The 288,358-nt window shown below is 36.6% G+C and overlaps 1 protein-coding gene across 4 annotated transcripts; it reads left to right on the top strand.

Moving 5' to 3' along the window:
- Positions 1-79,331: 79,331 nt before the first annotated feature.
- STXBP5 (syntaxin binding protein 5) lies at positions 79,332-249,360 on the top strand. Of its 4 annotated transcripts, XM_032650690.1 has the most exons (28): positions 79,332-79,669; positions 80,872-80,969; positions 106,786-106,867; positions 110,066-110,166; positions 129,050-129,184; positions 130,953-131,016; positions 134,804-134,887; positions 142,461-142,584; positions 152,383-152,461; positions 168,238-168,392; positions 169,590-169,662; positions 170,994-171,141; positions 171,345-171,412; positions 171,677-171,717; positions 172,557-172,777; positions 173,265-173,443; positions 178,496-178,621; positions 181,169-181,320; positions 191,027-191,092; positions 195,767-195,826; positions 195,929-195,976; positions 212,340-212,390; positions 217,947-218,186; positions 221,279-221,648; positions 221,945-222,110; positions 233,594-233,705; positions 241,654-241,874; positions 243,638-249,360. In XM_032650690.1, the coding sequence occupies exons 1-28, from the start codon at positions 79,511-79,513 to the stop codon at positions 243,677-243,679; spliced, it is 3,465 nt and encodes a 1,154-aa protein (XP_032506581.1). In that variant the 5' UTR covers positions 79,332-79,510; the 3' UTR covers positions 243,680-249,360. The 4 variants fall into 4 exon arrangements, with proteins under 4 accessions (XP_032506581.1, XP_032506583.1, XP_032506582.1 ...); XM_032650691.1 differs by lacking the exon at positions 195,929-195,976 and having other exon boundaries at positions 79,369-79,669; XM_032650692.1 differs by lacking the exons at positions 195,767-195,826; positions 195,929-195,976.
- The last annotated feature ends 38,998 nt before the right edge of the window (positions 249,361-288,358 follow it).

Raw genomic sequence — 288,358 nt, 5'->3', positions numbered from 1 at the left:
TGGTGTCTGAATACTGGCCTTTTAAAAGACTTGTCCAAGGGAAGGCATAAGACTAACTACTCCGGTGTACTCACAATCCTTCTTTCTTCTGCTACCACCCCCCTGCCCAGATCCCACTTCTGTGATGATTCTGGATTAGCCTACTGAGTGCAGGATTCAAAAATAGAGGCTCAGGTTCTCATAAAAATGTTCTGCAACTTTAGGTCAAAATCACATTATTAATTGTGGTATTTTGCTCAGTTCCCAGCCAGGGTAATTTTATTCAGTTCACCAAAGTATGCCTTTGCAGTTTCAACTGAACTCCTTTTTTCCTCATTATTAAATAGAATAGCCAAAAAACTATAGGTCTGCTAGTTTTCACCCTACAAATAGATATATTTTTTGGTAGGTGAAGTGATGCCCTACTTATTCCCTTTCCCTGCCACAGATTTGAGTCTTGTACTAACTGCTTTGACTCTCCAGGACCTGCAAAATTGTCAGTGCCTTTCAGTCTAATCCCTTTAAACTTTAAAAATTATTATTCTTCTGACATATTGTTTTTTATGTCATGCTATTTTTCAGAGAAGTGGTATTAGGAATGAACAAGTGATTATAGAAATGAGCAAGCCTCTCCAAAAAGAGGACACATAAAAAATAAAGGTGACATTGAGAAGTAGAATCTCTTTTTTTTTTTTAAGCTCCAAGCTAAAGCACACTGCTCATCCCACTGTGAAGGAATGCTAAGTAAAACTCAGTTTCCTTTGTGTTTTTTTTTTAAGATTATATCATGTGTACTAAGTTTATAGAAAAACAGCCTCTGCTTTTATAGAGCCTGAGAGTCCTTGCTTTATCACAGGAAGAAATCTGCAGACTGTCATGTTCTGAACAGCTGTGGGTTCATTCATTGGTCAGAAGGCAGCATGATGACAATGCGCCAGGGGTGTCAGGCTCTGAGGAGTAGTACGAGTAAACAACACTTCCTAACATCTAGTAATGAATAAGTCTTTCCCCCAAAAAAACCCCTTGTCACTTTTCCCATTCACCTAATATTCCCCTATATAAATCCTAGTTATTGTAATATTACTTGTTATAAATATGCTCAGGAGAAGACCTGGTTTTAGAGAATCAATCATCTCTCTACTCATTGGTGTCTTTATGAAATTTTAGACTAGTAGAAATCCAGTAAACTAATAAATGACAGAGTCAGATCTACTACAAATGGTTGTTGCTGAACAGAAGCAAGGGCATTACCTTGACATTTAGTGATAGAACTTTAGCAAATGGCAGTTCTTAGAAAAGAGTTTAAGTGGGAGTGAATTTTGAAGGCCCCTATAAGAAGAGGAAATTTTGCAAACATCATATGTATAATTGTTCTTGCATTACCCCAAAATTTAAGGTATGTAGACTTGAGCTCACAAAAAAAAGTAAATAATAGATGTTCTCTTAGTCAACAGTTAACAAATGTTTATTGAGTACCTACTACATGCCAGGAAATTTCTAGGCACCGAGGATGCAATGGAAACAAGGTAATGTCCCTATTCTCAATGTAAGCTCTTATATTCAGAAGAAGAAAGAAAGAGGGTAAACATGTAAATAGACAAGATCGTTTCAGGAGATAGTAAGGGCTATGGAGAAGATAAAGTATAACTGGGAGTTACTGATGAGATGGCATTTGAATTGAGACGTGTTGAAGTCATGCATATCTGACCGTGTCTTTATAAACGTGGTTCTGAGATTGGCTTTCCCAATTTGAAATGGGTGTTTCTGAATAAAGGCCTTACCTCCATACCTCTCTCCACGTACCTTTTTTTTTTTCCCCTATCTTTTTTCCTGTGTCTCCCAATCTAACCTTCCTCTCTTTCTACCTTTATGCCTACAGGTCACTCTCCTTTTTCTTCTCTCTCCCCTTCCCCTTTTCCCTTATATCTTCCGTTTTGCTTTCTTCCTACCTCTTCCCCTCAAGCTCATTGCTTCCTCTCTGCAATGTTTTCCTTAGCTTCTTAAAAAACGTGCCTGCCTGGCCCACTGGGGCCACCCGAATTTCTGTTCTAACACTTTCCTTCTTACTTTCCTTACCGTAGAGCAAAACGCTTTGTATTTCTTGAGGAATTTAACAAATATAGTCTTACATTTGCTTCTCTAAAGTAGTTATGTCCTTCTTAACTTAATTTAGCCTTTGAGTTCTCTCTCTGTGCCCCTCACTAGGAAAAAAAAATTGAGATATGCAGTGTTATGCCAGGTCAATAATACATAAATATTTGAAAATTTTTGTGTGTTTTGATTCTCCTGAATACATGTAAATTTTAAATCACAGTGCTATATTTTATATTTGGAGGAAGTACGTGCTCCAATGTTATGCTTTTAACTGCAATCTCATCGATGTGTTTCAATGATTTTCTCTACAATTAAAGTATGCAATTATCTATACTTATTATGAAAGTCATCTTAATAGAACTTTTATTAAAACGGGGAAGGCTTAATGTACCATAATAAGACACACTGAAAATATTTATTTTCAGCTACAGCCTCATAAAAAATGTACGTTTCCTTAGAAAGGAACTCTGTACAGAATTATTTTGTGTTAATTCTACTAAAATGGAAGTACCTTTTACAAATTAATACATACATAAAGTAACACATTCTGGTAGGTAATTTCTAATTTTTATTGTAATTTTCTTGAATGAAACTATAAGTTTGAAACTATTTACAAAGTCAATAAATGACTTAAATAAGACTGGGTAAAAATAAGAAAGAATAAGGACATAAACATTTAAACAATGTCAAACAGGACTCACTGTAAAGATATTTCACCCCGGTACATTCTCATTTCAGAAATATGGTAAATACTGGGACTTCCCTGGTGGTCCAGTGGTTAGGGCTTGGCCCTTTCACTGCCAGGGCCCAGGTTATATCCTTGGTCGGGGAACTAAGATCCTGCAAGCGGTGCGGCATGGCCAACAACTAAAATAAAATAAAACAGAAAACTTTAAAAATGAAAAGAAATGTGGTAAATACTGCATGTTTATCTGGTAAAATATACAGTAATAAGACGCATCCTCAAACTGATGAAACTCCTGTATGTTTAGAAGATTGTACCACCGCAGACAGTATTCCCCGGCCAATAACCCTCCTCGACATGCTCACACAGTGTCCCATCTAGCTTCCAGCTTTGGCCTAAGGAGGTTATAGTTTGGCCTCACAGCTTAAACAACACAGACCTACTAGAGAATGGACTTGAGGACATGGGGAGGGGGAAGGGTAAGCTGGGACAAAGTGAGAGAGTGGCATGGACTTATATACACTACCAAATGTAAAATAGATAGCTAGTGGGAAGCAGCCGCATAGCACAGGGAGAATAGCTCGGTGCTTTGTGACCACCTAGAGGGGTGGGATAGGGAGGGTGGGAGGGAGGGAGACGCAAGAGGGAAGAGATATGGGGATATAGGTATATGTATAGCTGATTCACTTTGTTATAAGGCAGAAACTAACACACCACTGTAAAGCAATTATACTTCAATAAATATATTTTTAAAAATTTACAATTACTTTAATATATAAATTGGCCAGGTTTCTGGAAATTGCAAGAGAATTTTTAAAATAATAAATAAATAAATAAGTTTTAAAAGTTCATTAAAGAGTATCAATAAACTCCAGTATATTAAGAAAGCATAGAAATTAATTAAGAGAAACAAACAAAGAAAGAAAAAGAGTGAAAACAAAATCTACAAAACTTGTAACAATAGAAGAAATCAGTCTAATATATAATATGTGTACGTGTATATCAGTCCTAAAAGAGGAAGTGATTTTGGTAAAGATCTAGTTGAACTTTACCTCAAATTAGAGAATCAAAGCAAAACTGTGTAAGGTCATCAGCAAACATCTGACACTGATGTAAATGCAATTGTAAATTCAGTTAAAATGTTCAATATTGAAGGTAACATTATTTGATTTTTGTTGATAATATAATAAATACAAATTTTGGAAGAAAAAAAGAAACAGTAGACTTTTATATTATATAAAATATTAATATTATATTATTATGCTAAAATACATTATTATATTAATGCATATAGGTTTATAATTTAATATATTAAATATACTATAATGATAACATTTATAATACAATAATATATTATTTGTATTTATAAAACCTATTGGTTCTGTTTCTTTGTTGAACACTAATACAAGCATCTTTCACTCCTCTGCTTGCATCACATTTCTCTCTTGCTCTCTCTCTCTATAAATATATATAGAGAGAGAGCGAGATAGAGAGAGGGAAAGAGAGATTTATTTATTCTAAGGAATTGGCTCAGGTGATTATGGAGGCTGAGACATTTCATGATCTGCCACATGAAAACTAGATACCCAGAAGTGCTGGTGGTGCAAGTTCTAGTCCAAGCACAGGAGACTGATGTCCTAGCTTGAAGCCAGTCAGGCAAAGAGAGCAAATTCCCTCTTACTCACTCACCTTTTTTTCTAGTCAGGCCTCCAAGGGATTGGATGAGGCCCATCCCCACTGGGGAGGGTAATCTTCTTTATTCAAACTAACAATTCAAAGGTCAGTCTCATCTCAAACACCCTCATAGACATACCCAGAATAATGTTTAACCAAATATCTGGGCACCCGTGGCCCCATCAAGTGGACACATAAAGCTAGCCATCAGTGTTCATCAGCAGGCTTCCCCTCTTTTGCTGCTGGACTCTTCCTCCATCATGTAAACAAGTTCAGGTGAGCCAGCCGGAGGCTGTGGGACCACACTGCAGAGAGAGACCACGAGTCCACCTGTCTCAGCTGAGGTCCCAAATGCATGATTGAATTCCACTCCCACCAGCCAGACCACACAGGCCCACAGAAATGTGAGAAACAATAATTGAGGTTTAAACCATTAGGTTTTGAAACCGTTTTTTATATAACAAAAGCAAACCGATTTGCTAACTGAACACAATTTTAAAAGCTGATGTCACAGTTAAAACCAAGACCATATTCTAATCTGTGCTTAATAAATTTCAGTCTAAGACAGAAAATTCTACTCTGTACCTGTTGCTTGGATACAGAGCATGTGAAATATGTAAAACTATTTTGTTTTTTTGTTGTTAGCATCAAAGGATTTATACAAATTTTTAAAATAACAGATCAAACTTTTAAAAATCATAGTTGAGTAGACACAAATGTAAAATGAATCCCAAGGTCAACTTACAAAAAATGGCAAGAAGCAAATTAAATTTTATGTGAGTATAAAAAAATACTGGAGATACCACTTCATTTCTAAAATAATGACATAAACGTTAACTTCAATATCAAATAGTAAAAGTTTTTGTAATATAATTCACATTCTATAAAATTCACTAAGGTGTACAATTCAGTAGATTCTAAAATACTTAGAGTTGTGCACAAATACCAGAATATTTCATCACCCCAAAAAGAAACCCTGTACCTGTTAGTAGTCACTGCCCTCTTCTCCCCCCGCTAGTCCCTGGCAACCACTAATCTACTTTCTGCTTCTATAGATTTGCATATTTTGGACATTTTACATAAATGGAATCATACCATGTGTGGCCTTTTATACTGGCTGCTTTCACTTAGTCTTGTGTTAAAGTTCATCCATGCTGTAGCATTTATCAGTACTTCATTTCTTTTTATTGCCAAATAATATTCTACCGGATGGATATACCATATTTTGCTTATCCATTCATCAGTTTATGGGCATTCAAGTTGTTTCAGTTTCTTACTACTATGAATAATACTGCTATAAATATTTGTGTACAACTTTTTGCATGAACATATGTTTTCAATTCTCCTAGATATACACCTAGGAGTGAAAATGCTGGGTCACATGTTAACAGTATGATCAACATTTTGAAGAACTTCCAAACTGTTTTCCACAGTGGCTGCACTATTTTTCATTCTAGTCAGGAATGTATAAGGGTTCCTATTTCTCCCGATCCTTAACATTGGTTATTTTCCTTTTTATTTTTATTTTTTTTATTATAACCATCCTAGTTGATGTGAAATGACTTTGGTTTTGATTTCCATTCTCCTGTAACTAATGATGTTGAACATCATTTACATGCTAATTTTCCAACTACAAATCTTCATTAGAGAAATATCTGTTCAAATCATTTGCCCATATTCTAGGGTATTTTTCTTCTTTTTGAGTTGCAAGAATTCCTTATATATACTAGATACAATGTTCTTATCAGGTATATGATGTGTGAATGTTTTATTGCATACTGTGGGTCATTTTTTCATTTTCTTGATGTTCTTTGAAGCACAAAAATTTTTAATGTTGATAAAGTCCAATTTGTCTATTTTTCTTGTGTTGCTCACGCTTCTTGTGTTATATTTTTAAAACTATTGCTTAAACTAAGATCATGAATATTTACTCCTATGTTTTCTTCTAAGAGTTCTATCACTTCAGCTCTTACTTATAGGTTTTATCTATTTTGAGTTAATATTGGTATTGATAGATAGGGTGAGGAAGGGTCCAACCTTATTCTTTTGTATACGAATATGCAGATGTCCCAGCATCATATGTTGAAAACACTATTCTTTCCCCCATTGAATTGTCTTGGCATGGTTGTCAAAAGTCAGTTGACCATAGATGTGTGGGTTTACCTCTAGACTCTCAGGTTAAAATATTATGTGATCTATGTGTCTATCCTTATGCAAGTACCACACTGCCTTGATTACTGTAGCTTTGTAGTAAATTTTGAAATCAGGAAGTGTGAGTCTTCCAACACAGTTTTACTTTGTCAAGATTGTTTTGGCTTTTCTGGGTCCCTCACATTTCCTTGTGAATTTTAGGATTAGCTTGTGCCGTACTGCAGGAAGGGGAGTTGGAATTTTGATAGGGATTGCATTGTCTGTAGATCACTCTGGGGAGTACTGTGACCTTAACAACAGTAAGTCTTCCCACGATGAGCAAGGTATGTCTTTTTATTTATTAGGTCTTCTTTAATTTCTTTCAACAACGTTTTGTGGTTTTCAGTGTACAAGTCCTATGCTTCTTTGGATAAACTTATTCATAAGTATTTTATTCTTCCTGATGGAATAGTAAATAGAATTGTTTTCTTAATTTCATTTTGGGATTTTTTAATTGCTAGTGTACAAAAATACAATTAAATTTTGTACAGTCATCTTGTATTGTGCAACTTCACTAAACTTTTTTTGCTCTAATACTCTGTGTGTTCGTGTGTGTGTACACTTAGTGTTTTATGTGATACATATTATCATTTATATATGATATTGTCATCTGCAAACAGAGATACTTTTACTTCTTTCTTTCCAATCAGGATGCCTTTTGTTTCTTTTTCCTGCTTAGCTGCCCTGGCTCATATCTCCAGTACAATGCTGAATAGAAGGGATGAGAGTGTACATCCTTGTCTTGTTCTTTATCTTACAGGGAAAGCATTCAGTCTTTCACCTTAACTATGATATTAGCTGTAGGGTTTTGTAGATGCCCTTAATTAGGTTGAGGAAGTTCCTTCCAATTCCCAGTTTGTTGAACGTTTGATGCTGAAATAGTGTAGGATTCTGTCAGATGTTTGTTTTGTCAAATGTTTGTCTTGAATTTTTGTCTATTGAGATAATAATTTTTCCTTTATTCTCTTAATATGGCATATTACAATGATTTTCATATGTTGAAACAACCTTGCATTCTTGGGATAAATCTCACATGGCCATGGTGTTCACTTTTTATACGTTTTGGATTAATTTGCAGGTATTTTGTTGAAGATGATGGTATATTTATTCCTAAAGGATATTGGTCTGTAGTTTCCTTTTCTATGATGTTTTATCTGGTTTGGGTATCAGTGTAATACTGGTCTCATAGAATGAGTTGGGAAGTGTTCTCTTCTCTTCTTTTTTTTTTTTTTGGAGTGTGGGAGCTATGTGAATAATTGGTATAAATAATTTTTTAAATGTTCAGTAGAATTCACCAGTTTGCTTAGTGATATTCCTGAGCTAATTCTGTAAAGTCTCTGTTCTTTGTCATGTGTGGCCACTGAAATCTTCTTCAGTTAGCTTAAGAATCAGCTAATGATAAGTAATTTTTTTTTAATTCCTGAAACCAATAAATCTCCCATTCTTTATTGAGGAGCTTTGTACGCATGTTAAAGTAATCTCCAATACTCAGTTTACAACTCTGTCTTAGCTTCCACTTCCTGCTCGGCTGCTTCAAGGTCAGCCAGAGGTGAGAGCTAAGGGCCTTCTCAGGTTCTTTCTGAGAATGCACACAGCACTACACATGTGTGTGAACTTTTAGATTCCCAGGAACACATCCAAACTTTCCAAAGCCCCTATGGACACCTCATTGCTCGGTCTTTTCTTTTCAAGATGTTTTGGTTAATCTGTTGCTTGTGCCAACTGTTAACTATCACTTTAGGTATTATGATTTTGAAACATTTGCCTGTAAATGTTTTTCAAAAATGCCCCTTGGGGAGAGGCTTTTAGTACTGGGCAACCTTGAGTCAGATCAAATAAAGACAAGCTTTTCCAGTTGGAAAACCATCTAACAGACCAAATAATATCAATTCTTTGCGAATGCAGCTTTGAAAGAGCCCCAGCTCTGTTCTGCTTCCTCAGGTATTGGGAATGCAGGCTCTTCTTTTTCAAGGCCACTGCTGAGTTGGGGAGTGGGAGTTTGGAGTTGCTATCCTTACCAATATTTGGTAGTTTTTCTTGAATAAATAATTCCTGGCTTGCTTCCTTTGGTTAATTTCCAGAGTTCTGGAAAAAAAAAAACATCCTATTTTGCCAGTCTGTTGGTGTTGCTGTTGTTGCTTTTATGGAAGGATACATTTTTGGATGCCAGTTTCACTACGCATCTCCATTAATAGTAAATTAACCTCATCAAAATTGAACTAATATGATACAGTCAGTTCACCAGTATTGACCAGTAATCTTATGACAACTCAATCTTGCATACTAACAGAGGGAAAAATATACTATAATTAATTAATTAACTAAAATAAATAAAAATATGCTAGTGCAAATCAGGTATTTCAACCATGAAACATGGCTGCAGGTAGTGACACAGGAATATCTTCTGCAAATATGAAGAACAATTAAGTATAAGCATACTTGTGTAAGAGAAACACTATTCAATGGCAGCTCCAGGATCTAAAAGAATAACTCAGAATTTTTAAAATTAGGACTAGAAATTATAAGATGCAGCTAAGAAATTAAGTGTAAATTCTACTTGTAGAGTTAACTCATCAAAATGAAAGCAAAGGCTCTTTATTAAAAACAGCCTGCATAAGAATATTAAACTCACTTTGTACTTAAACTCTCATCAAGGATGATTGATGACAGAAGAAAAAACTAAGAAGGAACATATTTTTGTGACCATACTTTTATTTGCTGACACTACAGAAAACCAAATCTCTACGACACAAAGAATGAGTTCATAATGGAAAAACACCGAAGCATCTAAACTTGACTGTATACTGTACTAAGGCAAAAACAAACTCAGAAAATGCTCTACGTGAAAACAAAGTTGATTTGCTGTTGATCGTATTGGTAATTTTGCATTTTCTTTCAGCTAGAGGTTTATTTTAAAATTCAATCTCCCCTGACTGAAATGAGGTTTTTAAAAATCATGTATTTCATATTTGTCCTCACAGCAGTCAATGAGGTAGATGAGATAAACAGAACTATTCTGGGAGACACAGAATTCTAAATTAAATGATAAAGTGTGCCTTAAAGTGACATGCAGTGCTTTGTGACCACCTAGAGGGGTGGGATAGGGAGGGTGGGAGGGAGACGCAAGAGGGAGGAGTTATGGGGATATATGTATATGTAGAGCTGATTCACCTTGTTATAAAGCAGAAACTAACACACCATTGTAAAGCAATTACACTCCAATAAACATGTTTTTAAAAAAAATGAAATGGACTAAGTGCTCTTTCAGTTGGATCATTCAGTATTTAAAAGGCCACTTTAATCTGATACCTTTTGGGGCACAGACAACAAAAACAGTTAGTTAATGATTGTGCATCATTATAAGGGGCAATTTAGAAGTGTATACAGAGCCAAACCCTACCTACAAAGTCATCACAAACCCCTAGGTTAACTAAGAGGACTGCCATTGTCCTTCAAATTACACCACATGGCTTTAAAAAGCTAACATCCTTCTAAGAGTTTGCCTGTCTCTCAGGATAGTGGATTAATCCCTAATCTCACTTATCTGACTTCCCATTGCAATTACAGTCATTTCTACAATGTGAACAATTTATCATCCACTATTAGTTTTATGTGTTTTAACACTGTCTTTTTATGTAGATAATATGCTCCAGGAGTTCTTAAATTTCTCTATCACCCTCTCCTATCCTCTCTTCTTTTATTCACGGGGTCTCCTTATTCTATTCCATCCCATTCTTTCCTGGGCAACAAGTGCCTCAGTGCTTCCCTCTACTAGAGCAATTCATTCAAACAGTTTTGAAACCCTAAAATCTTGCCTAATTAATTGAAAGAAACATTTCAACTTTACAGTGGTTCTGTCCTGTCTAAATACAATTTTGAGACTTTCTCCTATTTCATTCCTTATTTTCAAAAACTCACTGTCCAGTCTTATGTCTGTAGAAGGTTGCCTATTTTACTGTCCCCATTCCTCATTATCTAGTCACTGAAATATGGATTCTACCTCAACTATGCCACTGAAACAATTCAGAAAAATGGTACAGATGAACTTATTTGCAAAGTGGAAATAGAGACACAGATGTAGAGAACAAACATATGGATACTAAGGGGGGAAGGGGGTGGGCGGGATGAATTGGGAGATGGGATTGACATGTATACATTACTATGTATAAAATAGATAACTAATGAGAACCTACTGTATGCACAGAGAACTCTACTCAATGCTCTGTGGTGACCTAAATGGGAAGGAAATCCAAAAAAGAGGGGATATATGCGTATGCAGAGTTGATTCACTTTGCTGTACAGCAGAAACTAACACAACATTGTAAAGCAATTAGACTCCAATAAAAATTAATTTTTAAAAATTCTACCTCTAGAGATTTTGATTAAGTAGGTCTATAGTGGGACTCAAGAATTTGCATCTTTAACAAGTTCCCAGGTGATGCTAGTACTGTTTGTCCAAGGAAAGTACTTTAAGAACCACTGGTTTAAATCACTGACCCAAGTTTCCTACTACGTGCAACCAAACGCATTTTAATGGATAAAGCTACGCACTCCATTGTCAAAACCAGAATCTTGTGTCTCACTCCAAACTCTCTTCTTTTCTCCACATGTATAATCTATCCTGAAATGTTATTCATTCTACCTTCTACATATTTGTATGCTTTTTCCATAGGGAACATCATTTCTTAGTTTAAGGCACCATCATCTCTCCCTTGGATTACTGCAACACTCCAACTAGCCTTCTACTCCCACTCTCTCCCCTTTTAGCAAGCAGTTCACTGCCATCAGGGGAAGATTTCAGAAATGCAAATTTTGTCATTTCTCCTTTGCTTACAACTTCACAGAGGCTCCCCAGGCCTTCTAGTACCTTGAACAGCACTCCTCGGTCCCACATACTGCAGACCCATTCCTGGTCGCTCTGCATCTTACACTTGCCTACAACAGCTTTAGGTTTCCGGAATGTCTCTACTTCAGAATGTCTTGAGTTCACTGTGCTCCTGGCTCCTCTGTGCCTTTCATATACTCTTCTGTTCTCTTCCACCCTAGCCCTTCTCCTTTACTTGCCTGGACCTTATTTATCTCAAACTAAAGGTTCTGTTTAGATATTTCTTCCTCAAAGGATTCTTCCCTGATCTCCCAAGTGTGGGTCTGAGACACCTCCCTCCAGCTCTCACAACACTCTTTGCTTCCCTTCCAACGGCATGTCTTTTATTGCCTCGTAATGACCTCTCTCCTCATCCGTACACTTGGGGGGATCAGGCACCATGTCTACCTCATCCGCCTTATGAATCCCTCACATAATGCTTAGGACCACATTGCCATTATCCTCTCGTCATCTTCATCATCATCTTCATCATCTCACCTTCCTCCTCCTCATCTAACAGACACTAAACTAAAGGTCTTACATATTTAATGTTCTAACTACCGTATCTTGCCCATAAGGAAAATTAGGTCCAAAGAGATGAGGTAATTCACCCCAGGGGGCAGTTAGCAATGAAAGGGCAGGATTTGAACCCAAAGCGAGTCTAACCCTAGAGCTCACTCTCCATTCCTTCTTCTTCTGCTAACAGTACAAGGACCCCTGATTTTCCTCCAAGAAACCACCCCCTCTCCACCGGTTCCCCACCTTCCCTTGCCTGAGATTCCACTTCTTCTATTACCAGCCATCCCTCCCACCCCCGGCAGCACACCTGTGCCACACATCCAGTGGCCTGCGGGAAGAGGCTTAATTGCAGTTTGCCAGAGGGGTGCAAAGCCTGTCACTGGTCCCACTCCCAGTTCACCCAGGTATCTCTTTACCACTCTGGGGAATGACTGCCCAGTGACCCTTTTCACTACACAGGTAAGACTGGGCGTATATTGGAAACAAAGTGCTATCCTTTCAAGAATTTATGTAGTATGCCCCAATCCAAATTCTGAAAACACTAGGTTCTAAGAGGAAAAATAAGTGTCAATGGACTCTTTAGGTTTGATAAATTAATAAAGCTAATAGAACAAAAAGAAATATTACTCTGAAATACAAAAATGAAAACTCCAACTGTTTATAAAGCCCATCTCCAGCCTCTCCTGACATTTGCGCACTCCTCTGCTGTATCCTGTCTGTCTCTGTGGCATATGACAAATTCTGTCAACTCCTGAGCACAAGGACTGTTTCTCATCCCTGGATGCCCATCACCGACAACAGTTCCTGACATAATACTGGTGGTCAAAAAAAAAAGCGAAAGCAGTTGTGCATATAACCCAATGCTTCCATCAAAGTCTCCTCCCTCTCAGCAAGATAGCTGAAAAAGAAATGTGGTTGAATAATTTTGAATTTGAGCTTTAAATTTGTCTGGCCAGAGGCGAGTGTTAGTATCTGAGAATTAAAATGGAAAGTTAAGTTGTCCTCTCTTCTGTCATCTCCCATCCTCTGAGGCAGAGAGATTTACATAACTGTCACCCTGCCCATATTCCATCTAAATTTCACTTTGCTGCCACGCATGGCCCCTCTGACCCTGAAGTAGCACTCTTACGCCTTAATCAACTTCCTTCATTCTGGGGCAGCCTATATACAGCCTCTCATTTTCTACACAGGCAGGCATCTTGACACCATTCAGTATTCTCTAGTGACAAGGCCACGCAAGATAGAGCAGAGGGAATGGCAAGGTCAAGGACAGACCCCGGGGCCTTCCTGCCATCACTCCTCTCTTTCCTCAGCCAGGCAGTGGCTGCCCTGGAGAAACAGTGCACAGATGTCTGCCAGCCTACTGGAGCAATCTCTTCCTGACACTGAAGAATTTTTTTTCTAGTCAGCACTGCGATAATGTAATGAGTAGACTCAGAGCCTCAAAATTAAAGTTTCCTGAGAAAAGAACATCCTGAAGATTGTTTGACCTGGATCACTGAAATTCGTTTTGATGCGTGGTGACTCAATCCTCTTTGTTCAGTGCAAACATAAACAGGGCTGATTTTTAAGGGCGTGCCTGGTTAAACATATGGTAGACACCCTCCTTATTAAGACTAACACCTGGTTAGAAGCTGCAGTTTATTTTGTGGAGAGTGTTTAGTTTTCACACAGAATAGAAATTGAGAAAGAGGTAGTTAAATGAGATTGACAGATGTCAGATCATGAGTGTCCTTCTATATCCTTCATTTTTACTAAAAAGGACATTATTAGGACACTTGGCAAAACTTTGAATGGGGTCTGAAGATTAGAGGGAGGTGATGTATCACTGTTAATGTCTGATTTTGATGGTTGTATTACCGTCATCTTGGGCACCTACCATATGCAAAGAATTGTGAGGTACAGAAAAAAAGGACAAGAATTGTCCCAGGTTAATTACAGTGTAACAGGAAAGATATCAGGTGCATGTAAAAGATGGGACCTCAGACACTCCTGAGAGAAACTTTTGTATAGCTTTTTGAACCAGGGTTTCTCTGTGGTCCATTAGAATCTTTCTTCAGCTATTTTTACATCTTGATTCTGATATTTTGTCCTATTTTAAGGGACGTATAGAGTTTGGTTTGTTAGGTTGGGAAAGAAAATCTTAGGTACTATTGTGTTTTAGTGGTACATTCCACAAAGCTTAACAGTTCTTCCTTTATTTACCTTGTTTTTCTAGGAGAAATGTATGGAATTAAAACAGACTAAAGGACCAGGCTGTATAACACTATTTCAGGAACCTCAAACTTAACTCCAAGGTACATGAGCTCCAACCCTCACTCTATTCATAAACTACTTGCTGTGCAAATTTTGGAAAATATTGACCTGTCTCCCTCAGGAGGTTGTCCTGAGGAGCATATTAGATGATTTGTAAAAGTAAGTTGACAACCACTGTAAAGCAATTATACTCCAATAAAGATGCTAAAAAAATAAGTAGGTTGACAAAATATAATATACAGTATAAAAATAGGGTGTCATATTTAAAGAAGTTACTAAAATAAGAAGATAAACACAAAGCCTGTGTGAAAAAGAACACATGAGACTACTTTTTGCTAGAATTACCTATTTTCTCTGCATACTTTCAAAGACCTTTGGAGTAGGGAAGACTTTCTGAATCTTAAGTGCTTGTCTGAGAAGTCTAAAGAGGTAGAAGTTCTCTTCTACTATGTGATATTTAGATTACATCTATAAGTAAATTTAACCCAATAGGTGCTAGACTGTATTTTTGGTTATTTGGCGTAAAGGTCCAAATCAAAAATTGAAGTTCGAACTCTTCTCTCTGGATAATTTGATCAATTATTCCTTAGAACGATTTAGAAATAAGGCATGACGTAACCAAAAGACCAACTGACTATGACTAATATCACCAGTGTGGGGAACCTAATTGCATCATTTGGGCTCAAAGTGGACGTAAGGAAGTGGACTGCCTTTTCTCCTGTGCACAGAGCTTAGTTCATGCCCCAGGCTTTCACAGCACTGAAGCCACTCACAAGAGAATAAGATTCTTACCCAAGCGTCTAGGACTTTGTTCCTGCACATAGCATAACCTCCTAAGCCTTACATCTAACATTATTTCCTTTTATCTCAAACAGTAACCCTTACATTTATTAGCAGAAAACCACCGTATAACGCCCTTTATTCTACATTGCTATTTTATTTACTGTGATGCTTATATTCCCAGTACTACTTATGTACCATATTTTCACAAAATTAAAAAGGGTTAAAAACTTTTTTTTTTTTTTTTTGGTCTAAATATCGAAGATCAGTTCATTCAGGTAGTACAGAGTGGATGAGTTTTCTAAAAGAAGATTTCTTTTCTTTCATATGTTCTTTGCAGGCTGGCCAAGAAAATGTATAAATACTCCACCGAATCACATCTTGTTACGAGTAATTTGATTACTGGTAGCTGGCATGTAGAGCAATGAAAATGCAGTTTTAAAAACTTAAATGCTGAGCTGGTCGCACTCAGACACCAGGCAAATATAAATACGAATCCTGTGATTTTATCATAAGGAGGCTACTTGCCTTATTTATTTCCAGCTTCCAGCACAGCGTCTGATCATAGTAACCACTCAGTAAATATTTGTTTTACATGATCTGGCAAAATAGAAACAGCCAGAGAAAATAGCTAGATCTGAATATGGACTGTGGTAAGTTTTCTTCTTTGCTATGCTTTTCCTTTCTTTTCTAGAAGCCAAAAGTGTTTTCTATACAGGTAATTCACACCAGCAATTCCCTTACAGCAAATTTCCAAGTAACTGTAAGTCTCCTTAAAAGGCTACATAGAGAAAGTCACTGTTCACAGTGGTTAGAAAGCATTCTAATGAGACAGACTGCAGCTTTTTGAAAAGGATATGAAGTAACCTGAGCCTTGCACAATAGGCTCTTACCCCAGACCACCCTGTATAGAACTGCTCTTACAACATGATTTGCAGGGGGAACAATCACCAAGGAAGAATAAATTAAACATGCAACCATTTTTCAAAGTGAGTTATTTTATATTCTAATAGTTTTTATATGAGACACTTTCTAATTAATCTCAAACTCTTCAACATAAGCAATGAAAAATAAATCCTTAAATTTCTTTTCTCTAGGCAAAATGTAAAATTGAGGCTAAGAATCTATACTGATTGTGGGTCTGGGTCATCCAATGACACTGCAAATTCTTTAACTTTCTTCCCATCTCCCTACAAAGTATTATAAACCAAGAAGAATTTTCAACTTAAACGTCATTATAAATTTAGGGGATGTGGTAGACACAAACGACAAATCTGTATTAAAATGAAAATATAGACACAAGGTCTAGAAACATTGTCTGTTTTTAATTTATTTAAGTGGATGTGCTCTATGTCGTGAGGCCAGGAAGGAAACAAGGTTATCATGTTACAGTCAGAACCTGGAGAAGTTAGAAGCCTTTGTCCAGACAGGTATGGACACAAACCACCCAGAGGAAGACTTTTCCAAGCTTTGAATATGCCGGTGCAAGAAGAAAAGAGTACAAAAAACAACTAAGATAAAAAGATCAAAGATGGTGGGTCTGAGAGACAGTAATACGAGGTGGGCGTGAGAGAGAATGAGGAAGTAGAGGAGGAAAATCAAAGATAAATATGTCTATTCCAACGTACTTGAAGACTTTTAAGAATGTTTATATACACAATGGGATATTACTCAGCCATAAAAAAGAATGAAATAATGCCATTTGCAGCAACATGGATGGACCTAGAGATTGTCATACTGAGTGAAGTCAGACAGAGAAAGAGAAATATCGTATGATATCACTTATATGCAGAATCTAAAAAGAAATGATACAAATGAATGTATTTACAAAACAGAAACAGACTCACAGACTTAGAGAATGAATTTATGGTTATGGGGGCGGAAGGGTGGAAGGAAAGGATAGTTAGGACGTTTGGGATGGACATGTACACACTGCTATATTTTAAAAGGATAACCAACAAGGACCTACCGTATAGCACAGGGAATTCTGTTCAATGTTATGTGGCAGCCTGGATGGAAGGGGAGTCTGGCGGGAGAATGGATACATATATATGTGTAGTTGAGTCACTTTGCTGTGCACCTGAAACTATCACAACGTTGTTAATTGGTTATACTCCAATATAAAAAAAAAGTTAAAAAAAAAGTGTTTCAAGCTAGGACGAAGTGAGAGAGTGGCATGGACATATATACACTACCAAACGTAAAATAGATAGCTAGTGGGAAGCAGCCACATAGCACAGGGAGATCAGCTCAGTGCTTTGTGACCTCCTAGAGGGGTGGGACAGGGAGGGTGGGAGGGAGACGCAAGAGGGAGGAGATATGGGGATATATGTATATGTATAGCTGATTCACTTTGTTATAAAGCAAAAACTAACACACCATTGTAAAGCAATTATACTCCAATAAAGATGTTTAAAAAAAAATAAAATAAATGTGATGGTAAGAACTCCAAAAAAAAAGAATGTTTAGATACTTTGACATGGTAATTTTACTTCTAGGAGTATATAATAGAGGAATAGTGTGAACTTTGAATAATGCATAAGAGTAATTTATGTTGGAAAACTACTGGAAACAATCTTGTGCAAAAAATTCGTAAGACTTTATCTTCTCATGACTCTTTGTCCCTAGCCCCTGCACCTACTCATGCTGTTTATTTCACCCCATGTCAACCTAATCTGGAAACCTCAGTATCAAGCAATTTTTTTTTTTTTTTTTGCAGTACGCGGGCCTCTCACTGCTGTGGCCTCTCCCATTGCGGAGCTCAGGCTCCGGACGCGCAGGCTCAGCGGCCATGGCTCACGGGCCCAGCCGCTCCATGGCATGTGGGATCCTCCCGGACCGGGGCATGAACCCATGTCCCCTGCATCGGCAGGAGTACTCTCAACCACTGTGCCACAAGGGAAGCCCCTTCATCACTTTAAATATGTCCTGCCAGTCCCTTCTGGCTTGCAGAGTTTCTGCTGAAAGATCAGCTGTTAACCTTATGGGGATTCCCTTGTTTGTTATCTGTTGTTTTTCTCTTGCTGCTTTTAATATTTTCTCTTTGTATTTAATTTTTGATAGTGTGATTAATATGTGTCTTGGCGTGTTTCTCCTTTGATTTATCCTGTATGGGACTCTCTGTGCTTCCTGGACTTGGTTGACTATTTCCTTTCCCATATCAGGGAAGTTTTCAACTATAATCCCTTCAAATATTTTCACAGTCCCTTTCTTTTTCTCTTCTTCTTCTGGGACCCCTATAATTCGAATGTTGGTGCGTTTAATGTTGTCCCAGAGGTCTCTGAGACTGTCCTCAGTTCTTTTCATTCTTTTTCCTTTATTCTGCTCTGCAGTAGTTATTTCCACTATTTTATCTTCCAGGTCACTTATCCATTCTGCCTCAGTTATTCTGCTATTGATCCCTTCTAGAGTGTTTTTCATTTCATTTATTGTGTTGTTCATCACTGTTTGTTTGCTCTTTAGTTCTTCTAGGTCCTTGTTAAATGTTTCTTGCATTTATTCTATTTCCAAGATTTTGGATCATCTTTACTTTCATTATTTTGAATTCTTTTTCAGGTAGACTGCCTATTTCCTCTTCATTTGTTAGGTCTGGTGGGTTTTTACCTTGCTCCTTCATCTGCTGTGTGTTTTTCTATCTTCTCATTTTGCTTAACTTACTGTGTTTGGGGTCTCCTTTTCACAGCCTGCAGGTTCATAGTTCCCGTTGTTTTTGGTGTCTGTCCCCAGTGGCTAATGTTGGTTCAGTGGGTTGTGTAGGCTTCCTGGTGGAGGGGACTGGTGCCTGTGTTCTGGTGGATGAGGCTGGATCTTGTCTTTCTGGTGGGCATGTCCACGTCTGGTGGTGTGTTTTGGGGTGTCTGTGGCCTTATTATGATTATAGGCAGGCTCTCTGCTAATGGATGGGGTTGTGTTCCTGTCTTGCTAGTTGTTTGGCATAGGGTGTCCAGCACTGTAGCCTGCTGGTCGTTGAGTGAAGCCGGATCTTGGTGTTGATATGGGGATCTATGGGAGATTCTCGCCATTTGATATTACGTGGAGCTGGGAGGTCTCTTGTGGACCAGTGTCCTGAACTTGGCTCTCCCACCTCTGAGGTACAGCCCGGATGCCTGGCTGGAGAACCAAGAGCCTTACATCCACACAGTTCAGAATAGAAGGGAGAAAAGGAAGGAAGGAAGGAAGGAAGGGAGGGAGGGAGGGAGGGAGGAAAGAAAGAAAGAAAAAGAAAAAGGAGGGAGGGAGGGAGGAAGGAAAGAAGATAAAATGAAGTAAAATAATATAACGTTATTAAAATAAAAAATAATTAAGAAAAAAAATTCTTAAAGTAGAAAAAAAAAAGTACAGACAGAACCCTAGGACAAATGGTAAAAGCAAAGCTATACAGACAAAATCACACACAGCAGCATACACATACACACTCACACAAAGAGGAAAAGGGAAATATAGATAGATAGATATCTTTCCTCCTGAAGTCCACCTCCTCAATTTGGGATGATTCGTTGTCTATTCAGGTATTCCACAGATGCAGGTACATCAAGTTGATTGTGGAGATTTAATCCGCTGCTCCTGAGGCTGCTGGGAGAGATTTCCCTTTCTCTTCTTTGTTTGCACAGCTCCTGGGGTTTAGTTTTGGATTTGGACCCGCCTCTGCGTGTAGGTCGCCTGAGGGCGTCTGTTCTTCGCTCAGACAGGATGGGGTTAAAGAAGCCGCTGATTCGGGGGCTCTGGCCCACTCCGGCCGGGGGGAGGGAGGGGCACGGAGTGCTGGGTGGGCCTGCGGCGGCAGAGGCCGGCGTGACATTGCACCAGACTGAGGCGCGCCGTGCGTTCTCCTGAGGAAGTTGTCCCTGGATCCTGGGACCCTGGCAGTGGTGGCCTGCACAGGCTCCCCAGAAGGGGGGTGTGGACAGTGACCTGTGCTCACACACAGGCTTCTTGGTGGCAGCAGCAGCAGCCTTAGCGTCTCATGCCCGCCTCTGGGGTCCGCGCTTTTAGCCGCGGCTCACGCTGGTCTCTGGAGCTCCTTTAAGCAGCGCTCTTAGTTCCCTCTCCGTGCGCACCAGGACACAAAGAGTTAAGAAAAGGTCTCTTGCCTCTTCGGCAGCTCCGGACTTTTTCCTGGACTCCCTCCCGGCTAGCCGTGGCGCACTAACCCCCTGCAGGCTGTGTTCACGCCGCCAGGCGTCTCCCTGTGCTCCGACCTCCAAAGCCCAGGCCTCAGCTCGCAGCCTCGCCTGCCCCGGCGGGTGAGCAGACAAGCCTCTCGGGCTGGTGAGTGCCGGTCAGCACCGATTCTCTGTGCAGGAATCTCGCCACTTTGCCCTCCACACCCCTGTGGCTGTGCTGCCCTCCGCGGCTCCGAAGCTTCCCCCCTCCACCACCCGCAGTCTCCCCGCCCGCGAAGGGGCTTTCTAGTGTGTGGAAGCCTTTCCTCCTTCCCAGCTCCCTCCCACTGGTGCAGGTCCCGTCCCTATTCTTTTGTTTCTGTTTTTCCTTTGGCCCTACCCAGGTACGTGGGGAGTTTCTTGCCTTTTGGGAAGCCTGAGGTCTTCTGCCAGCGTTCAGTAGGTGTTCTGTAGGAGTTGTTCCACATGTAATTGTATTTCTGATGTATTTGTGGAGAGGAAGGTGATCTCCGCGTTTTACTCTTCCGCCATCTTGAAGCTTTTTCCGGGTTTTATAATTTACACGTCTTCATACGATTATTAGATATTTTAAGTACAAATTCTACATACATCTAGGTATATCTTTGTACCAGAGAAGTGCCTCTAATTGTAAACCCAGTGACCATGAAAATTATAAGAATGAAACAGCACTTCTATTTTCTCCTTAAGTGTTGAATAAATCAAATTCTCTTCCCATTTGCTGTGATTCAGAGTATTTGTAGTTTCTAGGTTAAATGTATGGAGTTAGTGAAATGCCACTAGAAATTTTAAGACTAATAATACATAAAAAAGACATTTTTTAGCAAGACAAATATTAGAATAATACTGTATCTTTTTATTAAATGTATTCATCAATTTTTATAGAAAGAACAGTCAAAATTTTAAACTCAGGTTTGGTTTTTTAAAAAAATGCTGCAGGGCTTATTTGTATTTTTCTCAATACAGTTTATAGTGTTTATTTATAATATATACCACATTATAAAATATTCCGTATAAGTTTTATAAGGATCAGTTTTACAGTAAAATGTCTGTAATATATTAAATGTGCTTTTCAAATAATTTTGACTATAATAAAACATTTGAGCAAAACTCTGCTAAGCGTATCTTACCAGAATCCACTTTCTATGTCTGACCTTAAATTACTTTGAAATAAAGAGTAATAACATGATACATAGCCATACCTCTAATGTATAAATGATACATTTATAAGGAAAAATATATGCACACTTTTTGTCTGATGGAATCATTGCCTTTAATATAGATCACAATAAATAAAATGGTCTTTGTTTTTCCAACACATCCACTCATCTCTCTCTCTTTAGAAATCCAAAACTTCTAAAATTCTCATTTCTGTGATTTGTTTATTGAAAATTTGATGAAAATTTTACATTGATTTGTATAAACTTTGAACAGAATAATTTTTTTTCATTGAATAAATTTTTACTGAGCATCTACTATGTTCCAGACACTATGTTAGGCCCTCCGGATATGCTGATGAACAAAATTATTATGATCCTTGCCTTCACAGAACTTAGAAATTGAAGGAAAATTAGACATTTCATAATAATCTCACAAACAAAAACATAGCTACACACCTGAGGAGTCCAATGAAAGAGAAGCACAGGTTTTACAAAAAAGCTTAAGAGGTTGAGGGAAAGGGTTAACTTAGGTTAGGGAAGTTAAGGAAAATCTATCTGAGGGAGTAACTAGTTCTGCCTGGAAGAAGAGAAGGTTTTAGCAGGTGAAGCACTGGAGGAGGAATGTTCTAGGCAGAGAAAGGAGTGTATGCAAAAGGCTTCCAATACAAAAGAGCTCCATGCACCTGAGGTACTGAAAATGGCTGGGTAGCAGCAGCCTGTGGGGATGATGGGAGATTGAGGCCAGCAAGATTGACAGTGGTCAGAGCTCACCTGGTCTTATATGTTCTTTATTAAGATAATTGGCACAGCCTGAATGGGGCTTCAACATAAGAGGGTAGTGATGTTAACTTCCTGGTTTTGATGGTTACATTTTGGTTACATAACACAATGCCCTTATTTGTAGGAAATATACACTAAAGTACTCAGGATTAATAAAGCATCATTTGGGCAATTCATGCTCAAATATTTCAGGGAAGAAAAAAGTTCTTTGTGTGGTACTTGCAACTTTTTAGTAAGCTTGGAATTGTTTCTAATAACGAAAAATGAAACAAAATTGGAGAGTGAAATTTCCTTTCTCCTACCGTTTAAGAGATTTCCATTCCATTTTTGTGGTTTGCTTTTTTTAACAACAACAAACATGTGAATGGAATAATTTTGCAATATTCAAGGAAATATAACTTGTGGGGCAATTTGTCTTCCTTATTAGATACAGATTCATGTAATATGTTTCCTGTATATTCAGAAATGAGATATTAGGAAGCAGGTTTTTTTTTTAACACCTTTACTGGAGTATAATTGCTTTACAATGGTGTGTTAGTTTCTGCTTTATAACAAATTGAATCAGCTACACATATACATATATCCCCATATCCCCTCCCTCTTGCATCTCCCTCCCACCCTCCCTATCCCACCCCTCTAGGTGGTCACAAAGCACCGAGCTGATCTCCCTGTGCTATGTGGCTGGGAAGCAGTTATTTTTAATCTAGCACTCTAACTGGGCTTTCTATAGACAGATACACTACTCTGTGTAGACAGGTGGTTTGGAACAGAGAGAGGGAAAAACAGGTTCCACCTGGGTGATCTACCTGTAGAGCACCTTTCTTTGACCCTTCAAAGTTCAGTCTTTGGGGCTTCCCTGGTGGCGCAGTGGTTGAGAGTCCGCCTGCCGATGCAGGGGACACGGGTTCGTGCCCCAGTCTGGGAAGATCCCACATGCTGCGGAGCGGCTTGGCCCGTGAGCCATGGCCGCTGGGCCTGCGTGTCCGGAGCCTGTGCTCCGCAAAGGGAGAGGCCACAACAGTGAGAAGCCCACGTACCGCCAAAAAAAAAAAAAAAAAAAAAAAAAAAGTTCAGTCTTCCCCCAGGCTCTAGAACAGGAAAGACACTATCAGGCCTGCTCCGACCATTTGAGGAACGAATGGAGGCCTACATACCAAAGGTTGGAATATTTTTAAATTATAAACCAAGCTAATAAACTATCAAATAAAATATATTTTATCTTTCTTGACAGTATACCTTCATAGACATCTAGAAGGTGCATTTAGAATTTATAAATAAAAATTTGAATTCCATCTTAGAATTCCTCCCTAGAATACATAGTTCAAGGAAGAATGACCCATACCCATTCTCTTCCCACATCAGGGTCCCGCCCACATGCAAAGGCTGTTCCTCACACGTGTGTGGACATCTCCACAGAGAGCTACTCCCTCTACCCCTCTACCACCACCCCTTGGGTCTAGGAGTAAACTGTAGGAATTCCTCCAGTATCTCAGTGATTCTCTTGGGATTTCCATTACATGATTTTTTTATAACATTTCAGGACTTTTGATAAATATATACATTCACGTCTAATATTAGCTAAACATTATATGTTTACTAAACATCTATAGTTTTGTTTACATAGGTTCTTCTTCTTTTCATGTAATATAAATAATGACTTGTATAGCTCTTCAGCATGTTTTGTTGCTCAAGAATAAGTCTTGGAGATCTATCCAACTTTACCTCTGATTTTGCCCTAAAAAATCATAGATATCATTATGTACATCAGATTGAATGTACAATGGCCAGACCATGTAAATGGAACTCCGTCACACAATCTATAGCAACCAGCTCAGGAAATCAAACTATTAGCTAGAGTAACCAGCCCAGAAAGCCAGCCTGCTAACTGTAAGTCAGACTTGTAGGAACTAGCAACTGACCCAGGAAGTTAAACAATAATCCCTAAAACAGCCCACATGGCCAGGACTTGATTAATAACTGACAGCTTCCCTAACTTTTGTCCTGGCTTCCAACTTAGGGCCAATTAGGGGGCATATACGCACCCCTAACCAACCACACAGGATTTCCCACTTCTACTTAGCCCACCTTCAGCTTTCCTATACCAGCAGCCTTCAATCACAGCACACCTGAAGCCTTTCCTTTTATTTTGTATAAAGCTTTCTGGCTCCTCTGCCTGTCTTTGCGTCTCTGCCAAACACAACTAATAGTGGCTGACTCTTTTCCTACAACAAGCTCAGAATAAATAACCTTTGCTTGTTCTCATTTGGTTACTCTTTATTTCCACATGTAGCAGGCAGTGATAGATTTCATGCTTAATATCATTTATTGTAATGAAGCAGTTGGCAAATTTTAACTCTAACATATGTTTGGTTAATATTTATTTATTTTTAATTTACTGAATTAAGTAAATAATTTAACAAATAACTATTTATTATTTTACCATTAAAATCTCAGTTGGACTTGTGTCCTTTATAGAACTAGCTGTGGCTCTAGTAAAAAATGGAATTTAGACTGCTTAAAAAATATATTCACAAGGCTTCATTCATTTCCACAGTTAGAAATAAAAGCAAACTTTTCAACAGTAACTTATGCAGTGAATGATAGATTCCTTGAGTTCTGCACATAAGGATGAGTCATCACCAGGGTGTTTTATATAGTGAAAAACAATGCTCATACCTGTAAAGACTTTTTACATAATTCACTTAACAAAAAGATGTTAAACCTTAATATATAATTGATTTTATTATTGCAAAAGCATTTGGTAAATGGAAGAAAACAGCATGACACTTAAGAGTAGTAGAATTCTAACTCATCATAGGTTGAAAATTGACATGAGTTCCCAGATATCTTCTTAGTCCCTATAGTAAACTGTTTATGAGGTCTGTGACATGAAGTTATTTTAAAATTCAAACCATGAATCAGAAGAAATAATTCTGAAGACAGATAAAGTAACTGGTAAATTCTAATTCCAGTATTTTCTGTTCTCCGCAAATAGTAGCAAAGCCATTTCCAAATTGCAGCCATCTCTTCCTCTCCCCTTCACTGGGTACAAATCTTCCTCTAGTCTTCCAACTCACTCCCAAAGTCATTTCTTCAACTTTTTCTTCTTCCATTTTCCCAGGAATTTCTCAAGCTCTAGATGTGAGGTTCTCCCTCAGAATCATCAGAAGGCACCTGTAAAAATGCAGTTTCCTGGGCCCCGCCCCAGACCTTCTGAGTCAGAACCTCAGGGCATGGGGCCAGAGGAATGTGCATTTTCACAAGCTATCCAGGTGATTCTATTGCACATCTGGAGTTGAGAATTTAAATTTAAAACAATTGTCTACCTCAGAAATCTCGTAAAATCTCTTGGATTCACAGATGGTTTAATATGATAATGACAGCATAATATATATATTTTTTTTTTTTTTTTTTTTTTTTTTTTTTTTGCGGTACGCGGGCCTCTCACTGTCGCGGCCTCTCCCGCTGCGGAGCACAGGCTCCGGACGCGCAGGCCCAGCGGCCATGGCCCACGGGCCCAGCCGCTCCGCGGCACGTGGGATCCTCCCGGACCGGGGCACGAACCCGCGCCCCCTGCATCGGCAGGCGGACTCCCAACCACTGCGCCACCAGGGAAGCCCATAATATATATTTTTAACCTTAGTTTCTTTTTTGAAATTGAACTGGTTTCTCTAACTTCTGATACGATATATTTACTAGATAACTTACTGTCAATCCACAACTCAGGAAAAATAAAACCAAATTTGTCATATTTCCTGCAAAAGAATCTCCTGCCCTTCCTTCTATCAGTCTCTTAGTTACCAACTATTTAAACATTTAAAAATAAGAGTCACTAATCATGTAGCTTCTTCTTTCATTAAGTGTCTGACTATAGGCAAGTTTGATCTTTAAGTCAATTACTATTACCTGAGCACCTACTATGTGCTAGGAAGCGGTGATATAAAGATGAATCAGGGGCTTCCCTGGTGGCACAGTGGTTGAGAGTCCACCTGCCGATGCAGGGGACATGGGTTCGTGCCCCGGTCCGGGAAGATCCCACATGCTGTGGAATGGCTGGGCCCTTGAGCCATGGCCACTGAGCCTGCGCGTCCGGAGCCTGTGCCCCGCAATGGGAGAGGCCACAGCGGTGAGAGGCCCGCGTACCGCAAAAAAAAAAAAAAAAAAAAAGAATCAGACCTGATCCTTGCCTTGAGATACTTACAGTCTAAGTAGCATGACAGTCCAATAAATAAATAATCTTCTGTGCTAAGTGCTATGGTATGAACATGTCAAAAGTGCTAAGAATACATAGATAGTGAACCAGTTAATGATTCCTATGGGGACTGTGAAAGGTACAAAGAGGAAGCAACATTTAAGCTGGCGTTATCTGAAAGATAAGTAGCTCACCAGTCAGAGAGCAAGGAAAGGACATTCAAAAGAAAAAAACAGGACCAAGAACATGGGGATATAAAAGCAGGTTGGATAGAATAGTTCTTTTCCTGGTACATGCTGTGGAGTGACTGTGGTATAGCCATAAAGGTGGGCTATGCCCAAGTTATAGAGTATCTTGTGTGACATGCCCAATAGTTTGGGTTCATTCTATAGGCATTGAGAGTCACCAAAGGGCTCTGTTTTCTTTTTAATTAAATTATTATATTTAAGAAAAATGTAGATGTAGGAATTTAAAAGTCAAATTTTAATGGTTCTGATGAAACTAGGGGCAGGACAAAAATAAAGACACAGATGTAGAGAATGGACTTGAAGACACAGGGAGAAGGAAGGGTAAGCTGGGACAAACTGAAAGAGTGGCATGGACATATATACACTATCAAATGTAAAATAGATAGCTAGTGGGAAGCAGCCGCAGTGCTTTGTGACAACCTGGACGGGTGGGATAGGGAGGGTGGGATGGAGACCCAAGAGGGAGGGGATATGGGGATATGTGTATACGTAGAGCTGATTCACTTTGTTATACAGCAGAAACTAACAACATTGTAAAGCAATTATACTCCAATAAAAAAAGTCAAATTTTATTACAAGGCTTAAAATAAAATCAGTATGTTTTCTATTTCATCCCTTTCCATCCCCAAGTCCTGCTCTCCTCAGGCAGCCACTTTCCTTACTTAGAGTTACTCCTAGTATTTGCCTCCATATTTCAAAATAATATGGACCATTGAAGAAATTTCATTGTGAAATCAACAAATATCTGTATCATTGAGTCTTTTCTTTTGGCTGATCTCTTCTACAAAGAGGAAGTCTCTGGTCTCCTGCCGAAGAGAGGCAGTGGGATCAGGCTTCACTATTAGTTACACAGATTCTGACTCATCCATCATATGTTCTACTTACTTGACTTTTCCCTAGACGGCAGTTTCTGATGCTTAACATGTCCAGTAGACTTCCTTTGATCTGAAATTACGTCAGTTATTTAATATCAAAGAAATTATTACATTAATTTCAGCTTTATACTTTGAAGATTATAAGTCACCTAAATTGTATATAGCAACTGGACCTAGTTTCTATGAGACAGATGAGGAAAGTGAATACAGCTATAGTAAGGGTAAAGGTTGGGAAATGCTGAAGTCTTCTAATGTAGAAGTCAGTAATCTATGGTGCATGGGCCAAATCTGCTTCACCACCCATTTTTCTACAGCCCACGAGCTAAGAATGCTTTATATTTTTAAGTAGATTAAAAAGCTCCAAAGATGGGGGAGACCTTCAAGATGGCAGAGCAGTAAGAATTGGAGATCACCTTCCTCCCCACAAATACATCAGAAATACATGTACACGTGGAACAACTCCTCCAGAACACCTACTGAACGCTGGCAGAAGACCTCAGACCTCCCCAAAGGCAAGAAACTCCCCACGTACCTGGGTAGGGGAAAGGAATAAACAGAGACAAAAGGATAGGGACGGGGCCTGCACCAGTGGGAGGGAGCTGTGAAGGAGGAAAGGTTTACACACACTAGGAAGCCCCTTCGCGGGCGGAGACGAGGGTGGCGGAGGGGGGAGCTTCGAAGCCACGGAGGAGAACGCAGCCACAGGGGTGCGGAGGGCAAAGCAGAGAGATTCCCACGCTGAGTATCAGTGCCGACCGGCACTCACCAGCCCGAGAGGCTTGTCTGCTCACCCGCCGGGGCGGGCAGGGGTTGGGAGCTGAGGCTCGGGCTTCGGTCGGATCGCAGGGAGAGGACTGGGGTTGGCTGCGTGAGCACAGCCTGAAGAAGTTAGTGCACCACGGCTGGCCGGGAGGTAGTCCGGAAAAAGTCTGGACCTGCCGAAGAGTCAAGAGACCATTGTTTCGGGGTGCGCAAGGAGAGGGGATTCAGAGCACCGCCTAAATGAGCTCCAGAGATGGGCGTGAGCCGTGGCTATCAGCGTGGACCCCAGAGATGGGCATGAGACACTAAGGCTGCTGCTGCAGCCACCAAGAAGCCTGTGTGCAAGCACAGGTCACTATCCACACTGCCCCACCTGGGAGCCTGTGCAGCCCGCCCGCGATCCAGGGACAACTTCCCCAGGAGAATGCACGGCGCGCCTCAGGCTGGTGCAACGTCATGCCGGCCTCTGCAGCCACAGGCTCACCCTGCATCCGTACCCCTCCCTCCCCTGGCCTGAGTGAGACAGGGCGCCCGAATCAGCTGCTCCTTTAATCCCATCCTGTCTAGTTGAAGAACAGAAGCCCTCAGGCGACCTACACACAGAGGCGGGTCCAAATCCAAAGCTTAACCCCAGGAGACGTGCGAACAAAGAAAAGAAGGGAAATCTCTCCCAGAAGCCTCAGGAGCAGCGGATTAAATCTCCACAATCAACTTGATGTACACTGCACCTGTGGAATACCTGAATAGACAACGAATCATCCCAAAGTCGAGGCGGTGGACTTTCAGAGCTACTGTAATGTTTTTCTGGTTTTATGTTTATCTTAGTTTAGTATTTAGAGTCTATTATCATTGGTAGATTTGTCTATTGATTTGGTTGCTCTCTTCCTTTTTTCTCTTTATATATAGATATATATATATTTTTTTCTTTTTACATGTAGATATTTTTTTCCTTTTTCACTTTCTGTGATTGTGTATGTGTATGCTTCTCTGTGTGTTTGTCTGTATAGCTTTGCTTTTACCATCTGTCCTAGGATTCTCTGTGTCCGCTTTTTTCTTGTTTTTTTTTTTTAGCATAGTTTTTAGCACTTGATATCATTGGCGGATTTGTTTTTTGGTTTGGCTGCTCTCTTCTTTCTTTCTTTCCTATTTTTATTACTTTTTAATATTTTTTATTTTTAATACTTTTTTAAATTTAATAATTTTATTTATTTATCTATTTTTTTTTCTTTCTTTTTCCTCCCTTTTCTTCTGAGCCATGCGGCCGACAGGTTCTTCGTGCTCTGGCCGGGTGTGAGGTCTGTGCCTCTGAGGTAGGAGAGCCAAGTTAAGGACATTGGTCCACCAGAGATCTCCTGGCTCCATGTAATATAAAACGGCAAAAGCTCTCCCAGAGATCTCCATCTCAACGCTAAGATCCAGCTCCACTCAACAACCAGCAAGCTACAGTGCTGGACACCCTATTCCAAACAAGTAGAAAGACAGAAACACAACCCCACCCATTAGCAGAGACGCTGCCTAATATCATAATAATGTCACAGATCCCAAAACACACGAACGGATATGGTCCTGCCCACCAGAAAGACAAGATCCAGCCTCAACCACCAGAACACAAGCACCACTACCCTGTACAAGGAAACCTACACACCTCACTGAACCAACATTAGCCACTGGGGGCAGGCTCCAAAAACAACGGGAAATACGAACCTGCAGCCTGAGAAAAGGAGACCCCAAACACAGTAAGTGAAACAAAATAATAAGACAGAGAAACACACAGCAGATGAAGGAGCAAGGTAAAAACACACCAGACCAAACAAATGAAGAGGAAATAGGCAGTCTACCAGAAAAAGAATTCAGAATAATGATAGTAAAGACTATCCAAAATCATGGAAATAGAATGGAGAAATACAAGAAACTTTTAACAAGGACCTAGAAGAACAAAAGAGCAAACAAACAATGATGAACAACATAATAAATTAACAATTCTCTAGAAGGAATCAATAGCAGAATAAATGAGGCAGAAGAACACATAAGTGATCTAGAAGATAAAATAGTGGAAATAACTACCACAGAGCAGGATAAAGAAAAAACAATGAAAAGAATTGAGGACAGTCTCAGAGAGCACTGGGACAACATTAAACGCACCAACATTCAAATTATAGGGGTCCCAGAAGAAGAAGAGAAAAAGAAAGGGCCTGAAAAATATTTGAAGAGATTATACTTTAAAACTTCCCTAATATGGGAAAAGGAAATCATCAATTAACTACAGGAGAGTCCCATACAGGATAAATCAAAGGAGAAACATGGCAAGAAATATTAATCAAACTATCAAAAACTAAATACAAAGAAAAAATATTAAAAGCAGCAGGGAAAAACAACAAATAACATACAAGGGAATCCCCATAAGGTTAACAGCCAATCTTTCAGTAGAAACTCTGCAAGCCAGAAGGGAGTGGCAGGAGATATTTAAAGTGATGAAAGAGAAAAACCTACAACCAAGATTACTCTATCCAGCACAGATCTCATTCATAGTCGACAGAGAAATGAAAACCTTTACAGACAAGTAAAAGTTAAGAGAATTCAGCACCATCAAACCAGCTTTACAACAAATGCTAAAGGAACTTCTCTAGGCAGGAAACACAAGAGAAGGAAAAGACCTACAATAACAAACCCAAAACAATTAAGAAAATGGTAATAGGAACATACATATCGATAATTACCTTAAATGTAAATGGATTAAATGCTCCAACCAAAGACGTAGACTGGCTGAATGGATACAAAAACAAGACCCATATATATGCTGTCTACAAGAGACCCACTTCAGACCTAGGGACACATACAGACTGAAAGTGAGGGGATGGAAAAAGATATTCCATGCAAATGGAAGTCAAAAGAAAGCTGGAGTAGCAATTCTCATATCAGAAAAAATAGACTTTAAAATAAAGGCTATTACAAGAGACAAAGAAGGACACTACATAATGATCAAGGGGTTGATCCAAGAAGAAGATATAACAATTGTAAATATTTATGCACCCAACATAGGAGCACCTCAATACACAGGGCAAAAGTTAACAGCCATAAAAGGGGAAATCGAGAGTAACACAATCATAGTAGGGGACTTTAACACCCCACTTTCACCAATGGACAGATCATCCATAATGAAAATAAATAAGGAAACACAAGCTTTAAATGATACATTAAACAAGATGGACTTAATTGATATTTACAGGACATTCCATCCAAAAACAATGGAATACACTTTCTTCTCAAGTGCTCATGGAACATTCTTCAGGATAGATCATATCTTGGGTCACAAATGAAGCCCTGGTAAATTTATGAAAACTGAAACCGTATCAAGTATCTTTTCCGACCACAACGCTATGAGACTAGATATAAATTACAGGTAAAAAAATCTGTAAAAAATACAAACACATGGAGGCTAAACAATACACTACTAAATAACCAAGACACCACTGAAGAACTCAAAAAGGAAATCAAAAATACCTAGAAACAAGTGACAATGAAAACACGATGGTCTAAAACCTATGGGATGCAGGAAAAGCAGTTCTAAGAGGGAAGTTTATAGCAATACAACCCTACCTCAAGAAACAAAAAGCATCTCAAATAAACAACCTAACCTTACACCTACAGCAATTAGAGAAAGAAGAACAAAAATATCCCAAAGTTAGCAGAAGGAAAGAAATCATAAAGATCAGGTCAGAAATTATGAAAAAGAAATGAAGGTAACAATAGCAAAGATCAATAAAACTAACAGCTGGTTCTTTGAAAAGATAAACAAAATTGATAAACCATTAGCCAGACTCATCAAGAAAAAAAAGAAGACTCAAATCAATACAATTAGAAATGAAAAGGGAGTAGTAGCAACTGACACTGCAGAAATACAAAGGATCATGAGAGATTACTACAATCAACTATATGCCAATAAAATGGACAACCTGGAAGAAATGGGCAAACTCTTAGAAAAGCACAACCTTCCGAGACTGAAACAGGAAGAAATAGAAAATATAAACAGACCAATCATAAGCACTGAAAATGAGACTGTGATTAAAAATCTTCCAAAAACCAGAAGCCCAGGACCAGATGGCTTCAAAGGCAAATTCTATCATTTACAGAAGAGCTAACACCTATCCTTCTCAAACACTTCCAAAACATGGCAGAGTGATGAACACTCCCAAACTCATTCTACGAGGCCACCATCACCTTGATACCAAAACTAGACAAGGATGTCACAAAGAAAGAAAACTCCAGGCCAATATCACTGATAAACATAGATGCAAAAATCCTCAACAAAATACTAGCAAACAGAATCCAACAGCACAATAAAAGGATCATACACCATGATCAAGTGGGGTTTATTCCAGGAATGCAAATCAATCAACGTGATACACCATATTAACAAACTGAAGGAGAAAAACCATATGATCATCTCAGTAGATGCAGAAAAAGCTTTCGACAGAATTCAACACCCATTTACGATAAAAACCCTCCAGGAAGTAGGCACAGAGGGAACTTACCTCCACATAATAAAGGCCATATATGACAAACCCACAACCAACATCATTCTCAATGATAAAAAACTGAGACCATTTCCTCTAAGATCAGGAACAAGAAAAGGTTGCCCACTCTCACCACTCTTATTCAACATAGTTTTGGAAGTTTTAGCCAGTGCAATCAGAGAACAAAAGGAAATAAAAGGAATCCAAATCGGAAAAGAAGAAGTAAAGCTGTCACTGTTTGCAGATGACATGATACTATACATAGAGAATCCTAAAGATGCTACCAAAAAACTACTAGAGCTAATCAATGAATTCGGTAAAGTAGCAGGATACAAAATTAAAGCACAGAAATCTCTTGCATTCCTATACACTAATGATGAAAAATCTGAAAGAGAAATTAAGAAAACACTCCCATTTACCATTGCATCAAAAAGAATAAAATACCTAAGAATAAACCTACCTAAGGAGACAAAAGATCTGTATGCAGAAAACTATAAGACACTGATGAAAGAAATTAAAGATGATACAAACAGACAGAGAGATACACCATGTTCTTGGAATCGAAGAATCAACATTGTGAAAATGACTATACTACCCAAAGCAATCTACAGGTTCAGTGCAATCCCTATCACACTACCAATAGCATTTTTCACAGAACTAGAACAAAAAAAATTCACAATTTGTATGGAAAAACAAAAGATGCCGAATAGCCACAACAACCTTGAGAAAGAAAAACAGAGCTGGAGGAATCAGGCTCCCTGACTTCAGACTATACTACAAAGTTACAGTAATCAAGACAGTATGGTACTGGCACAAAAACAGAAATATAGATCAATGGAACAGGAGAGAAAGCCTAGAGATAAACCCATGCACATATTGTCACCTTATCTTTGATAAAGGAGGCAAGAATATACAATGGAGAAAAGACAGCCTCTTCAATAAGTGGTGCTGGGAAAACTGGACAGCTAAATGTAAAAGAATGAAATTAGAACACTCCCTAACACCAAACACAAAAATAAACTCAAAGTGGATTAAAGACCTGAATAAGGCCAGACACTGTAAAACTCTTAGAGGAGACCATAGGCAGAACACTCTGTGACATAAATCACAGCAAGATCCTTTTTGACCCACCTCCTAGAGAAATGGAAATAAAAACAAAAATAAACAAATGGGACCTAATGAAATTTAAAGGCTTTTGTACAGGAAAGGAAACCATAAAAAAGACGAGAAGACAACCCTCAGAATGGGAGAAAATATTTGCAAATGAAGCAACTGACAAAGGCTTAATCTCCAAAATTTACAAGCATCTCATGCAGTTCAATATCAAAACAACAAACAACCCGATACAAAAATGGGCAGAAGACCTAAAGAAACATTTCTCCAAAGAAGCTATACAGATCGCCAACAAAGACATGAAAGGATGCTCAACATCACTAATCATTAGAGAAATGCAAATGAAAACTACAGTGAGGTATCACCTCATACCAGTCAACATGGCCATCATCAAAATATCTACAAACAATGAATGCTGGAGAGGGTGTGGAGAAAAGGGAACCCTCTTACACTGTTGGTGGAAATGTAAATTGATACAGCCACTATGGAGAACAGTATGGAGGTGCCTTAAAAAACAAAAAATATAACTACCTAGCAATCCCACTACTGGGCATATACCCTGAGAAAACCATAATTCAAAAGAGTCATGTACTGCAATGTTCACTGCAGCTGTATTTACAAGAGCCAGGACATGGAAGCAATCTAAGTGTCCATCAACAGATGAATGGATAAAGAAGATGTAGCACATATATACAATGGAATATTACTCAGCCATAAAAAGAAACGAAATTGAGTTATTTGGAATGAGATGAATGGACCTAGAGTCTGTCATACAGAGTGAAGTAAGTCAGAAAGAGAAAAACAAATACCATATGCTAACACATATGTATGGAATCTAAAAGAAAAAGAATGGTTATGAAGAACCTAGGGGCAGGACAGGAATAAAGACGCAGACGTAGAGAATGGAGTTGCGGACACAAGGAGGGGGAAGGGTAAGCTGGGATGAAGTGAGAGAGTGGCATGGACATATATGTACTACCAAATGTAAAATCAATAGCTAGTGGGAAGCAGCTGCATAGCACAGGGAGATCAGCTCGGTGCTTTGTGACCACCTAGAGGGGTGGGAGAAGCAGGGTGGGAGAAGGAGGGTGGGAGGGAGACGCAATAGGGAGGAGGAGGTATGGGGATATATGTATATGTATGGCTGATTCACTTTGTTATAAAGCAGAAACTAACACACCATTGTAGAACAATTATACTCCAATAAAGATATTAAAAAAATAAATAAAATTTAAAGTAAAGATTTCAAAGTAAAAAAAAAAACCAAAGATGAATACTATTTCATGATGCACGAAAATTATATGAACTTCTAATTTTAGTGTTCATAAAGTTTTATTAGAATATTACAGTATTCAATTCTTACATATTGTCTATGGCTGCTTTCATGTTACAGCTCTGTAACTGTGTAGTTGTGACAAAAACTGCATGGCTTACAAAGCCTAAAATATTTACTATCTGACAGAGAAAAGTTTACTGACCCTTGTTCTAGAAGAATTAGTTGTGGCAATGCAAAGAGCACTAGGTATGAGGACTAAATGCAGGTAGTCTGGGTAAAGAAAATAGATCAGTAGTAAACAAACTGGGAGGAAAGGTTTCTGCCTCAAGTTTTTTCTACAGTTCTTTCTAATAGTCATCATTCTTCTGGTTAATATTAGGTCATGGAGCATTATCCCTGAGCAAATTTCAATCATTAATATTTTTCCATGGAACTTTCCATTTCAGCTTCCCTTCTCACTCTCTCCTACATCATTATTGTCTATACCACTTACCAATATATCTTTAATTATCTGCATACTTACACGCACATGACCTGTTCCTCAAATTAACTGTAAGCTCCTAGCGTTTGTTTTTTTTTTTTAAAAAAGGGAGACTACTTTACCCTCTTTTGTTTTCTTATATTTCTAAGACCTAGAATGAGATGCTTATCCATGATGCTCATGAATGTTGAAGGTGATAATAATCTCCTGGGCATTTTTTGCACTTTTTTCTCAGGGAAAAGAAAATAAATCCTACAAAAAATATATTTCCAATTCTAAGAATTCCAACAAGATAGACTTTGATGGAGCTGAACCTTTTAGATGAATAGCACAGTCTGGCAGTTTGGAAAGTACCCAATAGAACATGTGTTCTTTGGTTGAACAGTTGATGAAAAGAGACCTTTAGATCTCTCTTGATTTCCTTTCTTTGGGACTCCACCCGGTCGTCCAACACACACACACACACACACACACACACCCTTCAATCATTCCATCCTGCTGTATTCAAAATCAGAAAGAAAACTTCTTGACAGTGAAATAAAAGTAGAAGAGCTTTGAAATAAGCATGTGCTAAGAGGTAGAGCAAAAAGAAAACAAAATCCAAAAATACTTCAGGCCGATGTAGCTTGTGTCTCTGAATTTCACCCAGGATTCGGAGGAAAGAGCGAACTGCAGTTTTCATTTAATTCAATAAGACTCCCATTTGGCAGGGTTAACCTTTTCCCTCTTGTGTCTTCATTGTGACTTAGTTGATACAAATTGCTTTCATTAGGGCATTAATGGGCTTCTGGCTGTGGTCTCATATGTAACCTGTTGCAGTGGTTCAGTACACAAGTAGTCAGGATGCTGTTAACTGTGGTTTAACATTAGGAAGGAAAGGAAGCAGGCTTATAAATGATTGTTGAAAGGTTCTATCTGAATGGAAATTTTGGAACCTTAAGAGATCTAAACAGAATCACAGATTACACACCTTTCTGGACTAAGAAGAAATCACTGACGACATTCTCAAACCTTATTCAGTGACATCATCTGTATATTTTATGAAGGAAGCCTTGGTATATTTGACACTAATACATTTCTCTAATGTGACCAAGTAAGAGTCAACTTGGAAGAAAGGGAAACAAAGTGTGCTACATGGGCTGAAGGATTTGCCAAACAGAATGCAACGGAATGCCAAAGGCTCTGAGACAGACTTTAAGGAACGATAGGATGGGAACAACAAACTGGCAAATTTTCAGAAAGAATAATAAAGATTAAACCGTCAGACTTCCCTGGTGGTGCAGTGGTTAAGAATCCGCCTGTCAATGCAGGGGACACGGGTTCGAGCCCTGGTCCGAGAAGATTCCACATGCTGTGGAGCGGCTGGGCCCGTGAGCCACAACTACTGAGCCTGTGCTCTAGAGCCTGCGATCCACAACTACTGAGCCCGTGTGCCTAGAGCTCGTGCTCCGCAACAAGAAAAGCCACTGCATTGAGAAGCCCGCGCACCGCAACAAAGGGTAGACCCTGCTCACCGCAACTAGAGAAAGCCCGTGCACAGCAATGAAGACCCAGTGCTGCCAAAAATAAATAAATAAATAAATACATTTATAAAAAAAAAAAAATTAAACTGTCATTATCTCTATCCCCACAATGCCAGCCAGCTGATGATGCAGAGATACCAGGCTGCTTTGGAGATAGTTTTCCCAGCTTGACTCAGAAACACAGAGGACAACATATATCCAAGATGTTTGGTACTTTGCTACTAAGTTTGGAACTCAAATGTGAGGAAATATTTCTTCAGTAATTTCAGTAATCCCATTCAAACCACAAAATAGAACAATGGACCCATTGAGCATCCTCCATCTCCATAATAACTGAATATCCCTCATTGTTTGAACCGTGTCTAGGCTGTAAATTGCAATAATGAAGCTGAGAACATGGAATGTAGTAGGCGCTTGGTAAATATCTTTCGAACGAATGTATGGGTGAACTACTAGCTAAATAACAGGAGGTCTGGGTGTATGGCTGCACAAATCCCGCCAGTGCAGATAAAACAAAGCATAAAGGAGTTTGTATGTATCATATAAAGGCAAACATTTTAAAGACTAGGTCCAAAGCAGATTTGCTTATAGAATGCTATGTGGGAGAGTTCTTGGTGAACACATTTCTAATTGTGATAAAAATAGCAGCAGCGCATTAAACACATGTGTTTATTATCCAGCAGACATTACCAAATTAGTGTCTGTTCTTGTCGTTACTGTTTGATAGATCCTGTTTATTAAAGAATCAATGATTTCATCCTTGGAGAGAGAGGGATTTGTGATATTGCTATGGGATCTTTCTGCTATTCATTTGGGTAACATATTGATCTTCTCTGGAATAGTACACATTGATCATGGCATGAAAATATTTTTTTGTCATCTTGTGTGAATAGTACCTAGAGTTTGGAAAATATGCTATTCCACATGAAAGTTGAGGAACTTGCTTGAGGGCACATAGAAAATTAGGGACGGGACAGAATTATGTGTCCCAAGATTTAATCTGACCCTAAATTCTTTTGCTCAGAATAATGCTCTGTATTAATCCTTTAATTCCTAGGAATACATGCCCTTCTAACCGAAAAGCCGCCTTTCTGAAATTTCCTTTTGTAAGCTCCAATAACTATTTTGTTTCCACTACTCCTTGAAAACAATATTTTTGTTTCAAGTGTCACAAAATCAAATGTTTACAGGGGCCAGGCAGGTAAAATACACAAATGAAGTCATGAGACAAGTGGTAAGTGACACTGAGCCCCAGTTTCTGGGGGATGTAGATGATGGGACTGCAAGAAACTGGAGATAAAAGCCCAATGTTGAGGATCCAATTTTCTGAGAGAGGGCAGAAATTCACATTTGTGTGTAAGGCTCTTAAATTTCATTGTGTTTATTTTGGTAACTAATTAAAATGTAAAACACTGTCCAGGCCAAAACCACAGGCCAAACTAAACATGTCTATGGGCTGCATCTAGTGAGAGGGACAGCTCACTTCCTTTTTATACTGCCAGATTGAGCTGCTGGGGGTATTTCGCTCTGTTTAGATTGGCTTTTAATTTATCATCAATCAATCACATTGAAGAAAGTACAGGAATGTCTTCAGTAATGCCAACATAGATGGAATTGTACAGCCTCCCAGGATGGCTATTCAGCAGGACAACACATCTGAAGTTGAGAGGTAGTGTTGTCTGCTAGTTAAGTACATAAACTCTGTTGCCAGGTTGCCTGGGATCTTTCACTTACCAGCCACGTAACCTTGGGCAACAGATGTAATTTCTTCCTGGCTCAGTTTCTCATCTGTAAGATGAAGATAATGACAGTTATCATGACAGTTACATGAATACACACACATACACACATGATACTTAAAATCTAAGTTAGTGCTATCTAATTATTTGCTATTACTTATTAATCACAAATCATAGTATTGTTGAAGAGTAACAAACGTTTACATGTTTATGTCACATTAGACAGCCACTGACTCCACAAGTGGCCTCAGAAAACTTTCTTCCTCAGACAGAACAGGTGCCAGAATCAGGCTGCTATGGTATAAATTGCCACTATTTTGTCTTTAACACCAAACGCCATCACTTCTTGGAAATGTCATAACTGCATATTTCAATGAGCGGAATATATAAACAAATTTTCAAAACACTAAAAATACTAGCAGTTAATAATATGTTAAGCTATCTTTTCATTTTTCCCTTCTTTGGAGATGATCCATTTTAAAGTCAGGGATATTCTGTTCCAGAGTTGAAAGGTAGAAAAATTAAAGGAACTTTATTTTCCTCTTTTATAGGTTTTTGAAGCATGAAACTTATTGACAGATGCTTGAGGTAGATATAAGTTACCATGCTATTTCATCCAAGATTGCTTTCACATTCTGGAGGTTTTAATTTTTTTAAAGGGTACCCCCAATTTTTTTGAATGTCTAGAAATAGAGAAAACAGAAGGTCACATGTCATCTATGTTACTGAAATAATCATATGTTTGTGATAGTAAATGATGACACGAAATTCATTTTCTGTGGCACAAGCATATTTACCCACCAATAAAAATTCAAGATATACTGCCCTTTAAAGATTTCATAACTTCGTTCTTTATTTCCTGTAAATAAATTTAAATTGTCAGGCACACGTTCTTTCATTCTACCAAATCCTTTCTTCCCAAGGCAGGAGAAGAGAATGGTGAACTCTCAAAAATAATGCTGGTTGAATTTATTAAGGTTGAGAACATCTCCTTCCACTCTGATCTCATCAAGTGCTGTTAGACAGTGGCCTTATGCTCATGTGAAGCCCAACCCAGGAGCCAAGAAAAGCAGAAGTGCAGAAGCACTGACTCACATAAGATGGGAAGGCACGTTAGAAATAACAGACTCCACACACCATCTCACCCTCCATTTAACAATGAAGTACCAATGCCCAAAGCGGGATGTGATTTACAAATGTACAACTGGATATCCAGGGGCCAGAAGCCAAACCTAATATTGCCAATTGATTAAAATATCTTTTCTATCCTGAACTGTGTCTACAAGCTTCTAGAAATGTATTAAAATTGGAGATGCATAACTTACAACATTAACTGGTTTTCCTCTCATAACTATTTCAAAATGCTCAGTTCTTCTCAAATATGATGGGTGATTCACCAGCATACAAATCACCTGAGGTTTATGGAAACTACAGATTCCCAAGCTCACTCCAGACCTACTGGATGGGGAGGAGATTTAGAATTTGGCTACATGCAGTTTCAGTATACAACTCAGGGGATTGTTATAAAAAATAAAGTTTGAGAACCACTGACGTCTAGGATCTGTGATGTACATTAATACAGGTGGAATTATTGGAATAGGGAAAAACATTCCTACTTAATTTACTCACAAATTGACAAACTTTAAAATCTCAAACTTGAGCGGTTAAACTGCTTTAAGGAATAGTTGCTTTATAAATTCTAAATGTGCTCTTGTGTATGTGTACTTAGTGATTTTTCATAGTCACTTTCTCATCTGATTTTGAATCTTGGGGAATGACCCAAAATGACTCTTACTCAACAGTCAATGAAAGCATTTAGCATATATAAGGTTAAGGAGTTGTACTTTGCTGCACTTAAAACAGATGTGCAGCTAGAATTTCATCTTGTGTTTCTGAAAGGAGACTGTACGTGCAGGGTCAGGGCATCTCAAACCCAAACAATGGCATAGGAAATATCATCTGAAAATGATGCTTTTGTGGCACACGATTTTCTTGATTTATTCCTTAATGTAAAAGAACTACCATAATTAAAATGAAACATTAATATAGGTTAGATTTTAAATTGTATATCAAATTTAGAAACATGACAACTTTTAAAACGCATTATACCAGGAAATGGCATTTCAAATATACAAGATCCACAGACAAATGTTTAGAATTTGAACTTAAATTTGGCTCTCTTCCTTGCCCTGCAGCCACTATTTCCTATCAGCATCATTCAGAATAAACCTGGCACTCTATGTACCATGTGGGTGATTTGAGGCTTTTTTTGAGATTCTATTTTAAGACCAAAAAAATTTTTGTTTTAATTTATTGGTAAATCCCCACGGATGCATGCTTAATATTTCATGACAAAGGAGCTATTTCTCCTTGTTTTCTGAAAATGAATATAATATTGCATCATTTTTGTATTCTTATTGTGGTAAAATATCTCTGCTTATTACATTTCCAGTATGCATAATTCATTTTTATTATTGCCACATTAAACTGGAGCTGTTTTCTCAATGACAGCTATTCCTTTTAGACAACTAGATACCCAGCACTCTTCTACCCATGATTTTACATCTTACAGGAAATGAATGTATTTAGAACAATAGTCAAAATTAATTTAACAATAGTCTAGAAAGATGAAGAAAGTTAAAATTATCCTTCTGAACTACTGTCACAAATCCACTGAAGATAATGAACATCTATAAAGTAGGATGCATTATGCACCATTTTCATTACATTTTCCATGCATTTGTTTTACATTGTCATATAAAGCTAGAGCCATCTGTAATATTGTCACACATTTTATTCACAATTATATTAGGACATAGGTTGAGTTTCAATGATTGCTTTCTGCAAATATTTGTGCAAAGATCTTAAACAAACTAGGTAGGGCTGGATAAATGTTTCCCAAGTTTGTACTAGATTGGTTCTATAATGACTCAGAAAAATATTAGTATGCTTATATCTAAAATTTTATTGGGAAATGAGGGGCAGAGAAATTCCATCTGATTGGCTGACATTTAGAAGAATTAAGACCAATAATCAACCACTTCCCAGGAGACAAATGCAAGGATCCAGATCCTTCCATATCTGGAGTGTTATATGAATGCAAATCTATGACTTGCTGTGAAACTCTACACCTGGGATCACATTTCTGCACCTGGTCAGCCTCACACTTCTTTTTTTTTTTTTTTAATTATTTATTTATTATTTTTTTGGTTGTGTTGGGTCTTCGTTGCTGCATGCGGGCTTTCTCTAGTTGCAGTGAGCGGGGGCTACTCTTCATTGCCGTGCACAGATTCCTCATTACCATGGCTTCTCTTGTTGCGGAGCACGGGCTCTAGGTGCATGGGGCTCAGTAGTTGTGGCTCGTGGGATCTAGAGCACAGGCTCAGTAGTTGTGGCGCACAGGCTTAGTTGCTCCATGGCATGTGGGATCTTCCCGGACCAGGGCTCAAATCTATGCCCCCTGCATTGGCAGGCAGATTCTTAACCACTGCACCACCAGGGAAGCCCTCAGCCTCACACTTCTAATCAGTAATCTCTCCAAAGTTCATTCCGGGTCAGTTGTGCTAAATTCTTTACAATCCCATTAGCCTGTATAATTATGAAATCTCATTTTGCAGTTGAGAAAACTAAGAGTCTGAGCCCTTAATAACTGTAGCATATAATTGGAAACATCTTTTTTTCTTTTCCTTTTTTATAAATATTTTTGTTTCTTATCCTTTTATATTTGGTTGCAATTCCTTTTCTTTTACTAAAAATATTACCTAGGTGAATATACATAATACATGCTACCATATTGCACATAAATAGTGTAATATGTCTCTCCTAGGTTCCAAATGTAGATATTTGTACCTTTCTGAAAATGGGAAGCATTCTTTTTTACGTAAATGAAACTAGTGACTAGTAGTGTAATATCTTTGGACTGAGAAGTCATTCCAGTCAATCGTAGCCAGTATTCTTCTATTGCAGAATATTAATAAGGTCTGTTGTCTATAAACACTTAACATTTTCAAAGTGGACAATTGATTATTACAACTCCAAGGTAAGCAGGAAAGAAATTATGGTCTTTACTTTAGAGATGACATAACTGAAAGGAGGGGAACTCCAGTCAACTGACCTACCCAAGATTATATAGTTAAATAATGGCAGAGTTTTGTCTAGAACTTTGGCCTTCTGATGATTCATTCAATGTTTTTCTAGTAGAATGTCTCTCAAATAACACTTAACTTTCTGATTATTCAGTCTTTATAGCTCACAACTTTATGAATTTGATAATTTTTTCAGAAATAAATAACTATATATGGAATAAAAAATTGAGCTGAAAACAAAAAGATATGGAGATATAAAGCAAAGATGTAATAAATTCCACGCATATCATAAACAACCATAAAAAATATTTTCTGGAACATTGGATTTGAATTCTCAAAAAATTTATTCTCCTCTCTGAATACCTACTTTCTCTGCTTATCCATTATCCCTGTTTTTCTACGTTCTGTCTGTAGTTTTGTGTCTATTTCCTTTTTCCTTTCTAAGGTCCTAAATTTTCATATTTTACAAGTCTAGCAGCCATATTAACCAGCCATAGTTTTGTCTCAATTCAAATTTTCAGCAGATATAACAAATATACTCAGCCCTGTCTTTGGGTATGTTTCAATCAAATATGAAAAATAGGGTGAAGACTCATATATAAATAAAACCACTGAAGCCCACCAAGTCAGGATAGAGGGCCAGGCAAACACCCAAAGCATGTCCACCATTAATAAACACTTGTAGAACATTATCCTAATTGCCACAATAAAGGAAACACATGGTGTTATGGATGAACATGGAACACATGCTTAAACTAGACCAGAAAACATCAAGGAAAGTTCCGAGAGGAGGTGATATATGAGGTGAGATTTGAAGGATGAATGGCTAATAAGAGTTCAGGAAAGACAATGAAGTAGTGTGTTTAAAGCAACGGAATCAACATGTACAAAAATAAGAGGTATCAAAGAGTTTGACATGTTAAGGGAACTGTAGGTATTGCAATATGAATAAAGCAGAAGGTTAGAAGGGGAGAATAACAAGAGATAAATCTGGAGAGTTCAATAGGGACCAGATTACAGAATGTTAACCAGGCTCACTAAGGGCTGCGATTTTACCCTAGAAACAATAATACTCCTTTAAGGAATTATAGGATTACCTTTTAAAGGAATAATAACCCTTTAAGGAATTTTAAGAATAGTTATGATATGGAAATTCTAATAATAATGTTAACAATAGCTAACTTGTTTTAAGTCCTGCTGTATCTCAGGAACCATGCTAAAGGCTTGGCATCTAGCCAACATTAGTTCTCATAAAAACTCCAAAAGGTAGATACCGTGAGTATCCGTACTTTTCAGATGAGATCATTGAGCTAGTCAGTAATAAAACCATAGCCAAGAATAAATTTGAGGGGAGCAAGATTAGAGACAGAAAAAACAGTTATTGGGTTGTTGCATCAATCCCAGCCTGAGATGACTGGGACTTCGTCTAAAGCAACAGACAAGAGCATGGAGAGGAAGGGTTGGAGAGGCAAGCGATAAAGCCGTCAGAACCAAGATGTTCAGATTCGATATGGGCGAAGGGGAAGGGAAGTAGCCAGGAGTAACTCCACGTGCAATGGAGAGGTCATCTGGGATGATAATAATGCCAGAAATGAGAAGTAAATTTGAAGAGAAATGTAAATATGTTAGACTTGAGACATCTCTGAGATACGAAAGTAGAAATATCTAGCGAGCAGTTGAATATACAAGTAGGGGACTCAGGAGAAGCACCAAAAAAAAGGTAATTGCTCAAACAATTGTAAGGTATTTCTCACTCACATGAAATTCTAGAGCAGGTATTTCAGGCTGGTGGGTGGCTCTACCTCATGCAATTATTCAGGGGCCCAGGCTGATAGTAGCTGTTCCAGGTTCAACATGTGGTTTCTCTAGTCTCTGTGCTTGGAGAAAAGAGTGGAAGTTTGAGGCCAGAGAAGTCCTCTTAAGCAAGTGAGGAGGAAGTTGCATATGTAACTTTTAATCATATTCCCCATGCTAGAACCGCTATATGTCCACACCTATTGCAATAGGGCTAGGAAATGTGATCCCTAGCTTAGTTGACACAAAGCAGTCAAAATTCTACAATTATGGAAGAAGCAACAGCTATAGAAGAGTAGCTGGAGAGTTTAGAGCCTTGGAAGTGAATTAGATTACCTAGGAAGAATGTTTAAATTGAGAGGAAAAGAAGGCCAAGAATGGGATGGACATATTAATAGTCTTTTTCAGTCTATGTGAGGGCCATCAGGGAGATTTCCTTGTCTTTTTGTAAATCTTGAGTCACATTTCTTACCTTGCCCCCCTGATTTTTTAGCATTTGATAACCTAACTCTTGATTATCTATTTCATAACATAAAATACTATGGTAAGAAATGACCCCATTTCCAGTTACAGTGCCAGGTTTATCACCCTCACCGCCAAAAGTATACTGTAGTCTCAACCTTCTGCTTTATCTTCAGAGAAGGTCAGCTAAAGCCATAGAAAGCATTTTATAAAAATTTTGTATAACAGGTAATTTGTAGGACAATTAATATATTAGCTAAACGAGGTTTAAAGGGGTTTGAAGGAGATGAATGATGGTCAAACACTAATAAGATAAAATTTCACAGGAATACATACAATACAGTTTCAAAAAACTAAGTTCATAAGAAAAGAGGTATCAGACCTTGCTTGACAACAGTTAACATAAAGACCTCAAGTTTTATTTGATCACAAGATCAATATGCAGGAACGCTGTGATACAGCTGCTAAAAATGTAAAGCAATTTAAGGCTTTATTAGTAGGTTTGGCACACACAACAAAAAATGTTGGTACACAAAATATTTTACACTGAACAGTTGGGAGCGCCATGCTAGCATTTACAATGTATAGTCACCTTGAATTCTTCCTCTCCCTTTTGCTTACACTCAATTAATATCAGTCCCATCTATTCTAGTTTTTAGATATTTTGTGACCCTTGTAATATTGAATTGGAATTGGAGATGTGAGTATGAACTCATTTATATATATACACATACATTCATACCCATAATATGTATACTATATAATTTTACAGAAAGAGGTATAAACACATGTATCAGTGTGTGTGTACATTTCTTAGATCTGTCAAATGGATGGGCCTAGAAGTAAAGACACCACAAGAGTAATGATCACATCTAACACCCAGATCTTTGTCTCTAAATACCATTTTCCACTAAAAGGAACTAGGGATCCTGAGAGAAATGAGCCCAGGGTGGGGCAGGGAAACCATAAAATGAGTCTGGAACTTTCTGTTGTACCAGAAAGTAAGAAAGTGCTAAGATAGGGACATGTCAAAAAAGACAGGGGATCCAACTTAATGAATACTAAAGAGAGTGGATGAAAGTTTGATGAGCAAGAAGATATTTACACAGTTTCAGCATAATCACCACAGGTTATTTACTAATTACAAAGAGAAAAAATAATAACTTTATAGTAAGTTAACCTAACAAATACAAATTTATTAAAGTTATCAAGGCTAATGTTACTCATAACAAGACAAAACGATATGATATGCTTCCTGATATGATACCCTGAGAAGGACACAACATCACTTTTATGCTGTTACACTCAAAAATACAAAACCTGAAGCTAATTGTAAGGAAACATCAAAGAAACCCAAACTGAAGGATATTCTGCAAAGTTATTGGCTTTACTTTTCATAATCATTAAGATCATGAAAGAAAAAGAAAGGCTGAGGAACTGTTTTGGATGAAAGGAAATGAAAGAAACATGACAATTAACACAACGTGTGATCCTGGATTGTAACCTGGACAAGAAAAAAATACTATATATTATTCAAACACGTTGTGAACTTTGAACAAAAACTATGAATTAGATATAACATTGTACGAATGTTACACTTCCTGACTTTGATAGAGGTACTTTGGTTATGTAAGAGACAGTCCTTAGGAAACACATATTAAAGTGTTTGTGCATAAAAAGAAGATATAGAGAGAGGGAAAGAACAAATGCTAAAGTAAATGGGGCAAAATGTTCAGAATTGTTGAATCTGGGTAGAGGATATAATAGAGTTCTTTGTAATAGACTTTGTAACTTTTATGTAAGTAAGGAATTATCTCAAAATTAGAAGCTAAAAAGATAAACTTCTGAATCTGACCCAAATAATTAGCAATAGGTCATTTCCCGAATCTGGTAAATACTTCCAATGCAATCTAGGAGGTTCAATCTGCTATATACAAAGAAAAAAATGGAAAAGTGTATAAAGTCTTTGGTTTACATTACCCCTGTTTTTCAATATGTCTTATTAAAACATAACCTGTACCTGGGAAATCATATCGTCGTCCAGCAATGATCAGGTAGTCAGCTTTCAACAATGGAATTTCAAAAACTAAGAAAAATATAAAACTAGATCTAAAAGACTATGTTTTAGGATACTAAGTGTGACCTCAAATAATCTAAAAATATGCCACAGGTGTCACATTTGGGCATTTTCATCCTTAGGATATATCTGCCAGAGCTAACATTGAATGCTAAAAAGAGAATTCTTAGCAGAGTGCTCTAGACTCAGAGTTCTAATTCGACTTCACTAGTCACTAGATGAATTTTAAAAGATACCACTTATATATTTAGTATATTTGTATTCCTAACAAGAACCCTATAAATAAAATACTATTACCCCAGTTTTACAAATAAACTAAAGCAAAGAGATGTTGAGTAATTTTCCGAAGTTCACACAGCCTGTAAGAACATGAGCTGAGACTCGAGCCCCATAGCACCACTAAAGAGAGTGCCTTTTCTCCTTTCTCGTCTCTACTGCTATGTGACTGACATAAAGACTCTAACACACATATTCTAAGAGAGACTTTGCTCAGGTGTGGTAAGTAGAAGAAATTCTATATAGAGTCAGTGTAGCTATCCTCTCACCGAGGAGTGTCCAAAAATGTTATTCATACTGGCAAAATGACATATGAAACAACCTAAATGTCCAATAATAGAAATTGGTCAAATGAATCGCGGTACATAACATTTTCAGAGAACGCTAATGATCATAAGAAAACAAATGCCATAAAATGATCATTAAAAAAGAGAATACAAAATTATTTAGACAGTATGATTCACGTATATATACCTATAGAATAGATTTAGTATATATATGTGTGTATATACACATATATAGGAAAAAGCCTAGAAGGAAAGAAATGTTTATCACTGAGTATTGCAGGTTACTTAGGTTTACATTTGTATACCTTATCTTTATTTTCAAAGCTTTCAAATAGTAGTCTCCATTATTTCTATAGTTTAAAAAAGCCAATAAACAGCACTAAAAAGATTCAATGTAGCTTTTGAAAAGATAAGAAGAAAAATAATACACAAGTAAATCTAAGAAAGCTGGGAACCTGGGTCTACATTCATCAAATAGGCCAGGAAGTGAAACGAGAGAGTCCCAACCAGTTGTAGGCTCTGTAAGGAAGAGATCTGATGAGTCACTGACCAGAAGGGCTAGTAAACAGTATGGGAGAATTGTCAGTCTCACAAATACCCTCACATAGGTTTCCAATGACGACACTGGTGCCATCTTCTAAGTAAGGGATAGCAAAAAAAAGTCAAGAAAAGTGTGGTGTATCTAGTGTTTATAAAAACATTCAGAGAAAAAAATCAAAAGTAATAAGTCTTTGAATTCAGAAATTAAAAGGAAATGAAAATAGAGCACTGAAACTATTCTGTACAATACTGTAATGATGGATATGTGGCATTTCGCATTTGTCAAAACCCATGGAATGTACAACATCAAGAGTTAACCTTTAATGTAAATTATGGACTCCGGGGCATAATGATGTGTCAGTATAAGTTCATCAATTGTGACAAATGTACCACTCTCATGTTGGTAATGGAAGAAGCTGTGCATGTGTGGAGACAGACAGAGAATATACGGGAACACTCTGTACTTTCCACTTAACTGTACTGTGAACCTAAAGCTAGTCTAAAAAATAAAGTTTCTTAAGTAAAAACTAAAATGAAAAAGAAATAAAAATGGAATTTTCTTATAAAATCTAACACAGTTCTCTAATCATTCCAACTTTAAACTCTGAAATCACTGAAGGAGATTTAATCGGATTGATTTAACTTGGATTGATTTAATCCAGTTGGATTTAATCGAATTTAAATTTTAATATGTGCCTCTATATTTTATGCCTACATTCCCTAAGAAGTAGAATTATTTTTTAGGTGAGTGTGCATATGTGTGGGCATGTATGTGGACTCATAGATGATAGAACTAGCTTACTAGAGATAAAAACAATTAAAGGCAAATTCTTGCCCTTTAAGAGAGTGGATAGTCTAGCAGAGAGGCAGACATGCAGTCAGGGCCACCTCTGCTGACATACATGCTGTGTACTGCATGTACTCCAGGGGGTCATCCACATAGCTGACTAGGAAATGACTGTTATAACTTGGAATTGCTTGGTGGTCCTATAAAAAGTTACAGAACAAAAAGAAGCGTGGGCCATGGGGGCCTACATGACTAGGCACCCAGTTTCTTGGGGGCAGTGATGGAGGCTTCATAGACCAGGTGATGTAGAACTTGAGACTAACAGGATGAAAAGATGGACTGCACGTTCCAAGCATGAGCAAAAGCAGAACTGGGGAAGAGAAGATAGTGTTCCATGCGCCTGTAAAGTAAAATGCAAGGTGAGTAGTGACAAAAGATATACTGGTGAATTAGGCAGGGACCAGAGGGTTAGGATATAGAAAGTGAAAATTTTATACTAAAGGCAGGGAGTGAAGAGATATGAGGAGATTTGAAAAAGGACATGACAAGATTAGATTTTCATTCTAGAAAAATAATCTTTGGGCAGCAAGGAGGTGTTCCATACTAAAGACAGGAAGCCAGTGAACTCAATACTGCAATAATCTAAGGGAAAATAATCAGGATCCAAACTGGGGTGAGTGGTGCAATGGGGAGGAGAGGAGGAAACAGACCAAGAGCTACTGAGAAGGTAGAATCCTGGGAGCTGGCATCTAACTGAACATGGTGGTGAAAGAGAAGACAAACTCGCAAATGACTGCCCAGGCCACCTGGCTTGGTCACTGGATGGATAATGATAGTCTTTTCTGAGGGCGAGAACATAAGAAAGGGATCAGGTTCCAGGGGAGAAACGAGCATGCCGAATTAGGAGTGCCTGTGTGGCATCCACATAGAAACGCGCTGATGACAACTGGATATCTGGATCACTTTCCTTTCACTGAAATAGAAGAATCAGTGCCTTCAGGATCTATAGCTCCTCTCTGTTTGCTATGTGGACACACATGAGAGGACCACACACCCCGTCGGCTCAGAGACGACCTTCACCCTGGGAGCAGGGAAAGAATGATGCTAGACTTGAACCAAGGTAAACAGTTTCCTCTCTTCTAAGGCATCATTCTTCTTCTGCCTGGGCTGCTGTTCTAGAGAATGCTGGCAGGATACAGCGTGTGTTTTCTGTCTGATCAGGAGGGTGCCTAGCTAGTGTCTTCATACATGCAAATGACACAAATGAAACTGAGTATACACACAGTGAGTATTTAAAAACATCCAGTTCAGAAAAAACAAATAAACCACTAGCTATCTTGCTATATTAGCACCAAAAAAACACATTTATTATTAATAATATCACTGAATGAAGCCCTCTGGTAGGCATTCCATAAAAATCATTAAACACTGTCCATCATCCAAGAGATTCTAGAGAACAAAACTTCAAATATAAAAATGGCACACAGAAACTCAGCTTTAAAGTGATTGAACATGAACAAATACATAAATATCAAAGTGTGTAGTTTGAGGAATGGGGAGCTCGGAGATCTGTACTTGGAGGCAAAATAAAATATAGAGAAACAGACGCCTCCCTTTCAAACTACTAGGACATTGAGGACACAAAACTTTAGCTGTGTGTAGAATGATGAGTTTGGACTTCTGGGAATAGGAAAACTTTCCACATAAAAGAAACAGCCTAGAATAGTTTGTAGGAAGGAGTGGGATAATCTGATAAAAGGAGAACTGTGTCACTTTTCTTGGGGAGAGCTAATCTCTGAGGTAGAGAGTAGGGAATCATAGTTGCAACTTTCAATGGGGAGTCGTTTTGATTAATGTTACTGATATAATGCCCGCACTTATTACTTAATAATAGTAATTGCTAAATTGAACTATGTAAGTTATGAGTACATATAAAATTCACCCCATATTGTGGCTTATTCGATAGAAGTAAACTTCGAATTACATCATAGTTTTCTTATGCATTCTTTCCAGGGTTAATTTGAGTGTTGTTACTTCTATTGTTATAGGTTTCCAGTTTTCAAGTATAATGACAATGTGCTTAAAAGTGCATATTTTAGCAATTAAAAATACATTTCTATTTTAGGTGAGAGAAATAAGCTGCATGACAAGAGGAACTCTTGAACAACAAATTATTGTCATCCAAATATCCTTAGTGATTAAAAAATAAAAAGAAACTGAAAAGAATTCAGAACATGTTCAGTACTACAATATTTCTGCCACTAAATATTGGTATGATGAGCATGTTTATAATTGCAACCAAACAGCCTTCACCACTGGTAACTATAGGGGTAGAACAGCTTTTGCAAACTATAGCTTGTAAACAGAAATTTACCAGGCTAGAATTCTTTTATTCCTTATAAACATTAATGATAATATTTATTTTTAAAAAACACCCAAATAAAGGCAGTGATTTATCTTTTTAAATTTACAAGTCAGAAAGAGAACACATGAGGCTTCCCTGGTGGTACAGTGGTTAAGAATCCACCTGCCAATGCAGGGGACACGGGTTCGAGCCCTGGTCTGGGAAGATCCACATGCCATGGAGCAACTAAGCCTGTGCGCCACAACTACCGAGCCCGCGTGCTGCAACTACTGAAGCCCGCGCGCCTAGAGCCCGTGCTCCGCAACAAGAGAAGCCACTGCAATGAGAAGCCTGTGCACCGCAACGAAGAGTAGCCCCCGCTCACTGCAACTAGAGAAAGACTGCGTGTAGTAACAAAGACCCAATGCACCAAAAAATAAAATAATAAGTAAATTGATTAAAAAAAAAAAAGGACAACACGCAATTGTCATTTAGAATTGAATACATTTTTTTTTTTTTTTTTTGCGGTACGCGGGCCTCTCACTGTTGTGGCCTTTCCCGTTGCGGAGCACAGGCTCCAGACGCGCAGGCTAAGCGGCCATGCATCGGCAGGCGGACTCTCAACCACTGCACCACCAGGGAAGCCCAGAATTGAATACATTTTTAAATCTTCATCAATCTGATCTGAGAGGGATTCACTTCTCACTCCAGTGTATGCCAAAAAATGATAACAATAATGGCAATAACAAAACAATTTCTACTGAGCATGTACTATGTGTAAGGCATTGTTTTAAATGTGTTCCATGTGCTGAGTAATCTAAACCCCAAAATCCCTGTGAGGAAGTACCTTATATGATGGGAAAAGTTAGTACTATCTACAGTTTTAGGCCCTGAAACATTCTCATAAAGATTAGTTAATGTGTTCTGAGTATTAACAGGGAACAGGACACAGTATAAAAATTTCAACTCCTGAATTAAGATACTCACAAAGAAATTTAAGGATGTACTATAGGAAAGTCATAATAATTGGACTTTAAAGAAGATTTTTAATGAGGAGAAGAAAATTTGGCAGATGAAGAATGTGGAAATTTTAGAGCTGAGTCAGATTTGGCCTAGAAGAAGAATTCACACGAAAATGGATATTGAAAGGAATGGAGAAAATCTGGTAGAGGATAGGGATTCATCTTTACAATAAAGTCAAAGCATAATCCTGGTTCTGTTCTTGTGTTTTTTGTTTTGGGGGGTTATTTGTCATTCTATAACTTGAGCTAGTCACAAAGGCAGTGTGGGTAGGAAAAAGGGTTCTAGACAGAGGGTCCAAAAAACTTGAGTTTTCACCTTTACTCTGTCATTTATGACATTTATGGCTGTGTGACATTTTACAAGTAATTCTTCTTCTCTGAGCTCTATTTCCTCACTCGTAAAATAGGGGCAATGAGAGGTAAGTATTGTTGTGAATATTAAATAGATAATATCCTTTTAAAAGTGTAAAATGCTATACAGATGAAAGATATCATTTACATTAGTTTCAGGTTCAGTCACTGAACATTATTCTTCCTTTTCTTGATGTTTTTTCTTGCTGGCATAACAAAGTATCTTGGCATCAGCTTAGAATTCAACTATGCTAAGCTTTTGAAATTCTTAAGTAGAAAGGCAGTTAGATGACAGAAAGGGAAAATGTGTCTGAGCCTGGAGCAGGACTGAATTCCTGAGCCCACACTTCAACAACCCCTATACTCAGGTTAACAAGCCCCAAGTTAATAGAATTGTTCAGCCAACCCAGTCCATTGCTCATCAGGGAATCTATCCTTTGTGGACAGCTCCGGGCAAGGGATAAGCCTGATCTTGGAATCAGACACAACGGAACAACAGATAATACAAATGACCAACTGAACAAGTCTATATTGTGGTAAGAGATAGTCTGTTTTCTGATCACAGTATATATATCTTGGAGAAGTTTAGGTTAATGGAACGTTACTGTATATGTCGTAGGTCTAACCCTCTTCCTCACCACCCTGTCCTGATGAACTCAGCTGTAACAGTGTCCGGAGGTTTGGTATTACACAACAGTGAGTAGGGGAAGGAGAGGCGGCCAGTCTGTGCCTCAGAGTGAGAGTGGTGGTGGCTGGAATCAGTGGAAAAATATCATACTTTGTGCCCAAGGGAGTGCCATTACCCCAGAGCCAGAGGTAATGGCAGAAAATCATGTAATGTATCCACTGGGGCAGAACAAAAGCCTGAGCCAAGATATGGAGTAAAACAGGACAGAAGGACTGAGCCAATGAGGCAGGAAACCAGCCTAACAGAATTATGATTTGCTGTGCTGACATTCAGTGTAGATTCACTAAAGGAAGGTACAATTAAAGAGTGTATAACTAGAGTGAGTATAATACATACATGTATAATTATTATTGTTGTTTTCATTTGGTTTTTGTTTTTTTTCTAACATTTTGAATAAACACCCATACATAAACCATTTCAAGACATAATTAATTATGGATTGTTGATTATGGGGACACCAGCATCAGGCACCATCACAGCAACATCACTGACCACCAGCTGTGATGCTGAACTGTAGGATTGTTACAGTCTTTTGAGTTTTCTAGTTGTTTGGATTGTGAGCAATCAAGAGTCTATGCAACATTTTCCAAGTTACCGATTTAGAAAATTCATGAATCACAAAAAGTAAATAAAAAGTCAGTGCCAACAAAGGAAAATCACAAAGGCACAGATAGTAAAATATTAGGAGGAATGACATTTATTCCAGTAGCTGGGTAGAAAATCAACTAACAACTTGGACAAGTGAATTGAAGTGAAATAAAATGAAAACCTGGGAAAAAGATAACTGACTCCTGGAGAATGGTTAATTAAACCTGGGAGGAAAGACAAAGTCAAGGTGAATTAACAGAATATTTGCTATAGATGCGGCTTAAAACTTTGATTTCGAATCTTGAAGTTTTCACTGATGAGGTGTAATATACCCCTAAATTCTAATCATGTCCACAGGTTATAAATGGATATAAAAACTTGACGAAATGTTTTAAAACAACATATAACGTGATAGTTTTTAAAAATGGGAGACAGAAATTGAAACATGGAGAAAAAAATAATGCTCATTTGTCATAAATTCTGGAATGTATACCTACTATTCCTTTCCTTAGGTAAAGGTCAAGGGGGATAGTAAACCCTAGAGAGGTGGATGGCTTAAATTCTTCAGGGAAGCATAGGTTCAGACGTGTTATGTGGAGGAGCTGGGGTCTCATATAAAAACTACTGCACTGTGCAATGTCATCTAACATTGATAACATATGTCAGAGTGTCTTGGTCTCTTAACAAAAAGGATTGTGGGATGTTATGTGATTTTATGTTGCTGACAGCAGCCCTTGCCTTACCTTGAATCCATGACTTTAGATAATCTGGATGTCAACATGTTTTCCCTAAGGGAGAAAAAAAAAACAGTGACACTTTCCAAAGTATGTAGGAGAAAACCAAGGTGAATGTGGATAACTAACTCTTGGGATTTTTATGATAAAATTTAAAATAAAATTGATGACTTCTTTCTAGAGTTTATAAAAACTTACACCAAAATAATAATAATAGTAATAATAATACAAGGATGTTGAATATAATGAAATATGGTAGGATAAGAAAAATGAGGTATTTAGGACTTCTGCCCATTTTGGGATTGGGTTGTTTGTTTTTTTTTTATTGAGCTGCATGAGCTGCTTGTAAATTTTGGAGATTAATCCTTTGTCAGTTGCTTCATTTGCAAACATTTTCTCCCATTCTGAGGATTATCTTTTGGTCTTGTTTATGTTCCTTTGCTGTGCAAAAGCTTTTAAGTTTCATTAGGTCCCATTTGTTTATTTTTGTTTTTATTTCCATTTCTCTAGGAGGTGGGTCAAAAAGGATCTTGCTGTGATTTATGACATAGAGTGTTCTGCCTGTTTTCCTCTAAGAGTTTGATAGTGTCTGGCCTTACATTTAGGTCTTTAATCCATTTTGAGTTTATTTTTGTGCATGGTGTTAGGGAGTGTTCTAATTTCATACTTTTACAGGTACCTGTCCAGTTTTCCCAGCACCACTTATTGAAGAGGCTGTCTTTTCTCCATTGTATATTCTTGCCTCCTTTATCAAAGATAAGGTGACCATATGTGCGTGGGTTTATCTCTGGGCTTTCTCTCCTGTTCCATTGATCTATATTTCTGTTTTTGTGCCAGTACCATACTGTCTTGATTACTGTAGCTTTTTAGTATAGTCTGAAGTCAGGGAGCCTGATTCCTCCAGCTCCATTTTTCTTTCTCAAGATTGCTTTGGCTATTCGGGGTCTTTTGTGTTTCCATACAAATTGTGAAATTTTTGGTTCTAGTTCTGTGAAAAATGCCAGTGGTAGTTTGATAGGGATTGCATTGAATCTGTAGATTGCTTTGGGTAGTAGAGTCATTTTTACAATGTTGATTCTTCCAATCCAAGAACATGGTACATCTCTCCATCTATTTATATCATCTTTAATTTCTTTCATCAGTGTCTTATAATTTTCTGCATACAGGTCTTTTGTCTCCTTAGGTAGGTTTATTTCTAGATGTTTTATTCTTTTTGTTGCAATGGTAAATGGGAGTGTTTTCTTAATTTCACTTTCAGATTTTTCATCATTAGTGTATAGGAATGCCAGAGATTTCTGTGCATTAATTTTGCATCCTGCTACTTTACCAAATTCATTGATTAGCTCTAGCAGTTTTCTGGTAGCATCTTTAGGATTCTCTATGTATAGCATCATGTCATCTACAAATAGTTCTCCAAAGAAGAAACACAGATTGCCAACAAACACATGAAAGAATGCTCAACATCATTAATCATTAGAGAAATGCAAATCAAAACTACAATGAGGTATCATCTCACACCGGTCAGAATGGCCATCATCAAAAAATCTAGAAACAATAAATGCTGGAGAGGTTGTGGAGAAAAGGGAACCCTCCTGCACTGTTGGTGGGAATGTAAATTGATACAGCCACTATGGAGAACAGTATGGAGGTGCCTTAAAAAACTAAAAATAGAATTACCATATGATCCAGCAATCCCAGTACTGGGCATATACCCTGAGAAAACCATAATTCAAAAAGAGTCATGTACCAAAATGTTCATTGCAGCTCCATTTACAATAGCCAGGACGTGGGAGCAACCTAAGTGTCCATCAACAGATGAATGGATAAAGAAGATGTGGCACATATATACAATGGAATATTACTCAGCCATAAAAAGAAATGAAATTGAGTGATTTGTAGTGAGGTGGATGGACCTAGAGTCTGTCATACAGAGTGAAGTAAGTCAGAAAGAGAAAGACAAATACCATATGCTAACACATATATATGAAATCTAAGAAAATAAAAGGTTATGAAGAACCTAGAAGTAAGACGGGAATAAAGACACAGACCTACTACAGAATGGACTTGTGGATATGGGGAGGGGGAAGGGTAACCTGGGACGAAGTGAGAGAGTGGCATGGACATATATACACTACCAAACGTAAGGTAGATAGCTAGTGGGAAGCAGCCACATAGCACAGGGATATCAGCTCGGTGCTTTGTGACCGCCTGGAGGGGTGACATGGGGAGGGTGGGAGGGAGGGAGACGCAAGAGGTAATAGATATGGGAACATATGTATATGTATAACTGATTCAATTTGTTATAAAGCAGAAACTAACACACCATTGTAAAGCAATCATACTCCAATAAATATGTTAAAAGAAAAAATAAGGTATATGGATGAGCAAGTGGGTATGTTAATTAGCTTGATGACAGTAAAAAAAAAAAAAAAAAAAGGAAAATGAGGTATTAATCAACATGATTTTTCTCTCACTCATTGTCTGCCCCTCTAACCACCCTCCTGCTTTTAGGCTCAGATGTGGATTTCTGTTTGGTCCATTGGGAGATTGTGAAAAATTTGCTGGCTATCAAACAAGACATCTTAATTTTTAAACTTAAATTTTAAAAAGCAAGATTTAAGAGGCAGACAAAAGTGATGAGGGGAAGAAAAAGGAATTCTGTCTGTTTTTTCTGCCCTCCCCATATAGACATGAGAAGGGTAGGAAGGAAGGGTTGAAGAGTTAGGTGTAAGCCTGGGGAACCCTACTCCTCCCACATCCTCAGATGGAGTGCAGAGTTGGGCAAGGGCACCACACAAACGTAACCATCTTTTCAAGTATCTTCTTTCTCCTCTCACTCCCTTTAAGTTTGATGATCCACAAGTGGAGAACATGTGCCTTCTTGAACCTGAGCAGAACCCTGCAGGGCCCCTCCAAGTACAAAGGTCCCTCCATGTCCCCTACCTCTTGTTTGTAGAAAAGTTGAGGTATCCCAGGCTTCCCCTGAGTCACAAAAGAGCAGGCTCAAGCAGTTAATGATTAGGACAATACAGTCACAGAATCTTAAATTCCTGTCTGATGCACATTCCTGAGTTGTTTTACAGATACTATAACTGCCACTAGAGGGAAAAAGCTAACTGCATGATGACCAGGCTAAAGCTATGACATAAGCTGCTCCCTCTTGAGCAGCACTGAATCTATGGCTAGCACAATTCCGAGAACTGGCTTCAAGAGAATGGGATTAACACTATTGCTCATAATAATCTGCATCTTTGTGGGCATCAAAATAACCATGGCTTGTTCTGCCCATATATGTAAGCGGGCAACTAAAACTGTCAGCAGAGAGATGCTGCAGACCCATGTCGACATCTTCCACTCTAAGAATATGGTGCCCTATGTCAGCATGAAGAAGTTATAGAAGATGAACCTTCACCCCTAATCCCATAGAAATGGAATCATGTCTGACAGTGGGGATTTATAAGCAGCTCTTTGCAGGAAGCAGCTCTTTGCAGGAAGGAGACCTTTTGCCTTGTCACTTTAGTATAGCTATATCTTAGCTAATTTTTTTAAAAATTAATTAATTTATTTATTTATTTATATTTTGACTGTGATGGGTCTTCGTTGCTGTGCATAGGCTTTGTCTGGTTGTGGCAAGCGGGGGCTACTCTTCATTGTGGCTTCTCAGTGCGGTGGCTTATCTTGTTGCAGAGCATGGTCTCTAGGCGTGCAGGCTTCAGTAGTTGTGTCTCACGGGCTCTAGAGCACAGGCTCAGTAGTTGTGGCACACGGGCTTAGGTGCTCCATGGCATGTGGGATCTGCCTGGACCAGGGATCAAACCCATGTCCCCTGCATTGGCAGGCAGGTTCTTAACCACTGCGCCACCAGGGAAGTCCCTATCTTAACTATCTTTTACATGAGATGCCCCCATGCTTAACCAACCTTTCAAATATTTTGCTCACACAATGCCTCGCATAACCTGTTGATCCTTTTCTTAAAGAAGTAGAAATGAAGAAAAAAGTGATTAACAGATATTTTCCCCAGCTTCCCCTTCAGTAATCTGGAGAGCAGACTGTGTGAACAAGATAGAATCTAAAAAAAGATCACAAGAAGTCAATAAGCTTGCACACAGTGGGAGATGGTGAGAATCTGACCCCCTAACTTAATGATTTACTAAGATTATTTCCCTTTTCCCTTTAAAAACTTTCATGGCTGAGCAGAATTCTCAGAGTTGGTTCTGGGACATGAGTCTGCCTTCTCCCCAGGTTGCTGGCCTCCTGAATAAAGCAATCTTTTCCTTTTCCAACCAACACTTTCTTCTCGAGTATTGGCTTTCGAACGGCGAGCAGCTGAACCTGAGTTCAGTAACATTCTGTTCTAGGTGAGGTCCAGGGAAACTGTAAGCTCCCCAGAAAAGAAAGCACCCACCCCCATCTGGTTGGTGAATCCAGTAAAGTAAAAAGATAGCAGGATAAAAATAAATTAAAAAAAGAAATATTCTCAGCTATTATGAAAAAAAATAAACAAAAAAAAAGATAGCAGGACAGTAGGCATGAGAAGGCTGAAGAAAGTTCCCCTGGTTTGAGTCTCACAACTGGACAAAGGGAGTTCATATTAGATGGATATGGCATGGGCACTCCCCCCTGGAAATCTGTTGAGTCCATGGCTACATCTCAGCAGACTGTCATCTGCAGGGAGTAGAGTTGGCCTCCTAGGACCATCTCTTTGCCCTTTGAAGGACTGTGATTTATTTCCTGTGCTGAAGACCTGGCAAGTCAAACCAAGGCTGAGAAGTTGACACTTCTCTTTCTCCACCAGGGCAGCGTTGAGAGAGGGGAACAAAAAAGCAAACACCTTGGAATGACTGAGTTTACAAGCTTACGGATGAAAAAGCCCTTAGTTTACCTGATGTGACAAGACTAATTTTCTACATCAGGTTCACAAAAATGGAGGGTGGGCTTCAAGTCAGGAAATAATTTTAGCATTTGAAGATGAAGAAAGTTTCACTTTCTTGTACACCGTGAACTTTGTGCCTGCTGCTATAATAATCATGTTTTAAATAAGCTCTTTTGGGGATCTCCGTCCGTTTCCCAAATATCCTCCTGGATAATTATTTGGCTGCCATCAAAGCAGCAATCTGAGTTGTATGGCAGCCAAGAAAATCTCAGATCCTACGAGTGCTAATTGGACATAACAATTCATGCTCAGGGGCATCGGGCAAAATGGACTTTACTCTGCCAGAATTGTTTTGGCTTCCATTTTTTGGTTAGCCTCAATCTCTCAAAGTTTTCTGACCCCTGAAGCTACTTTCCTGGCAAATAGCACCCAATTCTCCACCCAGGTATAAGAAATGCTCATTCCACTGGATCTGGAAAGGCCAAGGCTTTCTATGGGAGAACATGAGGGTTTGCAGTGTGGGGCCTTTAGGGACTTTCCACCCCCTCACTTGTTCCCGTAAACCAATTCTTCTCCCTATCGTGCGCCACTCCTTCTCCCTATCGAAACCAATTCTTCTCCCTATCGTGCGCCACTCCTTCTCCCTATCGAAACCAATTCTTGGAGTTTTTCAGTTGACGGGGACTTTCCAGCCAGCGGGTAATTTTCCAGTTGCCCCGTAACAGGTATACGCCCTAACCGCCATAATGAACAAACAACTGTAACGGCCAGAAGGTGGGGCAAAAGTTCCTAAGCCAATGAATTCAAAAGTCACCACATTTACCCAATCATTGTGAGAATATACCCGCCCTATGAGTAAATAAACCTATAAAAAGTATGTGATTCCGCTTTTAGGGGTTCCCCATCTGCCTCCTGCGTGAGGTTCAGGGAACCCCGGTGCATCGGCTCCTAATAAACCTCTTGCGTGTTGCAACGGCTCTCGACTCTTGGCGGTTCTTGGGCGAGTTGGAATCCCTCGTAGACCGTTTGGGTCTAACATCTGGGGGCTCGTCCGGGATCCCCACTCGCCCCCGGGTCACAAGAACATCGGGAGTCGGAGATATCAGGTAGGCTTAAGCCTAATTGTCTGTTTGTTTGTCGTTCGTTTGTTGCTAGCCGCCATTAGGAAAAAGCCGTGCGAACCGGCTTGCTGTGAAATCTGTATTGGACTCCTGGCTAGGCAGATGTGCCGATAGCTGGGGTCCACGGGCCCCGGGGGACGCCCTGGTGGTCCATCTGGAAGGAGAAACAAATTTTGTCTCCCCTTCATCTGGTTCTGGCAGGTTATATAAGCTGCCATCTGAATTTGAGTTGGTTTCGGTTTTAAGTTCACGGGCAATATCAATGTGTGTCTTTTGAAATTTTATTGTTTTCCTGTACTATTATCTTTCTTTTGACGGACGACAATGGGACAAACTATGACGACTCCTCTTTCTCTTACCCTAAGCCACTGGACCGAAGTTAGGGCTAGGGCCCACAACCTTTCGGTAGAAGTAAGGAAAGGAAAATGGCAAACGCTGTGTACCTCTGAGTGGCCTACATTTCAGACAGGGTGGCCACCTGAGGGATCTTTTTTGTTAGATAAGGTTGGGCTAGTCAAGTCTAGGGTCTTTAACACAGGACCCCACGGACACCCAGACCAGATACCATATATCCTGGTCTGGGAAGATCTAGTTCTCTCCCCGCCTCCGTGGGTCCGGCCCTTTGTTTCCTCAACAGGCACGTCTGCATGCGCTCCAGCACAATCGGAGATATTGGCCCTGAAGAAAACCCCAGACACGGAAAAGTCATCTGCTGCCCCGGACCCGCCAAAGGCGATATATCCTGACCTGCAGTCTGATTTGCTTCTTTTAGATCCCCCATCTCCTTATCCTCCGGCCCTAAATCCCATGCCGCCCCTAGGACCCCCAGCTTCACAACCCTCCGCACCAGTAGGGCCACCTGTTATGGCGGAAGGGGGGGTCCCTCGGCGGGCACCAGAAGCAGGAGGGCTGTTTCCCCGGATTCCACTGCTTTACCCCTTAGAGAATATGGCCCCCCCGATAACCACGGGAATAGGCCCCTTCAATACTGGCCCTTTTCCTCTGCAGATCTTTATAACTGGAAGATGCATAACCCTACTTTTTCTGAAAATCCACAGGCTCTTACTGCTTTAATAGTCTCTTGTCTTCTCCCACCAACCCACCTGGGATGATTGTCAACAGCTCCTCCAGACTCTCCTCACAACTGAGGAGAGGCAACGGGTTCTCCTGGAGGCTAGAAAGAATGTGTTAGGCGCCAATGGACAACCTACCCAGTTGCCTAACGAGATTGATGCCGGTTTTCCACTCGTCAGGCCGAATTGGGACTTTAATACCCCGGAAAGTAAGGAGCACCTGAAAATGTATCGCCAGGCTCTGGTGGCGGGTCTCCATGGAGCGGCCAGGCGCCCCACGAATTTGGCTAAGGTAAGAGAAGTAACTCAGGGGCCCCAGGAATCGCCAACCGTGTTCCTAGAACGCTTAATGGAGGCTTTTAGACGATTCACTCCTTATGATCCAACCTCTGAGGAACATAAGGCCACCATAGCAATGGCCTTTATTGACCAGGCGGCCCCTGATATTAGAAAGAAGTTACAAAGGCTGGATGGCCTACAAGGTTTCTCCCTTCAGGACTTAGTAAAAGAGGCAGATAAGGTATATAATAAGAGGGAGACAGAAGAAGAAAGAGAAGAAAGAAAGCAGAAGGAACAAGAGGCTCGTGAGGTAAGACGAGATAAGAGGCAAGAAAGACATTTGAGTAAGATACTGGCCACTGTAGTCAGAGGAGGAAACATTAGAGACAGAAATAGACAGGAAGGGCGAACAACGGATAGAAGGCGGCCATTAGACAAGGACCAATGTGCCTACTGTAAAGAAAAAGGTCATTGGGCAAGAGAATGCCCTAAAAAAAGGAACGGGGGAAGGCCAACCAGAGATAAAATCGTAACATTGGAAGAGGAAGATTAGGGAAGTTAGGGCTCGGACCCTCTCCCCGAGCCCAGGGTAACTCTTAAAGTGGAGGGGGAACCCGTCCAGTTCTTGGTGGACACCGGAGCCCAGCACTCAGTCCTCCTCCACTCAAAGGGCCCCCTTTCAACTAAAAGGTCATGGGTCCAGGGGGCTACAGGAAATAAGCAGTACTCATGGACCACACGAAGGACAGTAGATCTTGGGGTGGGACGAGTAACCCACTCATTCTTGGTCATACCTGAGTGCCCATACCCTCTGCTAGGCAGAGACTTACTCTCTAAGGTGGGGGCCCAGATCCACTTTCAACCAGAAGGGCCCACCATAACTGACAACCAAGGGAGATTACTCCAAATTTTGACCATGAAGCTGGAAGACGAACATAGGATATATGAAAATTCCTCGCCTCCACAAGTTGACATGCAGGATTGGATGACCAGGTTTCCACAGGCTTGGGCAGAAACTGCCGGTATGGGAATGGCAAAATATCGGCCCCCCGTGGTGGTAGAACTTAAAACAACCGCCACCCCGGTGACGGTCCGCCAATACCCCATGAGTAAAGAAGCCCAAGATGGCATCCGTCCTCAAATACAAAGGTTGCTGGAATTAGGGATCCTGGTAAGGTGCCAATCTGCATGGAATACCCCTCTTTTGCCAGTTAAAAAGCCAGGAACTAATAATTACCGACCGGTACAAGACCTACGAGAGGTAAATAAGCGGGTAATGGACCTCCACCCCATGGTACCCAACCCCTACAATCTCTTAAGTACTCTTCCACCTCAGCACACTTGGTACACTGTTTTGGATCTTAAAGATGCTTTCTTCTGCCTGAGACTTTCTTCTCTCAGTCAGCCTTACTTTGCCTTCGAGTGGAAGGATCCAGCCTCTGGGATGTCAGGCCAGCTGACATGGACTCGCCTGCCACAAGGATTCAAGAACTCCCCCACCATTTTTGATGAGGCTCTCCACCAGGATTTGGCATCTTATAGAGAATCCAATCCCCAGGTAACTCTACTTCAATATGTCGATGATATTCTTTTAGCTGCTGAAACCCAAGAGGACTGCATCAAGGGAACTGAGAGGCTGTTAACAGAACTGGGAACATTGGGATATCGGGCTTCAGCAAAGAAAGCACAAATATGTCAACGACAGGTTAGTTATCTGGGGTACTTGTTAAAAGGAGGACAGAGATGGCTTTCGGAAAGCAGGAAAGACACCGTTGCCCGGATACCGGCCCCCAAGAGTCCCAAACAAATTAGGGGATTTTTGGGGACGGCCGGATTTTGTAGGCTATGGATTCCGGGGTTTGCTGAATTAGCAGCCCCTTTATATCCCCTGACCAAAAATGGCATCCCTTTTGCTTGGGGGGATAAAGAACAACGGGCTTTTGACCAAATTAAACGAGCCCTGCTATCAGCCCCAGCTTTGGGGCTACCAGATATCACTAAGCCTTTTCATCTGTACGTGGCCGAGAATAAAGGTATTGCAAAGGGAGTACTAACTCAGAAACTGGGCCCCTGGAATCGCCCGGTTGCGTACCTATCAAAGAAATTGGATCCTGTGGCAGCAGGATGGCCCGCCTGCTTAAAAATAATCGCCGCAGTGGCCGCCTTGGTCAAAGATGCTGACAAACTGACTTTGGGGCAGAACTTAACGATTAACAGCCCCCCATGCATTAGAAAGTGTGATTCGCCAGCCACCCGACAGATGGCTAACAAATGCCAGAATGACTCATTATCAAGCCCTGCTGTTAAACTCAGATCGTATTAAGTTTACATCAGCCACAGGACTCAACCCGGCCACCTTGTTACCCGACCCTGACCTGGAAAGCACTACCGTCATCCATGATTGTCAGGAAGTACTGGCTGCAGCACACGGTAGCAGACCAGACTTGATGGATCAGCCCCTCCCCAACGCCGACGTTACCTGGTTTACTGACGGAAGCAGTTTCCTAGAGGAAGTTTTTATAGATACCTTCTCAGGATGGGTAGAAGCTTTCCCGACGAAGAAGGAGACAGCTACTGTGGTGGCCAAAAAGATCTTAGAAGAAATTTTCCCCCGGTTCGGGGCACCAAAGGTAATAGGATCAGATAATGGTCCCGCCTTCGTCGCCCAGGTAAGTCAGGGTGTGGCCAAATACCTGGGGACTGATTGAAAATTACATTGTGCCTATAGACCCCAGAGTTCAGGACAGGTAGAGAGAATGAACAGAACTCTAAAAGAGACCCTAACTAAATTGTCCATAGAGACTGGCGGTACAGATTGGACGGTGCTCCTTCCCTTAGCCCTGTTCCGGGCTAGAAATACCCCCTCCCGCTATCATCTTACTCCATTTGAAATACTATACGGGGCCCCACCTCCTCTTCTTACGCTAGGGAAAAAAAATAAGTCCTGACTGCCAGAATAACACTGACTTATATGCTAGGCTGTTGGGACTCCAGTTGGTCCAAAAGGAGGTGTGGTCCCAGCTGGCAGAGGCTTACCGACCAGGAACACCAGCAGAGGCTCATCCCTTCCAAGTTGGAGATTCCGTGTACGTCCATCGGCACCGAACCCAGACACTAGAGCCTCGGTGGAAAGGACCATACATCGTCCTGCTCACCACCCCCACGGCTATAAAGGTAGACGGCATCACTGCGTGGATCCACGCTTCACACGTGAAGGCCGCGCCAGCATCTGCATCATCGGAATGGCGAGCCCAAAAGACCAGCAACCCGCTCAAGCTCAAGCTCCTGCGATCATCAGACTTATAACTTTAACTTTGTTACCCCTACTGACTGTGAGTAATTTTAGTCCTCACCTGCCCCAGCGTTTAACCTGGCAGGTAATTTCCCAAACTGGAGATGTAATATGGTCTGTTAGCCATACTGCCGCCCCATGGACCTGGTGGCCAAACCTTTTTCCTGATGTATGTAAATTAGCTATAGGGGCACCTGGGTTCAATGGAGACTTATTAAGTTATTATGACCAAAACACAGTTCCGAACCAACCTGATTTTTGGGACCCATGGGGGGAAGGATGTTCTGACCTAGGTCGAAGAAGTAGGCTCAGAGCTCTTCCCTTCTATGTATGCCCTGGATTTCATCGCCACAGGTCCCTTAATTATAAATGTGGAGGAACTGAAAACTTTTATTGCAAAAACTGGGGATGTGAAACCACAGGAGATACCTATTGGAAGCCCTCCTCCAGCTGGGATTTTATTAAAGTAATGGCCAATTACTCCCATTCAACAGGGGGATCAGGTTTCTCAGGCCAGGTCACTCCCCTACCTGAATGCTCGAATTGGTGCCATCCCCTTAAGATCTCTTTTAGTGAACCAGGGAAAAAGGATAAAAACTGGATAAATGGCCATTCATGGGGAATTAGGTTTTATAAAGAAGGATATGATGATGGATTACTAATGACCATCAAACTAAAAATTGAAACCCCTACTCCAGTTCCTATAGGCCCCAACCCTGAGATAGGGCACTCTTTGCTACCTTTGGCCCCTCCCACAGCGTTACCAGAGATAAGAAACCAAACTTTTGAGCCAAAAGGAATGACAATCAAGCCCAAGACCCCCCCGGGACCAAATGCTCTCATTGGTCCAGGCGGCTTTTGAGGTTTTAAATGCCACAAACCCGGAGGCTACCAAATCATGTTGGCTTTGCTATGCTGCTCCTCCCCCTTATTATGATGCTATAGGATATAATTCTAATTATAGTAATGTTAACACTCCAGATCAATGTCGATGGAAACAAGAAGGAAATAGTAAATTGACCCTGGCCTCAGTATTAGGAAATGGTACATGTGTAGGAACGCCCCACTCGTCCCATCGACATCTTTGTACCAATTCAAGCCTCCCACAGGGCTCAGGGTATCTCCTCCCTCCTCCGGATGGATGGTGGGCATGTAACACGGGATTAACCCCCTGCATTTCTTTAGAGGTCCTTAAAGCTTCAACCGATTTTTGTGTGTTAGTTCAGCTGGTCCCCAGACGCATTTATCATTCAGATTCATCCTTTCTAGATGAATACGAAGGCAAAAGAAGGTTTAAGAGAGAGCCCATAACCCTCACCCTGGCTGTACTCCTAGGACTAGGAATGGCAGCCGGGGTAGGAACGGGTACAACAGCCCTCATCCAACAACCCCACTATTATGATGCCTTAAGACAAGCTGTAGATGATGACCTCCGGGCATTAGAAAGTTCCATAACTCAGTTAAAAGAATCTCTCACCTCGCTTTCAGAAGTAGTAATGCAAAACAGAAGGGGACTAGATTTGCTATTTCTCAAAGAAGGTGGATTATGTGTTGCACTAAAAGAAGAATGCTGTTTTTATATTGATCATTCTGGGGCTATCACCAAAACTATGAACAAACTCAGGGAACGCCTGGACAAAAGACAACAGGAAAGAGAGAATCAAAAAGGGTGGTTCCAATCCTGGTTTGATAAATCTCCCTGGCTTACTACTTTAGTTTCCACCTTGTTAGGGCCCCTCATTATTTTATTGTTGCTTTTAACTTTTGGACCATGCATTCTGAATCGCCTGATAGCCTTTATTAGAGAACGCATTAGTACGGTACAAGTTTTAATGCTAAGGCAACAATACCAAAACTCGCAAAAAGAAACTGAAATTCCATGATTGAAATTAGTTACAAAAAAAAAAGGGGGGGGGGAATGTGAGGCCTTTAGGGACTTTCCACCCCCTCACTTGTTCCCGTAAACCAATTCTTCTCCCTATCGTGCGCCACTCCTTCTCCCTATCGAAACCAATTCTTCTCCCTATCGTGCGCCACTCCTTCTCCCTATCGAAACCAATTCTTGGAGTTTTTCAGTTGACGGGGACTTTCCAGCCAGCGGGTAATTTTCCAGTTGCCCCGTAACAGGTATACGCCCTAACCGCCATAATGAACAAACAACTGTAACGGCCAGAAGGTGGGGCAAAAGTTCCTAAGCCAATGAATTCAAAAGTCACCACATTTACCCAATCATTGTGAGAATATACCCGCCCTATGAGTAAATAAACCTATAAAAAGTATGTGATTCCGCTTTTAGGGGTTCCCCATCGGCTTCCTGCGTGAGGTTCAGGGAACCCCGGTGCATCGGCTCCTAATAAACCTCTTGCGTGTTGCAACGGCTCTCGACTCTTGGCGGTTCTTGGGCGAGTTGGAATCCCTCGTAGACCGTTTGGGTCTAACAGCAGCTGGGTAGTTTTGTGCTTCTCTGAAACTTGATCACTTTAGAATTAATAAGAGCCATTATGAGAATTAATTCACAAGGAACTAGAAGTCATAAACATTAGACAATAATATTCTGGCATATGATGTTTCTATTTAAAAAATTCTATAAATATAAATCACAGCTTGTAAATCAAATTACTGAGAAACAAATGGGTCAGTGATACAACTCTAGATTTAACTGATTAAAATTTGAAAACTTTTAGTTCTTAAATTACAAAATGGAGGCCCAAATAATCACCTCTGCCTGATCTCTGTAGTAGATGTTTCGGTAATGAAGGAATGTTTGGGAAAAAAGGAAATTAGTTAGATTGAATCTTCAAACAACTCTTGAAGATTTCAACTTTTTTCCTCTATATACAAAGTTTGAAACAGAGAAAATGACCTAAAGAGGACACTACTTTGGTCATTTAGAACTCTGAATAAGTCAAAGTTCTTTGATTTGAAACATACTTATATTTTTCCTGAAAGAGATTAGTATGCAATGTACTAACAAGCAAAACTTACATTTCTATTACCTTTTTTTCTTTTTTGGGGGGGGGGGTTTTGGCTTGCTGGCATTTACTATTTAATTTGATCTCTATAGCATGTCTTGTCTTTTCCCCATTTCACAAAGGGACATTCATAACCTGAGGGGTTAAGTGATATGCTAAAGGGTTATTTGGCTTTTATACTAGAAACCAGAAGGAACTCCTTCCTTCCCACACAGAGCCCATTGATTCATTCTATCTCAGTCAACTGTTCTATGCCCCAGGGGCACAGCAGAGATGAAAATGAAGTCCCTTACAAATAAATGGATAGTGTGTCAGGTAATGGGCTTTACTCTGCCAGGACTGTTTGGGCTTCTATTTTTGGGGGAGCCCCACTCCCTCATTCCAAATTCTATGACCCCTAAAGCTACTTTTCAGGTGAATAGCACCCCAATTCTCCACTCAGGTGTAAGAAACACTCATTCCATTATATCTGGAGATGCCAGGGCTTTCTGTGGGAGAAGATGAGGGTTCACAGCTAGATAGAGTTTTGTGCTACTCTAAAACTTGATCACTTTAGAATTAATAAGAGAAAATATTAGAATTAGTTCACAAGGAACTAGAAGTCCCTTACAAAAAGGTGGAAAAATAAGACAGGGTAAGGGGTCTGGAGTGCAGATGGGAAGTACCGGGGTGGTGCGTGTGTGTGTGCGTGTGTGTGTGTGTGTGTGTGTGTGTGTGTGTGTGTGTTTGGGAGGGAGGGAGGGGGTAAAATGTGGAAATGGATCACACAAATATCTGGGGAAAGAGAAATATTGGCCAGAGGTCAGAGGTTGGCTAAATTCAGCCCAGTACCTGTCTATGTAAATAAAGTTTTATTGGAACACAGCCACGCTCTGAGGTTAATTGTCTATGGCAGCTTTTGTGCTATATTGGCAGTGTTGAGTCATTGTGACTGAAGCTGTATGTGATCCAGAGAACTGAAAATATTTACTCTCTGGCCCATTAAAGAAAACATTTGCTGACTCCTGGTTTATGCAGAAGGAATAACAAAGGTAAAGCCCTAAGGCACAAGTGCGCCTGTTGTGTTCAAGGAATAGCAAGAAAGCAGGTGTGGCTAAGGTGAGTGAACCAGTGGAGCATGAGAGGAGATAAGGATGAAGAGAGTGGGACAGGACCCTGCAGGGTCTTTACAGGCCACTGTATAGAACTTTGACCTTTACTCAGAGTGAGACAGGAAACCACTGGAGGAGGCTGAGTACAGAACAGACATAATGAGACTTACATCGTAAATCGATCACTCTTTTTAGAATAGATGAGGGGGTTAGTTTGGTATATACTGTAATAATCCAGATGAAACATTATTCAGGCCTGGACTAAAACATGAAGGTGGAAGTTGTGAGAATTTGTCAAATTCTTAATATAGGAATATCTTGAAAAGATAGTGCTGATGAGATTTCCTGGTAAACTTGAAATAGAGATATGTGGGGTGTGTGTGTGTGTGTGTGTGTGTGTGTGTGTGTGTGTGTGTGTGTATGTGGCTGGGGAGGCTTGGGAAGTAGGTGGTCCCAGTTTACTTTTATGGGCCTGCACATCTGGGAGGACAGTGACCATGAACAGATGAAAGGAAGATTGTTGGGGGTGTAAGGTATAGCTTGTGGTTGGAAGTGAAGAATTCAGCTTGGACAGTAAAATTGTAGATGCCTTTTGGATATCCAAGTGGAGATGTCAAAGAGGCATATATGAATCACATCCGGAGTTCAGGGGAAAGGTTTGAAACAGGCATACAAATTTGGGAGTCATCAACGTTTAGATAACATTGAAGTCACAAGAACAGAATAAGATCACCTAGAGAGTTAGCTACAGATGTCACAGAGAATGACTTTAATAGCTACCATTTAATTTCAATGTACGTGACAGGTTTTGAGCTAGGAACTTTATACTCTTTGTCTCTCATCTTACAACCCTCTACTTGGGTTGTATTTTACACATGAGGAAATGAACACAAGTGACTAGTCTGACACTACCTAGTTAGTGACAGAATCCAGGTATGCCTGCCTCAGTGGTAGAGCCCTCTCTTCTCTGCCAGGACATAAGGAATAGAAATACAAGAGTGAGCATCAGCTCTGCGTATCTGAATAGTTAAAAGAAGCAGCAGAGCTTCCCAAGTAGGTTACCCATTAACACGACATTATCACCAGATGGGTACCTCTGCTCTAAGTTTCAACTGTAGTGAGACGCTTCTTTAAGGAAACCACTAGGCTGGTGAACTGTGATAATGCTATCATGGAACTTCCTTCTCAACTTCCTGAATTTAACAAACTCTCTCATCATGAATAAGCAGAACATTTCTCATTTAAGAGCAGATTAAGAGGTGGACACTGCAGAGGAATTTATGCATCGATGTCATGCACTGCATTGTAGGCAAACTACAGGTTACTAAGGTTAGATGCTGTTACAGGATGCTGGACAAATCCTTGATGAAGTCAGAGGAAACAAACCTCGTGACTGAAAACTGCATATGAATCATTTGAAACAGCACAGAGACAGAGAATATTACCAGCAATAGATGTGACCCAAGATGTTACTAAAATCCTTATAGTGTTGCTTTCATCCTCACAAAGTAAAAGTTTCTTGTTTCACTGATAGTCTCAGACTTGATCTTGTTTCCACTGGCCTCTCAAAAGTGCAGTCATTCAAACTGCCAAAAAAATGTGGAGCAAAGAAAAGCCTGTTATCCTCCTTCCCTGTCTTCCTACAGGCCTGGGCTGAAAGGAGTCATCACTTATTTTATGCCTACAAATTCAAAAGAGGCTCATCTCTCCACGTTGAAGGGTAAATAGGAACTAACCTGTGTGCATAAGTGAGAACTTCCACTTACCCCAGTAGGGGAGCCACACCTTGGGGTTACACCCTAGTTATAGTTATGAGGAAACCAAGGAAGGGAAGTTGCGTTTGGGGCCTGCTGAACAAGATTAAGTCTTGGTGGAAATATTTAGGTCATGCTGGTCTGGATGAAACGTAGTGGGAGTAGTTGGAGGTTTTGGATGAATAATAGAGAAGTGAGTGATTCCAGTGTCTTTCCTCCTCCACCTTCATGTTTCCCAACCCCAGGTGCTGCTTCCATGGTAGCCCATCCTCTGGAGCAAGGTACCATGATGATGAGTACATACCCAAAGGGAGAGCGTTATTAGTATGGAGACTTTGAAATGATATAAGGTAATAATCCTCAGGAGAATCAAAGATGCATTTGACATTGATGCTTGTCGCTCCTTTTAGGGATTTTGCTTCTTTATCACTGTATTGCCATCTTATTGAGTGCCACAAGCAAGTTGGGTCGTGTTTGTATTTCCCACAACACCCAGCAAAGTAGCTGTCACCCAGTGGGCACAGAGCAAATGTTTGCGGAATGGAATACTAATCATCACCCTGCTGGCAGATACACACAAGCAGCAGGATTCAGATTCCTGATCCTCTGTTTCTGAAACTGTACTGGGACAGCACACTTCTGTTTCACTCTTACTTTATAGACTTTAGACATTTTGTGTCCCCAACACCATGATTATTATCTCTCTGGATGTATTTATGAGCCAGGAACAAAAAGAACTAAACCACTCAAGTGTACCTAGTCACATTTCTTGTCCCTTCCCTGTGAAGAGTATTCTTTGTGCTTCTGGGCTCTTCACTCTCTTTTTTTTTTTCCTGATTAACTGAGAATATTAGCTGAGTGTCAGAGAGAGGGGATTGAGGCTGCTACACAAGAAAGTATATAGAGAAGAAAATGTCAAGAGGTTTGAGGAGGGAGAATTCAGAGATAGTAAGTTATCCAGCAAAGGCTGGGCTTTCTAAGGAGAGAGGGATCTGGGGTATTGGACAAACTGCCATGAGGTGGGGAAGAGTTGGGGGGGTGGTTATAAATAGGTGAAGAGAATTCTGGGGCAGTCGTCCTAAGTATTTCATCATCCTTCAAAGGTTATCTTAAGAAATCATTCAAGAAAGATCTAAATGGTTCCCCAAGGCTTTGGGAGCTAGGGGTGTGTGTGTGTGTGTGTGTGTGTGTGTGTGTGTTATTGTGATGAGAATTAAAAGGCTCAGTTTTATTTGGGGTACAGTTAATATCTTGTATACTGACTTTAGTAGCATTTTGGTTTACTAACATGTTAGTAGGTTATTTAACAGAGATTTTTCATTAAAAATTGCATGCCTGAAGGAACTTAGTTTGTGTCATTGGTCATAGAACCAGGAACAGGACAGTGGCCACTGGAGGGAGAATTGTGACCACAGGTGTATGAAAATAGAATAACAGGGTAATATAAAAAGAGCAGATGACCAGGAGGCCAGAGGTTACCTAAAAGTTGAACTTGTTTGACCCAGAGTTGAGGGAAGCAGATACTACAACTACAGATTTGTAGGCACATAGTTGTTGGACTAAGTGTGTGGTGTTTATTAAAAACACAGTCAAGGAGTCCATTCTGAGTTTAAAGCTAGATACCTGGTCCTATTTTGAGGAGCTCCATCTCTTGTATTGAGACTATGCTTACCCATCTTCTATATACATCCTCCCACACTTAGTATCCCTTGCATATTTTCATTGTTGGTATTATTCTCTTGACTCTTGATGGGTCCTTGGAGAGAGGGTTGCTCCCACTCTCCTTATGTTAAGGTTTCTGCTTTGATTCCTTTTGATTTCTCAGGTCTTTAGGATTAACCAGAGAGAAAGGAGAGTTGGCATCTAAGAGTTCTACAGCCAGATGGCTGAGACATGTGACACAGCTGTGTCTAGCCTCAGCGCCAGAGATGGAAGGCCCTGTCCTATCAGCCAACCGCAACTGACACCATCTCACTGGGCTGCCGTGTCAAGTGATTCTCTCTGAGGGAAAGAGGGCTCAGTTCTCTGTTAGCATGCTTGCACTTGACTATTGACCTGTGTGCTGAGTAGCGTTTAATTTTTTTTTTAAAGTGTGGCCTGACAATTCCCTCAGAATCACACTTGGTGTGCTTGACCTCCCCCAAGGAATACTTTTCAGAAGTATTATCATATACAATTTATTCTCTTTTGTGTGTGTATGTTGGGCGGGGCATATTTGGAGACAGGGGACAGCTGGGGTGGAGAAGAAGGGAGCACTGGGGTTGGGGGTGGAACAAAATATTAACTTTAACAGCTTTTCAAAGCTTATTCAGTTTCCACAGTATACTAAATGTATACTATACAGTGTATATTCAATATTATACACAGTATAATTAAATTTGTACTTCATTAATTGCATAAAGTACAAACTTTGTCATTAGCTCTTCAGTCCACAAATCAAATATAAGAAGTCATTTACAACAAGATTTAAATCCTAAAATAAGATACTGAAATTAAAAATGCTGGGAGCGTTATTCCTCACCTCAAATATGGTCCCCGTTATAGGAATATTGTTCCCATTGTAGAAAGAGGATTTGAAATATTTGAGAATTTACTGAGGAAATCCTGATTGCCCAGTTTCAAAGTTTTAAGAATCTGACAGTATTTTTCTCTTATATTACTGAATGCCTCATATCTTATGCTTAAATGCTCATTTGGTTCAATTTGTTTTGCACTTCTGGAATTTTCTCTTCCCTTTAATTTACTGACTTTTGCTAGGCATTTTTGTATTTAGTTTAATGATACTCTTACAAATAATATTAAATAGTGATAGAGGTAATCTATGGAATAATGAAGGCTCATTAATATCTGCCTAATCAATTTTTCTAAAAGGCTAGAGCTTGACAAAGAAGATCACAATGTAGTGAATCCTGTTTTTTCCCAGACAAGGCTTGTTTATTTAGCTGATGATATTTGTCAAGTCCACTCAGGTACGAATGGTAACTGGAGATTATCCAGGAGTCATAAATGTGGAAATTACATTGTAACGTCACTCTTCTAAATGCTCAGGCCAAAAATGGGGGCATCATCCTTGCCTCTTCTCTTTCTCTGATACCCACCATCCTGTCAGCAAATCCTCTTGGCTCTACCATTAAAATATAATCCAGAGTCTGACCCTTTCTCACCACACACCATTCTACTCTAAGCCACCATTTCCTTGCTGGATTACTGCAGTAGCCTCCTAACTGTAGGGAGAATTGTGAGTATAAGGTAAAAATGACAGTGAAAGAAGGCTACAATATCTCTACATTCCTTTACATTTTGGGCAGGTCGGGGCTAAATTTCTGGCAGAATATTTGATTGCAAGAACAAGAAACCTATTCAAACTCATTTACACAAAGAAGGAAAGAAAGTGTTGCCAGATTTCACAAGTAAAGACTGGGAACTGGAAAGTCAGGAACGGAGACTTTTCTCTCTACCTCACTAGACTCATTTCTCTGTGTGTAGTTTGTGTGTCTGGTCTGTTCTCCTGGGTTCCACAGACGTCTGCGCACTCTCAGCTTTAATCCCAGCTCTGCATGATTTTCCAGCTGAAACTGATTAGCATCTTTATGACTCATTGCCAGATTCCCAGAAGAAGATGATCTCCCAGTTGGCTTATTTCAGGTGTTTGCCTTTGATCCAATCAGTTTAGACCAAGACATATGGTCACCGGATCAAAACACAGTTGCCCAGTTCCAGCATTTCAGCAGGGCCTAGGGGACCCGTTCAGAAAACGGGTCATGAACTAGGCAAACTAACATCTCTACTGCAATTTACGGATAATTTAAATTCAATATTCTGTTAAATGCTGTAGTGAATCAATTATTGTCATGCATACATCCTTTGGGACTCAATAAATGAAAATTAAGTTGATATAAATGAATGCTAGCAGGTGAGGGTCAGTTGGTCTACCTTCCAGAAAGCTTTCGCCAATAACATAATTTCTTTTAAAAATATTTACTTTTAGTTTCTACTTTATTCCTCTCAGTCAGCATCCATCTGCCCCTGTGAGACCAATAACAGAGCATTTGTTAGCCTGGTAGCCTTTAAACAAAATAATGAAGATCGGAAGATTGTTATGGGAATGTTATGGATTCTTAGTCTTTGGCCTTTCATACCAAATAATTTAGTGAGCTGCCTTTTTGTGTGTCAAATTTTTTTTGCATTTTAATTTTCATTGTATTAACTAACTATTGTTTAGAGCTGTCCTGACTCAGCTAAATGTAATATAGCTATTTATAACTTGTCAGTGGTATATATTATTATGCCATCATCTCCTGGTCCATTCTTCAAAATGCTCGGGCCAAAAATGGGGCACCATCCTTGCCTCTTCTCTTTCTCTGATACCCAACATCCTGTCAGCAAATCCTCTTGGCTCTACCATTAAAGTATAATCCAGAGTCTGACCCTTTCTCACCACATACCATTCCACTCTAAGCCACCATTTCCATGCTGGATTACTGCAGTAGCCTCTTAACTGTAGGGAAAATTGTGAGTATAAGATAAAAATGACAGTGAAAGAAGGCTACAATATCAGGTAAGAAAGCAGGTAAGAAAGAATTCCATTTGGGAGAATGTCACTTACCCAAAGGCAGAAATCTATTAAATTGTTTTGAATCAGCACACTGATTCACTCATGAAAACAAAACAAAAATAAATAAATAAAATTTTGTTGAGATATTACTATGGGTAAATACTATGGGTATGCTGTGTGCTAAATTTTAAAAGGAATAATACAAATTATTGAATTTTTAGTCATTTTATTTTAGACTTTAAATTCCTAATTAATTTTAATTCTAAATTAAAATCCTAATTTAAAAATCAATTGATCAATTTAAACTGACAAGAAAAATCATGAGTTTGAGGATCCATTATTTTATCTTTGCCATCATAAAGGTAGATATTTGGGAGCATTGTTTTTCTTTTTTTACCTAACAGAATTCTGGATATGTCTCTGAGCTAGGAGAAGATAGACGGCAAGTTCACAAAGCTAACCTACAGTAGCAGATACGCTCCATATTCATCTTAAATTCTACGTTTCCTCTATGAACCAAAGTTTTGGGAATGCCACAATGAGTTCATAATCTGATGAGAGGGATGAGGTATGAAAATCAAAACAAAATTCCACAAGTCAAAAAGGTGGGACTGGCTTATATTGGTGATCTGTTGAAGTTCCTTTCACCCCAAGGATACTGATAGTAGTTTTTCCATTCTACTATGTGTAACTAATGTAATGCAAACTTTACATTTTTCCCTAGTTTATCCTCCAAAACCCTAGGAAGCAGGTAGTATTAACCTTATCTTTCACATGAGGAATCTGACCCTTAGGAACAGTAAGGAATTTGCCCAAGGTTGCCCACATTACCACGGTCTGGATTGATATCCATATCTGGCAGACAACAAAGCCTAGGATTTTTCCACTCTACCACAAGGCCTTTCAGCAAGAAATTGTCCCTTCTCCAAAGGGTTTCATAATCCAATGATGACAAATCATCCAACAGATTTATTTTCAAACTAGATGAAAAGGTGGATCATAATCTTCTGCGGGGAAGTGATCTCTCTGTTTTGCAATTTACCCCTATGGAGGCATTTGTATTTTTAAAAAGCTCCCCAGGTAATTATGATCACCTCCCAGCTGCCTTCCAATGCTCTTCTCCCTCCTCTTCACCTGGTCGACTCCTCCTCACCTGGACTGAACTATGGTGAATTCACCATCGCCGGGCCTTTTCCGGCCAATTAATTTACACTCTGCATTCCTCTTGCGTGATGCCATCAATGAGCTCATCACATCTATCCACAATTACTGATTTACATGAGGTTTGCCACCTTTTGACTAGGGAGCTTGTTGAAAGTAAGAGTTGCATTTTGCGTCTTCAGTACGTAGCACAATGTCTCACACTCAATAAAATGTGTTTCAGAGGACTAAACTGGTAAACAAAAATCCCAGAGCCACTTGGAAATAGCCTGAGAAAAATCTTCAAATCTGGTTTATCGCTCGTTACACCTAGTGAATTAACTCTGTAATTCAGTAAAAATTAAAACACAAAACAATTTTCTAAGTTCCACGCGTAAGCCATCGCCCTTTGATGCGGAAGCTCCACAGAGAACTACGTTTGCCGAAATCCCTGAGGCCCGGTCGTGGTTGGTTTGCTGACGGTTCTTGAAAGCCTGTCACATCAACCAATACTGTGACGAAAATTTCCCTGCGCAGGGCAGTAGGCGGCCAATCACAAAGCAGAGGGCGGGCACTTCTGATTTGGCTTCAGAAAACCCTCAGTAGCTCAGAGCCGTCAGTGCTAGGGAGTTAGTAGCCTAGGAGAGTATCCTTCCTCTCCAGCCCTTCCCCACGAATTAGAGTTAGTCTTTATGCGCTTGCATGCTGCTTTACGTTTTCCTTAGTTTCTACATCCTTCCTAATCAAGTACCTCTGCTTCCCATCCACCTTTCCTTGTTGAACTCACTCTCGGGAAAGGGTACCCGCATAATTAATCTCTCCTTTTCAAACTCGAGATAGATATTTGTCTCTAAGCATCCAAGTGGGATTGTGACAGTGAAGCAGTGGAAAGGTTTGAGCGAAAACTTCATTCTTCCCTCCTTTCCCCTTGCAAGAGTGGAGAAGCTACTGGGGATTACTTAGTGGATAATCAGCATTACCGGGCGGATTGAAGGTCTGAGTGTCCGCGCTGTGTTTACTTCCACCCTCGCTCCCGCTCGCATCTCCACCCACGCTAGCGTGCGGACTGAATCCAGGGCTGGCGTGTCACTGGTCGGGGCAAACACCCAGCCTTGGAGCCGTTTCCCTTTGGCATCCTCTTCCCATTCTAGCAGCTACCTGCCATTGGCCATGCTTTCATCCTACCAACAGTAACAGCTACAGGAAAGAATTCATTTTTCCCTTTCTAGGTTCATCTTTCCTGGTACCCTTTATAAGTCTGTCATCCCCTTGCCACAGACATAACCGTTGTCTAGACGCTGTTTTTCAAAATCCAAATCCAAATCAATCCAAAACAAAGCCCATCAATAAAGCAACAACAATAATATTGCAGCCAGCAGCCGGGAGTGTGTGCCTCATTAAGGGGTGAGAATATAAACCCCCGCTTCAATGACCGATTTTGAAATAAAGGATTCCTGCTGCTTGTTAGTCATCAACATTTTTACTCTCCCAGCTGCAGGAAAAGCAGCTGCATCCTCTGGCAAGGCAATTGAGATGGGAGAAATTTAGCCACGGTCTGGGATTTTCGCAGAGGATAATTTAAACCCCAGCTCCACTCCGGTGGCTGAGGAGGGGGTGGGTACGAGCGGTGCGCATGCTCAGCAGCCCGGCTCCGCCGAGGCCCAGCTGCCGCCACCGCCGCGGCCGGTGCTGTAACCCAGGCTGCCGCTGCTGCTCCGAGCGGGCGTTGGTTCCGTGTGCCGAGGCGCCCTGTCAGGCGAGAGGGAGCGGCCGGGCGGGAGCGCGGGCGGCGGCGGAGCCTGAGGTGGGCAGCCGGGGCTCTGAAAGAGCGAGGGCGGGCTGAGCCAGCCTCGGAGGAGCGAAGCGGAGAGCTCTGGGACCCACCCCGGGCGCCCTGCGTGCTATGGCCGGCGGGCAGCGGCGCTGAACGGCCGGGAGGCCGAGCGGCGGCGGCGGCGGACGGAGAACCGGCGACCCCCGGGAGGAGGAGAAGCAGGAGCGGGAGGAAGCGCCGAGGGACTGTGGGGCCCGGGTGGGCGGCGGGGCCGCGGGCCATGGACTCGGCGGCGGCGGGGGCGAGCCGGGGCGGCGGCGCGGCGCAGAGTCAGCCCGCCGCCAGGTGAGGCTAGGCGGAGCGGGCTCGGGGCGCCGCTGCCACTGCTGTGCCGCCGGGCCGCGGAGCGAGTCGGCGGCGGCGGCGGCGGCTCAAGCGGCGCCGCAGCAGCCGCGGCGAGCAGCGGCGGCCTCGGAGGAAGAGGGGTCGGCGCTCGGGGTTCTGGCGGCCGCGGTTCTCCCGTCGCAGTATATCCTGCTCGGATTATCTTTTGCTTCTCCCCAGCTGCCTCCTTCCCCTCACACTGACACTCTGTCCCACACCTCCGCGTCCTCGGTCGAAGCTGCCCTCGGCCCGGGCTGGTTCCCCCCCGCCTGGGGTCGCCCCTTACCTCTCCTCCCGGGCTGCGGGGGACCCCGCCGAGACCATGAGGAAATTCAACATCAGGAAGGTGCTGGACGGCCTGACCGCCGGCTCGTCTTCGGCCTCGCAGCAGCAGCAGCTGCAGCAGCAGCAGCACCCGCCTGGGAACCGGGAGCCCGAGATCCAGGAAACGCTCCAGTCCGAGCACTTTCAGCTGTGCAAGGTGAACGGAGCGCGCAGACCCGCGAAAATCGGGGTCGTTTTAGGGGCAACTCAGGCTTTACACACGAGTCGAGGGATAGAACGCCAATAATAATCATACCTCGAATAAAGGTCTCGCTCCTCTAGCACACTTTGCTTGGTGGGCTATTTTGGAGATTGACATCATCTTACTCCTTTTCGTTGATTTTCACGTGCGGCAGTCATTTCAAGGTTGCTTCTAACGTATTATACTGACCTTAATCTTATGGCTTTTATATTCAAGCATTTTAATACATAATTCACTGACTTACAAGTTTTCTTTGGGAACAGTGTCTAATGAATGTTGTTTATCAAAAAGCCAAACGTGTTCAACTAGATATTTGCTCATCACTTTTCCCTTAAAATGTGGTAGGAGGCTTAAAATATGAAATCATAGGGTCTTTCTATCATTTTGTTTGGTGAAAAAGTTAGAGCTGTGATTTTTGCCCATTAATGGCACGACAGTTGCCATAGCGGTCTGTAATTCAGAAAGAATGATGCAGCGAATTAATTCACCAGCTGCTCAATGAGAAATACAAACTTGTGTTGGTATTAATACCAGGCATTCATAAGTCAGAGTTTCATAAAAGTGTGTACATACTTTTTTGCCCCAGTGTCCTAAAATTATTAAGGATTTAATTGCAAAATGCAAAAATATATGCTGTGTTTATTTTCATTCTGTTACAGTTGCAAAATGATGAGATAGATGTTTGCTAATTGCTTTACTGAATCCTTGATTAGAGTAATTATGACAGCATTTCCTTAGAAATACTTGTATTTAGCATCCAAATAAAGTAATGATGAAGTTAGCACACTTGAAAAAAAGCATGAATTGCATTTTTAAACGAATATACAGAATTTTTGACCACTGCAAACTTCAGTAATTTGTTCTCAGACATAATAGTATAGAATATTAAATTTTCTTCTAAAGCCTACCACTATGATGGAAAAGCAGAAATTAAGGTTGGGATCGTTTTTTTTGTTTTGTTTTTTTGGTTTCAGATTCTGTGTGCATAGGTTTTTGTTTGATGTAGACTTCATAGTTTTTTTTTTTTATAGCAGTGCATGTATATGTGTTTTGCATCAATTATAATTGCTTCTCGGTTCTAATACCTCTATTGACTTTTCTGTTTTAAAACTTTGCTTTCTGCCTTGGTTGCTGTGATGTCACTTGCCCATCCCTAGACTGTTCGCCATGGATTTCCCTATCAACCCTCAGCCCTGGCCTTTGATCCTGTACAGAAGATCCTGGCAGTGGGAACTCAGACTGGTGCTTTAAGGCTGTATCCTTTCATTTAATTTAATTTAATTTTTTAACTTTTACTGTATTCTCCCCAGTCCTTCTGTATTGCTGATTAGTTGCTTTTCCTGTTTAATGCCAAAGAAATGGTATGATCAGGTATTATGTGAAATCATGTGGTTGTATCTCCCCCCATGATTATACTTGCATGCAGGTTGTATGTTGCTGTGATGTTTCTTAGGTCAATTTATAGTAGCTAAACACGTATCCACATAGAGTTCTAAAGTTTTGCTATAATAATTACTGTCTTTGCAGGGAAGTAGAAGTTTCTAAGGGGAAATATATCTGCTTATACTAGTGGTCTATTGAACGGAGTATGTACAGGATGAGGTTTAAAGATAATAGCACAAGGCACATTTTATTTGCTTTTTTAAAAATATTGTGCATGGTAGATGTTGAAATTATGACTATTTATTCTAATGAATTAGAGGTTGAATTTGAATTTGTTTCTGACTTGTCCATCTAGAAAATCATTAGAAAACAAATATAAGTTTTATATAAATAGTTATGAAGTATTGCTATTTCTAAAAGTTTTAGAGCATTTTGTTAGTATAATGCAAATGGAGAAGTGTACTGTCTTTATATGTTTTCCCTTTGATGGTCTACGTTTGTTATGTATATGTAAATACTGTTAGGCTAGCTGTACGTATTAGTATAGAGGATTATTTTTCTTGGTTATGCATGAACTGTAATTGTTTTGTCATAGCATTTTTTTCCAAATACCTACTCATTCTTCAAGATAATTTTTTCAGTCTGAACAATGGAGAACACTTCACAATTCCTCTCAAACTATTTAACTTGAAATAAAATTGTGTTTACTTTTACTATGATATTTACCCATATTAACCTAAATGCCCTTAATTTTAAACTTAAACATAAAATTTTAAAAAGAAAATGCTTTGTTCATCCATCAGTAGGATATCTGCTTCCTACATATTATTGAAGTAACATGTTGGTAATAAATAGACGAAAACACTAGATGATAAGAAACACGGAGGAGCAGGAAACTTTACTCCCCACGTGTTAGATTTATCTGGCTCCTGAGAAGGAGGAGGGGAGCCTGCATTTGAGTTAAACATGTGTCTTACCTTTTTTTATAACCTTTACAATCTTCATTTCAAAGTAGTGCTATATGTGGTATCAGGATATTTTATTTGTGATTAGTGTGCTATGTTCAAAATGCTTATAAAAGTTTTCACTGAATTGTGTTACTAAGTGAAGTCTATCATTCATAGTAAATACCAGTAGTGCACTCATACCTGTAAAAATGGTAAAATCTGACCAAGCTAGATCTGAATCTGTGAATTTCTAAGACAGTATTTCTAAATAGTTCTTACCCAAATATCTAGATAGTTGACACTAAAATATTTTTTACTTCAATTGTATAGATATTTTTATTCCGGTATCCAGTGATCAATACCTTCTAGTTTAGGGCTCCTATTTTAGTCTTGTGAAGATGGGAATAAAATTAATTTTGGTAGTGTGGGTGCTAAGTGTTCAGCAACACCCCGTGTAGTGACAGAGTAGTGTGGTATTGGATCCAGATGGACTGTTTAGAATGAAAAGCCAATTTTTTTTGGTTCACAGCAAAAGAGTATCACCTCTGGACTCAAAGGGGGAAAAAAAAAGTTGAATTAAATCAACTATTTTTAGATTATTTTGGTTTTCTTTTAAGTGGGTTCAATTTTTACTATTTTCCCAGTTGAGACCCAGTGTGGTCTCAATTTTCTTACGGTACATAACTTTTTTCCTTTAACAGCCAGTCTGCTCCTTTTATAACTTAATATAATCATGAGTACCGCAAGCAAGGCTGATTTTATAAAATCAAATGTTTTTCTTAGACAAGACTTTTTACCCCTACTGCATTTGAGGAATTAGCAAATTACACAAAGGGAGAAGTTAAAATTGAAATGTTAGGCCTAATGCTAACTGTCAAATGAAAAGGATCAAGTGTACGAAATCATCACTTATATGTCTTTTGCTTTTATACATTTTTTTATAGTTAAATACTGCATGAAAAGTGAATCTGTAATTTACAGTTACACTCTAAATTTTTTTTAGAACCTCTCACTGTATTTACAGTGAAGTTAGGAGAGCAGTTTACCAAATACATTTTTATTTTACCTTTTTACGAGATTTATATGAACATTCCACAGTGATAAATTGGTTTCCCTACCAGTAATACCACTAGTCATTCCTTCTGTTAGGTTTAAGTAGGAGATAAGCTTATGAGCTTTATTATGGCTTTGGTTTGTAGAAAATCTAAAGTAAAATAGAAATCTTTTTTTATTTTAAAGTAAAATAAAAATCTTTATCTAAAACAAGACTAAGATCTTTTTAGTTTTACATAATTTCCACATACGTGGCTTAAAATTTGTTAATTTCTCTGTTCTTTGTTTTGAAAGCTAGACAACTATAGTTTATTTCAAAGCTCCATATTGGTTTAATGTGCAGACTTAATAATAAGTCTCTTCTCTTGCCCTAGTTCTTTTATATTTTTCACTGTTGCATTTGGCTTCTTACAATCCTTCTCTTTATTTTCTTCTCATATTAGACTCTTGTAGTCTGTCATACATTTGTTCTAAAAGATGTCTTCAGAGCAGAAATATACTTGTAAATAAAGTCTTCTTTCATCTAACTGTCGAGCAGAGTAGGAGGTTTTCAAAAGTGGGACTGGGTTATTAGAATTTGAATTGCATGTCTAATTTAACTAATAGAATGTCTTCCTAAATGTTGGAGGACTATACTAAGTTATCTATTTTGAGGTTAGAAAAAAAATGATGAAGAATTTACATCCGATATCTAATGTTTGTAGACAAGAATTGTGAAAATCTGAATCCTTAAACAGTATCTAACAAATGATGAAGCAAGATAAATTTAATGTATTTGCTGCATTAACGTATAGCAAATGGCTGATGTCATTATAAACATGCCTTGTGTTCAACCTTTTTGGCTTCTGGAGTGAATATGAGGTTGGAACGAACTTACTAATAGGAAGCAGGGAAGCATAATTTTATATGCCAAGTTGTACAGTAGTGATTTAATTATCTTAATTCTCCTCCTTTCGCCATGTAGAAATAGGTACAGTTTGGTTCTTCTGAGTAATCTAAGCATCAGAACTATTGAGATAAAGTAATCATCTATCCCCATATGGAATAAGTAAAGGGGAGAAAAAAGGTTCTCAGTGAAGAATGAAGGCATTTCTAGTAATTCTGCTGTTGTCCTTATCTGGACTCCTGGTTTACTAGTATAATTTTGAATTGCTTCATAGTCTGTTGTAACTATGGGCTACCCTGATCTTATTTTAAGGTATTTTCGTCTAAACACAACAAGGTTGTTTTATGTATGAGTATCTCAAGGACTGTGCCAAAAAATGGACTTTCAAATTTACTTAATCTTTGTAAAAAATTGAGTTTTTAAGTATCACAATTATCAAAGGATCTCATTTATTGTCTTCCTGACTTGTGGAAAATATCGTAGGCAGTCTCTGCTTTGATAAGGCATGGGCTTGTCTTTCAAATTGCAGTGTAATTTTGCTGAATGCAGGCTTACAAAATGATTTCTGTACATTGGAGTTCATTTAACAAGCACTTGTTAAGCGTTAACATTCGATTATGAATTGTGGCCTTATTTCTTGTTCGTGTCTTGCCACTAAAGAATTATGTGTCCTTGAGTTAGTTTTTTCTTACTTTTAAAATGAAGGTGCTGTATTAGATGATTTCTTCGAGAAACAACTTTGTGATTCTAAGTAGCTATATATTGTTCTAGGTGAGTATGCAAAAGAAATGAAAATATGATTCTTATGTTCAAGGACTAGAACTAGATAAACATAATTGAAATAAGAGTTATTTAGGGTCTACTCACATAACACAAGGTCAGATTACAGGGAAGTTTATTGCGTTTAATCACACTTCTGCACATTAGTCGATGAGGCTTGAGAATGGCAGGGAAGGAGGAGTCGGAAAAGTATTCTAGGCTAACAGTGTGGGCAAAAGTAGAGAAAAGGGATCATGGTAGTTTAGAGGAATACTAGAGACTGCTTGGAATTGTGATCCTAATTGAGTTGGAGGGAGAAATAAGGAACCAGTAGGTGGAAAACCTTGAGTGCTAGCCTGAGTTATCTGGGTGTTATTCAGTAAGGAATCATTGTAGGAATCATTATATAAGGAGATATGCTCTCAGGAAGACCTTGTGATTTTTAGGATGATTAATAATGCAGTGGTTGAAAAGAATAGAACCAAGGGAACCTTAATATGTAACTAAATCCATATGGGTAGTAAAGTGGATCCAAAGCCGGGGTAGTAGAATGGGAACTGGAGAAGGACTTGATGACTTCTTTGTATCAGATCTTAGAGGGAGCAACCAAAGGTGGTGATAAAGTTTTCAAATACAGCACCGAGGCAATTACAAGACAGAAATGGAAAACTTGGTAAATAAAGAGTGTGGCAGAGTGATGTGGAGTTTGGAATTATGTAATCTTTTACTTTTATCCTATTGCCATTTCGAGAAGGTAGCCTAGACTGATTCTAGCTTGAGAATTTGATACGCTTTTACATTTGATTTCCTTTGGGTTGGTCCTCGGTGATTTCCTGGATTTTGTTATTGAATCGAAATAACTTAAAGTCACTGTTAGCTGTTTGGCTTTGTCCATTTATCCTTGGTCAGTGTCTCTCAGTAGTGCTAGTATTTGGGGCTGGATAATTCTGTGGGTTTGCCCAGCACATTGCAGGCTATTTAATATCCCTGGCTCCCACTTACTAAATGCCAGGGTTACCTCTGCTGTTAGTGTGGTAACCCACATGCCCTCACACACTTCCAGGGGCTCCTGGTTGAGAACAACTACACTTTGTCCTAGTTCTTCACCAGTTAAGTAGGAATAATAACCCAATTAGCTCATGAAGTGAGCGTCAGGATTAAATGCAATAATGTGTATGTTTTTAGGACCATGCAAGGACTGTTTTGGTGACTATTCAATATGATATTATTATAAATATGAGAGTTTTTCTATGGTTTTAATGTTCAGTTCTTTCATTTATTTCAGCAAATACTTGCTGAGAAGCAACTAGCTGCCAGGCTCTGTGTAGGAAGGCCTTAATTTCATTATTTTTGTAGCTGATGTAGTCAGTCTTCGAAGGAAAAGGTCTTCAAGTACTGTTTTTGTCTTTAAAATGGTTGTGTTCTTTTCAACCACAAGTTTTAAGGATTTCTATTTAGATGTGATAAGATAATACGTGAAAGTTTGTTTCGCATAGTAGGTGATAAATGATTGTGAAAGTTTGTTTCACATAGTAGGTGATAAATGATGGTTTAATGGTTTTGTACTATAAGATAGCTAGCATTGCAATGTTTGACTTGCTGCTTATTAATTTTATTTTATTGTAATTAACAAAACTGGAAAAAAGATTTGGAAATAGATTTTTGTTCAAAGTAGTTAAGAATGAAACAGTTCAGCTAGAATTTAGCCAAATTTTTGTTACTCTTCTACCCCGCCATCCTTTTTGTTCATAGAAGAACTCTAGTCATTTGAAATTCTAGCTGTAGAGGAGAAACAAGGACTTCGAAATACTTTTACTTCTCAACTCTTAGCTCCTCACTGAAGAGGACTTTGTATAAAAGGAACAATGAGTACTGTGTCAGCTATAGGTTGTGATTCTCAGCGTGGAGTACTGCAGCAAGGAGAATAGGCACATTTACTTTAGAAACTACCAGAAAAGGTGTCTGCCTGGAAGCAGTTATTTTGCAATGAATTTCCTGTGGAGGGAAACAAGGTATGATAGAATCTAAATGGGATTGAAAAGGGATATGTTAATTACTGGGGAATCAAGTCTGTGCTTGGTAAGCCTTTTTACTCTAAGTAAAATGGGTTTTTATTTCTGCTAGGTATTCTCTTCATTTTCCATTTGTTTTTTAGTATAATTTGCTTTTAAAAATATAACTTGACTTTGCCATCCTGACAGAAAAAGGTAAAGGAATGTTGGAAGAATTCCCTTATTACAAGCTTGTGTTTAGTCTTCAGACTAATTTTGGATAAGCCAACTAAAATCTCTAGGCTTTAGTTTCCTTTTCTGTAAAATGAGGAAATTGGGATCTGTGATTTCTAAGAGTCCTTCCGGCTCTAGGATCTTGAATTTTCTTCTGTGGAGGATTTGGGAATGCTCTGGACCATCTCTGTCCAGAGTTGTCTTCTGATTGGTTGTTCTGAGTATCTGTTAAAGAGGGTGAAGTGTTAGACTCAATCCCATTGTGGGTCCCTTTACTTTGTACCCGTTGCCTGCATTCATAGTAAGTCAGCAGATGCACAGTTGTAAACTTTTATTTACAAAAGGGAGCAGGAAAAAGCATGTGAGATACACTTCTTTCGTTGATGAAACAGCAGCTCACATTGCATACTAGGATGGTGGGTTGTTGCTTTTCCTTTGTTTAATCGGTAGGGCCTCATTAATGACATAGGAAACTTGGGCCATTTTAAAATATTATTTACAAAGTTTACTTTCCTTTATTGGGTGTTAATGGTCAGGATGTAAATTAAAATGAGATTGCTTAAAAATAATACTGGGTTCCTAATCATATGATTTTATTAATTTTTATGTAAGAAATTTAATAGAGACTAATTTCATTGACTTGCTAGCATGTAATTTGAGTAATTGTATAGTAGGTTGGAAAAGTAATAACTAGCAATGTGCATGTAAGTAAGTGGACTATAGGGATGATTATCACTAAATAAAAGATAAGCTTTGGGTGTCACTTTTTGACTTTAACTTCATGCATTGGAAGTGACACCTTGTTTACAAGAAGGAAATTAATAATCAGAGTGTCAGCACTGTGATTGATAATGCTTAAATGAGAATATCCTGTCCTGATTTGGTGCATTATCGTCATCGGAAGGTATATTCGGTATCTTGGGATTGCAGATTAATGAAATGTCTTTGGTTTGAACTAAATAGATGTCTGTTTAAGAATATAGCAGAATGACAAAGAGAAAAGGATGTTTTACTATATACTATCTTTTATATTTGAATGCCTTTTATTAAACATAATATAGTACTATAAAACTTCCTAGGAAGCAAAACAAAGTGACTGTTGACTTGATTTTTGTAAAATAAACTAAGAGTTGATAAACTATAATCATAAAAGACTACCAAAAGGTATTTGATACATCTCCCTTCCCTTAGTCACGTGTGATGTAAATCATTCTAAGGAGGAAATATCAATAGTACCTTTGGATTTAATTACTCAAACTTCTTCCTGTGAAGATGTTCAGGCTTCTATATAATAGGTCTTGTACTTTAACTTAAACCTATTTCTAATATTTATTTGCAACACCAAAGAAGAAAGACAAGTTAGTTGTCTTCCATATATTGTTATTATAATTTTTAACATTTTTGAAAATTTTAAGTAACAGTCATCTACTTGCAGATTTAGCAGTCCCAATTGCTTTAATCTCTCATTCTTTTGTATTTCATTTTAAAGAAATTTTGGATACTAGCTCTGTTTTATGTGTAACTTTTGTTTTTATTTTGGGGCTTGGGTGGAAGGAGGGGAAGGGGAAAGAATCGTTGACAGTTTATTCCTTACTACTCAGTGTTCCACAGTGGGCCATGTGTTTAGTGATTCCTTAAGTCTAGAACAGCGTTCCCCAACTTTTTTGGCACCAGGAACCGGTTTGATGGAAGACAGTTTTTCCACGGATGGGGGAGGAGGGATGGTTTAGGCGGTAATGCGAGCAATGGGGAGCAGTGGGGAGTGGCAGGTGAAACTTCGCTGGCTCACTTGCCGCTCACCTCCTGTCGTGCAGCCTGGTTCCTAACAGGAGCCCTAATGTGTTGGGGACCCCTGGTCTAGAATACATTTTTCCCTGTTAAAGTAATCCTTTAAAGCCCAGTGCCTTTCTCTTTGTGATGTATTTTTGGTTTTAATTCCATCCCTTTTTTCCACCCATGTAGCAATCTTTTTCTTAATTCAGTGTTTAAAATCTAAATTTCTACATTACCATCCTTTATACGTAATATCACATAGTCATTAAATGGCTAAAACTAGTCCTTTTGGAAATTATAGCTATAATATTGAGGTATTTTTATTTTAAAATAAACTGTCAGAAATGTTACAGCATATGAGAAGATGCAGTAGCGTCCAAAGCAGTGCAAATCAGAATCAAGCAGTATCCTCTGCCTTATAGAGAGGCCAGAAATTGGACAGTGGTCAATATACAATTATAAAATCAAAACAGAAAGAACATACAGATTCTTAAATGATTAGCTTAATACTTCTCTACTAAAGATCATATAAAAGATGAGTGTGTGTGTGCATACAAATGAAGTAATGAAGGTCTAAATCTATAATTCAGGAGTCTGCAAACTTTTTCTGTAAAGTGCTAGATAGTAAATATTTTGGCTCTATTGTCTCTGACCCAGCTACTCAACACTGCCAGTGTAGCGCAAAAGCAGCCGTAGGCAATGTGTGAAGGAAGGAGTGTAGATATTTCAGTACAACTTTATTTATAAAATCAGGCAGTGGACTAGATTCAGCCCACAAGCTGAAGTTTGCCATCCCTGCTTTAGTTTATTAGGCTTCCTTGCTTTTAAATTGGAGAGGAATACTCAGGAAGGAATTACTACTGACATTTTTATAGTTAAGTTTCATAAATTACACTCGCATATCAGTTTAATCTTTTAGTCATAAATAGACAACTATTTTAAAGAATCAGTGATATATGGTACTGCTATATACCAAGTTAAATTATTTTCATAAGTATTTTTTGATCCTATGAAAGATGCATTATTTTTCTGGTGAATTATAATTTGTATGATAAGATGACTTATCAGGCATTGTTTGGGGACAATTCAGTGATCAGTTCTATTATTGAAGTATTGTTTGAGCCCTTTACTTCCTAATTTTAATTTAAAATATATTGGCATTTGTAGCTTTTTCCTAATATTTTCATTAATATTATATAGAGCTATGTAGAAACATTTAGATACTTTTAAAAATAACAGTGAATGTAAATATTTTATTAAAATATTGTGATTTCTTATATGTCTGCAAATTTTGATTAAAAATAAATCATTTACACTGTGGGAGAAAATAACCTGAAAAAATGTATTAACAACAATAACAAAAAAAACTCATAAAGCTCTTAGAAGCAAATTTAGATGCATGGTTACCTTCTTTAAGAGTCAGATATGTTGCATGTCCCTTCTTGGAATGAACATACATGGGACAAATTGAAAACATTATATCTGCCATGAAAAATTTTTATAGTTGCTCACTGTTTACATCATTTTTCATTAGCAGTAAATATAAATTTTATTCAGTAAATAAGGCTAATTTCTACTTAGTTTCATTTCTCCAACTGGTGTTAATCCTTTTGGAAGTTGTTATATAAGACAAATTAAATGATGACATACTGAGCATATTTCTTTATATTTACTGGTGCTATGATTTAAAAATGAGCCTTGATCTAGAGTAACATTCCCTTAAACTGGGAGTGAATACAAAGGTTTTTAACTAAAAACAATAGCTAATACTTTTGGTTTTAGTGCAGTCTTCGTTTGGAAATTAGGGTTTGCTAAACACAGGATGTTAATTGGAAAAGTAATATAGACTTAGAAATTATATGGTAATTATTGTTAAATAATGTTTTGTTTTATGGTTTTTGGTTGTGTTTCCCTTTCAGTAAGGGCTCTCTGGAACTTCTGAAGCTTTTCCTGGTGAGGTTGTCTGTTGAAGTGTGATTAATCCTACCCTTTCTTGAAAGTACATAATCTTTTCTTGTAATAGCAGCACCTCTGCTTTTTCACAGCAGTACTCTGCCAAAAGTGACTATAAATCTAGTGGCATCAACTATTGCAGTACTTTCTGCCAAATTGCTTTCCTTTTGTGTATTTTTTCCTTTTTGTCTTTTGAAAGGGAGGAAAAGTATTGAAACAGATTTTCCATCTATGCAGTCTTTGTACTGTATTTTTTATAATATGTTTTATTTTTCTTTTAAAATTCACTTGGCCATACTTAAGAACTTAGCCATTAAGCATCTGAGAATGGATGCTGGGATAAAAGATTGTTATATGATATGTGAGAATGTATGTTCCTTTTTGTTTCTTTAACCCAGGCCATGATTATGACTATATTTCATAGACGACTGAGCAAATGGTTCATTTGAAAGTATATTTATGTACCAAACGCCATTCTGAAGAATTGCCTGTGATAATAAATATAATTCATTTTGACCCCTTTAGAGACAGTCCTAACTCCAAAGCAGTAAATAATAAGGATGAATATTTTTGAACCACTCTATTCAAAAATAATAAAAAATTCTTATTCAGAATAATAGTGGAAGATGTAACTAGAGGCCTGTTTCAACCCCAGTTAATGCTATAATTATATTTTAGTGTAGATGCTGCAATTACTTTGTTTTGATGTTTCACTCACATGAAAAGAAAGCAGTTGACTGACAATTCTTCAAATACCATTTGATATTTACTGTAAAATATTACAATTGTGTTGGATTAAGGAAGTTTTAAATGTTGACCTATGCATCTTTCATGGTTAATTTTAGCATTTCGTTAAATTTTTACTGTAGAAATAGTGCACATTATAGTTCTGCTTAAATAGCAGACTAGCAGGATGTTAGAATTGTGAGTGAGCAGTAAAAATTATGTCCACCCTTATAATCATGAGAGTGTGGCTAGCTTCATTTCTTAACATATTAATTTTTTGGCAGACTTTACTTTTTAGAGCAGTTTTGGCCTCACAGCAAAATTGAGCAGTAAGTACAGAGATTTCCCGTATACCCCTGTTCCCACTCGGCCCAGACTCCCCCATTATTAGCATCCCCCACTAGAGTGGTACATTTGTTACAACTGATGAACCTACATTAACACATCATCACCCAAAGTCCGTAGTTTACGTTAGGGTTCATTCTTGGTGTTGTACATACTGTGGGTTTTGACAGATGTATAATGACATGTATCCACCATTGTATTATCGTATAGAACAGTTTCACTGCCCTAAAAATTTTCTGTGCTCTACCTTTTCATCCCTCCCTTTCCCCTGCCTCTTGGTAACCAGTGATCCTTTTACTGTCTCCATAATTTTGCCTTTTTCAGAATGTTACATATTTGGAATCATACAGTAAGTAGCTTTTTCAGGTTGTCTTCCACTTAGTAATATGCATTTAAGTTTCCTATGTTTTTTCATAGTTGATAGCTCATTTGTTTTTAGTGCTATATAATATTCCATTGTCTGACGTACCACAGTTTGTTTATCCATTCACCTACTGAAGGACATCTTTAGTTGCTTCCAAGTTTGGGCAATTTTGAAAAAGTGGCTCTACATATCCATGCACAGGTTTATGTGTGGGTATACATTTTCATTTCCTTTGGGTAGATACCAAGGAGTGTGACTACTGTATTGTATGAGTATGTTTAGTTTTGTAAGAAACTGCCAAACTGTCTTCCAAAGATAGCTGTACCATTTTGTATTCCCACCAACAATGAAGAGCTCTTTTGCTGCACGTCATCGTCGTCATTTGGTGTTGTCAGTTCTGGATTTTGGCTCTTCTAATAGGTTTGTAGTGGTATCTCCTTATTCTTTTTTTTTTTTTTTTTATGCGTTACGCGGGCCTCTCACTGTTGTGGCCCCTCCCGTTGCGGAGGACAGGCTCCGGACGCGCAGGCTCAGCGGCCATGGCTCACGGGCCCAGCCGCTCCGCGGCACGTGGGATCCTCCCAGACCGGGGCACGAACCCGTGTCCCCTGCATCGGCAGGCGGACTCTCAACCACTGCGCCACCAGGGAAGCCCCTCTCCTTATTCTAATATGCATTTCCCCACTGACATATGTGGGGCATCTTTTCATATGCTTATTTGCCATCTGTGTATCTTCTTTGGTGAGGTGTCTGTTAAGGTCTTTGGCTCATGTTTAATTGGGTTGTTTTGTTATTGTTGAATTTTAAGAGTTCTCTGTGTATTTTGGATAATGGTAGTTTATCAGATGTGTCTTTTGCAAATATTTTCTTCAGGTCTGTGGTTTATCTTGTCATTCTCTTGATACTGCATTTCACAGAGCAGAAGATTTTGATCAAGTCCAGTTTACCATTTTTTTCTTTCATGGATGGTGCCTTTGGTGTTGTATCTAAAAAGTCATTGCCATACACAGGGTCATCTAGGTTTTCTCCTACGTTATAGGAATTTTATAGTTTGGAGTTTTACATTTAGGTCTACCATCCATTTTGAGTTAATTTTTGTGAAGGATGTAAGGTCTGTGTCTGGATTCATTTTTGGTGGTACGGGGAGGGGAAGCGTTGTTTGGTCGTAGTCTTTGAGCAAGCCTGTGCTTCTGGACTGTGAACTACACAGGCGCTCCTCAGTTCCCCTCTCCTCCCACTTCCCTCAGAGGAGTTAGGATGGCTAGAGTGGGTTGAAGTGTATATTTCCCTTCCTTCAGGTCAGTTAGGCTCTGATAAGCCCCCCCAGCAGTTTAGGCTCTCCTTAGTTTCTCCAGAGGGCAGACCTTGTTATGAACAGAATGCTCCAGTGTATTTAAAAATGGTTGCATTTCCCTTTCCCCCTCCTGGAAGTGGGAGGGGATTTTTCTCAGATAGTCACTGTGAGAACCTGGTAGAGCCCATGGAGGTAAAACTCAGTAATGTATGGGGATCCCTCCCATGACTGGGTCCTCCTGGAGTTTCTAACAGACTTGTCTACTTTAGGCTTTCAGCAGTTCATCAAGTACAGTTTAGGTTTTCCTACCCCAGCACTGATTCCTGCAGAGGTGTCTGCTGGTTGGTTTGTTTCAGTAAGTTGTGATTTTCTGTATTGGCCTATCTGCGTCTGCAATTTTAGGGGCAGCCATTTGCCCTGTGACCTCACTTGTCTTATGAATCTAAGAAGAGTTGTTGATTTTTAGTGTGAACAGCTTTTTATTTATTGTTAGGACAGAATGACAACTTCCAAATTTCTTACGTGCTGAACGACAAATAGGAAGTCTGTATTAATTTTTATAGGTGAAAAACACATGATCTTCAAAAAGAGGTTTTTAAATTGATGTTTGTTAAGCAGATGAAACTATAGAGTTAGGTGTACTGTACTATGAAAGTGAAAATAATTGCTGTTTGACAAAGGCTTTGTATTGCAAATACATTCATAGGTCATAAAATACAAAATGAGATGTTCTTCACTATCTTAAACTTTGGTAAAGACTTAAGTTTTTGTTTTGAGCATATTCCTATCAAGTTGATTAGAACTAGTTCAGATGGAAGTAGCAAATTTTTAGAAGTTTGGAAAGTAAGACCTGTGATGAGATATTAAGGGGATTCATAATAATTTTTCAGACTTTCTTTCTTCAAACAGAATAATTATTCATATATATACGCAATATGTGTGTATGTATATCAGTATATGAATTTTGTGGAAGATAATGTTATACTTTAGCCCACAAGGTTTTGCAGTTGTTCTGAACCATGGCTATATATGTTAGAATGATTTGTGGAGCTGAAAAAAAAAAAAAACAATGCCCAAACATGTGTTTGGATTTCTTCTCTAGATATTCTGATTCAGTGAGTCCGGCATGGGGTTTGACATCTGTAATTTTTTTTTATCTTAAATGTCCATGGATGCTTATAATGTAGAGCCAGAATTGAGAAGTACTGGTTAAATATTTGGTAGACAGGGTAGTAGTATTCTTAGTGAGGCAAATGGTAGACGAGAATCATGTTCAGTACAGTGTGTGTAGAAAGGATGTCATTTTAAAGCAATCATAACATCTTGGGATTTGTGGTATAACCAACCATAAGGAAATAAGCTGACACTTTGCTCTATCATTGCCTTTGGAGACAGGGCTGTGAAGCTGTACGAAATATTTATGAAGATGGAAAGGAACTGGAATTCCGGGTTTGAATTATTCCTCTTCCTAGCAGTGTATCACTGGATATGAGAACCAGCAATAAAAAAAAAAAAGACCATGGAGTCTAATTATGAGGTTGAAAAGTCTAGTCTCAAACTTGCAGGTGATCCTCACACTGATGAGACGAAGGAGGCAGGCGAAGCAGTTCACAGAAGAGAGCTCTGCAGCACACATAGGTTGTCTTAGTTATCACAGATCAAGATATGTATTTCCATTTTTTCTCTGGCTATCTGCTACTTTTAGAAATTATTTTTTTTGAATAGGTTGTATTATCTTGACCAGGATAAATGTATGATGTACTGCCCCTTTTATTTGTTGCCCCCCATTTATTCCTCATAACAGTATAGAATAACAAAGAAATGAAAGCTTTCACGTGCTAATTGATTTGTTGTTTATGTTCAGGGTAAATGGTAGAGTTGGTCTGCTGCTAAAGTTCACCCTCTTTTTGTTTTAAGGATGCTTTCATCAATATTCTTTGACCACACTCTGGTGGTATTTAGATTTTAACTTCGTTATTGAAAAATAATCACATTATGGTTCAAGACTTAGGCCATTAAAAATAAAAATCATCCACTGATCTTTTTTTTTTTTTTTTTTTTTTTTTTTTGCGGTACGGGGGCCTCTCACTGTTGTGGCCTCTCCCATTGCGGAGCACAGGCTCCGGACGCACAGGCTCAGCAGCCATAGCTCACAGGCCTAGCCGCTCCGCGGCATGTGGGATCTTCCCGGACCTGGGCATGAACCCACGTCCTCTGCAACGGCAGGCGGACTCCCAACCACTGCGCCACCAGGGAAGCCCCATCCACTGATCTTTTATTCACAGAAAAGTAAGCCAATTCAGAGTAGACACCTTGAAGGCTTACTGGACTACTTAAAGAGTTGAATTACCCTGTTTGCTAAAAGTCTAAGAATGTACTAAAAGAAGTGGTAACAGAAGTTAGTGGAAATCTTCAGGGTTTCTGATGGATTAAAATTATGCTCTTGGGTTTAGTATTTTTACTGTGGCAGGAAGGAACAATTTACCCTTAAAAGTCTTTCTTGGTTTGTTAGCAGAATATCTGCTCAAAGAAAGTTATTTCACAGAATAGTACATAATTAAACGGATAATTTATTAGTCACTTACGAGTTCATGAAAAATACAGCTTTCCATATTCTTATTTTTAAACTTTGCAGGATATAAGTGTATCTTCAGAAACTGCACAGGATATCAAAGTTCTCCAGTTCTTTTCCATTTTATAGGTACTCCAATCTTCTCTTTCTAGGTTGGAAAATTGAAGATGTCACTTCTGTAGATGTTGGAATAATGCCAGTACTTTCTTTGCCTTTTTCCTTGGTGACAGGAATTAATGAACAGATTCTCTGAGAAGGTACATAATCTTAAAAATCTTAACAGTTTCCTAAGTATATACCACTCTTGATATTACCACATTCTTCATAAAAGTAGAGGTTGTCAAATATGTGTGTAATCAGTGGTAGTGGCAGCAGTGAAACTTGCCTAGGAGTTGTACTTTCAGAACTTATCACTGGCTGGGGTCCCATTGCCTGATTCTTTTTTACCATATTTTATTCTACTAGTCACAGGTGATGCCTGTTGAAGGAAACAAGGAAGTACCAACAGAATTCAATATAATTATATAAAAAGGAAGGAGGAAAACAAAAGAACAGCATGGACGTAGAATACTGTAAGACAGGCTAAAGCCCAAATGAACTGACGATCGTGAAAGTAATTGGAAAGTGTTTTTTCTTTTCAAGCTAAATTCTTGTCTACAAAAATGAACACCATTTGGGAGTATCTGTGCACCTATCTGCTCTCTTGCTTTTATATTTCCATTACTAGAGTTTAAGACTTTTGAGGATAGGGACTATGATTTATATCCCCAATGCATATTAAAGTTCTCAATTAAGAGAAATGAGTGAGTTAAGCAGACGTGGTTAAGGAATATTCTGCTGCTTGCTCTCTTTACCTTTTAAGAGCTACAAGATGGGAAATGTGGAGACAGAGTAGAGTCTTTAGTATAAGAAGCTCTGCTTTGTTTCATCTTTTATTTGTGTTATTATTGCCATCCAAATGGTAATTTTTTTCCTTATAGGCTATAGGGTCTTAAGCATTTGTGCGATAAGATTTTACAGTGGTATATTTAGGTATGGGTCTTATTTCATTTATCATTCTGGGTACTTCCATCTGAAGACACATTATTATTTTTTTTTTAGAAGCTAAGTAAAATACATTTTTGACCTGTTACTTTGATAACATTTTTTTTCTCTTGTTCGATGTTACCTTTCCTAAAAGTCTTTTATAGTGCATTTTTTTCTTATATTTTCCAAGTTTTTTTTATCTTTTGGCTGTACTTTTTTTTTTAGCAGGTTCTTAAAACAAAGTTATAGCAGACATATATGTTCAGCTTACTATCTTGAACCAAAGCATCTTTTCCCTACTTTTTTTTTTTTTTTTTTGCGGTACGCGGGCCTCTCACTGTTGCGGCCTCTCCCATTGTGGGGCACAGGCTCCGGACGCACAGGCTCAGCGGCCATGGCTCACAGGCCCAGCCGCTCCACGGCATGTGGGATCTTCCCGGACCGGGGCACGAACCTTTGTCCCCTGCATTGGCAGGCGGACTCTCAACCACTGCGCCACCAGAGAAGCCCAATAAATTGTTTTTTATATTGGAATTACCTGAAAATGTTTTATATGTATATTTTAAGGATTAATGTGTATTTTACACTATTAGATGGAACATAAATGATGATTTATTATGGAAAAGACATATTTTTCTTGGGATTTTACTTACGTGTTTCTAAAACCATACTATTTCTTTATATGATTGAGGTCTTCATTTGTTTAAGAGAACACTGCGTTTTCGTTGTTTCATATCTGCTGAATACTTCCTGCGTTCAAATCTCGAATGAAATTAAAATGTTTAAAAATTGGGTGCAGGACAGAAAGAAAAAAGCTTAATTGCAAAAATGTTTAGTCTTATTTTGCCCTCTTACTATGCTGCATTTCATTTAGATTGCTAAATAGTTATATTCATTTGTTGCTTATAAAAGATATTTTTAAATCTCAGATAAAAGGGATTTTTAAATTATATTTAAGAATATAATGTTTTAACTTGTTTCATTAGTAACTACAATCATTTTTGCTTTAAATTCAGTCTTATTTTTGGCTATTTGTTTTCATTCATTCAAGCTGATTCTTTTTTAAGATACGTTTTATTGAAATATTTGAATATACCATAAAATTCACCCTTTTACAGTGTACAGTTCAGTCGTTTTCATTATATTCAGAGTTACGCAATCATCAGCACTTTTTAATTTCAGAGCGTTTTCATTACCACAGTAAGAAACCTTATACCTATTAGCAATCTGTCCCCATCACCCTCTCTACCCAATCCTTCACAGCCACATATCTACTTTCTTTTTCTATAGATATTATTTAGGACATTTCATATAAATGTAGTCATGTAATGTGTAGTCTTTTATGATTGGCTTCTTTTACTTAGCGTGATATTTTCAAGGTTTATCCATATTGTAGTGTGTATTATTTCTTTTTATGGCTGAATATTCCATTGTATAAGTCTACTACATATTATTTATCCAGTGATCAGTTGATGGACATTTGGATTTTCCTCTTTTTTGGCTATTATGAATAATGCTGCTGTGAACATTTGTGTAGAAGTTTTGTGTATGTATGTTTTCATTTCTCTTATTTCTATCCATAGCAGTGGAATTGCTGAGTCATATGTTAACTCTGAGTATATAATAGAGGAATTACCGCTCTATTTTCCAAAGTGGCTGCACCATTTTACATTCCTCCCAGCAATAATTGAGGGTTCTAATTTCTCCACATCCTCACCAAACCTTGTTGTTGTCTTTATTACAGCCATACAAGAGGGTATGAAGTGATATTTCATTATGGTTTTGATTTGCATTTCCCTAATGACTAATGATGTTGAGCATCTTTTCGTATATACTTTGGCTGTTTGCATATCTTTTGAGAAATGTCTATTCATTTTTCTTTCCCCATTTTTAAATTGGGTGGTCTTTTTGTTCAGTTGTTAAAACTCTTTATATATTCTGGATATTAAATCCTTATAAGATACGATTCACAAATATTTTCTCCCATTCCGTGGATTGTCTTTTCACTTTCTTGATGGTGTCCTTTGAGGCACAAATGCTTTTACTTTTGGTGAAGTCCAATTTATTTTTTTTTTTCTTTGTGGCTTGTGCTTTTGGTCTTATAGCTAAGAAACCATGACTTTATCTGAGGTCACAATGATTAACTCGTATGTTTTCCTCTAAGAGTCTTATAGTTTTAGCTCTTACCTTTAGATCTCTGTTCCATTTTGAGGTAGCATTTGTATATAGTGTGAGATAGGGATCCAAATTCATTCTTTTTCATGTGGATATCCATTTGTCCCAGTACCATTTGTTGAAAAGATTATTCTTTCTCCATTAAAGTGTCTTGACATCCTTGTCAGAGTCAATTGATCATAAATATTTGTTTCTGGACTCTTAGATCATTCCATTGATCTATATATATCTACCCTTATGCTAATACCACACTGTCTTGATTACTATAACATTGTAGTAAGTTTTGAATTTGGGGAATTGTGAGTCTTCCAACTTTTTTCTTTGTCAAGATTATTTTGCTGTTCTGGGTTCCTTGCATTTCCATGTGAATTTTAGGATCAGCTTGTCAGTTTCTGCAAACAGCTGGGATTCTGATATTGTGTTAATTTTGTAGGTCAGTTTGAATATTGCCATCTTCACAATTATTATGTCTTTTGTTTCATGAGTATGGGATGTCTTTCCATTTACTTAGATCTTGTTTCAACAATGTTTTGTAGTTTTCAGTGCACAAGTCTTGCACTTCTTTGGATAAATTTATTCCAAAGTATTTTATTCTTTGTGACATTCTTATAAATGGAATTATTTTCTTAATTCCACTTCAGATTGTTTATTGCCAGTGTGTAGAAGTACAGTTGATTTTTGTATATTGATCTTATGTTGTGCAACCTTGCTGACCTCATTTATTCATTCTAATAGTTTTTTATTGAATTTTTTAGTTTATTGTAAATTTTCAGATTTTGAATTTTCCATCTACAAGATCGTGTAGTTATAGTTTTACTTTATTTCTTCCTTTGCAACATGGACACTTTGTATTTCTTTTTCTTGCCTGTTTTCCCTGGCTAGAACGTCCTGTATAATAATGTTGAGTAGAAATGGTAGAAGTGGACATCCTGTCTTTTTCCTGAGCTTAGCACAAAAGCATCCAGTCTTTCAGCATTAGTATAATAATGTTAACTGTGGGTTTTTCATATATGGCCTTTGTCAAGTTGAGGAAGTTCCTTTCTCCTTGAGTGCTTTAACATGGAAGGGCATTGGATTTTGTCAAAGGCTTTTTCTATTGGGATGATCATGTGGTTTTCTTCATTTATTTTACTAATACAGTGTTTTGATTCTGTTTTTTGAAGACAGGGTTGTTTACTCATTTTAGTATCTTATTTAACTTTACTAAGAACTGTTCCTCTCACATGGCTATAGTCTCTAAAATGTTTGTTGGCTCATCATTTTACACATGATGATATTTGTAAGGAGACTATTCTAATTCTAGTTGAAATTTTGAGATGCAGAACTCCAGATTTTGAGAAAGAAAACTCCAGCTTTTTGCTTACTCTGCTTGTCCATAGTGCTTCATTATTAAAATAGGTGTTTATTACCATGAACAAACATGAAAACTGAACCTAGAAAAAAATTTTTGATTGGTTTATTGTTTATGCCTAATTGGTTTTATGGTGTTTACTTTCTACTAAAAGTTACATTTGGTCTAGTTTTATTGTTTTAGACAAGTCTGACTTTAGTGATACTGATTTTAAGTATTTCCTCATTGTTAATTCTCCAGTTTTAAAATGACTTAAAATAAGTCAGGAAGTGACATTTACATGTGAAAATTGGCTGTTTGGGCAGTGAGGTTTGATTTGTGTGTGTCTCTGCCTATCTGTGTATGTTCTGGTGTTAGACTGTTTGGGTTCAAACCCCAGCATCCTTACTAACTAGCTGTATGGCTTTGGCTAATTTATTTAACCTTGTTGTACATAGTTTCCTAATTCGTCAAAACTGAGCTTATAATAGAGGGTACTCCTTCTGAGGTAATACATGTATAGTGCTTGACACGTTAAGTGTTCAACAAGTCTTAACTACTACGATGATGATGATGTACTTAAAAGCCTCCAAATTCCTCTTTTCTCTCTCCCTTTGCAACCAAATATATATGTATATATAATAACCATTTAGACAGTTGGATGAATGCTTATTTTGATTTTTAATTTGTGGTACAGTATTATAAAATAAAAGATTTTACTGGATCTAGTCTTTGTTTTTGCTTATCTGTCATTACATATGTCTTCCTGATTATTCTTCATTAACTGGTAGGTTTATTATGTTATTTTTTTCCTTAAATATTTCTTTTTCCCCTATTGCTTGGCATTACTAAGTATTAACAGTTTTATTAAAAAATGCAGGACATTTGGTCCTGTCTAAAACACTCATAAGACATTTGGTCCATGCCAAAAGTTTCTTTAAATTTAGTCCTATCCAAAATGCCCATGAGCATATTTGGTCTACGCAAAATGGTTTTGGACAGGACCCAATATCAAGAACCTTTTGGTGTGGACCAAATGTCTTATGGTTGTTTTAGACAGGACTGAATGTCTGCTCACCCTGAGGATCATGTCTGAACTCAAAGATCATGTCTGTATTCAATGACTCTGCTCCCAGCCAAACAGGCCTTGCCTTCTGCAGCTCCTCTTCAGGAGTTCTAATGGTGCTTATCTGGACAAAAACCATGAGTGTAGCTGTGCAGGAAGTGTCTGGCCTGTGTTATGGGTCAGATAAACTGCTGGTTTACTCCAGAAACAAAGAGGACTGGTTGGTTAGGTAGACATCAAAGCTCTTGATAGGTGAGCAGTAGAAAAATTGAGACTAAAGGTATCTAAGATAGGAAGATTGCAACTTTTTAAAAGGATACATTGGAGTTCAGAATTAGAAAGTAAGATAAATTGACACCAAGAAATATTCAGTGTAGCCTATAATTTGGATTTGCCTTACAGTGGGATTAAAAGGGCAGATGTCAGATCAATAAGTGAATATTTCTACATATAAAAAATATCTTTGCAGATTGTTTATATGTAATCTTTCCTTTTGGTTTTTCCTCATTTTCATTTCAGATGCTTTGTTTTCTCATGTAGTTTTGAACATAGCCACAATAAATGTGAATTTTCCAAGAAGACCTTTGTTGTAGTGAGTGACCATTTTTTAATAAAACTGTTAATATTTAGTAATGCCAAATACTAGGAGAACCATATATGCAATAATCATTATAGGTAGGAAAGGATATGAATATTTGCATCTATGACATGGTTTTTTGTGATCTAATATATTGAGTTGACATTCTTAGATTACGATTTGTTCACTGTAAGATAACTTTAATTCTTGTTAAAGTAGTGAATACATTGTGTTAAATAACGATGATAGCCACCATCTGGTTAGTCTGCAGTTTTAATTCTCACCACCATTCTGCAAGCTAGACTAAATAGCATTTTATAGAGAAACTTGAGTGGTGTAATAATTCTCCACAGATCCCAGCAACTAATTATGGAGCTGGCATTGTCTTGAAAGTAGGTGTCTTAATTCTTGCTGTGCCTCAGATGTTCCTGTGGCACCTAAACAATAACAGTGGACACAACAACAACAACAAAATACCCACTCAAGCTTCTTCTCCAGCAATTTGGGTTTAGTAAATCTGCAGTAGAGCCAGAATTCTGATACCACCAGGATTGAGAACTACTTGCTCTGAAACTTGTGTTCTTTCCACACTAATATCTCTTGATTATATATAAGCAATATCCATTACTTAAAATTTAATTTTAAACTTTGTTATTATGAAGTAATGATTTGTTATAACATTACTTAAAATTTAATTTTAAACTTTGTTATTATGAAGTAATGATTTGTTATAACATTTTTCCCCATAGGGCTTTTTTAGTGTTAGGACCCTTCAGGGTTGGCTGCAGCACAGTACTACCCTTTCCAAAGGAAAAGGGAAATAAATCAGTAGTAACCTTGGGGGAAAAAAAAAAAAAAACACTTCTCTAAGCCTCAGAATTATCATCTGTGAAATATGGATAACAAACTTTTATTTATTTATTTATTTATGTCCGTGCCATGCGGCTTGTGAGATCTCAGTTCCCCGACCAGGGATTGAATCCAGGCCCCAGCAGAGAAAGCCCAGAATCCTAACCACTAGGCCACCAGGGAACTCCTGGGATAACAAACTTTTAAAGTTACTGTGAGGATTTAAGAAACGGTGGCTAAAACTTAGTAGATACTCAGTAAGTGGTTCTTATTTTTAAGAAAATATATTTATCATCTTAGCTAGAAGTAAAATGACTATATTAATACTAATGTCATAAAAAGTATAATTTTGTCTAGAATAGTGTCACACACACAGTAAGAGTAAAACCTTTCTTGATCTCCGTATAACTGACTTCCTGGATTTACAGACACTTTTTTTTTTTAATCTATTTGGTTTTTCATATTTTATTTACTTGTTTGGTTGCACCGGGTCTTAGTTGTGGCAGGTGTGCTCCTTAGTTGCGGCAGGCATATGGGATCTAATTCCCTGACCAGGGATTGAACCCGGGCTCCCTGCATTGGGAGCTCAGAGTCTGAACCACTGTGTCACCAGGGAGGTCGCTACAGACACTTTTCATTCTCTGTGAATAAATATTGATAGATGCCCACAGCATACTGCAGTTTCAAGACCAGTAGGCTATTTTCCAGGAGGCCCAAATTAGTAAAGGTGTTTGCATATTCTTTACTTACCATGAATCTGTTTTGTGTATTCACAAATCTGTTTGTGCCTTTTATGTTTGATATTATAATCAAGAAATTCACTTTAATAATATATAATAATAATGATGAAATGTGAATGCAAATAGTGTTTTTAAAAATACAGAAATCCAAAATAGATACTTCGGAAAGACTTCATGAAGGTTAATCAGTTAAAATTTCCTGTCTGATGCTATATGGATGAGAAAGCAGTAGATGACTGGAAAAGAAATAATAAGACTCTGTGCGAATGTTGCAGTTAGTTTGCATTTCCCGTATCTTTAGAATGCCATTTAAAAAAGTAAACTGCAAATCTTATACCCGGGTAGTTCCAGCTATGTTTTATTTAAGAAAAACAATTCTGAACCCTAAGTAATAGATCCACACTTAAAGAAAATAATCTTTGGTGAATATCACAAGATTAGCAGAATTGTGTATGTTTTATGAAAAAATAGGTAAGTAGAATATTTAATCCTCTACAGAAAGAAAATAATCTTTGGCGAATATCACAAGATTAGCAGAATTGTGTATGTTTTATGAAAAAATAGGTAAGTAGAATTTTTAGTCCTCTACAGTAGCTTTTTTTTTTTTTTTTTTTGCGTTATGCGGGCCTCTCACTGTTGTGGCCTCTCCCGTTGCGGAGCACAGGCTCTGGACGCGCAGGCCCAGTGGCCATGGCTCACGGGCCTAGCCGCTCCGCGGCATGTGGGATCTTCCCGGACCAGGGCACGAACCGGTGTCTCCCGCTTCGGCAGGCGGACTCTCAACCACTGCGCCACCAGGGAAACCCAGTAGCTTACATTTTTAATTAACTTAGTTAATCCTGATCTGGTCAGATAAGAGAGATTTTACTCCATTTATATAAGGTGAGAATATAGAATATGCTAATTGGTGCCAGAAAGAATTTTAACTGGAAAGATTAGAATTACTTAGAAATTAGTAATTTCTTAGACTTACTTAGAAATTAAAAATACTGGCTAAAAGGTGAAGGTCTTTGCTATCATCTGACAAAAGAAATGGATGAACAGAAATGTAGACCTATCTTTGACCTATCAGGGTGTGACGTAGCACTACCAAGTGCCAATATTAGCAATTTCAAATTTAGCTTCATGTAGTTGCATTTGGGCAATTGATGTAGCAAAAATACTACTACTGATATTAATAATAGTAACACAAATTTTGAAGTATTTAAAGAGTAGGGTACTATAGGCTAAACATGTTCAATTAGTCTGCTAGTTTATAAAATAATAGAAGAGTTAATTGCTAGTAATAAAATAAAAGCCATTGAAAATAAATATCACCTAGAAAGACTTCTAGAAATCAAAGGAAAATATATATATATAGAAAATAGGAATTTAACCTTTTGGTACAATTATTTTTAATTAAGAACCATAGACCTGTTTCTTGCTGGGTAAAAATATGAATGAGCACAATAATGAAATTCTTTTACACTTATTATTTTGCTGTCTGCTTTGTACCAGTTGTCATTGAAATACCTGTCTATATATATTGTGGCTACCTATATATTCACATTTATTGCATTTTGTTTGTTATGCATTTTTACTGATATATCTTCTCTGTCTGTATGTATTGGCTAGAAATTCATTTAAAATCACCTTCTATCGTGTTGTTTGGTTAATAGTATTCACTAAAATAGAGTGGGCAAAATTCACTTTCATAATATTGCATGTATGGTACAGAATGTCATTTGTTAGTAAATTCATTATGCTTTGATACTTGCCACATACCCCAGTTTTCATTAATATCTATGTATTTCTTTTTCGTTATGTAATGTTTTTCATGATTTTTCTTTGTCTTTCTAGAACTTATTGTATCTTCCTCCATATAAATCATACACAATATAAAAAAAAGAAGAAGAACCATAGGGCATGTACTAATAGAATATAGAAATAGTCTGTTCACTTGAATGTGACTTTGTATAAAGAGGGCTGTAATTTTATTAAATCCCATCAAATTTTATTTTTAGATTTAACTTTTTATTTTCAGTTAATATTAACTAGTGAAAATATTAGTGTAGCAGTGTGTTAAAATGGCTAACTTATCTCAAGTTTATGAAGGTAAAAAGCGTATAACAATACCTGGCATGTAGTAAGTTCTGTAAGTGTTTGGAGTTTTTTGTTTTTGTTTTTTTACTCAGCATAACTTACCAATTAAGAGTATAGACTCTGGAGCTAGAATGCTTATTCAAATTCAATTTCTGCTATACTTTCTAGTTGTATGACTTGGGACAAGTTAATTTCTCTGTGCTTCAGTTTTCTTATCTGTTTACATTGGGGAAATTACATATTCTTCATGGTTGTGAGGATGAAATGAATTAATGTATATGACAAGTTTACTCTAATGCTTAACATACAGAAAATGCTGTACGTTTCCTGTTATATGCAAATTAATGGATATTTACATATTAATCTGTGTTCAAGCGTATTGTAAAACATTGATACATTCATTGGTGATATAACCTGCCACAATTACAAACATAGTTACGTGGTTCTTCATTATATTTTTAGCTTACACTGTTTAAAAATGACACTACAGGAATGAAAGATGCCAGTAAGAAGATTGTACCTAAAAGCAATATTCTAAAATGACATTTGTCTACTTTTCAGATTTGTTTCTTGACTTCAGCAAAATTGGAAGCACTACAGATCAACTCCCTTTTCTCTTCTTTTTACTTTAAGGGAAAGAAAAAGACTTGGGCCAGAGTAAAGTATATTAAATACATGCAGCTTGGTTCTGTATATTGCTATTTTTAATTGTTTTTTTCTAGAAGGGACAGTTGTCTTATTTCTGTTAGACCTGAAATCTCTGAAAATTCTGATTATCAACAGGAACTAGCTGATTAGATTGCTGTGTAATCACCTAACTCTAAATCTCAACCTTAGTAAATAGCCTGTATCAGGTCATTGAAATATTTGAGTCTATTATATAACTTATCAATTGCTATAAAAAAGCTCACACATACCATAAACTCCTTAATGAAATTAATGACAGCTTTGGTCGTCCAGGAGTAGAATGTTATTGCCAGCATGACAGTGGAGCTGCAGTAATCCAGCTCCAGTTCCTGATTAATGAGGTTAGTGAATTGCTTTCATCTCACCAGCTTATGTATGAAATAGGGCCACATCCCATCTTTCAGAATTCTTGCATGCAATTATATTTAAATATTTGAACAAAAATGAATTTCTTGTAGGTCAGAGCTAATAGTAATTCACTTTAAGGCATCATCACAGACAGTTACATAAATAATGTAAGATGTTTCTCAAAACAGTATTGAAAATAGAATGGCATAAGGTAGATCTTTTTGGTACAGTGTGCTGCATTTAAATTTTATTTCAAGAATATTGAAAGTTATGTAACATAAAAATCTACATTAAAGTTTTTTCAAAGATTGACCTTATTATAAATAATAAATTGTATTTCTCCAGTGGGTTGTTTTGAAATACATCCAGGAAACCAAAGTCCATTAGAAACTGGTTATTGTCCAAAGTTCTTGTTGTGTCACTTATTGGTTGAAGTAATTGATGCCTTTCTTTCTGATAGAGTGTAAAGTTTGGAAGGAGCTAGAGATACATCATTTTATTAGCAGAGTAAACAATGTGTTTGCATGTCTTAAAAAAGTATGAGCAGCTCTGACAGTAGATGTTTACTGCAAGTAGTGACAGGCAGGAGAAGCTAGAAGGAAAAAAGCTAGAAGCTAGAAAAGCTAGAAGAAAAATTACTCTAGAAAAGATTCTGCTATACTTAGATGTGAGGATAGTTTGTGGGCATCCTTTTTGCCCCTAAGTCCTTGCGTTTCATGGAATAAATTTCTAGATGTATATGAGAGAAAAAAATACTCGATACTTTCAGCTTTTGATAAATCTTTTCTTCATATCAGAGGATTTAAGAGAGGCAGTATTGATGTAAAGAGTTAAAGAGGGTAATATAAAAATTTTAGTAAAACTGTGATCCAAATGATATGCAATCGTGTAGGTTTTCAGGATCAGAGGAAGTGTTTAAAAACTTCAGTATTCTGTGTAGGACTGAATAATAGGCATCGTAAAATGTTAAAATACACATAAAAATATCACAGTGTAGAAAGTTGTTGAATCCATATGTGAGATTATTTTTCCTTTTTTAAAAACAAATTTTATTATGAAATAATTAGACTGGCAATTAGTTTCAGAATAGAGAGGTCCTATGTACCCTTCCCCCATTTCCCCCAATAGTAACATTTTATGTAACAATAGTAAAATATTAAACCAAGAGAAAGACATCAATACAATACTCTTAACTAGACTACAGACCTTATTTACATTTCACCACCAGTTTCTACATGCACTCATTGTGTGTATGTGTGCAGAGTTTCATGCAGTTTTATTCCCTGCATACATTTCGTGTAATGACCAGCAGGAACAAGATTACAGATCGGTCCCATCACCGTGAAGTCATGCCCTCAGGCTACCCGTTTATAATTAATTGCACCCCCTCCTGCTCTCAGTCCCTAATCCCTGGCAACCACTAACCTATTCTCCATCTTTATACTTGTGTTGAGATTATTTTTTTTTAAGCAGTATGAGCCAATGTAAATAACACATTGCAAATAGATTACTTATATGCCTAAATTTTAGAAATCTTAACTAGTTGATGCTCTCATTATTCATAAGACAAGCTGCTTTTCTGTAGAATTTATCATAAAGTTCTTTGCTATGACTGTTATTTTACATGCTTAAATGTTACATTTTTAAGTACTTAAAAATGATAGTTTTTAAAAAATGCTTAGCAGAATATGAATATTTACATGGTGATGGCTATGGGAATCTGACAACTGGGAGTAGCTGTTTGCTTTCAGTTTTGGAAAAGCACATGTAGGTAAGTGAGCCACTGCAGGCGGTCAGCTGTGATTGCCATTTTGGCCCCACACCTTCTCTTCTTCCTTGAAATACAAAGATGGGGCAAACACCTTGAGAAAGAAGATGACCTGGTCTGAAACTGCTGGAAGTAAGAATGAAGAGTACAAAGCTTTGATACTCTGAATCCTTTTAGTTTCTCTGCTTCAAAGTGATAGAGATAAGAGGATGCTTTCTAGTGAAAGGAAGAGTATGCGGGCTTCCTGTATTTCTGTTTTCCAATAGTCATGTTGTAGCAATAGGAGTTACACGGTAGAGGAGCCCTCATAGAATTTCAAATTGGAAAGCACTTGGAGAGATCGTTTAATGTAAATCTTGTCTTCAGAGCTATTTTAGTTCTCTTAGATAAATGAGAAACTCTCCTATTTTAAAAGAGGGAAATTTTAAGATTTCTCATAATAACCTAAAGGACTGGAATTGCAAATCTTTTTTTGAAATTAAAGTTCTTCGTGTTGCGTCTTTTGTCTTATTCTCTCAGTGTAGATAAGGAGTATCTTCCTCTTTTGAGGAAAAACATTCATATGTCTTAATAAATCAGCCTTAGCCTATAGATTCTTAATCCTATTCACACATCAGAATCACCTCTGGAGATTTTTAAAAAATACACCTGCAATGGTCCTTGCTCTGAAATTTCTGGTTTGTTAGGTCTGGGGTGAGACTGAGCCCCCTGCATGATTCTCACATACTGCCAAAGGTTTTCTTCTCCAGACTTAATAGTATATAATAGTATCAGCTGTTTTAACTTTCTAAATTAGTCAGATTTTTCAGCCCTTTGGACATTGAAATTATACAGTGCTGAATGCTATTTTTGTTTTCCATATCATTCTAGTAGTAGAATTATGATCCAAGCAGAGTACATTCATGAGGATTCATAAGGATTTGTCTTAAGGCAAATAAAATGGGAAGGTTACTTCATATCATATATTCATAAGGATTTGTCTGAAGCCAAATAAAATGGGAAGGTTACTTCATATCATATATTCATAAGGATTTGTCTTAAGCCAAATAAAATGGGAAGGTTACTTCATATCATATAGTCAAGGAAGGATGAACTATAGGGACCAAGTAACTTATAGTCTGACTTCTCATTTTACATAGCTAGTTATCAACTATATATCCAACTAGATCCTAGTACACTTTTAGTTAATAAGGTTAAATTATACTTTAAATTGTTGAAGTTGAAACAATTTTTATACATACGTATACACATAATACACTCTTTTACATCTGCTGTTTAGAATTTGGGTGAGGCAAATGTTTCTCAGAACTAAATCTATTGGCAGAGAGTTTTGAAATTTGGGAAGATTTTTTTGGTAGCTCTTTAGTAGCATTAATGTTTGTAAATGTATTCTATATAAAATATATTACATTTTATTTTTAAGGGAGCTCTTGTGAGTGCCTTGGCTGATGACACGTTACATTTATGGAATTTACGTCAAAAGAGACCTGCCATACTACATTCACTTAAATTTTGCAGAGAAAGGTAAGAATTTTCTCAGTTATTTTATATATATATATGTTATTTGCTATTCTTTTTTGAAATTTTCCTTTGAATTTTATTCTTTAATTTCATTTTTCTGTGATGGATTTTATGCACAATCTAAAAACTAATTCAAAAACTTCAAAGCATATACGATAAAAATCAAGTTTCCTTCCTTTCCAGACCCATCTTCCTCTCCAGAGGCACCCACATAAATTTCTTTTGTGTCCTTCTAGAAATACTTACAGTCTGTATACATAAGCAAAAATCTCTCCATATAGCTATTTTATTTGCATAAAAGGGAAGGCATTACATATTCTTTCTGTGACTTGTGTTCACTTAGCAATATGTCTGATAGGTTGTTTCATATTGGTATATTTAACTCTTCTTTAGTCACTTTCATAACTGCATGATGTTTCATTGTATCGAAATGCCATATTTTATTCAGTCAGACTTCATCAATTGACTGGACATTTGATATATCCGGGACTGGATTTGATATAAGTGGACACATAACATTTTCAGCCTGCTGTTCATTATGCTCTGTGATGTTACATATATTTCTTTGTCCACTTACGCAAGTATATCTGTAAGATAAATTTGTAGACGTGGAACGACTTGCTCAAAGAAATCTCTCACATGACCTGAGTTTTGCACTTTGATTGGAAAGGCCATTTTCACTCCAATTTTATTAAACGTTCTCCCATATTTTTTTATAGTGCTCTTATAGCTGCATTTTTATGCTTAAACTTTGATTCATGTGGAACTTACTTTGGCATGAACTATGAGTAAGGAATATAGTCCCCCCTCCCCCTTTGCTTATGAGATATATTTTTGATGTGTGTTTGTGTGTTAAGGTTAAGAAGTCTAGCTAGTATCTAAATGCAGTGGAGTTAGTGTCAGGCCATGCCTGGGGGAAGGCAGGCATTAGACTGCCCAATCCATGTCCAAGGATCAGGCCATGTCCCCGTTTTGATAAATATCAATCCGTTCAGGTTGTATAAACTGATCAGTCTGTTTGTGAGCCTGGGCTTCTGCCCACAGTGGCTTTCTAAAGTAGGCAAGCTAAAGAGGCTGCTGGGAATATAGCAATCCAGACTTTTCTGGCCAACGTCAGGGCATGTCTACATTGTATGCCAGGCCAGAGCTGGCAGGGGGTCAGTAGCAAAGTTTGCTATTGGGCTACATCTTGTCTGGGAAGATAAATCATCTAAGTGGCTTGGAATCATGGTTCTACTTCTAGGAGAAGTAGAAGGAGGGGTTAATGGAAGGAGAGAGGGATGAGATAGGGGAGGAAAAGCAAGCAAAAAGTCAAGGTTCATTCTTTTCTGCCTGATGGGAGTAAGGCTATCTCAACTTGCTGGGCAGAGTTTCTTTGTCTGTTTGCCAGTGGGATCTCAAGGGGAGCCCTCCATCAGCCTCAAATGCCATAGGGCTGGTGGAAATAGTGGTGGGCATCTTAGTCCCAGTACATATCTTCTTGCCGTCAGTCTCATGCTGGAAATGGAAGTGTAGATCTAGCAGAGTTGTTGTCAACCTGGTGCATTTTTACCCACCAGAGGGCATTTGACAATGTCTGGAGACATTTTTTTATACAGTTGGGAGTTGGGGGTGGGCGAGCAGTGCTAATGGCATCTAGTAGATAAAACCAGGGCTACTGTCAAATATGTTACAAATCGCAAGACAGCCCCCCATTCCATAACAAAGAATTGTCTGGTCCAAAATATCAAGTGTCAAAGTTAAGAAAACCTGTGCTCTAGCACATCAGAGTGGTGTCATTTGATTGGTATAGTGCTGTAGAAGTTCTCTTAAACCACCATCCACTGAAGGGTTTCTTCCAGGATGTAGAATTCTAGTAGAAGAATATTCTCCAGTGGCATGCCCATATTCCTCATTGAGACACAGGAATGTGGCAATATGTGGTCCAAGTTCACAAACATACACTGCAGGTTATCATGGTAATCTTCAGGAAGGATCATACCTCAAGGAGTTCCAGAGTGGTCAGTCCCATGATTGTCTGGTACATAGTAAGTCTCCTCTATAGTACCCCTAAGGATGGTCTCCAAGAAATTCTGATAAATGTGGATAAGGAACAGTAAGCTAGTCTCTAAGGTACCTGTTGGCACATATCTTGACAAACAGAAGGCACCTTTGTGTGAAATACAAAAAAGTAGCCCTTCTTGGTGGATGCAGCTTCAGAGTCCACCACTCCCCTCCTTGGTTGGGTGCTGTTATTCAGGCCACAGCCTGTACAGTTGTATGAGGTGATCCTAAAAGTTACAAATGAAATGAACTCATGGAGTTCCCAGTTTTGAGTTCTGTAATAACACTTTACCCACCTCACCAGCAGAAACTAGTTGATTCTGTTCAAAGTTGAGCTTCTCCTCGGCCTTTATTAGGACAACAAGAAACTGTAGCATGAGTAACTTGGTCCTTGAATATCTTCTTTGGATGAAATCCTCTAGGATGGCTACAAACTTGTATGGCAGCTTTTGTACTTGCATGCTAAGAAATGGGCCTGATGCTTCATGGAGGAACCTTGTTATATTCTCTCAAGACTAAAGTTCAGATTTCCTCAAATGGCAAGAAGGAGAGAGGTGGCATTTGGGAGGAGCCTACTTTTCCTCAGCACCTGGTTACAGGTTGGGAGGGGAAGGCATAGTAGAGGCTTTCCCCCAGCTCTAGCAACCTGCCTATGGCGGCAAGGCTTATTCTGCCCCTCACCCTGAGCTCTCTGTCATTCACGACTTTTCCTAATGCCCTGTAATCAGTACTCTGATGGAAGCCTTCTGTTGGAGCAGCTGCCCCAGGCAGGGGAGGGATAGAAGCCTGTCACTTCCTGCCCATCCTTCCATCTCTCTCATTTGTAGAAATCCATTCTTTTCTTTACACAGCTGCCTTGCATGCAGTTTTTATATCTGTATCAGGATAGTCTGGTGTTATGCTGTGGTAACAGAATACTCAAAATCTGAAAGACTTAAAAGAGCAACAGTTTATTTTTACTTATGCTGTATGTTCTTTGTGGATTTGCTGGAACTCTCTTCCTTTTCATTATCAGTTTTATTCCAGAATCCTGGCTGAGGAACAGCCAGTCTTTACAATATTACCAGTCACTGAAGCAGACAGAAAAAGAATATGGTGAAGCATGTTTTGGCTCTTAAAGCTTCTGCCTGGAAGTGATACTATCTCTTCCACTCTCATTTCTTGGCCCAGAGCAAGTCCCATGGCCATCCCTAGTTTTACTCATCTAACCAAAAAGGAAAAGAGCTAGAATCTTTATGAATACTTGCAATAACTACCACACAGCTTATTTTTATTGTTGACATTGAAGTACAATAAGCAGTAGCCTAGTTAGTTTCCCCCTCATTCCACAGTGGATTTGGGCTAACTTAATAGTTAAGTTACTCTATTTCATTTTTATGCTATTTGCATTTTTATTTCCGAAACTAGGAAAGGGAGGAGAAATATGAAAATTTTATAAACCAGTTTTATTACATTCTGAACAAGTGTTAAATAATTCAGAGATTTTATTGTAATATTGTCTTATTTTAATAACTAGTTAAATTCTCTTATTTTAGTAGAAATTCACATAAATAGAAATTGTAATGATTTAAACTGTATTTTTTCATAATGTAGATTTTTTTCCTGGTTTTAAAAAAATTGTGCTATAATATACATAACATAAAGTTTACTCTCTTAACCATTTTTAAGTGCACAGTTCAGTAGTGTTCACACTGTTATGAACCATGTGATATGGATATTTTGACAGAATTTCACTTTTATGGTTTTTAAGAAAAAAATTGGAGTCTCAAGTCTTGGTTTAACTACATGAATTTAGACGTTACTTCACTGCTTTGTGTGTTGGTTTTGGTAGAAGCTGTGAATTTGACACATAAAATTCTATCTGGCAGTTGCCTTATCAGAATATGTTCCATTTAGCTTCTATGTTTTTTTTTCCTTTAAAGGAAGTTTAATTGGAGGAAGTTGTGGGTTTAAAAGCAACTACAACTGTCAGCTAGTCTTTCTTCATCACCTTGAATTAGCATGACCAATATTCTTATCCATGTTAAATTTTTGCATGACAGTTTTTAAATAAGAATAAACTATATATCTGAGCTTTCCTATTTAGGACTTACTATTCCCTAAGTGAAATTTCAGAAGATAGAATCTTTTCTCCATAAATATATTAGACCCCTGAATTGCTGAGTCTGTATATTGAAACCAATACATTTCTTTTAAAGGTATGTTTTCTTTTACTCTAACACTCTGAGTTACAGTTTATTTACTCTACTTAAGCTTTTTCATTTGATGATAGATACATCTATTGGTTTAGGGAATAAAATAAGCATGCATGCATTCTAAACTAATGGTTAGGAAAATACAGTATTATATGGATTAATGATCCATTAATAATCCAAATTTCATTTAATAATTATCAATGGAGCATCAATGTCCAAAGTCCTCTAAAGGGGAAAAAGAAAAACTGATAAAAAGAGTAATCCATTCAGATAACAACACAGCAGTTGGGAGAGTTGGTGCTTATAAGGTACTTCAGGAACTGACTGCTGCCGTAGCATCAGATTTTCTTAGTAGCGTAGATAAAATAATGTAGAAACAAAAACTTAATTTGTCCCATTATATTCTTATTATGATACTACCTAAGTACTGTGTTTTGCATATTTGTGAGGCTTACAGTTTGCTTAGTCTGCACAAGAACAGGGCATAGCTGTAAAAGAGAATTTAGCTAGATATCGGGCCTCCAAAAGTCTACACAGGTCTTCCAAAGCTTTTGAATTAATTCATTCACGTATTTAACAAGAAAAAAAATCATAATCTTGGAACAGATTCTACACCTAGAATTACAGTTTTTGTGGTAATGGCAAAATATTTTTCTTTGAAAGCAGGTTAATGAAAAGTATACAAGCATTAGAAATGAGACCGATTTGGTGAGAGGAAATTCAGGACTGGAACAAAGGAATGGAATGATATCCAGGCTTGTTAGGAAGGCAGGCAGAGGGGTCTACTACTCCAGACTAATTCTAATCCACAAAAAAGAGTTGCTTGTTGATATGGAAATGATGAGTCACCTTGGGAATTTTAAGTGTAGAGAACCACATACTGAGACAAAATTTAAAAAGGAAACAAACATTCTCAGGGTTCAGAGAAAAAACTGTTTTGATTTGATGGCCTTGAGACTGTGAAAGTCAGGAAATGTTGGATAACTTCCTAGAGTAAATTAATAACTAAGAAATCCTGACAAGGGAACTAGAGACAGTCAGAGACTGGCCTAGTTGCACAAGGGCTTTATAATGTACTCAGGTATAAAAAGATATGGAAGGAGGAGATACCTGTAACAAATAGCTACAGATGTAGAAATCACTTTGGAATTGGGCAGTGAGCAGAGGAAACATGATAGAGAGGCCTAAATTGTTTTGACAGGCTGTTTGCAGGACTCTGGACTTGGAGACTGCTGCCAGAGAGAGCTCAGAAGGAAGAGAGGAACATGATTTTGGAAATTGGAGGAAGTTCCTTGTTATATAGTGGCAGGAAGCTTAAAAGAAGTGTCTCTTGCACAATGTATAACTGTTAACTTGTATATTTAGCTGAGGAGATTTCCAGGGAAAGGCTTGGAGGTGTGATCTGACTTTTTCTTGCTGCTTTATAGTAAAATGCAAGAGGAGAGAAATAAATTGATGGAAGAATCATTAAATGAACTAGGACTTGATGATTTGGGAAATTCTTACCCTGATCTATATGGCAAAAGGGAGATTGCTTCTGAAAGTGTGGCATAGGGAAAAACAAGAGGGTGTGGCTGAACAACTTTTCACTAAAAATCTTCTATAGACCAAAAGGTCAAAGTATTTAATCACATAAAGGGCTCTTTTAAGATATTGAGAATCTTACAGATCTTCTACAGAAGATCTACAGATCTTCTCAACCAGATAGCCTGTAGGAAGTTTGAGTATCATCCCTCAGGCCTCTCAGCAGCAGCCTAGATAGAGAAGGTGTTATCTCTAAAAACTTTGTGGGTGTGACTTTTGCTAATGCAGAAGACCCAGTGAAATGTGTTCAAGACCCACAAGTTTCTTGAGAAAGTTGTACAGCAGAAACATTGCCAGCTGGGACTTAAGGAACCAGAGTACAATGTGAAAGGAGGCTGCATCCGGAATCAGGCCCATAAAAGTACTCAGCTGTAAACAGTTGCTGTCTTTCATGAAAAAGGATGATTAGCAGGGCAGAACTGAGAGCCACAGAGGCTTATTCCCAGGCCTTGAAGCTAATTAAGACAAATCCAACATTTGCCCACCTGGATTTCAAAACTGTTATGGAGTCCTTTTTACCTTCCACTTTTTTTCATCTTGAACAGGAATTTCTACAATTGTTATCCTATGCCTGTCCAACCACTGAATGCTTGGAGTGTTGGGGGCAGATAATCTGTCTCTTCAGTTTCATAGGTCCACGGATGGAGTGGAATTTTGCCCAAGATCTATCTATACTGAATGGTAACACGTAGGACCCTCATCTGCAACAAATTTAGATGATGAGATTTGGAATTTTTGAGCTGAGATTTTGGACTTGAATTAATGTTGTGATTGGTTGAGACTTTGGGAATATTGAGATGGGTGAATGGAGGGATTGAATCTTTGGAGGGTAAAGGGAAGACTATTAGAGGCAGAATTCTGAGATGATCCCCAAGAGTCCTACCCCCCTGGTAAACACACATCTTCTCCTAAGTATTCAATTCTAATCAAGATACTGCTGTGGAGGGATTTTGTAGATGTAATTGAGATCTCAAATCAGTTGACCTTCATAGAGGGAATGTATCTAATTGGCTTTAGACTTGGATTATCTGACTTAAAATGGCAGCAAGTACATGGAATTGCCCTGCCTGGTTTGGCTTATCTCTGGAATTCAGTATGGTTTAAGTGTCTCCCAAAGTATGAATATACAGGTAACTTGGGTAAGATACAGGCACTCTAATGAACATCTAACTAATATTAGGGGAAGTGGACTGAAGAGTGCATGGTAGGTAGATAAACAACCAATGTCCACTGTACTTTTCACTGCCTTCAAAATGAAGTTGAAACTTAAATATTTAGCATTCCCTAAAAGATCTTGCAAGATCTGTGACTCTTCTTTTTAGTCACCATAATTTTATTTCACTATATTTCTCCCTCTCTTTATGATTATAGTCCAGCCACCCTGGCTTTTCAGTTTTTTAATGAACTATCCTCTCTCCTGCTTATTTGTATGGGCTGATCTCCCTGCTCAGAAGACACTTAGGATTCTCTTTCCATGGCTGGCTAATGCCTGTTCATCTTTGAAGTCTTGTCATTTCCTTTACAGGTTTTTCTGTAAGTTCCCAAGACTAGGTTTTGTATTACCCCATAGTATGGTGTTCTTTCCCTAAAACAGCACATACCATTCTTACTCTTATTGCCTTGGTTTCTTGATTATCTTCTCGATTAGAAAATAAATGGTAAGTATTTTCCTTATTTTATTCTCAGCAGCAGTCTCAATGCCTGACATCTAGTAAATGCTCAATAAAAAATGTTTGATTGGTACCACATTGCTGTTGCAGAAACAGAGGGGAATCTCTTTTTTCTAGAAGGCATGATCCTCCACAGACTGTGTTAATTACCTGGGAGATAGGTTCTAAGAAGGAGAGTCTTCAAACAGAAAAAACAAGAGTATTTGCTCCAACTAACTTTATATATAATCTTTATTCCTCTCACTAATCCAAAACTGGCTAGGTTGTTTGATTACCCTTGGAGTGCTGTTTGGTCTTTGGCTCATAGCAGAGCTTTTAAATTTTTTCTTTTTTTGTGAAAAGAGTGAGATGGGAGAATAGAGCTTTGAGCAGTGCTTTCCTAAACCAGCATGTCCGTGAGGTACAGCAGACTTCCATCTGTAATAATTTGGCAGGGATTTTCAAAATGAAAGTGAAAGTTTTATTTTTCATTTTCCTGCCTTACCGTATTAGCAAGAATTTCCAGAACAGTGTTCAATGATATTGTTGATAGCAAGTATCTTTTTCTTTGTAATAATTTTAATAATACTGCTTCTAGGGTTTTACTGTTAAGCATAATATAGGATGTAGATTTAAGATAGAATTGTTCCCCCTATGAGTTGGTGGTCAATTATGGAAGTTAAATTTTAATTGAATGCCTTTATAACATCTTTTTAGATTATCATGTGATTTTTCGCTTCCCTTTTCCATATTGATTTAATCTATGACATTAATAGATTTCCTAACACTAAGCATTCTTGTATGCCTGTGAAATTTTTTGAATAAAGTTGAAAATTATTTTATATTGTTAAATATGATTGTTAATATATTCTTCAGGGTTTTTACTTCTGTTCGTGAGATTGACAATAACAGGAAAACGTTATCTTCCAATTTTGGTATCAGGGCATCCTTCCCTCATATTAAAGAATTGAGTAACCTTTCTGCCTTCCTTCCTGTTCTAGGTCAGAGAAATTAATAGAGGAATTATCTATTTTCTGAATATTTTCAGAGTATACTTAAACTTTTTAGGGCTAGAAATTTTTTTGTACATACTTTAAATATATTCAGTTTCATTTATGGTTATTGATCCTTTTTGTTTTCCTCTTGAATAAATTTCATGATTCAGAGTATGATGAATTTCATTAAGATGAGAGGCTTGTATCCCACTGTATTCTTGTGTACTTAAATTTACTTTTGTATTTTCTATATTCCCTTTCTCACTTTGTATTAACATAGTTCTAATATGATTTATCAGAAGTTGTTCTGTTTCACTGTCTTCCAAATGAAGTAGTTTGTGGATTTATTAATTTTATTCTTACCTCTTATTGATACCTAATTTGTTGATTTTTATCTATCCTTCTCTTTAGTCTAACTTAAAGTTAAAATTTATTTATTGTAATTTGCTTAAAAATAAAAATACTTTAGAGCAATGGGGTGAATATGATAGAGACAGTGATAAGATAAAGGCAGAAGATGGAGATTTCAGCCCAAGAATTGCAGGGATCTTTTGGGTGGAGAAGACAGGAGAAAACAGAACAATGGGGAAAGAAGTAGTGATCAGAGGCACAAGTGAAGAAAGTTTTGTGGAGCTAAAATATCTTTAGGTTGAAAGGTCTAACTTCTGACATAACCAATAAAATTAGAAATACCTTTTTGAGCTATATTCTAACATTGTCAGCTATGAAAGAACTCAAAAACTGTAACATTTATCTGACACTAAGCCCCCCGCAATACTCATTCTTTCAGACTTTGTTAGGAAGCTGTAAAGTTAGATGTGTCTTAGAAGTGTAAGAGTAACTGCTAAGATAGAAAATATATAGTATTAAAACCATTAGAGAAGGAAATGAAGAAAATAAATAAGGGTCAGGAAAAGAGATAAAATGATAGAAAGAAAAAGGATATTTAAATAAGGTTAAAAACTTAGTTCAACTATATCAGTAATGAAAATCATTGTAAATATACTAAAATCATCTACTGAGATTTTGAGATTGGATTAAAAAACAACAAAATACATCTATTAAACTGTTTATAAAAGATATACATAAAGCATAATTACACAAAGTTTGAAAGTAAATGGAAGGAAAAGGGAAAAAAGCACAGATCGTGCAACAAAGGTTACAGTGTTCCTAGAAATAACACTAGCAAAAATATATACGATCTGTGTGGAGAAAGTACTAAAACTTTATTGAAGGAATAAAAGAAGATTTAAACAAATGGAGAGCTTCAGAGGAAGGAATACTCAAGTTTTAAAATGTCACTCCTCTCCAAATCTATAAATTCCGTAGTGTTTCAATCTAAAATTTAACACCATTGTTCATTGGACTTAATACGCTGATCTAAAATTCATTTGGAAAAAAGAAAGGCTCAGAGCAACCAGGACAGTTTTGAAAAAGAAAGATGATGGGGCTTATTTTATTAAATATCAAAAATTATTTTAAAGGTATAGAAATTAAAATGGTACAGTGATTACAAGAGAAAGAGAAATGAATGAAAACACAGTAAATGGACTCCAGAAACACGTGTATGAATAGAGCGAGATCACCCACACTTGATATATGACAGAGGTGGCATTACAAGCAAAAAGGATTCAATAAACAAAAGATGCTGTGACAACTCTTATCTAAATAAGGAAAAGTGGTCCCTACCTCATAAGTAAAGTAAATTGCAAGCCAGTTAAAGACTTAAATGCGAAATGAACACAGAAAAGTTAAAACTTGTAAGAAAGTGACACAGGGAATATCTGTAAGACCTGAGCCAGGTGTGCTTAAATAGCATACAAAAAAACTCACAAGCTAAAAAGGAAAGGATTAAAAGTTCTGTACAACAAGCACACTTACCATAAAGTTAAAAGACAAACCCCATCCACCAGGTGCTGATGCATAAGAACACAAGATTCAGAATAATTTGTACAGTACTCTTTAAAAACAATGACTCCCTCCCCACCCCAAATTTATGTTGTCTTATGTGTATTTAATGAACATGGAGAAAAAATATGGAAGAATATGTTGTTCCAGGCTGTTAATATGACTTATGGAAAGAGTAAATTTTAAAGGAGACAAACATAATAAAAACTAATAAAAAATGACTGAGATAGTAAGTTTGCATAAATGTACAAATAGGGTAATATTTATGTGTGTGTGTATATATATACACAGAGAGAGAGAAACTTCTTTAATAATCAAGCCATAGACTGGAAGATATGTAGAGTATACCTATCTAAACAGTAAAGAGCAATCTAATAGAAATGGAAAAAAAGTATAGCTAACAGTTGCTGATGAGTACCAGATTGCTTTTGTTTATCATAGCATTTGTTATATAAAAACACTCTCATCTTCATTCCTCAAGATAATATCACTGAAAACAGAACTTAAAGAAACCCCCCATACAACAAGGAACAGTTTGTTTGGTTTTTTTTCAGATGTTATTTATTATTTCTGTAGTTGACATATACTGTTTTCCTATTTGATATTTACTGTTTTACTTACTGATACTCAGTTTTTTTGATAGCCATTGATGATGTTACAGTAAGGTCTCATTTCACAAGGAAGGTTAATACCATGATTTATTTGGCATATTTCCAAAAGTTCTTAAATGTTTTGTAAAAATTGAGATGTAATTGATAAAGCATATAGTAAATCAATACAAATGTAAAATGACCTTCGAAAATCTCTGAAGCTTATTTTTTGAAATATTTATTACATTGTACTGCTGTGTTATAGATGTGATGAAGATTTTTCTAAAGTAGCTGTGACAGTTTATCAGAAGAGATATGTGGGACTACAAATAAAAAGGAAATCCTTTGAACAGATTTATAAATTGCTTTCAGCTGACTGCTGTTTTAATATATTTCCATGTTCATTGATGCAAACTTAAATTTTCATCTAATAACAGTGTAAGGTACAATTAATTTAAGAAAAGTATCTAATATTTGCTTTTTTATTTTCTTTTGCATTAGTTCACTTGATAAACATTGATTAGGATTCTGGTTCATGCAAATACTGTCATCAATTCCAGAAAGATATGGAAGTTATAATTGTCTAAGGTAGATGAAATGACGAATTACAATGCAATGGAAAACGTGATATAATATAAATGTAGTGAAATTTCCTTATGAAATTTTGAAGATTAACCAGAAAAAGGACATATCACCATGTTTGGGAAATCTTAGATAAAGCATTAAAAGGAGCCCATATGAACAGATTCATAGAGTTAGTAGTAATTTCCTACACTGACGAATGGGAAAGGGAATTTCTATTATGTTCAGTGTGCTAAGTCATAAAGCAGTCTCACGTGTTTTGGGAACTGTATCTTGTTAGACATTATTGGTGTCTAACAATGATAGGATAATTTTGGAAACAAGGACAAGGTCTACTTCTTGAAAAGCGTTTTATGCGATTATAAGAAAGTTATTCTTAACCTTTTTCCAACTTTAAATCATTAAATGAATAATGTTGTCTGAACAAGATACATTATAAGTGGGTATTTTTTTGGTTCCTATAAACTATCATAGATAAGTAGCAGATATGGTATATTTCTTTGCTGTATTAGTCAGGGTTCAACACAGGAACAGAAAGCACTGTAGATATTTTTAGCATAAAGGAATTTAATTCAAGGATATAGCTGTTTATAAAATGTTTGGAAGTGTGCTAGAACTATTGAGTTTTAGAACTTAATATTCCTGCCATACAACTGCGTCTCACCATGTGCATCTAAGGAGTAGATCTGGGAATGCTGTATCTGGTCCCCACTGCTATGTCTTAGTGCCTCTTACCTCTCAGGTTTTCATGAACATTCTTGTCAGCGGAAACAGCAGGAAGATGGTCTCTGCCTCACTTCTGCTTATAAATCTTAAGCACATTCAGTTAGTAGAAACTTAATTTCATCTAGAATTCCAGTTGTAGGAGTGTCTGGTAAATGTAGGTTTTAGCTTTCTAGCATCTGCAGTACAAGAAGGCATGTAGGAGGATATGGGAGAGGCTGCTGAATATCAATTGACCAAATCCAGCACACTTTACATCTATAACCCCCTCTCTCAGACATTTGTACCACAATGTGTCACTAAATACTGCTTCAGAAGCATTATGGTAGAAGGTAGGAAGCCATTAGAGTTTCAAGTAAGATAATGGTGTGTGTGACCTCTCTTGGCTTTGAAAGATAACTCTGGATAGGGAGGGTAGGAGGGAGATGCAAGCTGGGATGGGATATGGAGATATATGTATGCATATAGCTGATTCACTTTTTTGTACAGCAGAAACTAACACAACATTGTAAAGCAATTATACTCCAATAAAGATGTTTTTAAAAAAGCAATATCTGATTGTTAATTAATGTAATAAATCCTCACAAATTTTTATAGTTCATTTGTCCATTTAACAAATATTTATTGAGTACTTATTAGGTGCAAGATAGTGTGATTTTGCTGAGACTATAAAAATGATGACATATTTCCTGTCATGTCAGGCTGATCAAATGGTGGTATAGGCACGTAGAAGAGCTTATTGGTTCATATTTCTTTCTATGGATTAAACTGTAAAGTTGTAATCATCTGTGTATTATGCCGTTGCTTATGGATGATTAATTTCAACATAGGAGGCTGTGCATGTTCTTTTGCTAAAGAAAATTGGTAATAGTAAATCTTCCTAATATGGAGCTTGTTGACTACATAGTATTTGAACAACTGCTGCTAAGGATAGTGAATAGGATATACGTATCACTCCCTAAAACTTAGCATGTTATACATTTTTTTAAAGTCCTTCAAGCAAGTATAAAAATTATTGTGTCCCCAGTAACGCTTTGAGTAAGATAAGTATATCTGTGTCTAAGTCCAGTATAGGGATTCAGAATGCAGCTCCATTTAGTGACACACTGAGGGAATGCAACTTTATCATCTGTGTATTTCTGTTATATTGGTTTCAGTCACCCCCTTTTTTTGGCTTGTCCATTTTAAAGTACGTTATCAGTCTCAATTTAATATGCCATTCTTATAATATATAACCTTATTAGTGTTCACGGAGTTTTAATGTTTTCCATGTGATCTCAACTATATGTATTATAAATTATTTTTGGTATAACCTTTTGCCTTAATAATGTCAGCACATAAGCTTAAATTAACTTGGTCTCCTGGTATCAGTAAAAACTGAAGTCACTGTCATTTATTATGATCTTTATCACATTAAAATAAAAATTAATCTTTATAATAAAAGTGCGTGAAAAACAATAGTCATGAATTTGGGTTTTTTTTGTTTTTTAATTTATTTATTTATGTATTTATTTTTGGCTGCGTTGGGTCTTCGTTGCTGCACGTGGGCTTTCTCTAGTTGTGGTGAACGGGGGCTACTCTTCATTGCGGTGCGCAGGCTTCTCATTGCAGTGGCTTCTTTTGTTGCGGGGCACGGGCTCTAGGCACGCGGGCTTCAGTAGTTGTGGCTCACGGGCTTAGTCGCTCCGCGGCATGTGGGGTCTCCCCGGACCAGGGATCGAACCCGTGTCCCCTGCATTGCCAGGCAGATTCTTAACCACTGCGCCACCAGGGAAGTCCATGAATTTGTTTTTAATCTAAGGTAATGTTTTAGATTCATGATACATGCACTTGCATTCCTAAAAAGTTTTCCTGCGGTCTTCCCCCTTCCCGCTCCGCCCCGCCCCGCCGGTTCTTGGGCCTCTCACTGTTGTGGCCTCTCCCGTTGCGGAGCACAGGCTACGGACGCGCAGGCTCGGCGGCCATGGTTCACGGGCCCAGCCGCTCTGCGGCATGTGGGATCTTCCCGGACCGGGGCACGAACCCGTGTCCCCTGCATCGGCTGGCAGACTCTCAACCACTGCGCCACCAGGGAAGCCCTGTTTCACGACTACTTTTACTGAAAAATATTAGATTTCTATCATGCATCACTTTCTTAGATTCATTAAATAACAACAAATCTCTCTATATGTATATGTGTACGTATCAGACATGTACATAATATATGTATATAGTTTTTAATATGTGTATATAGTTTTAAGTCTGCTAATATACGTTATTCCTTTAAATAATCAATTAATATAATAGTTTCATCAATTTAATTATTACATAAAAGCTTACTTAGGTATATATTCTCAGTTTTCAACAGAGGAGGCTAAGATTCTTATTTTGTAAACAAGGAAGTAAGGTCATGTTTATATAACAGATTGAAAAGACACTCTTAATTATAATAAGTAAAGTCTAGTTTGTGTTAACCACCAGTTTTGTGTTTTGGTAACGGACTGATTAAATTGCCCCAAATTTAGAATCTTGCAGTTCTTGGTAGGGCATGTTGATTGACTTGGTTTTTTTAGTAATATGTTTTGGGGGACCACATTTTCTTATTGGCTTTTCCCTAAATCACTGGCATGGTATTATTTTATTTGATTGCAGCATGGAATTTTATTTTTCTCACTATTCCTAATCCAACCTGTTCATTACCCATTAAAATTTGCTAGTTAAGGGCTTCCCTGGTGGCGCAGTGGTTGAGAGTCCGCCTGCCAATGCGGGGGACACGGGTTCGTGCCCCGGTCCGGGAAGATCCCACATGCCGCAGAGCGGCTGGGCCCGTGAGCCATGGCCGCCGAGCCTGTGCGTCCGTATCCTGTGCTCCGCAACGGGAGAGGCCACAACAATGAGAGGCCTGCGTACCACCAAAAAAACAAAACAAAACAACAAAAAATTTGCTAGTTAATAAATTATCAAGTTAATTGTGATAAAAACTATTTGACTTTCCCCCTTCTCAGTTGACTCAAATAATGATGGTAATAATGTAACAGAGTAATTTTTAAATTTGGTGGTACGTTGTACAAATACACTCCTATGATTCGTATTTTTTTTTTTTAAGTGTACAAGACTCATTCTAGGGGCAGTATTAAAGTCTTCATGTCAGATCAGTAAGTAAACAGTTTAAGTTCCTGCTTAATATGTTAAATATCAAATAGGATAAAGATTAAAACATAAAGTTGCTTAAAATTTCCCAGCAATGTAAGTTGGTTTTATAGTTGACTGGGGAAAAAAATCTTACTATGGTAGCTTATATTGAAAAAGTGAGCCTAGGGAAAAGTTCTAGATATTTTTCTGAACAGTAAAAAATTTATTCTTCATTTCTTTAAATATTTGAGAAACAACTGCAGTGTGGTATTGCTGTGCTAGGAACAGAAAATATTGTATGATATATCCAAAATGTCTGCCCTTAAGGAGATAAGTTCAAACTTTGTAAACACATTATTTAAATAATTTTGTTAGTATTAAAATCAAAGATGGATCATGTAATTGTATTAAGCCAGTAACTACTGTTTTTTGAAGAATAATGGGAAATTGCAAAATAGCAGAACAGATCAGGAAGTTGGATATTTCTGATTTTTTAAAATCAAACTGTCATTATTTTGACTTATTTATTTTGAAATTATTTTTGAATTTTCAGAATATTTGAGCTCTATTCATGTTTTAGTTTAAGGCACATTTCAAATGAAATATTTGGGTTTTGTTTGTTTTAATATTTATTTATTTGGTTGCTCTGGGTTTTAGTTGTGGCAGGCAGGCTCCTTAGTTGCGGCTCGCCAGCTCCTTAGTTGTGGCATTCGAACTCTTAGTTGCGGCACGCGTGTGGGAGCTAGTTCCCTGACCAGGGATCGAACCCCTGTCCCTTGCATTGGTAGACGGATTCTTAACCACTGGACCACCAGGGAAGTACCAGAAATAGTTGTTTTTATGATATTTATTGCATTGTTCATTTTGTATCTGGCATGCTATTATTGTACCTTATTTTCTTCATGTCATTAAAATTTGCCCTATAACTTCTAATTGGTAGAGTATCACTTAGTTTTTTATAATAATTAGCTAACATTTATTGAGCACTTACCTGTGTCAGGCCCCATTTTAAGCATCTACCATGCTTTGTCTTATTTGATCCTCAGGTGAACACTAAGGTAGATGTGCTTTACCACTTGGAAACTGAGGCTCTGAGAGACTGAATGGTTTACTGAAGGCCACATGCTAGTGAGTGACAGAGCTGAAATTAAATCCAGGCAGTTTAACTCCAGAGCTTGTGCCTATGTATTAATCAGAGTCACAATCTTATTTTTCATAATTCCTAAAGCCACAAATCTCTGAAAACAAAACATTTTAAAATAGCTTAATTTAGGTATAATTGACATATAATAAACTGTACATATTTAAAGTAATAGGCCATGTGATAAGTTTTGACACATACACTCATGAAACTGTCACCAAACTGTCAATCAAGATAATGAACCTACCCATCACCCCAAAATGTTTCCTTGTGGTAATCTCTCCCCTCTTCTGTTACTGGCCTCTACCCTCACAATCCAGGCAACCATTGATTTGCTTTCTGTTACAGTAGCTTAGTTTGCATTTTCTACTGCATATAAATTGTATGTGGAATGATAAAATATGTCTTTTTTGTCTGGCTCTTGCTCATCTTAAGGATCTTGAGATTCATTGGTATTGCATGTATGCATGTTGTATGTTGTATGCATGTCCTTATTTACTGCTGAATAATATTCTAAGTATATAACACAAGTTTTTCATCCATTTACCTGGTGAAGGACATTTGGGTTATTTCCAGTTTGGGTCTGTTGCAAAGCTGCTATGAACATTTGTGTACAGGTCTTGTGTAGACATATGCTTTCCTTCTTTTGGGTAAATACCTAGGAATGGGATGGGTGGATCATATGGTAGGTGTAACTTTTTAAGAAACCTCCAGTGACTATAGGTAATAACACTGTGTTATGTATTTGAACTTTGCTAAGAGAGTAGATCTTAAATGTCCTCGTCACAGGAAGAAGAAAATTCTTACTATACCTGTGGCTATGGATGTTAACTTGACTTACTGTGGTAATCATTACATAATACATAACATATATTGAATTATGTTGTACGACTGAAACTAAAGTTATAGGATAATTATATCTCAAGTAAAAGAAACTGTCAAAAATTATACCTCAGAAATAATCAGTGTGTTTACAAGGTGCTACCACCATATTAGGTAATATATAAATACTTATTATGTACCTTGGTAAAATGTGGAAAATTCTGAATTCTGAAACCTATATGGCCCTAAAGTTTTCATAAAGGTACTGTGGACTTACTGCCTTGTGAAGTAATAAGGTACTATAAGATGTTTTTTTGATTCAGTAGTCATTTCTTTGCTTTGTTAAATTTACATAAACCCTTTGGAAAGATGACATGCTATCATATAAAACACTCAACAAAAAATATAGATGATGAACCTTAAGTAATTATCTAAATGAACATTAACTCTAGAAATTAGTGAGACCATGAGTTGCATGTATTTATTTGAAGTGTTTTCATCTTGAAAATTCTCTGTAATGAAATTATGTTAATGGGAATAGCAAATGTTCTGTATGCTGTATCTTGCCTAATGACTGCTGTCAGTTTGGGGGTTCAGCAGTGATTATCATCATTGTGTATTATTAAAAGGGCTATTCCATTAAAATTTTAAATAGTATATTTTGAGAGACACAATAGGTAGTCTGAAAAAAATGAGCATTATATGGTTTCATAACATACTATCTTTATTTGTTTTTCCTAAAAATAAGTTCTACAAAAAGGACAAGGTATTTTCCATTCTTAACCTTGTTATCAACTGAGCTTATATAGAAAATGTTAGATATTGTTGGAATGATTATAAAGTTTAATACATGCATGTAAATTATTATAATGTGTCAATGAAGGACTTTTATATCATCAGGACTTAGAAGGAGATAGTTTTGAGTATATTCCAGTATCAGTGTCTAAGCCTAAGTACAGAGGATCTTAGCCCTTCCAAAGGCTTACAAGTTAGTGAGGAAAGTAGACTCTCTTACAAGGCAAGCCTGATAGAGATACAAAAGTGTTGAGGTATCAATTTGAGTGAAGGTGGCATTTTAACTAAATCTTGAACAGGAGAAGAACATGAGGAGGAGGAGCATTTTGCGTAGAGGGAGTAGTCAGCACAGGTACCGAGATGGATTCGTGTGGTTAATAACTTCTGAGAAATAAGGTAGTACCTAGGGGTGATGTGTTAGACTCACTTTGTGGCTTTAAAAGTTACATTTGTCATACGTCTGAAGTAACACAGTGGATGACATAGCCAGATTTGAAACACATACTAATGTCAAAACTCATCTTCTTTCTATCAGGTTATGCTGTCTATTTACTGTAAGGACTTATATTTGACATTAAAGTTGAATTAGCATAATTGAATATTAACTACAGTGAGTTGATAAATCTGATGATTGTATCTTGTTTTGCTTTTCCTAAATTGTATATGTCATTATTAACCCTCTCATACAGTTAATAAAGTTTACCAGATATTTTTCTGATTTCCTTTTTGGATATATTTTCTCTTGCAGGGTTACGTTTTGCCATCTGCCTTTCCAGAGTAAGTGGCTCTATGTGGGCACTGAACGAGGTAATATACATATTGTCAATGTGGAGTCCTTCACACTCTCAGGCTACGTCATTATGTGGAATAAAGCCATTGAACTGTGAGTTTGAGCAAATATTCCATATCTGAAACTATCAGTACCATATATGATAATATTATGTAATAGCTAATTAGTAAATATAGAATTAAATTTTTAATATTAAATACAGATTTATCAGCCTTTTGCAAGTATTGCCCCATTGGCAGTTTGAAAATTTAAATGCTTTACATATATCTGTATAGATACATATACATATTATATATAAATATGTTCACATATATATAAGCTATAGCACAAGTTTAATAAAACCATTATTCTTATTAGGTGAAAAACAGTCCAGATTTTTTTCTGTTCATTTATCATCTAATTATTTTTCTTTCAAATGCTTGGTCATGCCCCACTAAATTGATTTCATGACCCACTAACAAGTTGCCACCAATGTTTAGAAAACACTGATCTAAACCACTACTTGCTATGTTTTAGTAATTACCAAATATAATGTATATGTTTATAGTGTAACATTGCAGAATTAATTTGACAGTTAATTTTCCTTAGTTTTGATATGGTAATGATTGCTTTTATTTAACAGTAATGACAACAAAAACTGTGTTGTGCTATAGGGCCCTAAGGATCTTTAGTGCTAACTTTTCACTGTCTTAGAATCTTATCTCTTTCTCTAATTTTTTTCTTATATTATTTAGATATAAAAATCAGAATTTAAGGATATTGGCAAGGTTTATTTTCACCATTTCTTCTTGTTTTTAAACAAATAGTTCCATATTGTTGCATTCCACAGAATTGGACATAAGGATAAATTTGTGGCATATCTCCTAAGTAATGTGTTGTTGCAGCTATAATGGTGTATTAAGTTTGGTTTTCCTTCCTTTATCAGGAACATTGTTATTTCTCAGTCCCTCGGAACAACGTTTTCTAGGTCTGTTCTTTGAGTTGATCACAACATATAGCGGGGAGGCCTGGTGCAGGTGTCTGTGTGGTTTCACAAGTGGCTCTCAATGAAGTGGACTGGTCTCTCAACTCTTAGAGTTTATGAATGGGTTATTTCTGCTTATTTCTACTCTATAGACATCAGTTCAGCTACATTCTTATCTGTATGACTTCTTTTTTCTCTGAGCAAATATTGGTGGCATTATTTTGTTGACTTTTTAAAAGCCATAATGGAATTTTTCTTATTTTTGGTATGAAGTGTGTAACTAGATGAGATGCCCCAACTGGAGGCTAGAATTGAGTAAAATAAAGATAGCAATATTTTAGATGCTGCTTTATTTTAGAATATTAACTTTGAGAATTCTACCATGAGAATAAATTTTCTGTGCTAAAATACAATATTTAAGATTCTTTCCTATACAGAAAGTGTACATAATTTTTTTTTTTTTTTTTTGCGGTACACGGGCCTCTCACTGTTGTGGCCTCTCTCGTTGCGGAGCACAGGCTCCGGACACACAGGCTCAGCGGCCATGGCTCACGGGCCCAGCCGCTCCGCGGCATGTGGGATCTTCCCGAACCAGGGCACGAACCCATGTCCCCTGCATCAGCAGGCGGACTCTCAACCGCTGCGCCACCAGGGAAGCCCAAGTGTACATAATTTAAAATTTTTGTGACTTATATCAATGTGAGAGTCACTATTTTTCCTGATTCCTATTTTGATCCATATTGAGAACTATATATCTGTTACTGATCACTTGCTGAAATGTTTTCAACCTTTGTAAATATATCTTTATTTTCCATTCATTATTCTTATTGTAGTGAATATGTAATAGTATTGCAATTTTTACTTGAGAAAAAAACATCTTAACTTTTTTTCTTTTAGGTCATCTAAATCTCACCCAGGACCTGTCGTCCATATAAGTGATAATCCAATGGATGAAGGAAAGGTAGATTTTTTAAAATATATATATTTATTACTTAAATGCATGAATTTTGTATTTTTTAAATATGCAAAGTATTCCAGAACTACACTTACTCTGCAAAGTTGAGATTGATAACAAAGGTTGTATATCATATATACTTAATTGCTTATTTATGCATTATGAAGAACAAGTGAAAATTAAAATATTTACATTTTAAAGAAGAAATCTCTAAAACAAGTAAAATTTAATGAATACAGTTAAAGGTTGTTAACTTGTTTTTGGCTTATTTAGAATAATTCCCCTTATTTTCTGATAATCCTGACAAAAACCATTTTCTTTTGGTCTTGAATTCTTTTTTATACTAGTTAAACAATTTTTATAGCACTTATCACATAACATCTTATGTTAGAGTTGCCTCTGTATCTCTCTTCCCTAAATTTTTCTCCATAAATAGCTCAGATCAATAGAGACTTTTTAAAAATAATACTTAATATTTTTATACTTGAAACCAGTTTCATGCGGTCATTACTTAGCTATTGTTAATTTAGGTTCATTAGTACTCTGAATAATAATACAATTTTCTTTTCCATGAATCTCTACTTCCTAATTCAAACCAATCTCTCAGTAGTTCTATTTAATGATATTTTTTCTACTTATAAAATTTCATGAAAATTAGTCTGCATCAGTACCAGAAAGTTAATCACTATCAGAAATCAGTGAAATGAGAGTTCTGGATTTTGTGAAGTTTATTCAGGTTTTTCCTTTTCTCAGTTAGTGAGAGTGGTAGAGCCTATATGTTGTGTTAACACTGTTCTGTTAACACTGGGAAAACAAAAGGATAGCGGTACTATTTAGAGCTAGCCTATATCATACAATTGTATGGTTTGAGAGAAACTACATGAAGCAAGTTACAGTAACCTATATCTTCACTTTACTTACTTATTTTTGGTATAAGATAATTGTCTAAAAGCCAGTCTTTGGGTGGGACACCTGGTGGAAGAATTGAAAACTTCCCTTTCTTCTACGTTGAATCAGTCAGTAAGTCATTTCAGTCCTTCCATTGCAGTGTCTTTTCTATTCAATCTCCTTATGACCACTGCAGTTCAAGGCATTCCAACCCATTCTTGAGTCATTTCCAGATCAATCTTCCTAGAGTGCCATTTTAATCTTATTGCTTTCCTGTTCAAAAGCTTTCAGTGTGAGCTGCTCTTTACTACCTCCATCCCTTATTTATATAAGTCCCTCTGTTTGGAATTCTTTCCCACTGTTCTTTCTCTGCTGAATTCCTACTCACATCTTGAGACTCAGATTAAATACATATCTTTCATGATACCTTTCCTGATAATCCTAACATAAAATGCTTTCTCTCACTTCCAAATTTATTAGCACCTTAGTTGTGCAATTTTCTATTTATAAGTACCACATCCTTCAGTTAGTTCTTCTATTTTTTAATATTTAGGAGATTGTAGGGATTAAAGTTTAACTTATTGGCATAGATTTCTAACATTCTTAGGAAGATACAGCTGGCTAGAGAGGTTAAAGTTTACTTTAACCCTCTTATGTTACTAAGATCTGGATGGGTAAAATTTTTTTTTTTTAGTTACATAGCTACTAAGTGGCAGATCTAAGGCTAGAGCTTAAGTTACCTGTGTCCTAAGCAATCCAGTATTGTTTATACTGTATATCAATTCTTAAATTTTATATTTTTCCATCTCTTTCCTTATTCCTGAAGTTCCTCTCTTACTTCCCCCATCAGAAAATGCCATATACATGTCCAAGATATTTAGAAGGACTAGAAAAAGGTAAAGGAAACAAATACCAGTTTTGTTTTTTTTTTCCAGAAAGAGTATGTATTTCAGATTGCCGAAGAAAGAAGAGTTTATGTTAGGAAAATTAAGTGTACTTCCTACCAAGGTGGGAAAATCTATTTTGTTAGTTTCAATGACTCGTTCTTCCAAATGTCCCCGTAGTCTGAAATCCACTAAGTTGCGATTTAGTTAAAGTTACTGGATCTGCCCCCAAATTTGTTCATATCTCCAGATCACATGAACAGTTATTGGCTAGCTACCAATCATTCATGTATTTATTAAACAAATATTTATTAAATAGCTACTATGCATTAGGCAGTATATTAGATACTAGAGACATATAGATGAAAATGCGTTTACTTATGTAAGAGAAGAAGCATCTCCGTCTGTCCAGAGGAATTGAGTAGGCTTACCCAAGGAAGCAACACTAAATGCTTAAAAGTGAATAAAAAGTGAATAAAAGTGAATTAAAAAGGGAGAAGGTTTCAAGCAGGGGGAATACTGAGATTTGGAAAATGCCAGTGCAGGAGGTGGTAAAAAGTAGAGAGTTTGTGAGGCAAGAACATGCATTTCATTCCAGAACTTATTCATTCACAAAAAAAGTACCTACAACATATCAGGCTCTCTGTCTTATGTTAGAGGTATAGTAGTAAACAAGGTAAAACCAGTTCTTGCTTAAATAGACCAGTGTTTCAGTTTGCAAGAGAATTCAGATAAGGAAAAAGACATTATTTTATTGTCTAGTGACCCTTCAGGTTAAAAAATGTACAGGTTGCTGTTGGAGCACATAGGAAGGACATTGGCTTACATTTGGTAGGTCAAGGAAGACTTTCAGGAAGAAGTGATAGCTAAAATGACATGAAGGATTAGTAGGATTAGTCAAGCAAAAAGGATGACATTTGAATGGAGTGGCCCAGTTAGGGTGACCGCATGGACAAAGGCGTAAAGGTAAGAGAGAGCATGACCTGAAAGATATAATGGAATGTATTGGGTAAGAGGGATGTGGAAAAGGATAAAGCTGGGGAGGTGAGCAGAGGCCAGACCATGATGTATCTTGTAGGTCAGATTATTCAGTTTGGACTTGATCTAAAAATAATGGTAAGGCATTAAAAAGTTTTATTAAACAAAAAGCTACATTACATGATCAGATTTGCATTTTAGAACTATCACCCTAGCTACAATATGGAATGGGTTAAAAAAAAAAGGGCCAAGACTGGAGAGTCAGAGAGACCAGAGACTAGAGAAGAGATTTGTGTATCTTGAACCAAGAGAGAGATATTGGAGGTGGAGGAAAGTAAATTAGAGAGATATTAGTGTGTACTTTTTAAATTACTTGATGATTTTACCTGGTAGGGGAGAGACTAGAGTTAATGATGACTCCAAGGTTTTTGCCTGAGCGACTTAATGAATATTTAAAAAAAGAAAGAATGCTGAGAGAGACACTGCAATAGGGAATACCAGAAAAGGAGGGTAGGGAAGAAAATAATGAATTCACTTTGGACACATTTATTTTGAGGTTCTTGTGGAATAAATATGTGAACATGTGGCCACTGGAATTATAAGTCTGAATCTCATGAGAGAGGTCTAGGTTAGATATAATTTGGAACTAATCAATATATAGATGAGTAAATGAGATTGCCTGATAATGTGTTGAATTAGAAAAGTCTGTAAACTTTAAAGCACATGAAAATGTTAATTTTTATTGGTGACTTATATTAATTAATGAAAATATACCCTCTGGACTTCAAAATGGTACTGTTTTCATTTTCAGTAATCAGTTGTATAATATATGTTGATTCCCTAATGATCAAAGGCATATAAATATGCAGTGCAGTATTCCCGTATGTCATCCATGAGATTAGTAATTAGCAATGCAGATGTTTAATTATATTATAATTTCATACCTGAAGCATATGAATGATAATTATCTTTATCATCAGCAAATAAATGTTTCATATGATTCATGTCATTCCTAGGTAATGTGGCATTTTCTTTTATTACAGCTTTTGATTGGCTTTGAATCTGGAACAGTAGTGTTATGGGACCTCAAATCAAAGAAAGCAGACTACAGATACACCTACGATGAGGTAATAACATTATTTTTGCTAATCAAAAGCTGTTGTCATTTCTCTAGCTCAGAACGGCTTCTCTAAGAACTTAGTGATTTTTTTAGGCAACCTTTTTAATTGCAGTAACGCACAGTTTTTGCATATATATGAAATAATATATTAAAATAGGTCAAAAGATAGAAAAAAAAATCTCTGCAACTCCTATCATTTGGCCATCCGGTTCCCTTACCTCATGTCGCAATGTTAGTTTCTCATGTGTTCTTCCAGAGATATTTTCTGCATTTACAAACAAATTAATAAATGTATGCTATTTTAAATTTTTATACAAGTGATAGTATGCTGTAAATATTTATAGTTTGCTTGCTTTAGGATCCAAATAAAGACTGTGATTGATTGATTTTGTCTTTTTTTGCCCTCAGACTTCCTATAAATTGGATGGTTTACTGAGGCATGATCGTATTTAGTTTCATTTTTAGCAGGACTATTTCATAGATGATGCTGATGTTCTTCTACCAGGTTGAATATTAGTGTCTGTTTGTGATATTAGCAGCCAGTGATGATGTTCAAGACCTAGATCTGTTAGTGTATAGTGTTGCAAAATAGGGAAGTTCTAATTTTATAATTTCTTCTCTATTATGTGGGACACTTCAGTAAAGAGAACCTTCTTGTTTACTCTTTTGGTTATATAGTAGGACAGTTCAGATAGGAAAGGCAGGATAAATGCTTGATTCTTTCTTTTTATTTCAGTATTTACTCTAAAGAGGTTGTTCTCTAGTAATCTTAATGATGGGTGATTTGTTCTTGTTTTCTGTTTCACTATGTACTCAAAGATTTGAACGTATTTCATATGCTTCAGTACACTGAAGTTATTATCCTTATTGATTTTCAAATTGTCCCATCTTTGGTCAGTGAATCTCTTCCAGTTGTTTCCCAAGTCCTCTGGTGATAATACTCTTAGATAGCTTCCTTGCCATCTGTTATAACAAAGTATACCTATTAATCTTATATATTTCTGTCCCAAATTTAGAATATCTTTTTCCATGAAACTGGCTTCTTTCAGTGTGAAATGGTATCTAGTGACCCTAATTTGGGTACCAGGAGTGTTCACAATTTCCAATTCAGTGAATAGATCTAGGAAATGTGTAAGTGGTTTTGTTTGTTTGTTTTTGAGAAATATGTCATGTGTTCATATCGATGCTTTCAGTTACTCAAGCAGACTACTTTGAGCAACTGTAGCAATACTTGGAATACTTTGTAAATGTCTGCGTATTATCTTTTAAGCTTGACTAAAAGAATTTCCTTTGCTTTCATAGCTGTATGCTTTTTTGTATTTAAAGCTTTTTAGTTAGTAAGTATTCTGTGGTTCACCAATCAAGATCTTGAAATTATTTTAAAAGAATATTTTTAATAAAGAGTTCTTGTCATTTCTCTGGAAGCTTTAGCCTGTAGAGCTGTTTCCTATGTCAAAATGAAAGCACATTTGAAAAACTGACTTTTTTTTGTTTTGCTTTTGTCATTTAAATAGTTATCTTGGCTTTAGCCACTATGGAGTCACAGGGAATTTACCATCTTACCTTAAATACACTGGAAAAATACATGAAAGAACAGTTTTTAGAAATTAGCAGGTAGTGTAGAACAGGGATTCCTTAGAGAGGGGAAACAAGGTGAGCCCTTCAATTGCCTTAGCTTATGACCTGGAGAGATCTTCCAGGTCTCAGCCCATGAAGGGGGAAGGGGGGAACCTAATTTAATAAGCCCAACAGTCTCCCTAAGTTGAGGAGGCAGAGTTGGGAAATTGGGGAAGATATCCATAGCTTATAAGACAAGGCAACAGAGAGTAGAGAACTGCCTAGAGATCGTTTTAAAAGTTCGCAAGGAGCCCTTCACCCTGCGTCTTCAGCTGAATACTGATTACTGCATGGGTGTGAGGCTTGGAAAAGATCCACTGGAAAGGAGTAGGTAGAACGATTCTCGTAGCACACAGAGGACTGAGAGTAGTTCACATTCCCAGCAGAATGGAGAAAGCTTGTAGTAGACAGGGCATCAGGAGGAGTGCCCAGAAAGGTACTGCCTCAGTAGTGGGGCCAAACTAGCCCTGCATTACAGGCTGGCTCAGCTAGCCTAACAGAGCTTAAAAGCAAGCCTTAAAAAGTCTAAGCTGTTTCCAAGCAGTATTTTTAACTGCATCCCAGAAAAAAGGCTCAAAAATCTTTAAAAGAGTATAACAACCCATCATAAATTTCACAATGATTAGCATCCAGATAAAAATCTATGATGCATGCAAAGAAGCAGGAAATATAATGCAAAAGGAGAACAAAATGCAGTCAATAGAAGCAGACTCAGAAATGATACTGATGGTATAATTAGTAGACAAGGATACTAAAACAAATATTAAACAGACTCCTTATGCTCTAAAAGGTAAATGAAAGCATGAAAATATTGAGGAAAGACATGCAAAACTTCAAAAACACAAGTGTAATTTCTAGAGATGAAAAATGTCTAAGATGAAAAATTTTCTCTGGATGGGTTTACCAGAAGATTTGATATTGCAGAAGAAAAGCTTGATTAACGAAGACACATAGCAGTAGAAATTACTCAATATGAAAGATGAGCAAAGAATGAGCAGAACATCAGTGAACTGTGGTACAACTTCAAGAAGACTAATATATGTGTAGTAGGAGTCTGAGAAGGGAGCATGTGGACAGAAAACATATTTGAAGAACTAATGACCCAAAGTTTCCCAAATTTGATGAAGACTTTAAACCCTATAAACTTCTAGAATATACAGATATCTTAGAAGTTCAATGAACTCAAAGCAGAAGAAACATGAAGAAAACTACACAAAAGCATGTCATATTTCAGTTGCTTAAAAGTAGAACCTGGGCTTCCCTGGTAGCGCAGTGGTTGAGAGTCCGCCTGCCGATGCAGGGGACATGGGTTCGTGCCCCGGTCCGGGAGGATCCCACATGCCGCGGAGCGGCTGGGCCCGTGAGTCATGGCCGCTGAGCCTGCGCGTCCGTATCCTGTGCTCCGCAATGGGAGAGGCCACAACAGTGAGAGACCTGCCTACCGCAAAAAAAAAAAAAAAAAGTCTGCATATAAGTGGACCTGCATGATTCAAACCCGTGTTGTTCAAGAGTCAACTACACAGTATACATATACTTACACTATACTTACATAGTATATACATTACTGTAGCATAAAGTTTACTATACTATATATACATTATTGATATTTATGTTTACATATATATATATATATACACACACTTGGGTAGCACATATGTAGTATTACAAATAATGGTATTAGACTATTAGGAAAAAAATATTTTATCAAGTTGTATTTGTACTTTAAACATTGCAGAAATAATGGAAAAAGTTGTGCATGTTTGTTGTATTTAAAAGTTCACATTTGGCTATTTCTTTTTGTAGGGTATTTTCTGTTACTTGTTTCTCTCTGTTATCCAAAATATTATGAGCTATTGGTCCCTGTAATTAGCTAGTATTTATTTTTGGAATGCTTAATAATTTAATATCTTAAAAATAGAAGGTACTCTTAAAGATGTATATTGTTTTCTTTAGCTAAGTAGAGCTATTAGTTCTCTTTATATAATATATATACTTATGTATATGTTACACATTTTTATATATAAGATTAGAATGTTTTTATTTATAAGTTCCAGATAACACTGTAAACCTCTCTTGTATTTCTTTTATCACTTTAAAAAATATATATTTAAGTAACTTTGTGTATAGCTTCTTAACATTACTTAATTTTACAGAAATAATTTCATCTATTAAGGCGACTAAGAAGTTGCTTATTTTAACTTTTTTTAAACAAATAAATATATTTATTCATTGCTGTGTGCAGGCTTTATTCACACATTGCTGTGTGTGGGCTTTCTCTAGTTGCAATGAGCAGGGGCTATTCTTTGTAGCGGTGTGCGGGCTTCTCATTGCAGTGGCTTCTCTTGTTGCGGAGCACAGGCTCTAGGTGTGCAGGCTTCAGTAGTTGTGGCATGCAGGCTCAGTAATTGTGGCTCACAGGCTCTAGAGTGCAGGCTCAGTAGTTGTGGTGCATGGGCTTAGTTGCTTCACAGCGTGTGGGATCTTCCTGGATCAGGGATTGAACTCATGTCCCCTGCATTGGCATGTGGATTCTTAACCACTGCACCATGGACTTCTGGGAAGTCCAAGAAATTGCTTATTCTAAGATTGAGTTTATGGAATGTAATGTGTATATTTTGGAATAAGTTTATTACTATTTTAAGATTTTATTTAGAATTTTGTTAGAGATACTTTGACCCTAAAACATGATATTAAATATTGGCATTTAAAAATACAACTGAGGGACTTCCCTGGTGGCACGGTGGTTAAGAATCCACCTGCCAATGCAGGGGACACGGGTTAGAGCCCTGGTCTGGGAAGATCCCACATGCTGCGGAGCAACTAAGCCCATGCGCCACAACTACTGAGCCTGAGCCCTAGAGCCTGTGAGCCACAATTATTAAGCCCCACATGCCACAGCTACTGAAGCCCGTGTGCCTATAGCCCATGCTCCACAACAAAGAGAAGCCATTGCAATGAGAAGCCCATGCACCTCAACAAAGAGTAGCCCCCTGTTGCTGCAACTAGAGAGAAAGCCCATGTGCAGCAAGAAAGACCCAACGCAGCCAAAAATAAAAATAAATAAATTTATAAAATAAATAAATAAATAAAAATACAGCTGATTGTCTTTGTCTATCATCATTTAAATTTTAAAATGTGATCCATAAACATTAAATTATTTTATTTAACTTAAATGTATAAGCATATGAGGAAGCCAAATAAATGGACATTGAATGATGATACTAAATGATGACTTTGTATGTAAGTGAAACTCTTAACTTCCAGTTACATGGTTTTTGTGCTGCACTTGGCAGTTCAAGACATTCTAGTAGGATAGCTTTTAGAGTCTGTTGACCATTAAGAACAAGAAGTGTATCAACTTGAATAAAAAAGAAGTAATTTAAAGAGAACATAGGAGAGTGCTTTTTTAAATTTTTTACAGACAAAATTTAAATAATATCAGAACAAAAAATTGAAGGGTAACAAACTTTGGTCATATAAAAATATTTTTCATGAACATTGGGGAGCATGTATCTTTTCGAATTAATGTTTTTGTTTTTTTTGGATATATACCCAGAAGTGGAATTGCTGGATCATATGGTAACTCTATTTTTAGGTTTTTGAGAAACCTCCATACTGTTTTTCACAGTGGCTGCACCAATTTACATTCCCAACGACAGTGTATGAAGGTTCCCTTTTCTCCACATCCTCGCCAACATTTGTTATTTGTGTTCTTTTGATGATAGCCATTCTGACAGGTGTGAGGTGGTATCTCACTGTAGTTTTGATTTGCGTTTCCTTGATAATTAACCATGTTGAGCATCTTTTCATGTGCCTGTTGGCCCTCTCCATTTCCTCTATGGAAGAACGTCTATTGAGTTCTTCTGCCCATTTTGTAATCAGGTTGTTTGTTTCTTTGATGTTGAGTTGTATGAGCTGTTTAAATATGTGGGATATTAATCCCTTACCAGTCATATCATTTGCAGATATTTTTCTCGTGTTCAGTAGGTTGTCTTTTTATTTTGTCGATGGTTTCCTTTGCTGTAGAAAAACCTTAAGTTGAATTAGGTCCCATGTGTTTATTTTTACTATTATTTCCTTTACTTTAGGAGACAGATCCAAACAAAATATTGCTGCAGTTTGTGTTGAAGAGTATTATGACTATGTTTTCCTCAAGGAGTTTTATAGTATCCAGTCTTTCATTTAGATCTTTAATCCATTTTGAATTTATTTTTGTATATGGTGTTGGAGAATGTTCTAATTTCATTCTTTTATTGGGTTGGCCAAACCATACGTGTAGCTGTCCAGTTTTCCCAGCATCACTTACTGAAGAGACTGTCTTTTCTCCGTTGTACATTCTTGCCTCCTTTTTCATAGATTAATCGACCATAAGTGCATGGATTTATTTCTAGGCTCTCTATCCAGTTTCATTGAGCTATGTGTCTGTTTTGTGCCAGTACCATACTGTTTTGATGACTGTAGCTTTGTAGTATAGTCTGAAGTCAGGGAATATGATTCCTCCAGCTCTGTTCTTCTTAAGATCGTTTTGGCTATTCAGGGTCTTCTGTGTTTCCATATAAATTTTAAAATTATTTGTTCTAGTTCTATGAAAAATGCCATTGGTATTTTGATAAGGATTGTACTGAATCTGTAGATTGCCTTGTGTAGTATGATCATTTTAACAATATTGATTCCTCCAATTCAAGAACACAGTATATCTTTTTATTTGTGTCATCTTCAATTTCTTTCATCAGCATCTTATAGTTTTCATAATACAGATGTTTTGCCTCCTTAGGTAGGTTTATTCCTGGGTATTTTATTCTTTTTGATATAATGGTAAATGAGATTGTTTCCTTAGAAGTTATATGCACCCCAGTGTTCATAGCAATTGCCAAGATAGGGAAGCAGCCAAAGTGCCCATCAAGAGATGAATGGATAAAGAAAATATGGTGTATATATACAATGGAATACTACTCAGCCATAAAAAAGAATGGAATTTTGTCATTTGCAGCAACATGGATAGACTTTGAGGGCATTATGCTAAGTCAAATGAGCCAGACAGAGAAAGACAAATACTGTATGATATCACTTATATGTGGAATCTAAAAGATACAGCAAACTAGTGAATATAACAAATAAGAAGCAGACTCACAGATAATAGAGAACAAACTACTGGTTACCAGTGGGGAGGTGGGGGAGGGGCAATCTAGGGGTCAGGGAGTGGGAGGCATAAACTGTTGGGTGTAAGATAGGCTGAAGGATGTATTGTATAACGTTGTACAACACAGGGAATATAGCCAATATCTTGTAATAACTGAATGGAAAGTAACCTTTAAAAATTTTATAAAAAATTTTAATTTTTTTAAAAAGATAAATAAATTTTAAATAAATAAATTTAAAAGTTTAAAACTTAAAAAATATTCTTCAGATAGTTTTTAAGTGGCTCAGACATATAAAATAAATTTCAGATTTTAAAAGTCACCTTAATAATTACTGTGAGAAATGGGTAACCTGTCTTAAAGCTCAGTCTGAGGTATTTTTAATTGACCTTAATTCCAAATGTACATTTTTGTCTAAAAATTCTAAAATTTTAGTTAATTTCTAAAATTTGTTCTCATCTGTCAATGCAACTAGTTTTTCCAATGGAATATTGATTATAATTGCTTGGTAATTTATGTTTAGTTATTGTTTATTGTAAGAATACATTTTGTTTTCCTGAACTTGTCAATAATACATATACCACTATCATATTATCCTTACGCTCACTTAAGGAGTAAATAAAGTAAAAATCATTAAAATAGTGTCAGAACCAAATTAAATCTCATAATGACAGGAGGACTGAGTTATGGGAATTTAAGATTAACATTATTGATGTTAGCTTGTGAAATAAGAAAAGGTTTAAAATGAAAAATTAATTATGAATAACTTGGTGTTTAAATAAAATTTTGTTTTTAAAAATGGAATTCTTTACCCCTCTTCTATAGGCTATCCACTCTGTTGCTTGGCATCATGAAGGAAAACAATTTATTTGCAGTCATTCAGATGGCACTTTGACTATATGGAATGTGAGATCCCCTGCTAAGCCTGTACAGACGATAACTCCACATGGTAAGAATGTATCCCTTTTAAATACCACCTAAATTGTGATGGACAGTAAACTGTTTTGAGTTTGCATTTGGATTTGTTTGTTTGTTTGTTTTTGATGATAAGGATGGGTTTTCTTTCATTCTGAATTTTAAATATTTATACATATAGAAATAATTTGTAACAACCAGGTAAATAAAATCTCAAATAACTATATTTGCGGTTGAAATTGCAAATATGAGCTTTGAGAAAATGAAGTTACATAATCTTCTGAGTATTATTTTCTCCAGTAGTCCAAAAAGTAGATAATTTTGTGAGTGATATAGGACTTACTTTAAACTGTTGTCATCTTAAAGTTATCAATTGCAAGTTGCTAATGTATATATAATATGTACTGAAACACTTGGAACTCTAAGAAGGTAATTTTATACATTAAAGTATTGTTTTCAGAGTCTCCAAAATGACCCCAAGTTTGATTCACTAGGAAGACTCATAGGACTCAGCAAAAGGATGCAAAGCAAAATCAATACAGGGAAAAGGCACATGGGGTGAAGTCTGGAGGAAGCCAGGTTGAAGCTTCCAACAGTCTTCTCCCAGTGGAGTCACACAGGACATGCTTAATTCCTCTAGCAATGAGTTATTACCACATGTGTGAAACGTTATCTACCAGCGAAGCTCACCTGAACCCAGAAGTCCACAGTTTGTATTGATGTCAGTCCACAGGTACCCTCTGCTTTAGCATGTACCAAAATTTTAGATGCTCAGAAGGAAAGCAGAGATTGGTCATAAACCATATTGTTTGTATAGATAATATAGCATAGTGTGCCACCCTTATCAGTCTTGGAATGGTGGAAGCTGTCTTGAAAGCCAAGTTACTAGTTGCCAACCAAGAGAGCTAATCTTACAAGCTGACCTTTCTAGGGATAGCGGTCTCAAGCCTGCTTTGTTAACTTTTTTCTGTACAAGTAATATATACAGAACCTCCATGAAGGTTTTATTAGGGTGCTTATGAACACATTATGAAGACCTTGTTTGAATTTTGGATGAGGCCTAGGAATTTGTATTTCTTTATTAATCTGCATTCTCGCAATTCTACCCTAAGAGGTTCTTAACCAGCAAATTTAGGGAAATAAAAAGGAACTGTTTTTTAAATTGGTAGCATACTGAAAGAGTACTTTTGTAGTTATTGCTAATGTTTCATTGTTTGCTTTAAAATATGAATGCCCACTTTTTAAAAGAAAATTGGTACATTCTGCATTATTACAATGTAGAAAATAAACAGTCAAATTAAAAACATCTTTCTGTAGCAATATGCATTTTTAGACTTGTTTGTTTTCTGGTAAAAATAATAATTCTTTTAGCCACATATTGTAATTTATTTTACCACTGCTTTTTGGTAGCAGTCATCTTCTGGAAAAGCACTTATTTTAAATTTGCTACAGGTCTATTTATGTGTGCCTCCAGAAGATAGCCCTTTTGATAGTAGGTTCCAGTTTTCCCTAATATATTTTTGTTCTTCCTTCTGTTAGTGCCTAAGTCCCTAATCTTTGTGGTACTCCTGAGTATTCCCATACATTTTAGCATCTCCCAACCCCACTGGAACCTAGGAATTCAGAAAACCAAAACAGTAGATGAGTAGTTTCAAGACCTTTAATTTCAGTTCCAGAAGGAAATAAAAATAATATTGAAGATGGTAGCAATATGTAATATTGGTTTTAAAGTTTTAAGTTTATCTAAATTTTTATCTTTTTTTGTAAGTCTAGTACAACGAGGTTTTTTTCTTTCAGACCATGTGAGAGTAAGTTTTCAACATATTGCCCAATCATCCCAAAATATTTCAGTATTTGTTTCTTACAAAGACATTCTCCTATATCACCAAGTTTTGCCGTTTATCAAAAGGGTCTATATGCAGGATAGATTTAGTTGTCATGCTTCTTTAGTCTCATTCAAACTGGAACTGTTCTTGAGCCTTTTCTTGACTTTCCTAACTGATAAATTTTGAACATTACAGGTCAGTTATTTTATAGGATGTACCTCCATTTGGTTTTGTCTGATGTTTTTTCATGTTTAGATTCATGTTGTACATTTTCAGCAGGAATATCCCAAAAGGATTGATGTGTTCTTTTTGCAGCCTCAGGTGGAGCTTATGTTTGATTTGTCCTAGTGATGTCTCATACTCTGATCCCTTGATTAAGCTTCTGTCTACTAGGTCTCTCCATTATAACGTTATTTTTTCCTTTTGAAATTAATAAATGTTTTTGATTTTTTCTTGTAATCAATAAGTGTTTTGATTTGGGGGAAATATTTGAGACTCTGTAAACATACCGTTCCTCATCAAATTTTTACCCTCTGTTTTTAGCATCTGTTGTTGTTTCTTGGATGGATTACTTATTGGTTGCCGAATGGTGATTTTCTATTTCATCTTGATACTTTTTTTATACTAAAATCTTAAGACCTTGAGAGCAGACTTTTAGAAGTAGCATAAATAGATTTCTACAGGGTTTGTAATATCTTAGCAAAAAAGGGTAACTAGTTAAAATTACTTTTTTCAAACAAGACAAAGAATATTTGATATAATATTTTTTTCAAAATTAGAATCCAAACAAAATGTAAAAGTACATTTTTTTCTGTGGCAGATGTTAGGAAGTTGGATGGCGTTTGTTGGCACAGTATAGCAGCCTAAAAATGTAGATCATCAGAAGTACTGTTTCTTTATAAAATATGAATTATTTTCAGCAACAGTAATGTGGTAGATACCTGCCAAAGTTAAATTTATGCTGATAGTTGAATTCAGTGGCAAAGCTAAGTGCATTTTTATACATTAAAACACAAAAATGTGTTTTTCATACAGTAACAAGATATCACATATTCCATATATACATATACCATATTTGTGGTATGCAATTTTTGGTATACTAAATATCTGCTTTGATGGATTGAAATTTAGGGCTTTTTTTCATTACTATCTTGTGTTGTGGTCTCTTGCTCTTACTTTCTAACAGTTACAGTAAATCTTGGGTTTTTTTCATATCTAAACCACATAAGGTAGTGGTTAAGTATATCTTATTCTTAAAAAAAATTAATAAGTGTTACCTTGATAATTGATTAGAACTGATTGTACTTTTATTTATTCATTCAACAAATATTGGTTCTACTATGTGATAGGCACCATTCTACACCTTAGAACAAATAAGCAAAATGTAAGTGAAAGTACCTGGAAACTGACATGCTATATACATATACGATTATAGTAAATATAAATTTGGATATCCTATTTACTTGGTAGGATAGGACCAAAAGATTTTTAGATTAGTTTTCCCCAAAATGTATTTCACGATACTAATTTTTCCTATGTTAATGAGTTATTTGGTGAAAAAGTATGTTATGATCAAAGAAGTTTTAGAAATGCTGAATTGAAGTTGAACATTTTCTTCACTACAAGACTTCTTAATCTTTAACGTACACTATGAATTTCTAAGAGGGAAGGTACGTATACACATGTATACATACATATATACGATTGACCCTTGAAAAGCGCAGGGTGTTGAGGTGCTCACTACTGCCTAGTAGAAAATCTGCATATGACCTAAAGTCAACCCTTGGTGTCTGTGGTTCTACATCTGTAGTAGTCTAGTATTTACTACTGAAAAAAATTTGCACATAAGTGGGCCCATGCACCTCAAACCCATGTTGTTCAAGGATCAACTGTATATTTATTATTTATGTTGGTTTATATATTAATTTATTTTATGTAGCTTTTCCCAAACTTATTTGACTTTAGCATCTTTTGTTCACAGAGCATCTTGTGGTTGTCTAGGGTTCCGTGGAATACACTTTGAGAAATGACGGCCTGGTGCTTGAATTATAATTTAATTATAAGACAGTTCCCCAGATTTGGTAGCTATGTTCAGTTTACCCTCCGATGGCATCATTCATTGCTAAAGCTGTTTGTTAGTGGACTCTTATTCTGAGGGGCATAGCAGTTATCTAGATAATGATGACAAAATGGCCAAGAAAGGAGAATAATTTGAATTCATTTAAGGTAATTTTCTGATATAAAGTTGTATAATTTTATGCATATCAAGATGGTTGATAGTCATATTTTTTCAGAAAGTCTCTATTTGGGTGTCTGAAATTACTCGACAGATGATTTTTGACCAAAACAAACAAAAAGTGATATCTTCCTTTAATCTAGTTTTTATGAATATCAAAGAACATTTCCCTGGCAGTCAGACAATCTGGAATGTAATTCTAGCTCTGCTGTCTGTGAAATACTTTGTAGAGATAATTACTGTTTTCTGGGACTTCGTTTCAGCATATGTAAAATGAAAGGATTGAGCAAGGTGGTTTTTAAGGTGTAAAGTTTTATGATTGTGTGGAAATGAAGCAGGATTTGTACCATCTATTGACTCTGCAAAGTCATTTCATCTTGGTGGGCTGTAAGTTCTGTATGTCTGTATGGTAAGCCTAGTGGGTAAGCCCTACTTCCCTCTCTCTCTCTTTTGGCTTGTTTCTCTCCTATGGCAGATAGGCTTTCATTTTTTAGGAGGGAAGAACTTTGGTAGTCCTGGCATGGCTCAGGTACTTACCCTGAAGCAGTCATCATGGTTAAGTGATTTGCTGACCCAGGGCCCCAGAGGATCTCCCATGTAACCCTGGGTATGTGCGTGTGATGTGTTGCAGAGTGAGATTTTTCTGCTATTGTCATGTTCACCAAAGTCAGATTATTCTCAGAGGAAATGGAGATGGTAGATAGTCAAAATCAATAGGTATCCATTATAGGAAATGACATTTTAAGATTTAGTTCGTGGAGCTTATTCATCAGTACAATCAATCCATTTATCAAAGAATAACCCAGGATTAAAGAACTTTTATTCTGTTAAACGTTGCTGAAGGAAAGATAAATTCAAACTTCACATAAGTAAAGCTAACTTAATGTAATATTTTAAGGATGTGACATATTAAAAATTTCTATTAATCTACTTTTAAGATTTACCTGAAGCATAATACATTCAATAAATAACAAATCCATACAGCAGTTCTTTAATGTAGTCCATTACAGAGTTTTCCCTAGTTTTTATATTTGAGTGTTATAAGATAGCAAAGAGCAGAGCAAGGTTATTTTAGTCAGAAGGTGCAGACATAATCAAAAGCAGAGTATTCTTGGAAAACTGTTAGTAGTTTAATATGACCAATGTTTAAAATTCCTTTGGGTGAGTAGCAGGAAACTAAGACAGAACTGCATACAGAGGCAAAAATATACCTTGTAGTATGCTAAAGAGTTTGGACTTCATGATGGAGACCTAGGAAATGATTTTATAGTGAGAAACATAAAATTTATATTTGGAAATACTGCTTTGATGGTATTGCATCAGATGAGCTGGGAGGAGAAGAGGGAGGTCAATTAGGAAGCTGTTGTTAACAGTAAATAATGAAGATGTCAATTGTGACTGCTAGTGAGAAGAAATGGACATACATAATGAAATTCTGGAATTAGAATCAATAGGACTTTGTTGATTGTGGCTGGGTAATTTTGGGGGATGGGAAGCAGGGCATAATAAGAGACAAGAAGAAATTACATGTGACATGGAGGTTTATGTGATTTACTAAGTCGAGTTTTATATTTAACCAGATCTTTTCAATGATTTATCAAAGTAGTTCACAGGTAGTTGAAAGAGTAAGCACACATTTTTCTACGGAGGTGGCATAGCAGTTAAGAAGTGAAATGACACTTAATGGTGAAATCCAGTGATGCTCTAAATGTCGTTTAGCTATATGTGCTTTATAAAATCTTAGCTAGTGCCTTATTACTTGATTTGATTTAGAAAATGGTTAGTCTAGGATTACAGATGAATAAACCTTTCAGGAATATAAGCAATAATCAGTGGCATAATTTTAAAAACCTGAGTTGAAAAAAGATCAGAGTATGCAAATCAAAAGGACTCACTAATTTCCAAGCAAGATAAATGAAAAATCACTATAAAAACTGTAACATTTTTAATTTATAGAGATAATGAAACTACTCTCTTAGCATCCTTGTATGCATCCTTGCATCCATGCATTTTGTCCAAACTTTTATAAAAAAAGTTTATTTATAAAGAAGTAAAAATCAGACCGGCTTTAAACTTTAAGTTTAAATGCTGGACACAGTAGAGCAATACCAAGAGACTATTGAGCAAGACAAACGTTAAGAATTTTGTACCTGGTCAGGTTTTATGTATCTGGTCTTCTTCAGAGCAAACATTTAAATTCCTGACTGAAAGGTCGTATATCTCTGAACAGATTGAAATAGAGGTTGAAATTCTTACTTTGTTCCTTGTATAGCATGACCCTCATGCTAGCTTTCAGATTTCAGCCTCCTTTTTTCCATACCTTTCTGATTACCCCAATTCTCTCTCCCACCTCAAGAAACCAGTCTTCTCCCCTGGCAGTCCTTTCCTGTCCCTTGATCTGGTGTTCTACTTAATTCTATCACTAGTCACTTGTTGGTTCTTGTAAGTTAGGATGCCAGAGGTTCAAGAGTCCATTGCGTCATCATTTTCTGCATAAAGAGGTGAAGAGATGTTTCCCTAGGATCTTAAGGCAGGATTAGATGTTCTAATAGCAGTTGAATGGTGTGTATTTATAAAAATTTAATGTAATAAAAGTGCCATTTCATATCAGTGGGGAAAGCTCTGATGGTTCAGTAATAAGGCTGGCAGGTGCATACCTGTATCACAACTCGTCACATTGTACACTTTAAATACTTGCACTGTATTGTCTGGCGATTATAGCTCAATAGAACTACACAAATAGTGCCGAAATTATTAAAGAAAAAATACCTTCCCTATATCAAAATATACTTCAGAAAATAAATATAGTAAATGAAACTATAAAGCAGTTACAAGAAAAAGCAAAAAAAAAAAAAAATTGTAATGATATTTGTGTGGGGAAGAACTTCCTAACCATGAAACCAAAGAGGCGGTGACAAAAAAGAATGATAGTTTTTTTCATACACATACACATGATGATACGGGATCGTAGCGTACCAGCCTCTTCTCCCTAAACGTTCCCCAACGTTAGCAGCCCAGTCCCCTTTCTTGCCCCACCAGGTAAGCTATGTCAAAAATCTTACAGGTGTTCTTCCAAAATATATGCATTTCTAAAATCGTGTGTTTTTACACACACATATACAAACATATGAGATTTTTTGGTCATTGTTTTACAAAAATAGAACTATATTAGTCTTTTTTTGCATCTCACTTTTCTTAATCCACTGTACTTGAGGAAAATCTCTCCATGTCATCTGGCACAGCCCTAATTCCTTCATTTCAATGGTAGTGTATCAGCCAATTGTTTGTCTCACAATTTTTCACACTTTATTCAGCCGTGCCAAATTAATGGGCGTTAACTTTATTTTCAGTTTCTGATCACTACAGATTGTGCTGCCTTTACCTTTCTGTATGTATTCGATAGGAATTTGTCCTTTTGTTTCTGTGGAATAAATGCTTATGAGTAGAATTGCTACTCCTTGAAATTTACTAGTTTTACATATTTCTATTTTTCATAAATGTTCTCAAACTGCTTTTCAAAAAGACTGTATCCTTCGCATTTTTACCAGCCATGTATAAGCACCTCTCTTCCATTGTTCCTGCCAGCAGTGGTACTATAGCTCATTTTACTTTCTTTTTTTGTTAACTTCCTGTTGGCCCAGAGTCTTAAGAGTTGGCCAGAGATGAATGACTGGGGCCTTTTCCTTTCCTAGGTCTTTCCTGGGCAGGCACACTGCCTTGCACATGTATACAGCCTTTTAGATCCCTAGAGTATGTCCAGTTCTTCAGGATTTTTAAAAAATTCCTGCCCAGGATCTTATTTGCCTCAACTAAAACCACAGCCTTAGGCAGCTGTGTGCCAGCAGATTGCTATTATTTCTGTGATGCCCTGGAGGTAGGGCTTTTTGTCTCCCTGAGCTGATGTCTGTTCTGTCAAATGAAATTGCCACAATGCCTTGGGAGTAGAGTTTTTCAGTGAGCTGCAGATTGGGACAAAGTACTGATTACCCTCTAGGGAATCTGGTTTTAATGGAACTGCAGATAAACTTCAGTCCTCTCTGTTGGCTGATGATGCTGTTGCCTTTTCATGGTACTGGGCCACTGAGCTGGGGAACAAGGGGAATAGGAATAGCCCTTGTCAAAGCATCCCAGTCCCCCTTGTCTTACCAAGGTTTGCTCATTTCCATTGAGTAGATAATGTTAACGCTCATTTTGTGGCTTCAGTTAATTTGCAGAGTTTATAGTAAGTGAGCGAGTTCAAGGAGGTCACACTTTGTCATTCTGGAAGTCAGTCTCCTTTTTTAGTTTTGTTAGCTCTTCATAGGAATTGAGTCCACCGTGTGAACTTTAAGGTCATTTTGTCCAAATTTAAGAAAAGCTGTTGGAATTCTAATTGCATTAAATTTGTAAGTTAATTTTGGAAGAATTGCCATTTTAGGATTTTAAGTTTTCTTAAATAGAAACATGATTAAGACTGATAGACTTATTTAATCAATCACAAGTGACACTAGGGATAGTATTTGCAACATATGGATACAATGTTAATGACCTTTGAATATTAAGTTTATTTTTAAATATAAAGAATATAACATACAAGCATGGGTAAAAGATATGTTATTTTTAAAAGGAGAAATACAGATGATCATAAAGCCTAAGAATTTTCCGTTAGGAATTAAATCAATACAAATTAAAATGAGATGCCCTTTCCACTTACCAAATCAGAAAAAAAAAGAGCACTGTTCAGGAAGCGTGTGGCAAAATACTCTCCTACACTTTCTTCTTCCTTTCTGGAATACAGTTCTACCTAAGTATCTCTTTTCTAGAAATTAATCCTAAAGAAAAATTATTAATTTATTCACTGATTAAATAGTTACTGAGTGTCTACTCTGTGCCATACAATGTTTGTCACCATGGATGTATCAACAGAAAACACACACGTAAAAACCTTTGCTTTCATGGAATTTACGTTCTTGTTGGTGAGGCAAATAACAAACAAAAGAAAATACAAACTTCATTAGAATGAGCTAGTTACTATGGGGGATAAAGCTGGGAAAGAGGATAAGAAGTGTTGGGATAGCAGTGTGTGTTTGGGATCTTCACAAATAGTATAATAATGGTGAGACTGATAAATCCCTAAGAAATGGGAATAATATGTTTTATTTTCTTTAATTTTTCTGAGTTGTTAATACAATGAACATGTAAAAATAGATAATAGAAATCAACCTTTTTAAAAATAATCAAAATTCTTTGACAGTATGAGTTTCTGACATATTTTATAGAGGTTGGTTTATTTTAGCAATCTTCTGGACATTGCAATGGATGGCTTTTACTTTAAGAGAGTAAATATAAATGAGTAAGAGAGTAAATGTAAATTTATGCTAATGAATTTATTAGCATAGGGATTTAATTTTGCAGCCTGTCACTTTGGGTGAAAATATGACTTAGATTTATTTTTCTCAAATAAGCTATTTTAAAACTTGAATTCATTGGGCAAATTGAGACCCTATTTTGCTTATCTTCAGTTAAGAACATTGGAAAGACTGAATTTCTCTTACTAGAATTTTATCACATAAATGTTGTTGACAAGTTATTTTATTTACTTTTTAGCACTGAATTTCAAACAGTAAATTGATCATTTAAAATATCTTATTTTGTATTAAATACTTCTTTCAAGACCACTTTAAAATGTTTCATGGTGGATTTCATTATATTTCATTTTATAAACTATCAATGTGTAAGAATTTAGAGTAACTTAGAATTTTAGAATTTAATGCAGGAAAATATATTTTAGGAAAACAGTTAAAGGATGGGAAGAAGCCAGAACCATGCAAGCCTATCCTCAAGGTGGAATTCAAAACGACTAGACCTGGGTAAGATTTTACTTCACTGACAGTATTCATTGTATATAATTACTGAAGTAACACTGACAGCTCTCTTATCATTTATTTTTGAAAGCCTACTTTAGAATGGTCTAACCCAGTCATAAATTTTGTGCTTTCTTTATTTAGCAAGATAACTAAAATGGATAATTTTAAGATAAAATATTTCATTGTGTTCTCTCTGTCTTTAGTAATTTCACAATATATCTTGGAAAGTTTGAATTATTTTTCTTGTCCAACTTTATATGTTCTATTAGCTTAGTCTTCAGTAGCAGTAGTGTTTATTCACTAGTGAAAATTGTGGAATAAGCAATGAAGAAAAAAGATTTAAAATTTAACCTGTTTATATAATATATGTTCATTATGAAAGTTAAAAGTATTCTTCAAAAATTAAATCTTATTTTAAGAATATTTGGCAATTCCAATAATAAATACAGCTTAATATCAAAAGAAGATCATCAGTAGTATTTGAAGAGACTGATTTACACTGTGAATTAGGTATAAGATTTATATGGTTTTTACAATTTACATATCTTACATGTTTTTTGTATATACCAAATGTTATATTTAAAAATATAATAAAGGAAAAATTTTTTTAAGGTTTCTTTGAAAATTCCACATCTCTTTAACCTCTAAAGGAGCCCCTTTATTTATGTTCTAGTTTCCTAGGAAAGGTGTATGGTTTTATTTACTAGAGCTATGTTGTAAGAGGGTGAATTTATGTAGTGTATATAGTGCAGTGATTCTCAGATTATGGTCTCTGGGCCAGCAGCCTTAGATGAGAACTTGTTAGAAATGCAAGTTCTCAGAACTCACCCCAGACCCACTGAATCAGAAACTCTGTGGGTGAAGCCCAGCAATCTGTTTTTACTAGACCTGCAGGAGATTCTGATGCACACTAAAGTTTAGAACCACTGGCACATTTTTTTATATACCAGCTTATAACCACTGGTTATTATAACTGGCTTACTTCCCTTTTCACTCTGTTCTTTTCTCAATCTAATTCAACTCAGCCTTTTTCTTATTCGAAAAAAAGATAGTAGGCTGAAGAATCTTAAGATTGCTGTTATTTTTCCTTGATCCCCTTTAGCCTTCCTCTGGGACCCAGAAGATATATTGTGTTCAGACAAAAGATTGACTGAACTCCAAGAGGAATAGTATCTGTTTAATTGGCCGTGGCATCCCTCACTGTGTGACCTTTGGCACAGAGTTATTTGACTTCTTTGTGCTTTAGTTTCCTCATTAATGACATAGATGTGATAATAAGTCAAAAGGTTGTTGTAATGAATTAAGTGAGATAATCATGTGTTCAAAACATTTCACACAGTGCCTGGTACATAATGAACTTTCTATAAACGGTTGCCCTTATTTTTATTGGGAAACCTCCAACCACCAATTGCCTTTTATTTGCTGTAGTTGTTCTATGGCAAATGTATGTGAATAGGAAAGCATAACAGCGAAACGGCGTGGGGTGGGGAACCAGAAGAAAAAACCCTATGTTTATAATACAACATAAAATGAACTGTCTAAACATTTAAACTGACAGTGCTAACTGTCTTCTGAATTATCTAATCATTTTAACAACTGTTGGTTGGCAACAAAGGCAGAAGTACAGGGAAGATTTTTTTTTTCCTCTCTGTGTTCTACCTATTCCTGTTTTCACTCCTATGTAGTGGTAATATTTATAAGTTCCTGGTTTCTTCAGGATGGCAGTGATATTTTTCCTTTCATAGGATCAGAAATAAAAGGAGTCTGGCTCTTTTGTATGCATTTGTAGGCACTGTTAAATAGATCCATAGGATAACCCTCTGGTAACAGTCTTCTCCAGCTTCCTAATTTCTTTTTTCACCTGGGATAAGATTTTCAGTGAATTAAATGAGCTCTTTTTTTCCTCACTCCATGACTCATTTCCTTGAGATATCTCCCCAGAATTCTAGCACATAGCCAACATTGGGAGCTACTGGAACACCCCTCCCATCGAGAGCAGAATCACCCTCCATTAAGCAAGCTAGGCAGCTCTCAGCCTTTCCTGTTCCTAGCAAGTGTCTCGGGCAGGTGCCGGCAGAATGTGTTCTATCAGTTCATGTTGGCAAATTACCAGATTTTATTAGAAGGGCCATCCTTCCCTGCTCAGAATCTTCCACATTTTCTTCTCTTTACCTAGAAATAATTCAAGGCCGAAGGATTCCCTCTCACCCGTTATAGTTCAGCATAGATGTCACTACTTTTAAGGATGTCTTGGCCATGTGGACTAGATTGTGTCCCCTAGTAATATACTCTCAAAGCATGCTGTATTTTTCCTTTCTAAAACTTATACTTGTCATTAATAATGAAATTATTTGTTTAATGCATGCCTTTCCCATTAAATATTCAGACTGATGAAAGCGTGAGACATAGCTCTCTCACTTCTAATTGTCCTAGCACAGTGTTATTGAACGTAAGGAAGAAGAAGATAGGCTGGTGTATAGAAAAGCACAGCCATGAAGACTTAGCTGTTTTCTGTTCATGATAAACTAGCTGTTACTGTTAATGTTAAAGGTAAACTGACAAAAAATGGAATCAAGATGTTGTGTAACTTTTATTTTCCAATAAAGTATATATTACACCAGGGGAGACAAGATTTTTCCCTTACATAGGGAACAGTGACAATTTAGTTAATATTACATTTTAATAGCACTTTTATTAAAGATACGCAGGTATTCTTTATATGGCCAGTTCTTAATAAAGAGTCAAAAATTAAATGTTAAGTCAATTCTGTTGAAGCTGTTTTTTGTAAAATCTAACGTGACTCAGGTGTGAAGTCCTGCAGCCGTTGACGCTGGAGCAAAGTGATTAGAGCCTGAGCTCTTGAGCCGCACCACCTGGGTCTGAGATCGGCCTCAGCTGTCCACTCAGGTGCTGCCTTCGGCAAGTCAACTAAGCTTTCTGTGCTTGCTCCTTCTCTGTAAGGTGGGAATGAGAGTAGTATCTACCTCAGAGTTGTTATGAAGATTCAACGATTTATATAAAGCACCAGCTTGAAGGGAAGCCTCTCTGTTAGGGAACCTAAAAGTGAATATGATCACGGCTAAATATGGCAGTTTAGTTACATTTGGAGAAGCACAGCTAAGAGGTTAATTTACTCCCCTTCTTCATAACACATGCTATGACAAGCCTTTTGTGTACAGGACCAGAGAATAAATATTTTAGGCTTTACAAGCCATATGGGTCTCTTGCAGTTATTCAGCTCTGCTACTATAGCCCCAGAGCAGCTGTAGACGGCTCTTAAATGAATGAATGCAGCTGTGTTACAATAAAACTTTATTTACGGACTTGGAAATTTGAATTTCATATAATTTTCAGGTATCATTATTTTGGGTGATTTTTTTTAACTATTTAAAAATGTAAAATCCATTCTTACTTTGCAGGCCATACAAGAACAGGCAGTGGACCATAGTTTGATGACCCTTGATAGGCACACACGTACATATGCATGTTGTAGTTAAGTTAATCTTTAAGGAAAAGTTGGGCTTTTGTGTTTGTTTTCCACTGACATTACCCTACTCCCACCCCTGGTGCCAGAATTTCTTTTCAAGTAGTTGAATAGATATGGTGATTTCTTTAATTTTATATGTGGGCTAAAAGCTCTAGGTAGATTACCTATGTAATATAAAAAAACAGATTACAGTAAAAACTCGGGGTACATTCATGATATTCATGAAAGTATCTAATGATCTATTTCAATAATCCTCACAGACTTGCTACCCTTGAGTTTCCCCCACTGCTACCAGTGTCGTGTTTCTGATGAGAGAATCCTAACTCTCAGAAGCCCCAAAACTCCCCTGTGCAGTTATTTCTCCAGAACACGGGCTCACTTTCTCTGATTTTTATCTTTCTCGACTGTAGATTGTTCTTAAATAACTATATCTGTTAACACTTGTGCTGCGCCTGCTATGTGTGTGCTGCCAAAGTGCTTTACGCATATTTATTTAATCTTAGCAACAACCACATGAGACAGGTATTATCTCACAGATGAGGAAACTGAAGAAGAAAGGTTGAGTAACTTGCCCAAAGTCATACAGCTCATAAGCAGAAGAGCCCAGATTTAATCAAGTCTGTACCCTTACCTGTACTCTACTACTTGCCTGCTCTCTGTTCACATTAACCACCAATCCCCAAGATTACACTCATACCTGCAGATCTCCCAGCAACAATTGCTCTGCTAAACTACTTGCTGAAACTGCAGATGAAGAAACTCACCTTCAATTCATTTACAGATACGTTGCTCACTGAAAACAATGTTTGTTTTGGGATCACAGGTTTGGTAATAGTCTTTACATCAATAAGTGTGTTTCTATTTTCTCATTCATGGAGCCTCTGCTTTTCTCTGAACTCTTGCCACCAAAGTATTGTTCAGCAGATGTTCCATCTGCTAATCCATCTCTCTCATCCATCTCAATTCTTGCTAAGCCATAGCAGCAAGAAGAGAAACCACATTCAGAATCACAAGTTGTTTCCTTTTGTCTTAGCAATTCTTATATTCTTAGTTGAGACAAAAATAGCATCTTATATCTTGAACTCAAGACCCTTACTTAGATGGCTTGGCTTTCAAGCACCAAGAAGAAAAGAATTAGTAGATAAAGTGAACATCCATTATTGTCCAGGTACTCTGCTCTGCAATTGGAATGCATTATCTTTCATAATTCTCATAACAGCACTATGACTTGGGTACTTTTATTGTCTCCTTTTAGGATTATAGGTAATGAGTCATGGAGAGCTTAAGTAACTTGCCTCATGAAGTAACAGAGCTGGAATTTGAGCCCAGGTTGACTCCAGAGCTGGAGCTCTTCTTAATCAGTGTACTAGGAAGTATCACAAATAGCCTGGGTTAGGATGAGATTATCCTAGTGATTCACAAGTCACTCAGTTCACCAAGAACTGTATTCTCTTTTATATTTGCTAGTTTATCAGGTCATCTTTTTAAAGTTAATATTAAATCATACTCAATACACGTAATCACACTAATGTGAGATGAGAGATCTGTCTGTGCCTCTAACAGGCTGGATAACTTAATGCAAGTAACCCTAGCTACTCAGGACTAGAGAGTTTCACAGATTGCTTCCTGGCTGCATATTTAATTCTAATTTGATGATCCCCACGTTTGATTTTATGGTATGTGGTCATGGCACTTGGTCTTATACTCACTGTTTAGGAAAAATCCACAGGCAGATTTACATTTAATTGTACCTAATGAGAAAAGACCTCTTTGAGTCCATGGACTCTTAAAATTTCACCTGCATCATCAGATAAGCTTCCCTGTTTTCATGTTACTTTTACCATGTTGGTCAGCACGTTTCAACCTCAAATTGGCTAATTCTCATTGTATCACTATCTTCAGAGACATTCTTATGACCCACCCCAGATTTACCTGTATTATATTCATTCTCTCAAAAGTTGAACATTTTCTCCCAATCTTACTCTTCAAACCTTGTACCTAGCTGGGATAAATTATTGTTCACTTTCTTGATTTTAAGATAACATTTGACGTGCAGTGCCTTAACGAACACTGTTATGGTATAATCCTGTGTAGCTAGAAAAGTGAGACTACTAGACTGATAGCTCTGTCTTCTGACATCAGAATACTTCATTTAGTAGCTATATAAGTATGTGCTCAAGACTGGGATTTTTGTCCGTGGCTTCTATCAATTTAAAGTACTAAGATTCCTCTGTTTTTAAGCTTCTCTCTATATTAGGTGTGTTTTTTTGAATTTTATTTTTATGTTTTTATACATCAGGTTCTTATTAGTTATCAATTTTATACATATTGGTGTATATATATTGATAATTCATTACTGCTAAAATATAATTGATATCACATATTTAATTAAGTCTACTGATATACATATCCATTTTTGTATCATTAGCAAGTTTTACTTGTTAACTTTGTTTGAAAGTAAACGTGTATCAAGCCATTGAAATATATTTAACCAGTAGTGGTTACTAGAATGGAGGTGATGTTTCCTGAGTGTAAGACAAAGAAGCACATATAGAATGGTTCCCCGACAGCTCAGAACCCTTTAGCACCAAGGCTCCCAGCACTGGTATTTTATCCTGAAAGACACTAAAATAAAGATGTAGAAAGGAAGACTAGTAGACTCTGAACAGGGCGAGAAAAAAGGAAACCCAAGATATCAGTTTCTTGAAGTGTTTGTAGGAGAGAGTAAGTAAGCATTGTATACTTCTGTAGAAAGATGGATTTGAATGATAACAGAAGAAAAATTAGGAGATATATATTGTAGGAAGGATTAATTTGTAAGGGTACTTTACTAGCATCATTTCAAACATGAGCCAGGATATAGGGACATTAAATTTAAGAAAGAAAAAGAAATGGGTGGATTCACAATAGAAAATACTCATTTAGAACATGTATTTAGTGAATTCACCAGTATATATAAGTAGCAGTTATATGTCATCAAGAAGAGGAAGAGTAAGATGCAGATTTTAATTTTTACCTTAAATTAGGGAAGACCTCCATATGAGTAATGGCAGAAAAGAAAGAGCCTTTGGAATAGGAGACACTGAAAATGAAACAATTAAAAAAATTTTTTTTACATTATTATTTTTTAACATCTTTATTGAAGTATAATTGCTTTACATGACTGAAAATGAAATAATTTTAGAAGAAAGTTTTAGAGTGGATTTCTCATGTTGAACCCAAAGTGTACTGATAGAGAAGATAACTTTCTTAAATATTGAAAGCATTGTCATATGATTATATGATCCATTCTTCTGGAAAAATTTTTTGGCCACAGAACCAATAATCTTAGGATTAAGGTTAGGTTTTAGGTCCTGAAATGGAACATTGAAGTAGATGACAAGAATAAAAAGTGTGGTAGAGGGGAGTGTGCTGCCTAAAGGATGCAGTGAAGCCAGGGAAATTAAATGATGGAAAACAAGAATTCTTGGCCCGTGCTGCAGTGACCAGCACGTATTAAGTGCTCAGTAAAATGCTTGTCAAATGGATGAATCATGATAATATCATGACTTGATTTATATAGTTTTTCTTGAGTGGCCTAGGAAGCAGAAAAATTTTCAGCATAAGCTACATTTTAACAGTACTTTAATACACAGTGTAATGACCAGTATGGAAATGACATTAAAAATTGGCAAACTATTTTCATGGTATTTCATATGAAAAATGCACCTTTTAAAAAGTTTGATTAGTTGTAAATACTGTTGTAATTCCACTATTCTAAAATAATTCTTTTCATTTGTTCATTTTCCCTAAGTCTTTTTTCAAATACATATACATTTTCACTTAATTATATTCTTAGAGCATATTCAGTTTGGTATTTTTTTTCTACTTAGTATGTCTAAAGTATTATAGTTTTTATTAATTTTTTAAATTAGTTTCAAGGGCTGTGTAGTTCACTCAGTCATACCTCCCTTTTTCTGAACATTTAGCTTTAATATTATAATCAGGTTTATAATATTAATACAGTAGTGAGCATATTTCTCTTGATATTACAGAGAATTCAACAGAAGATTTTTACTATTTTACGATTACAGTAAATTTCCAGTGGTGAAATTTTTTTTTTTTTTTTTTTTTTTTGCGGTACGCGGGCCTCTCACTGCTGTGGCCTCTCCGGCTGCGGAGCACAGGCTCCGGACGCGCAGGCCCAGCGGCCATGGCTCACGGGCCCAGCCGCTCCGCGGCATGCGGGATCCTCCTGGACCGGGGCACGAACCCGTGTCCCCTGCATCGGCAGGTGGACTCTCAACCACTGTGCCACCAGGGAAGCCCCCAGTGGTGAAATTTTGAAGATAAAATATTTTTATAAATCTTGACAAATTACCATATTGCTTTTTGAAAGTATACTTTAAAGAACTGAGTATAAAATCTAATAGTTTCATCCATCTCATCAGTGTGGGATGACTTTTTTTGTTTTATTAATTCACTACCTTAAAAATCAGCATTTATTCTTTAGATTTATCTTAAATTCTCTAACCATAATTTGAACTCCTAAATGACTGCTGTTAATGAATGGAAAGGCAGCCTGCTGTCATAATCGGGGTTGAAGTTAAATTTGTTTGTATCTGCAGGCAAAGCAGCAATGATTCATAGAAACTTTTTAATTTAATTTTTTGTAAGCAATTGTCGAGCTAAGCTTTTATGTTTTGACAGGGACCAGAAATTATTCATATGCTTTTCTATAGTTTTGAATATGTATTATTTATTAAAATGTACAGCTTTATTTCAAACCTAATTGTTTTCAAAATTGTTGCTTATTTGTTACGGCTATTCAGATATCCCCTTCTTATACTGCCTCTAGTTGATTCATTCTACTTTACCTACTACTGAAGCTCATTCTGAGCTTTCCTTCAGTTTCTTCTTTTAGAGCCATGCCTCCTCCATCTCTAACTTGGTTCTCTGGTGCATCCTTAAAGCTTTATGGATTGTTCAAGCTAATGTAAGGGTATATTTTCCATCATTATACATCCTAATCTACATTTTGTCCCATCCCTACAATGCTTACACTTGAGATCTATACATAGACTAAATATCTTAGTGATAGTTCACTGATTATTCTAGTACTTTTACTTAGATGTTTATAATATATATTGATATCAGCTTATATAATTTAGATTATATTTTTCTAGAGGACGAGAATCAAATCCATGTAAGGCTTTTTCTGCAATAAATGACTTTTTAAATGTTCTTTTATAAACAAGCTTTGAAATCATGCTTGTAACACTGTGAACCCTCATATATGGTCCATTTAATCAAAAATTAATTCCATATGGCAAAGATTACATTAAAAAGTTTAGATTTCTTTTTGAGAAAAAAGAAAGCCTAATTGTTACATAGTTAAATTCTCCTGTGTATTGATTCTAGAAAGAACCAGAGTAATACACTAATATGAATTGCTGCTATATCCTTATAAATCTTATGCATCCTAACCAATCCGTATATAAAAACTGTAACAGATTGAAATATCAATGCATAAGTTATGTGGAATTTGTATGGTTACGATAAGTCTTCTAAACTCTGTATCTTTATCTCATTAATTTACCATGTTGATGGTTACTGTTTGTTTTGCTTTCTAGTTTAACTTCACACTACACTTGATGCTCTGTCCTGCAAAGCACAGGTAGAGAAAAGTTATGTTGCCATAGACATGGCAACTTCATCATACTAGCTTTTGTTATGATCATCAGCTGTTTGGGCTACAAGAGAGTACTGTAATTCTTCTAAAGTTATTAAGGTTCATGAAATAATCAGTTCATAGGAGCTCTTAAGCAAATTTCTGCATCCAAGGTAGGGAAGGTGTTCTGAGATCTTTTTTCCCTTTCATAATTAATCATTACGGTCCATTTAATGACAAATTAATTCCATATGGCAAAGACTGCCTTAAAAGGTTTAGATTCATGAATTCTTCTTCTGCCCTTTTCTCCAAATCTGTGGCTTGTAAGCCAGTCTTTTAAGTGAGGATTTCACATGTTAGAGGACCGATGCTAAATAACTCTTAAAAATTCTTAAATAATTAAGGAAGACATTAAAATTTGTCTAGTATGAAGAGAAATCATAGGACTTTGATAAATATCACTATACTAATTGTCAAAAGTTGATAACTTGGAAAAGAATGCTACTTTATTTCTTTGCGTTGTACAAATAGAATCCCCTTTAACAAATTCAAGCCCACTATTAATACCTTTATTAATTATAATACCTTTATTAATTATAATACCCTTTTATATAATTATATAATCACTTAATAATTACAATAACCAATTAATTGTTATAACCTTTATTAAAATGAAAACCTGTCATAGCATATTTTCTTTTGTGTGGGCTTAATTTTTAGGTGTATACAAACAGCCCACAAACTAAAGACCCTTTACACTTTTAATTATGGAAAATCCCAAAGAACTTTTATTTATGTGGATTTTATCTATTGATATTTACCGTATTAGAAATAAAGATTAGGATTTTTAAAATATGTATTACTTCACATGAAAATAATAAAAACCCTTTGCATGTTAACATAAAAATATATTTTAAAATAACTTTAAAATTCCAAAAAGAATGAGTGGAATTGTTTTATTTTGGAAAATACTGATTCAGTGAATCATTCATATCTTTTAGTGTTGACACATTTTATTATGTAATATATTTTTTAATTGATACTATTACCACTGATCTCATCAGGAAAGTCTTTAAGTATTGGGAAGCTGTGAAGCTCAGCATGACAGATAAAAGTTTTCTAGACTCTTGATATTTTTACCTGAAAGCCTAGATTTTATCATTGTAACCAAATAATCTCAATTGTTTTTCTTAAAATAACAGACTCATTTGATTCATTTTTGAGAAAACAACTGTTACCCAAACCTAACTAATGATAGTTCGTCAGTCATCCTTTTTTTTTTTTTTTTTTTTTTTTTTTTTTAAACATCTTTATTGGGGTATAATTGCTTTACAATGGTGTGTTAGTTTCTGCTTTATAACAAAGTGAATCAGCTATACATATACATATGTTCCCATATGTCTTCCCTCTTGCGTCTCCCTCCCTCCCACTCTCCCCATCCCACCCCTCCAGGCTGTCACAAAGCACCGAGCTAATATCCCTGTGCCTTGCGGCTGCGTCAGTCATCCTTTAAGCAAAAATAATAGCAATTCAGTTCATAACTCAAACAGTAGTACAAGTGCTTTTCTAGAAATAACTGTCCAGTTCAGTATACAGAAGCAGTGCTTTATGTATACCTCCCATTTTCTCAGCACAGTATTAAAAAGACATTTCTTTACATGCTACTTATAGAACCCCTTTTAATAAACTTAAGCCCAGTGCTTTATGTATACCTCCCATTTTCTCAGCACAGTATTAAAAAGACATTTCTTTACATGCTACTTATAGAACCCCTTTTAATAAACTTAAGCCCAGTGCTTTATGTATACCTCCCATTTTCTCAGCACAGTATTAAAAAGACATTTCTTTACATGCTACTAATAGAACCCCTTTTAATAAACTTAAGCCCAAGGGTCAAGATGAAAAATTTTAAATGAATCATTTTACTGCTTCATCAAGGACATTTTAAAGTGAGAGAAAAACACCTCTTTAACGTGTGGCAATAAAAAATACAAATAACTAGTGCTGTTTGGTGCCACTGCTTTGATTCATGCTGAGATGCCAGGAGTTTTATTCACCTACTGTTACTTTTGTGCCATCAGTGCAAATATCAACATAGTAAAAAGGTGAGTGATGTCTTAATATCACAATGAAAAAGGTTTTGTTTTACCCTTAGTGATTTTTTGGAAAAGGTCCTGGGAACCCCTAGCAGTCACAGACCACACTCTGAGCATCACTGTTGTGTGTTATATGGGTATTTAGAGGAGTTATCCAAAAGGAAATATTTTGAGGTTGCATATTTTTGATACCTTAAAGGATATGTAATAAGTCCAATTACTCTTAACAATTTAACATAACAAAAATAATAAAACATTTAACATAAAATTATATTAAAATCTTATATTTTATGTAAATACTGTAATATTACAAATCCACTTTACCAAAGCTGTATTATCATTGTTAAATTGGTCAGTAAATGAACAGGAACTTGTTTAAATATGTTATGTTTCTTTATTTTTACCCCAAACTCATATCTTTTTATCTGAATTAGCAAAAGGGTCTTAGGGTTAGTCACTAGTGAAACATGGTCTGGAGGTGGCTCCCCTAGTTCCAGAGGGTCCTCTTAAAATTGGCAAAGGTACAGATCTGAACTAGAAAGATACTGGAGTATCATCATCATCATACTAGTAAAATACTCACTTCATTATCATAGTGATTTATTCTTATGGTACCCAGGTGTTTCTCTGTTCACTCAAATAGTACTGTGATGAAAACTTCTCATAACTAAGCAGTAAACTTGTTCTTGGGATCAGTCTGTCTACCCAGCCAGGCCCAGCCAAAGAGTTCTGTGCTTACTGACTGAAGTCCATAGAGCGTGAGGGGTGTGGGGCATTGTAGTGAGATCCTTAATGACACTAAGTCAAGGCTAAGTCAAGTAGTACTGATCACTAGGAGGCTCAACTTCCCGTGCTCCACTACTCAAGGTGTGATGCGTGAATGGTTCCAGTCTGCTAACTGGTCTGAGTGCAGAGGTAAAATACCATACTGTGTCCTGAAGGAGCTCACAATACAAATGGAAAGTAGATAAACACTGACAATTCAGTGTGGAAATGTTGAGAAGAGGGTGCTTAGGAACACAGGAAGGGTACCCAACTCAGGGCGGGAGGATGAGTCAGGAAAGGTTTTTTGTAGAAGATAATGAATGATTGGACTGAGTTTTAAAGGAGGAACCAAAAAAATGAGAGGGAACTACATCTCAGGCAATGAACAACTAAATGCGATTGTAATTATATAAGCTGCAGGTTATTAGGGTGAGAACTAAAGAAATGGTGAAGATGCAATAGAGGAGACAGGTTCTTGAGATCCTAACGGTGTAACAGGATATGTTTGCAAGATTTGGGGGTCATGTTATCCATTACCACGTATTGCTTTACTCACTATGTTGCAACCATGCTGACCTTTTAGTTCCTCAGATATTCCAAGCTCATTCTTGACTTGAGGGCTTTGCAGTGGTTATTCCTGCAGCCTGGAATGTATATCCTTCTCCCCCAACCCCAAGGTCTTTGAATGGCTGGCTCCTCTTCATTCTGGTTCCAGTTCATCTGTCATTACTTTAGGGGCCTTTCCTGACTGCTCTATTTTACAGTAACCCCTCTAGCCCCTCCCTTACATTCAGGACATCACTCAACCTTGTTTTATTTTCTTCACAGTACTTGTCACAATGTGTTTACTCTCTGTCTAGACTAGGCATGAGAGCACCATTTTATTCTCAGGCGTACAGGTGCTCAAAAACTATTTGAGTGAATAAATGGATAGCATTATGGAACTGAGTTGAGCAAGTTCGTTATACAAATGGCTTTTTGGGTAGAAAAGATAAAGAACGTTTCACATGGAAACACAGCTTCAGCCAAAGCTGTTATCAAGGCCAGCCAATGAGGTTGATCAGAATCAGGAAGCATATATGCTTTCCTAAAGTGTCTAGTCTCTTAAAAACTACAATCAAAATTATAAAAAGTTCAAACTAACACCTTCCTAACCTAGATGCCTTCAAAAGTTAAAGTCTTGTATAACACCCAACAACATCATTAAAGAAATTCTTCTTAAATTCCTCTTAAAGTAATGGAATAAAGCTTAATTCACATATTACCTAGAAATAATCTAGATCCCTAGAACTTTTAATATAATTCCAAATGCCAACAAAACCTTTGAATGTTTACAGTTTTCACCATCTAGGATTAAAATATTTAATTTTATTTTATCATTGTATTTAAGACGGGTTTTTTTCTTGTAAACTATTTCATTGATATTTACGCCTCAAGATTTGGGGCATTACAATGAAAAAAATACATAGTCTGTGGGATTTGTGAATCAGGTGATTCCTGCCTGGCAAACTGCACATAAAATAAGATTTTTTTAAAACATCACATAAAATAAGAAAATATATATATATGCATTTATTGCTGAATTATGGAAACCTTTATTATTATGAGAAAGAATATTACCGTGGTATTCCTTTCAAACTATTTATCCATTTATTTTTATCCATGTTTTTTCACTATATTTTTTTTCTCCTAAATTTAGAAAAGTACAGGCCATTTACAAGGCCACTGAACAAACACATAGTTGCCTTTTGAGGACAAACCTACCTAAATGCCATGGTGTTATTTAATACGTTAACAGTTTGTCCAATAAGCTGATCACCTACCTGGCAATACCTACTTGGTATCTGCATGGAAATTTTATTCTGTAGTGTAACTCAGCATCTTCTTGTTCATGGTTCTTACATTAATAATACTTGTGTTTTATTTTTAAGTTGGCTATATGTAAAAACAAACTTGTCAGACTATTCTTGAAATACTACATATAAAATACCTGACCCAGGCCTCTCACTCTATAAGAGTATAAGTTGTTAGACTCTTCACCCTTCTTCTTAGTATTTTATATTCAGTTGTATGTTATATTTCAAAATACAGATGAGAAGAGATATATTCTGTTTATTATATGTGATGAAAAGTAGAAGAAAATTAAATATACTTTCCTGACCACAGTCAGTAATCACAGTAAGCCAAGAGATTAGAGCAATGAATATATGGGTATACAGTTCTATTCAGGACAAAGTTTTAAGCTCTGGTTACTGTCACTTAGCTGAAAAACTAAGATTACCCAAAACAGTTTAGCGCTGAAAAATCTAAACGTTAGTAAGCTAGACAGTGGTTAACGTAACATACATTTCTGTTCATTCATTCATTTACCAGCGAGGCACTGTTCTGGATACAGCAGTGAACAAAGTGGACAAAAACCCTTGCCCTCATGGAGGTTACATTTTCATGAGGAAAACAATAAGCAAAATAGCTCAATGGGTGATAATGATTATTTGATGATAATGACGATAATACTAGGTAATTCTTACTAAGGGTGGTCTGTGTGCCAGGCACTGGCCCCAGTGTTTTGCAAATATTAATTCAATAATTGTCTGAAAATAGATATCACTCTATCTCCATGTTATAGATGCAGAAGCTAGGCATAGAGATTAAGCACCTTATCCAAGGTCATACAGAAAGTAAAGCCAGAACTGAGATTTAAACAGTTTAGTTCCAGAACTAGCACTTTTAACCATTACATATTATTACATACTGCTTGTACTAAGTGTGAGAGGAGGGAGATAGCTACACTGGACTTAGAGTAAGCATTATGAAACTACCTTAAAAAATTGTAAATGAAGAGATTTAAGAAACTCATACATGGAACATTTTAAGTCATCTATATAATGCACCATAAACAACTTCCCCACCAACAAATGGGAAGGTACATATGGCAGATCAAGAGCTAATTTCCTTAGAATGCAAAGAACTCTTACAAACCAATTAGAAAAGAGTTACTAATCCAATAAACATGGACAAAAAACATGAACAGGCAGGTGAAAAATTAAGAAATACACACAGACCAAAACATAGGAAAGGATATTTAGGGTTTTTTCTTTTTTGCATATTTAAATATATTTAAAAGTAGATTTAGATAAATCATTAAATTTAATAATGACTAATAGGGAGACAAGAGTTATAGGGCTAATTAGAAGTGGGAAAAAGGCAGCTCATAGATGTGCATGGAAGTTGTAGTTTGAGAGCATACCAGCCAAGGTTCTAGGAAACAATTAAGCCCTACAGAAAATGGTTTGAGCGACCATTTTTCTCAAGGGTGATTTGTAGCTAGTACATTGTTGATGCATCAATGAGAAGTTAATTCATTACATACAATGGATGCCTTAGGGTATTAGCATTCTCTCTTAGAATTTCTGTTGAGAAGGTCTGGTTATTAGGACTGGAAATAATGACAGTACCTTTAAGAGCCTTATCAGGAGAAACCCAGAGAGAATATTTTGAAAATTGTATGAAAAGGGTAAAGGGAAAAAAATCAGGGACCAAAGGGGAGGTATGAGAGTCAAATGTGGTCAGTGTTCATTCTTACTGTAGGTTAATTTTCAGGAACTCACCTGGGTCTTACCTAACGCAATTTAAAAAGCTACATGTGAGTATTCAATTAAATGATGCGTAAAAATGTTAAAATTTAAGATTTTATTATTTCACTAAAAAACAATTTATGATACAGCAAGAAAATAGACTCCACTATGCTATTTGTAATCCTGACTATGTATTTTATTTCTAGGGAACCTTTTATTATTTTATCAGGAGGTTTGTCATACGATACTGTAGGAAGAAGACCTTGCTTAACAGTTATGCATGGGAAAAGTACTGCAGTGCTAGAAATGGACTATTCAATTGTTGATTTCCTGACGCTGTGTGAAACCCCATACCCAAATGGTAAGCTTTGTGTCTTTAAAGTTCATTCTCTATAGGTATGTTATTCAGAACAAAGACCTATTTGTTATCTAAGTAGTTTACTTATCCTGTTGTGCCAGTTCTTCCGTGGGAGAGATGCTGCCTTCATAACTTTGTAAATTTTATTTGAGAAGTAAATTTTGTTTTTAAACTGTATCTGTTTAATATTACATATTAGTAGTAAGTGCCTTTGAAGAATAAACAAAACTGTCCACATTAAGAAACATTTAAAAATCCTCTAAATTACTAATGTATTAGTTACAGTTCTCAGAAAAAACAGAACCAATAGGAGATTTTAGAGAGAAAAAGAGAGCAAGAATATGAATTTATTTTAAAGGAATTGTGAAAACTTACTGCAGACTGAAAATTCAGGAAAGAGTTTGATTTGCAGTCTTGAGTCTGAATTCTGAAGGCTGGAAACTCCAGCACGTTTCTGAGTTGCCATCTTGAGGCAAATTGCATTTTTCCGAACACCTCCTGTCTTTGCTCTTCAGGCCTTCAACTGATTGGATGAGACCCACCCACATTATCTAGGATAATCTGCTTTACTCAGAATCTACTAATTTAAATGTTAGTCACATCTAAAAAATACCTTCACAGCAACATCTAGACTGGTGTTTGACCAGACAGCTGGGCACCACAGTAAAGACAAGTTAACACATGAAATTAACCATTACAACTGGCATGTTATTATTTCAAGAGGAAGTTATCTGGATCTTTTTTTACTTTATTTGAAGCTAATTGAGATATAAATATGTAATGCATTTTATAATCAACATGCACATAGAAAATACCCAAGAAAGAGATTATAATATTATAGTAGTACTGTAGTGGGTTCCTGTGAGATCCAGTATGAGTTATTCTTATGGGTATTAAGATTAAAATTTAGGGTTTGTTGTTCATGTCCTGCCTTGGACTTTGCAATACCATGGAAGGTACTGTGAGCTTCTTGTCTAATTCATCTTTACAGAATAAATAATTTTTTATGGGGTGTTATATAGATTTATCTCATTTAAAACATACTGGCCTTGCATTGTATGAAGTATAATATCAGAATGTTAAATACTTGAGAGAATGGAACAAAATAAAATAAAAACTAAGCAAGAAATGTTTGTTATCTCATTTGCTGTCCTCTCGCATATTTAAAACTATTGTTCATGCATTGTTTTCCTATTCCAGATTTTCAAGAACCATATGCTGTGGTTGTTCTACTAGAAAAGGATTTAGTACTTATAGACCTTGCACAAAATGGGTAAGAAATAAAATTTGGTGAGCAATTACTTTAGTGTGTGGTGAAAAAAAGAGTCTTTTTAGCATAGGATTGGCTGTTTCATTTCTTTGAAAATGCTACATTTATATCCATAACCTGGACCTCTGTTTAGAACTACAGATAAACATTTCTCATTACCTGCCAAATTTCTCTGTTATGTTACTCATAGAAATTTCTTGTTTAAGTCAAAATTTGTTGAATTTCTGAAATTTCGTATGATTCAACTTAATACTTGGATACTCTGGGGGCACACAAAATCAGATATGTCCAAAATTCATCCCCATCACAGCTTTCCTCCAGATAAACTCTTGTAGTCTCTCCACCCATATTCACTTTCTGTTGCCGTGTGTCATGAACATTGTCAGGTAATTTTACATGCAACCCCAATCTTGTTACTCTTTTCTTTAAACCACTATAGTTCTCTATTGGTTTTTTGTGTAAAAACAGTTTCTCGGCCTGCTACTCTACACTGAAGGAATTAAGGGTACATTTCCAACCTGGTGCCTGTTTGCTAGAAAAACTGAATGGTGTATTAAACAAACACCACACTTCCATGTCTTTTCTTATGTAGCTCCCAACAGCTGAAGCATTCCACTTGCTTCACTGCCATCAAAAATCCACATAACTTTCAAAGGCAGCCTCTTCAAGCTTTTCTTATTCTCTCTTAACCAGATATATCATATCTGATCTATAAATTCTCACCATAGCTCCTTTGCAACTTTTTGTGGTATTTCCCATATTCTTCTTGTTCGTAGATGATAGTATGTTTACTTATAAATTTTTTGAATGGAAGAACATTGTATTACTTATTTGTATTTCTTGAGAGATAATCATTAAATATGGTTTTAAATGAGTTTACCCATTCAATATTTCAGTGTTTCTCAACTGGGGGCAATTTTGCCCCCCAAGAGATATTTGTCAATGTCTGTGTAGACATCTTCTGTTGTGGGGAGGGGTGCTACTGGCATCTAGTGGCAGAGGACAGGGATCCTGCTAAACATCCACAATGCACTGGACAGTCCCCATAATAAATTATCTGATCCAAAATGGGAATAGTACTGAGATAGGGAAACCCTAAAGTGTAAGTGAACAGTATTATTTACCTTACTTTAAGGCATTCCTAAATTCACATCAACTTAGTGTATGCTACCTGTAATAATGAATTTTTTTTCTTCTTGAAAATAACAAGACCATGTGAAACAAAGGATAACTTATTATTAAATAAGTTTAAATATTTTTTTAAGTTTTCATTGTTGTATTAATCATAGGTAGTAATTCATTAAGTTAATATTTTTCTTTTCCTGTTGTTAAAGGTATCCTATATTTGAAAATCCCTACCCTTTGAGTATACATGAATCCCCTGTTACATGTTGCGAATATTTTGCTGATTGTCCTGTGGACCTTATTCCTGCACTTTATTCTGTTGGAGCTAGACAGAAACGTCAAGGTTACAGCAAAAAGGTACTGAACATGAGTTTTAGTAATTACTGTTACATTTCAGTATTTTATATTTATCACTTTGGAGTGGTTGATAATGATACCTTTTCTAGAGAAATTAAAATCCTTTCTGAATATGAAATATGTTGTGTACTCTTGTCATAGATGTATTATGAAGATATATAGTATCCTTGGAAATTGCTTTATACAGTAATCTTTTCTTATAGGAATGGCCCATTAATGGAGGCAATTGGGGCTTGGGTGCTCAAAGCTACTCAGAAATAATTATTACAGGGTAAGTAAAAGTCCATTTTCACCTAATGAATCAATAATAACTAAATATGATTAAGACTACATGAAAATTAATTGGGCAGGTAGTGCTTGCAGTAACATAATAAGAAATAAGTTATTGTCTAGAACCTGCCAGTTTACCCTAAATTTTACCTTTTTCCTCATTTTGATGACTGTCTTTTTAAGTAACAATATATTTAACTTCAAAGAGAGAAATAATGTAATTTTTTTTTCTTCAACACATTCTTAACTCATTTGCTTTTCACAGGCACGCTGACGGGTCAGTTAAGTTCTGGGATGCTTCTGCGAGTAAGTATTCTGAATCGTGTTTGTTACATGCTCTACAATCATTGCTTTTATATAGCCTGTTTTGTAATGATTGCATAACCAACATTTAATTTGAAATTTAGAGACTATAAATTTAATACCTGACTTATCAAGTATATGAGTTTAGAATTTATAATAAAGACATTTTAAGGATGTTAATTAGTAAGTCAAGAATAATTTTCAGCAGAAATACCCAAGTCCTTTCTTCAAACCTTCTCTTCCTAACTCAGAGATAGGAAAAGTGGGCATATGTTTCAAATCAACAGAAATCTGCTGAATAATTTTAATGCCTGATTCCGAACTTATCTTTGCAAAATATATATGGTCGCTACATTAGCAAAAAAGGAAAGAATGCTTTGAATGAATAATGTTTGCAATTAGAATCCAGTTAACTGAGGGTATATTATGTTTCACCATGTAGAAGTGTTAGATAATATTGGTACCTTTCAGAGAGAAAATATATAGAAAATAAATCTGCAAAGCAAAATATGTGCCTTATTGTTTTTATTATATTTATGCAATTTTTTTTTACAAAATCTTTTTGTTATTTTTTTCAGATAATGTAAATTCATCATAATGGTGATTTTCTTTTCTTTTTAATAAGTACAATGAGTACACCTTTTTTGGTCAGTGAGTACAGTGAATGCATTATGTAAAAGAACAGTAGAGAAATGTAGACCTAGGAATAAACTGTGGTTCAAAATATATAGTTTATTTTCCTTATGTGGTATGACTGATTAAATATTACCTAATATTTGTTCTTTTTATATTAAGATATCATCTTTTTACATTAAGATATCATATTTTATCTTTCTTTTTAGTAAATCTACAAGTATTATATAAATTAAAGACGTCTAAAGTATTTGAAAAGTCAAGAAATAAAGATGACAAGCCAAACACAGACATTGTAGATGAAGATCCGTATGCCATCCAGATCATCTCCTGGTGTCCAGAAAGTCGAATGTTGTGCATAGCAGGAGTTTCAGCTCATGTCATTATTTATAGATTCAGCAAACAAGAAGTGATTACAGAAGTCATTCCGGTAGTAGTCTCTTAATTAGTTTCAATGTCAGATATCTGACATCTTAAAGTTTTAGAATTATTTAGGAGGTTCTTTGCAGGCACTTTTAAAACACCTCAGTATTTACATTGCCATCTATCTTCTGTGACAGAAAGTCATATTTCTTTGTATATCTTCTTACTGAACATTTAAATCTTTAAATATATTCTGTTTCATTTAAGGAAAGCTAATGTAAGTATGAACATACTCTAATTTAGTACTAACAGGAGAGCCGTAAATTCTAAAATCAATGCATGTGTGTGTATACTTGCACACATGCACACGATCATTTTTAAAAAGCTGAGTCAGGAACCTTTTTTCCTTTGCTAAATCCTTACCTTTAGAAATCTCACTAAATTTTTCCTTTAAAAGTGTTCTTTCCTCTGTAGTGTACGTGTGTGTATGTATAAACTGTAATAAAATGAACAGTAATTATTAGGAGAGGGTAAACTTTTTACTTTTACAACAGATGCTTGAAGTTCGATTGTTATATGAGATAAGTGATATGGAATCTCCAGAGGGTGAACAGGCACCACCTTTGCCAACACCAGTTGGGAGTGCCAATCCTCAGCCCGTTCCTCCTCAGTCTCATCCTTCTACCAGTAGCAGTTCATCTGATGGGCTTCGTGATAATGTCCCTTGTTTGAAGTAAGTTATCTAAAAATACAGGTGTTTTGGAAGTTATCTTTTAATTTAGATAAATTGTAAGCATTCGTAAAGTGAAGTAACATCTTCCTGTGATGGAGTACAATGACATAACCACATCTCTTTTTGTGTTTCGCCGTGGTTAATTCAACTCTTTTTTTCTGTGGCACCAAGAGAAATATGATTGCATTCCATGATTTTATCCTGGAAGTACTAAGATTTGATCTCTAAACATACTGGTAGATGAGCATGGATCTTTCCTCTATATAGAGCTTCGTCTTCTAAATCCGTCATTGTTTTTTAGTCTGGATTTATATGTGGATCAAATGTATATTTAGGCTGCTTTCTTCCACTCTGAAAATTCTGTTTTTTCAGTCTTTAGAGATTCAGTTGTTGGGTAATCATTTTCTTGTCTTTTTCTGAATCTTCTGTAGCATCACAGTATCATTATTTAAATGCCTTTATTGTGGAAATCCAGATTTGAATACATTTTGCTTTTTTACAGGAATAAATTGGACAAAGTTTAGTTTTCCTTTTTTTCTGTCCAATTTATATTATTGAGTGGTTAAATTTTGTTAAGCATACGTGCCTTAAATATGGCACAGAAAGAAAAGAGGAAAGAGTTAAAATCATTGAAGGAGTTCATGAAGACTTATTAAAAGTATTACATTTACAGAGAAGTCGGTTAGGGCAGTGACTGAAAACTGGTTGTGAAAAATGTCAGAGATTCAATACAAGAGTGGGGGACAGAAACCAGGCTGTAGTAGGTTCAAGCTGGGGCCGGTGGCAAGAAAGACAGTTTGCATTTGTTAACAGAACCGGGCTTTATACTGTTTTGGCTTTAGATCTGCTAGAATCTTTTATTGGTGAATGGTTCAGCAGTTCCTGTGGAGAATATCCGTGTAATCAAAACTGCATTCACCCCAGAGATAAGGCAGATTGGTTTACGTGACAATCACTTGTGATATAAATCTATAGAAAAGTAGAGTTTGGTTTTTTTTAAATCTGCTTTATATGTTTACATGAATTTGAGGTTGTGTGTTCTGTGCCAGTGGTTCTCAAACGGGGATGACTTTGCTCCTCAGAGTGTGCTTGGCAATGTCTGCAGATATTATTTGTCACAACGGGAAGAAGGGGTGCTACTGGCATCTAGTGTGTAGAGGCCAGGGATGATGCAAAACACGCTACGGTGTGCAAGACAGTGCCCCACGACAAAGAATGACCCAGTTCAGAATGTCAGTAACGCCAAGGATGAGAGACTGATCTGACCTAACGAATATAAGCATTGAGGTTAAGCACCTATCAGTACATTCTCAGAAAGGTCTCAAGTTTCTCCTCCCTCTCTCCCCCCCTCCCCCCCTCCCCCTCCCCCTTCCCCTCCCCCTTCCCCTTCCCTTTCCCCTTCCCCTTCCTTTCTCTGTCAGGTATATATACACACACCTCCTTTCTGCTACAGTCTGGCATATGTTTAGGTAGAATGAGACTTGGTAATAAAAGAATTCTACATCTTTCCCTTTTGTTACTTACTCTGTACTACTTTACTTTAAACTTAAATTTGTAAAATTTTTGTTAATGTCATTTCTTCTGATTTTAATGTGTATTTCTCCTGCTTTTTGTCAATTTAATTTTTATAAGCATATAAAGTACAATTTGTCTTTGAGGTTTATTTTGGTAACGTATTTCTGGTAACAAGTTTGAGATTTTTGTCTAAAATCCACACATTCACTAGTGACTTTTTAAAATCATAGGCAATTTGAGTTACATTTCTTTTTTTTAACCATTTTAATAGTTTTCAGGTTAATGCAGTTATTTATTAACTTCATATTGTTTTAGTCCACAATCTCAAAAGCCAATTTTTAAAAGTCATAAGTATAGCTAAATTGATGTGAAAATAACTAATACTTAGATGTTTTTTGTTTGTTTTTATACAAAATGTTTTTGTACATAATTGGGTTGGGGAGTTGTTTTTTTTTTTTCCTATTGAAGTCTAGTTGATTTACAGTGTTGTGTTAATTTCTGCTGTATGGCAAAATGATTCAGTTATACATACATATATATATATACTTTTTTTAATATGTTTTTCCATTATGGTTTATCATAGGATATTGAATATAGTTCCCTGTACTATACAGTAGGACCCTGTTGTTTATCCACTCTATATAGAAGAGCTTACATCTGCTAACCCCAGCCTCCCACTCCATCCCTCCCTGTACAGTAATTGTTTTTCTGAAGAAACATTTTAAAAGCAGCTATTCAATTTACTTCTTTTACCAATAAAATTTTGGTTTTATTTAAGTATTTTAGTTGTGCTTTTGCAGGGTGTTAGTCCAAACCTACAAATTATTTTGAAACTACAAAGCCTCCAGACATTATTTTGACATTTAAAATACATTTGTACAAATTACAGAGCTTTTTATAAAAGTTCAACCCTTTATCTTTAAAAAGTAAACAAATTAATTTGTATATATTAAAAATATTAAAATGGTAACTTGCATATAGCCATTGTAGACATTAAACGTAACACCCACCCAACCCCCATTTTGTATTTTTAAAATCTAACATATTTCATCATTTCTTGATTCGATTTCTAATTTTTTACCAATTGGGGATTTTTCAGCAAGTTTGACTTATCTTTGCTTTAGAACTTTTTTGTTCCTTGAAACTAAGTAAAATAAGAATTCCATGACTTCTGTGTGTCTTCATCACTTACATCTTAAATGTGCCCGTATATGCACTTCTAAAATTATCCCTGAATGCCTGTTTCTGCTCTTGAGAATCTAATGTAATGTGCACATTAAATATGCCAGAGGGAGGGTGGACACTTCCTTGAACCTTATCTAATTCATACAGGGAGAAAATAGCACACTCAGACTCTACAGGCTGTGCTTATATCAACAGAGGCTGTCTCTGGTGGAGGTGAAATGCTACTCAGTCTTTATTTTTGTCTTTCAAGAGAGATGGCTGTAGCCAAGCAGTGGGTGTTTCCCGGAGGGAAATCAAAGCTTCTGCATCAGCCAGTGTACTGTTCTGAGTGTATTAACTTGAAGACTTTGCACAGGCAGATGTGACCGCAACTCAGTTTGTTTTAGGGGTACCCTCGGTGATTCACGTTTACTCTGAAATTTGGGCAACATCCTGACCGTTTTCTTAACCTAGAGTGAGTCTAGCAAGTAGGACAGCAAAAAGTCTGGTGTCATGGTGTTCTTCACTAGAAGCACCAAGTAAATGATCCAAAGGGTTCTCTGAGTTTAGTGTCAGGAGATTGAACATCGAATAGACTTCCTGCTGTCCTTCCTTTATATACTCACTCCAGAGCAGAAGCCCCAAGAATTGTTGGAGTAACCAGGCTTTATATATGTTTTGCAAGAACAATTACTGGAGAGAGTCTATGCAATCAAAAATGTTCTCACTTTAAAGTAAAAGTAGATTTTTTTAATAGTAAAAGTAGTCACAAATAAATTGCTCACATTTTAAAAAAATTTTATCTTCCAAAATCACTTGAAGTTTGCAAGTATGACAAGGTATTATATCTAAGTAACTTTATTCCTTAGAAAGTCTCACATTTATAAACCACCCCTCCTTCACTCCCTCTAACATGCTTATAACAAATTTAACCAGTATAAGTTTTGTATGAACTCACTCAGTACAAGTGAGTATAACTGTTTGCTGAATAGTTCACTTGAAGATCCTACCTCAAAGTTAACCACATCTTCCTCTAAAACTGGCTCTTCATCTTGACATCTTTTATCTTTCTTTTTTTCTTTTTTTGGAACTTAGAATCACTGTCTTCTTTTTCTCCCCTCCTCTATCTCTAATCAGCCTCCAGCTCATTCATTCATTCAGTAAATATTGAGTACTGCCTCTGCCAGAATGTTAAAAGTAACTGCAAGGTGTCTACCTTAATGGAATTTACGAGCCCTTTTGAGAACTTACCTCATGTGTTTGAAATCTACCTTATTATTTCGCATCACAAGGATCACAGGAACTTCCGCATGGGTCTCATTGTACTTTGTCTTGCATGCCTCTACGGTTAATCTTTCCAAAATATTTCTTATAAATCTTCACTGGCTTTTAATACTTTAATAATGAAAATGTATTACTTTTGTATAATCTGACCATTGACAAAACTCTTTCATAGGCACTCACAGTGCTGTCATACTGTGATTAGGTAATATTATTCCCACTTCTAGACAGGAAGACAACTAGTAAGTGGCAGAACCAGGACTCAAACTCAACCAAGACTCAAACCAACATCAAACCTTTGCAGCTGGACCTCAAAGACCCTGGAAAGTCTGGCCCTGGCCTGTCTCGCTATAGTGATTTTTTTTTTTACTGTTACTACACACACCTTCCACTGTGACCAAACTTAGACACTTGTTAATTTTTGACTATGGGTTTTCCTACTTCTTTATCTTGTTGGCATATTTTTTGCAAAAGCAATTTTTTTAACACTATGCAGCAGTTATTAGGGGAAGAGTCTGCAATCAAAACTACTACCAACTCAAAGTCAAAAAAGATTTTTTTTAATAGTAAAAGTGGTTATACAAACAAAAACAAATTGCGCACATTTTTTATACTTTTTCCTTAACTCCTTGTGTTTTGGGCCAGTTTTCATTTAGTTATACCATACCTTTTTCAAGTTTTAAGCCTACTTTTCTAACTTGGATTTTTTTCTCTAACTTGATTTTTTTCCTCTTAATACCTAAGGGGCTGCTTCTCTGCATTCTTCTCCCCATCCTTCCCTATTCTTCTTTCATCCCTCTCTACCCCCTCCTCCCCTTCTCCCCCTTCGCTTCTCCCCTCCCTCCCCAGTTTATATGTGGAGCTTACATATAATTTCTTATTTTTGTGATTTATCTAGGTGTCTCATCTCCAACTAGACTAAATGATTTATAGAGGACAGGATTCTGATTGTGACATTTTTTATATTTTACAATTTTATATATAAAGTTATTTTTTATATAGTTATGTATGGGTGACTTTATAATTACATAGGCTAATAAGATAATTGAAGAGGTAACATGTTAACAGGTAACATGCTTTCCTTTCTTACAGAGTTAAAAATTCTCCACTTAAGCAGTCTCCAGGTTATCAAACAGAATTAGTTATTCAGTTGGTGTGGGTGAGTGGAGAACCACCGCAACAAATAACCAGTCTGGCAGTTAATTCTTCCTATGGATTGTGAGTATAATTTCTGTGTTTTTCGGTCTCTTCATCATATTCCATGCATTTTTATATTTTTAAAAACAGAATGATCTTTATTATAGTATCACTTAAAAAGATGTTGTATAACTTTAATTTCAGACCAAACTCAGTGTTTATTTGGAACATAGTTCTGTTTTGAATAATTTACTCTGGATATGCTTATACTGCTTCCTGATTTAAAGTTAAATACCTTATGGACCAGTGAATCTATCCTCTCCTGGAAGTACTCTGAGAAATAATTTCCTTGTTAATGTTTGGTATAATGAAGGTCTAACAACATCAACCCAGAAGACTATGTTCTAAATTGATTCTATAAATGTTGAACCATAGCTGTATAATTTGTTCTTTCTCCTTCCATAGTTAACTTGTGTAAATTGTAAAGGCATAGTAATAGTTAAGTATTCATCTATACTACAGGTGTATTTTTATTTATCAATTCATGCCTTCAAGTATATAGTGTTAGTAGTACATACTTTTTATTATAATAGGATAGATTGATTTCTTTTTTAATAAATTTATTTATTTATTCATTTTTGGCTGTGTTGGGTCTTTTTTTTTAACATCTTTATTGGAGTATAACTGCTTTACAATGGTGTGTAATTTCTGCTGTATAACAAAGTGAATCAGCTAAACATATACATATATCCCCATTTCTCTTCCCTCTCACGTCCCCCTCCCACCCTCCCTATCCCACCCCTCTAGGTGGTCACAAAGCACCGAGCTGATCTCCCTGTGCTATGCGGCTGCTTCCCACTAGCTATCTCTTTTACATTTGGTAGTGTATATATATCTATGTCACCTCTCACTTCGTCCCAGCCTACCCTTCCCCCTCCCCGTGTCCTCAAGTCCATTCTCTACGTCTGCGTCTTTATTCCTGTCCTGCCCCTAGGTTCTTCAGAACCATTCTTTGTCTTTTTTTTTTTTAGATTCCATATATACGTGTTAGCATACAGTATTTGTTTTTCTCTTGTTGACTTACTTCACTCTGTATGACAGTCTCTAGGTCCATCCACCTCACACCAAATAACTCAATTTCGTTTCTTTTTATGGCTGAGTAATATTCCATTGTATATATGTGCCACATCTTCTTTATCCATTCATCTGTCGATGGACACTTAGGTTGCTTCCATGTCCTGGCTGTTGTAAATAGTAAAAATCAACGTTGTGGTATAAGAGAAACAACATGCTAACTGTTCAGTCTAGAGCTATTTATTATGTGTAGGTCACTGTCTCCTTCCTTGATTCTAGCCCTAGGGACTCATTCATCTTTCTTCTTCCTCCTTATAGCTACTACCACCTACTCTAGCTCTTGCAGTTGTGCACCCAGCTAAGACTGGCTGTAGTCTGAGATAGTATTCTCTAATTTGGGCCCCACCATGTAGAACACAAACGTTCCCCTTTTAAGATTTTTTTTTTTTTTTTTTGCAGTACGTGGGCCTCTCACTGTTGTGGCCTCTCCCATTGCAGAGCATAGGCTCAGCGAGCCCGCTCCGCGGCATGTGGGATCTTCCCTGACCGGGGCACGAACCCGTGTCCCCTGCATCGGCAGGCAGACTCTCAACCCCTGCGCCACCAGGGAAGCCTAAACGTTCCCCTTTTTAATATTTTACTGCCCACAGCCATAAGAGAAACAGGGAATAAGAAAAGGAACCAATAGGAAGTTTCAAAGGAAATTGCAAATCAGTTGATCACAGTCCCCATTGGGTTCACAGATATATTTTGTTTAGCCTTTTTTGTGTATTTTTTAAATTTGAACTAGTTGCCAAGACTATTTAATGTGAAAATCCATATTTAGAGCTTTAATTGAAAACTTTGATTATCTGGCCCATGTCTCCATTTCTGTTCGGCAGTAGTCAGGAGGAACTGGGTTGAAGCTTCCCCTCTTTAGGTGGGCTGTCCACTCTCCAGTTCACCACAGTCCTTAGTTGGCCTGTTTTACTTACTTATATAGCCCCTCTATATATTTTAGCTTTCGATTCCTGGTTTAAGGGATCTTAAAAGAATAAAATTCCTTTATTCATAGTTGCTTTATTCATAGTTGGTTTGTACTTCCCGACTCATAATTGAGAAGGTATTTGGAATAGTCCAAAGGGAGGCCTCCAAGATTTATGCTTTCTACTTTTTATTCTTGACTATAGGGATTACCAAAACTTTTCCAAAGGTATAATCCCCTACTTTCCTAGTGGAAGGGAATGTCTTCCCCTGAGGCATTCAAAATACCCTTAAGTCCAAAAAAATAGATGTCATATTGCCTAGTGTGGAGATTTATGTCCCTGGTTGAGTTTCAACTCCTATGCCTAATTTTTTCTATATTAATTTGTAATCATTAATATCTACAGAAAATCTGCACAGTTCCATCAGAAGGCGTATGTAACCTGTATTTGCATGGCCGTAATAGTGTTTTTTGTTTCAAAAGGAATTTTCTTAAAGACCCATCATGATTTTTTTAGCCCTGTAGACTGCAATATGTTTTCTTGTAGCTGTTTATCTGTGCTAAAATATTTGCTCTTTCCCTATTCCTAGGGTAGTTTTTGGCAATTGTAGTGGCATTGCAATGGTTGACTACCTCCAGAAAGCAGTACTCCTCAACCTGGGCACTATTGAATTATGCGGCTCCAGTGATCCTTATCGGAGAGAACCCCGATCTCCTCGTAAATCTCGACAGCCTTCAGGAGGTAAGAAGAAAAAAGTCCTGAGCTTTAGGATTTCCATAAATGCTGTTACTTCTGTGAATATAAGTACTTCCATTGGGTAGATAGCTTGTCTGATTTCATCTGTTTGTATAAACTGTATCAGCCTGTCTTTTTGTTTTGTGTTGTTATTAGCTTATGCTTTTGTTTTTAATATTCTAGGATTTTATTTAATATTGGGAAAGAACCACAGTTTCACACTTCTTTAGCTAAATTATAATGACAGGAAAATTCATCCCATTATTACAGAACAAAAGTTAATTTCACAGTTCTGTCCCTTTTATTGTTTAGTGTTGTGAGACCAACAGTTTATTGTTTTGACTATTTAATTCAAAGGAATCATTTCCCATGTGAAAAAAAAATGTAGATGCAAAAGTGAATTTGAACTCTGAAATACAGCGTTCTCTGATAGCTTTGATTCAGTGCAAGCCCAGATCCATTAAGAATTCTCTCCATAGCATTCTTTTGTGTTTGCTAGGTAATTAGTCTTATTTTAAATGTTTTAATACTAATTCCTCATGGAACACATGTATAGTTAGCTGTTTATAATAGTACACCTCACCTTTTTTTTTCCAAACCTCATGGCACACACAGAAAATGGCATTGGATCTCTGGCATATAGGGATATATTAATGAGGCCTCTAGCAGTAACTGGCCTCTGGGCTCCAGACTCCCCAGGACCTGCCCAGCTGGACCTGGGATTGAGGGGAACTCCATCTGGGGCAGACTTTTAACCTAACCCATTTGCAGAATGCCATCGGGAAGCTCTGATCTATACTTTCTAACTCAATCTCTCTGAATTAAAATTCTTTCTGAGATTCATTTCCCAGTTGCTTTCAGGACATTATTAGCTGATACTAAATACTTCTCATAATTCATGAGAGAAGAAAAGAAAAAGGTGATGGGATGTAGACCTTACTATCATTTTGGTGATAGTTGAATATTTTTTTCTGTTTTTGTTTGTGTGATCATTTTGTCATGTGTTATCTTCAGCAGAAATTGTTGTCCCAACCATACCATTCTAGTATCTTTGTCTCCTTTTTTTTTTTCCTTCTGCTTTTCATTGCTTCACTAAGGTATGCTGATTGTGACTTCTTGCATGTGCGGCATTTCTAGCTTATATTCTGAATCTGTGAAAAAACTCCGTTCTTCTTTTTTAAGTAAGTTATTTATTCCATGTCGGTAAAGTCATGACAGTGTATTTTGTCTGTAAAATTATTTTTTCTCATTTATTTTTAGAAGAGCCTATTAAAGCATCCTATATCGAAAATAATATACTCACTATTTAAATTCATCTCATAATATGTATATGAAAACAGCTATTGAAATGTTTGTGTCACAATCCAGTTTCTTTATAAAGCGAAGGAACCAACATTTAGTGTCAGAAAGTTAAACATTGTCTTGACAGAGGAGTAGTAAAAGTTTTATTACTCCTGAAATTAATTAATTTCTTTTCTTGTTGGTACCTCATCATAGTTTACATAAAATTACTGGAAATTAAATACCTAAATTCATCCAAGGATAGAGACCAGTTCTACCGTGTGATTTAAAATTTTTTTTCTTGAATTCCATTGCATTCTACTTTATTCTGTAGTAAACCTTACAATATTATTCATTTTATTATTTGCTTCATTTTGTATTAAAGAGTTACATGTTTAGGCACAAGAGAACTTACTTGAGTTTTCATCATCGGTTTAAGATATTTACTTATGGTTGTTATGCTCACTTGAACAATATTTAGGATTATGTTTTAAATAAAAATTAAAAGAACATTATTTTAAAACATACTTTAACATTTTAAGAATATTTGTGCCTTCTAAAATATTTATATCTCAAATGAAATCAAATGTAGAATAATTGGTACTAAAATTCTTTAATTGCATTGATATGAAAATGATATTTTTGCTAAAGTGTATATTTTATAATACGTTCTTGAAGTGTAGCCCAAGTATCATGAAATTGTCCTTCTATCTTTTGTAATACATCAGTATGAATGGAGAGATTTGGGGTTTTTTTCTACTAATAGGTGCTAATATATTTTCGTAAAGAATAAGATGGCACTCAAATTATTTTATAAGATAAAATGTTACTGTTTAAGTTTAAATATTTTATAGCTGTATAAAATATCTACAGTATTTTCATAATAAAAATTATGAAACTCACAGGGACAGGTAGTGATAAAGTATTTCAACTACCTATATATATATATATATATATATATATATATATATATATATCTGCTGATAGTCTTAATTCTGTTAAAAGTGAAACGTGATAATATACATCTTGGTTTGTTGGCCACTTTTTCACTCAGTGAAGGACACAAAAAGGAAATTTCTATTCTGAATATAATATCTAATGATGTGAAAGTAATAGACACATGAGAAAAAGTACTTACTTAGGCTTGGAAATAGATAAATATAGAATTTAATAAAGAAGGAAATTAGATACACAAAGCTGTATCTAGACTTTAGGAAAGATATGTTCAAAAGTTATAGAGAGGAGGCTCTAAAAATGAAGTTTTGGGCTCTACAATTGCAGTTACTGTCAAGTCGTCAATATTTTCGATAAGACAGTAAAAGAGAAATAGCCCAGTAGTACTAGTTGAAATTTCTGTCTTTGTGTTTCTTATAAGAAATGAAAGAGACTATATAAGAAATAAGGGATACAGTCAAGGATGGATAAAAATGTTGCATAGATCAGTAAGTACTGTGTTGAATTAAGGCTGAATTCTCCAAAATGAGAAATATAGCAAAATGTTTGGTTACAGTGAAAATATAGTTAAGGAAGGATTAGGACACCACTTTAAGGATGATTTGCAATGATAGTTGAAAAATAGAGTATAGAACTAAATCACTTTGTTTCTCAGCTCTCCATTAAGAATGATTTTTCTCTCTGGAAATTATGAAAAATAATAAAGAGAAATTAAAGTTTAAGCCACATTATGCAAATAAGGCAAACCAAGCAATAATGAAAAGATATCAAGGGAATTTGTAAAGAAAATTTGTAAATGGTACCCCCAATTGATGAAGGTCAAATATTTTACAAATCAGTAAATTTGATTTACAAGTCAGTCAGAATTCTAGAATGATTTGCTAAGTAGTTGATGCCTTACATGCATATTGAAAATAGAGATAATAATAGAAATCAGCAGGAATTCACTAAAAGTAAGTTGTTCCAAAATCAGCATTACTTTTTTAATCTGGTAGCTACATTGATAGTTCATGGCAGCCTGTTGACATAATATTTCCTGAAGTTAATTGGGTATTTGATAAAGAATTCCATGATACTTTTGTGAACCAGACAGGTGGAAGTGACCTATATACCTAGTTCAATTTGATGGTTGCAAGATTAAGTCAGGAGTCAGCAAACTACAGTCTGTGGGCCAAATCTGGCTCATGGCCCACTGCCTGTTTTTGAAGTACAGTTTTATTAGAGCAGCACCATGCTAATTCGCTTAGGTGTTATCTATGGCTGCTTTTGTGTTTCAATATTAGAGCTGAGTAGTTGTGACAGATTGGCCCCAAAACCCAATCTGGACCTTCACAGAAAACATTTGCCAACTGCTGGATTAAAGCATGGTACCTAGTGGGTCGGTTTGTGGCCTGATACTAATTTGATGTAGTGTGCCTCAGTTAGTGGGTTACAATACTGAATAACATATGATTATGCTTTGTTGAACATTTTAAATAGTTAAACTTCCTGTTTAAACAATTGAAAGAGAAGGTGTGCTTATTTTTGCTGTTTAAAGGATAACTAATACATTTGATGGCAAAATAAAAACCCCAAAGGTAATTATAGGTAGAAATCATAAGCTTAAACCAGGGAAATGAAGTTTATCAGCAATAAATGTTAAGTCCTGTGTTTAGATCATAAAGATAATTACATGTATACAAAACAAAAAACCGGCTCAGGCAGTTCATGTGAACATGCTTAGAGGTTTTGTTGTTAGTTTAGGCAGATTTGTGTTAAATCTCAGCCCTCTTTTTATGTGTGTTATATTAGAGAAGATGCTACTCTGAGGCTCAGAGTCCTCAAAATGGGGGTGATCACCTCATAAAATTAGTGTAGTTATTAAGTGAAAGGGCATATGTAATGTGACTCATCTTGTGACTGGAATATTGTTGGTGTTCAAGTGGTTGTTCTGTTACCACAGCTTAAGGTATGCCAATAATATGACATAACTGCTGAATATACTAGTGTGAGAGATACAGAAGATTTTAAGTTATCCATTTATATTGTATTTCTTCCTCTTTTTAAGGCAGGCTATAGAGAAAACAATTTTGGGCCCAAATGTACTCAAGAACTTCTGGCCAGTAAAATATCTATTACAATGACAATGAAATTGACCGTCTCTAGATGTAATTAGGTGTTTGTCACTGAATAAGATACCTGAAACACTCAGTGCCTCGGTTTCTTCTTCTGTAAAATGAGGATAATACTGTCTACCTCATTCGCTTCAGTGAGAGTTAAATGTGTCAAGAACTTTGTAATTGTTGTTTATTACCAGCTAGCTAATTGGGTTGGGATACATTTGGGCAAAACCTAGATAACTGTATTGCTAGGAATATTGCTTGAAGGGATTCTGGCAGCAACAGAGAAAATGGATTAGATTATATGCTATGAAATCCTTTCATATATATATATTCAATTATTCAACAAATATTTATTGAGCACCTACCATGTGCTATGCACTGTTACAGTAATAAAACAGACAAAAATCTCTGTCCTCATAGAACTCACATTATACTGGAAGTTTTAAAAGATAGGTAATGTACAGTAAGTTGCATAATAGTGCCAAAGGGAAAAATAATTAAATGAGGGGCATTTGAAATATCAGTGACAAGGGTGTTACATTCTAAATAAAATATCTTGAGCAAAGATTTAAAGGAGACAGCTGTTTTCCATGACGATGTCTGTAGAGAGAACATTTCAAGCAGAGAAGAGCAAGTACAGTGGGTCAGAAGCAGTGTAACTGGTGAGTTCAAGGTTACAGTGAACGGTAAGTGTGGCTGAAGTAGGGAGAGTAAGGGAGATGGGGAAGTACGTGGTAGGAGAGGAAATAAAGTCAGAGAGGATACACCATAGCCACATAATATGTACCACAGTCATATACCATAGGATCATATACATCAACCAGTCATGTGGAGCTGGACTTCGGCTTTTACCCTGAGTCAGATGGAAGACACAGAAGGGGGTTTTAGCTCACTCAATAATTTAATATCTAAATTAAATGATCACTATCACATTCTTTAATTTAGCTTCTTAAATGTTTCTTCCTAGGCTATTTTAAGAATGGGAATTATATCTCATACTACATTTTTATAGAGTTTAATAGCAGTTGACAAAATACCAAAGGCTTTAAATTTCAAAATTTACTTAGTACCAGGCTCATTGTAATACTGGACTATATAATCACTACTATTTATTTATTTACTTAATTGAGGTATGATTGACATGTAATGTTATATTAGTCTCAGGCATACAATATGATGATTTGATATTTGTATACAGTGCAGAATGATTGCCACAGTAAGTCTAGTTAACAGCCATCACCTTACGTAGTTTAAAAAATTTTTTTTCTTGTGATAAGAACTTTTAAGATCTATTCTCTTAGCAACTTTGAAATATGCAATACAGTGTTATTAACTGTGGTCATCATGGTATTCATTACATCTGCATAGCTTATTTATTTTATAACTGGATGTTTCTACCTTTTGACCCCCTTCACCCATTTCTCCTCCCATCCCCTGCCACCTCTGGCAACCATCCATCTTTTTAGATTCCACATATAAGTGAAATTATATGGTATTTTTCTTTCTCTGCCCGACTTACTTCATTTAGCATAATGCCCTCAAGGTCCATCCACATTGTCACAAATGGCAAAATTTCATTCATTTTTATGGCTGAATAATATTCCATTGTATATGTATAGCTCATTTTTTCATCTGTGCATCCACCAGTGGACACTTAGATTGTTTCTATATATCACTACTGTTTAAACACCTGCTATCTTAGTGTTTTATCAAGAAAAATTTTATTTATATATACAGATATTTTGTCAGAGATTAATAAATGCATACCTGTAATTACATCTGTCATCTTAGAACTGTAAAGGCTAGTTTTATTATTTTTTTTCCAAAATCTTTAGTGTGATGAAAGTTAAAAAGAAAAGAAAAGAAAAAAACTACTTGTTGTCATTCAAAAGCTTCCTATCCAATGAAGACAAATAATATATAGTTCAAAATAGAAAACACTCCTCATAAACCCAATTCAGTACTCAGTGTTCTCTAAATGTTACTGTAAGAGCTTTCTTAGGGACTGTAGAGGTTGTGACGTCATGAATTTTACCAGAGGAATAGAAAAGCAGATACTGGTCATATGTGCACATATGTCGATATCAGACCCGACAACTTCTGAGGCCTAGTCATGCAGCCTCTTGTCTGTTGCCCAGCTATCCCAAGCTCCTGGTGTGTGTTTGTTTGTAATTCTTTTGGAAGAATTCTTTTCATTTCTATCTCCAAGCAAATTAATTTCCATATTGTTTACTTTGCATTTTGCCATGTCTTATAGTTTTTGTCTATAGTGTAAAATACCTTGCTAGGATTTCTCCTAAGAATTGAGGCCATCCTATAAGATAGATTAGTTTTATATGATTCATATATATCTGAGATAAGAAACTATTTCTTTAGAGCTCTTTTTAAAATGTGATAGTATAGTTTTTAAGAGTTATAGCCCTAGAAGAAAAGTAATGTGCAGTACAGGCATACATCTGAGATATTGCAGGTTCAGTTCCAGACCACCACATTAAAGCAAATATGGCAATAGAGCGAGTCACATGTATTTTTTGGTTTTCCAGTGCGTATAAAAGTTATGTTTACACTATACAGTAGTCTGTTAAGTGTGCAGTAGCATTATGTCTAAAAAAACACAATGTACAGACCTTGATTTTAAAATACTTCATTGCTAAAAAATCTAACAAACCATTATCTGAGCTCTTAGCAGGTCATAACCTTTCTGCTGGTGGAGGGTCTTGCCTCAGTGTCGAAGGCTGCTGACTGGTCAGGGCGGTGGCTGCCAAAGGCTGGGGTGGGTATGGTAACTTCTTAAAATAAGACAACAGTGACGTGTTCTGCATCGATTGGCTCTTCCTTTCACGATTTTACTCACAATCGAACCCTCTCAAACCCTGCTGCTACTTTATCAACGAAGTTTATGTAATATTCTAAATCTTTGGTCTCATTTCAACAATCTTCCCAGCATCTTCACCAGGGGTAGATTTCATCTCAAGAAACCAGTTTCTTTGTTCATCCATAAGAAGCAACTCCTCGTCTGTTGAAGTTTTATCATGAGATTGTAGCAATTCGGTCCCATCTTCGGACTCCCTTTCTAATTCTAGTTCTCGTGCTGTTTCCACCACTTCTGCAGTTACCTCCACTAGAGTCTTGAACTTCTCAAAGTCAAACATGAGGGTTGGAATCAACTTCTTCCAACTTCCTGTTAATGTTGGTATTTCAACCTCTTCCCATGAAATCACAAATGTTCTTAATGGTATCTAGAATGGTGAATCCTTTCCATATGGTTTTCAATTGACTTTGCTCAGATACATCAGAGGAATCGCTATCTATGGCAGCTATAGCCTTACAACGTGACAGAAACATATGTAAAATGTATATATATATAAAATATATTTTTTTAATATATAATATTATTTAAGAAATATAATAAGATGTGAGAAAGTTGAATACTCCTTGATCCATGAGCTGCAGAACGGATTTTGTGTTGGCAGCCATGAAAGCAACATTAATCTCATAGTACATTTCCATCAGAGCTTTTGGGTAACCAGGTACATTGTCAATAAGCAGTAATATTTTGAAAGGAATCTTTTTTTCTGAACAGTAGATCTCAACAGTGGGCTTAAAAGATTTAATAAGCCATGTTATAAACAGAAATATTGTCATTCAGGCTTTGTTGTTCCATGTATAGAGCATAGGCAGAGTAGATTTAACATAATTCTTAAGGTTCCTAGGATTCTTCAGAATGGTAAATGAGCATTGGCTTCAATTTCAAGTCACCAGATGCATAACCCCTAACAAGAGAGTCATCCTGTCCTTTGAAGCTTTGAAGCCAGGCATTAACTTCTCCTCTCTAGCTATGCACGTCCTAGATGGCATCTTCCAACAGAAGGCTGTTTCAGTTACATTGAAAATCTATTGTCTGGTATAGCGACCCTCATTAATTATCTTACTAGATCTTCTGGATAACGTGCTACAGCTTCTACATCAGCCCTTGCTGCTTCACTCTGCCCTTTTATGTTATGGAGAGGGCTTCTTTCCTTAAACGTCATGAACCAACTTCTGCCAGCTTCAAACTTTTCTGCAGCTTCCCCACCTCTCTCAGTCTTCATAGAAATGAAGAGAGTTAGGGTCTTCCTCTGGATTAGGTTTTGGATTAAGGGAATGTGGTGGCTGATCTGATCTTCTATCCAAACCACTGAAACTTTCTCCATATCAACATTAAGGCTGTTTCACTTTATCATGCATGTGTTCACTGGCGTAGCACGTCTAACTTCCTTCAAGAACGTTTCCTTTGCAGTCACAACTTGGCTAACTATTTGGCTCAAGAGGCCTATCTTTGAGCCTGTCTGGGCTTTTGACATGCCTTCCTCACCAAGCTTAATTATTTCTCATTTTGGATTTCAAGAGAAAGGGGAGCGACTGACTGACTCTTCCTTTCACTTGAACACTTAGAGGTCACTGTAGGGTTATCAACTGATCTACTTTCAATATTGTGTCTCAGGGAATAGGGAGGCCTTAGGAGAGGGAGAGGAATGGGGGAAGGGCGGGTCAGTGGAGCAGTCAGAACACACACATTTATCAACTGAGTTTGCTGTCTTACATGAGCGTGGTTCATGGTGCCCCAAAACAATTAAAATAGTAACATCAAAGATCACTGATCACAGATCACCGTAACAAATGTAATATTTCAGACTTTTTTATTATTATTATGAGAATTACTGAGATGTGACATAGAGACACGAAGTGAGCAAACGCTGTTGAAAACAATGGTGCTTGTACGCTTTCTCAGTGCCGGGTTGTCACAGCCTTCAATTTGTAAAAAAAATGCAATACAAGCAAAGTGAAAAGTGCCGTAAAACAAGGTATGCTTGTATTTTAAATATTGCAAACTTGGAAGCACACAATATTTTCTTAATTATTATTCAGTGATATTTAAGGGAGGTACTTGAGATATACTTAGGGGAAACCACTTTGAGGTTTGAGTTGAGAGTCCTTATGATGTAAAAGTCACCAAATTTATTACCAACTATTTATTCTCCTTCAAGTGAAATCCAATAAGAAGTATGTACGTCATATGCCCTCAAATTGCCGACTTTAAACAAAATCCTGTGTTATATCTAATGTCCCTGAAAAATAGCAAATTATCTCTTTCGGAAATTGTTTCTTATTTGTTTAACTGATGACTGCTGTGTTAGTTTGAGGTGTTTTAATATCAGAATACTCCTATATTCTGATCTCAAAACTAATGAGCATAGTATCAATGCCAGCGTAGTCTGCTAACCTGCTGGGTTTTTTTTTTTAATGGACTGTCATTAAATACATACTGTAAATAGGAGGTAAAACTGCACTTACATAAACTTGTGGTGTGATTTGGTTTTGGTTTTGTTTTTTAGCAGGTCTGTGCGATATTAGTGAAGGGACTGTAGCCCCAGAAGATCGCTGCAAATCTCCAACTTCTGGTAATTTGCTTTTTATTTTATTAATAATTATAATTCTACAAAAAATACAGCTTGTCACATTTGTACAGATAAGCGTTTAAAACACACCTACAGGGAACTTCTGTGTCACATATTTATTCTTAAAATCATAACTATTCTTTGCATTCTCATTAAGTGAAAAGAAATGCATTAGATAAAAATCTACAGCTATTACCTGTTAAGAGTCGTGTAACTTTACTTAGCTTCTAATACTTACACTTTTTTGGGAGAATGTATTTTACTTCTTACCATTGGATCGAAGGTTTCGTCATCTACAGTTTTTGTCTTTGCTGTCAGCATGCCTGGAGCCATCTGGTAGAGTAGTGCTCTAATCCATGAATAATGTTCACCTAAATGTTGTGAAAGATTTTTAACACTTATCTAATGGTGACTGTGGACAGTTAGAATAATTGTAGACTAGTTACATTTGATTTTGATCAAAGTAATATGAGATATAATTTTATAGCTGTATTAAAGCATTTGTCCTTTCTTCTCCGTATATTAGTCTTATGTACCCTATGTATGTATTAATATTTCAAAGTAACATTACTTTTTGAGTCCCCATACAACTAAGAGGATCCTGAATTCACTATTTTTTTTAGTGGATTGAAACTTTGCTAAAATTTAATAAGGTTAACTTCATAATTTTAACTGACGTATTTATTAAATCATTCTGGCTGGGAATTTTCATCAGCTTTCTACTGGAAAGATTGTTCTTAACAGAAAGTAACACTGTTCTTAGACAGATTTTGATCCTTGCATAGGTAGTTCTACATCAGAAATAATTTTAAGAATAGGAAAAATTGAGAGGTGCATTTTACTTTACTCCCTCATATTTCAGTTTACCATTCCGTTAGATCTAGGACCAATAGAACTTTTGTGAGGTTTTCTTTTTAAAATTGCATTTTCCTGATATTGCTCAAGTTAATCATTTCTTTTCTTAAAATATATGCGCCTTCTGGTTTTCTTAGTATTCAAATTTCATATTTAAGTACACTCATTACACCAATAAAACATATGGAATACAGGAATCACTCATATCATTAGCACCTAATATTAAGGCTGAACGTTGGTAGAATAACATTGAACAAGTAATGTGGAGCAATACGTACTTCCCATCTCACAGGACTAGAGTTATTTCTGAATATGATTTAGAATTATAATATCTCTTAATTATTACTGTTCTTCCTCCAACCATATACAGTACTGTTCTGATGGTCTCACCTTCCCTAAAGGCCATGTGAATGCACTTGTCAATATGTTAAGACTATAGGCCACATTTGATAACTTGGACATGTGATATATTGTCTTTCAATATATTAAATGACTATCAAATGTGTTTTAACAAGATTCAGCCCAAATAAATTAATACTCCTTTTCACCCTAAGTCAGACTTTCAATAGGTGTATATTTCTAGCAATTTGGGATAACCCAACGAGAGGTAATTGTAGATAAATATGTAAGTACACTTCATTATAATTATTCAATAGATAAATATAAAACATGTATACTGGTAAAAACCCTCCAGGTTATCTCTTGTACCAGAGAAACTCAGACATCATTCAACATTTTCAAATATACTGTGCTCTTTGGTTCACATGAAAAGAAAATATAGTTTTAACGTGCAGAAATACGTATGACACCAGGCATCCTTTTAGGTGAGTTTGAAATGCAAAGTAAAAATTGTGACCTCAGAAATCATTGATAAATCACAAATTCCCATCTTTAGATATAACCTCTTAGTTGATTTAGTTTAGTCTTTGATTATGCTCTGAAAGAGCGGAGACTTATCTGAAGAGTTATATTCATTCATGCATATCAGAAAAGACTGCTTTTACAAAAAACAGACCACACTTTGGTAGACAATAGTTGTACCTAAAACATGTTTCATATACCAGGAGATGGATGTCAGTCATGCATAAGTACTAAGAACTACCATAGAAACTAAAATAAAGCTCTGGAAATAGTTGCTAGAAAACAACATTTGTGTTTATGAGAGAAGAAATGTATAAAAAGTGGGTTGGGAGTTCAACTGAATTCCTAATAAATACTAAGAAGAGGACCTCTATTATAAAAATGAAAAGTAGCCGTATGCCCTTTATCAAAACCAATACGTTCATTTGAAATAATACGTATAATTGAAGAGAAACTCTTCTGAAAAGCTTTTAAAGCCCGTAATCAAGATTTGTGATCTGAACAGTTTAGCCAACTAATATCAAAGCTCTATTCAAAAATCATCCTGAGAGGGCTTCCCTGGTGGCGCAGTGGTTGAGAGTCCGCCTGCCGATGCAGGGGACACGGGTTCGTGCCCCGGTCCGGGAAGATCCCACATGCCGCGGAGCGGCTGGGCCCCTGAGCCATGGCCGCTGAGCCTGCGCGTCCGGAGCCTGTGCTCTGCAACGGGATAGGCCACAGCAGTGAGAGGCCCACATACTGAAAAAAAAAAAAAAAAATCATCCTGAGAAAATCCAAGTTATGAATATAGTTTTCCCTTTCCATTTATCTTTAAATAAACCAACAATCTCTCTGAAATAGAAAATTAATTCTGCCATCCTGAATTAACATAGAAAATTATTTCTGCCATCTTCATTTGATCTTTATTTCAAAGAACTCAGATTGCTTCACTGAGCACTTCTCTAATGTTGGGATATATTTTAGTGCTGCATCCAAAATTTATGTGTGTGTATGTATGTATGTATGCATGTATGTATGTATATGGATATATACATTTCAAATTGAAGAAAACCCAAGGCCACATACCATGAGATGGTGCCCTCAGGAGTTTCTGTGTACCCTAGAAAAAAACAAAAGCTGTATGTATTTTCTGTGTTTATTTAATCTAAATTTTAAAATATATTCAAGTAGGAAATGCTAAAATCATTTTTGGAACTTTTTCATGAGCTGTCACAGAAGTTATGACAACTGGTAGTAGGCATTTTCAGTTCGGGGAAAAATATATCTGCTTCTTTTATTCACATTTACGGCTTATGTTGCCTATTTTTATGTTAGAAATACCGGGCATTTTTATAATTTTATATTCGTGTTCAGATATGCTATCTTGCTATTAGTCTGATATGAAATATATCAAATAAAACAAGTGTTAATAAATATTTGTACATCCATGTGGTTATGTGGTATCAGAGATGAATAATATTTTAAAGTATATGTAACATCTTCTCATAACCATTATCTTTTTAAAATCTGAATTATGTGAAAAAGGAGTGTACCCTATTTCTATTCCTGAAAATGTTGCTGAGCTCAGTGTTACTTATATGATATTTTTTGATATAGGATTTATGAGGATCTATAAATGCTATTTAACAAAAATAACATAGTTTTAAAAGAGTAATTTTTATAAGACTGTTTTAGAAGTAATTGGATCCTGCCAATGTTGACAGGCTTTACTTGGTCTGAGAAGAGACTTCAAGGATGTTTTCCACCTGGCCACAGAAAGAAAGTACGATTTTGTGGGGGAAGGTCAAATTTTGACCTTATTTATGAAGGCTCAGTAGTTTCACTGGGATAAAAAAGAAATCAGCATAGAAAAACCATTTTATTTACTTCCAGTTATGTTCTAGATAGTCACTTCTAGCAGAAAAGCTTTATTCGTTCAGCGAATGTTTACTTAGAGATTCCTACATGAAGAGCACTCCACTGAGTCCAAAAGAGATGCAAATATCAATCACATAGGGTCCCAGCTTCTCAATTCAGTTCAGTGGGAAAGGTCAGGTGTATGTAGACTTAAAATATAAGGCGTTAAGTGATTAACATCATAAGAGAAGTAACAGGTGAACTTTTACAGGAATTCAAAGAAAGGGAGGTGATTTATAGCTGGAGAGATGGTGAAAATTTTAATGGGTGAGATATCATTTGAAATGTGTTATAAAGATAGGTAGTTTGACTCTAATAATAAAGTCAACTAGAATACTACTTAGGATTCCCTTTATAATAAAAAGTTTGTGTTAGAAATTAAAGAAATACAATGAAAATTAGGAACATCTTTTTAAAGAAAAAGGACTAAAATCTTAATTATAACAATATTACATAAATGTATTGAAAGTCACAGTTGAAATAAAATATTCCTTACCTCATTAAATTTAAGTAAATATTTGAACATACCTAAAATTATAAGTATCATCCTCAGTATTTTAAAGACCTCTATGGTACTAGTAGAATTTATATATGATTTTAAAGTTTGTATCTAGAAAACTAACTCTAAAATAAACTTTACCAGTATAGTACTTATACAGGACTCTGCTACTAGATAAACCTTATTTGGTTAACTAATATCAAGAATTTATATGTTTTCTTTCAGAAACATTTAACTCCTTATATTTTTCTTTATCTGTTCTCTAACTTATAATATATACCAAGATTTTGCCAAATGGTTGTACCTTACGGAAAAATTATTATACATTAGGTTTAATATTTATACATACTAGAGATTGGTCGACGAAAGATAATGCACTACTGATTGCTGTTCTTACTGTAATATTATAAGAATTATTATTAACTATATACATGATATTTTCTTCTGGCCAGTAGTATGGGAACTTGTTTTAAGGGTTACCAGATTACTTTGTACTTTTCCCTGTGACAACTCAGCGTTTGTGACTGACTATGTGCCTGTTCCTTCCATTGTCTTCATTTGTGTAGGTTCTTCATCACCACACAATTCAGATGATCAACAAAAAGTGAATAATTTTATAGAAAAGGGTATAGTATCTTTATTTTACAGTATTTTCTTTTAATTACATTTAATTCATGTAGTTTACTTTGAATAGATTTTGACATTTTGTATCAAAATATTATTTTCAGTGAAGATCAAAAGCAGAAAGTTTTCCAAGACGGTAGCCAGTGATATAGGTAGGAAATAGACATTTCTATTTTGTTTCTAATCCTTGCTATTTGCAATGCTAACTCAATACCAGAAAATTATCTAATGCATTGCATTTTGTATATATTAATTTGTTATTCCTATGCTAAACAATCATCTCCGGGGCTGTGTTTCTTCTAAACTCATTGGGGCAATAATTATTAAAAATCAGTTAAACTGGGGTTGCAGTTCTTCCTCTGACTTAACCGTGTGAAGTGTTCTATTAATTTTTATTTTTGCTTTATTTTAAAATAAAGCAGGGTTCAATTTATGCCATACATAGTACAGTTTTATACTCCAAAGTTTTGAAATTTTTTTCTTTATAGTTTTACTTGTATTTTTTCCTACCTGTCTTCTATCCTCACATTATCCAGACTCCAGATTTCAAGGAAGTGGTTCTTTAAAATATTGACTTGTAGTCTGTAATCTGTACTACCCTTGGGTTAAATGGGAATTTTCTGCCACTCCTTCCCCCCAAGTAAAAATGAGTGATACTTTGAAATTAATTACTCAGTCCAGGATTTTCAGAGTTTCAAACTGGGGGATAAAATATATAATTAAACTTCAGGAACATAAACTAGGGTTTTTTAGTCATAAAAATTTGAATTTTGTCTGAGGATTTTTTTTTTTTTTCTTGTGGTACGCGGGCCTCTCACTGTTGCGGCCTCTCCCGTTGTGGAGCACAGGCTCCGGACGCGCAGGCTCAGCGGCCATGGCTCATGGGCCTAGCCGCTCCACGGCATGTGGGATCCTCCCGGACCGGGGCACGAACCTGTGTCCCCTGCATCGGCAGGCGGACTCCCAACCACTGCGCCACCAGGGAAGCCCTGTCTGAAGATTTTTACAAGCCTGAGAAACACCATTTTACTAAAAGAGAATACATTTAATCTTTGATGTAAATCCAAAAATTTATTACACTGTTAACATATTACTTATTTCCCCCGAAACTCCCACAATTCATTGAATTGTCTTAAATTAGATGAATTTCTAGGCAGCTGGAATAGATTTACATCTTTTCAACTGATAAAGTTTAATATGTGGTAAATTTCTAAAATTCTTAGAAGTAGCATCCATATTGTTTGCATGTTGTAAATTGAACCCTGTTTAGTCATATTAACATTGGCAGACCTTTAGCACCTCTGGTCATTTTTTGAATAACGCGGTTTATTCTTGGGCAAAGGGCTCTTCATTTATGGAGTATCAATTATTTATCTCTTTGTATTTGTGGTACTTTAGTGAATCATTTGGTAACATTTAAATCACTTTCATTATCTACGAGCACTACTGCATACTTCTTTTTCAACCAATTTCCTTTTTAGTATATACTCTCTTAATAGTACTTTAGAGGTTCTTTTACTGTCATGTAATGTAAAAAGTTAGAAGGGACTTTTCTACGTATAATTTATCAAAGAACTTGTAGAATTTAATTACCTAGGAATTTTACCTTGCATGAAAGTTACTTTGTACATAATTAAATTTTTCAAATAATTTATCTATTTGATTTTCGATCCTGGGGTTATGTTTGCTTTGTTAAATGTTTTGACTCACTTTCCTTTTTTTTCTGGGTTATGAATAGAATATGAAACATGGAATATCTGAGTGTGATTATTTGAAAGACTTTAATAAATTTCTTAGGATTGAGAACATTATTGGAAGGATAGTTCTTCGGTAACATAAAAAAGAAAGCAAGAGTGTTACCAGCAAGTTTTTTTGTCATGCCACTTTCTGTAGTTATATTTTTTGGGAAACATTAACTTTATTCAACTTTTCAAACTTATGTTAGCTATACAGTTATAAATAATTATTTTTCATCTCCAGAAACTACTTTTATATCTCCTATTTTATATATAATTTTAATTGTTTTCAGTTGGAATCTTTCAGTATTTTTTTGAAGTATAATTGACTTACAATATTATAATAGGTTCAGGTGTACAACATAGTGATTCAGTATTTTTATACATTACGTACCATACAAAGTTATAGTATTTGTGCCTGTATTCCCTGTGCTATACATTACATCCCTGTGACTGACTAACTTTATAACTGGTAGTTTTTTAATTCCAACGTATATCCCAAGGTATATAGAAGGCAAGCTTACTTCTCAATTTTTTCTTCATTCAGATAGAGGCTATGCCATTTTAGATTGTAAAGTTTTTTCAGTTTAAAAAAAAAACAAAACAAAAAAACAGTTTATCTCCCTACATTAGTGTCTAGTTTTGTAATAAGACCTAGCATAAAATATGCTACTGAAAAACACATAAAATGTCAATGAAACATTGGGAAAAAATTCATAAAATCTCCTAAAGACCTCTCTTTTTTTCTATCAATACTTAAAGCTTAATAGTATCAAATGTGCTAGGACTCCTTGAGTGTTCTGACCTCACTATGTTCCCTATCATCCAATCCCATACTTGCTCTAAAGGATCCTGAACCTCATAAAATTATCACCTTGTTCTTCCTCAATCTACAGACACTTATTGCTTTAGCTTAGGCAGTTATGTTGTGGCCTAATAAGGGAAGGCATAAGAATTAAGCCTCGAACCTCCAAGATCATCACTGGTGAAAGAACGACCTTATGTGGAAGGCTGACAGAATGTATTGGCTCTGAAGTTTTGTCCCTAAGTTTCACTTACACTTTGAAAGTAACTGCTGCTTGTGTCATATCAGAGAGGATGGGGCCAGAGGGTGTACAGGATGTCATTCTCACTTTAACAATCTGACCCAACTGTGGAAAATCAACTGTTTGTTGCTGCCTGACAGCTGAAATAGCTGAGATGGTAACAATTTTTTTTTAAATATACTTAACAATTACAATTTTCCTAGCACACTGTCGCAACCATTTATAAATATTTTTTTCTTATTTAATCCACTCAGTAACCTCAGTTAGCTACTTACTGTTATTTCCCTGTTTCACAGATGAGGACACTAAGAGTTAAAGAGTATGTAGAGTATCTATTGGTTACACAGCTAGCAAATGTCGGAGCCATGATTTATACTGAGCTTGTCCAACTCCACTGTTTGTCCTCTTCAACAATATCCTGTATTACCTCTTAAGAAGATTTACTGAAGGCTGTAAGGATTCAAAAACAAATCTGTTGTGTGATTTGAAACTAGATAATCTGGCTCTGACCCTGTTCTATCTACATGGTAACCTGGAAAAAAGGTGGCTCATGTTAAATTCTGTCCAAGCACTAGGTCATGGGGGCCATCATGGTACCCATCACGCAAATATAATATACAGTGCCTGGAAGTCTACCTTTCTCAAAGAGCAGACTCAAGTGAAAGTAAATAGAGTGGACAGTAGGGTTCCTGAACCCATCTACCCAAAGCCTGGCTTCATTGTTTGTTTCCTGACCAAAAGCTAACTCAGGTAAACGATACTGACAATGACTTCATTGTTCGTGCATAAGAATAGCAGCCTAAAAAGACATAACTTTAGTCTTGTGAATTTAACAGTAAAAATATAACATAGTATATAATGCAACTGCAGCATCCCTATGCATGTAATACACATATAGTGATTTGTTTTGCCTGTTCATACCTTATGAATAATTTTTGTTAGTAAAATCTTAATGGCCAACATTTCCAAAATCAATAACTTTCCTGTAGTTAGTTAGCAATTTCTGTAAATCATTTAGAAAATAAGATTGCTTATCAATTTTTTATTTGTTCATTATTTATATTTTATAAAATTTCAGAAATATATAAAGCTTTTTATTATTCTAAGTTTATATAAAAATAGTCCTAAAATATGTATCTTTGTTAAAGTGTTAAATTTCTCATGATATACTTATGAATAAAATATGGTCCAGATGTTAGCATTGTTTGGTAGATCTTGAAATTACACGATTAAACTTCTCTAAAGATCATTCTATTTCATTGTGAGTCTATTTCAGTCTGAAAGTAGATTTCTAGCTGGGTTCTATAGTCTACAACCCTGCCCATGCCCCATTTTATTACTAATTTTCATATAGAAGGAATGATTACATGAAACTGTGAGGGGGAAATAACACTGGAGATGAAAGAATAAAGATTCAAAAGTATGGTGACTCAATTAGTGCTGTGCCAAAACAAACAGAATGATAGCTCTACTTTTTCTTAATTGGGGTGTAGTTGCTGTACAGTGCTGTGCTAGCTTCTGCTGCACAGCGAAGTGAATCAGCCATACATATATATGTATCCCCTCTTTTCTGGATTTCCTTCCCATTTAGGTCATCAGAGAGCATTAAGTAGAGTTCCCTGTGCTATATAGCAGTTCTCATTAGTTATCTGTTTTATGCATAGTAGTGTATATATGTCAATCCCAATCTCCCAATTCATCCCACCCCAGTAGCTCTATTTAATGGACACCTCCTAAGTTCTAGATATTATACTAGATATTTGTCATATGATATTTATTAATATAGGAAAGTTAATACCTCCAGGGCCCTTTTTATGTCTCAGATTTTTGAATTAGCAGTTACTTGGGGAATAATTAATTTTCTTTCTAAGCAAAAACTGAAGTAATTTTTGAAGTCTACTTAAATGAAGATAATGTCCAAGTGCTGTTTTCATGAGTTCTCCTATATATGAGTCCCAATGATCCCTTTTTTATATTAAAGTGTTCTAACAGACTTAAATCTGTTCTGAACCATTATATTCTAAATCACTAACTTATTAAATCCTACAGTTTTAAAGCAGCTCAAGCCCCTTTATTTTTCAAGAAAAAAATTTTAGCCTATCCAAAGAAATATCCCATGATCATGACTTAGTCAAGATCAGAATCCCGGTCTGTTCACTATACACTGTAGCATGTCACTGTTCTCATAGTGTATGGTCTCTTCTTGTGCTGTCTTCCCAATTCTTTTATATTTACAATTCAAAAAATAAGTTCTCGGGTTTATTTGGAGTTTGCCATATGAATTTGAAAAGGTTTGTATGAAATTAAATAGAATTTTAAGTTTTAAAATTATTCTAATTCATTATAAAACAAGTTAGTACTGATATTTCTAGTTTATATTCCCCAATATTCAACCCAAAATGCGGCTGCTACATCTATAGAAGTTCATCTTTACATTTAATCCACAATGTGGCTACTGAAAGAACAGAAGCTCATCTTGAAAGAGAAGATGAGTCAAGTGTGCAGTAATACCGTTTTTACAGGTAACTTTAATATTTTCCACTTTGAAAAAAGCGTATTACTTACTTTTTTTTTTACATGTTAATTGGAGTATAATTGCTTTACAATGGTGTGTTAGTTTCTGCTTTATAACAAAGAGAATAAGTTATACATATACATATGTTCCCATATCTCTTCCGTCTTCCGTCTCCCTCCCTCCCACCCTCCCTATCCCACCCCTCCAGGCAGTCACAAAGCTGATCTCCCTGTGCTATGTGGCTGCTTCCCACTAGCTAGCTATCTTACGTTTGGTAGTGTATATATGTCCATGCCTCTCTCTCGCTTTGTCACAGCTTACCCTTCCCCCTCCCCATATCCTCAAGTCCATTCTCTACTACGTCTGTGTCTTTATTCCTGTCTTACCCCTAGGTTCTTCATGACATTTATTTTTTCTTAAATTCCATATATATGTGTTAGCGTACGGTATTTGTCTTTCTCTTTCTGACTTACTTCACTCTGTATGACAGAATCTAGATCTATCCACCTCATTACAAATAGCTCAATTTCGTTTCTTTTTATGGCTGAGTAATATTCCATTGTATATATGTGCCACATCTTCTTTATCCATTCATCTGATGATGGACACTTAGGTTGTTTCCATCTCTGGGCTATTGTAAATAGAGCTGCAATAAACATTTGGGTACATGACTCTTTTTGAATTATGGTTTTCTCAGGGTATATGCCCAGTAGTGAGATTGCTGGGTCATATGGTAGTTCTATTTGTAGTTTTTTAAGGAACCTCCATACTGTTCTCCACAGTGGCTGTATCAATTTACATTCCCACCAACAGTGCAAGAGGATTCCCTTTTCTCCACACCCTCTACAGCATTTATTGTTTCTAGATTTTTCGATGATGGCCATTCTGAATGGTGTGAGATGATATCTCATTGTAGTTTTGATTTGCATTTCTCTAATGATTAGTGATATTGAGTATTCTTTCATGTGTTTGTTGGCAGTCTGTATATCTTCTTTGGAGAAATGTCTGTTTAGGTCTTCTGCCCATTTTTGGATTGGGTTGTTTGTTTTTTTGTTATTAAGCTGCATGAGCTGCTTATAAATTTTGGAGATTAATCCTTTGTCAGTTGCTTCATTTGCAAATATTTTCTCCCATTCTGAGGGTTGTCTTTTGGTCTTGTTTATGGTTTCCTTTGTTGTGCAAAAGCTTTTAAGTTTCATTAGGTCCCATTTGTTTATTTTTGTTTTTATTTCCATTTCTCTAGGAGGTGGGTCAGAAAAGATCTTGCTGTGATTTATGTCATAGAGTGTTCTGCCTAGGTTTTCCTCTAAGAGTTTGATAGTTTCTGGCCTTACATTTAGGTCTTTAATCCATTTTGAGCTTATTTTTGTGTATGGTGTTAGGGAGTGATCTAATCTCATACTTTTACATGTACCTGTCCAATTTTCCCAGCACCACTTTTTTTTTTTTAACATCTTTATTGGGGTATAATTGCTTTACAATGGTGTGTCAGTTTCTGCTTTATAACAAAGTGAATCAGTTATACATATACATATGTTCCCATATCTCTTCCCTCTTGCGTCTCCCTCCCTCCCACCCTCCCTATCACACCCCTCCAGGTGGTCACAAAGCACGGAGCTGATCTCCCTGCCCAGCACCACTTATTGAAGAGGCTGTCCTTTCTCCACTCTACATTCCTGCCTCCTTTATCAAAGATAAGGTGACCATATGTGCGTGGGTTTATCTCTGGGCTTTCTATCCTGTTCCATTTATCTATATTTCTGTTTTTGTGCCAGTACTATACTGTGTTGATTACTGTAGCTTTGTAGTATAGTCTGAAGTCAGGGAGCCTGATTCCTCCAGCTCCGTTTTTTGTTCTCAAGATTGCTTTGGCTGTTCGGGGTCTTTTGTGTTTCCATACAAATTGTGAAATTTTTTGTTCTAGTTCTGTGAAAAATACCAGTGGTAGTTTGATGGGGATTGCACTGAATCTGTAGATTGCTTTGGGTAGTAGAGTCATTTTCACAATGTTGATTCTTCCCATCCAAGAACATGGTATATCTCTCCATCTATTTGTATCATCTTTAATTTCTTTCATCAGTGTCTTATAATTTTCTGCATACAGGTCTTTTGTCTCCTTAGGTAGGTTTATTCCTAGATATTTTATTCATTTTGTTACAGTGGTAAATGGGAGTGTTTTCTTGATTTCACTTTCAGATTTTTCATCATTAGTGTATAGGAATGCCAGAGATTTCTGTGCATTAATTTTGTATCCTGCTACTTTACCAAATTCATTGATTAGCTCTAGTCGTTTTCTGGTAGCATCTTTAGGATGCTCTATGTATAGTATCATGTCATCTGCAAACAGTGACAGCTTTACTTCTTCTTTTCCAATTTGGATTCCTTTTATTTCCTTTTGTTCTCTGATTGCTGTGGCTAAAACTTCCAAAACTGTGTTGAATAAGAGTGGTGAGAGTGGGCAACCTTGTCTTGTTCCTGATCTTAGTGGAAATGCTTTCAGTTTTTCACCATTGAGGACGATGTTAGCTGTGGGTTTGTCATATATGGCCTTTATTATGTTGAGGAAAGTTCCCTCTATGCCTACTTTCTGCAGGGTTTTTATCATAAATGGGTGTTAAATTTTGTCAAAAGCTTTCTCTGCATCTATTGAGATGATCATATGGTTTTTCTCCTTCAATTTGTTAATATGGTTTATCACATTGATTGATTTGTATATATTAAAGAATCCTTGCATTACTGGAATAAACCCCACTTGATCATGGTGTATGATCCTTTTAATGTGCTGTTGGATTCTGTTTGCTAGTATTTTGTTGAGAATTTTTGCGTCTATGTTCATCAGTGATATTGGCCTGTAGTTTTCTTTCTTTGTGACATTCTTGTCTGGTTTTGGTATCAAGGTGATGGTGGCCTCGTAGAATGAGTTTGGGAGTGTTCCTCCCTCTGCTATATTTTGGAAGAGTTTGAGAAGGATAGGTGTTAGCTCTTCTGTAAATTTTTGATAGAATTCGCATGTGAAGCCATCTGGTCCTGGGCTTTTATCTGTTGGAAGATTTTTAATCTCAGTTTCAATTTCAGTACTTGTGATTGGTCTGTTCGTATTTTCTATTTCTTCCGGATTCAGTCTTGGCAGGTTGTGCATTTCTAAGAATTTGTCCATTTCTTCTAAGTTGTCCATTTTATTGGCATAGAGTTGCTTGTAGTAATCTCTCATGATCTTTTGTATTTCTGCAGTGTCAGTTGTTACTTCTCCTTTTTCATTTGTAATTCTATTGATTTGAGTCTTCTCCCTTTTTTTCTTGATGAGTCTGGCTAATGGTTTATCAATTTTGTTTATCTTCTCAAAGAACCAGCTTTTAGTTTTATTGATCTTTGCTATCGTTTCCTTCATTTCTTTTTCATTTATTTCTGATCTGATCTTTATGATTTCTTTCCTTATGCTAACTTTGGGGGGTTTTTTTGTTCTTCTTTCTCTAATTACTTTAAGTGCAAGGTTAGGTTGTTTATTCGAGATGTTTCCTGTTTCTTACGATAGGATTGTATTGCTATAAACTTCCCTCTTAGAACTGCTTTTGCTGCATCCCATGGGTTTTGGGTCATCATGTCTCCACTGTCATTTGTTTCTAGGTATTTTTTGATTTCCTCTGATTTCTTCAGTGATCACTTCGTTATTAAGTAGTGTGTTGTTTAGCCTCCATGTGTTTGTATTTTTTACAGATCTTTTCCTGTAATTGATATCTAGTCTCATAGCATTGTGGTCGGAAAAGATACTTGATACAATTTCAATTTTCTTAAATTTACCAAGCCTTGATTTGTGACCCAAGATATGATCTATCCTGGAGAATGTTCCATGAGCACTTGAGAAAAATGTGTCTTCTGTTGTTTTGGGGTGGAATGTCCTATGAATATCAATTAAGTCCATCTTGTTTAATGTATCATTTAAAGCTTGTGTTTCCTTATTTATTTTCATTATGGATGATCTGTCCATTGGTGAAAGTGGGGTGTTAAAGTCCCCTACTATGAATATGTTACTGTCGATTTCCCCTTTTATGGCTGTTAGTATTTGCCTTATGTATTGAGGTGCTCCTATGTTGGGTGCATAAATATTTGCAATTGTTATATCTTCTTCTTGGATCGATCCCTTGATCATTATGTAGTGTCCTGCTTTGTCTCTTCTAATAGTCTTTATTTTAAAGTCTATTTTGTCTGATATGAGAATTGCTACTCCAGCTTTCTTTTGGTTTCCATTTGCATGAAATATCTTTTTCCATCCCCTTACTTTCAGTCTGTATGTGTCTCTAGGTCTGAAGTGGGTCTCTGGTAGACAGCAAATATATGGGTCTTGTTTTTGTATCCATTCAGCCAATCTGTGTCTTTTGGTGGGAGCATTTAGTCCATTTACATTTAAGGTAATTATCGATATGTATGTTCCTATTCCCATTTTCTTAATTGTTTTGGGTTCATTATTGTAAGTCTTTTCCTTCTCTTGTGTTTCTTGCCTAGAGAAGATCCTTTAGCAGTTGTTGTAAAACTGGTTTGGTGGTGCTGAACTCTCTCAGCTTTTGCTTGTCTGTAAAGGTTTTAATTTCTCCATCAAATCTTAATGAGATCCTTGCTGGGTAGAGGAATCTTGTTTGCAGGTTTTTCTCCTTCATCACTTTCAATATGTCCTGCCCGTCCCTTTTGGCTTGTAATGTTTCTGCTGAAAGATCAGAGGTTAACCTTATGGGGATTCCCTTGTGTGTTATTTGTTGTTTTTCCCTGGCTGCTTTTAATATGTTTTCTTTGTATTTAATTTTTGACAGTTTGATTAATATGTGTCTTGGTGTATTTCTCCTTGGATTTATCCTGTATGGGACTCTCTGTGCTTCCTGGACTTGATTAACTATTTCCTTTCCCATATTAGGGAAGTTTTCAACTATAATCTCTTCAAATATTTTCTCAGTCCCTTTCTTTTTCTCTTCTTCTTCTGGAACCCCTATAATTCGAATGTTGGTGCATTTAATGTTGTCCCAGAGGTCTCTGAGACTGTCCTCAGTTCTTTTCATTCTTTTGAAAAAAGCGTATTACTTACTCTTAATTGTCAAGAATGAAATTTCAGACAGGTATTTTAAAACCATTATACAAGTAGGGATTTCTCTAAATGAATTCTTTTTTCTTTTTCAGGATGACTAAAATCCGAAGAGTGTGGCATATTATGTACTCAAACTCTAATTCTATTTCTTAGTGTATTTCTGTCAAATTTCATAATAAAATCTGCTCAGCAAAGTCTGTTCGTTTTATTACCAGTACTTACTGTGTATGCGTCTCTATAGAATCATCTTTTTCTTACATTAGAAGGATGTGCAGTGATCTTTCTAGAAATAACTTGCTGTTTGCTTCCTAACATAAAATTAGTCCAAATTAAAGTTACGTTACTGAAATAGTTTTTCGTCAACTATCGTTTGAACAGAACTATTGATGTGGCAATTTATTTTCTGTCATTACTTATTGTATTTATTTGCTAGAGTTGCCATATGAAAATGCTGCAAACTGGGTCGCTTAAATAATAGAAATTTACTTTCTCTAGAATAATTCTAGAGGCTAGAAGTCCAAGATCAAGGCATTGACAGGTTTTTTTTTTCTTTCTGAGGCCTCTCTCCTTGGTTTACAGATGGTTGCCTTCTTTCTGTGTCCTCACATAGTCTGTTCTTCTAGGCACGTACACCCTTAGTGTGTCTGTGTATCCAGATTTCTTATTCTTACATGTACCAATCAGATTGGATGAGCACCCACACTTAGTGACCTCATTTCAACTTAATCGCCTCTTTAAAGGTCCTATCTCCAAATAGGTCGTATTCTGAGTTAGTAAGGGTTAAGGCTTCAATGTATGAATTCAGGGGGAATAATTCAGCACGCAGCACTTATTATGTTAAGTTTATGTAATACCTTCTATAGGAAATGCTTTGAGATGTTTTTGATTATGGTGATATCCTAGATGTTAAGTTTTATGTGTTTGTGGAAAGTACGTAGAGACAGGAAAAATAATGAAGACAAAAGCTGTAGGAGTTCAAGAATTAAGAGAACTTGTAATAGTCAGATCTTTACCAGACAGGTATTAGTATCTTTTTAAAGTTTCTCCTTCACCTTAGGTAATGGATAAGTGTTTTGTATTTCCAAAAGTTGTCCTTTTGATTAATAAGCCTATATTTAATTTGTCCCCTTTTTCTCTCTTTTTCACTTCGTGAAGAAATTCAGCTTCTTTCCAAAAATTCCAATAACAGTTTTTGTTTATTTTCATTCATTGCCATGTTTATTGAACATATACATTAAGTGCTAGACACATGCATAGGTGCAGTAATTTGCAAAATAAAGTCTGTTCCCAAATTCATAGAATTTATATTCTAGGATGGGAGGTAGAAACTGACATTATTAGTTCAAATGACTATTAAAATAGTGTGTGATAGGAGAGTTTCTACTTCTTGGTCCCACTTTCCCCCCTTGGATTGCTTGCTCTATCCTACAGGCTGATTTTTAGTCTTTTTTTTTAAATTATTCTGATTGCTTTTATTTAATATGCATACATTTCGACATTATCCATGAAAAGAGTTGCATTGGATCTCTGCAGGTGAGAAAAGTGATATTGTCACTTTATTCTAATTATTGAACTGCTCTCGATGTAAACAAAGATCCATTTGCTTTTTTGGCATCTTCTTCATACTGTCATAATAAGAAGTCATTTTACCTTTTATTGTTGGTACATTGTTTAATATAAAAGTCATAGTTCTGTTTTCCTTTAAAAAACCTTCCTTAGAAGAATAAGATGTGGAACACAGTGGGTAGAAAAGCTAAAGGAAAATTTCAAAGCATCTGTTTAATTTCAGAGAAGTGGTAAGAATCTCTATAATTGAGAAACTTTTCTTTGCAAAGAACTAAAAAGCATCAACCATGAGGAAACTGTCATCTATGGTATAATGGCCCATGCAGTCCCCTTGCCTTAAGATTTACTTCTCTTGAACATCATGCATCTTTCCTTGGTGTTGAAACTACCATTGCAGACATGATTGTTGTGATTAATTGTAGCTTCATTATTCTTTACAATCAAACGCAGCTCTTTACTGCTTATTCAGCGAGCCAGCTTGATATTCTCATTCTGGTTTATAAGAAGAGAGAGCAAACACTCAGGTTAACAGCCTGCTGAGATCCATCTCTGACTCCAGTTTTCTTCCGACTGAAGAAACTTCTTTACTGTCATTCCCATTGTTTCTGCTGTGGACAAAGGCATAGAAAAAGAGAGCTATTTTATAGTTTCTAGTGACAGAGGATTTCAAAGCAAGCAAGATACTGGGTACCAGGGCAAGAGTTGAAGAATACACAGATAAAGAAGAGAAAAACAGGCAATTTGCCTTCCAAGAACTCATTCAGATCGTATGTTTTCAGTTTGAAAACCTCAGTGGAAGCTGAGTAACTTCAAAGCATGAGCAGAAGTTTCTTTTTCAGTGTGATGAAATCAGGTGACAAGGTAATTGTGTTGGCAAGCACTTCTGAGACTCCTGAGAAGTAAAAATATGAGCTTCAGAAAATGCTGGATAAAGCCTGCAACTGCTTCCTCACAAAATTACAACCAGAGTACAGTTTATAAGCCAGGAGGACTAACTAGAGGTTCTCCAGAAGTGGATCTGCCTCTCCTGGACCTGCCACCAAGGAGGTTGATTAAACAGACCTTAAAACAAGGATATTCCTCTGAAGTAGTCGCAAAAACTGAAAGATAGAAACATTTAGCCTAAATTTCAACTTTAGACCTTGGGCTTGGAACTCAGCCTCTCACAGAAGACAACAGTAAAACTAGTCAAAATACATGAGGCTCTTATTGCCAGTCATTGAGCAGTCCAGGACTGTCATCCTCAAGAGAAAGAAAAAACATGAGGTGAAACACAGTTCTCTGCCAGAGAATAATTTTCCTGTTGCAGTGCAGAGTGATTAGAACCCAAGTGGAGTTGCAGTCTCATTAAGCTAAGGAGGAAGAAATTGGAGTTCTGGACTTCTAAAGTGACTGGAATTTGTGAGGGAGGGCACTAGAGAAGAAGGAACTGCTTCAAGGGGGATTCCTAGAAGTCCCTGTGGAGATTCAATGCAGGTCCTTGCCTTAGGGCTGGGCCGCATACGAACTGGTCAAGACTTCAGTAGGCCTACTTAACAACCACCTGCTGTGAGGCTGAGAGCTGACCAGTGATATCAGAGGTCATGCGATGCTGGGAGTAGACGTAGTGAGACCTTGCTGAGCACCTCATTCATTCTGTTTATATCCCAACAAGGCCACTCTTGAAGAGTAAGGATCAGTTCTTAGCATAAGAACTGTTCTAGCCATACCCTAGAACAAAGTTCTAACTGAAATAGACCCACCCTAACAAAGAATAAAACCAAGCTTGTTATCCACCAGTAATTTAACTGCATGGCAGAACAAAACTCAACACCAGTTAAGGTTGATGGTGTAATCCAGGCTCCCTTCAACATATTATCTACTATTCAGTCAAAACATATGTCCACATTCAATCGAAAGTTCCTAGACAAGTGAAATAAAAATTCAAAATCATGAGAAAATATGACCCATAATTAAGAATTTAAAAAATCAGTAGAAACAGACTATAAGATGACCTAGATGTTGAAATTAGCAGCCAAGAGTTTTAAAGCAGCTGCTATAATATTATATGTTCAGGTACTGAAATGGGAACATGGTCATAGTGAGTGAACAGATGGAGAATATCAGCAGAGAAAATTAAAACTTTATAACAAAGTGAAATACTAGTACTGAAGAGTTCAGTATCTGAAACTATATGATCAGTTCATCAGATGGGTTTAGTATCACTAGATGGAGACTACAGAAGAAAGGGCTATGGAACCTGAAGGCATAAATCTAAGTTACACAGGAAATGCCAAGGAATTAAGTCTTTTCCCCCCTCCACCGCTTCCCCATAAAAATATCTTATAAATTACTCAGGTTTATTTCACTTCTTATGTTTAGATATAGAACTTAGTTTTTGAAATGAACTTAAAAAGAGGTTGAGCTTATAGTTGTGCATGCCATTCTATATTTATATCCTAAAAGTTTTTTTCCATTTTCTTGTTTTAGTTAATTGGAATATTACCATAGAATTAGAATAAAGAAATATTGGATTGTTTACAAGTATATTAATAGCTCATCTGTGTAACATTTTACAGTTTATGAAAAAGTCATTTGTTTATTATTCATAAATAATAAGGTTTATCAAATCCACACTGTGTGTAAGGTATTATGCCCAATGTTTTGCTTATGTCATCTTATATAATCTTCACAACTATGAAATTGTCATTAATATCTATTCCCATTTTACAGATGAGGAAATTTAAGGTTTAGAGAGGCAAAGTGATTGGCCTAAGGTCACACACCTAGTAGTTGGTTGAATTAGATATAAACTCGTATTTGGTCTGATTCCAAATCCAGTCCTAACCGCCGTACTTTACACTTCCACATTTTACAAGCTAGATGTTGAAGCTTCTTCAAGAAATGTTCGCTGTGGACTTACTGTATCTACATACTGGGTTTGATGAATTAGTCTTGTTCCCTGTCCTGAAGTTGCTTTTAGTCTAGGGACGTTGATGCTCTCTGTGGTCCACATAACAGCAGCAGCAGCATCTCCTGGGAGCCTGTTAGAAGTACAAGAATCTGATTTCACAAGATACCCAGGTGACTGGTGTGCACATTCAAGATTTTTAAGCACTTGATTACGTTTCAGAATAACTTAATCAAATCAGAGTAGCGGTGTCTGGAGAGGCATCCACATTGTCTGATTCTGAAAGAGTATCTTTAGACTGTATCTGACTGATTTTTCTCCTTCGAATATTGTATAGATATTATTTATCAGTCTGCGTACATTGTACCTTTGATATTTGGTGAAAACCTCTGAATTCTTTCAAAAGTTTAATATTGCATTTTAAAAAACATTTTGAGAGGGGTATAGTGTCTTCTAGGTTTAAGAGAATTGGATGTTAAATACAAGAGCAGCCATTTATATGATATCAACCAACCATAGATTTGGCTATTTTAGTTTTCTATTACTTTTTATCTTTTAACTGAGATTGATTAAGTCTGTGTGAAAATGGGATAAGACTGATTCATATATTTGACCCATTGTTGTTATTTTTTAAAGGATGCTAATTAGATTAATGAAGCTTAGAAATAAATACTTGATTTCCCCCTGTCCCTTCCCAGTTTGCCTAATGCCTCTTTCCTAACACTGGATTTGTCATTTTTTTAGATGTGGAAGTTATGTACTATGACTGGATTTCTCTTTGTTTACATGGCGCCCTTATGGACTAGCAGGGTCTGTTCTTTAAATATCTCCTAACAGTCCAGAATTTAACCCAATATACACATTCATGTATTAACAAACAAATGCTTTTTCAAAATTTCACATAGGAAGCACTATTCTGTTACGCATGCACTGCCACTAACATAATAGATATAGTTAAACACCTCCTAACTTTAAATCACTTCCTAGATTTAGGCAATAACTGATTTTCAGGATGGAAAGTGAATTTCAGTAGTTTTTTACCTAGGCTTTTGTATTATTCTAATCCAAAATAGAAGTATCTGTAGTTTATATTTTTGTAAATACTCTAATTTTAGACTGAGCATGACTTTTTTGTTTTTTACTAAAATGTAAATTGAGTTGACATATATGAAGAAATGGATGAGCCAAATATTTTTGTGAAGTAATCAAATACTTCAGTTTGATTGTAGATATAGGATGTCCTATATTCAAGAGATTAAGTTAAAAAAGAATGAGCCTAATAGCTGTGAAGACGAGGAGCTGGAAAGATTTTATTGTATCACATACCCAAATTCAGTCTTATGCCTCTATTGTCCTTATCTGCAACACCTTCTTTCTGAGAAATGATTTTGCTTCCTTAGAAAAGCCTAACCCTTTCCTGTGAGCCTAAGAAATAATTAACAGTTAGAATTTAAAAGGCTTTCTTGAAGTGAGAGCTTCAAGCACTCAAAGGTGTTACAATCAAGTAAGTACAAACTTTTTAAAAAGTTGAAAATAAGATTTACTTTCCACCCATAACATTATTAATCATATCTTAATTATCTTAGCATCTAAGTAAGAAAAATATTCACTCCTATCTTGAAGAGCAGTTGGTATGAATAAGCATGAATTAGATATTCTTCAGAACTTTAAAAATGCATTTTATTTTTCAGCAAAAATGTCAAGGAAGTTAAGCTTGCCTACTGACCTAAAGCCTGACTTAGGTAAGTAAAATAAATAAACGAAAATACATAGTAGTTAAACTCTCTTTAATGGGAAGACAAGGAAATCAGGAGATTTAAAATGACCATAGACTAGATTTTCATTGAAAATCAAGTTTAAAATGACTGTTTAAGAATTAATAGCCTTCAGGATGCTTTCTGTAGATTGTAAAGGATAATTATAATATAACTTTAAGCAAATCAAAATAATATATTTCCTCAGCCCTCTCATACTTTATCTAAACAAAGTTTAGTGTAAGATTAAAATATGTGTGATTTTGGATTAATTTCAATTAACCATCTGAAAACTTATTTTGAACTTTATTATTTATATACTTATTTTATGAGAATTTAATATTTTCAAAATAAATGACTAGTTTCCTGTATTACAGTGAATCTCATATCAAGAATCATTATCACTTTTTCACGATAATAAGGTGGAAAATATATCTTTTTCTGTAGTACTCTCTATGCAACCTATCCATTAGGAAAGCAGAGTGAATATATTCACACATTCCTTCTGCTTTATATCCAGCTCCAAAACAGCTCCCTGATATCCCAGGATAGGGACAAATGACATTTTGATAAAGACAAAAATAAGATTCCATGTAGTAAATATAAAGCAGGATTTCCATTTTAATTTTAGAATTTCTATTGCCTTTAAGTGGATAAGAAGTATGACTGCATACGGATGATTTCACGCATGTTTGTCTTAGAAACAACTAGATTTTCTCCTTTTTATTTGCTCACCCACCTCATCTTCTCACTGTTAATTCTCTAGATTCCTTGACTATCTTCTTATGCATAATACAGACTTAGGTATTGGTCCATTTCACCTTGCTGATTTTAGCATTTCCAAATCATAGTCTTATCTCAGTTATACTGATAGCATGTTATTATGAGTGAGTAGGCATAATATCTTTCACTGTCATCAGTGAAAGCTTCCATTCCTGAACATAGGAAGAACAGTTTAGTAGAACCCTGTAATACCCCTGCTGTTAAGGGAACCAGAAATAAATTCTAGAATGTTGGATAACGTATGTTTTTGTTTTTTTTTTTTGCGGTACGCGGGCCTCTCACTGTTGTGGCCCCTCCCGTTGTGGAGCACAGGCTCCGGACGCGCAGGCTCAGCGGCCATGGCTCACGGGCCCAGCCGCTCCGCGGCATGTGGGATCTTCCCAGACCGAGGCACGAACCCGTGTCCCCTGCATCGGCAGGCGGACTCTCAACCACTGCGCCACCAGGGAAGCCCTAACGTATGTTTTGAGAAGAGCATAGTTCCCTTCACTATAAAAATGAAAGATGCCATTTGAACCCACATGTATCTGAGGCTACCGTTAAGCATTTTTTTCCCCAACAAGAGGGTCCAGAGTTTTCATCAGACTCTCAAAGATGCCCATGATTTTAGTAACACTGAATACTACTACTTAAAATGGTTTTGTGTCTTTTAGTACCTAAAATTCTGTTGAGAAAACACATGTAGAAGTACTTTTTAAATTAGTAAAAATAGATGTCAATTACTTTTTAAAAGAATATTCACACTTATGAATTATTTAAGTAACTTAATCAAAGTGTGTGCTCTGTGCTTTTATAGATCATCTTTATTCAGTTTATCTTTTACTTGTGTGCCCGTGTATCTCAATGCCCTAAGCTAATTATAACTTTGATTAATATATATGTTGAAACAATACCCATGTTGCCTCAATAACTTTCCCTTAAGTCATTGTGCTACTGAACTATTTTTTGATAGAGATTCTTAGCTGGTAATTCTTTTACATTGGCCAGAGAGTCAACGGGGAAAAACAACTATTATCCATAGGCTCAAACTGCCAAATGTTGCTAAAGTAGCTGAGCTGTTGGACTTTTCCTGCAGCTATGGAAGCTTCTGTGAATAGAATTCACTTTTGTTTATAGGGGAATTATGGAACATTGTACTTTCACCATAGCTTCACCCTAGATTCCATGGCCCACAACTCAGGAATCATGGGCGATATTGTTAGACTGCCGATGTCACTTTTCAAGTGTCAAGAACAGGAGGCAAAATATCAAACTGTTATGTATCTTTATGTGAGTAAGTATTTTGTCCTAATTTTTACCCTGACCAAATTTACCTCTTGGCATTATGTTTTGATTGGGGGATATAAAATTTTGTTGCATAAGGCTCTATGTGACAGGAGAGTGTGATATACACAGGTGGAATGTTCTAGGCATCCAGAGAATAACAGGAAAGCAATGATTTTATGACATGGTTGTATCACTAGAGCTGGATGGAGGCATTAATGACAATTTTTTTCTGAGTTTAGATCGGCCAGAAAGACCACATGTTCCAGTTTTGTTTTTTTTTTTTAATCTAAACACTGAACTTTAATGCTCAATAATAATCAAAACATTCCACTCGTATGATATTGGTGATATGACTAATCCCATGTTTATCTGGAGTTGCCTAACAGATGTTTTAGACTTGAACATGGGCACAAATCCAAACTCTTCCATTAACTAGCTTTCTCAGTCATTTAACCTGTCTGAGCCTCTACTTCATTATTTGTTAAATTATGGTGATAATACTTTTCAGGGTTATTATATAGATTCAATAAAATGATAAATGTAAAGTTTATGATAGTATGAAGCACATGGTAGCCCTACTTAGTGGTAGCTATTTCATTTCTGCTCTTATAAGTAGAATGAAAATGAAAATTTCTATTCCATTTGTTAAGCTTGCCCAATTTCTAATATTTAAGCCACAAAGACCCACAACATCTAACTTAAGAGCAGTCAGTGGTAGTTACAATTCATGAACTGCTGAAGATTCTAACTTGTTTTCAAACAGTTCTACACAGATAAAATAAGCAACCTAATTCTCTTAAGTTCAGAGTTGATTCTGTTTCAGTTCACCTTCCCATATTGATCTAGCCATAGGAGTTTCTCTGGCAATCTAATTTTTATAGAGAAGTCATATAATAAAAACACAGTTGTAGTTTATGAATTTTATGTAGTTAAATTAGTCTATTAAATTAAAATAATGTTTACGTGGCCTGTGAATTAACATTTGAAGTATAGATTGTTGTGAATCACCTATTGTAATTCTAATAGATAACAGTAAAGGTTTTCATACAGCTTAATTTATATTGAAATTTATAATATTAAATTTTCTTGTATCACTGATTTTCATTTTTATCACTAGGTCACAACTGATAATATAGGTGAATATGTCTGTTCATCTTGTTATGTGTATGTCTTATCAAAGTAACAAATATTTTTATCATTGGAAAATAAATTTTAAATTTCTGTTTTTTTTTGCTAAAATAACTTTGGGAACATAAAGAATTAACATTTGGAATCAGTATCATATTACAAACTCATCCAGTAATGAGCTATTGCTTATGGAAAGTTGTTTTATTTACATTAAGTAGTTCTTTTCTACTGTGTCATAATCTGTAACAGGAATCTCAGGCAAAAGAAAAGCATTTTTAGAAACTATAGTTAGAAATAACCCATGCTGTTGTCATAGCTAGTGGCTTTATTGTTTTCAGAGGCTAACTGTAATCAAAATTATGTTGTATATAATTATTGTTTGGGAGAATTTTTTTTAACCTATGAATCTAAATTTGATTACAAGAAGCTTTTGGGGGGTATAAGTAGGATTCAGTTATGCCTTTTTTATTCAGTAAAATACAACTTAGAAGACTTGAACGTGTTTTTCATTTTTCACAACATTATGAAGTCATTTCTTTCGCAATAGCATTGGAAACATGTGATTTGAGGAATGACTTATTAGATGTGAACAGCAGAAGCTACTGGAAATTTTAATATATCCCAGTGGTGTAGCAGAAACACATTGCTTTAGATACTTCGAACTGTAGGTCTGTCTTCAGCAAGTATACGTTGAATACCTTCATATGCAAGGCACTATGCCAAATTCTGCAGGGCATCAAAAGGAGAGAGCCCTTGTTCTCAAGAAATTTACAGTCACATTAGAACAAGGCTTAAGACAAGTCAGAAATAACTACAGAACAAATGTACTATTCATGCCGGGCGGGGATAAAAAGCTATCAAGATTCAAAAGAGAAAAACTGTGTATGGTTTTAGGAATCAGGATAAACTTCATGAGGATGACAGTACTTGAGATGGAGAATAAACACCATCTAGATAGGTAGAGAAAAGGCAAGGGCACGAATCAGAAAGAAAATCACAAGCAAAAAAGTAGGTAAGCTCCAGGTATGTTTGGAGAACATTGAATGGCTCGGTTTATTTCCCACAGCGAGCTGAAGCAGGACAGCACTCTGGCAGATAGGGCCGGGAGGGTAGGTTGAGATATTTTGTGGAGTCTTAAAAACCTGAGTAAGAGTATAAGAGGAACTGTTGCGGACTTTTAAGATAGAGGTGATAGAATTAAAACTGTACCTTGTAAAATTTAGTTGAGTTGTGATAGAACAGTGACAGAGTGAAGGTGGGGAGATCTCTTGGGAATTGTAGTCTAGATGAATGGTGATAAAGGCCTGAACATAGGGTGATGGAAGTTGATTAGTAGTGGAAAGAAGGAAACAGAAACATTAGAATAGCGTAGGACTTTGCATCCCATCAGAGACATGTAAGTAAAGTGAAAGGGAAGAACCAAACTTGGGACTCATTTCAAGTATTGTTTCCCTAGGAGAACAGGGGTGTCATTAATATAAATAGTGCCATTAGAAGAATTTAGAGCCTTGGGGAAATGATGTATTTTGACTTTCCCTAGTGAGACATAATAGGAAAAAATTTTTATAAGCCTTTGGAAATGCATTCCAAGAGAAAAGAGGCCAGGGCTTGAAACAGACTTGAGATTGGCCACAGAGAAGGTAGCTGAAGACAAGAGAGGGTTTATTAGTATAATTTACAAGTATCCCTGTCATTACAGACAGAGCCGGGTAAAGGGAATATACCTGGCATCAAGTTAAGTATGAGCCAGATACCAGTTGTACAGTTTAATGAAAAACGCCTTAGATGAACGTTGGTTACAGTTAAAATCGCATTTAAAAAAAAATAAAGCTAAATTTTTATGGATTAAGGCTTTCATATGGACAGATGTGAAGGAAAAAAGTCTATCATACAATAAATTTGAAGGTAGCATCAGAGTACTTATAAAAGCATTTTTTTTAACGTAGAAAATTGAAAATACCCACTTTCCTGATTCTATCTACTCATGAATTATATTACCAAAGGAAGAAACAGCACCGTGAGAAAGGGTAGTAAGGGCTAAGATTGGAAAAGCAGCCAGGATACTAACAGAGAGCTGCACCAAAACCACAGAGATCATCCATCCAAAAACTCACTGAACTCGCTGGGATGACCTCAGCTCAGTTCTGATAAGTGTGGATTTGTCCCTCTGTGTTTCAAATGCAAGCAAAGGAAAAAATTGTTAGCATAAAAGTAAATTGTTTTTCTTTTCAATTAAAAGAAACTTAAAATTAAATATGCTGTAGATTTTATCTTTTTGCAGATTAACTATTTGGCAAAACTTATACCAAACAAAAAACATGATATTTTATAACTTGAGCAATCTCACAACATTTTAAATCGTTTCAGATATAAAAGATAATTCCTTCAGCCGATCACGGAGTTCAAGTGTAACCAGCATTGATAAAGAATCCCGAGAAGCAATCTCTGCTCTTCATTTCTGTGAAACTTTTACTCGAAAGGCAGATTCAGCCCCCTCCCCATGTTTGTGGGTTGGTACTACATTGGGAACAGTGCTTGTCATTGCACTGAACCTTCCCCCAGGAGGAGAGCAAAGACTTCTTCAGCCAGTAATTGCGTCTCCAAGTGGTATGTATGCTCTGGTGCTATACTTCTATTGAAGGTTTGCTTTAGTATAATTTAATAGAAGCCTTTGCTTTTCATTTTTGAATCAATCTAAGTCTGAATGGGGATAGTTATAGTCTTATGTTTTTAATTGAAGGAATACATGGAATAAGATTCCAGAATATCATTTACTTATACAGCCATTCAGGTTTTATATTTTTTTAATTCTAGAATCATGTCTAAAATGATTACTACAAAAGAAAATGAGAAAAACAAACAAACAAACAAAAACACTGTTGTTCTACTGCATTCTAGGATACCTCAGAATAGTATGTTCTATAAGCAAAAGGATGGTACATATTTAGAGAACAAACAGAAAAGTATATTTTTAAACATTATACACTTGACTATTTTTAATCTCTAAGTGTGAAGTCTTAAAATACATTAATTTTCTTCTTTGAAGAATTAGAAAAGGTGATTTAATAAAAAAAAGTTAAGAGGAACTAATTTACAGTCTTCCTATATTGAAAATGAGATTGAATTTTATCACATGTATGTGGAATCTGATAGGTCTTGAAATAATTGAGAATTCTGGTTTCCGTTACTAATCTATGCTGATCTAGATAGAAAAAAATAAAAACAAAAACATGGTTTTGCTTATTAGTGTATTTCTTGTTTATATAGTACATTTTAACAATACTTAGAATTTAGAATTAAAATGTAATTATGATTTCTAGTTCTGCCATTTCTGAACTACCTTTACATTAAAGGAACAGTTTGATTTATTCATCCAGCTCAATAATTTACTATATATTGCATACCTAGTTGTTAGAAAAAGTTACATAATGCTGAATTTCTTAACCAATCTCATTTCTTATTAGTAAACAAGTATATGTATTGGAAAAAAAAACTAGAAAGATGAAAATCAAAATGTTGATAGAAATTATCACTGAATAGTGGGATTGTGGGTAATTTTTATTCTTTTTACTGATTTGTAGTTTCTAAATTTTCTACAACAGACAGTTCGTGATAAGAAAATGTTTCCAATAAATAAAAAAGAGAGAGGGATTAAATATAAATAATCTATTAACTATATTAAAAAATATTTAAGATTTTTCCAACTAGCAATAAAGTCAAATTAGCTGTAAATCTACTTTGATATGAAATAATTTTCATGTGTAAGAAAGAACCTTTGGGTTTCTTTTCAATGTTGGAATCTTTGAGGTTTGTTTTTAATAGGATGCCTATTTTAAAATATAACAATGACATTTATATCATATTATCTGTATTGGAACTATGAGGAGAAGAGAGGTGTTTTCCAAGCAGGTGGGTTTCCATGCCTAAGAGCCTGAAATGGTCTATTTTGTCCCCAACTGTTTTTTGTTGTGGTTTTTTTTTGCCTTCAAGAGGAGAACTCAACAATTACCACTACCCTGCTGGAAAACATACTATAATCCTGCCAACTATAGGACAAGCATATATTTAAATATTGGTACATTTTTAGAAAAGCTACTTACTGGGATTACTATATCTCATATATGTTCATATGGACTATAAACCATTCCCAAATTAGCAAACCATTTAAAATAATTAAATTGTCTACTTTCCAAACCTGGACAATAGACTAACGCCAGATGTAGCAAATGAATTGCAGGATGCCCAGTTAAATTTGGACTTTAGATAACATATTTTTTAATATAAATATGTCCCATCTTTCTCTTTGGAAAACTAATGCAGAATTTGGGACACACTTATACTAAAAAAAGTATTGATTGTATATCTGAAATTCAGATTTAACCGGGCATCCTTTATTTTATCTGGCCACCCTGCAATAGACAAAATACATAAATGTGAAGAGGAAAGGAAAATTTTGTCTTCTAAGAAAAATTTTGACAGAACACTGGGATCTCTTCCTCTTAGAAACAAAAGAATATAATATATGGATAATTTTTTGCAAAATATAAGTATAAAGTAATAAAATATGAAAAAAATCTTCTAAAATAAAAACTGAATTGCTAAATCGGTTCTATACCCTCCCTTCTATTGCTTTCCAAATCCTTAATAATATCATTTAGCTTACTTAGAAATGAGCATAAATCATATTTACCTATTCAAGGATATGGAGGAAAGGGAGTCCCGTTAATTAAAGTAAATCAAGAACTATAACTACTAATTTAAGACTGTAAGTTGACCAAAGCAATGTCTTGAGTGTATTTGACTTTTACTGGTAAATAGTTTTTTTGAAGTAATGTTTAGAAATATGTGGAAACTTTTTTTCTCATTGACCCTGTAGATCAGTTCTGTCCATTAAAAATGCAGTGTGAGCCACATATAGTATTCTAAATTTTCTAGTAGCTGTTTTTAAAAAAGTAAAAAAAAAAAAAAAAGTGAAATTAATTTTAGTAACATATTTCATTTAGCCCAGTCTATCCAAAATACTATCATTTTAGCATGTAATCAGTATTTTTATATCATTTCTCTTTGGAAAACTAATGCAGAATTTGGGACACACTTATACTAGAAAAAGTATTGATTGTATATCTGAAATTCAGATTTAACCGGGCATCCTTTATTTTATCTGGCCACCCTGCAATAGACAAAATACATAAATGTGAAGAGGAAAGGAAAATTTTGTCTTCTAAGAAAAATTTTGACAGAACACTGGGAAACAAATTTTCTTGTAATTTTTTCTTTGTACTAAGCCTTCAAATCCAGCATGTATTTCACTCTTAAAACATGCCACAATTTGGACCATCCACACTTCAAGTGGCTAGTGGCTGCCATATTGGACCGTGCAGCTCTAGATGCCATCTGCTTACTCTCATACTCAATGGTAGTACACTTGCAAGGTATGAGACCTAGTTCCACTCATCCTAGTGTTTATCTGTTTGGTAGCAATTATAGTAGCGCTTATTTATTTGGTAGCACTTAACTGGTATCTTTTTCCAGATTCAAATATCATGCTTGAAGTTTGAATCCTATCAGTGAGCCAGTGTACAATTTCGGTTCAGTATACATTCTACATATTTTTGAGTGTCTAGTATGTGTCAGAGTTGGAATAAACATATTTACTGTGGGATTAAAATATTTTTTATTTACTAAAATTACAATTTTAGGTACTATATTGAGGTTAAAAGGGGCAGTCCTGAGAATGGCATTCCTGGATTCCACAGGCTGCTTAATGCCACCCGCATATGAATCCTGGAAAGAGCACAATGTTCCTGAAGAGAAGGATGAAAAGGAGAAATTGAAAAAACGAAGACCTGTCTCTGTATCTCCCTCCTCTTCTCAGGAAATTAGTGAAAACCAGTATGCAGTGATATGTTCTGAAAAGCAAGCAAAAGTAATCTCACTGCCAACTCAGAACTGTGCTTATAAGCAAAACATTACAGAGACCTCATTTGTTCTTCGTGGAGATATTGTATCATTGAGTAACAGTATCTGCCTTGCCTGCTTCTGTGCCAATGGACACATTATGACTTTTAGGTAAGAGTTAGATATTTTCTTTTTTTAAACATTTCCTCCCTCAACACATAATGTTGCAGAATTATATTCAGTTTGAAAGAAAGGCTTTTATTTGTTTACAGTCTTATACACTGAGAATTTATTTTCATTCAGTTCATAGTGAACAAGTATGTGAGGAAAACAAATCAGTTTTATCTCCCACTCAGGTACACTAAATCAGAAGGTTTATAAGTTCCCTGCTATTTTTACCTCCTCTAGTATTTGTTCAAGACTAAAACCTACCTGTTTATTAACAAGTTTTTTATTTTTTTCTCAAGTTTGCCAAGTTTAAGACCTCTATTGGATGTGTATTACTTGCCCCTTACCAATATGCGGATAGCCAGAACGTTCTGCTTCACCAACAATGGACAAGCATTATATCTTGTTTCACCTACAGAAATCCAGAGACTCACTTACAGTCAAGAGACCTGTGAAAATCTTCAGGTAAATAACAAAAATATTACTATAATTTCTTCAGAGGTGAAATATTGTCTAAGGTCCCTTATATTGTCCATCCCTTATACTCACAGCAGTGAACAAATGAGCCTACATGAGAATACTCAAAGCCTTTCTTGAGAGTTTGAGAGCACATGTTTTGAGATTGGTGATAAAGTGTCTTCATCAAACTCTTGTTATAAGAGGGACTCCATCTCCTTGATCCATATTTTTTCTCTCCAGTGATGTCAAAGAAATACAAAATACTACATACATTTTATACCCACTTTCCACATAGAATAAATATCTATTATACAGAAACAAAAAAATCCTTTTTAAAGACCTACGTTAATGTGAAGATAATTGTATCTCTTTTAGAGCAAATGTGTCATTCCTTCTCATACTCTGTAGTCATGAGGATGTATATGCATTATAAGAAAAAATAAGATTTGATAGGTTTCCTCTGAATATTTTTGTTCATCTATTTGTGAGAGATTACAAATTCTTTAAATACAAAACTACATCTTTTTTAAATATCGAGTGCTTTATTTGCTTGCATATATATTAGAAATGATCGGTTTAGCGTCAACTTTTAAAATAAAAGTGCTCTTAAAATGTTGGAGCTAAAATATTAATCGATATTTGATATTTAGAGGAAACCGTTATTTAAGGGAACTTCATAGTGAAAGTTTTTGCAATTTATCAGCCGTATTTTCCTGGTTTATAAATTTGAATTTGTGGCTTATTTTTAGCACATGAGCTTTAGAGTCAAGAAGACTGAATTTAAGTCCTAGCCATGCTAGTTACACAATTATGTGACGTTAGACAGGTTTCTGTGTCTGAGCTTCATTCTCTTTAAAATGAGGATAGAAATAACATCTAATGTCATAGGGTCTGATGTAAATTAAAGGAGATAATACTCGTAAAGTGCTTATTATTAGCACAGTGCTTAGTACTGAATATATGTTCAGTGTCAGATGTTTGTGTTATTTCAGTAAGGTAGAATATACTAGAAACATACTCTTAAATGATATCATTATAAATCTTGAGAGTGAAACAAAATTACATATCTGATATATTAAATTCCCATTTACATTTGGGTGGATGTGTTTTTTTAAAGATTCCTAAATTTCTGAATTAAAATTATGCTTTTTATGGGAAAGGTAGAATTTTCCTGTAGTGTTTTCTTTCATTAGTAAAATGTTACTATATTAAGAAATAATATGGACAATTGAATATATTCTTAATTCATTTCAGTCTGAAATGTGGTCTTAATTTAACTACTCAAAATTCTACACTTCATCACTTTTCTGGAATCAATTTATTCTATCCTTGGATCAGTGTTTTATTATTTTAGTAAGAATCAATAGCAGCTACAGCAACTTTACCTATTTATGTTTAAATGAACTGGTCACTTAATAGTACACTCAATTTATCTTGATAACTGTCTGCTATATACCTTCACGATATGGTAAGTGAGAAATGAACTCTGTTCAAGGACCTTGTGATAGAATGTTTTCTTTGGGCAATATTGGCGTTTTATATACCTCTGTATTTTTAGTGCCTAAAAATAATGCCGTGTTAAAAACCTGTTGACTAATGAACTCTGTGGTTTCCAGAGAACCCTATTACATTGTGCATTTATTTAACTTTAACCAAAAAAAAATTAGGAAGATGTTTATAAACATTAATGGAATTTTTAGCCAAGATGGAATAATAGGAACCAGATTAACCCTCCTGCCTGAAACAACAAAGCATACACAAATATGAAATAATAGTTTTCAAGATCCTAGACATCAGGCAGTGAAATGAAAGTAATCCCTGAGAGACAGGAAACAAAAGAGGTGCCCCAGCATTCATGCCTTGATAGAGTTTCCAGAACATTGCAGAGAGAGAACACTAGAGATCTACAAAGGGTGCAAGAGTACTCCGTAGAGTTCTGTTCAGCATATACGTATGGATAAACTCTCTGGCCAGAGAAAGAACCATCTGAAAGGAATAGAGGATTAGAGGGAAACATGCCTTTTCCCAACAGCCAGATGGGAAAAACTTATAATTCATTTATGAGTGTTTTAGTTTCCTAAGGCTGCTGTAACAAATCACCACAAACTTGGTGTCCAGAAACAACATAAATTTATTCTCTTACACTTCTGAAAATTAGAGGTCTGAAATAAGTTTCACTAAGCCAAAATCTAGAGAAGAATCTGTTCTTTGCCTCTTCCATCTTCTTGTAGCTGCCTGCATCCCTTGGCTAGGGGCCGCATTACTCCACTCTCTGCCTCCCAGGTCACATTGCCACCTCCTCTTGTGTGTGTCCAATCTCCCTCTGCCTCTCTTTTTAAAAAGACACTTGTAATTGGATTTAGGACTCATCCAGATGATTCAAGATAATTTGCTCGTGGCAAAATACTTCATTACATCTACACAGACCCTTTTTTCCTTACAAGGTAACATTTATAGTTTCCAGGGATTAGGACCTGATGCCTTTAGATGACCATTTTTCAGCAGACTTCAATGGGAAATTGGATAAAGTACTCAGGAAGGTCTTGGCTCATTAGGGAGGAATACTTAGCCTTAAACTGAGCACTGCTCCAGAGTTGCCTAACAAATCATGAAAGCAAGACCCAAAAGGGTCAGAATGTTTCCTAGTATCCCAGAATGAAGCTGAAGATGACTCACAGTAAATTAAAAATATTCAACACCCAACAAAATAAACATCATAATGTCTGGCATCCCGTCAAATGACCAAGCATGCAAAAAGATAAGGCAGCATGACCCATAATGAGAAGACTAATCAATCAATAGAAACCAAGACATAACTGACACAGACACTAAAATTAGCGCAAAAAGACATTAAAGCAATTATAACTGTATTTCATGTGTTTAAAAAGTTAAGTAGGAATATAGAAGATATAGAGGCCAAAGTTGAACTTCTAGAGATGAAAATCCACAGTGTTAGAGTTGAAAAATATACTGGATGAAATTAACAACAGATTAGACATTACAGAAGAAAAGGTTAGGTAACTTGAAAGCACAGCAATAGAAAAAAGCAATTGAGCATTTATACTTGGAAAATTTATAGCGCTGAAACACCTATATTATAAAACAGTATATTAGAAAAGTTCTCATCAAACCAGTGACTTCAGCTTCTACCTTAAGAAAGAGAAAAAGAAGAGCAAGTTAAACCCAAAGTAAACAGAAGAAAGAAAATAATAAATATCCAAGTGGAAATCAATGAAATAGAAAACAGGGAAGCAATAGGAAAACATCAATGAAACCAAAAGCTTGAGCTCTAAAACCAGTAAAATTGGTCTCAAGCCAGACTGATTATGAAGAGAGAAGTGACTTACCACTATCAAGAATGAGAGAAGTGACTACTGTAGATTCTACAAATGTTAAAATGGATAATAAGGAAATATTATGAACAACTTTAGGCCAATAAATTAAAAAACCTGGATGAAATGGGCAAATTCCTTGTGAGACACATATTACCAAAGTTCACTCAAGAAAAAATAAATAACCCAAAGAGTACTATAGGGAAATTGAAGTTAGAAACCTTGGACAAAGAAAATTCCGGGCCCATGTGGCTTCGCTGGTGAATTCTATCAACATTTCAGCAAGAAATAGTACCAGTTCTATACAAAACTCTTCCAAAAATTAAAGTGGGGAAATGCTTCCCAACTTGTTAATGGTAGGTTCATAGAATATGGTACCAAAACCAGACAAAGATTTTAAAGTAAAGAAAATTGCTTATAGACCAATATACTTCACAAATATAGATGTTAAAATTCTAAAGGAAATTTTAGCAAATTGAATCCAGCGGTATATCAGAAGGATAATTCTGGTCATGATAATTCATCATGACCAAGTAGGATTTATCCCGGGAACATGGAGTTGACTTCACATTTCTAAATCGGTCCATGGAATTCACCATATTAGTAAACTAAAAAAGTAGGAAGCAGTTGACAAAATCTAACATCCATTCCTGATTTAAAAATAGTCAAACAAGGAATAAGTGGGAACATAAAGGGCATCTAGGGAAAATCTACACCTAACGTAATACTCACTGTTGAGATACTGAATTCTTTTTTCCTTAAAATCGGAAGCTAGAAAGGGATGTTCCCTCTCAACACTTCTATTCAGTGTTGTATTTAAGGTTCTAGCCAGTGCATTCAGGCAAGAAAAAGAAAGAAAAGTCATCTCGATCGGAAGGGAAAAAATAAGCCTGTTGTTATTCACAGGTGACACGATCACCTATATAGGAAATCCAATGAAATCTACTTCTAAACACTACTAGAATTTGACAAGGATGCAGGGTATGAGATCAATATGGGGAAGAAATTTATTTCTTTACTAGCAATGGACATTTGGAAATGAAAATTTTTAAAACACCACTTATAATAGGAACGAAAAATATGAAATACTTTGGGATAAATCTAACAAAAAATATGAATGATTTCTACATTGAAATTCACAAAATATTGAAAGAAACTGTTAATAACCTGAATAAATTGAAATATGTTCTTGGGTCACAAAACTCAATATTAGGATATTGATTCTCCCAAAATTGACCTATAGATTCAAGGCAATCCAAAACAAAATCCAAGTGGGATTTTTTTTTTGTAGGAATTGACAAGTTTACTTGAAAATTCATGGAAATGTATGGGAGTAGGCAGAATAGCAGAAAAAAGAATAAAGTTGAAGGGCTAACACTACCTGATTTTAAGAACTATTATAAAGCTACAGTGATCAAAAGAGCATGATATTGGCATCAAATTAGATAAATAAATCAATGGAACAGAGTAGAGAGTCTAGAAGTGAACCCACACATACCTGGACAACTGATTATTTTTGTTTCTTGAAGTATAGTTGATGTATAATATTATGTAAGTTGTAAGTGTACAATATAGTGATTCACAATTTTTAAAGGTTATATTCCACTTATATTATTATAAAATATTAGCTATATTCTGTGTGTTGTACAGTATATCCTTTTAGCTTATTTTATACGTTATAGTTTTTACCTCTTAATCCCCTATCCCTGTGTTGCCCCTGTCCCCTTCCATCTCCCCACTGGTAACCACTGGTTTGCTCTCTATATCTGTGAGTCTGCTTTTTTGTTATATTCGCTAGTATGTTGTATTTTTTAGATTCCACATATAAATGATATCATACAGTATTTGTCTTTGCCTGACTTATTTCACTTAGCATAATGCCCTCCAGGTCCATCCATGTTGCTGCAAATGGCAAAATTCCATTCTTTTTTATGGCTGAGTAGTATTCCTGTGTGTGTGTGTGTGTGTGTGTGTGTGTGTGTGTGTGTGTGTGTGTGTGTTGCATCTTCTTTATCCATTCATCTGTTGATGGACACTGAGGTTGCTTCCATATCTTGGCAGTTGTAAATAATGCTGCTGTGCATGTATCTTTTCAAATCAGTGTTTTTTGTTTTCCTCAGATATGTAACCAGGAGTGGAATTACTGGGTCATGTGATAGGTCTATTTTTAGTTTTTTGAGAAACCTCCATACTGCTTTCTACCATGGCTGTACCAATTTACATTCCCACCAGCATTCCTAGTGTACAGGAGCTCCTTTTTCTCCACATGGGCAACTGATTTTGACAAAGACAATGCAATGGAGAAAGAATTGCCTTTTCAACAAATTATGCCAGAAAATTGGATGTTAAAATGCAAAAAAAAAAAAAATGAGCTTTGATCCATGCCTCTCACTATATACAAAAATTGATGGATCAAAATGGATCATAGACCTACATGTAAATCCTAATACTGTAACACTTCTAGAGGGAACCTAAGAGAAGATCTTTGTTAACTTGAGTTGGGCAAAGATTTCTTAGCTATGACACCATAAAAGAACAAACTGATAATTTCAACATCAACAAAATTTAAAACTTCTGCTCTTCAAAAGACACTTAGGAAATAAAAAGATAATCCATAGACTGGAAGAAAATCTTGGCAATGTATCTGGTAAAGGATCTGTATCTAGAATATGTAAAGAACTCTTAAAGCTCAATAGAAAGAAGACAGACAACTCAGTAAAAACATGGGCAAAATATTTGGACAAATGCTTCACCATGAAGAGATGCTTGACATCATTAGTCATTAGAGAACTGCAAAGTAAAACCACAATGAGATATTGTTAAACTCTTACTAGAAAGGCTAAAATTAAAAAAAATACCATGCTAAGTTTTGACAAGGATGTAGAGAATCTAGAACTCTAATACACGTCTGATAGGAATGAAAAAACAAAAACAATACAACCACTTTGGAAAACAGCTTAGCAGTTTTGTAAAAAGTCAAACATCAATGAATGAAAGACATAGTCATTCTACTCCTAGTTTTTTAACCCAAGAGAGAAGTAAATTTATATTCATAGCTGTTTTATTTGTACTAGTCAGAAACTGGAAGTTACCCAAGTGTCCATCAACAGATGAATGCATGATCAAATTATAGTATATCCATACAGTAGAATACAACTCAGCAATAAAAAAGAGTGAAATGTTGGTAACATTCAGTGTCATGGATGAATCTCAAAACAGTTATGCTGAGTGAAATAAGCCAAGCAAAGAAGTGTACACATTGTATGATTCTATTTACATAAAACTAAAGAAAATACAAATTAATTTGTGGTGAGAGAAAGCAGATTGGCAGTTACTTAGAGATAGGAGGTCGAGGAGGGGGTTGAGAGAAGGTTTTACAGAGAGACACAAGGAAATGCAAGTGATGGATATTCACTTTCTTGATGGTGGTCATGATTTTACGGGCACATGTGTATGTCAAAACTTGGCAATTTTTACACTTTAAGTATATGCAGTTTATTATGTCAATTACCTCAAAACTATTTTTAAAAACTTTTTATTAGCATTAAAGTGCAGTTAGGGGCTTCCCTGGTGGTGCAGTGGTTGAGAGTCCACCTGCCAATGCAGGGAATACGGGTTCGTGCCCCGGTCCGGGAAGATCCCACATGCCGTGGAGCGGCTGGGCCCGTGAGCCATGGCCGCTGAGCCTGCGCATCCGGAGTCTGTGCTCCGCAACGGGAGAGGCCACAACAGTGAGAGGCCCGCGTACAGCAAAAAAAAAAAAAAAAAAAAAAAGTAGATGTTAGACAGTTGGATTTCATTTGTCATTTGTGTTTATAAGCTTAAGTGGTAAGTCAAAAGTATCTGAAACTAATATTATAAATCAACTGTACTTCAATTTAAGAAAAAAGAGTAGTGACAAACAAAGCACTTACATTGACTCATTCATGAAATTAGTCCTATATTTTACCACTTAAGTTAGTCAAAAGTATATGTTTATGGATCGAAATACTTAAATTTCTTTCTACAGCATTATTCTAACCATATCTTGAGTGAAAACACAAGGAAAATTTACAAGTTGTCTTTCAAATTGATGACTTGATTTATCTGTGAAACTTAAATAAAACTTACCATAATCATAAAGAGGTGGAACATACCGATTAATTCAGTTTAAATAATTAAGTTAATAACTGTTCTAAGCACCTCAAGATTGTAACTTATAAACAAAACCCCAGGTGTTCACTGTAAAAAATCGATGACAGTTGAACTGTTTAGGTTCCCTTGAATATATTATGCAGCAATACTGAAATTTATTACTGTGCTTATCTTGGAAGATATTTATGTAGTCTCAATATTCTTATAACAGAGAGTTTTCTTAATCAAAGTTATTAAAATCAGTGATTATTTGATGTAATAAAAAGAGTTTAGTTATTATAAATAACACTGCTGTGAATATTGGTGTTTTCATTTTCTTCAGATATATACTGAAGAAAGTGGAATTTTGGATCATAAGGTAGTTCTGTTTTTAGTTTTTTGAAGAACTTCCATACTGTTTTCCATAGTGGCTGCACCAATTCACATTCCCACCAAGAGTGCACTATGGTTTCCTCTCCTCCACACCCTTACCATCATTCTTTATTTGTAGGCTTTTTGATGATAGCCATTCTGACAGCAACCAAGATATGGAAGCAACCTAAGTGTCCCATCAGCAGGTGAACGGATAAAGAAGATGTGATAGATAGATAGATAGATAGATAGATAGATAGATAGATACATGCATACATACATACACACACACACATACAATGGAGTACTACTTAAACATAAAAAAGAATGAAATTTTTCCAGTTGCAACAACACATATGGACCTGGAGGGTATTGTGCTAAGTGAAATAAGTCAGACAGAGAAAAACATACTGTACATTATCACTTATGTGTGGAATCTAAAAAATAAAACAAATGAATGAATATAACAAAACAGAAACAGACTCACAGATAGAGAAAACAAACTAGTGGTTACCAGTGGGGAGAGGGAAGAAGGGAGGGACAATATAAGGGTAAGGGATTAAGAGGTACAAACAACTATGTATAAAATAAATAAGCTCTAAGGATATATTGTACAGTACAGAGAATATAGCCAATATTTTGTAATAACTTTAAATGGAGTATAATCTATACAAATATTTAATCACTCTGTTGTACATCTGAAACTAATATTATAAATCAACTGTACTTCAATTTAAGAAAAAAGAGTAGTGACAAACAAAGCACTTACATTGACTCATTCATGAAATTAGTCCTATATTTTACCACTTAAGCTTATAAACACAAATGACAAATTAAATCCAACTGTCTAACATCAAACAAGTATACTTGTTTCTATATATTCATATTTTAGAGTAGTTTAAAAGTTCCAGACATCGTTTCAGACATACAGTTTCCCATTACTAGATGTAGAGAAATATCACAGATAGTACAAATCTATTTCGATTTCACCAACATGTATTAGTCATTAAAGTTAAGTGTTCTAAAGCATAAATTTATCATAATTAAAATCCTTATTTAGATACAAGTGAAAAAATACCTATAGATACTATTTTATATTCTTGAAATATGTACGTTTTTAACATCAATACTTCTCCCCAAATCCTAATACTAACTGCAGACAGTGCAGACTCATTAAGAAATACCTAATTTTTTTTTTTACATTTTTATTGGAGTATAATTGCTTTACAATGGTGTGTTAGTTTCTGCTTTATAACAAAGTGAATCAGTTATACATATACATATGTTCCCATATCTCTTCCCTCTTGCATCTCCCTCCCTCCCACCCTCCCTATCACACCCCTCCAGGCGGTCACAAAGCGCCTAGCTGATCTCCCTGTGCTATGCGGGCACTTCCTTCAAAGATATCTATTCACAATGTTAATCTAATGATAAATGACTTGCATATTTTCTAATTTGTTTCATCCCTATGTGAAAGGAGATATTTAGTGTATACATCATTGAGTGTCTGATCTTGGAATTGTATGTTATCTTCAGTTTATTAAAGATAATCTTCATTATCTTTAATCCTGGTAACGTTCCCGAGAGGTAAGTATTTTTATCACTTCTTTATAAAGTTGAGGAAGCCAGTTCCCTGGGAGACTGATTTGCCTAAGCTTCCTCTGCAAGTAAAAGTCAGAGGTGAGTGTCAAACCCAGGTCCACGTGGTTCCAAAGTTTATACTCATTCCAGTACACTGTAGTGATTCTTGATTTATAACTGTAATCTTTGGATTTTTAAATTTCTTAACTTTACATTTGTAAGATTGCAAGCTCATTAAACACCAAATAAATTAAGAGCTGTAAACCATAATTCTAAAGTGAGGTAAATGTCAAAAAACATTTTTATGCTGTGACTCTATATATATATATGTCATATTACTCTTGATTTAGCATAAAAGACACTCAAATGGTAGCTGTTTGCCATTTGTTTTATCAATTTAATAGATACAGTTTAAATTAGAATCTGTGAAGTACAGTATAAAAAAGATTGGAAATATGCCTAAAATCATCTTCTTTATATAGGCTAATATAAATTTGAATTAAATAATAGGTATTAGTATATTCTATGGTGGGTTTTAGCAAGTTTGATTTATTGACTTCAGGAAATTTTTCGTTCTACTTTTACTCCACTTTATAGAAATCCAGAGGAAGAGAATGAAAATGTAAAGCCTTCAATCCACTTCAACATTATAAATGAAACTCTGTGTTGTATAGTGTTAATATATATCTCCTTTCATTTATAATCTGGTTGGAGAGACAGCATTAATATGGATAATACTGGGAATTCCCTCATGGTTCAACGGTTAAGACTCCGTTCTCTCACTGCCGTGGGCCCGGGTTCAATCCCTGGTTGGGGAACTAAGATCCCACAAGCTGCGCGGTGCGGCCAAAAATATATATATGTGTACAGATATACCTAAATGTAAAATCTTTGGACATCCTTTATTAACTTTCTTAGCCCAGCCCTAAGGAAGAAACTCTAAAAAATACATACTTTAGCTCCAACTGTAATAATGTAATATCAGAATACAACAGAACTACCTGGAACCAGTGGTGTACTTGTCCTTTGTATCATAGCTACTTCTCTTTAATGGGCAGAAATGCAATCCCAAAGCCTCACTATAATTTTATTTTGCTTCCAAAGCTTCCCAAAACTGCCTTGCAAATAATATTACTACCATCCTTTTTTTTTATAGAAACTCCTCTTCCCTCTTTATGTGTTATCTACAAAGTCAGTAAGATGTCAGCAATTTTTCTTGTCTCCTGACTTACTTTTACCATTTCTGTGCTCTGAAAAATATTGACAAAAATTTCAGAAAACTCTGACAATATAAAAAGAAGTCTTGGGCTTCCCTGTTGGCGCAGTGGTTGAGAGTCCGCCTGCTGATGCAGGGGACACGGGTTCGTGCCCTGGTCCGGGAAGATCCCACATGCCGCGGAGCAGCGGGGTCCGTGAGCCGTGGCCCCTGAGCCTGCGCGTCCAGAGCCTGTGCTCCGCGGCGGGAGAGACCACGGCAGTGAGAGGCCCGTGTACCGCAAAAAAAAAAAAAAAAAAAAAAAAAGAAGTCTTTCCATCTCCCTGCCAGATTTCTGAAATTCCAGGTTTATGTTGGCATAATTCTCTTCCCAGCATTTGTTTATGAAAAAAGAAATATGTATGTCTTTCTAAACTACTAATTTTCTGACTCAGCTATTTTGGATAATTCCAAGACTGTGTATCATCATTACACTGGACTTTTCAACTTGCTAATAGATTTTCTTCTTTCTAATTTAAGAAGACCTAGTTATTAATCCAGTTACCAATTCCTGATAAGAGTTATATGAACACTTCGTCATTAAGATTGGAATCTCCTTACAATTTAAGCAGGAATATCATCTTTGCTTAAAATGTGAAAAAAGTAATCTAGCCAAAGTAGCAAGCAGCAAGTTATTCTTAGTCAAGTTAGTCTTAATAACTTACTGTTTGACCAAGTCAGAATGTTCTAGATCTGATCATTTGAAGTGTACTCATTGTTTGTGAACCTCAACAGGTAATGTAAGTTTGAGTTAAAGAGTTTACAGTGATGGTTTTGTGAATTATAGTTTAGTGTCCCTGAAGCTTTAACAATTACAATTTGTTTTGATTTTAAAGGAAATGTTGGGTGAACTCTTCACTCCTGTAGAAACACCTGAAGCACCAAACAGGGGATTCTTTAAAGGCTTGTTTGGAGGTGGTGCACAATCTCTTGATAGAGAAGAACTATGTAAGTTGATTTATTTAATTTGGATAATATGTCTATAAAACAGAAACATCCAAGCCATATAAATTTTTCTTACATGTATAAATTATGTTCACCTTTTTCCTCTCTGTCACAACAATTGATAGACCCAAGTTTTTGCAAAATACATAAAATTATATTCTGCCATATTCTAACTCAAGTCAGGGGAATAGTTTACTCTGGAAACCAAAATCGGAATGGCTTCAGGTGACTAAAAAGGAATATTCACAGCTTTAAATGAATAATTTTCAAAATTGTTTTGACTTTCATTAAATATGATCTACATTATTTTAATTCTGTAATTGACTTTAGTTGATGACCTTAACTTTGAAAACGTTTTTACTTAAACATTTATTTTATCTTACAAAACTTCCAGAACTAGTCTCATTGCACTTAGGAGGTTATTTAAAATATAAAATCTGGTTCATCTACTACCTTCCATAGAATTGGCACAAATCAGAAATTGGTCCTTGAATGAACTAATGAATGAATCAATGAATGTCTGACCTTTCTTTCAAATAGGAGCTCTTAGCTATCCTTGAATTTTTATTTTCTTTCATTCTTTATTTTTTGCTAGAATATTTTAGAATTTCCCTTTTCTGTTTGGTTGACTAGAAAGACTAAGATTAAATACCAGCAAGTAAGTGTGTAGTGCAAGTTCATTTTAAAAACTTACCCAAATGATTGTTCAGTCATCTGGGTAATGAGGATTGGTCAGTTTTAATTCATTTAAAAAATTAAGACTGTTCTTCAAGTCACGGGGGGGATGGATATTTTAGAATAACATTCTTACTGAGGTTACTAGACAAAGTTATACAAAATTCAAACATATATGCATTTTTTACTTCTCGAAAACATCGAAGAGCTAACCGTATAGTGGAGACAGTATCCGTGGGGAAAGGTGGTGAGCGTGGCAAACTGAGGCCACTTTTACCCTGGAGTACTTCGCTAATCTAAAGCAGCAAGCTGAGATTCTAAACTGTGTTAGGACTAGCAAGGTAGGCTCCCAGAATTGGCTAAGATGGGAACCCTGATAAATAACTCTTTCTCTTTGCAAAGACCCCAAAGGGCCACAGCTTAAGAGCAAAGGTGAACTGGAAGTAAATCAGCACATACAGACACACAGACTTTCAGCTCAGCCTGAGATGATCTGAGTGGCCCAGAAAACGTTCAACTTCAATTAAGATTTTTTCAAACTGCTAAAGTCCCCAGCAACTGGCAGATTCCAATGAAAATGTTCTCTAAAGAAAGATAACATATTCAGAGTCCTCATATCATTTTTAGAAATAGTTTTTCAAATATGTAGTCAGGTAATCTGGAATACTAGGAATCAACACCATGATCAATAAAACAGAAAAAGCCAAAGCAGAATCACAGGTACTTCAAATATTGGAGTCATCAGACACAGACTATAAAATAATTGTTCATATTATGTTCAAGAGGATAAGTATCAATACCATGCCTGAACATTTTATCAGGTAACTGAAAACTATAAAATCAATACAACAAATGTGTAAAAGACTAAAATGAAATTCTAGAAATGAAAGGTTCAGAAACCAAGATTAAAAGCTTAGTGGATGAATTTAACCACAAATTAGACACAACTGAAGAAAGAATTAACATAACTTAAACGTAAGTCAAAATAAAACGTCCAGAATGTAGCACAGAGAAACAAAAAGATGTAAGATACATAGGAGAAGATAAAGGAAATAGAAGTTGCAGTGAGAGGGGCTAACCTATGTTAGACCTTCTCAAGAAGGAGATAGGAAAGAATGTGAAGAAGAATCAATATGTAAAGAGATACGGCTGGGAATTTTTCAGAATTGATAGAATACAGCAATTCACACATAAGAAGCCAATTAATTCCAAGAAAGATATTTTTTGAAAATCCACAGCTAGATAGGTCACATGAAAATAATGTGCATCAAAAACAAAGAAAAACTTTCAGGTGGCTAGAGAAAAATGATAGGTACCTTTTAACAAGTTACGGACTGAGTTCTCAACAGCCAAGGTAATAGGATGATCTTCTATCGTCCTATTATCAGAAGATAGTACTTAATCTAGAACTATATACTGAAAAGAAAATATTCTTCAAGAACGAGAGAGTTTTAGACAAGTGAACAAATAAGCCTCACTATCACACTAAAGGGAATGCTAAAGGATGTACTTCAAATAGAGGGAAAATAATCCTGATGGAATGTCAGAAATATAGGAGACAGTGCTTTGGAAAGAAAGTAATAAATACATGCATAATTATAATTACTGAAATCTTTATAAACTGTAAAGCAAAGTCTTGTGGTATGTGTATACACATATAAATAAACAATGTGATCCAAAATATTGCATAAAATCAAGGAAATTAGAAAGGGTAAATGGATTTGAGGTGATCTGAGATCCCTGCATTTTTTGAGAGACTTGTAAAAAGATCTATTAGCATTAATAAGTTAAGGATTCTTGTTGTCATTTCTAGGGTGACCTCTGTAACCTAGAAAAGTAGTACATAACTTGATGAATAGCAGGAAGATCACAGTCCTTCCAAAAGGAGGGAAGAAAGAACACAAAACAGGTGAGATAACTAGAAATCACATGAAAGATGGTAGATTTACTTAAATATAAATAACCGTAGTAAATGTAGGTAGAATAAATATTCTAGTTAAAAGATAGAGACTATCAGACTAAATTTTAAAAGAAGGATAAGTATATTGCTCACAGAAGACACATTTAAAATATAAGAGATAAATACTACCAAATGTAAAATAGATAGCTAGTGGGAAGCAGCTGCATAGCACAGGGAGATCAGCTCCTTGCTTTGTGACCACCTAGAGGGGTGGGATAGGGAGGGTGGGACGGAGACACAAGAGGGAGGAGATATGAGGATATATGTATATGTATAGCTGATACACTTTGTTATAAAGCAGAAACTAACACACCGTTGTAAAGCAATTATATTCCAGTAAAGATGTTAAAAAAATTTTTTTAATAAAAAATAAAATATAAGAGCACAGAAAGATTGAAATTTTAAAAGGTAGAAAAGCACAAACGCAAATGAATCATCTGCCTGGTACGACTATGTTAATATCAGAAAGAGTAAACATTAAGGCATTATTAAGTATACCTAATATTTTGACTTCAGTATATATAAGAAACAAATATGGACATAACTGCTAGAAGAGACAATTTCTCAATCATAGTGGGGACTTCTAAAATATATCCATTGATTGAGATATAACAGCAGATAAAAAATAGGTTGCAAGGGTACAGAAGATATTAACAACACAATGAAGGAACTTAAACCTGAAGAACATTGCAGAATATACATTTTCAAACACATACAGAATGTTCATAAAATGTATTCTGTTGATATTTGTAGGGAAATTATAGATGAATACTGAAGTATTTTGGAGTAAAATATCAATTTCTATAATAAATTTTTAAGTATTCCATTCAAAAATTGTATATATACAGACACAGTCAAATGGCAAAAAAAAAAAATGTTATCTATTACCAAAATTAGGTCATGGATATATGGATGTTTATTATACAATTCTTTTTACTTTCCTGTATGTTTGAAACTTACATTATAAAAAGTTAGGGTTTTTTTTTAAGTTTACATTATGTTAGATGATTTTTTAAAAAAATCAACAGATTCCAATGGATTAGAATTAAGAATGTGTGATCTAATCACAATGCAGATGATATGTCAAGACCAAGTTTGCATTGTTCCAGGAATTCAAAGCTGATTTATTATTTTTTAAAAAGTTAATTGGTAGTTCACCACATTAACAGATTAAAGAGAAAAATCATACCACCACCACAATAAATGCAAAAGAGATGTGTTAAAATTCAGTATCCGTTTATGATAAAAATTCCTAGAAAGTAATTTGATAAATTATAGCTACAAATGATACAACATTTAACTATCAAAACTCTATAGCAAATATCACACTTAGTACAGGAACATTAAAAAATAATTTTTCCTTTGACATAAGGTATGAGATATAATTCTGTTACCACAGATATTCAACAATGTATTGAAGTCCCTAGAGACTTTAAAAGGGAACTAAAAAGAAATAAAGGTACAATAATAGGATAGGGAGAACAAAATAATCACTTGTGAATGTTTGATATGATGACATATTTAGAAAGCCTAAAAAATCTGTAGCTAAATCATTAGAAATAATAGTTTAGTAGACTGACTAGATATAATCAGCATATAAAAATAAAATTTATTCATATCATATTAACAGTAAAAAATGAAATTTTAAAAATTGCTCTTTGTATTAGTTTTCCATTGCTGCTATAACAAATTACCACAAACTTAGTGACTTGAAACAACAGAAATTCTATTATCTTACAGTTTTATAAGCTAGAAATCAACATGGGTCTCACTAGTGTGTTACCAGGACTGTGTTCCTTGTTGGAGGCTTTAGGAGAGAATGGTTTCCTTGCCTTTTTCAGCTTCTAGAGGCCATCCATATTCCATCCATACCTGGTGATGCCTTCCTTAATCTTCAAAGCTAGCAACTTTTTTGCATCTCTCTGTTTTTCTGAAGCCACATTTCTCTGCCCACAGCTGGGGAAAGCTCTTTGCTTTTACGAACACATGTGATTATACATTGGGTTTACCTGTATAATTAGTCTACCTTTAGGTCTTTAACTTAATCACATCTGCAGAGTCCCTTTTCCCACGAAGGTAACATATTCACAGGTTCCAGGAATTAAGAGTGTCGTCATCTTTGGGGGTTTGGGGGGGGGCATTATTCTACCTACCACAAGAGTATCAAAAATAATCAAATACCTGGAAATAAATCTTAACAGAAGATGTTCAGGGACCTCCATGGGGAAGGTAGAAAATTATCGAACTTCGTTGAGAGAAGTTAATGACCCAAATAAATGAAGAGATATACCATGTTCGTGTGGTTGAAGATGCAATAAGAACATCCCTTCTCTCAAAACTGATATATGCATGTACACAAATAAACATTTAATGAAGTCCTTATCAACACCCCCCCAAATTTTGTAACTGATTCTAAATTTTATATAGGAATTCAAAGGGTCTCACTACTTCTATTAACATTATACTAGAGGCTTTAACCAGGACAATTAGGCAAGAAAAGTAAATACAGGCATGCAGGTTTGGAATGGAAGAAGTAAAATTACCTCTCTTCACAGGTGACATAACCCTGCATATAGCAGGTCTTAAGGAAACCACACACACACAAAAAAAAACATTCTAGGGAGTTCCCTGGTGGTCCAGTGGTTAGGGCTTGGCACTTTCACTGCTGTAGCCCCAGATTCAATACCTGGTCAGGGAACTAAGATCCCACAAACTGCACTGCGTGGCCAAAAAATTTTTTAAATTAAAAAATTTTTTAAAACACATTCTAGCCAATAAACAAGTTCAGCAAGATTTTATACAAGATCCATATAAAGAATCGATTGCATTTCTGTACACTAGCAATGAACAAACCAAAAATTAAATTAAGCAAACAATTTCATTTATAATAGCATCAAAAAGAAAAAATACTAAAACATATACTAAACATATGGAAAACATATACTAAAACATATACTAAAAACTTCGAACATCATTTAAAGAAATTAAGGCATAAATAAATGGATTAATATCTTACATTCATGGATTGGAATATTTAATATTGCTAAGATGGCAGTACTCCCCAGGTTGATCTATACATTCAACACAGTCCTCGTCAAAGTCCAAGCTGGTTTTTTGAAGAAAGAAACAAGCTGTTCCTAAGATTCATATGGAAATGGAAAGGATCCAAAATAGCCACACACACAATTTTTTCTGAAAAGAAGAAAGAAGATACAGGACTCACACATTTTGATTTCCAAAGCTGCTACAAAGCTGTAATCATCAAGAGAGTGTGGTACTGGCATTAGGGTAGATACATAGACGAATGGAATAGAATTGAGAGTCCAGAAGTAAGCCCATACATGTGTGGTCAATTGATTTTCTACAAGGATACCAAGAAACTTCAATGGTGAAAGAGTGGTCTTTTTGACAGATGGTGTTGGGACAATGGATATCCACATGCAAAAGAATGGATTGGACCCCGACCTCACACCATACACAAAAATTAACTCAGAGTGGATCAAAGACCTCAGTGTAAGAGCTAAAACTATAAAACTCTTAGAAGAAAACCCAAGTATAAATCTTTGTGACCTGAGATTAGGCAATGGTTTCTCAGATATGACACCTAAATCATAAGCAACCAAAGAAAAAAATAGGTAAATTGGATTTCATCAGAATTAAAAGTCAAAAAAGATAGTCTGATATCTCATAAGAGTCTAATATCGAGTATTAAAAAATTCTTACAACTCAACAATAAAGAAACAAATAGCCCAATTTTTAAATGGGCAAAAGGTTTGAATAGACTTTTCTCCAAAGAAAAGATACAAATGGCCAATAAACACACGAAAAGATGCTCAATATAATTTGTCATTAGAGAAATGCAAATCAAAACCACAATGAAATACCACTTCACATTGACTAGGACGGTTGTAATCAAAAAGATGTACAGTAACATATCTTCTCAAGGATATGGAGAAATCAAAACCCTCACAAGTTGCTGGTGGAAATGTAAAATAATGTAACCTCATTGAAAAACTCTGGCAGTTCCTCAAGAAGTTAAACATAAAGTTATATGACCCAGCAATTCCACTACTAAGTATATACCCAAGAGAACTGAAAACACATGTTCACACAAAAACTTGTACAAGTGTTCATAGCAGCATTATTCATAGTAGCCAAAAAGTGAAAACAACTCAAATGTCCATCAACTGATGAACAGATAAACAAAATGTCATATATCCATATCCATACAATGGAATATTATTCAGTTATTAAAAAGGATGAAGTACTGATACATGCTACAATATGGTTGAATCTTGACAGTAAGTGAAAGAAGCCAGACACAAACCCACGCAGTGTGTGAATCATTTGTATGAAATGTTCAGAACAGGAAAATTTATGGAGACAGAGAGTGGATTATTGATTGCCAAGGACTGAGAAGTGGAGGAAATGGAAAGTGACAGCTAATCATCATGGATTTGTTTGGGTGTTTTGTTTTGTGTTTGAGTAATTAAAATGCTCGAGAATTAGTGATGGTAGTTGTACAACCTTCTGAATAAACTAAAATTTACTGAATTGTTCAAGGCCAAATTTTATGGTATGAGTTACATTTCTAAAGAAAGAAATGTATGCTGAAGAAAGGGAATCTGACATCAGTCTTTAACGTATTTTAAGACTTTTGCAGTTATCTAGGTTTAGGTGATGAGGGTCTAGGTTATAAACGGAAAGGAAGCAATGAATTCCTGAGATCTTTTGAAAGAAGAAGTTGATCTATTTGGTAAGTGACAAGATAAATGGATAGAAAGGAAGGGATGTGGTTATCTACAACTTTTGGAGACTGAAAAGAAATACTGAATAAATTCTACATTTTCCTTCTAAGCCTAAGCATAGTATTTCAAGTAAGAGAAAGTGTGGTATAAATAAACTAAAATAAATATGTATATTTAAACCTATGTCTTTGAATTTAAATATTTTTAAGTTAATTTATCTTTAATTTTTTGGACACTTAAGAGTGATTTTTTTACTGTTATTAAAGTGGTATCCGTATACCCATTATTCATTTCAACAAATAATTAGCAGTCACTTTTTTGCTCAAGTTCTATTATATGAACTAGTATAGAGTAGAATATTTATTAATGTACGTTGTGTTTTTGTATGTTTGAAAAGTATTTACAAATTATTAAAACAATCATAATTAAAAAGTAATAATTATATAGTAAAATAAATACTTCAATTATATTGTCAATCAAGTGTGTTTTAATGCTATCAGGTAGTAGGATTTTATTAGTAAAAAATTTTCATTTTCTGGGTTACTCTTTCATTTATCAAATCGTTCAGTTGGAGAATCATCCTCGGGAAAGGCTTCAAGAAGTCTTGCTCAGCATATCCCTGGCCCTGGTGGCATCGAAGGCGTGAAAGGAGCAGCATCTGGAGTTGTTGGTGAATTAGCACGAGCCAGGTTGGCACTAGATGAAAGAGGGCAGAAACTTAGTGACCTGGAAGAAAGAACTGCAGCTATGTTATCCAGTGCAGATTCATTTTCTAAACATGCTCACGAGGTATGTCTGTCAAATATTTAAGCCAAAAAGCCTAGGTAAAGCAAGTATGAAAATTACTGTATTTTTATAGCTGTTGTATTTCCACACACGAATTTTCATGTATCCTCAGTATGGTTGCAAATTCCTAATTTTTGCCGCCAGCGGGAACCATTACAAGAATATGTCTCAATAGCCTTTGGTCTCTTACTGTAGTTTATAAATTTTGAAGGTACCTGCTCACCTTCAGCCTTTTTGTAAACAAAGCCAGTGGCTTTGCAAACAGTTTCTTAGGGGTTACAATAACACAACAAAGCTAATTTTCCTAAATGCCTCAGATTCTACTACTAACTTCTAGAGAAGGAAATAATTTGCCTCTCGATCTTTAGGTACAGTTAAATAACTGAAATTGGCCAATGTTTTTATTCAATGAAACAATACTAAATCTGTCTGTAGACCAGTTCACACAGAGGAGTAATGTGCATTTTTGCAACGAATTCATCTTGATGAACTAGGAAGTTGTGGTGGAGCTTAAAAACAGATGCTCTAAAGTAGGGAATCCCTAACCTTCTTACAAATACACTTTGCTAGCCAGAATAGTACGCTTGAAAAACTGAATTTAAAAGCCGTCAGGTGGAATACACGTTCTTCATTTCGACACACAGTTCTGCCACTCCTTGATGCTTTATACTGGGCTACTTCACACATTTAGTTCCTAGCCTAGCCCTCAAAGGCATTTTGAGTGTATTATCTGAAGAAGCCATATTAAGGTTATTTTTATATTTGAGTACCCACTCTGTCAGTAATAGCTCTTCTTTAAACTTTTCAGTCAAAAGTCATCTCCTCCTTGCTCAATAATGTTGACAACTGGAATGTATGAGAGGTAACTTGACTTGGGAGAGAATTGTCCAGGCTTTCAGAGAGATTCAGAGATCTTTCGTGAGTCCTTGTACTAGGCCAACACACCTCAGATACAGGCTAGTGCCTTAAATCTAGGTCAGGCCTTTTGTTGGCATAACCGTGCCCCTGACTGTGATCTCTAAGGCATATAACAGTTCAGTTAACCTCAGATATATCTACAGTCAAAATATTTAGCAAAGAGCTCAATCCCTAGCTGTTCGCTCTTCCCTTCTACCAGACGTTCCTGAGCCATATGTGAGAGTCTAAGGAAGACGGTACGTTGAGGTGGTTAAGATCATGGGTTTTTGAATTAGACTCCATGGGTTCAAATCCCAGTTTCACCATTGTGTTACTGCGGTTAACCCCTATAAGCCTCAGTTTCTTCACTGGTAAAATAGGGAGACTTTAATAATGCCTAACAGATAGAGTTATTGTGAGGACCAAGTGAAATCATGTAGAGAAAGTATGTTATACAGTGCCTGGCCCAGAGTTAAGTGCTCAGTAAACTGTAGATGGCAGCAGTAGTCATTTCAGCCTTTCATTCTCCAGGTTCTTTAAGTATTATTTTTAATTCACTTTAGAGAACTGAAAGTTACCTTATTTTTTAAGTTATTAGCTTAGGTCACCAAAGAATGCACTGAGCCAAAATTTACTTATGTCTTGTCTTTAGGAAATGTGAGGACCTTCTAGGCTAGTTCTTCATAGTTACATTCCTTTTTCCTTGAAACGGAACAGTTCCTGCTTCCTGCTTTCCATATAAATACTAAATATAAAAATGAGAGGATGTTTCAGAATGATATCATGTTTTAGAAAAGTATAGCAACCAGTTGTAAGTGTAGTTATTCTGGCATTTTTAAAATGTGTTTTTTGTGTTTTCTCCACTTTAGATGATGTTGAAATACAAAGATAAGAAGTGGTACCAGTTCTGACAACCAGAAATCCAACTAAGTCCAACTTTAACCAGAAGGAAAAAGAATTTTCCTATTTTATTTTATTGATTTCACTTTAGGAAAGTTAACATTAAAGAGATGTTCATCACTGGATACTGCTCTTTCCTAGCACAGTCATGCACTGTTTGACCTCAGTCATGCGGCTTTAACTGGGGAGTGTTCACACACACTCAACGTGGAGCATATGCTGTGGGCCAGCTACGAGTTGACGGTTTGGGAACTAGGATGGTCACATGTTACAAATGAAGAAACAGAGGGATGTTGAGGGGACATAGCAGGGACTTTTCCTGGGTCAGTCCTGTATAAAACTTTCACGTGCCGAAAGATTCTGTGCTGTCGTTATCTGCCATCGTTGTTTGACCTCTTTGAGGGAGAGGCAATAAGTCAGAAGTCCTGAAGCTGAAACAGTTATATTTGTGTCACTGACTGACTTATAAACGGCTCTCTTGGACTTTCCCTCCCTTCAACTGACTGGTCATCAGTATCATTAGTGAAAAAGAAACAAACTGTTTATTACCATATCTTTAGACAGATAAGCTGAATGGTGGGCTTTAAATAATAAAAACATACACATAGTTGACTTGTGTATGGGCTACTCTTGGATTCTTGTTATTGTATACTTGTGTTTAGTCCATATTTTGTCAAAAGCAAAACAAGGCGATACATCACTTTTCATTGAAAAGAAAAGTGTAGAGCATGACTGAACTGCTCATCATTCTGGGAGTTTCCATGTAATGGCTATGCAGTGTGGAAAGTGAGAAAAACCTCCATTGTGGTGAGGAGAATACGTCAATGTCCCTTGTCCTTGTTCTCATTAATTCAGCTAAACGTGGATTTGACCAAAATAGTTACTGGTTAAATTTGTAGAAATGTTGAAATTGGCTAAGTTTTTAATTTTGCTTGAATTTTTATAAAATGTTTAACCTAATGTACCTTTGCATTACTTAATTAAAATTGCTTTAAAAAAGTTTCATTATTTCAGTAAAATGTTCAGCTCCCTTTTTAATATGCCCTTTACTTGCTAACAGTTCCAGTACACTCAGGTGATGAGCCAATTAAATCTTAGTGCACATGCTGTCGCATGGAAAAAATCACAAGCATCCTTTGTCAATACTTATCTATGTAAGAGTCTCGTCTGATGACGTACAAAGTATTTTCTGTAGAAATATACTGTAAAACTGTTCATGTCCTTTCAAGGTTTTAAAAAGCCAAAAGAAAAGGAAAATATGTGCATTTTGGTAACTAAATTATTCCTGTATTGGAGTATAAAGCAGATGAGACCATCAGTGGACAATAAATGATTGGTCCCTAGAATAGCACACAGACAGAAAAGAGATGACGGGGTAGATCTGAAGTAGGTAAGCTCATTCTGCAGGCTCATCTGAGATTATTACTGATTGTTCTTAAAGCAACAAAGGACGAATAATATAGAAGATTATACTTAGTATTAATGAAATTTAAATACTTTCTTCTATAAAAAATAGTTTAAAACAGTTTTCTTTTGTCATTAAGAGATAATCAGAGCACAAATTGATAGCAAACATGATGGTTGTTTTTCTATTCCATATGATCATTAAAGGTATATTGTAGAACACCTTAATTTCACAGTCTGTTATGCATTTTTCCTTTCCCCTTTTCATTAATAAAGCTCTTATGTTTACATTTTATAATGTGCACTATGGGATATGAAAGTTTACATTAAAATTTACTTTAAATATCATTAGGGAGGGATTAAATTTATGTGATGGAGATAACTGATCAAGCCAAAAGAAATATTTTAAAAATAGTCATTCTCAAAAGTTTTTGACTTTGTAGAAAGTACCTATGAGTAACATTTCTGTTAGTTAATGTCAGCTATATGATGAACATGAAGCAGTTTACAAATTGTTTAATTTGTATCATATATTATCTAATAAACCCATTGTTCCATGATATGTCACAGGAAGTATTAAGCCGTTTTTTAAAGGTACAGTTTTGTGAATGTCATCAATAAAATCAGTAGTTAACGGATTTGAAGTTGAGAAGCACTAAGTAAAGTAATATACTGGTTGATTCCCCGTTCATGTGTAAGGGCATATTAGCTCCAATTATTTAATTTGCTGTGTTATTTCGTGTTAATTGTATATCAACTTAATTTTTATATCAACTGTCATTTTTCCTGTTGTATATAAAATGAACCAATCTTGTAATTATTTTCAAATAGAGAAGTTAGATACATTTACCTGAGATGGGTTTTATAAGAAAATCTTAAATCAGTATTTCAAGTTATTTTATTTCATTTTTAAATTAATCTACAAATTATGCACAGCAAACTAGAAACTCACTTAGGATTAGAAAGCTTGAAGTATTTTTGAAAATAGGAAATAAGCTTCTCAGAGTTATACTTGATTCAGTCTGTAGATAAGAGACAGTCTGCAGTAATAAACTAACCCAGGGAATTTATTGTAATTTGAGAGGTAACATCTCTTATTTTTTTTCTAATGCAAAAAGTTGCAGTCACCAGCAAGCCAAGATTTCAGGAAAACAAACCAAAAATTTTAAAAAAATAGTCAAAATAGAAAATATTAGAAAAGTGAAAGATTTTTGTGTGCTTCCTCCATATCTTCAAACATTATTCTTTGTTGCCTGTGTCCTTGACTCTCAAATCATTGAAGTATTCACTGATTAGCAGTTTGTCAGTAGGAAGTGGTTTCCCTATATGTACCACATATCTGGTTCATTTCACTCTTCAAACTGAAATCCATATGTATTTGCTTAGAAAGTTATTTGAAACCTTATATTCTGACCACTTCTGTATATTACACCATTTGAAGTTTTCAATTATCTTAATTCCCTTGGTTTGCATTTCAGTTGTACAAGGTGTTTCCAAAAATGGTTATGGATATAACTGAGCTATTGCTTAACTTCTTAATTTGATTTTTTTATGGATGGGAAAAAGTGCTGCTAATTGTCTATGTTATTATGTGTACTGTATTACAATTTAAGTACAGTACTTTAAAGAAAGGAGCATTTTCTTTTGCTTAGAACTTTTTAATTGTAGGTTTCTCTGAAGTTATTTCATGTAGATATGTGTTTTAAACAAGTCTGAAAGTGTTACATACTTTTAGGTTACAGGGGGTGGTGAGAAAACAGCTGAGGAAAGGGAAAATATGTGAAAGATACCATGGACTTCAAAGTTTTACCCTGAGTTCTGTATTCCATATATGTTTTGCTTAAGGCATTTTTTCATGTGACATTAGAAGAGCTATATCCAAAGGTAAATTTTTTGTGGCAAAGACTTATTTTACATTTTAACTTTTGGGATTTTGTTTATTTGTTTTTCCAAAATAAAGAGCACTGAACTTCAAACTTGAATTTTTTCTGCACTTTTTTAGGTAATGAAAACTTTTTATTATCATTTAATTCACATTTCTCCGTTCAAATCAAGTGATACATATGTATAAAACATACCAAAATTGTGAATATGCTGTTAGCTGCACCTTAAATGATCATAGTTTTAAAACCTTCAATAAGGTTTTATATAGTTTTGAAGGATAAAAAAATAGTAAAATCATTTGCTGTTTGTTTCAGCGTTCTAGGTCTTAAATTATTGCAACACTTTCAGATTTGTTTTAAGATCATACAGTAACGTGTTATATTTATACATACTGCTAGAGAATATACTTTTAGTTTTAAAATGGAATTTTTATAAATGTACTCTTTAATTTTAAAAATGGTGAACTTGTTAAGTTTAAGTCAAAGTACTTAAAAAGTATGTATATTATCCATACAAAAAGTTATGTTTTACGCTTATAATAAGAAATATTGGTATCTCATATCGAGATACAATTAATTTTAAAGAATCATACATCGTTCAAAAGTCTTCACACATGACAGGAAAGATATCATTACTATGGTTTAAAAGAAACCCTCTATTGAGCATTTTCAAATATTAATTTTATTTTGGGGAAAATGCCCACAACAATAATCACAAGATCTTTCTCAATAGCTGCAGCTTGCTGTTGGATGCCTACCTTAATTATTGTTTTAAAATATATATATATTTAAAATAGTTTTCCAGATATTTTCTTCTACCTTTTTTAAAAATAAATTTCCAAAAATGAAAACAGAGTTTATGTATTTTTGTCAATGACGGTTTTTATTTTGTAGTTTATAGAATTTGTTCCTTATCAGTTTGATACTTGATCAAATATTCCTAGACTTTTTAATCTGTATTTACTTTGAAAAAGAGCACTTCTCTATCTTAAGTGTCCTCCTTTTTTTCTTTTCCCTTTTAGGGTGTTTGTTCTCTTGAATTGAAATTTATGCCCCCCAATTTTTTTTTTTTTCATTTGAAAATGAATGTGAAGATACTGTTTGCAGCTTTTGTTAATTATACTTTTCATCACTCTGATCAATTTCTTGTAAAGTGCTATGGGGATGATTTTTCCTGTGACTCTTAATGATCTTACTGTTACCACAGAAGTTTTAAAGCTTCTGTGGACAGAAAATAGTTGTAACAACCCCGACAAAAATCAAAGGGGAAACTTTCGCTTACCTTTCTCAGCTGAATTTAATGGTTTTAATAACTTCCCAATTATCAGGGTTATAACATTGCTTTCTCAGTTCCTCCCACAGTCTTAAATTCTTAGGCACAATTCCTTTACAAATTGAGTACAGTAGTCCAGGGCTACGTGTAATGAAATTGCTCTTTTCATCGCACTCTTTGCATCAGAAAAATCGTGACTCTGTTCTGCCAACATTTCGCAATAAGGCTTATAGTTTAAAATTTTATACTGTATGAGTTGTAAATAAATCAGTATTAATTTATTGTAGGTTGTTTGGCTCAGGCATTTAAAATGGATATAGGCTAATGACAATGGAATCCTATTTATTTGGGAGTTTGGGGGGGGGTTTATACTTTTGCAATGTGTTTTGTGTTGTTTAAATTTTCTTCAACTGAGGACAACGTAAGGAGGTGGAAACAGATTTAACATATCAATAGAGAGCAATGCAAAGAGGGTAAAATCATGTTTTAAATTTTAAAAAAATTTTTGTGTAAATAAATGGTACTGTGATACTTCAGGTGTGACCTCTGCTTAACGTGGTAGTTAGAACCAGAAAAACATTTTGCTTTCCAGTTATACTATTGGTTCATTGTAAATGCAACACCAAAACCAATATTAAAAAGAGCAAGATCAAGCTTTTCTAACATTGCCCACTTCAGGGGCAAAGCATGGTTGGTATAGAGCTCAAGCTTGTGTACACCTCAAACTGTACATGCAGGTAGTTTTCAGTTGCTGCACTTTTTTTTTTTTAATCTTGCTCAGTCCAGTAACTATCTCAAAGGTGATTGCTGGAATATGCATTTTAAATATGATTTAAAAACCCATCTCTGTGTACTGTTTCATTTAAAACAAAAAAGCAGTATTGCAAACACTAAAAACGTGTTAAACTTTGTAGTTATTTTGCATTCTTGTACTTTACAACTGTCATCACAGCAAAAGGTTTAAATTAGGTAATGAAATATTTTTGTAAATAAATACCGTTAAGCTGGTATTTTAAAATAATGTATTATAAATTAATGTTTCTGGAAAATGTTCATATATATGTATATGAATGTCTCTTTATGCTGAAGGGCTCTGATTGGGCAAAATAAAATATTCTAATCTCTCCTGAAATTAATAAGCCCTTTTTTCTAGAAGATTTGTTTTAATGTTTTTCTCTGAATTGTGGAATTAATCCAGTAGTTTAACCTCAGCAAATAATAGATAAAATAGATTTCTACATCTGCAAAGGGAAAGTCAAGCTAATCAGGTAATTCACGTAAAACAAACTGTACTTTTCTTAACGATCTGGACTTTCTGGTAAAAGTTACCTGCCCCTACATTGAGTGGGAAGTACAGTAAAGGGTGAGGGTCCAGACAGTAGGCACCGGCTGTAGATGAAGACATCTTGGCCTTGGGTGTGTACGGAAATCCACAGCATCTTGTTAAAATGCTGATTTGGATTCCAGGTGTCTCAGGTGGGGCCTGATTTTGCGTCTCCAATAGGCTCCCAAGTAATTACAGATGCCACTAGCCTATGGAACATACTTGGAGTAGCAAGGTTGTAGATAATTTCCATAAATGGCCTTTTGCTAGTTGTCGGTATCGGTGTCCAACTACCTGTGCCAAAAATGAACACCACATTAATGGATATAGAATAATGTAGCTCAAAGAGTACCACACGTCCTTATTTATCATTGTTTCCATTGCATTTCAGAATAAAGAATATGGTAATTCTCATTAAATTGAAGGTTTATTTGATTTTGAAATCTGTATCATCTTAACTGCCCACATGGTGGCAGTCATGTGTCACCTTATTGTCAGCCTTTAACAAGAGGCGTTTACAGTATGGTGTAACAAGGGAAAACTGCAGACTGCAAAGGGTAATTTTTATGATTGATACTTTTCATCCAGAAAACCATTAAAGTCTTAGATACGGAACTGACAAAATATCTAAGTTATTTGTTGTAAAGTGATGTAGATCTTTTGGTAGTGATCTGCTATATTATCAAAAATAGTATTTTTCCAGAAAATATAGGCATAAAGTGATAAAGTTTTAAAAAGTAGAGAGACTGTCTTCATGTATCTCTATTCATGGCTTTTTAAAGAACCTTAATTTAGGGTGTGTCCCGTTTAAATGGTACCGTGCTGTCCACTCTTTTAGACAGAAATATATTTGTCATTGTAACTCTTCATAGGTGTTTATAAGACAATTCTGATTTTCTTCCATTACTTTAAAAGATAATGTGATTGCTCTGTCATAAAACTTTTTTTAGTTTTTGTACAAATGTGATCTTTTAAAGGAGAAAAGATTTATCAAAGTCATTTTACTTTTTCAAATTTTAATTTACATCAATACTCTAGAATGTATTCACTCAAAACTTATGGAAATATTCTGACCTTTAGTTTTGGTCACATTATCCAATTGTACACTATTTTAAAAAATAAAACCCCATAGTTTTTCATAACTGCTTCTAAAAACAACATAACATTAAGCTACACATTTAATTAATAAAAACAGTTTCAGGTAATACAGAATATGTTGTTACTAGCAAAGTCTAGAAGTCTGAGAGCTTCATTTATATATCAAACTCAAGTCCTTAATTTACTTACCTGTTGCAAATTTCTGTCATCCATGGAAGACCTAAGGTACAGCTCTCAACAGGTACCCTGACGCAAGGTTAACCAACAGTGTTACTATTTCACAGTGAGTGTGTGTGTGTGTGTGTGTGTGTCTGCTCCCAAGCAGAAGACCCCTTTGTGCATCTCTCCCTAATTGAGTTTATCTCCGAATGTTTCTCTCACCCTCCCTCCCTCTCTGTTTCTCTTTCTGTCTTTCTTCCCTCTCCCTATCCCCAATGCCTCTCACTCCAAATCTCTTCTCTCTTTAGTAATGTTTATTTTAACCCAGCACAGTTCTTTGCCAATTTTGGGCAGAAATACTATAATTTCTTAATGTTTCTCAGGGTCTCCCCCTAAATATTGGGTGAATTTGTAAATAATTTTTAAAAGCAATAATGTCATCCCAACTCATTGTGACCTCCAGACCTGCAAAATCTCAGCAGATAAAGTAAAAACAGTTTAGCACACAGAAGACCTGTGCTGAGGCAGAGATTTTTAAAATGTAAGCGCTGGAGGGGTGTGAGGTGACAGAACGTGCAGGCAGCCCTCAGTGCTGGCCCACCCGCTTCCCTAGGGTGGTTAACCAGATGATGACTTTGCTTTCGAGATCAAAGATTCCAAGAAACCATTAGCATCACATGGGTGTAAAAGCCAGAAAACTACATTTCAGAAAATGTAACCTCCATGTCCCTTTAACAATAATGTGACTACAGGTACCATTAGTCTAAGCAGTGGTTCTCAAACTTGAGAATCAGAGTCTCCTGGAAACCTTGGTAAAATGCAGATTGCTGGGCCACACCCCTAGAGTGTCATATTCAGTAAGTCTGGAGTAATAAGAATTTGTATTTTCAACAAGTTCCCGGGTGATGCTGATCCTACTGATCTACAGACCACACTTTGAGAACCCTGATCTAGAGCAGTGCCCTAGAGCCAGTTTCCCATTTATACCACAGATATTTTGGATGTTTCCTTTACTATCCTTTAATGAAATTCATAGATAATATATTTTCCTATATATGTAATTTTTAGAAATTGACCTAAAAACCTAATACACTAGACATATGAAATGTGATTTATAATTTTAAAACTGTTTTTTAGTATGTAAATCTTAAGGTTATACACTAGAAGAACTACAAAAAAAAAAGGCCCCACGAATTTCCAAAACACTCCCCAGTAGGGGGGTCCCTTTTTCTGGCCTCCCTCCCCTTCTAGAACTCACTCCCACCCTCTACCATGGGAACCACTGGCCCAGAGAATTCCTGAGGGGCTGTTAAAAATATGTTCATAAAAGCTCTGCCATGGTGTAGATAAGAGAGTATAGAAGTCTAGGCTACCTAAATGCTAGTTTGGATTTTTAGTGTATTTGCACTAATTCCTCTTATAAGTTCACTTTCTCTTTTACATTAATCCATGCTTTTGAACTAGTTGGAGTGGATGAGTGAGCCCAGACTTACCTTTGTAAATTTGTGCCCGAAGCTCACAAATCTTAATATTTGGTGTGGTGCTCCTAACAAAAACTCATGATAAGACAGAGCAGTGAATCCATTTATAAGATTTCATTACATAACTTTTCTAACGGTTAGTCTGTTGGAAACTTTATTTACTCCTCCTGATATCACCAAAACTCAATGAGTGATTATTGGTTAAATGTTAGGCAAGTGGATTTGCCTCTCATTTCATTCCGAGTCTAGCAAAAGTGGGCATTATATGTAGTTCTTTCAAATGCCTAGCATGTTGGCCTGCGTATGAAGACCAGTTTTCCATCCCTAAGTTTGGTACTGGTTATGCCAGTGAACTTTCCAAGTTACTCAGCCTCTATTTGCCTGTTTCCTCATGTATAAAACTAGGCTCTAAATATTGGCCTTACCTACCTCACAGAGTACTTGTTGGGATATAATAAAATAACCTCTGAAAATGGTTAGAAAACAAAATCACTACACAAACACAAGGCTTTATGACCATAAAAATAGTAGTCCCTTAGAAGCTCTGTGAATTAGAAATATATTTGAACAGGAAAGAACAAGTAGCAAATCTAGTACCAGGATCAGCAAATCAGGTAATATTAAAACTGCTATAATCAGGATAAAAACAAATTGATACATGGTCTTTAAAAAAGTAATTAATGGAGAATCAATGAATTAAAACATGTTTGAATTTAATAAGCACCTTTAGTTCAACTGAATTTCATCTTTGTGGTGTGGGACCCCAGGGAGCCAATCCAGGATGCATTTATCACCAACTATCATCCAGATATAAGATCTGATGAAAATTAATATGTAGTTGCCTTTCACAATAGAACAACCAGACTCCCAGTGCCTGGCAATTTTTTTGTAATAATTATGTTCAAATTTATAAACGTAATTTTTTTTCTCCCTGGTGTAGAGAATAAATACATCGGGGGGTTTAGTCATAGCAGAGTTAACATATATTTTCACAGAGCATTTATAAAATACCTCTATAAATAAAAATAAAAATTGTCTGAAATTAGGATGTTGCTTTCCTGTCCTTTTACAGAGCAGATTACCTTTCAAAGGCTTAGTTTCCATTTAGCTGGTAAGAGAGAGACTGGATCAGGCCAAGGTCCAAGTCCTTGTTTGCTGTTTACCAACAATGTGACCACACCTTACTTAACCTCTTTTAAACACTTACTTCCCTCCGATATTAAATAAGAATGAAAGCAGTACCATTTATAATATAATGTAACAGCAGAGGGACCTCGCTGTTAGGGCACCCTCTGCTCTGCAGCCTTAGAGACATAGTGTAGAGATGAACATGGGCTCTGGAGGGAGAAACTGAAGGTGTCCAAAAGAAAGATGCTACATAAATCTGAAGAAAAAATTAAAGAAAATGTTTACATTGTTGTAAAACATGTGCTATACTAACGCTCAGTGCATTTCCAAAAGAGCTGAGTTTAAACTGAGTCCTCACTCTGGATTGGATATTTCATACACATTGTGCAGCTTACATTCATTAAAGTAAGTGAGTATGTATTTACTCACGTTTTCGTTCAACAAATACTTGAGCATATAATATATACCAAGCAACACATTCAACCATCGACATATGAAGATGGTTAATTAGACAGAGCTCCTGATCTCAAAGACAAAGACTTGGAAGTAGCTGGTAAAATGCTCCGGCAAATATCATGAACACTCTCTGAGTGAGGAGAAAGTTTGAAAAAATTCAACAAAAAATATGAGATATAAAGAACAAAAACTGACAAAGGACTAAAAAGTATAATACCAAAAAAACCTCATTGAATGGAATGAACTGAAGAATTGTAATAACAAAGGAAAGAATCAGGGAAGTTGAACATCGGTCAAGAGAAATAATCCACTGAGAACAGTAGAGAGAAAAGAGATTGAAAGGAAAGATCAGAGCCTTGGTGACCAGAGATCACAGTCAGCGTAATCAGTGCTTTGATAACAGTAAAGTCAAACTCTGAGGAGAGGTACCGACTTGGTCTTAGAAGGGAAGGTAGTGCTTCCCCAAAGGGAGAGGGGAATGAAGAGAATCCAAAGGATGAACGGAACTGGGCTAAGCAAAAACTGAAGTGTCATAACGTCATTCCAAACAATTAGGGTCAATTTGGGAAATGCAAACAGTTCTGAGTGACCAGGATACATGGAAGGAGGGAAATGCCAAAAGTTGAGCCTGTGGAGGACAGATGGTGAATTTGGACTTAGCCTGAGAGGAATGTGAAGACACTGGGAGTTTTAAGCTGGAAAGTAAAGAGATTAGATAAGTGGGTTAGAAAGATGACCACAGCCCCAGGCACGGACACAGTCATTCACTGGATTCAATAGGGGAGGAAATAAACTCCATGCTGGCTTCAGTATGAAAGTTCAGCCTGTTTAGGAACAAAAATGCTCTGTGGCTTTCACTGAGTGGGTAGAAAAGTAGAAAGAGAGTGCCTCCCCCTCTAACAACTAGAAGAAGCCAGGTAAGCTACTGGCCAAAATCATAACTTGTCTTCAACCCATCAGAGACCTAAATCACAAGGTCGCCACATGACAACAGAGCAAGGCTCCATCATCACCAGGATTCCCTTCCCCCACCGGCCCCGGGCCCGGCCCACTTTGGCAGTCCCTTCCCCTGCATCCCCAAAACTCACAATCCTTAGCAGACGTCCCTGCTCTTCAAAGGGTTCATGTCCTCCACATTGTTGCCCTCACTGTGCCCTCATGACTCTTCTCACTGTCACCCTCTAAGTAGAAGCTACATTTCCCCCCTCATATTCCAAGTCCCTAAGGGCCTAGAAGTGGGGCAGGGATCGGGCTTGCTCTCCTTACTTCCTTGAAAATAAGAAACAATTAGACGAGAACTCCCTCCTTGTCCTACCACAAGATGTACCAGCCTTCTTGCATCTCACTCATACCGAGTCCCTTCTGTCCCAATAGGAGCATTCAGGCTCTAATGGGACCGCCCTCCCCACTTGTACACCCGATTCTATCTCTTCCACCTGCTCAAGGATTTGCCTCCAATTTTCCCCTCTCTCTTCTGCATCAATTTCTCTCTCTCTTCTGAATCATTATCATCAGCACATAAACATACTCCAGTATCTCCCATATTTAAAGCAGACACTCCCTTGACCCCCAAGTCACACCTCTCCAGTTACATCACCATTTCACAGCAAAGTGATCAAAGTTATCTGAAATCACTGCTTTCAAAGTTCATTTCCTTTTAACTCTCCCCAGTCAAGCTTCTCTCACTTTCATTCTCCTAAACCTGCTCTTGTCAGGTTCAGCTGTGACTTCCATGTCATCAAACCTCACGGGGATTCTGCTCTAAGCAGCATTTGATGTACTTTCTTCTCTTGGATTCTAAAGCACTGGCCTCTCGTCGTTGTCTTTCTTCTACAGGGAATGCTTTCCCACCTTTTCCTTTGTAAGTTTCTTCTTCTCTACTAAACGGTAGGATGCCTTCTCTGTTCCGTTTGGTCTCCTGGCTTTGAATACCATGACTCTGAAATTTATATCTTCAGCCAAGATCTTTCCATGAACATTGCAAAATTAACATATTCAGAACAGAACTTTTATGTTTTGGAACTAGACGGAAGTGGTTGCACAGCCTTGTGGATGTACTAAATGTCACTAAATTGTTGACTTTAAAATAGTTAATTTTATGTTATGTAAATTCGACCTCAAAAAACAACAACAACTAAAAACCCAGAACTTTTGATTTTCTTCTGCACCAAAATTTAGTGCTCCCCTAGTATGCCCCATCTCAATAAACAACACAGTTACCTTCCTCAATTTCCCACTTTCCCTTACATCCAAATCACGAGCAAGTGCCGTCACACCTACCTCCAAAGTTTCTCTCCAGCCTGTCTATGTCTGTCCATCTCCACTGTGGCCACCTTCGCCCAAGCCTCTACCATCCATCCCTACAACTCTGATTGGCCTCCCTGCCTCTCTACAGTTCGTGCTCCACACAGCAGTCAACGTGATATTTTTTTTAATGTAAATCAAACTATATTACTCCCTGATTCAAGCGTCTAATGGAGTCCCATAATACTTAAAATAAAAGCCAAACTCCTTACTAAGGCTTACAAGACTCTCCATGGTCTGACCCCCTCCTACTGCTTCTCTGCTCTAAACTCTAACCACTTTGTTCTTCACTTACTATGCCTGAGTCACATTGGTCTTCTTTCTTTTCCTTGAAAATGCCAAGTTTATTTCTACTTCATTTGTTAATTTGTTCATCTTTGCTTCATTTGTTAACTTGTTTGTCTTTTTTTCTCCTCTTAGAAGGTAAATAAGTGTCTTAGTCCGTTCATGCTGTTATAACAGAATATCACAGACAGGGTGGCTTATCAACAACAGAAATTTATTCCTCACCATTCTGGAGGCTGGGAAGTCCAAGATCAAGCTGCTGGCAGGGTCACATTCTCATAAAGACCCTCTTCTGGGTTGCAGATTGCCTACTTCTCACTGTGTCCTCACATGGCAGATGCAGCTAGGGAGCATTGTGGGGTCTCTTTCATAAAAACACTAATCCCATCATGGGGCTCCACCCTCACGACTAATCACCTCCCAAAGGCCCCACCTCCAAACATCGTCACCTTGAGCATTAGGATTTCGGCATATGAATTTGGGGGAACACAGACATTCAAACCATGGCAGTAAACTCTAGAAGCAGGGAACTTATTGGTCTTGTTTAGTCCCATATTGCAAGTAACTAAAAAGTCCCACATAGTAGGTGCTAAATAAATGTGTTAAATAAATGAAAAAAGGTTTTCTCCTCTAGCTTTGTTTTTCACAATATCTTTACAGTCTCACAGCACTATAAGATAACAAAGCTATACGCCCTATTTCAGACTAAAAACATAATTTCCAAAGCGATTTGAATTAAATACACAATAATAAACAGAGAAACGGAAATAAGTATATTGAAAGAAATTTTAAACGTGTGTACAAGTGTGGGGTGATTGATATTTTCCAAAGCAACAAAGGAAATCAAGGCCATTAAAGAATAGACAGGGCTTCCCTGGTGGTGCAGTGGTTGAGAATCTGCCTGCTAATGCAGGGGACACGGGTTCAAGCCCTGGTCTGGGAGGATCCCACATGCCGCGGAGCAACTAGGCCCATGAGCCACAACTACTGAGGCTGCGCGTCTGGATCCTGTGCTCCGCAACAAGAGAGGCCACGATAGTGAGAGGCCCACGCACCGCGATGAAGAGTGGCCCCCGCTTGCCACAACTAGAGAAAGCCCTACACACAGAAATGAAGATCCAACACAGCAAAAATAAATTAATTAATTAATAAACTCCTGCCCCCCCCCCAAAAAAAAGAATAGACAGACGTATTTATCTCTACACACACACAAAATTATTATACAGCAAAAGACGAAACAAAGTCAAATTTTTTTTAATGTATAGAGAGAATAATTTTCAATACATATGACAAGATTAAAAGTGATGTTTCCCTTATACAAGAGGCTCCTATTAATTAAGAAAATGATGAACAACCCCAAACAAGCAAATATATGAATAGGCATCTCATAGAAGAGGTGAATCAGGTGGCCAATAACCATATAAGAAGATGTTCATCTTCACCTATACTCATGAAAATATAAAAGAAGCAATGAGTTACCAGTTTTTACCTGTCAAATTGACACAACATTTTTTTTTTTTTTTTTTTGTGGTACACAAGCCTCTCACTGCTGTGGCCTCTCCCTTTGCGGAGCACAGGCTCCGGACGCGCAGGCTCAGCGGCCATGGCTCACGGGCCCAGCCGCTCCGCGGCATGTGGGATCTTCCCGGACCGGGACACGAACCCGTGTCCCCTGCATCGGCAGGCAGACTCTCAACCACTGCGCCACCAGGGAAGCCCTGACACAACTTTTAAAGAACAGCTAGATCCAGGCCAGGAAAGATTCAGGAACAAGTACTCAGTTCATTGCCTGTGAGATTTGTGGCTGATTTGTACCTTCTCTCCTTGTGTCTGGGCTGGCCTTCAGTGACTTGCTTGACAAATAGAATACAGAAGAAGTGACTGAAAGGAATTGCAAATGCTGGGTTATAAAGAGACCTGCAGCTTCCACTTGAACCCTGAGGCTGCCATGTTGGCAAGACCTCTATTTTGGAGATGACATGAAGAGGCCCTGAGAATACGTGGAGAGAGAGAGATGTCTGGCCAGCCCCCAGCTGTGTAGCCCCAGCTATGCAAGTCATCCCAGCTGTGGGTCCAGACACATGAGGAGCAAACACCAAATCAACCCCTCTGGATGACACTCAATTTGCAGACTTATAAGTAAAGTAATTGATTGGTGGTGTTCTTAGCCACTAGGATTTAAAGTGGTTTGTGATACAGCAATGGACAACCAAAACAGGAATGAATTGCTACTACCATTCAGTAAAGTAACCTGGTAACACAACTAAAATAAAAATATAATCCCGTTCAAACCAGAAATACCACTCCTTGTTCATATATTGTGTGTACTTGCTAGATTCCAAGCGTCTTATGAAAGATGCAGTGGAAAGGGAAAAGGAGTGAGAATCAGAAACAAAATGGTTTTTTTCTCAATCACCGTAGCCGGGCACTTAAGGCCATCCCAGATCACCACTCGTGGACTTAATTTTTTCAGCTGTCCAATAAGCTGATGACAAGGTCTGATGACCTTTTCTAGTGTTTCATTTCTAACATTTAAAGAAAAAAATCCAATAGTCAAATTCATAAATTTAGAAAAATTTTATAAATTTGTATTTCTTTTGGGGATGAGAAGAATTCTTAAATTCTTTACCCAGCCTCCTAAAGCTAAATATTATCTTAACTGAATGTACTTCAGGTACATTTAGGCACCAAAACCATTTCTTTAGTACTCAATGATAATGAAAAGGATTTCACAAGGTCCAGATAACGAATGAAGACAAATGTTTCTATAATCCTCTTTCCATAAAAGTACACAACCTTGGGCTTCCCTGGTGGCGCAGTAGTTGAGAGTCTGCCTGCCGATGCAGGGGACACGGGTTTGTGTCCCGGTCCGGGAAGAGGCCACAACAGTGAGAGGCCCGCGTACCGCAAAACAAACAAACAAACAAACAAAAGTACACAATCTTCATTTATCTTCAGGGATGACATCTGTTCCTTTAAAAATATTTCCTTTATTAGTTGCACTTCAGTGTCTGTGCCTCTTCCCGATTCTTACATCTATTATAGACTGTCGAGCCCTCAGATCTCTCAGCTGAGACTCAGATCTGCTGACTCCCTGAACGCCTCCTGCTGACTGATGGGCTTCTTTCTCATGGAGCTGCCAAAAGAGCAAAATGCACGAATTGTACTTTGCCCCTATTATGACTCTGGTCCAATAGAATTCTTGTCAACTACCGTATTTCACTTCTGCTTCTACTCACTGAAATGCATGATGTATTTTATAATTAATAGGGTGTTTCTAAATGAATATAAAGTATAATTGATTCAAGCTAACTTTTGAGTTTTTTTGTCTTGTTTTTAACTCATGCAACATCTTTCTTGACACAGTTTTCTAGGTATCATTCATCTGCCAAAAAGAGCCAATGTCTCAGACTAGATACCTCTGAGATGGTTAGTTTTATGTGTTAACTTGACTGGGCCGTAAGATGCCCAGATATTTGGTCAAACATTATGCTGGATGTATCAGTGAGGGGGATTCTACATGAGATTAACACTTCAGTTGGCAGACTGAATAAAGCAGATTGCCTATCCCTAAGTGTGTGGGATTTTCCAGCCCACTGACAGCCAGAATAAAACCAAAAGACTGAGGCTAAGCGGGAATTTCAGACCCTGACTCTTTGAGCCGGGCGTGTTTGCAGCTGAGGGTGAGTGCAGCTTAGGCCCACACTGGGACTAAAACCACACATTTAGTATTGAATAGGGACTACTTTTAAGGAAAGGAAAATTCCTTGAAGTCCAGGATTATCCCCTAGAGTGTAAGCTTTTTGCTTACTTACATTTGGCCCCAGTGCCTAGAATTGTGTTAAAATACACAGTCATCTCCTAACACATCCCTAAGCCATCCCCCTCCCCCCTTAACCTCTCCAGCACCTTCCTTGACTGTCCCTCCTGCTCGCCACGCACTTCGCACTTTTCCCCTTCCAAGGCCACAGCTCAAATGCTTTTCCTGTATGAAGCCATCTTCCCGGCCCATCCACCCACAGTAAATTCCCTCCACTTGTGGGTAGTAAGTTTTTCTTTTTTACATCAGCAATTGCCAGAGGGGAGTTTAGGGGCCGCTTCTGGCACCTGGAGCCCATCCACCCCAAATCCCCCCTACCCAACCCTGCTCCCACCCCGTTCTGCGAAGGCGCTTCTGCGGGAGCAGGCGGCGCCTGCGCAGTGGCCGCTCTGCCCCTGCCTCAGCGCCCCGCGGAAGCTGCTCCCGGCCGGTCACGGGCTGCGGGGGCATCCCTGCCCATCCCCAGCCCGTCCCCGGGCTGATCCTCTAGCCGGGGAGTCTCTCATCTCTCACTTCACCATTGCCTTGGGAAACCTCTCAGGCTCCCCGTGACACGTCGCCAGTCCCCGAAGGCAGAGAGCCTTCACTCTCATCAGACAGATGTTTTGCCATCCACGTGCCCTTCAGAGCCTTCTCTGGTCCCATGACTACTGAGACTTTAATTTCTCTTCCATCGGGATTTCCAAAACCCCCAACCAAGGGTCAGACCGAAGTTTGGTCCCTCGGTCTGTGTCTCTCGCCACTGACTTCAAAAGCACTTCTATAACTTTAAGTTTTACTTCGTAATTAAAGGAATTTAAAATAACCAACACGGGTCAATCCAGTGTGTGTGTATACATACGGCGTACACGTAGACGGAAATGTAAATGTATACCAGTAGCCAAGAGTTTAGTGTGTTGATTATTCCTATTAACAGTAGACAGAATATGGTCCTTTTTTTTTTTTTTCTTTTTGAGTTGAATTGGATTTGCTTAACTTCTGAACTTACTTCCCATCATCCTTCTTGACACAACTATTACCCATTTTGTTCCTGGGCTAGACATTGTATTCAGCCATTAGACTGAAGTTGTGTATTCTTCTGTTTTCTTTTCTGCTTTATTATCAAGCTTTGGTGTCTTCAGATTTTAGATCTCTCTTTGTTTTGTAATTATCTCCAAATCAGTTTCATTATTTGCAGAATGTCTCAAAACCTAAAAAGCCCTTTGTGTTCAGCACTCTGAACTTGTTCCCTAAAACTTACCAAAGAAGGTGTACAACAGAAACATCCAGGAAGTTCTTTGTTTTTCTTTACCCTCATTCCACTTGACTGTGTCAGAGATAGGATGAAGAAGGACAGCAGATCTCATTCGTAAAAACGAGGTGAAAATTCAGAGACTGCGAATTCTGGCTCTGGCTTTGACGTTCACATATTTACAACCACAGGGAAATTATTTAAGCTTTTTCTCTGGTGTATGACACACTTGTCAAATCATGTAGGATTTATGATAAATGTCACGTGTGATATATGATAGATGCTGAAAACTAAACATGGGCTTATCTGTTGGGCAGGATAGAACAATTAGCAAATTCATTTATTACAACAGTAGTTTCCAAATTCTAAAGATGAACAGAATCACCTTTTTGACCTCTAAAAAATGCAGATATTTGAGGTCCATCCCAAACTGGCTGCATCTATTTTTTAAGGAGGTCTCCTGATGTAGAGGCAGGCAGGAAGACTCCCTACAGTTGCAGGACAGGCTTGAGAACTGCTCCTGCAGTGAACACTTACCATCCATCTTTCAGAGAAATTAGTTCAAGCTTTTGTCATCCTGCCTAATTTATCAGTAACTAATGAAAGATGACCATGTTTGAATAATTGCAGACATGCCGAATTCAGGACCCATGCTGCTCACAGCAAGATCCAGGCTGTCAGTATGCTCATGTACACTTCTCTGGAACTAGACATGGAAATTTTACTTTAACCAATTAATGATTAGTCTTTATTTAAAATGAAACAAATAAGTGGAAAGAGGAGGATGGGGCCAGTGCTTTCCATTGTATACGTTTCTATTGTATATTCCAAAGCCTCAAAAAAATTGGATGAAGTGAAATCTAGGCAAATTATTACACCACCTAAAAGGAGAACCTTTAAAGAAGAATCTCAGATGTGGAAGTGTGCCTTTGGATACTAGGACACAAAGAAGACTGTTCAGCAAATTCACCACTTCTTAAATAACTTTGTGCCAGAAAAAAAAAAAAAAAATCACAACCACCACCACCCGCCCCCTCAAGCAAACATTTTCCCCCCAGAGAAGTATTCTTAAATTTTTTTCTCCAAAAAAGTAGCCCCGGGGGCTTCCCTGGTGGCACAGTGGTTGAGAGGCGCATCCCCGCCTGCTGATGCAGGGGACACGGGTTCGTGCCCCGGTCCGGGAAGATACCACATGCCACGGAGCGGCTGGGCCCGTGAGCCATGGCCGCTGAGCCTGCGCGTCCGGAGCCTGTGCTCTGCAACGGGAGAGGCCACAGCAGTGAGAGGCCCGCGTACCGCAAAAAACAAACAAAACAAAACAAAGCAAAAATTAGCCCTCCCCCCAATCCTGCTTTTTTGTATACTCTTTTTTTCTGCCATTTCAAAATAATACTGAGTTAGTGGCTTAAAGGGCATCAGGATTTTAATCTCTTCTGATACAACAGAATCTTGGACTGTAAAGCATATTTATAATAGGCAATGTTAGCTGGGTCAAATTTCTCAATCCTTCTAATCCCCCTTCCCAAATCAACAGTTTATATTGCAGAAACTGTGTGCCTCTAATAATTATGTCAGTTAAAACTGGGACTTCAATCTATCTCTTGGTTTATGGACAAAACAGTTTCTTACAGTCAAAGGAATCTTAATGCAGTGTTTCTTTGGGTTCTGTTTTACAGGTTACTTCCTAAACATCCCTAGAAGTCACCCCTTCATCTCCTTTCCCAAAGTACCTTCTTTGCTTCAGAGACCCCAACTGGTATATGACAACAGCTTTCTAATTTCTCACTTGTATCTCTAGGCCATCCTGTATATAATAGTTAAAGTGATCTACTATCTTCTATGCAAATCTAGCTGAGCTAATCCCTCCTTAAAAACAAACTCCCCAATCTCCACAGCAAAGATTTTCAATAGGTTTTATGTCCCAACACACCTAAGGAAAATCACGTTTCCTTGCTATTACACTGGCACATTGTCACAATGATAATAACCAGAATGCTGTGCCCCAAGTCCCCACCTACACCAAGACAGAGCAAGTAGGATTTGAAAAGCTCCACCTCACCTCAAGAACTCTGAACAGGATCCCTGTAATCCCATCTAGTACTAATTATCCTCTACTCTTCCTTGTAGCCCCTGTACAAGTGTAAATGCACTTTTGGCATTGACAAGAAATTCCCTGGTAAAAGGCAGGTCCTTCCACATATCTGTGCCTCAGTTCTTGAAGGGCATTCTGTTCCATGGAACACCCCGTGGGGCTCCGTAGTCAACAGCGTCAAGCACAGTCTGCGTGCCATCCCTGGACCAGTGCTCAATCCACAGCTCTCCTTTCCTGTCTCCCGTGGGACTGATTTAGCCCCAGAGTTCTAACAGATTTCAGACTCCAGGGACAGAGACGGGGCTTGCTGCTATCTGGGGCTTTGTAGGAACAGTGACTTGGCTTTGAAGCTGGGAACCTTGCTCATAGCGCTTCTTCAAGGTTGACAGAATAACTCAGGATGGGGTCAGAAGATTTATTTTGGGATCCAGAAAGGGTGCTGGTGGGGCTAGCTGAGGGGGGACCTGGAAGAAGAACTTAGAGACGTTATTTGGAAATTCTTCCATTTGCACCAACTTGCCATTAAGATAATGGATTTTAAAATAGCATAAAATACTAAAATGAAAAATGATAGTAAGACAAATACAGCAAAGAATAAAGGAGATAACATGGTGTATACATAACATAAACTAGTTTACATATGTCTATATGTAAGAGATAATATCAACCAATATCCTTAAGCTGATTTAAGCAGCTTAAAGTTACCAATGACTGCTCTGAGGAATAGAGGCTACCAAGTTGGGAGGACATTTTTAGGGGAGAGTTTGTTTAGTCTGGAAAGTGTGTCCTTCTTGTTTTTTTGTTTTTCTGTTGTTGGTTTCTTATTTAGGGTCCCTACTAAGTATCTCATTTTTCTTGGCAGAGTGACAATGAATACTATCTAAAATGGAAATATGTCGTTTAGAAAGGGAATAACTGTATTTTATTGATATTTTCATAATCTTGTTTCTTACCTTTTTAGAAAGAAATATTTTTTTTTACTGTTAAGTTTCCTCCTTCCGGTTTTGTTGAGATGTAATTGATAAGTTCAAGGTGTACAGCATAATGATTTGGCTCACATGCGTCATAAAGTGAGCATCTCAGTAAGTTTAGTGAACACTCCTCCTCTCATACAGATACAGAATTAAAGAAATAGAAAATTTTTTCCTTATGTTGAGAACTCTTAGGATTTATGCTCTTAACAACTCTCATATGTAACAAACAACAGTGTCAATTGCATTTATCATGTTATACATCACATCCCTAGTGCTCATCTATCTTATAACTGGAGTCTGGATCTATTGACTTCCTTCATCCAATTCCCCCTCCCCTCACACACACACCGCACCCCCCATCCGCCTCTGGTAACCACAAATCTGATCTCTTTTTCTATGATTTTGATGGCTTGTTTGTTTTTGACGTATAATTGACCTACAACACTATGTTAGTTCCTGTTACACAACATAGTGATTTGGTATTTCTATACATTTCAAAATGATCACCACAATAAGTCCATGTCATTTCCTTACTGATAACTATTAGGAAAACAGCAAGTCAAAGTACGTATGGAGAGACTACCGCTGAGTCTGTTTGTTTGTTTGTTTGTTTTTTGAGAGACTGATCCAGAAGACTCGTCTTCCAGAACCATGCAGCTCATGATAATATACAAACCTGGTTCTGTAAACAGAGCGAAGAGCAGAGCCAGGGCCACACTGCAGTCATCAGTTTTACTGGTTTCTGAGAAGATATAAGCTTCCAACGGAAGATTTTCCCAGTTTAGAAGCCATGGGAATCATGCCTTCTTCCTCGGACTTCGGAATAGCCTCTTTCCAAGCTCATCTCAGTAGAGGCTACATAAAGACGTCCACAAGAGAAATGGCAGCTGCAGCAGGTTCTACGGGAGCGTGCAGCCAGGAAATAAGGTCAGTTTTAGGAGGAGTCTCTTAATAGCATTAGCATTAAACCAGTAAACTATTCATTTCATTTAAGGTTGTGGGCTCAAAGGTGAGAAAACAAGAAAAGACCACTAGCGATCAGAGAACATTTGTCCCATCCACCTGTGGAATCTGTGGACCTGGAGAAAGCCAGATGGACGATGAGAAATCTGCACACACACCTTCCCTTTTCAACAAGTGACTCGTATATCCCTTCCAGGTGCTGATACATATCCATATCCACACCTGGACTGATGTCATAAAGCATCTGAGACAATAGTCTCCAAAATGGGGCATCTACTCCCCGGGAAATGTGCATGGCAGAAGAAGGAGGGGCAAGAAGAGACATCAGATAAGTCATTTGTATTTGCTTTTATCATTTCCATTTTTGTGATATTTGTAAAGTTAAAAATAAAACTATACTTTCACATAGTGTTGGGCGCTCAAAAGCTCTTTGCTTGATAAAGATGAGTGGTAACAAAGATTAGAGCTATGGACTCTAAGGACAGTCAAGTTAATAATATGCATTTGCAGTTTCAGAAACCTGACCACATTCAACTCATTTATGGAATTGGACTCCCCCACTCTGGGGGTCCCTGGGCTGTCTGTGCCCTCCACACGAACCCCTAGGAGCCCCTTCTCCCACTGAGATGCATCCAGTGCACAGCAGATGAAACTGCTCTGAAGCTCTGACACAGATTCATGGTTTCAGGATCATTAAGAGATCATTAGAAAGGAGGGATTGCGGGTTTAAATTAGAATGACACTGACGGACTTATAATTAATAGAAATGAAAATTGGTAATTAAAATTATATCTTATTTCTCCCTGGTGTGATCTCTATTTGCTACTTGGTTTAGTAAAAATAAAACCTTTTGATAGAATTTGTCAACCCCAAACAAATGTTAAGAAAGTAGAAAAACATTTTAAAAGCTTCACTTTCTAAGGATGACAAACTACCTCACTCAGAGCTCATGTTTAAATTAGATTGTGTCTTGATTTAAAAAAATATGTTTTTTAACTTTTTTGTTGTCAGTTGTTATGGGCTGAATTGTGTCCACTCAAAATCCATATGTTGACGTCCTAATACCTCAGAATGTGACTTTTTTTGGAGATGGCTCTTTAAAGAGGTAACTGAGGTTAAATACTGTCATTGGGGTGAACCCTAATCCAGTCTGAGTGGCGTCCTTACAAGAAGAGGAGGTTAGGGCATAGATAAGTACAGAGAGAAGATCATGGGAAAACACAGAGGAAGACGACCACCTACAAGCCAAGGAGAGAGGTCTGGCATAGATCCTTCCTTCATGGCCCTCAGAGGAAACCAACCCTGTTGACACCTTGATCTCAGACTTCAAAAATGTGAGAAAATTAATTTCTGTTGTGTAAGCCACCTAGTCAATTTAGGAATACCCGGTAAATTTTAGGGACACTAATTTCACCTCTTACTGAATTAACTTTCAGAACTATCAGAATTCAATGGTCCATAGGTTAATTCTGTCTGTAACATTTCGTCTCTACTATCGGCAGTTAACATACGACTTAAGATAGACTATTGAACATGTTAATAAATATGGAACATGTGGTTTGTTGAAAATTTTTATTCATCAAATTATCATCTGTGGTTCCAATAGTGTACATCTTATCATAAATTTCATCTTCCTCTTAAAAATGATTCAGAATAATCTCTTTTCGCTCCAGTGAAAAACATTCAAATATGAAAGGAAGCTGCACACTATATATGCTGTATACTCCAAAGTAAAGCATTCTTCAAGAGGTCTGAGGGCTTTCACATATACATTCAGCACTTTAGATGTGAATTCACTGACGAAATGAACTTTAAATAGTTCCTCATGACTACAAATATAACTTTTGAATATGAAGTTATTAATTGCCCTCCACCACCTCTTGGAATCATAGAAGCTTTCCAAAAGTAGGTACAGATCGCAATGAACTGTTGATGATGTCCACCATGAATGCACTGAGGATGGTATCTTCATAAGGGGGAAACACACAGTACATGTGTTTGAACCACACTCGTTGTCTCCTGTTATGTGCTGCATACTGATGGCTGAGCTTACATAGGTGTTTCACTGTGACTCATGCTGTCACAACCAACAGAAAAACAAGCACAAGAGCACTTGTTACAGACGTCAGGATTGACAAGTCCGTTGTGCGTAAGTCATATTCTAAAACCATCAAGGGTCAACTTGATGCCTTGATGAAGACTGAAATTAATTGGGTCAAATAATTAGACATCCAGGCCTGGTATACACCACAGAGGTTGAATTAACCCAGTGGTTCCAGCTCCAAGATGCCATGATTTCCTTGGCTTTCTTCAGCCCCATGTATTGACTTCATTCCGGAGCTGGGAGCCAGATGACAGCAGCATCTCCCGGGCTCACATCTATTCACAAGCACACCCAGGGGCTTCAATAGGCTCTCTCCAGAAGAGTGAGGAAGAACTTTCCTAGCCCTAGAAAATACTTCATCACATCTCATTGGGTCATGCCCATCCCTGACCTAAACACAATGATGGGGAACGGACCATTCTTAGACTAATTAGTTCCATCCCAAAGGATGGAGTCAGTCTTCCCTGAGGAAACTAGATGTATGAGATGTAGTGAAAAGTCCAAGACAATTGAGGCCCTGTTAAGAAGGAAGAAGTAGGGAATTCCCTGTGGTCCTGTGGTTAAGACTCGGAGCTTTCACTGCTGGGGCCCGGGTTCAATCCCTGGTCAGGGAATTAAGATCCCACAAGCTGTGTAGTGCAGCCAAAAAAAAAAAAAAAAAGAAAGAAAAAAGAAATAGAGGAGTGTTGTAGGATTGGCAAATACTCTACACTACACGAGATCCCTTCTTTATAGAGGCAGCCCAGATTGGTAGTTAAGAGCTCCACCTTTGGAGCTATACTGACTGGGTTCTATCTCAACTCCTCTACTTACTAGCTCTATGACCTTTGGCAAGTCACTTAAACGGTGTATAGCTCATTTTCCCATTTGTAAAACGAAAAGTAACAATAATGATGCTTCTTATAGGATTATTGGAGGACTACATTAGTTAATATGCATGAAGTACTTAGAATAGAACTCAGCACATAATAAGCAATTGGTTTCCAAGATACAAAGTTCAAAATAAAGTTCAAATGTAATGACGTTCTTTTAAAAAACCAAACACATGAAAACACTTATGTCATCCAGGGATCACCAAAAGAGTTACTATTCAACTAATATTCTTGAAGAAATACTTAACTCCAAGTAAACTCATTTTCCCATCCAGTCATCTTATGAGTTGTGATTAGAAAAGGCCAATCACACGAACAGAGCTGTAAAGACACCATTATAAAAATGATACAATTACCAGGAACCCTATAATGACAGTCTCCCAAACAGAAGTATTGGGACAAAGACCATAGTGTTACTCAGTTATGCCTTCTTGGGGACTGCCCCTGATTGCCTCTAGCTGCAATTCCTGCCAGACTAGGTAGTAAGAAGGGTAGCAGTTGTCAGAAAGATACCAACTGTCTCCACTGTATCTAACGACAGCATCCTTAAATTGGGCAGTGGCAATTTTTTTAAAAGGAAGGGAACACTTTTTTTCTAATATAAGACCCTACATAAAATGCCCAACGCATGAAATAAATATGAATGAGTTTTTTCTGGTAAAATGAGGAGTGGGGGATTGCAGAGTACTTCTAACCATGTAACCCTGCACAGGGCCAGAGAAGTGGATCTAAAACATTTAGATAAACACAAACAAACAAAAAAAACCCACAGCATCTTAATCCAGATGAACAAATTATTTTGCACAGGCTCCAGACGCGCAGGCTCAGAGGCCATGGCTCACGGGCCCAGCCGCTCCGCGGCATATGGGATCTTCCCGGACCGGGGCACGAACCCGTGTCTCCCGCATTGGCAGGCGGACTCTCTACCACTGTGCCACCAGGGAAGCCCCGAACAAGTTATTTTCATTAAGGTTTAGAGTTGTGTCTTGTGTGTGGTACGCTGGTATAATTTTGCTACGTTAGCCTACTGCTTTCCTGCTGTGTGCTTGAAATGTGAATGCTACTAAAAGTTGGGTGAGGGCTCTTATGAAGGCCTAAACTGTTTTCAAGTTGCTTTGGGGGGTGGTGAAGTCTGATGTCACAGGAGCTAGAGACTTCCTTGAAAGAGTCATAAAGGGTCAGGGACCAGGAGTGAAAGGACCACAGTTGGGATAGGGAAAATTCAGTGATTGCATTTACCACACCAGGCAGAGTAAACTCACAATTCCAATCTAACTTATCATTAAAGTGACCCATAATTTATTGCAAAATTGAGCACGCTTCTGAGACTGAAAGCAGTTCAATTGCTAATTGCTCCAGGAAACAGGTGCAACTTGTGGATACCCTATCCATCACCATGCCTTGCCCCAAGCACACCCTCATATGTACCCACATCTCTTCATGGCTCTCTTGATCTTTTCACTTGATCTGAACACCTTTGCATCCTCTTATGTCAATACTGAAATTGGACTCTGTACCACTAGAATGCTTTCTTTTCTGTAGTTAATACTATGGTCAATTATCAAGAGTTGTCTGAATGAATCATGGACCAAAAGTCTTTCTCTCAATAATAAAAAAGCTGGTCAAGCAATATATTCAATGATAGCTGTAAAAAGCTTCATAAAATGAAGACATTCTGAGGTCAAATAGAATTTGTGTTCTCCAGAATAAGCACTTGGAAATCTCTGCACTCAGATTCAGGCTTTCAGAGAAGGGAGACTAAGACGTTGGACCATCTATTAAACTCATTAAATTATACCCAAGCCTCTTTGGCTCAGCGGACCCTGAATGCATGGCTTTGCTTGATTGCTTTACAGAAACTCTTGACACATTTAGTTATATAATAAGTGTGATTTGGGGTGGGGGCATGCCTTTGATATTGCTTCCATGAGAAATTTTCAATTCTCTTCTCCAAACAACAACAAAAGTCCATTTCTTGAGAATCTTTATTTTATTTACTCTATTGTTCACTGCCTAAAATCTCAGGTTTACATGGTGGAGCAAAACCCCCATAGTTTCCCGAACTTTGGGTTTCAAGTTGCAGTGTTCTTTTTGCCATACTTATGAGGAAATATAATCTAATTATTTTAGCTGGGGTAAATTGCAAATTACTTCATAAAATTAAGGATTCCCTAACTTTGATAAGACTTAAATTTTACAATGGATTTTTGCATGTGTTATTTCAATTTTTACAACAAGCCCATAATACGGGTCACTTTTATGTCATTTTAGGGCTGAGAAAAATGAAGCTCTAATGGACTGAGCAGCTTGCCCCAGATTACATGGTCTGCCAATGTCAGAGCTAGACTTGCACCCAATGGATTTGTATCCACTTCACTCTCACAACACCACCATGGCCTCCTAACATTCAAGATAAATGACAACACCTGAATTCTGAATGAGCGGATGCACTTAGACTCAATAAATGGAAGTCCCCCCTAATCTCTGGATTAGGCTCAAACTACAAACTATTATCCTCTCCCTAATTCTTCTGTCTCTTCTTTCCTTTGAATTCTATAATTTTCTCTGGCATTTTCTTGACTACTTACTCCACAGCAGTATAAAGGAGTCCCATCTGGATGTCATCAGTTTGGGAAATTTCAGCCTACAATGCATATCTTCTAGCTTGGGGAAGCCCTCATAGACAATTAAACAAGTTTAAAAAAAATCTATTTAGAGAGAGAACTCCTTTCACTATATAACCCTTTCCTCTGCAACACTTTTTCTAAAGGAACTTAGCACATTCAAAGCTCCTTGCATAAAAGTTCCTTTTGATTGTCTATTTTTCTCCAAAACAAAGGACACAGTGCAATGATCCAGTGGCTCTTAGGCAATACATTAGTTCAGTCAGTCTGTGGTATTATTAATCTTGATGGTTTAGTGTATTTCAAACAGATCACCTGCACCAGAATAACCTGGAAATTTGCTTAAAGTGCAACTCTTGGGCTCAATTCAAGATTAACAAATCAAAATATCTGGCAGAGGAGCTGTGGAACCTGCATTTTAAACATAGACCCAGGGAGTGGCCTGGTAGTAGAGTGGTTAGGATTCTGGGCTTTCCCTGCCATGGCCCAGGTTCAGTCTCCGGTTGGGGAAGTGAGATCCCGCAAGCCGTGCTGCATGGCCAAAAAAAGCCCAAAAAACAACAAAAAATAGACCTGAGTGATTCTCGGGTCAAAGTCTGAGAACAGCTAAGGAGCCAAGGCCATGCAGGTACAAGGTGCGGCCACCACAGACTTCTCCTAGAGCTTGGAAATCATGGCACCGAGACGCAGACCTTCTGAGGAAGGTGACTGGGATGTTGGACCACGCATTAAACTCACTACAGCTGGTGAGCCTCAATGGGATTATAGTTCAAACCCAACGGGCAGATGAGGAAACTGAAGTCCACAGAGGATAAGTAATTAAGGAAAAGTTTTTTCCAATATTATTCACAGTGCCAAACAAAACAACGATTCAAGTGTCTGCTGTTTGTTTTTTTGTTTCTTTGTTTTGCGGTACGCGGGCCTCTCACTGTTGCGGCCTCCCCTGTTGCAGAGCACAGGCTCCGGACGCGCAGGCTCAGCGGCCATGGCTCACGGGCCCAGCCGCTCCGGGGCATGTGGGATCTTCCCGGACAGGGGCACGAACCCGTGTCCCCTGCATCGGCAGGCGGATTCTCAAGCACTGCACCACCAAGGAAGCCCCTGTGGCTGCTGTTTTTAAATCTCTGTGGGTCCTCGGCACTCCTCCCAGGCAGTCTCCCGCCACATCTCGTATTATATATACTTGTATCTTACAAGCGTTGAGTTTAGATGCAGATGATTAGTTGACATAATTTTGTATTCTATAGATATTTAGTCAAACATTTGTTAAAATTTATTAATTTGATTCAGCCGTTTTCCTTCAAGATACGAGATCTCTCTTTTTAAAATCACAAACATTTCATGGTACCATGAAAAGGTTATAGGCCCCAGGCACTGTGCTTATGGTGTCCAATGGATTAAAGAGCCCTGGCGTCCTGTATGACCTTGCAGACCAGCCGTTTACTACAGTGTAACTGACTGGCAGGTTGCGTCTTACAGACCAGTTCTCAAAATTTCAGTTTCAGAAATGGCTTAATCAGTCCACGTAAAAGTGATCAGGGAAATGATACTGACAAGAGATGGAGCGGTAAACCAGAAACATGACGGGATAATTGACAATGAAAAACACGATAATCAACCATTTCCAATGTTCATGTCATCATTGTGCCATATAATCATCTCTGGAGGGAAAATGACTTAAGTAACTTAGGTATGGGAGTCAGACTATGAGTCATTCCTATACATCTGAGACTGAAGCAGGTTTGTCTCTTTGGTTACCTCCCTCTACTAAGGAGTATCTGGCTGTATTGGTCATCTAGGATAACACTTGCCAACGTTTTACTTGGTAATCCTGGGCTGTATAATGAGTGTACGGTTAGTTGTATACAAACCTAAAAAACTCTTTTCCAAAGCGGGTGCACAACTTTGCATTTCTCTCAGTATTGTATGACAGTTCCAGTTATTCCAAATCCTTGTCTGCCCTTGCTATTGTCAGTCTTTTAAAAAATTATAGCCATTCTAGTAGGTGTATGACAGAATCTCATTTTTATCTTAATTTACATGTCACTAATGAGATTATCTTTTCATGTGCTTATCTGCCATTTGTATCTCTCCTATTGTGAACTCAAATCTTTTGGTCATATTTGCCCAGTATTTTGTGGTATTCAACAAGCACGTGCTGTAGTTTTGCTATATCTATTCCTAAATTTTTCTTTTTTGATTTTTGGAGCTATTGTAAATGGTACTTTAAAAAAAGTTTTCAGTACATTTCTACTATGTAGAAAGATGATTCAGTTATGTGTGTTGACCTGGTATCTTATCCTGTGACTTCCCATATGAGTACTAGAAATGTTTTTGTACGTTCCTTGAGATTTTTATTGTAGACAATCATGCCTTGTGCAAATAGGGACAGTTTTATTTCTTATTTTTCAATCGGTATGCTGCCTTTCTATATCTGTCTGTCTGTCTATCTATCTATCTATATCTAATCTGTCTTGCCTTATTGTACTGGCTAAGACTTCCAGTACTGTGGTCAATAGGAATGGTAAGAGTGGCCATCCCTGCCTTGCTTTTGATTACTTTATTTTTTCAGTTTTAAAATTTCACCTTGGCCCTTCTTTATATCTTCTATTTCCTTGCTGAGGTTATTTTTCCATTTGTTTCCAGAATGTTCACAATAGCTGGTTGGGATATTTGTTCAGTAGCTGCTTTCAAGTCTTCCTCAGATCCTTCCAACATCTGTGTCACGTCAGCATTGACATCTGTTGATTTTCCTTCCCTGTGAAAGTTGAAATTGTCTTGCTTCTTCACATATTGAACAATTTTAGATTGTGTCCTGGATATTTTTAATATTATGTTCCAAGATTCTATGTCTCATTTAAATCCTGTGGAGAATGTTGACATTTTTGTAGGCAGTTGACCTGGTTACTTTCAGGCCTCAGGGTCCAACCTGCTTTCTGTGGATGGGTTCTAACGTCAGCTCTATTGTCGAAGTCTTTACAGTTCTATTCACATTATCCCATTTGTATGCCGCCTGATTGTTGTTTGGAGACATGAGCATGATTGAATGAAGTGAAGAAAAAGAAACGGGTATTTCTGTACTCTTTCTGCTCCTTGAGGCAGAAGTAGAAGTTTTCTTCTGAAGATGTGCCATCTGGTCCTCAGTTCCTAATTCTGGATTTCATGCTGCGTTGCCTTCAGGCTGGAAGATACCAGAGGAAAAACGGTGAATTAACTGCTTTTTTGGTGCTACTTAGAATTCTGGTCTTCTTCTCCAATTTGCCTAGTACTCTTTACTTTTCAGAGTCCTCAAATAGATTTTCCATGCCTTTTCCCAGTTTTTATAGTTGCATTTAGCAGAGGAGAGAGAGTGGCATGTACTTATCCCATTTTGCCTGGAACTGGAATCCTCTTTGCCTTTCTACATCCATTGATTTTTTTAACAGCTTTATTGATATATAAGTTGCATACCATAAAATTCACCAATTTAAAGTGTAAAATTCAATGATGTTTTTGTATATTTGCAGAGTTGTGTAACCACCACCACAATCAATTTTAGAATAGTTTCATCATCCCCCAAAGAAATCCCATATCCATTATTAGTAATTTATCCCATGTCCTCAATCTTTCCAGGCCTAGTCCCAGGCAATCTACATTCTGCTTCTATAAATTTTCCTATTCTGAATATTTCATATAAATGTAATCATTCAATATAGTCTTTTGTTATTGGCTTCTTTCATTATCATAATATTTTCAAGAGTCATCCATGTTGTAGCATATATTGGTACATCATTTTTTTATTGCTGGGTAATTTTCTATTGTAGGGATATAAGCCCTTTTATTTATGTTTTCATCACTTCATGGATATTTAGGTTGTTTCTACTTATTCGTTATTGCAAATAATGCTGCTATGAGCATTCCTGTACAACTTTTCAGGTAAACATATACTTTAATTTCTTTTGGGTATATACCTATTAGTGGGACTGCTGGATCATATGGTACTCCTATGTTAATATTTTGAAAAACTCCCAAACTCATTTCCAAAGCAAGTGCATTATTTTACAATCTTATTAGCATTATGTAAGTGTGCCAGTTTCTGCACGTCCTCACCAACACTTGTTAGCATTTACCTTTTAAAAAAATTGTAGGGCTTCCCTGGTGGCGCAGTGGTTGAGAGTCCGCCTGCCGATGCAGGGGACGCGGGTTCGTGCCCCGGTCTGGGAGGATCCCGCATGCCGCGGAGCGGCTGGGCCCGTGGGCCGTGGCCGCTGAGCCTGCGCGTCCGGAGCCTGTCCTCCGCGGCGGGAGAGGCCACAGCGGTGAGAGGCCCGCGTAACGCATAAAAAAAAAAAAAAAAAAAAAAAAAAAAAAAAAAAAAAAAATTGTAGCCATAGATTTGGGTATAAAGTTGTATATTGTAAAGTTGTATATCAATAACAAAGTTGTTGTTTTTATTCTCATTTCCCTGATGGCCAGTGTTTTCTTTTGTTGAGGATATTTTCATGTCATCATACACCTTAAGAAATTTCTGTTCAAATCTTTTGCTCATGGTCACTTGTCTTTTTATTGTTGTGAGCATTCTTTATATATTCTAGATACAAATCCTTTATCAGATAAGTGATTAGCAATTTTTTCCCCATTCTATAGGTTGTATTTTCACTTTTGTGGTGTCCTTTGAAGCACAAAAAAATTTTAGTTTTGATGAACTTACCTATTTTTTCTTCAGTTGCTTGTACTTTTAATGTCATGTCTAAGAAAACATTACCTAACCCAAGGTCATGAAGCACTTACATCTATGTTTCATTCTAAGACTATAAAGTTTTAGCTCGGGCTTCCCTGGTGGCGCAGTGGTTGAGAATCTGCCTGCTAATGCAGGGGACACGGGTGCGAGCCCTGGTCTGGGAGGATCCCACATGCCGCGGAGCAACTAGTCCCGTGAGCCACAACTACTGAGCCTGCGCGTCTGGAGCCTGTGCTCCACAACAAGAGAGGCCATGATAGTGAGAGGCCCGTGCACTGTGATGAAGAGTGGCCCCTGCTTGCCACAACTAGAGAAAGCCCTCGCACAGAAACGAAGACCCAACACAGTAAAAATAAATAAATTAATTAACTCCTACCCCCAACATCTTAAAAAAAAAAAGTTTTAGCTCTTACATTGAGGTCTTTGAACCATTTTGAGTTAATTTTTGTATATGTTATAAAGTAGGAGTCCAATTTTATTGATTTGCATATGGTATCCAGTTGTTGCAGCGCTATTTGTTGAAAAGATTATTTTCCCCCCCATTGAATGGTATTGGCATCCTTGCCAAAGATCAGTTGACTGTAAATGTGAGGATTTATTTCTCAATTCTATTCCATTGATCTATTCTATCCTTCTGTGTCCATCCTTATGCTAGTACCACCCTGTCTTTATTACTGTAACTTTGTAATAAGTTTTGAAATCAGGAAATGAGAGTTCTCCAATGCTGTTCTTTTTCAATACTTTTTGGTCTATTTTAGGTCCCTTGAATTTACACACAAATTTTAGGATCGGCTTGTTAATTTTTGCAAAAAAAGCCAGCCATAATTTTGTTTGCATTGAATCCATAGATCGATCTAGGGAATATTACCACTTTAACAGCATTAAGTCTTCTGAACAAAGAACTTGGGATGTCTTTCCGCTTATTTAGGTCTTCTTTAATTTCTTTAAGCAATGTTTTATAGTTTTTCATTTCTTTTGTTAAATTTATTCCTAAGTATTTTTTTATGCTTCTGTAAACGGGACTTTTCTTCTTACTTTCATTTTTGCATGGTTCCATTGAATTTTAACTTCAAGCACTATATTTTTAATTCTTGAAAGTCCTGTTTACATATACTTTTTTCATATTGATCTAATGCTTTAATATCTTTAATATCTTTAATATATTAATGCTTTAATATCTTTTTTTTAACATAATAAAAGATCAGATCTGGAACCATCAGATACAGAACTTATTCTGTATCTGATTATTTCAATATCTGAAGTCACTTCAAGTATGTTTTTCTCACGTGTTTTCTTCTATGTCTCTCTTGTGGAGATTTCTTTCCTCCTTTGATTAGTTCCTCGGAACTTTAATTGCAGGGATGATGTAGGGCTTGGTTTGAAAGTGTTCAGAGAGCGTGTGGTTTGCTTCTGCTATATCCCTGGGGACACTGCCTGCCCTTGATCACTTGGAAATAAATTTTACCACACAGGAAGTATGTATCCTTACACCACACCTACCTGAATATTAGGAATCTTCTGGGGAAACCTGTGTTTCCTCTGACACTCAGAGTCAAATCTGAGATAAGTTTGCTAGCTCTCTCCCTTCAAATGGTGACGGTCTTCTATTTTAACCTATTACTGAGGTTAACATCCTTTATAAGTTCTAGCTTTATGTGACCAAAAAGTATTGGAAAAGACTTGTCCAAATCCCCACTCTGCTCAAAGCTCCAGATTTTGTATGTGGCTCTTTAAATCCCAAATTCTTGGCCCTCAGGGACTGGCAAATACCATGGACAAACACCCGATTCCAGCACTTACATGCCACTCTAAATTCACACTTTCTTATCATTTTTGCCCTTCTTAATATTTGTACTTTTCTGCCAGCTCAACCATGCATTATAAAATACTTAAAACTATACAGCAATTTTCCTTTCTTCTGAACACTTAGTCTGCAATATTGCCTGCAATGGAATTTAATTAATGTCTTTTTAATTCCACTCCAGTGAAGGTGGGGAATTTGATTCTGGTTCTAGCCTCATGACCTTTGGTTAGTCTTTCATTCTCTCTGTGCCTCCATCTATGAAAAATGAAGAGGTTGGGCTAAATTATCTTTATGGGACCCTTTCAGCTGTAAATGTCCATGACTCTTAGATGCAATAATTCCTAATTGTACAGGAACTTCAATAATTATTAATCACATTCAAGGAGTTATTTTACATCAGCAGGGATGAGATTGTTCTACTCCAAAGTATAGTTTTTCTCTGACCTGAGTGGCTCATTCCTTTTCTCTCCGATAGTGGGAGTTCTTCTTATATTGGGGCCTGCACACCTGATTGATTACTATTGTAATTCCACTTTAAAATATTAGAAGAGTAAAACAAAATACACCAAAGTAAAAAGTCGGTTTTTTTCTTCCCTTGGATTTTAATAGTACCCATAAGAGGTAAAATAACAATGTTTTATCCTTGAAAGTAAGACATTCCATAACTACTGTTCATGCCGTTAAAATTTTTTTAAGATATGGTTTGGATTTCTTTAAAAGTGTTGGCCCTAGAAATTCCCCTAAAATTTCAGATAACGTTCAGAGATAACTATATATTTAGCAGCTTCATCACTTTCAAAGCCCTTCAGAAAAAAAACCCATAAATCGGCAGCAGGCATGGAAAAGGAAAAATCTTCTTGAAGCAAACTGTTTACTACTAAAAACCCATGAATCATAGAGAACAAGATAAACCAAAAGTGAGTTTTCCTTCTGACATTTGAAGTTGCAGGAGCACCTCTGTGGCCTTGAGGAGATGAAATGCACTGAGACGGTATAAAATACATTATTCCGTTGCTTGCTACATAATGTGATTTAAATAGTTTTTCCTTCCATTATCCTCGGCTCGTGGGCACTTAAGTTGAGGCAGATTTATGAGTATTTCATAATTAACAAGTGTTCTTCTCCGGCAAAGAAAGCAGCCTAATTTGGGGGTAGGGGGGAGTCTTTCTGTCCCCACTGAGCTTCTCCATCAACACCTTTGCTTCCCTCCAGTCTGTGACTCCATTAACTTTAAAAGCAAATTAGAATCTAGTCTCTTTAACTGTACTTGCTTCATTCAAATCAAAAGGCATTTAGTTAGTTTGCTTCTAGGATATATTAGTGCAATAACAGCATCTAGTATAAACAGTATAACAGGATGGTCTAAGACTTCGTGGGTTCAGAAACAGACTTTGAACCTGAATTATGGTCAACGCCTAAAGGACATTCCAGACAAAGTCTATGAGTCTAAGCTACGTTCGTAAGACTGTCACCCATTTATAAAGCCTTAAAAGACCCATTTGGCCATGTTTGGCGTGGTAATGGGTCAGTCCCGTGACAAAAGTAAAAGTTTGAAAGTTCTCTTCTCCAAGGTGGTTTTGGCAGAGTCTGTTTATTTTCAGCTAATACGAGGAGCTCCTGAAGGAAGTGATTTATCTACTTTTCCTACCCTGCTTCCAATTTGCCCACGCCTAGTACTCTAGGCCCCAAGGTCCCCTTGTTGTGCTGGCAGGGACACACCTGCAAAGTGTGAGAATGAGATGGAGAGGGCTTCTGACTGTCGTGATCTTGCTGTGCTCTGTTCCCACACCTCGTGGTCACTTGGGAGGAAGCCCATGGGCATTTCTTAAATTCCATTTCTCTTTGCCCAGCTTTAGAAAGCATGATATACACCCTGCTGTGTGTTTCACGGGATGGTTTAGTGATACAGAAACCAAGAAAAGAAAGTATTTCCAGAGAAGGGAGTGGGTAACTACACTGAATGCTGCTGAGAGAACAGAGAAGAGCCCTTTGGATTTGACAGCATGGATGAAGTCATTGGTGACCTTTCAAGAGAGTAGAGGGGAAAAACATTTGACTGGTATGAGCTAAGGAGAGATGGAAAGTGGAGACCATGTGTAGAGATAACTCTGGTAATTCTTCTGTAAAGAATAACAGGAACTAGTGATGTACCCAGAGAGGATCGCGGGGGTCAAGGAAGTGCTCCTAAGAAGGGAAATCTCAGAGACGTTTGTGTGCAGGTGAGGATAATCCAGTGGATATTAACAATGTATTTCCTTTGCTAGGAACTTAACCTAAGAATGTAATCAGAAATGTGAACAAAGAGGAATGTACAAAAATGTTCATTTTATGTCTATTTAAATTAGTGAAAAAAATTGTATAAGTACATACAAAAGTGGGAAAGAAATGTGACAAAATGTCAACAGCAGTTATCCATGGTTGATGAAATTATGAATAAGTACTATTTTCTCCTTCATTGCCTATTTTCTAAATTTTCAGCATGAGAACATATTTCTCTTAAAATAAGTTTAAGTAAAACATTTTCTTCTTAAACATGTGAATGTGTCAAAAGCCCCATTAGATATGTGCAGATACTATTCCTCATGATAACGTCTCCTAAACACAGTCTGATTAAGGAAAAGGAAATTCTTATTTGTGGATGAAAGCACAGAATACCTAGAAAAGACATATGTTTATAAGAATTTCAAATGTTTTTATATTCTCCATTTTAAGACGAGAATATTTATTTCCAAACCTAACATATAATTTTAAAGATGGAAAAATAAAACTTGCAGGTAATATTTATTTTTACAAAAAGGGAACTGCTTACCGTCTACTAGACCTGCAAGCATTCCATATGAATACACAATTCAATCAAATGGATTTATGTGCATTTACAAAAATTGCATTAAGTGTGTAAACCAAATGTTTAAGAAATACTTCTGTTGGGGCTTCCCTGGTGGCGCAGTGGTTGAGAGTCCACCTGCCGATGCAGGGGTCACGGTTTCGTGCCCCGGTCCGGGAAGATCCCACATGCCGCAGATAGACTGGGCCCGTGAGCCATGGCCGCTGAGCCTGCGCGTCCGGAGCCTGTGCTCTGCAATGGGAGAGGCCACAACAGTGAGAGGCCCGCGTACCGCAAAAAAAAAAAGAAATACTTCTGTTAATATCTTAAGTGTAATAATTCTACCATGTGCAGGTTGTCCAGCTTAAAACTCATAATTAGAATCTAGTCAAGCAGATGACGAAACAGATGCCTAGAATACCAATGTGTATTTATCCTGGTATATAATTAATTTATGATACACTCTGCTTTGAAAATTTTGAAATTAGCCCATATATATTTCAAAAAGTTATTTCTATTGTAAGTGGTTTCACAAACAACACAATTTTATATTTAATTTAATTTTCATTATTATCTTCTGGAACAACTGTATTTTTCCCTGAAATATTAAAGAAGAAAGACGTTATATTAGGTATATAATTTACAACAACAGCAGGATCTGCTACTTTATTTTTTATAAAGTATTATTTATTTTCTTGTATTTTAAAAAATTCACAAGACATTGAATTCATTAGTGAAATATTTTTCCCGTCTTCAAAGCACTGACTTTATTTTTGAAATTCTGGTTATGTCCAAATTTATAACATGTATCCTTTATTTTTATGAGCATCAATTTCAAGTACGATAGCTAAAAACCAAACAAATATCTTTATAATGTAAAAACAAAATCTGAAACATTTCAAAAGACTGCTATAAAGAAATAACACAATAGACTGTGACCTTATTAATACTGCTTGACTACCAAGCACCCGGAAGGTCTCACTGAACTTTAAGCTCCTTCTTATATCTTTAATAATAATCACAATCATTTTTTGAATGTTAGGAGGTTCACTGTGGCTCCACAGAAATGCTGATGGTACATGGAGAGGCCATTTATCTCCATCGTTACTACATTTCTTTCTTTCTGTGAGGTCTCTAGTTTTTACTTTATTTTGACATTTCTTTTGATTTTGACACTGTCCATTGGTTTGCTCTGTGCATCTCAACCTCTTTCTTCAATTATGGAAGACCTACCCTTGGCAAGGTTTTATGCCATTGTTTTTACACAGATGCCTTTGGAAACTTTTAAAAATCATATTATTTCAGGTGCTTTGATAATTTTTGATCAAGGATCGATTATATGTTAATGAAATGCAGTGAAAAGAACATATAATTTTGAACTGTGAGACGTGGGGTTGGTAATCCTTTGTCTGTCGCTTAATAGTTATGTGACTAGAAATAACCCACAGCCTTTCTGAGCTCCGGTTTCCACATCTTAAAGCGATAAAAATAGTTATTTCAAGGCTTATAGTGAATGAGGTACACAAAAGATAAAGTGCTTTGTACAGTGAAATACTAACGCTATTGTTATTTTAAGACTGTAATCGTTCTGACTTTGTCTCTCTTTACTCCTAGTTGTCTCCAAGGCTTTCCACATCTATAATTGAATCTGCTATTTTCTCTTTGTTAAAATTAAAGTTTATGCTAAAACCTAAATGCAACCATGCTCTGGAGCCCACAAATTAGCACATTATTCTTTCCCAGTTTATCTATAGGGCACAGGCACGGTTCTAGGCAGAGGAGCATGCAATGCGGCATGCTTAACTTTAAACAATGGAATGACAGAGATAAATTAGAAAACTGTTAGGAAGAGCTAGTAAGAACGAGACCAATTTTCATTTTATTTCAAAGTTCTTTGAGGCTGCTCTAATCATTCTGCTACAAATCTGTAAACACAACAGACAATGAATGTTTCCGGATAAAATAATCCAAAGGAACAGGCCAAGAGAGCCAGATAACTTAGAGGCTTTAGAAGTCCTAACAGCTAAGTGTCTTTGAATTCTACTATTGTACACGTTTCCAAATGATTGGAGTAATATGCAGTACTCCATTATGGGCATATAATGAAAGTATTCTCTTTACCAAGAAATTGCAGAAAGTATGCAAGCTCTTTAACATAAGCTTGCTAGGTCTAGAAGTGCCTTATGGATTTTGAGCACACAAAACAGCCACTACCCTACCCCTAATCTCTGCTGTCATTGAACCTACAGTAAATACTATGTTAGATAATAATAAGTTCCAGGGAGAAAAATAAAATCAGGGTGGAGAGTAAACTGTGCGTGAGAGGGAGATTTTTTATTTATTTATTTGCTTGTTTGTTTGGTACTTTAATTAGGGTGGCCAGAAAAAGTACACTTGAGAAAAGATGAAGGAGGTGGTGAGGGAGCAGACTGGGCAGATCAAGCGGGGAAGTGTCTTCCAGATGGAGGGAGCAGCAAGTGTTAAAGTTCTGAGGTCAAGTGTGTTTGCCTGGCACATTTGAGCATCGGCAAGGAGATGAGTGTCCTGGAGTGGAGTAAGTAAGTGGGAAGGTTGCTGGAGCTGTACATGCATCCTGTAGGGCTTTACAGAACATCGTAAGGTCACTGGTTTCTCTTCTGAGAGAAAAGATGAACAAACGTGGAGGGTACCAAGCAGAGGAGTGACATGGCCTGACTTAATCTGAACAGGATCACTCTGGCTGCTGTGTGGGAATAGACGGGAGGAGAGCAGGGGCCGAAGCACGGGGAACAGTTAGAAGGCTATTGCAAGAAGTGATGAAAAGCCTGGACCAGGCTAGCGATTCTGAGATTACCTGAAAGTGTCATCACAATCATCCAAGATGGTGGACAGAGAGGACAGTAGACAGTCAATTCGGAAATGCCTATATTTATAATATAGGAAGAAGAGGAATTCGCAGAGAAAACCAGACATACTCTCAGCGTTCCACGAGGTCTGAGTCTCTGCTAGACTTCCAAAGCAGCAAGAAGGACCAAGAAGTTATTATATGCTCATGAGGCAGCAAGGCAAGAATATCTGCTCTCATCACCTATGTTCAGTATTGTACTAGATGCTCTACCCAGAGTAATAACACTAGAAAAAGAAACAAAAGACATACCATTTGGAAAAGAAAAATAAAACTTTTTTTATTCTCAGATAACATGACCATTTATGTAAAAATTCCAAGGGAACCTACCACACACACACACACACACACACACACACACACACACACACAGTACACACAGATTACTAGAACTAATATGTGAGTTTAGCAAGGTTACAGGATACAAGATCAATATAAAAAATAGTCATATTTCTTTATAATATTAATGAATGATTAGAAACTGAAATTTTAAAAAATCTACAATAACAATGCAAATATGAAATATTTAGATAAAATTTTACAAAAATTTGCAAAAGACCTGTACATTGAGAACTACAAAGACAGTGATAGAGTTTTTAAAAATAGAAATAAATGGAGGGATACACCCTGCTCATAAATTTAGACTCAATATTTGTAAAATGTCAAATTTTCCCAAGTCAATCTACACATTCAAGGAAATACAGCTGGCTTTAGGAGGAGGAGGAATAGAAACTGATAAACTCATTCTAGTATTTCAATGGAACTACAAGGATCTAGAATAACCATAACAACTTTGAAAAAGAAGAACGAAATTGGGGGATTTATACTACCTGAATTTAAGACTTGCTGTAAAGCGACAGTAAAGGCAGTTTGGTACTGGCATAGATATAGACATATAAGTCAATGGAATAGAATAGATAGTTCAGAAATAGATTCACACGTAATTGACCAATTGGTTTTCTTTTTTGGTTTTTTTTTTTGCGGTACGCGGGCCTCTCACTGCTGTGGCCTCTCCAGTTGCAGAGCACAGGCTCCGGACGCGCAGGCTCAGCGGCCATGGCTCACGGGCCCAGCCGCTCCGCGGCATGTGGGATCTTCCCGGACCGGGGCACGAACCCACGTCCCCTGCACCGGCAGGCGGACTCTCAACCACTGCGCCACCAGGGAAGCCCCAATTGGTTTTCTTTTTCTTTTTAATATAAACATACCTTTATTTGCCCTCAATATTATTTTTATTGCGTTATAACTGACATACAACATTATATCAGTTTCAGATGTACAACATGATGATTCAATATTTGTACATATTATGAAATGATCACTACAATAAATCTAGTTAACATCCACAGCATACATAGTTGCAGAACATTTTCTTTTGTTGAGAACATTTAAGACGTACCCTCTTAGCAACTTGTAAATATGCAATACAGTATTATCAACTATAGTTGTCATGCTATACATTACATCCCCAAGATTTATTTACTTATTTTATAACTGGAAGTTTGTACCTTTTGACCCCCTTTGCCCACTCCCCTGCCTCTCATCTCTGACAACCACTAATCTGTTCTCTGTATGAATGAGCTTGTTGGTTTTCGTATTTGTTCTTAGTTTTCACATATAAGTAAGATCGTATGGTATTTGTCTTTCTCTCTCTGGCTTACTTTGCATAATGCCCTTTAGGTGCCCAACTGATTTTCAACAAAGATGCCATGGAGAAAGGATAATCTTTTCAATAAATAGTATTGGCAAAGCTGATTAATTATACGTAAAAATGATGAACTTTGACCTTTACCTCAGACCACATACAAAAATTAACTTGAAATGGATCATAGATCCAAGTGTAAAAGTGACAACTACAAAACTTCTAGAAGAAAACGGAGGAGAAAACCTTAATGACCTTACATTTTGCGAAAATTTCTTAAAGAAAACACAGAAAGTATGAACCCTGAAAGAACAAGTTGATAAACTGGACATAATTTAAGGATTTTGTCCTTCAAAAGACAATGTGAAGAAAATGAAAAGGCAAGCCACATACTGAGAGAATTATTTGCAAAGCATATATCTGATAAAAAAAAATCTATGCAGATTCATAAAGAACCCTTGCTACTCAATATTAAAACAACTTTGATAACATAAAACAGGCAAAAAGTTGACACTTCACCAAAGATAAAATTACCAGATATAAGTACAAGAAAAGATGGTCAATGTCATTAGTTATTAGAGAAATGCAAATTAAAGCCGCAGTGAGATACCACTGCATATAAAATTGAATCGCTAAAATGAAAGGAACTGACAATGACAAACATTGTAGAACATGAGTAGCAAATCAGGCTCTCCTCCATCACCAGTGGGATATAAAGGTATATGGTCACTTTAGAACGCAGTTCCTTATGGTCACTATATGACCCAGCGATCCCCTTCCAGGTATTTATCCAAAAAGAAATGAAAGCATAGCATCAATCCACACAGAGATTTGTGCTCAAATGTTCACCGCAGCAATATTCATGAAAACCAGGAACTGGAAAGAACCCAAAACGTCCATCAATCGTTAAATGGACAAATGGCGGTACATTCTTAATGATAAATTACTACTCAATAATAAAAAGGCAATAATTACAGGTTCACACCACATGGTTGAATCTCAACACATTTTGCTAAGTGAAAGAAGTCACACACAGAAGACCGCATAGCTTGAATTCCATTCATAAGAAATTTTACAAAAGGCAGAATCCATGATCCAAAGCGTATCAGTGGTTGCCTGGAGCTGGGACAGGAGTAGGGATTGACTGCAAAGGGGAAAGAGGAACTTCTGGGGGTGAGAGAAATGTTCTGTATCTTAATTGTTGTGCTGGTTCAGGGTGGTATGTGTATGACAAAATTCATAGAACCATACAATTCGAATGAGTGAATGTCACTGGATGTAAACTGTACCTAATTAAAGCTAATTTAAACAGAAAGGGAATCCCACAAATGTATAAAAGAAGGTGGCAAAAGTTGGACTAAACAATATTACTTATCACAATAAATCATTCTATCTTTCCCCCCTACTACGGCAATACTAAAAGCAGAATCTTAGCTTGGGTAATTAATGTTTCCTCTATTCATTAAACAATTATTTGTCACAAGGTTTATTGAAAATTAATTGCTGACCAAGAAGGCAAGCCAGGACTTTGAGTTTGGGGCTCTCTTGATCAAAGAGGGGATATGGCAAAGGAAATGGTGGGAAGAGGTAGGATGGGAAACATATTTGGTGGCAGATTCTCGCAGTGGTAAAGACTCGCCACCCTCTGGAATGCCAGGAAGTGGTGGTGAACCCCATTGGGAGATTTTGTATTTAGCTGGGGCCTGAACACACCCGGGCTGAGCTTGGCATTACAGATGTCACCTTCAGATGGCTCCCAGGACCCTGGAGGAGGACACACAGCCAGAGTGGACTGAAGGCTGTAGCTTTTCTCCAGTTTCTTGGCGGGCAGAAGCCTCAGTGTTCTTGCACCTGGACTTGGGAGATGAGAGCATCGCGAAAAATGTTTTATCCTTCCTGCTACCTCTGGCTCATGGGGGTGGCCAGATTTGATTTGATTTTGAGAAACAAAGGAATGGATATTTCACGCTCTTGGAAATTGTGGAGCAATTCCTACCTGTTGTACATTTACAGATACCTACTGCATCCCTGGGATGCTGGATAAAGACTAAAAATGGATAATAATAAATAGCCCCCCACCTCCATCCTCAAGAAGCTCAAAGCTGTTGGGGAATACAGCTGCATAAATAGATAATGTACAGCACAGTGATAGAGATTACTGTGGGGTACTGTGGGAACACAAAATAACAGGGGTTCCCTTCTGTGGCTACATTTTTTTTTAATTTTTATTTTATTTATTTTTTTTATACAGCAGTTTCTTATTAGTTATCTATTTTGTACATATTAGTGTATATATGTCAATCCTAATCTCCCAATTCATCCCCCCGACTTTCCCCCCTTGGTGTCCATACGTTTGTTCTCTACATCTGTGTCTCTATTTCTGCCCTGCAAACTGGTTCATCTGTACCATTTTTCTAGGTTCCACATATATGTGTTAATATACGATATTTGTTTTTCTCTTTCTGACTTACTTCACTCTGTATGACAGTCTCTAGATCCATCCACATCTCTACAAATGACCCAATTTTGTTCCTTTTTATGGCTGAGTAATATTCCATTGTATATATGTGCCACATCTTCATTATCCATTCATCTGTCGATGGGCATTTAGGTTGCTTCCATGACCTGGCTATTGTAAATAGAACATTGGGGTGCATGTGTCTTTTTGAATTATGGTTTTCTCTGGGTATATGCCCAGTAGTGGGTGTGGCTACACTTAAAAAAATTATGTATTGCTTTTTAAATTTTTATTTATTATTATTATTATCATTTTTGGTCCTGCAGCATGTGGGATCTCAGTTCCCAGACCAGAGATTGAACCCGTGCCCCCTGCAATGGGAGCTTGGCGTCTTAACACTGGACCTCCAGGGACGTCCCTGTGGCTAGCCTTTAAAAGCAGGAGGGACCCCGGCCTAAATTTTAGTTCAGATGTCAAGACTGATAATGCCACACACACCTTGAGAGGGTATGAAAAAGTTTATTACTTACATAATTGAGCTCTCTGGGGAGGGGAGGGGCGTGGAGGCTCCTCTAGCAGATCGGAAATGGCTTGAGAGCGGAAGGAAAGGAAACTAACTCCGGGTTTTTATTGTGGCTGAGGGTTGGAGCCTCGGGCAGAATTCTTGTGAGCTGACGGGGTTTGTGTGGTCTGAATCTTTCACTGGATCCAAAGGAAGGCACACCGGCTCTTTCTTATCAACTTCCCGGGCTGTGGCACACAAAGGAGAGCAGGGTGAGGCTTAAAAGCTGTCGCAGTCAAACATCAAAACTGGAGTCTGACTCTTTATTGTAGTCCGTCACCCAGTTTTAAAGGAATAGGGTCCTCTAAAGGTTAGGAAGCT

Source organism: Phocoena sinus, chromosome 12, assembly GCF_008692025.1.
Source record: "Phocoena sinus isolate mPhoSin1 chromosome 12, mPhoSin1.pri, whole genome shotgun sequence".
In the NCBI taxonomy this organism is placed as follows: domain Eukaryota; kingdom Metazoa; phylum Chordata; class Mammalia; order Artiodactyla; family Phocoenidae; genus Phocoena; species Phocoena sinus.
Note: the sequence above shows the minus strand (reverse complement) of the source record. Positions and strands in the feature narration are given on the sequence as shown.

What these genes read in the sequence shown, in the direction of transcription:
- STXBP5 (XM_032650690.1), top strand. Translation starts at nt 79,511, where the DNA reads ATGAGGAAATTCAACATCAGGAAGGTGCTGGACGGCCTGACCGCCGGC. An exon ending in CTTAAATTTTGCAGAGAAAG is followed by an intron (nt 110,167 to 129,049) that starts GTAAGAATTTTC and finishes TTTCTCTTGCAG; the next exon opens with GGTTACGTTTTGCCATCTGC. An exon ending in ATCCAATGGATGAAGGAAAG is followed by an intron (nt 131,017 to 134,803) that starts GTAGATTTTTTA and finishes CTTTTATTACAG; the next exon opens with CTTTTGATTGGCTTTGAATC.